The 288,358-nt window shown below is 38.3% G+C and overlaps 1 long non-coding RNA gene across 6 annotated transcripts; it reads right to left on the bottom strand.

Annotated features, from left to right (window-relative positions):
- Window positions 1–62,834: 62,834 nt before the first annotated feature.
- Window positions 62,835–210,525, bottom strand: LOC309643545. 6 transcript variants are annotated; one of them, XR_014253794.1, is made up of 5 exons: window positions 208,972–210,525; window positions 199,714–199,839; window positions 194,553–194,650; window positions 74,829–74,904; window positions 62,835–68,976 (listed from the first exon to the last, which is right to left on the bottom strand). It is a non-coding gene; the product is annotated as an uncharacterized lncRNA (long non-coding RNA). The 6 variants fall into 6 exon arrangements; XR_014253796.1 differs by having other exon boundaries at window positions 74,829–74,907; XR_014253795.1 differs by having other exon boundaries at window positions 62,835–74,904.
- Between the last annotated feature and the right edge of the window lie 77,833 nt (window positions 210,526–288,358).

A 288,358-nucleotide genomic window follows, 5' to 3' on the forward strand; every position in this document is an offset into this window, starting at 1 on the left:
GTAGTTGTGGCGCATGAGCTTAGCTGCTCCGCTGCATGTGGGAATCTTCCCGGACCAGGGCTCGAACCTGTGTCCCCTGCATTGGCAGGCAGATTCCTAATCACTGCACCACCAGGGAAGTCCTGTTAATAGTAGTTCTTTGTAATCCTTTTAAAATTTCTGTAGGGTCAGTAGTAATGTCTTCTCTTTCATTTCTAATAATTTGATTCTTATCTCTTTTGTTCTTGGCAATCTCTCGAAATGTTTGTAATTTTTTATTTTTATTTTTTTATCTTTTAAAAGAACCAGCTTTGGTTTTATCAATTTTCTCTATTTTTCCTAGCCTTTATTTCATTACTTTTTGCTGTTTTCTTTCTTATTTCATTCCTTCTGCTTTCTTTTGGTTCAATTTTCTCTTTTCAGTGTCTGAGGATGGAAGACTATGATATTCATCTGATGTATTTCTTCTTTCTTAATATAGACATTTACAACAGCTAAATATTTCCCTCCATGCCCTGCTTTAGCTGCATCCCATATGTTTTCATATGCTATATCTTCATTTTCACTACTCTCAAGGTATTTTCTAATTTCCCTTCTGATTTCTTCTTCAATTCATTGGTTGTTTAGGAGAGTGTTGTACAATTTCCACATTTTGTGAGTTTGCAAAATCTTTTCCTGCTATTGATTTCTAATTTTATTATATTGTGGTTGTAGAACATACTTTGTATTATTTCTATCCTTTTAAATTTACTGATGTTTGATTTATTGCTAGTTTATCCTGGAGAATGTTCTGTGTGCATTTGGGATGACATGTATTCTGTTGTTGTTAGGGTTGGTGTTCTATAGGTGTCTATTAGGTCTAGTTGGTTTACAGTGTTCAAGTCTTCTATTTCTTTTGTTGATCTTCTGTTTGTTCTTTCCATTACTGAAAGTTGGGTATGGAAGTCTCCAACTATTTTGCATTTTGGTGTTCCGTTGTTAGACAGCATATATATTTATAATTATTATATCTTTTTAAATGGAGTGACTCTTTTATCACTATAGAATATCTCTATTTCTAGTAATATTTTTGTTTTAAAGTCTATTTTTTTCTGATATCAGCATAAGCACTTCAGTTTTCAATCACTATTTCTTCTAATATTTTTTCTATTCCTTTCTCTCTCTCCATCTGATACCTCCATTATGTGTACATTGGTGTGCTTAAAGATGTTCCACATTTCTCTGAGATGCTCTTTATTTTTTTCAATTCTTTTTTCTCTCTGTTTTTCAGCTTGCATAATCTCTATCAATCTATCTTCAAAATCACTTATTCTTTTCTCTGCCAGTACAAATCTACCATTAAGCCCCTCTAATGAAGTCTGTAATTTCTCTTTGATTCTTTATTTTAAAAATTTCTGCTTCTTTACTGATAATCTCTTTTTGAGGCAATATTGTAATCATACCTTCCTTTACTTCTTTAATCATGATTTCCCTTAATTCCATGAACATGTTTATAATGGCTAAAGTCTTTTTCTCATAAATTCAGAATCTGATCTGTCTCACAAGTAGTTTCAGTTGCTTTCATTGTTTCCTTTATATGAGTCATAATTTTCTATTTCTTTACATACTCATAATTTTTTGTTGAAAGTTGGCATTTTAGATAATATATTGTAGAAATTCTGGGTACTGTCTTCTACTGCTCCCCCCACATCCCGCTGGGGTTATTGTTATTTGCTTGTTTATTTGTTTAGCAACTGATTAGAGTATTTCAGTGTCATCTCCTCTACCTCCCCTCCAGTGTTCAGCCTCTGATGTTGTTTCTTGAGGATGCACAGGTTTGGATATGCCCACAGTCACCCAGGGATGACAGTGGCATTGGTTGGAGTCTCTCCCTTTCTTTCCCTGACCACATTCAGCAGGTAAACCCCACTAACTGACAGCTGATTACTCTATTGAATTTAATAATACCTGGGGTATAAATTGCTCTACAAACTAATCTATTCAAATTCTGGCTCCTTTGAATGAATACTTTCTGAAGTTAGTGTTTGATTTTTGTTCTGATCATTGGAGGGCTCTTCCAGCTTTATTACTCCCTGGTTCTCTTCTGCAAACTAGTTGGCCTACAGTTTAGCCTGTGTCTTGAATCTCCTCTCAATTGCCTTTCACCACTTCTACTGTTTTTGAGAGTGCTATTAGGCTTGAATTTCTTCACTCTAGTTTGCAAAAGAAAGTTCCTTAGGAAGAGATGAAGAGCTATTTGTTTTATGGCAGGCTTGTCTTCTCTCCCCAGGTAAAAATCTCTGAGCCAGGGCTATGGATTTGAATATAGGGAATATTGCAAGTTTCTCTCTGAGGTCACCTTCATTCTAAGAACCAAGAATGCCATGAAGGAGGGGGAAGAAATATGAGATTCTTTCAGCTGGCCTTTCCTGGTGTGGAACCATGGCCTCATGAGCCAGGGAAGGAGTGATCATGGTCTCAGTGGAGCCTCCTTTCCACGGTGGAGGCTGGGCATAAGAAAGAGTCCCTACTTCTCAATTGCACTGGCCTAGAACTTAGCCTCAGCAATAAGAAACTTGGAGTAGGATGAAAAATTATGAAATCCTGCCCCTCCCAGGAAGAAAGCCTTTCCTCTGGGTGCTGAGCAGAGAGAGTATCCTGTATTCTTGGCATCACCAGTCTGGAGTGGAATCTCCATCTCACTGAACTAAGAATAGGGGAGATAGGGACCAATTTTGGTTCAAATATCACACATTCTCATTTTTCTTACCAAATTTGGTAGATATTATTGAATAGATGCTTTGTCACATGCTATTCACTCATAACAATTTCTAGAGGCTTTATTATTTTTTTAAATAGTTTTCAACAGTTTCACTGGGAGTCAGCCAACATAATCCCTCATAAATCACACTGGAGGTTGACCTCTTAGCCCATGTTAATATTTGTGTTTTACAGGTTTCTCAGATACTTCAGAGTTTGAGTTGCAGACGGTTAGTAGGAAAAATAAATGCTTAACACTAGATGCACACACACAGACAATTGAGTGAACTGACCTGGTTGATAATCAGTCAGTTAAATCAAACTAGTTTTGCTGTATTTGCCTCTTTAAGAAAATCACTTTTTCCAAACTAGACAGTTATCTTGTGACATATTTTATAGTATATTTCAATAATATCTCATTTATCTAGTAACTATTCATCCAATAAGTTCTTTTCTGTATACACATGAGAAACAGGAAATACTGGTCTTAAGTAGTCAAAAGAAATGCTATAAAATTAGTGTACTAAATGTTATGACATTTTTATCGACAACATGTCAGACACTCGCTGCTATTTTAGAATGAATTTTACCAAATGTGGTTTTCCAGTCCAAAGGTGAGAGGCACATTAAAGGAGCAGAGCTACTAGAGGAAGCACACTGATAGAAGTGACGAACAAGAGTAGATTAAAAAATTATAAAGCACAAATAAAAATAACCAAACAGACTGCCATCTATACATTGAAATTTCCTGAGTACATCACAGAATTAATTAAAACACAGTGAGTGATTGACTTTATGAGTGATTAAAGAACATTTAGTATACTCTAAGGAAATGAGGATACTTTAGAAATATTTCAATCAAAAATAGTTAAAATAAGACATGTGTTTAAGAGGGAGCTTTAGTTGTACAGAAGAGTAGAAAGAGGAGTTTATGTTTCTATAACAGCTGTAACGTGAAGCACTTCTATGTATAATGGAAAAGCCATCATGGGCTTGTTTTGGAACATACCAGTTAGTCTTTTGGACAGACACTAGATGAATATTTGTACAGTGAGTGAATTAAAGAATAAACCAATTAATTAACCTAAGCTGTTAAGATATTTAGATATTTAAACTATTAAGATTTTTAGAGTCTAACAGAATTGACTTATGGTAGACCTTGATATTCACAAGGGTTGCAGCACATGGCGATTGCATGTGCCGTGGACCTGTGCAGGTCAAACATCTCAGCCATCACCAATATTGTCACTTCAAGCTTTAATGCTTTCAAAAGTTTTTGGCTAAGTACATTCACTTTTTTTCTGACTTCTTTACATCTATCATCAAGACAAACAATCGACTTTCTTTTTGAGAACTTTTATTTTCTTTCTTTTTCTTTTCATACTAAGAAAGGGTTTATCATACACTGTAACAAACAGAGAACAACTGAGCTTTCGGGCAACTGGCTAATCCCAATCCCAGAGGATGTAACCAGCTCTCATACAAATCTCATCTGAGTCTGAGATTTTTAAGCAAGGAGGTGGAATGCACCTGGGATCAGACATCAGGGACACAAAAATATGAAGGTAGTAAGACAGCATTCAGAGAGAAGACAAGTGCAGAGACCAAACCAGTGGTCCAAACAACTAGTCCACTCTCCTAAATTCAGGCAGAGAGTGTAAACAGTTCAGAAGTGAGGGAGAATACGGAGAGGCTCAACAGGAGAAAGAGCCTGGATTTCTTGAGGAATGGCAGTTTGAGTCAAACCCATTTCCTGTGTGCCAATGACTGTATCCAGGACTACTCCTAAACTTTGTGAGGTGAGAACAAGAAGAAATATGGAGACACACACAGGAAATGTCTAATATTTAAAAGTCATAAATCAAGCCAACAAACTGTTAAGTAACATTATGTCCTATCCTCTTACCTTGAGAAATATACCTTCACAATGATCTAAAAACCTAAACCTGAATTTAGGGTTCTTGAATTCCTGGAAGTTCCACAGACCATGACGGTGTAGGGATGTGAGTCAGTCCACAGCTCATGGCCCTGACCTGCCCCTTTTTTTCTCTCTCTGACCTCTACTTTCTCCTACACTATTAGAAGCCCCAGTGTACTTGTTGGGACATCCCAATGCATGCAGCTAAGTTCCAACCATATTCCATACCAACAATGCCCCACTGGCCATCCCTCAGGCCTAGAAGTATATACACCAGTGGTTGGGGACTTCAGAATCCTGGTAACTGGAGCCCTCAATAAAAAGGGAGCTTGTTGCCTTAGCCTCAAAACCTCCTCCCGCTCCGGGGAAGTGCATGAGCTGAGAGAGCTAGAGCAAGACCCTCTAAAGCCCAGGGTGAGGCAAGGGCCCTCTCTCCCATACCCAAGGGTAGTACTGGCTGTGATTGCTAATCCAGATCACATAGGAGTCCTTAATTCTTCGTGTCTTTTTAAGTGCATCACTACGGACCTAGGTTGGATACCTGAACTCTGCCTAAATTGAAAAAGAGAGCAGAATTAGGAAAACCTTAACACGATGGTAAACATTTCTCCCTTCATTCTTTAAACTTGCTCCTGGGAGAATTATTAGGGTTCATAGAAAACTTTAATTTCTTTTGATTTTCTTTGTATCTGTTTTCCAAACATCTCTTACCAGCAATTTCATTATATTTTAATGAGCTTCAACAACTATAGAATGATTGTTTATAGAAAACTCTTTGAAGGCAAGAGCTGTCTTATTCATCTTTTGCAGCCCCATCTCATTGCTCAGGTCCTCACACGAGAGATGCTCAGTAAATATTTGTTGAACACGGTGGCAGCTATGAGCCAAAGATCAAAATGTGAGCAAGGATGCACTTCTGTATTTCCTTGTTTTTGTGGCAAGAGAGTGTCTACTTGGAATAAAGTGAAACATTCAATTATATATTGCTTGAGAATCTCATTTTTTTGGAAGGAAGCATGCTTGGTGCATTGAGAGTAGTTTGGAATCGATATCAGGGTGAAGAGGGCTGGTCATCACAATTGTAAAGGTATACACACAGGGGCCATTCCACAATTAGACCATGTCCACCTGTATAGGTAAACCAAGGAGGACAAGCAGGCTGAGTAGTCATTTAGCCTGGGCCTCTCCTTTATGGAGAAGAGAGAACAAAGGAGGTCAGTTCTCCCCTGGGCAAGCAGGGAAATAAGGTATCATTTTGAATGTCTGCTCTTTTGCAGCCTAATTATTCGGAACATCGTAGAGGCCGCAGCCATCAGGGACATTTCCGAAGCGAGTGTTTTCGATGCCTATGTGCTTCGCAAGCTGTATGTGAGACTGCATTACTGCGTGAGTTGTGCCATTCACAGCAAGGTAGCCAGGAATCGTTCTCCAGAAGCCCGGAAGGCCCGAACACCTCCACCCCGACTTAGACCTGCTGGTGCTGCCCCACGACCTCCACCAAAGCCCATGCAAGGAGCTAAGTCCTTAAAGACTAAAGAAATACTGTCCCCTGGAAAAACAATAAAGTGGAAATTATACTTAAAAAAATAAAAAGCACTTTCTACGTGTCTAGCACCACAAGAATTATGCTTTACACCATAAGCAATTTTGTTTTTCAGAAAAAACAGAGCCATTGTAGACCCCAGTTGATGAGAGCTGATTTGTGAAGAAAACTGAATCTAGGACTTGAAAGTTAGGTAAAATTTAATGAGGTAGTGGAGAGAGAAAGGAATAGTCCAAGTGAAGGGAGTACATGACATGAGAATGAGGTTCAGGTGTGTATTTCAGGTGTAGGAAGGAGCTAATAGACTAGTCTGCCTATAGCAGAGGGTGTTGTAGGAAGTACATACGGATGAAGGGATTGTAATCATATCGTGAAACTTCATAGTCTGAGCTCAGTGTTTAAATTTAACACATTTCATTCTAACACCCTGACAGATCTGGATGCCTATTTTTATTTAATGATTAAACACTTACATACTATTTATTTCCTAAGCATTTAACAAATACGAAGTCATTTACACCTCATAACAACCCTATAAGGGCTTTCATAATCCCCATTTCACTAATGAGGGAACTGAAATAGAGAGATTAAGTAATTAGCCTTACACAACATGCTGCCTTACAAACTAGATGGTGTACTTGGTCCTCACATTTTCCTTTACCTGCTGGCTGGTAACTGAAATCCTTCCACTTGTAGTATGTTTAGTTTTAAAGTGACTCCTCTAGAAGGTTGTAAATTCCACTAGTAAGGTAGTAGAAATCTAGATTAAGTGTCATGAATCAGGGCAGAAGGCATAGGGGAACACTGAAAGGGTGTTGGGGAGAGGTGGTATCAAGGACAGAAGGATGCAAATGGGCAGGTCTAGAGTGATATAAACTAACTTAGCTCCCTTCATAGCTGTGCTGGGCACTGACTTGGGTACAAGAAATTAGAAATGACTGTAGGTTTCCAAGCACAGGAGGGACCTAATGAAAGTGAAAGTTTAGGAAAATCAATGAATTTGCACATTTCATGAAGAAACGAGGTTTTAGGTATAGTAAACTTCAATCAGCCAAGATTATGGCAGCATTCTGCATGAGAATCAAGCAAAGGTGACAGGAAACCATAGGAAGTGATTTACTACCTAATATAGGAGTTAATCTAACTTGAACTAGTTCTACACTAAGAGAAACAATACTGAATCAATACATCTTGAACCGGAATGTGTATTTCTTCTCTTACATAGACTCTCTGGTCTTATCCTACTGTCTTCACAACCATGTAAATCGACAGGATTACTCCTTGACAGAACTCTACGATTCTCTCTAGGCTGAAGGCCGACTTTTCAAGTCACACTGTAAAAAGGTGGTGGTTATTTCAAACTTGCTTAAAAACTTCCTTAACTAGCTTAGAGTAACACTTAATTCTAATACAGTATTATTCAACATTTTGTAAATTCATGGGACCAATTAAAATGCTCCAATTCATTTGGAAAGCCTGAGGGTTTTTTCTGCATGTTTTCAATTAGTCTTTAATATTTCCTTCTTTTTTTTTTTTTTTTTTTCCTCTTCTGTGCCCTGTTGCCCACCAAAGCTCCTTTTTACAGATCCTAAATATTGGAAATTCTGACTTTGTTGGTCTTAGGTCACGCCTTTCCAAACAAATGAAGGGAAACCTTAGCTTTTATCTTTCCAAAGTACCTTCTAGATCTTAGATAGTGCTCCTGGCATTAGTCTATGGGTAAGATAAGAAAAAAAAAAAAAATTAGAGATAAAACTTGTCATTCCATGTAGGTTTCTTGCTTGACTTCTTAGCTGCAAATCCTATTCTAAAATGAACTCCTGAATGTTCAGTCTCTCTACTCTTTGGTATCAATACTACAAAAGGGTCATGTCGCATGCACATAAGGCTCATGCCTCCTCACACATGCCCCAGTGTAATGACTGCATTGTCAGTTTCTCATAAAATTGTGAACTACATCTTGGCCAGGACAAAGAATCACTTCTATGGGAGGAGGGTTGTGCATCATTTTCTGCCTGCCCACTTCCCCCAAACTCGCCCCAGTAATGCCACCTTGACTGAGGAATGGAAGCAGAAAAACAAGGTCAAGGAGCCTTTACTCCCTGCACACAACCTGCCTAAAGTCTAGGATGGAGAAGCCTGGGAGATTTCTTTCTGCAGCACTGAGTGATTATTAACAAAAAGGGCTAGTTGACTGCAGATCATGTTTCCCCAGGAATTCTGCAGAGGGAGATCAAGCTAATAATTGCCAGGGGCATCTTTGTGCAGATGGATATATGCACAAACTGTTTTGCTGGAATCCTGTTTTTAAACTGGTTAAAAATCAATTGGCTAACCATTTCATCAGGACTGAAAGTTACCAGAAATCTGGTTGACAAGAAATTTCCATTTTGAAGTTGAGAGGGTACATATCCTGAATAGAGTTAATTGGCTTAGTTGCTCACACTTTTGGAATAAATACAAAATAATGCCTAAAATTTAGCTTTGGTTTCTAGAAGTCATCAAACTGATGGTGAAGCTACCTCCAAGCTAGGGAAGATATGCCATGTTTGATACACTGAACTATTATTATGAGTTATAATTGTTAAAATACCATGAACATTAGTTCTACCCAATGATGCCAAGAGTTTTCCTTTAAACAGATACAATTATTTCTACATGAGAAGCAAGGTATCTTCAAAGAAATAAATCTCTTTATGATTTTTAAAAGTTTACATCTAGAATGCCTGCTTTTGGAGACAAGGTTTTGAAAGACTCCTTATCTCATTTAAATATTCGGTGATACAGCATAGGTTTGAACGGCACCCGACTTCACATAAAGACACTCTCAGAGTTAAACATTAGTCTCTCTATGGGACCTCTAAAATCTGAAACTTTAATTTCCCAAAACAATAACAGTTCTAAGAGGTATTATATCTTATGCCTAAAAAAGGGGTCATGCATCACAATTAAACAGGTCACTTTCCTTTGGAAGCACTCAAAGTCTCTAACATGTTCATGTGCTCTGTGACTCTCAGAAATAGAAAGACTTTTCCCAGAATCCTCTTATCATAGGACTTTTTGATGTATCACTATCCCAGGAAACATACTTTGGCAAATGTTGACTTCAAGTGAATTTTTTCTTCTTCATAAGGCGAAAAGTGGTGCATGAGAAAAGGGGTCAGAGAAAGACATTCAGGATGTCAGAGAAATGCATCAGAAAGTGTTAGTGAAGAACTTGGGGAACTAACTTCTCTTGTTTCATATTTCTATCCCAAACCAGTTCTGCTGTTATGCCCAAAGAGTTATCCACAAAGGCTACCTCTTATCATCAGAGCTCATGAGAACCAGATATTCTTTACAGAGGTTCTTTTCGATTTGTAGTAGAGGAAGCAATGGGATGTGGGCCAGATTCCATTTCCCCCGCACTGATAAGCTACTTTTCCTAAGGCCTGCAAAAGCAGCTCATGAGTAGCTGGGATCCAAATTTGGCCCATTTAAAATATTATTGCATTGTCCACTATAATGATAGTAATAACCTTGTAATGAGTGTGCATAGAGCTAGGCCCAGTACAAAAACCCAGAACAAACCACACTCTGCCTGTGCACAGTGAATACCAAAGAGGCCTTCCCTCCCCATCAGGGTAGTCACTGTTGAAAAAGTAGGTGATCACTTTCTTTCTGACATTCTGGCCTCTGGCCATGAATATTGAGAGCTGTTATCCTCTGAGGCTACCCATTTCCTTCTCCAAAAGCCTTTAATGCTTATGGTAAGTATACTGCCTTGTAACCCGTGTGACGGAAAGTAATGTCAACTGTCCATTCCATAAAATATTCCTCAAAAAAGGTCATATTCAATACCTAATATTGATGTAAGAGCTTTAGCTAATTCCACTGAATATAGAAATCCATCTACAGATTTCTTTCTCCATATATAGATTTGCATTCACTCATCTGAACTCTGTCATCTGGCAGTTACACCTCAACAGCTATTTTCTGCAATTTTGAAACTCTTTCATTTTTTTAAAATTGGCAAGCAGACAATTTATTGATCATCCTCATTTTGTAAGAAGTATTAAGAAGGGTTTCAAGAAATTAAACCAGCATAAAATAATATCTAGTAAAAAAAAATTGAGAGATGAAAGTAAAAGAAGGATGGGCAGAGAGGAAAGGGACAGACATTTAATAATATGAGAGAGATAGAAAGAATAGTTAACTTTGGAGCAAGAGAAGCTAATTATTGAACTGTTGTCTACAAATGATGCTATTCTTTGATATGATAGCTTTTAACATAATTACATGAAGTAGTAAGAAACGCAGAGCAGCTATGAATAAGTTCATTGGTTCTATTTAAATTTCATAGGCATGATTACCACCCCGAGTACCTTATGATGCTGTGTCACTGGGAATGCCATTCTACAATAATGGCGATCCTTTACCCAATCACCAAATAATGCCAGAAAAGAGTTGAGCTATTACAGTAAAGGTTAGCCAAATCACTGCATTCGTTTTTCTTTTTAAATTGTTGTTGTCGATATTTGGTTGCAGAATTGAAATGACTGAAAAGAAATGTGACAGATAACAAAATCAATCACTTAGACATTTCCTTATGTCTCCAAATTTGCTTCAGAATGCCTTGCTTGTTCAGAAAAATGAGGAATTGGGATTTGGTGACTTTTCAAATGCATGGTTCATGAAAGCCCTGAATTCCTGAAACCTTCTCACCCACTCAGGCCCATGAGAAAGAGGTACATGCCACACCCCAGCTTTTGGACAGTATGCCGAAAGCCTAGATCTTAAGGTCATCTAAAAATTACTAGGGGTCCTAAAAATGATGTGATTTCAAAAGTTTAAACATGTATGTTGCTTTTTAATTTTTGCTGGATGATTCAGCCATGGAGCAGTCAGTAGTTTACCCTGGCTGACTGAGTTCTTACCATCCTGCTTTGTGGATTTTTGGAAGAATATTTGGGTTACAAATGAGATATAGGCTGAGTCATACTGCAGAGGGACTGTGTAAGATGCAGGTTTTCTCTTCACTCATTGCCTCGCTGATCTGCAGCATTATTTCAGCTGGGAGCTGCAGTATGTGACCAGTTAGCCAATGGAAATCTGCTCTCTGGACTCCCTGGAGGTACGTTGTTACTCAAGTCCAGGCTGATAATAAGGACACTGCACAATGTAACAACATGACACACCCAGGGTAAAGGAGAAGCTATGAAGTAATTGCACCTCTTCCATCAGCTCTAAACTCTTTATTTATTTGCAAGTTTCACAATGTCTCAAACAGGGGGAAGAAAAAAAAAGGACTGAATGAATACAAATCAAAAGGTTTTTTGGAGGACTGATTTTTCACCTCTTTCCCCAGGAAATAATAGTATGAATCTGCCTCTCAGTATTTTTTTTTTTAACATGACATGCTGATTTCTGGTGCTTTTGAGGATCTTGTTTGTCCTCGTGGATGTTTTAGGAAGTTACCTCTTTGAGCTCACCTAGAGTTGATCTCATTAATAAAAGAATGACTTTACAGAGTTTCTAAAATTATACTCGAACTCAGAATTGCAAGAGTTGGCTTTTAAGCCAGAAGATAAATTTCTTAAGCATTAAGCTTACTTTATCAAGCATTACACCTGACATTCTCTCATAAATTTTGCATATCTTTTAACTTATTTTAATATTGTGTGGGCTTGGTTTATAATATTCTCACGCAGTTACTAAAATTGAGTCTTCTCAGTAGTATATTAGTTGTAGGAATGCTTAACCCTCCCAAAATATCACTCGACTTAAAATAACATCAGCTAAGTTTTCTTTTGAGTTTGTTTGCTTTTTTGCTTATTTATCATGTGCTTTGTGTATGTTGGAACCAGCCATGCAGTTGCTGTATGGCTTTTATCAGAGTGCAAAAATATTTAGACAAGGTTGCTATTGGAAACACTTTTTAAATACCTCATGTGTCACATTCCCAGGTATAATCAACATTGTAGTATGGTTGGGTAGGTTGGTTTCAGGAGGCTTCAGAAGGCAGCAGGGTGCATTGCTTACAGGGTTCAGGGACATTCAAGTCAGGGCAGAGCCGTCACAGACATCACTTTGCAAAGGCACAAAGAGCAGTGTGATTGGAGAGACCAGTCTTCAACTAGCTACCTTTTCTAGTGGCGCCGCCCTCACTAAGCCTCACAACACAGGCATCAGCCTCACCACTAAATCTGCACAAACACCTGGCTCAACTGTTATGACTGAAATGGCAGGTCAATTGGTTCAAACAAATGATCAATTCAGTGAGAAAGCATGAGCTTGAGTGTTGGACTAAACCAACCCGCCTCCTCAATTCAAATCGTAGGTCTATTCAGAAAGACAAAAAGTAGAAATTAAGATATTTGTACAATGATTCTATTTAATGGATACATAATGGGTCCTACAATAATTTGATATTGTCGGTTCAGTGCTTATAAATCAACAGAACTAAGGAGAATTGAGGAATAATATCAGCATACTGAAGATTACCTCACAAAGGCCTAAAACCAAAGGGTTAAAAATCTATGTCCATATGCCTTTGACTGTATTAAAAACAATTTTAATAACAACACTACTGAGCATTAAGTATGTGTCAGGCACAGTTCTAAGGGCTTGACATTAATTATTTCATTTCATTCTCATGGTAACATATGAGATAGGATCGAGAGGTGGGTGCATAAAAAATCAGTAATCAAGATAAATAATATTTTAATGAAATATTTTTTAAAATAAAAATTAATGCAAAAAATCCATGATGAGCAAAATTTTAAATACAGTCTTCTGTTTGTTCTTTTATGACCCTGCATTATGAGTGATGGGAACAGTAATTTCCAATCAGCCTGAGGTTCTGGGGCCGTGAGGCCAATGTATTCTCCCCTGGGTGGGTTTATGAGGGTTGACAATGGTGAGCTAACAGACTGGATGACTTGGAGCTTTAAATATCATCATGCTTTTTTTTTCCTTTTTTAAAACTGAAGTATAGTTGTACAATATTACACAAGCTACAAGTGTACAACATAGTGATTCACAAATTTTAAAGGTTATGTTCCATTAACAGTTACTACAAAAGACTGTCTATATTCCCTGTGTTATATAATACATCCTTGTAGCTTATTTATTTTACACATAGTAGCTTGTACCACTTAGTCCCCTACCACTATCTTGCCCCTTCCCCCTTCCCTCTCCCCACTGGTAACCACAAGTTTGTTCTCTGTATCTGTGAGTCTGTTTCTTTTCTGTTGTATTTACTAGTTTAATTTTTTAGATTCCACATGTGATATCATACAGTATTTATCTTTCTCTGTCAGACTTATTTCACTTAGCATAATACCCTCCAAGTCCATCTATCTTGTTGCAAATGGCAAAAAAAAAATTTTTTAATGGCTGAGTAGTACTCCATTGTATATATATACCACATCTTCTTTACCCATTCATCTGTTGATGGACACTTATGTTACTTCCATATCTTAGAAATTGTAAATAATGCTGCTATGAACATCAGGGTGCATGTACCTTTTTGAATTAGTGTTTTCTTTTTTTTTTTTTTCCAGATATATGAATGGAATTGCTGGGTCATATGGTAGTTCTATTTTTAGTTTTTTGAGAAACCTCCATACTGTTTTCCACAGTGCTGCACCAATTTACATTCCCACCAACTGTATACAAGGGTTCCCTTTTCTCCACATCCTCGCCAACATTTATTATTTGTGTTCTTTTTGATGACAGCCATTCTGCAGGTGTGAAGTGATATTGTGGTTTTGATTTGCATTTCCCTGATGATTACTGATGCTGAGCAACTTTTCATGTGCCTGTTCGCCATCTGCATTTCCTCTTTGGAAAAATGTCTATTCAGGTCATCTGCCCGTTTTTCAGTTGGGTTGGTTTTTTTTTTTATGTTGAGTGGTATGACCTGTTTATATATTTTGGATTTTAACCCCTTATTGATTATATCATTTGCAAATATTTTCTCCCATTCAGTAGGTTGTCTTTTTTTGTTTTGTTTTGTTTTGTTTTTTTTTATGGTTTCCTTTGCTGTGCAAAAACTTTTAAGTTTGACTAGGTCCCATTTATTTATTTTTGCTTTTACTTTCTTTGCTTTAGGAGACAGATCCAAAAAACATATTTACATGATTTATATCAAAGAGTGTCTTGCCTATGTTTTCTTCTAGGAGTTTTACTGTTTCCGGTCTTACATTTAAGTTTTTAATCCATTTTGTGTTTATTTTTGTATATAGTGTGAGAAAATGTTCTAATTTCATTGTCTTACATGTAGCTGTCCAGATTTCTCATCACCACTTATTGAAGAGACTGTCTTTTCTTCATTGTATATTCTTGACTTCTTTGTCATAGATTAATTGACCATAAGTGCATGGACTTATTTCTGGGCTTTCTATAATATTCCATTGATTTATGTATCTGTACCAGTACCATACTATTTTGATTACTGCAGTTTTGTATTATAGTCTTAAATCAGGGAGCATGATTCCTCCATCTCTGTTCTTCTTTCTCAAGATTGTTTTGGCTATTTGGGGTCTTTTGTGTTTCCATACAAATTTTAAAATTATTTGTTCTAGTTCTGTGAAAAATGCCCTTGGTATTTTGATAGGGAATTGCATTGAATTTGTAGATTGCCTTGGGTATTATGGTCATGTTAACAATATTAATTCTTCCATTCCATGAACACAGTATATCTTTCAATCTGTTTATGTTGTCTTCAATTTCTTTCAACAGTGTCATATAGTTTTCCAAATGCAGGTCTTTTACCTCCTTAGGTAGGTTTATTTCTAGGTATTTTATTCTTCTTAATGCAATGGTAAGTGGGATTGTTTCATTAAATTTCTATTTCTAATAGTTTATTGTTAGTGTATAGAAATGCAACAGATTTCTGTATATTAATTTTGTATCCTGCAACTTTACCAAATTCATTGATGAGAATATCAACATGCTTTTCTGAGTGTAGAACTTTTATTAACTTTTTCTTTTCCACTTGGTTCAAAATATGGGAGGCTAGTTTATAAGTATATATAGAGGCACACGGTTTTGTTTTTTGTTTCAGGCTGTAATATGACAGGTGCCACAATGAAGATAGATGTTCATTATCTTCTTTTTAAAATGAAGACTCTGAAGTTACAGAGAGGTTAATACATTTGTCCAAGCTCCCACAGCAAGGAAGTGGCAGAGCCCATTTTTGAACCCAAGCAGTCTAACTCCCAGGTCCACTCTCCTAATCACTGCTCTCTTGGAAATCACAACACTTAACCAGAAAATCTGAGTATCCAGCACACTTTACTCTCTCAGTACTCCAACTGTTAATATAATGTTGCTCAACCATATCTTCAACATAGAACAATTTGTGTTAAAATTTTTCAAAGAAAGAAATCAGAGCCTTTATAAACAGTGTCTTTACATATCTACCAATATTACTGTGAGGAAGGTGTGAAAACTGCATCTGAGGGTACTGCCATTAAATACCTATTTAAATCAATCCTCTTTCAAAATGAGGACCATGAATAATCTGACTATGATAATGCCAAAAGGGCATTAGGAAGCACTAATATCTTCCGATCATCTTGCTATAGATCACACTGCCTAGGTCAGACACAGTTCTCTTCAAAGGATGTAATCCAAGGGACTCAAACATTAAGCCATCATGTTGAAATAGTACTTTATTTTTAAAGGCTGACGAAAGCATGTATTTGGACATGCAGATTTCTTTGGCTCTGCCAAAAGACTCATTTATTTTGCTTCTGCAAGCTGGTTCTCCTTGAGAACGGGGGAAAAATGGTTTTCTTTGAGTCATGAACTTACTTGTATAAAAGTTTCTTTTACTTTCTCTTAGTGAGTGGCCAGAGTCTGAACTAAAGAAGAGTATAATGTTGATGATATAGTGATGATGAGGAGGAGGAGAAGGATGATGCCATTGCACCTCTGAGAAAATTTAAGCACGGTTCGCAGTGTTGAGGAAGAGCATCACACCAGCAGCTCTGGGAATTGGCTCTAAGCCTCCCTAAACTACACAGCACGTCACTAAAAGAGGAAATTAGGCACTTGCCTTCTTTTATCTTCATCTCTATTTTTATTTTGCTGCTTTGTGTTTAAAACTACAAATTTATTCTCTCTACAGTTACTGTCATTGATTCATTTATTCATTCACACATTCAAAAAAATTTTTGAGAACTTGTATATACCAGACACTGTACTAAGTGCTGAAGAAACAAAACTGAGGAGACATGGTTCCTGCCCTCAGGAAGTTTATAATCTAGTTGGGAAACAGATATATCCACAAGTATTTGTAATGACATATGTGTACGTACAAAATGCAGTGGGGTTACATCATGGTTGAAGGAGAGTCTGCTGGGAAAACACGGGAAGGCTTTCAGAGGGAGACTATATTTACACTCAGGCTTAAAAGAATAAATAGAAGTTTTCCCACTGAGTAATGGGAAGGCCTTCTAGACAAATGCAAAAACACAAAGGCCAAAGAAGACATGGCATGTCTCTAGACTGATAGTTCAGTGTTGCTGGATCATCTAGGGAAAGATCTAGAAAAGAGATGGCAAGTTAGACAGAAACCAGACCCTAATAGGTATGCAAGGTTACCATTCAAAGGAGATTAGCTTTAATCCTGAAGGAAGTGGGCAACAATTGAAGAGTTTTGCCAGGAGAGTAATATGATCAGATCTCAATGGTGAAAGACCGCTTAGATGTTATGTAGAGCATAAATTAGAGGGATAAATACAAGTGATGTTCTAGGCTTTTTTTTCCTCTTTTTTTCTTTTTTCCAGGACTTTCACCCTCTTCCTTAAAATAAAGTTTCATAATTAATGAATGTGGATTTTTCAAAATTGATACATTTGCTATAATTTGATATACTAAAACACCTACTTGCAAATCAGGTCTCTGATAATTTTACAAACATTTGTAAATTGTAATCTATTTTGAAAGAGGCAGATCAGTTCAGTAGAATAAAGCTCTTTCTGGTGCTTCAGAGGTATCAAGGAAAAAAATACGATCACACTGCCAAAAGACCAGCCATGTGCATTTGTGGCCATAGAGAAGGGATATGAGCATACTCTAGTGTCTTCATAATTCTATTAGGACCCCACATAAGCATGCATACACTCAAAAAGAAGCTTATTTTTAGGCGGAAGCACTCAGTGGGCAGTAAATAACCCTTGATCTTTCTCCAGCCAGCAATTAGTCCTGTTTGCTGACTACCTGAATCATCTCATAGTGTTTTGGCACAATTCTGGTAGTTTTCAACATACTTATTATCATAGCTTCAAAGCACGATTTCTCCAGATTAACATACAGTATAGTTAAGGTGAAATAGCACAGCAAAGACAATGCATTTCTACTCTGGTCACTATAGAATTTTACTTAAAAGAAAAATGTCTCCTCTCTTTTCAGAGCAATGCTATTCTAGGAGCCTGTGCCGGAATAAAATCCTAATGTAAAGCCTGTCTTAAAATGCTGAACCCAGAAGAATTTGGCATAAATAAGACAGGGAGTTAGCTGACATGAGATATTGCATTTATTCCATTGTCGGAGAGGACAAAACTGGGCCGCTGTTGTCACAGGCGAAAAGAGTTTTCAAAAGTCTGCTCTGGTGCTTGTTAGATAAGGGGCTGCCTTAGTCTGAATAACCTGAACAAGATTTATACACATCACTGAAATGGACTTGTGTTTACAGTATGCCCTTGCTCCCCAGGATTAACAGTGCAAGGGCAGTGTGAGAGACATCAAGCAAGGAAACCTCAAACAACCTTCCAGGAAGTGCTAGGAAGCTGCTCAGAAGAAAACAGATTTTCTGAATCTTCTCTTTGACTTGTGGCAGGCAGCAAGCTCGTTCCTGCACCAAGAATAGACCCCAAGCTGCTGTTATGACCTGAGTAGGGAACTTATTTCAGCTGGGGGAATGTTCTAACTAAAAATGGTTAAACTATATTAAATAAACCAGAGTTCTGCTGCCATTTTCTCTAGAAAGAGTAAGATGCTTTGCAAGAAATCATCACAGAAGCAAATAATGGTCCTCAGCGTGGGGTTTTTAAAATACGCTGATGTACCACAATCAGGATGAAAGAAAGCCTTTATGGAAAGTTGGGATTCATACCCGCTTAGTGTATTTTTTTTTTTTTTTTTTTTTTACTGCACAGGGATCCTCTCTTACATGCTCTCACTCAGGGACAATTCAGCTCTTGCCTGTGCTCCTAGGGACTGAGCTATTTTCAACTCCCTTTATGATCTATGCAGAAATTATCTCTACTTCCAAACCATTAAATATAGTGCGTGGGTGCAATGGCAGCCTTCCAGTGAGCTGAAAAGCTCTCAGGACTTGGCATACGGTCTTTCCCTGGGCCCTTCAGTAATGGCATTTCACTTAATACAATATGCCCCTAACTGAGTTATAGTGATTTCAAATGAATTTAGTCTCCTTATCAATATCCTCTATTTGGTGGTGTGCTTGCTCTTCAGTGTGCTGTGCCAATAAATCCAGCACAAGTGCTGCCTCCTTCCCTCTCAATTGTTTGGCCTTTCTCCTATGAAAGCAAACACCAAGTGGCAGAAAAGGAGGCTCTCAAAAAACTTGTTTGTATCATAAATGTAAATATCAATAAACTTGGAAAGTTGACAAGGGCATGCTCTCAGTAGATTTGGGCATGTTGTTGTCTGTTTTACAAGTGAGATGCTGGAATAGCAGGAAGCCCAAGTAGCTTGGTCATAGTCCTAAAGGGACATGTCAAAATTTGAATCCAGAAAAACTGTTAACCCAAAACGAACTCAGTGAGTGCCATCTCAGGGTGAGGCAGCACAATCCTAAAAGGAAAGAATATAAGTCTTGCCAGGGGTATCTGAATTCTACATGACCTGTACACAGAAATCAGTATCAGATTGCAATTGATGAAGTGTTTTAGTATTTTCCAAACTGGAAGTCTCTCAGGAAACCTTTTCTGCTGTTTTTTGTTTTGTCTTGCTTTGTTTTTTTAGTATGCTTTCCTCTCTTTTTTTAAATAAACTTTTTATTTTGAGATGACTATAGATTCACATGTAGCTTAAGAAATCATATAACAAGATACATGTACTCCTTAACCAGATTTCTCCAATAGCAATGTCTTGCAAAACTACAGTACAATATGATAACCAGAATATTGACACTGATTTAGTAAAGACATAGATGTTTCCATCAACACAAGGATCCCTCAGATTGCCCTTTTATAGCCACACCCACACACTTACTTTCCATCCCTACCCCTCCTTAGCCCCTGGAAATACTAATCTTTTCCATTTCTCTGATTCTGTGATTTCAAGAATGTTACATATGTGGAATCACGGGATTGGGTTTTTCCATTCAGAATAATTTTCTGGAGATTCACCTGGGTATGTTTGCTTAAGAGCAATAGTTTGTTCTTTTCATTGCTGAGTAATGGAATGGTATAGATGTACCACAATTTGTTTAACCATTCACCTGATGAAGGATATCAAGGTTGTGTCCAGTTTGGTGCTATTACAAATAACATCACTATAAATACTTCTGTATAGATTTCTGAGTGAACATAAGTTTCCATTTCTCTGGGATAAATTTCCAGAAGTGTAATTGCTGGGTCATATGGTAGTTGCATGCTTAGTTTTTTAAGAAACTTCCAAAATATTTTTCACTGTGACTGTGCCACTATTCATTTCTACCAGCAGTGTATGAGTGATCTGATCTCTCCACATCCTCTCCGGCATTTGGTGTTGTCACTATTTTTTGTTTCAGCTACTCTGATGTAAGTGTAGAGCAGTATCTTGTTGTGGTTTAATTCGCATGTCTTTAATGGCTAATGATGTTGAACATCTTTTCCTGTGTTTACTTGTCATCTGTATATTCTTTTCTTCTGTTTTTTCCCATTTTCTAATAGAATTTTTTAATGTTGAATTTTGAGAGTTCGCTAAATATTCTAGATATTAGTCTTTTATCATTTAGGTGGTTTGCAAAATTTTCCTCCTTATCTGTAGCTTGTCTTTTCGTCCTTTTAAAAGATCTTTCACAGAAGAAAAGTTTTCATTTCTATAAAGTCTAATTAGTTGATTTTTGCTATCAAGTCAAAAAACTCTTTACTTGTTCCCAGATTCTGAAGATTTTCTGCCATGTTTTTTCTAAAATTTTATTATTTTAAATAAAATTCTGTGACCCATTTTCTGTTATATTTATGTTAGATGTGAGACTTAGGTTAAGGCTCATTTTTTGACAACGATTGTTCAATTGCCTCAGCACCATTTGTTGAAAAGTCTATCTTGCTTCTGTTGAAGGCTTTTGCACCTTTGTGAAAAATCAGTTGGGACTTCCAGGTTCCATGCATTCTATAAGGAACTTAAAAGTCCCCACCCCATCCTAACGAATCTGAACAAACCAAAAATCAATAACTTAGATTCATCAGAAAAGTGAGGTTACAGGGCAAATTTCTACTCCCCAAATTGGAAAGACAGAAAGCAGATACAGAAAATCACAATTTACTGGAACAGAAACTCTAGCAGAACACTCTGTGGGAGCCAGTGCCAGTGTAGGACAACCTAAACTGTAATTGACAATCTGCTGGAAGCTCATTGTGGACAAATCTGAGAGTTAAAAACTCCAGGGAGACCCAGTCATGGGGGAGCTCCACACATTTGTGAGTTTTGCCTTCAAGACCTCTACTAGTCCTAGTAAATCTCAGAGAAAAACCCTCTCAAGTTTCCAGAAGGGGCAGAAGAAAAGGAACCCTTTTGAAATATATCAGAGCATTCTGTTCTTCCTGACAGCCTACCTTCAGAAGAAACTATTTTATCAGATACTATTGGGGTCTTATCTGAGCTTACCGGACCAGAGGGAAGGGAAATACTCAGGTCCAGCTCTCTAGTTTTCCATGTGGGGAAAGGGAAATACCTAATTCAGCCTCCCCCTAGCCATACTGTGCCATGTAAGGAGAGAAAAAAATAAAAAAATTAAAAAACCCAAAATAACAAAAACAAAAAAACTGAAAAGAACTGGTGAAACTGACAGTCCAGGAGCAGAGTCTTACAAAAGACTGATACCTAATCGTCGACCAATAGCACACTTCCCCCCCACACCGTACCATTACATTACTAAAGGCCAATTCATTGCAGTTTCTTTGACCCAGTATATCATGTCCACTTTTCAATTAAAAATTACAAGGCATGCTAAAAGGCAAAAAACACAGTTTGAAGAGACTGCATGAGCATCAGAACCAAAGTCAGATATGGCAGAAATGTTGGAATTACCAGACCAGAATTTTTTTAAAACTATAATTAATATACTAAGGGCTTTAATGAAAAAGGTAGACAACATTCAATAACTGATGGACAATATAAACAGAGGGATGAAAATTCTAGGAGAGAAGGAAGAAGAAATGCTAGAGATTAGAAAACACTGTCAACAGAAATGAAGAATGCCTTCTATGGGCTCATTAGCAGACCAGACATGTCTGAGGAAAGAATCTGAGCTTGAAGATATGACGATAGAAACTTCCAGATTGTGGAAAAATGGGGAGGTAGGAGAACCCTGTTTCTCCATCTCACCACAAAGATCAATGATTGAACAGCTATCCATGAACAAAAACATCTCTAAGAGACCTCTAGAATCCGCTTAGGAAGTTTTAGCAACACCATGGAACAACAGAAAAAAAAAAAACAACACTGAGAATAATTACATAATACATTAATATTGTAATATGGTGATGTGTTAATTTCTTAACCCTAGTGTAAAAGTTAAAAAAAAAGGAAGTATTTAAACTAGCTGTAGCTTCAACAATTTGTTAATGGATACACAATATAAAAAGATGTAACTGGTGACATAAAAAGCATAAAAGGGGGGAATAAAAGGATAGAGTTTTTATATGTGATTGAAGTTAAGTTGTTATCAGTGTAAAATAGATACTACATATCTAAGACATTTTATGTAAGCCTCATGGGAGCCACAAAGCAAAAATCTACAACAGATACACAGAGGAAAAGCAGAATGGAATCAAAGCATATCACTACGGAAAATCACCGATTTATAAAGGAAGGCAGCAAGAAAGGAAGAAAACAAAAGTGGAACTACAAATATCCAGAATAAGATGGTATTAGTATTTGTAAGTCCTTACATATCAATAATTACTTAATGTTAATGGATTGAATTTTCCAGTCAAAAGGTATAGAGTGGCTAGATGGATTAAAAGGAAAAAAAGGCCCAACTATATGCAGCCTACAAGAGACTCACTTTAGCTTTCAGGACACACATAGGCTCAAAATGAAGAGATGGCAAAAGATATTCTACGCAAGTAGAAACCAAAAGAGAGCAGTGAGAGATATACTTATATCAGACAAAATGGACTTTAAGCCAAAAAAGATAACAAGAGACAAAGATGGTCATTATATAATAACTGGGTCAGTTAATTAAGAAGATGTAACAATTGTAAATATATATGTACCCTCCATAACATCTAAATATTTTGAACAAATACTCACAGATCTGAAGGAAGAAATAGACAACAATACAATAATAGTAGGGGAGAGAGTTCAATACCCCACTTTCAACAATGGGTAGATCATCCAGACAGAAAACCAACAAGGAAATGTTGGATTTGAACTTTAGATCAAGTATAACTAAGAGACACATTCAGAACATTCCATCCAAAGCAACAGAATACACATTCTTCTCAATCACACACGGAATATTCTCAAGGATGTCTATATGGGGTGGTTATGCATGTGTGGAGACAGGGGATATATGCGGACTCCATACTTTCTGCTCAATTTTTCTGTGAACCTAGAACTGCCATAGAAAAGAAAGTTTATTAATTTAAAAATAAAATAAAATAAACCTAGAAAAAATTAGTTGGGTATATTTGTGTGGGTCTATTTCTTGGTTATCTATTTTGGTCCACTGATCTATGTGTCTAACCTTCTGCCAATGCCGTAAGTCTTGAATACTGTAGCCGTATAGTAAGTCTTGAAATCAGGCAGAGTAATTTCTTTCAGGCAGAGTAATTTCTTGCACTATATTCTTAAAAAAATGTTTTAGTGGTTCTAGCTGTGCAACTTCCTCCTGGCCTCTGGTTTTTGATGGTAAATACTGTCACAAGAATATATATTACTGTGTAGGTAAGCTGTCATTTTTCTTCTGATACTTTCAAGCTTTTTCCTTTGTCCTTAGTTTTCAGAAGTTTCATTATCATGTATTTTGATGTGAGATCCCTTGGGTTTATCCTATGTGAAATTTGCTTTGTTTTTTAAATCTGCAGGTGTACATCTTTTGCCAAATTTGTGAAATCTTTAGTTATTAATTCTTTGAGAAGTTTTTAGCCCTACTATCTTTCTCCTTTCCTTCTGGAAATCTGATGACATGAATGTTAAGATATTTTGTTAGGGGCTTCCCTGGTGGCTCAGTGGTTGAGAATCTGCCTGCCAATGCAGGGGACACGGGTTCGAGCCCTGGTCTGGGAAGATCCCACATGCCGCGGAGCAACTAGGCCCGTGAGCCACAACTACTGAGCCTGCACGTCTGGAGCCTGTGCTCCGCAACAAGAGAGGCCGCGATAGTGAGAGGCCCGCGCACCATGATGAAGTGTGGCCCCCACTTGCTGCAACTAGAGAAAGCCCTCGCACAGAAATGAAGAGCCAGCACAGCCATAAATAAATAAATTTTTTAAAAAAGATATTTTGTTATAGTCCTACAGGTCCCTGAGTCTCTATTCATTTTTAAATTTCAGTTTACTTTCTCTCTGTTCAGATTGAGTCATTTGTATTGTCCTTTCTTTAAGTTCAGTGATTCTTTACTCTGTTCCTTCCATTCTATTGTTGAGTCCATCACTGAGTTTATTTCAGTTACCATATTTTTTAGTTTTAAAATTTTCATCTGATTCTTCATATCTTTTATTTTTGGCCAAGACTTTCTGATAATTTGCTGTATCTGTATATTTTCATTGTTTTTTTGGTTGTTGTTTGTTTGTAATTGCTCATTGAAGCATTTTTATGATGATTGCTTTGTCAGATAATTCTAAAGTCTCCATCATCACTTTGTTGGCATCTATTCATAGTCTTTTTTATCTAATTTGATATCCTCTAGGCTCTTGATATAATGAGTGATTTTCAGTGGAATCTTTGACATTTTGGTTATTATATTCTGACAGTCCACATTTCATTTAAATCTTCTCTTTTAGCTGACTTCCTCTGGCACTCCTCGAGCAGGGGAATGAGAGTGGCATCTCATTGCTGTTAGGCTTGGATAGAAATTCAGGTTCACTGCTCGCCTTTCTTTGACACCCAAGTGGGCTGTGTGTGGGTAGGAGTTCTGGCTCTCCACCAGGCCTCTGCTGTTAACTTCCTGGCTGGGAGGGTTGGAGTGCCTCATCCTGCCTCCCACATGGCTTCCACTGACTCAGAGTGGGTAGTGGGGGAAGGGAACTCATTATTGCTTGATCAAAGTCATGACTTTCCACTATGTCTGCTCTGACATCTCTCCATCAGGGAAATGAGGAGTGGTTGGACATCTCCTTATTTTCAAGTAGGTATGGAATTCTAGACCATGTGGTCTCCACTGATATCACTTTGGTGGGGGGTTGTAACTACCCCAAACGGGTGAAAGTCTGCATTCCCAACTTGGCTACTGCTGACATGGATGGGATGAGGCCATGGTTTATTATGTCTTCCTTCTTCTCTAAGAGTCTTTTAATGTTTGCTTTATATGTATTATCCTGGCTTGAACTGTTTTCAGTGGGAAGAATAAGGAAAAATGTGTCTACTTCCCTGAAGCTGAAGACGTACCAGATGCTGCTTTAATATCATCCCAAGATCTAGACTTAAGCATGACTTCCCACAGTTGTGAATTAAAGCCTATTTCCCGGACGTTGTTATCTCCCTGTCAGGCTCTCATATGATACCTGAATCTTCCAAATGTTAATTTTTTTTTTTTTTCTCTTTTCTGTCATGTGAACAATGCATCAGCTACTTTGGAAAAGGTAAGAGTTCAGCCACTAAAACCTACTCATATCTGAGGACTATTCAATTAATCAGTTAATTTGCTCTTTAGAACTTAGAACAAAGGAATCATAAAACCTGAGTTTAGGTTGTAGGAAGAGGACTAGAGGACTTCATGGGGAGAACCCTAATGGTAAGTTCTAGGGCACTTGGGACAGATGCAAAGACACCGTGCAGCTGAGAGGTGGTGTGCAGAGATTGGCAGGGGAATCGAAGAGGGGTCTCTATTTGTCACTAACCTCAGGTGGGCCCTTCATGGTACTACGTTTCCTTAGATCATTCACTTTTTCTACTCTCTAGATGACTATTTCAGACCTCTCTCTCTGTAAATCTATACCAGCTCTCTCCCATCTTCACGGATAACCATATATCCAATTTCACTGAGAAGTTACAAGAAAATGTCCACAAATTTCATAGCACATCTACCAACCTACTTGTTGAATAAATAAATGACCATTATACAGAGGAAACACTACAAGAAGGGCAAGAAGGGCAGAAACAGCAAACCAGAATTATTACAGGATATACCTGGAGCTTCTATAACCTTACCCAGTTCTGCTAAACAGTTTTGACCCAGAGAATTTAAGTGGGGAATAGGCCTAACAAGCCATTTTTTAAAATGCAGAAATTATAGTGGAACCCAAATGAATATTTTACCTTGAGTTTAAAAAATACAATTAAAAGCAACTTAACAATATAAATGTAAGTATTATGCAAATACTTTCCTGGTCTCTTAACTTTGGAGGTAAAGTTTGGAATTGTCCTAGATATTTGGTGTAAAAGGAAGATTATCCAGAAAATTTTATTAAAAAATCCTTTATGTAGTACTTTTCCTGGTTAGTGAATGTCTTCACCACTTACAAAACATGCTGGAGAGAAAGCATGCATTGAAGGAAATCTGCAATTTCAAAAGGAAACTCTGCCCCCAAGAAAACTTGAAAAAGTTGTAAAGAATGAAAGTTAAAAAAAAAATCACTGAAAAAAAAATCGTAGATCATTCAATTGAGGGATCATAATCTCGATTTTTGGAGACTCGCATTTTCCAAGAATTTTTTAGAAAAAGAAAAACAAAACAAGTTTAACTCACTGCCTACTTTTCTTAGTTTACCCATTTAAAAATCCAAAGCTTCATCAATTCTCCAGCAATTCCTCTCTCCTGTTTTAATTGCCATTGCACCATAATATTCACTTTTCCAAGGGTAATTCCACCTTAAAATTACTGTTTCAACTTTCAGACCTCAACACTCCACCCAAATATATATATATTTTTAATTCCTAAAAAAAACTGCACCCTTTTCAGAGGAAAAATCAATTTAAAACATTTTTCTTTAATCAAACACACATCTGTTCCTCATTTTTTTTTAAAAAAGGTTAAAGTGAATGCTAGATCTTATTATTTATGAGAATAATTTTCTAATCTGTCAGTTTTATTCTTTGGTTTTATAGCTTTGAAATGGGTATTTTTAATTAAAACAAAAGTGGGGAGGTCAGAGGCCAGTCATAGTTCTAAAGAAGCCTTTCTATGTCTTAAACATTTACCTATTAAAAACAACAGAGACTTAGATGCACTGTACAGGGCGCCAGCAGTGTTATCTATAGGAAGAAAAATGCTTGCCACTGGGGACTTCTTACTTGCTCTGTTTAGGTCTCATCAACTACACCCTTTGGCAGCATTTGAAGATGTTGCCCACCTTCTCCTCCTTGACATTCTCCACCTACCTTGTTGACATTTCATTTTCTTATCTCTTAGCTTTGTGTGTAGCTTATCTCTGCATCTTGTCTCCATACTTTCTTTTAATCTTTTTTTTCCATCCAAGAAGAATCTACCCTTGCCCTCTCCATGTCCTCTCTGTTTTAACGAGTTTAAGACAACTTTTTTGTTATTTGTTTTGAATAGTTAACACATTCTCATGATTCAAAAATCAAAACACTATCACAAGGTATATACTGACAAGATTCCATTCCACTTGGTTCTTATTTTCCTTGTTTATCCTTGCCACCATAGATGACCACCTTTATTAGTTTTGAATATTTTTAGTGTTTTTTTAATATTCAAATAAGTAAAATATATGTTCTACTTTTCCAAACGTTTTTACACAAAGGGTGGCATACTTTATACACCATTCTGCACCATGTGTTTTTTACTTAACTACATATTCTTAATCTTTGCATATTACTACAGCTTTTCAACAATTATGTAACATTTCATTTTGTTGATATACCCTAGTTTGTGTAGCCATTCACCTCCGGATGAACACTTGCTTTGTTTTCAATCTATTGTTGTTAAAAGTATCACTGTAGTTGATAGTATGTGTCAATTTGGACATGTAGGGGTGAGCCTATAAGTTCTTGGAAGTGGAATGGTTGGGGCAATGACTCTCTTCTTTTATAAGCTTTACCTTATCACTCTTAATAAAGCTACAGACTTCAATTTATCTCTGCTGTCTGGATTCACCCCTTATTTATATCTTGTACTCTAGAATCTGCCCAAGTTTCTCTCTCAAATTGTCAACTACTTTCTACACATTGCTACTTCAACATGACATTGGCACTTCAAATTTGTCATTTATCAATTTGAATTTATCCTTTTACTTTTTTATTCTCTAACCTGGTGCTTCTTTGTTCTTTTACCTATGAAGGATATTTTTACATTAAAAAAACTTTCTTTTAATCCTTTTCCTTCCCTGCTTTTCCTTAAAACACAAACTTTGGTTGTTTGGTCAAACGCTCATTTCCTCTCCAAATCTTTCTTCATTTTGTTTCCATTCTATTTTGGTACAATATGAAAACTGGGAGGTGGGTCATATCCTAGACTCTTTATACCCCACCGTTTTCTTTATCTCAAACCTGAGCTAAACAATAATGGAATAATTCAGGCTGCCACTTCAAAAGGCAGTATAAGCTAAAATGTGATGACTTCACATTTAGTAAATTAGATGTCTCTCTGTTACCAGGAGTTTAAAAATGAATATCCATAAAAAAACAAATTTCTCACCCATAGATGTTACTCAATTAAATGTCCAGTACTAAATTAAACTTTCTGCCTTTTCAGTTTATTTTGACTTTTCTGCCATCTGTTAACTTGAAAACATAGTTAATGAACTTTTGGTCATACATTTAGTGGTCAACACATAATTTCACTGCTATAAAATGCTATGAAATAAATAACTGGTATGGAATTAACTGGGTGATTCAAACCTCAGAGCTGCCAGGTACATTTAGTTTTCACTGGGAATGTTAAACCTTCACGGAAACCATTAGTTCTGGCCACAGTATTGGGTTTTGTCTATTTTACTCTGTTTTACTTATTTAGTTCCAAATAACCAAACCTGACTTTTTAAAAAATTCTATTAACTTCTGACAAAATTAACTTAGTTTTTAGATAGGCAGAGCCTTTGTCCACCATCAGAGGGTATCTAAGGTTTAGTGGAGGAAGACATGATTCGAATGATCTTGCCTAATTTTATGTTTGGGACATTTCCCCCCATATTTGTCATTTTGTAGAAATCTTATCTGTCACAGTTCTCCATCACTTGCTCTTGCAGAGTTAATGTAAAAAGCACATCTAGAGGTAAAATATAAATATCAAATAACAGAGTAGGTTATTCCTGAATAAATCTTTGATATACTGAACTCTAGAAGAGAATATGAAAATAATACATATTGATCAAAGAGAGATAACTAAAGAGGGCTAGACAATGTCCAAGAATACTCTAGTTAGTCTGTAGTTCTCTAAGATAGCATGAGCCAACTAAATTTGAGCTTTGAGGACAGAACAACTCTAGTGAAAGAGCTATTTTTAAAAATGTAATGGGTGTTGACTTATGATTCTAAAATGGACAATTCTGATTATAATAAGACCTCCTCAAGGAACAGGTACGACAGCAATATATCTATCGACAACTTCCTGTTTATTATTAAATATCAGAGGAACTAACTAGTTGCCAGTGATAATGAATTGAAGATCTTGTATTTGCAGCAATTTTGACAATACAGTAGTAGTATAATCATAGGAGGTCTGGAAATTCATCTGCTTGTGGAGAACTGGAGTATTTACCCATTTTGAAAAAAACAGGTTCAACCTCTTTCCCTTTTAAAAATAAACAAAACCTGAGTTCTGCCATTTGGTAAAATTAATTATGTAAAAGGGCACATACATGATACGTAGACACACACACATACTGATTTATGATTTATGATACTGATTTATGTGTGTGTGTGTTTTTAGGTTGACAGCTTTTAACTTAAAAATATAGTTCAAGTTATACTTTATATAAAAGTACTGATACCTCTACTACTACAGCTTGTCAACTACTATTACAGGGCAAACAACCACAAGATTGTATATTAGGTGCTCAATAAAAATATTATTCTAAATCAGTTCTTATGTTGGTAAGTTACAATGAAGGAACAGCACCACCACCGTTTTTAAATGACAGTGCTATGGCAAACTGGTCATAATACATTTGAATTACTACCATAAGCAGCAGATTTAGAGTATTATGAAAATATATGCTTTCTTAAGTGCTGTGAATTATATGGAATAATTCTGAACATCTCTTTGACTGAACTAGTGAATCAAAATGGAACTTATTACATTCTGTATGATCAATGATATGGAAAATGTATACAGAAATACAAATTCAGAATACACACTGCATCATTTTGGGGGATAATGATGTGTTGGGCAGTGTTCAGTTTAATGGAGAAAGAACCTCAATTTGGCAGCTCAAGGACATTTCTAATTTGGTAGGGGGCCTAAAAACATGGTTTCGAAGAATTTAGAGCCTACACTGCACGTGGAATGCTATTTAAATTGAATTTATAATCTGTTCAGGGTGTGTGAAATTAAGCTACAATGTACAAATTCCACAGGACTTGATCTTTTGAACAACATCCTATTTGTTTTCCTTTTTTTTTTTTTTTTTGTATCTTCCTTTATTCTCTCCCTTTTAAATCCTGGAAGACATGAAGCAGAATATTGTCTAACAGGAACACTTTCTTGCTTCCACTGGAAGAGCTGCAAGAAAGTATGACTGAAAAGTGCATGTTAAATGTAGAAAATTTGGAAAATAGAAAAATGGAAATAACATAAAACAAATTATCTATAAATGTACTACCCAGAAAAAACAAATATAAACATTTATATATACCTAAAAATGCACATAAACACATGTATTCATACACACAACAGATTTTACAAAAATCAGAATAATTTTTCTATAATTTATATACAACATAGTTTTTCCCATAACATGGTATGAACTCATCTCTTTCTAATATTTGTATCTATTGTATCTGTTTGGTGGAAATACAATATAATGATGTGCTACTGTGTATCTCTTAGCAATCCTATTTTTAAAGCTTGATATCAGTTTGGTGGGATTATTTCATCACGGCACTGAAAAAATACTACAAACCAGTGCCTGAATTATTGTTGTTTCTTTTCAAGAGTTAATGAAGCAATGGGTAAAATATTAATAATACACGTTTACTTTAAAATATACCATGCTTATAACGTTTATATTATGAATGGTGATAAACATTAAGGAAATAATTCTTCCACTACTCAAGAAGTCAATTATCCTATTTATTTCCAAGGAATTTGTCCATCTTACTGAAGAATGAGTGACATTCTGACTTTTGTCCTTTTTTTTCTTTTTTTACTTTTGTCCTAACATTAAATTTAAATATCAACAAATATCAGCTAATATTCATGTGAAAACTACATCCAGAGAGCCAGTTGTTAAACATTTACAAGCATGCCACCACCGCTTCCCACACTCGACACCTCAGTATCACTGAGTATTAATAATTCTAAAATTATTTACCTAATAATTCTAAAAATCATTTATTCTTTGGCAAATTGAAAGTAGCATGTTATTGCTGAGCAATTTTTCATATACTTATTGGATATTTGAATTTCTTTTGTGCGTGCAAATTATTTGCTTCTATTGGTTCAATATTTTTATTGGGGTTATAATGCCTATTTTATTAATTTGTAAGAGCTTTTTTTTAATATTGAGGCTACTAATGCTTTCTTAATATTTGATGAAAACATATTTCTACCAGGTTACTCTTTGTTGCTTAACGTTTATGTATTTTTGATATAAAGTTTCTGCCTTGTTGAATGTGCATTTTCCTAAACCACAAGTAGTTAAATATTCATTCATCTATCTTCTCTTATGTGGTAATCATTTCTATGTTTAATTTCTCAGGATATCCAGGATTTATTTTTGTTTTACACATTTTTCCCTAATATCCATTTTTTCTAACCCAATTTATTGACTAAGCAGTTCTGCCCTTATTATTCTGTGATGTTTCTTTTTTCATTAGCCAAATTCTTATTTTGACTAAGATCAGTTTTAGGACTGTTTATTAGGTCCCGTAGATGCATCTGCTAATTTTGGCACAAATGAAAACGTTACCTTACAAATCATTCTTAGTAATTCCTTCCTGCTTCCTTTTCTAATTGTAATATAAAATATTTTTTATTAGTTTGCAAAACTACATATCCATTGGGACTCGAATAAATTATGCTTTAAATATATTAGATTGGCATCTTTGCAATATTCAGGTTATTCAACTAAGATAATGATGAACAAATCCCTTTTCATTTGTCAGATTTTCCCCCTTCTATAACAACTACCACCACAATCATTTATTGTGTTCACTGTGTGGCAGCCACTAAGAGCAGCAGTGAAAAAACAGTACCCTGCTCTCATCAGTCTTGGTGGCGGGGGGCGGGGCAGAGATTATAATGTTTTTTATAATCATACATCAGGTGCTTTAAGAAAAGGTAAGGGGAGTTTCCCTGGTGGCACAGTGGTTGAGAATCTGCCTGCCAATGCAGAGAACACAGGTTCGAGCCCTGGTCTGGGAAGATCCCACATGCCGCGGAGCAACTAGGCCCGTGAGCCACAATTACTGAGCCTGAGCGTCTGGAGCCTGTGCTCCGCAACAAGAGAGGCCACGATAGTGAGAGGCCCGCGCACCGCGATGAAGAGTGGTCCCCACTTGCCGCAACTAGAGAAAGCCCTCGCACAGAAACGAAGACCCAACACAGCCAAAAATAAATTGATTAATTAATTAAAAACAAAAAAAAAAGCTAAGGGGCTAAAAAGTGATTGTGGGGAAAGAAATTTTATTTAAATATTATTTCTGGATACATACACCCAAACATAGACAAGCATTCATACATAGAAATATATACATACATAGAAATGTTTTTTCTTTGTGGAAAAAAATTTTTTCTTTGTGGAAAAAACTTCTTATCTTTTCCAACTGGTTACTGGGAATCTTCCTATGTGTGTTTCTCTCTTATCTGGCTATTTTCTTATATAAGAAACTTTCATTTGCTTTTACTGGTTTTTCTATGTCATAAGGATGACATCAGTGAATAATGTAGAAACGTTACTTTGTGTTCTATCATTGATTACAGCTCTAATTCCTGTTTCTAATTTTCTTGCATTGCCCATAATGCTCAGAAAAACATAAATAGTGGCAGCAGTGGTCCAGTTTTTCTTTTTTTTTTTCCCGAACTAAACCTTCTGATGAGTTCATTTGGTATTTATTTATCAGTACAATGCTGTCAGTTTCAGACAGAGATATTTGTGTTAAACGCCTACATACTCTCTTCTGCTATAATACAGTTGCCTTCCTAAGAAATACTATGATTTCAAACTCTGAATTAAACAGAACCAGAACTCACAGAACTTAAGTCCATGGAACAAACTCGGAATTAAATGTAACCAGAATTCACAGAACCTTCCAGGGTCCACACAGCAAACTCAGAATTAAACGGAACCAGAGCTCACAGAAACTTCCAGAGCCCACGCAGCAAACTCAGAATTAAATCGAACCAGAACTCACAGAACCTTCCGGAGTCCACACAGCCAACTCTGAATTAAATGGAAACAACTCGCCGGGAGGCTCTGGGCTCACAGAACCTCCTGGAGTCCACACAGCAAACTCAGAATTAAAGGGAACCAGAGCTTACCGGCAGGCTCCAGGCTCACCGAGCCTTCCGCAGTCCAGCACGCCCCCTTCCCCGGTCGGGCCTGGTGCTCGAGGCCGGTCACCGCCGCTGTGCGGGGCTGTCCTCGCCCGTCCTCGCAGCCTCGCAGCCCGGCTACTCTGACCCCTGCGGCGGCTGTGGTGGAGCTGAGGCCCCGGAGGTGGGCCCTGTTTTGTGTGACTGCCTCTCCCTGAAGCGGGGGCGGGAGCCGAATTCTCCTCCTCCTCTCGGACCACCGGCCCATTGGAATCACCTGGATCTTGTTAAAGCGCCGACTCCTAGACCTTCGGCAGCTGCAGCAGTTTTAGAGAATCTGCGTTGGGCAAAGTTTCTCAATTGTCTAGGGCTACATAACAAATCACTCCAAAACGTAGATGCTAGAAACAGTAAATATTTGCGATAGCACACTGTTTCCGAGGGTCAGAGAGAAGCTTCTCTGGATGGCTCCAGCTCAGTCCTTCCTCAGGCTGCAGGATGGTTCGGCCAAGGCTTGCCTGGGGCCAAAGGGCCCACTCCCCGGCTGGCCAGTTAAAACCGGTGTGGCTCCTCATCACGGGGCCTCTCCACCCCAAGGGACGACTCGACTGTCCTTACAACATGGCAGCTGGGGCCCCACAGCAAGTGGTCCAAGAGAGCCAGGAGGAAGTCCCAGTGCCTCCAGTGTCACCTGTGTCATTACACAGGGTTGCCTCATTCGGGCTGGGAGGGATGATCAGGGTCGTGACTACCAATGGGCAGGCTCACTGGGGCCAGTGTGATGCTGCCGACCATACCCATTACAGCTGGGGAAGCACTAGCTTCTCCCCGAGCTCACACCCCCGGTGCACGGGAGCTGGGAGGTTATTTGAGGTTCGTTGGCGTCGGTGGCATGGGGCCTCCTTCCGGGCAAATGGCTGCTCGCACCAGCCAGTCCTGGAAAGGCCTCGCTCATCCCCTGCTGCAGATGCCCTCTGGATGAACGTACCACGACTCACAGACCCGCCAACACATGGGGCTATTTTTTTAAAATTTATTTATTTATTTTGGCTGTGTTGGGTCTTCGTTTCTGTGCGAGGGCTTTCTCCAGTTGCGGCGAGCAGGGGCCACTCTTCATCACGGTGCGCGGGCCTCTCACTGTCGCGGCCTCTCTTGTTGGGGAGCACAGGCTCCAGACGCGCAGGCTCAGTAGTTGTGGCCCACGGGCCCAGCCGCTCCGCGGCATGTGGGATCCTCCCAGACCAGGGCCCGAACCCGTGTCCCCCGCATTAGCGGGCAGACTCTCAACCACTGCGCCACCAGGGAAGCCCCACATGGGGCTATTTGAACACTGTGGTGCCCAGTGAGTACCACTGTCTTCCCACGGGCATCTCCTTTCCGCCACATCCCATCAGCACTTTCTATTTTTAACCCCTTTGGTGGATGTGAAATGGATTGCATAGTTTTCATGGGAATTTCCAAGGTTACTAACAAGGCTTATTAGACATTTAGATTTCCTTTGTGTGAAATGCCTATTTTTCTACTACACTGTTTCTTTCTTGACCATTGGCATTCTTTATATATTTTGGAGATTAATCCTTTGCAGTTAAAGTGTTACAAATGAAAAAAAAAATGTAATGCTGGATAAAACTACCAGATGCTGGGGGAGATGCAAATGGCTGATAAACTCTCCCCCCATAAACATTCAAGCCCTGAATATGATTACTTGGCCTCACTCAATAGCCATAGTCTTGGAGCAGACTTTTCTTTAAGAAAAAATTCGTATTTACTTGGCCTCATTCCATAGCCATAGTGTTGGAGCAGACTTTTCTTTATGAAAAATTAGTATTGGAATGAGGTGCCACTTCTACTGTATAGTGAAGAACAGTCCCTTGGAGGATATTGCTTCATTGTAGAGAAGGATTTAAAAGGCCCTCTAAGTTATGAAAAGTTAAGGCAAACAGGCAATCCTTGCCAGTGAAAGTTTGCGTGTAGGTGTAGGTATAGGTATGTAAAAGGGGTGTGTGTTTGTTGCTTAATATTTGCCTTTCCTCTTTACGTGCAATGGGGAGAGCCCACGTTGGGATGTGCCAAGTTGGTCCCATGCAGGGGGAGCGAACCATGCTCCATGGGGAAGACTTCGTCCAGCACCTCAGGAGGCTGGAGCTGTGTTCTTTAGCGTGGCCCACCTGGCACTGTGCTAAGCATTAGGGGGAAAAGGCTGAGCATGTGAGTGTGATCCAAAAGAGAAGCGTCCTCAGAGCTCGGGGGATGTTGCTGGGGTGATGGGAAGAAAAGAGCTGAATCAATAGGAGTATGGTAGCAACCATGAACAAATTTCCTGCCATCAGAATATGTGCAGGACCATCTGTAACCTCATGTGGCAGAGACCCAAGCCACAGCGTTAGTGGACTGGTCACGCTTCCTGGTTTTCTCTCTCTTCCTGGCTTCTTGCAGCAGGACCGATCTTCTTTGAACTAAGTCCCTAGTGTTCCTGCCCAAGGAGGGTGGTTGGGGGAGGCCTTGGAAAATAAGGGGACTTCCCACCACTGAGGGCAGGTTAAGTGTTCAAGCAATAAACTGAATAAATAAAAGTAAGGTGATTGTATTTGTACTCCAAGCTAGTAATGTGATCATTCCAGATACACTATTGACATGGATTTCTACCAAGTAAGTCAAGTTCCGTTATGGTCTTTCTCTAAATTTCTTAAATGTATTCCCACAACACCTGCAGTTAAGCCCAATGTTTCTGGGAATATAAGAAGCAAAGCACACTGCCTATCTCTGAGAAAAATGGACCCAGAGAGTAATAATGAGAGCTTTGAGAACAGGAAATCTGCAAAAAAAAAAAAAAAAGGAAAGAAAAAAAAGAAACATGATTCCATAGATTCAGTTATTTCAACAGCAAATCAGTAGTCAGTGGCTAAACAATTTTCAGAGTTAAACTAATGTTTTCTACCCTGAAGGATTATTCATAATAGTTATATGATTATAAATATATACTTATAAAACATAAACATCGCTGAGAAAATTCTGACATTGGTTATATCTGTCTTTTGTTCTAGTAAAATTATTTTCTTATTGCATCATTAATGTATTTCTTATACATTTCCATAATGTTTATCATTTTTACCCCCCACTGTTTCAGGAACAAAGTCTACAGCCACTAAAAATTAGCTATCTTGTCTTCCTCTCTCTCTCTCTGACTTCCTTCCCTCCTTCCCTCCCTCCCTCCTTCCTTCCTTCCTTCCTCCTTTGCTTCCTCCCTCCCTCCCACTCTCCCTCCCTCCCTCCCTCTCTTCCTTCCCTTCCTTCCTTCCCTCCTTCCCTCCCTCCCTCCTTCCTTCCTTCCCTTCTTTCCTCTTCCCTGTCTCCTCCCTCCTTGCCTTCCTTCCTCCTAACATAGTGCCATTTTTCTCTGGTTGCTAGTTTAATTTCCAATCACATGAGAGTGATGTTTTGAATGTTTGAAAATATATCATTTGTAAAAGATGTCTGATTTTTAAATCTTTCTTGAAGTTAACTCATGATGATTTCACATTTTTTTCTATGCAATTGGATTTATTTCTATTTTTTATTTCACTTAGTTTTTACATAAAATCTTCTGAGAGGTAGTGTGGTGCGGATGTAAGGAGTAGGGACTCTGGAGCCACATTTCTTCTAATCCCAGGTCTGCCATTTACCAGCTGTTTAACCGTGGGTAAATTACTTAACATCTCAATGTCTCACTTTCCTTATGTGTGAACTACCCTATTTATCATATAGTTTTATCTGAAAATTAAATAGTTTAGTGGATTTTAAAGGTCTTAGAACACTGCCTGGCACTAGCTAAGCACTCAAAATATGTTAGTTACTATTAACAATTTCTAAAATCCCCATATTTATAGGAGATCATTTTACATAGTATTTTCACACTTAAAAGGTCCTTTATTTGAAAACATCCATTTCATCATACATAAAGTTTTTATTCTCACTTTTACAACAAATTTGTTAGAAGTTAAATATTGTGTTTTGTGTATTTTGATTTTGTGTGTCTCACCCACTCTATAAAGAGTAAACTCTTTATCTTATTAGTAACTTAGAAACTTACAGCATAGATATTAGGTAATTTGTTGATTTTTTGCAATGTATTATTTCGCTTTCCTCTGGTTTTCACTAAGTTTATGTTTCAATCAGAAAATATCATGAACTTATAGCTTTAATATTTTTAATGCAAAGGCCATACTTTGTTATTTTTGAAATTAGGTTCAATTATGTAACTGATTCCAAATTCACCTTAGTTATTTAGAATGTTTTGTTTGTTGGAGGGAGGGAGGAAATTTCGTCGTGCAGTCATGGTAGTTAACTTTCTGTTAACTGCTAAAAGACATTAAGGCCCAAGACTGTGCCCTTCATTATTTAAATGTTTTGGCAATTATTGAGATTTTCTGCCTGACTTAGTATGCTTCTAAAGGGTTTCATATATACAACAAAATAATATATATGCTTTGTTTGGTGGTTGCAATCCATATTTCAATTAATCTTATTAATGATATAATCCAAATCACCTATTTCACTGCATTTTTTGTGTGTGCTTACTTGAGTCATCAAAGGCTGACAGAGATGTATTAATCTCTCCCACAAATATTGAGCTTCTGTCATTTTGTCTTTGAATTTCTAATAGGTTTGTGCCCTACTTTTCTAAGCTATGCTATTGGGTCCTACAGTGTCATGACTGTTACATATTCATTTTGGATTATGGTCAGTGGTGTGCTGGCAAATGTTTAACAACCAGGTCTCTGGGAGAGGGGCTGATTTGAAACATTTACCAAATTCTAAGGATTAAAAACTACTACCATGTCCAATTTCAAGCTACCTGTGTGACATTACTGAATGTGAAGTTAAGAATAGATGCATGTAACTGACTCCCCTGACCTGCAATACAACACTGAATATCTATTCTCAACACAAAATCATCGTCATTATCCTGACTTTTTTCTAAAATTCTATATTTCTGATATTGCCATTTAAGACTTATAGTTTACCTGATATATCTTTACCCAATATTCTTTTTAAGCTCTTTAATTACTATGACATCTTTTTAGGGGTAGGTAGTATATATATGGCTTTTTGATAGTGCCAACCAGAGATGTTTTGAGTTTTATCCATTTACATTTATTTTGATAATTGGTGTGTTTCATATTCTTCCTATAACTCTTAATATTTCTTAATTTAATAAATATTTTTCCTTTATTTTATAGAGATGAGTCTTATTTTATTATGAGAACTCTTTCATTTGCTTTTTCTCTTCTCCAATAATATTATTTGTTTTACCTTGAGTTTTGTTCAATTTAATGTTTGTTTTTTAAATAACATTAAACTATATTTTCTAAGTAGCAAAACCAGGAATTATGCTATCTCACCATTTATTTCCAAACTGTTTAATTAATATTCTAATTATATCTATGATATAAAGAGCATGCAGTTGGATTTTTAAACCCAGTTTCAGAATTTTGTCTTGTCCCAGATAATTCAATTCATTCATTCTACATTTATTGTGATAGCTGCTTTTGTCTACTTATTTTGTTGTTTGTATTTCATGATTACTTCTAATTTTGTTGCATTTTTTTCTATTTTCCGTTTTATTATAATAGTTGCTTCCCTAAATTTATAAATAATTATATTCTCTATTCAACTAAAAATTAATCAATATCAACTTCTGATTTCTGATTTAAGAAATTAACAAAGTCCAAACTTAACTTCCCATAGTAAACAAAAAACTAGACGAAATATATAAAGTAACTGTTTTCAGAAAAGCAGAGTAGGACTGTGATCCAAGGAAGAAGGTAAACAAATGGGTTTAGGCGGAAGATTGCCCCAGCTTTCTGCCTGAAGCCAATTCCCAGACTTGAGCACAGGGAAGATCTCCCAATAGTGCCCAGAGGTCTCATTGCATTGAGAAGACAGATTGGTATTTAGGAAGATGGAGTTATCTAGAATTTGAAAGGAAAAGTACTGGAAAGAAGGGAACTTTGCAAAAAAGGGGATTCTCACAATGGCTTGGGGTCCCTTTGAGTCATTGGCTGAAAACTAATCTGCACATACATACTGTGAAACCACATGAGGCCAGGAAAAGAATGACTGGGAAACATACACCTCATCCATAATCCAACAGCTGATTTATCCCACTCCTCTGAAAATAACATGTTTTCACATCCTTACATAGAAGCTTTATATATTCAGAGCCCTAAAACAGGTACTCAAATGTCCATCAACAGGAGAATGGATAAACAAGTTATGGTATACCTGTGCAATGGAATACTATTCAGAAATAAATAAGAACACATTACTGATAGATACAACAACTCGGATGAATTTCAAAAACAGATGCTTAGCAAAAGAGGCCAGACCCAAAAGAGTACAAGCTGTATGATTCCATTTACAGGGAACTGTAGAAAAGATATCTAATTTCTAATGGCAGAAAGTAGGTCAAATGTTGACTGAGGCTAGATGTATGAGACTGACTGGGAAGGGGCAAGAGGGACATATTTTGGTGAAAGAAATATTCTTTTATCTTGATCGTGGCGGTGGTTGCACAGGTGTTTACATTTGTCAATTCTCAAAAAATATACACTTGAAATGGACATACTTCATTATATCCATGACTCAATTAAGTTGAGTAAGAAAAGTTAATTAGTCCCCCTCTCTTTTAAGCTTTCAACAAATTTCATCACAGTTTTCTATACTTTCTTCCTCAGCTAAGACGGTACTATTTGTAAGTTCCTTCCTGCTTTATAACTTTCTTCTTCACCCAGATCTATGAAAATTATTTTGAAATTCTTTCCTAGAAAGGGATCAAACTGGTTTCTTGTTTTGCATTTTCTCATTTAAAATAATAGTCATTTAACAACTGTGACATCAAATATTATTTAGAGTTAACTATAACTTTTATTGACTTATCTGGCTATTATTGTTCCTTGCAGTCTGAATCTACATTATTATTTAAGGTTTAAGTAGTAGTATTAGTTCAACTCTTTAGCACCACTATTATTATTTTTACTTTAGTAATTCTGGTTTTAATTTCTCAGCACTTGTGTTGTTTTGGGTTTTGCCTTTCTTGTGTGTTTGGTGTTCATATCAGTATTTATTTGCCTTCTGTTTGTGATAAGTCATTGAACTTTTCTGGGGATACAAATTTAACTAAATTAAAATTGTCTTTTATTTTCTACATTACATCCGTTTTCTTAGGATATTTTCTCCTCTCATGAATCAGCCTTATGACTTTTAAGTCTACTATTTCTTATTTTTATTCATTTAATTTTAATTTAATTTTTACAACAAGTACAGTTTTTCTTGTCTATTTGGTTGATATTCGTAAATAAGGATCTAAAGTGCTGAAGTGATCACTTCTAGCAATTGCAATAACTTCCTCAACAAAGCTAAATATTTTCTTTTTCAGACTAGTAAATACAAAATTTCATTAAAACTCCCAAAGCATGATATACATGTGGGGAAGAATACATCTGGATGCTTGTCTTGTGGCTTTAGGAACTCCTTGTTCAGGAAGCAGAAGCAAGTTACCAGATGGGATCCTCTCTTTGTTTCGAGAGCCTGTGTTAGGACTTTATCTTAGGTTAAAGGCTGGATTCTTTGAGAAAGAGCTAAATGCTGTTGTTTAAAGTAAAAAAGGTACATATTCACAAAACAAGTATTGTACTTGTAGAAGTATGTCTTCCAAAAATACTAAAACAATTGTGCAAGGATATATGTTCAGGAATGTTTATTGTACTATTATTTTAATAACAAATATTTGGAGACAATCTAGAATTCATTATAACAAAATGGTTAAATTACCAACTTTGTTATATATATTTATTTAATATGTTTTTATTATATATTTTTAAATTTAAATATTTTTATATATTATATATATTTTAACTTAGGTATATCTGGTGAAGAATAATGTCCATTACAGTTTTTTGAGTGCAAAAATCAAATTGCAAAGCACTATCTTAATATAAGATACAATTTTATATATATAAAATATATACAAAACAATAGTTATCTAATTTATATGTAATTTATAGGTACTACTAATTATAGATACACAGGCTCCATATATACATGTATATGTGTTTGTGTATATATATGCATGTTCTTATAGTCTGGGTAATTCTTTACACTTCTGGAAAATATAAACCAAACCATTTTTTTTTCTCATTATATCTCTTAGATGACAGAGTGTGAAGTGGGGAATTTGCAGCTTTAGTTATATACATGTCTATATTGTTTGATGTATTTTTCTCAATGAGAATGTATTTTGGTAATTAAAAAAGTGATTTTAAAAGATTAAAGCAGTATTTTAAGACTCTATCAATAACTTGAGGAAATTGGCACAATTTTACTTTCAATTCCTTCTTAGAATTTATTTGCTTTTTTAGCATTTTAGATATGAATTAATGACAATCAATTATATTTTACATTATCTTTTCTTTCTGACATCTATATCTGACTTATGCATTATATTTTGTATTTGGTTATAGTAACACAAATTACTTTTTAACACATTTTGGTTGCAATACTGATTTCAATGTTTATAATCATAACATTTAAAAATATTATTAAATATTCTGTTTCCCTTTTTGACTTTGTAATCTTGATTTATTTCTCAATTGCCTAGAATAGGTCACCAATAAGTCTTTAAATAATTTTTAAGAATGAAAATGAATGCTAAATATATCCTCCCATATATATCTGAGAATGACTATTTTATTCACATATTAATATAAACTTGAAATTCTATTCACATTTTAATCATAAATGTTTCCCCAAATATTTCCATAGACTATTATTGCATAGTCTCATGTGGTTCACTGATGTGAAGGAGAAGTCTCAGGACAGATTTAATTTTGTTTATCTGGAGGTAGCCTGTTTTTTTAATGCTTGGATGTTTGCAGGTGTTTAAAGTTCTAATTCAAACTTTATAATGTTTCTCCTCTTTTTTTTTTTAATCTTGGTTATTGCTTCTGTTGTATTTTTTCCCTAGTCTCTCTCTAAAATACCAGTTTTCCATATTTATGTCATCGTTTTTTCATCAACTTCTCTCATAATTTTTCATTTCTTTATTATTTTGGGAGAACTTTTAAGTTTCCCCTCTACATTTCTACATACTAATTCAACATGTTCTTTATTTTCCACAGTCCAGATTTTAATTTTACTATTGTTAATTTTAGTTTACCTATTATCTTTTCTTATGCTACCCATCTTGTGTTGTACCTAAAGTGCTGGGGATTTTTTGTTTTTGTTTTTTTTTACAACTCAGCATGATATATGACCTTTTGTTCTCCTGGTTGACAGGAATCACATACTTTTGTATACTGTTTGAATGCCCAGTAGTATTCTGACATTTTCTACTGTTTTTGAATTTAAAGTAATATAGGCACACTCAGTATTTTTCTAACAGTTGATATGTATAATTTGCTTCAGCACCACTTATTCTTAGTATCGCTAAGTTTATATTTGAAGTATCACTAAGGTTACTCTCAATTCATTTCTGTACAGCAGATTTTAAGCACATCTCTTCCACATTGAGTTAAGATTATCTCCAGCATATGACTCACTGACACTGAACCAATTAAGTTCAAACAACCTACAATTATCAGCATGTCCCACCAACAACCATCCTCCTGTCACTGCTCCCATTCACAGCGTTACATTTTTGTGGCTATATATCTCAAAAATGAGGTGAATTTTCATTAGCATTTCCATATTTACTAACCTTTTTTTCTGGGTACTTCAATGTGTGAATTGTAGGAGAAATTTAAAAATAGAAGAAGAGAAACAGTAATTTTTGTGTTAAAATATCCATTGCCTTAGTGAGCTTGGGCTGCTATAACAAATACCACACACAGGGTAGCATAAACAACAAACATTTCTTTCTCACAGTTCTGGAGACTGAAAGCCCAAGATTAGAGTACCAGCATGGTTGGGTTCTGGTGAAAGTCCTCTTCCTGGCCACCTTCTCACTGTGTCTTTTGTCACATGGTCAAAAGAAAGATCATCTTTCTCATGTCTCTGCCTATGAGGCCACTAATTTCATTCATGATGGATCCACCTTCATGACCTAATGACCTCCCCAAAGCCCCACTTCCTAATACCACCACATTAGGTTTCAACATACAAATTTTGAGAGAGCACATTTAGTCCATAACACCCACATAGCAAAGTTTTCTCAGGACATAGATGGGAGGCATCTCTGCTTCAAAGACAGGCAATGATGAAGAGAGAAATTACTGTCTTTCTCTCTTTCAGGCCAATATGATCCTCTGTTTTAGCAACATATGCATAACGGCTAATTGTGCTATTTCATTCAACTACATAGATTTAGTAGATAGGGTGATATTTTCCCAACTTTTTGGCAGTAGGTTCATTGTCACTTATTGAAATTTTTGTGAAGTTTTCAACTTTTTGTGGACCTTTATGGATACTTACTGGGAGAGGCTGCATTAGGAAAATCTAGTCAGACACTACTACTCTTTCCCCATATTAATTATTCTGAGCAATCCTTCAAGGAATATTTTCAGTGCAAAGTGATTTGAAACTAATGATCAATAAAATCCTTTTTTCTTCTCTTTCCAAAATGACACAACCAAGTAATTTTCACGAGCTTTATCTCATACTAGTGAAAATCGAATAAACAAAACAAGGCTCCAAAGTATGAAATTATATTGTTAAAGTTTTCCAGTCTTTTTCCCAACCTCTAAGAATATACAATTGACCCTTGAACAATACAGGGGTTAAGAGCACTGACTCCCATGTAGTCAAAACTCCCCTTATAACTTTTGCCTCTCCCCAAATTTAACTACTAATAGCCTACAATTTACCAGAAGCCTTACCAATAACGTAAGTAGTCTATTAACACATATTTTGTATGTTACGTGTATATCTACATATATTTTATTCATTCATGACATACCTAATTTATTCTTAATTTTTTCAATATTTCTAGGCTACGTGGTTCATATGCAAGTTTTTTCAAACTGTTGCAAATCTTCAAAATTTTTTCCAATGTATTTACTGAAGAAATCCTCACACAAGGGGACACACACAGCTTAAACTTGTGCTCTTCAAGGGTCAGCTGCACTTAAACTGCTGACTTTTAATATATTGAGAATTGAAAAATCTGCCAATGTATGTGTGCTGTATGGTATGTTTTTAAATTAAATGTATGATTATATTTATAACTAAGAATTCTAAATAGAATTTGTCTTGGAGAATATTATTTTCAGACTATTTACTGCAAAATTCTATTTGCAAATATAACTAATTTGAATGTTCCAAGTAAGTAATTGAAATACCCCAATGAAGGAATTACTGAAAGAAGATAAGATTTAACCACAAATGAATTTAAATAAATTGCTATTCTTCCTTATAAATGGGCTTTGTATTTCATATAAATGAGCAATATTTAAGTATAACAGGCAACACAGAATTTTGGATAGCAACTGTCAAAGAAAAATCACGCTTATTTATGATATACAGGGACACAGTATGCTAAGCACTTTGGTGTTTCACTTCCTGGTTTTAGCCATCTTGGGTTATCCAACAACTATGAATTTTATTTCCTTAATGATAAATTAGTAACAATAATAATAATAATAATAATATATTAGGTTATATTGAGAAATAAATAATGTGAGTACTCTATAAATGGAAAATCCCTATGCAAATATACACTGAAATACTAGCTGTGTAGTGACAGGCATATAATTCGTAACTATTCGCAATGTCATTTTCAACCATAGAGGACAATCTATATAGAAATAATTGTATATATATTTATTATGGGCCATTGCAACTGTTGATAGTTCTTTTTTTTTTTTTTTTTAAAGCGATCTTTCTCAGTTTCTTCCCAAGAGTTACCACTTTTTTTTTTTAAATTAATAGCTACTTTATTTATTTATTTATTTATTTTTTTAGCTGTGTTGGGTCTTTGTTTCGTGCAAGGGCTTTCTCTAGTTGCAGCAAGCGGGGGCCACTCTTCATCGCGGTGCGCGGGCCTCTCGCTATCGCGGCCCCTCCCGTTGCAGGGCACAGGCTCCAGACGCGCAGGCTCAGCAGTTGTGGCTCACGGGCCCAGTTGCTCCGTGGCATGTGGGATCTTCCCAGACCAGGGCTCGATCCCGTGTCCCCTGCATTAGCAGGCAGATTCTCAACCACTGCGCCACCAGGGAAGCCCTGTTGATAGTTCTTAAACTGTTCAAATGGTGCTTAATGCCCTGTTAGTAAACCCAGGAAACTCAGTTTCTGACTTAAATGGACTGTGAATGAAGGTATAAAGAATGGTTTCACTTACACATTTAAATAATTGCAGGACTTCACTTGGATGGGAAATACTTTGGCCTCATTAATAAGGACTGGTTCAGATTACATTATGAAAGAATTCCTGAAGCACCAGTTTAATTTCATTTTTTCCCGACACACATTACCATGGTCTGCTGGAGTAATCATGCTCTAGAAAGCTTAAAAAAGGAAGGCTAAGCCACAGATAGGAAAGAAAAGAATTGGGGTGACTTGGGTAGCTCCCTGTTTCTTTAAGCCCTCTAATCTTCAAAGCTGTGAGCATTTAACCATCTCTAGGTTAGGTTCTGCTGCAAACTGTAGAAACAATACCTGCTGTGTTTAGGGCTAATTGGGTACCATGGGCTAGTCCATCAGAAGCTGAGCTTCAGATCAGGCTGACTGCTAGTTCTGCTCTGAACCAGGGCCCCACATCCAGAATCTGTGTCTTTATCTTCTTCTTTTGCAGGTGGTAACTACATGTCACCCCACCTTCATTCCAAATGCCTGCTCAACCCTCTTCCAACTGAAATACCTATGTCCACTGAGCATCTGTCAGCATGCCTTTCTGCTACCAGAGGCAACATGTTCAGGATCATATGTAGTTATGAAAGGATGAGATTAAATCAACAGACTGATTTGGGGAAAGAGTTATTCCAGCTCACCAAGTCTTCTTGTGTATATAGGAGACATGGAAATATTTCTATATGTGAATCTGTGCCTATAACATTCTAAAACAACTACTTACAATGTGACAAACGTACTCTTTTGATAGTACCTAGTTCAGCTATTTATTACTGAAATGACTAATCAGTTTTTGTCTAACACTAAAGATTATTTGGGTGTTGTGGAGCACCAGCAACAAGTATTCTGTGTATAGGTATACATATGTGTGTGTAGTTATATTTACTTATGTATTGATTTATTCATTTTTAGTTGTACAATGGAAAGAACATGGAAACTGCAATCAGCCTGCCCTGAACGTAAATATTGGCTCTGCCACTATCTAGCAGTTTTACTTTGGGTCCTTTGGAGACCCAATTTTCTCATCTTTAAGATGAGCATAATGTTATCTACCTCTAAGGATAGTTGTGAAGATTAAGGGAAACGATATAAAACCCCTAGCATAGTGGCTACTTCACAGATGATGTTCTACATGCAAATTGTGATCCTTTTTGGCACAATTAAGAATGTTCAGTGCATGCACAGGGCCTTAGTGAAATTAAGAGGACTCATGACAAAGAAGGGAATTTCCAGTATTAATCAGAGATATCAAATTTAGTCCAAGAAGATACATGGGGAAAAAAAGGTATGGGAAGTTCACTAAAGGAACCTATATTCAGCACTATCATCTCTCAAAGTATCATCGAAAGAAAGAAGTTCTGGTGTTAAGAATGGGGCATGGTGGGGGAGGGGTAGAGTCAATGATTTCTAGAGAAAAGCAAGACTGTTCTGATTATTTAAACTGGGAAGTGTTTGGGATATTTTTATGAGTAACAAATGTTGCATTTTCTTGGAAAAGAAATCTCTTCTCTGGCTTATATTTGTGGGATATACCTAGAAGAGCAAACTTTATTTGCCCAGAATAAAAACTAATAATCATGTAGTCTTTGGTTAAAATATTTGAAACCACTTTCTCTCTGGAGAAACTGCTGGACTTGGAGCTCTGCTATTGTGTGCTTCTCAAATAAAGGCCATGGGGCCATGTCTCCCTGCTCTGCTCTTTCTCAATAAAAATAAACACAGGTCTGTGACTTGAGGCCCTAAACACGTCCGACCAGAATTTGTTTCACATCAGCTGCCAAAAAAGTTCTCCTTGACTTGAAGTCAGCCAGTAGGGAGATCATGTCCAAACACCAGTCCATGAGAAAAGCAGAAACCATAAAGGTTTTTTTCTTTTTCGTGAAGGTGCCAGCCAAATAACTAAAGAGGACATTCAGATGTTGAATGAATGGCCAGGGCCCCTCAGCAACTCTAAGGCACCGCAGGGCTCAGAGCAACGCTGGCCAGAACTGGAATAGCAAGAGCTGCCAGTGTCTGTGCATAAAAACCTGCCTTCAGAACATGTTCGTGCAAAGTGTGTTACACTGGGTAATCCTCACAGCAACTCCGAAGAGCTGAGAGATTGAGCCTTTAATATTTTACAAATAGAAAAGGCTGAGACACAGTGGAGATAAATGAGGTACCTAAGGCCACGTAAAAGCAGTGCAAAACCGGTTTAGTCTGAAAATGTATTGTGGGTTTCCATAATCAATCTGAGTGAGAAGAGTAAATACCTGTTTAAAAAGTGGGCAAAGGGAAACAAAAGATAAAGTTCTTCCCATATCTAACAGAATATATGAGAAAATAATGCTTATAGAAACTTTATTAATATTCAATAACTATTTCTGAAGTACCTGCTATATTAAAGGAATTGGTCTCAGCAGGCAATAACAAACCTTGCTCTCAGGAAGCACACAGTTTAGTCAGAGGAAATAGGACATTTCCAATATAATTTAAAAACATAGAAAGTGCCATATTTTAAGAATAAGATGATTTGAAGGCAATGGGACTTCTGAGAAAGGAGAGATGGGTTTGAGCCAGAAGTATCATTGAGGCTTTCACGGTGGAGCCCATGTTTGAACTGGACTTTGAAGGATGCATGGGGTGGACTGAATTTAGATTCTCAGCTTAAGAGAAAAAACAAAATCAATAGAACAGAAAACATTGCTTGGGAATTGTAGCAGAGAAGTAAAATGACAGCCATGCATTGGGTTATATTATTAGAAGAGGAAGAAAAAAAAAGATGGACAGAGGGCAAAGCTCTATGGTGGTTGGTATGGAAGGGAAGGTATTGAAGAAGAAATGGTATATCAAATATAGGCTGTGCTATAGTTGAGAGTAGTTATATAAATTTATGATATATTTTAAATTATTTATATATAATATTATGCCATTTATATTTACTTGGAATAGATGACCTCAATTTTGTTACAAAATTATCATCATTCTCAATATCATTTTTTATGTTCAAAAACGTTCTTTCCATAGTGTCTAGCTTTACTTGTATGTGCCATAAATGGGTTCTCTTTCCATCTGACATATAAGACTAATTTTTCAAAGTGTGATCACTGAGTAAAAATTTTATCTTTAAAGCTTGAAATCATAGATAAACAAAAATGTTATTATATCCACATATAAATATATACATATGCCTGATTATTGATTTAGCTGAATTTATGATATTTAAATTAATTACTTTTCCCTCCAGATCCAAGGTATGTCAAATGGCCAAATTATTTATTGCAAGTTGATTCACACATTTCAGCAAGATTCATGAGGCAGAAATTACTTGACTTGAAATCTGTCCATAATGTAACCAGAAATATTGGAATGGCCATTACATAATCATATTCTTTGTTTATAGCAAAGTTATCTTTTACTTTTCTTCTTTTCCTCCAAGTCATCTATTTTACCTATGGTCAGCTGCTGGTTACTGAACTGATGTATAAGAAACACGTTTAGCCAGTAAATCTTAAAGAACTCTCATTTATGACATTTTCTCATGTGATATTTTTTAAACTTATGATGCAGCCGTGTCTATAGAAACAAAAGGAAATGCAGAATAATTCAGTCATCAGTTAATTTGGGATCCAAATCAAAACCACATATTCAAAGGCGACATTTAAGCTTCCAACATCTAGTTATGTCATTTCTTCAACTTAATTTTCATGTGTGGATTTAAGACAGCAAAAGTTAAAAAATTATCTAAATATTTTTTTCAAAATCTCTAGCTTATCCAGTCCAGGAAGGGATCAAAATAATTTATTTTCTCAATGAAAGATGCACAGTTTGGCTCAATTTTCATCTTCTCACTGATAGATCAACAAAAAACATAAATTATGTTAAATTCCCAATCACATATGACTTTAGTTGCTGCCAGACTGGATACATATTTTTCGAGAAAATTTCCTAATTTCTAGGACATGGAATAAGAATTCTAAACACACATTATTTATAAGATATAAGTCGGAATAGTTAAAATCAGTTAATTCAATATTATTTATTCATTTATTTAGATATCATTTTATTTATTTAGATATTTAGATATTATAAGGCTTACATGGTGAGCTAAATAATTTCGCTTTACCTTTCTGGCTGGTTCCTCTGGTCATGAATCATGTTGGCTAATCACTCCATTTGGGCCAATTTTATGTTTTCTCTTGATCCATACTATCCTTTGTAATTGTCCAAACAATGCATACTCCCAGGCCCCCAGTTCACCGCCGCCCCCCTCCGCCCCCCACCCCCGCCATTGTGTCTTTTTAGTCAATTGGGAAACCCATACACCTGGTCTGTTCCCACATTTGTCTTCACGCTATAAAGAGATGGAGCCATTAATGGCAAATCAATGCTATGAAAATTACAGACTGTTATGAAAGTTTTTTTTCAAAATAGCTGTTTAACACCACAAAGAAGTTAGGTTAAAATTGTTTCAAAGTCTAAAATTAGTTACATTTTAAACTAACTGCATATGCTTTTATTGTCTCTGATCTAAAATATAATCCCAGGAGGTTGTGAAAAGCATGCAAATTACAGAAAGCTAATTTGCTCCAACAGCGATGCCTCCCATGCAGTTGGGAGGTCTATTAGAAACAGTGTATTCTCTGTTATTTGCATATTAATAGCACCTGCTGAAATACTTTGGGATTTACTTCCACTGCCAGCAGAGGGACAGAACTAAAATGTATAAAATTCCTTTCATATCACTATGTTAGGTCATAAAACATGCGGGGTGGACTAAGAATTCTGAATTAGTAGCAGAAACTAGTGTGTTCATATTGCATGTGGTATGTGAATTTATTTTCCTCTATGATAAAGTATCAGTTGTTTAAGAGATTGCAGACAAGGTGACTACAAACCTTATGACAAAAGTACCTCTTCCTCCTCGAAGAAAACAAAGCAAGCTTTCAAACTGCACTGAATAAGAATGTAGTTCCTTATGCTTTGCTCTGAGAAACTATAAAGTTTAACAAAGGAAAACCAGGCATACTGATAAAAAATAAAATGTGCAAAGATCCAGATTCTAAGGATAATCCAAACTGCAGAATTTTGTTCCTATGCATGCAATTAAAAAAAAAATATATATATATATATCCAATAGCAACTTTAAGATTTTCTACAAAATGGACTGTGGTTTTTCTTCTGATTATGAATTTTCTTATTGCTTCTTTTCTTCCAACTCAAAATAGAAAGAGGCCTCATATGTATCTAGAGCTTACAATGTTTTGAAAGAAAAGATAGCTGTTTCTTTTCTCTAGAGAAGACAAGAAGATGCTTTTGGTCTTTAAGTCTCAGTTTTAGAACATAGGACTGCCAAAAAAAATTAGCTAACCAAATATACCCCATCTTTTTCTACCTCTGTATCTTTCTCCTGTTATTACATCTAAGTGGACTGCCATCCACATTCTGTTTACTTGTTGCAACTTATCTATAACTCAACCGTAATCTCAAAATTTAGCTAAGAAGGAATAACTGGATAACTGAGACAAAAGTGAAATACTAAGAAGGTGTTTACAGAAATGCACGAATGAGAGGAGAGGGAATGGAGATTTTCGAAGTGTGACATTAGACCTTGCATATTGGGTGAATTCCCTTATTTTGAATCATGTAATAATTAGAATGAATCAACACATATTATGTGTCACACTCTTTTAAGTTAAAGATAATAATTCATTTAATCTTTATTACAACCCTAAAGAGCAGGTATCATTTCCCCCCATTTATAAATGAGGGTACAGAATAACAGAAAGATTGAGGTCATAAAAAGTCAAACAGTTAATAACTGGTGCAGTAAGCATTCATACTCAGGCTTACTAAATTCAGTCATGCCCTTAGCTCTTCCACTATACGGCAATTTTGTCTTAATAGTGACATCTACTTGTTAATTTTAATTTTGTGTTGTTGCTATATGTACTCTGGACATAGCATTTCCCATGCTGGTCGCCGGAGGGTCTCTGATTTAGAAACTTACTAAGATTTTTTCTGTGATTTTTCCCAGGCAATATGAATATCCAAAGAATATAATTCTTCTTCATGCATCTTCAGAACTAAATTCTGTGACTGGTTAGTTAAAATGCACTTATACTCACCTTAAGCCATTCAATTCCCATTAGCCCCAGCCCTCAGATAGAAAAAAGGAAGACTCAGTACAGCTGATTATTGATGGTCTGACACTCCACTTGTTTGAGTGGAGTTGTCTCTCAGAAAAAATGGTCCAAACCTAACTAACAAAGGGACAAAGGTCACTGATCTACCAAAATCTCCGTTCTAAATTGATGTTATAGAATTTTTCCTTTCACTCAGAAACTGAGTCACTATTTCGAGTCGCTATTTCCTCAGTGTCACTATTTTGTTTTTTGACAGTGTTGGTCCTCTGGTTTCCTAGCTCAAAGAGGACAGAAGCAACATGCTAGCTGAGCTGCAGAGGAGAAGCAGAGCTTTAGTTGGGATAGATTCTAGCAGCCGTAATGAATCCCCCCATTTATTGTCCTAACCAACACCAAGTTTATGTTTTACTCAGATGAAGTTCAATGTGATGTTCTTTGTTGACGTGTAGCCTACCACCAGGTCAGTTGGGGACTTGGGTTCCCTTCACTGATGGCTGCATCATCTCCTAAAGTGCTGGTGTCTTCTGCTGGATTCTCTACATCCAACTGGTGTACACAAGAGAGAAATGGAGCTCCAGCATGGGACAGATTTAGCAGGGGTCTGGAAGTGGTGTATATCACATCTGCCAATACCCCATTCTGTAAGACTCAATTAATGGTCAGCCCTAACTGCAGGGAGACTGGGAAATGTGTTCTAAATTTGTGCCCTGAAGAAAAGGAAACATGGTACTTGTTGTGTTGTCTGCCAGTGGTACTTTTGGAGAGGTGTCCGTGATAACAAAAGATCTGCCTGCTGATACTATAGCAGGAGTCAGTAAGCCGATTCTCTAGAGGGCCACATCGGAACTATTTTAGGCTTTGAGGGCCTCATAAGATCTGTGGGTCTCTGTCAAATATTCCTATTGTTGTTGTTGTTTAACAACTCTTTAAAAATATGAAAACCATTCTTAGCTCAAGTGCCTTATAAAAAACTGGCCACTGGCCAGATATGGCCTGAGGGCTGTAGTGTTGAGCCCCTACTCTAAGGAAGACAGGTCTAGTTAGCACAATGACAGATGTACACTCTGCTCATTAAAATAATACAATTTCAAAGTTGAGAAAGCCTTTGAGAATCACCTGAAACAAATGTATTGTAGGTAAGGAGACTAAGGCCCAGTAAAATAGAGTCACTTAAAGAAACCAGGTTTATCTTTTTGTGAAAACAAGTGTTATCATTAGGAGCTGATGCTTTGAATAGAGTTTACTGAAATAAGAACCTTGTGGGGGAAAAAGATTATTTGATATATTCATCAGGGGAGTTATTAGCAGCATTATAACCATGCATGTTATGCCAGCCTTCCTAACTTGTAATAATTGAAAGTTGACTACACAATTTGTTAGCCATTTGAAAAGACTAAAGACTAAAATTGGTACTGCAGAAAAAAAAAATCAGGTGGAGGAAAAATTACAAGGCAAAAAGGAGACTCTTGGAAATATTTGAGTCTCTTCAACAGCATAGACTGTTAAATAGATATGGAAGAATATATGAGAAAATTCAGTAGATTTGGTTACATACAAATGAACATTTGTGTGCATTGAAAAGACATAAACACAAAAAATGAAGAAAATTATTTGCAGCACATACATTGAACAATTATTATAATAAACACAAAAATGGTCAAAGAAGAAATAATAAAATACATGAACAAAGATTATGAATAGATAATTCACCTCATAAAACATATAACCAATAAAGATGTGAAAATATATCCAGTATCCCTGGTTTTCAAAGAATTAAATGTTGATATGAATAATTTCACAATCAAGATGATTAACAATAATAAAATTCCAGAGACTTCACCCTAGTCGAGACTTATGGAACTCCACACCGGATTATCCCTTGACTTTGCTTAGATTTCACACCCATTCTCCTCAATAAAAGTTCCAATCCGTCATACTTTTTTTCAGTCCTTGTCAACACCTTCTCTTCTCACTCACATGTTTCTCTGCCTCCTACTTTATCTAGGAAGCTGAGGTAATGGAAGGGTTCTCCTGTCCACATTCCTGAGTTTTCCCTCCTCCTCAAACCACAGGGGCTGGAGATAGGACCATGCTCTCCCTCTATTACTCAGCCTTCCCCAGGAACCTCTCCTGCTCTGGCAGGAAGACGGCAGCTATGAGAATCATCTCTTTTCAGCGGCCAGGAGATGTGGAAGGTGAACGCTGGGATTTCAACACGTTTATAGCTTGCCCTCCCAGTGGGGCTGCTGAAAATATACTTGAGGAATGGGGTCTCTAGTAGCTTCTATCTAGATTAGATACTAACCTCATATGGAGAAGCCTTTTGTCTTCAATTTATCTTGATAAGTATATTTTCCTGGTTAAGGGACCCAGGCTTCAAGGTGGGTATGCTTGACTAACCTATTGATTTTTCAACCCTTAAATCTGGAGGAATCTCAGGGTTCATCTACTGCAGTGGTTCTCAAATTCAATGTGCATAAAAATCATCTTGGGGAACTTGTTAAAATTGCAGATTCTTGGAACCTATCCTGGGTAAAATAAATCAGAATCTCTGGGGATGAGTCTCCAGATGCTCCTTTTAGAACAAGCTCCCTGAGTGCTTCTGGGATCAGGTGATTCTCAGAATTCTCTTTGAGAAATTGCTGATCCAGAACATTGACATATGTGGAGATGGACATCCACAGACACGCTGTATCTGTCTCAGATAACTCAGCTAGCAAAGGTCTGTGACAAGACCAAGTTTAAAGGTACTAGCTAGTGATGGTCCCACTATACAACCATAATTTTGGAAATTATTTCTGTGTCTCAACTTCAGCGTTTAAACCCTCAGCCTTTCGTGTTCTCTGTCCTGTGTGCAATGCTGCCTCTCTCAGAGCTTTAGCTCTTTTAACTTGGGGAAAGAGAGGTAACCTTCCAGGGTTCTAAGTAGCCTCCTTGTTTCTGAGGGCAGCTAAGCATGTCTGAAGTGGACAGCCTTACCTGTGCCTTAAGGAGCAGCCAGCAAGTGGACCTGAATATCCAGGGATTTCTTTGCCCAGAGTATCATTGTGCCTGGAGAATCAGCCTTTCCCAAGCTGGCACATTTCTATCAGGCAGCCATAAGAAGCTGGTAATTTCTATTTATTGTCTTCAGTTCATGGCAGCCAGTATTTTACCACCTGCACCTCTAAAAAAGAAGGGGAAGAAAAGCACACCAATATTCTCAAAATGTTTATATTCAAGGAGTGTGTATTTCAGAGAGGGAGGTCATGATGTGTATTTTTATTGTGTGTGAAAGAATCCTTAGTGGCGGTGCAGCTGGAAGAATAATGGAAGCACAGGGTACTGTCTTTTGTGACAAAGTTTCCTCTGGTAAGTTACAATTATAACATAGAAAATGATACCTTAGACAGCAACTAATTTGTGAATCCTGGGAAATGCCGTTCAATGATTCCTCATCAGGACAGCAGAACCTGATCTGTAAAAATTTGGGTCTCAGTGGGAAGCTGTTCGCAAAGAGTGATTTGCATTTCAATTGTAAGTCCAGCACAACTTTAAATCTTGGCTGCTGCACTATCACAATGGGATTTTTCTTTCTTTCCTTCATGAAGTACTTAAAAAAGAAAAAGGAATATTACCATGCATCAATTCCACAACCATATACAATAAAATATAGGTGGTTATAAGGAAAAAAATATGGTGCTGATGGTTATATTTTCTCCCAATGAGCAATTATATCAAATTTTTATAATTGCAGAGGAAATATTATTCCCTGTGTAGGAGCTGTCCCCACTCCATTCCTTAGTCCACAAGCACCGTATCTCATTCTTCTTTTTTCCTTCAAAATTCCAAATAGTTAGCAAATGTACCTTCTCTGTTATTTGATTTCACTTGATGAAGAAAAAAAGGAAAACACACAAAACAAGCAATAAAATGAAAAACACTTATTTATTAGAATTAGGTTTCTTTAAGTCAGGTAGTTGCTGGACTGCTGAGGGCCACCCCTCCCTCCACAATCATCTGCCCCTTTTCACTCCATCTCATAGACTCACTGTGAGAGTCTCAAGTTTTCCCTTTGTTTAGATTGTTTGGATTAGCCCTCCTCTAATCATGGGTTGACTTATCTCCTGGGTGTGACACACTATACAAAAATGAATGATTCCATCTTGTGCTCTGTGGCCCACTCCATCAAAGGATGTAACACACTTCTTTCAGAAACAGGGGTCACCAGGCAGGGGTCAGGGGCCAGGGAGGGGTGGGGTAGAAGTAGTGATCCCTCTCTGACATATTTTCATATTAGGACTTTGCTTTAACTTTGTGCATTTCTCTATCATTGTCAAGAATTTAAATTGTCTGTAAATCTATAAATTCATCTAGGTTGTCAGTGACCCACTGATCATCATATCTAATGGTGGGTTCTCAGTGCTTATCTGACTTACCTAACCTCTCAGGAGATTACTCAGCTGCTCACTCACCCTTGAGATTTTTCTTTTTTTTCACTTTCAGGACTCTACTCTCTGTGGCTTTCTTGGACTCATGAACCCCTTTCTCCTCTGTGTACTCCTCCTTCTGTATTCCATTTATAAATGCTGGCATGTGTCAAGAACCAGTCTTTGGACCTCCTGTCTCCTGTATCTACACCCACTGCCTGTGATCTCTTAGTCAGTCCCCTAGCTTTGTACCATCTATATTCTGATGGATCCTAATCATTGATCTTCAGTCCAACCTCTCCAGATCTCCAGCAGAATCGTCACCTAACTCTCATTGCCTCTCTACTCTCAACTCCCTCACACATGTGCTTCTTTTCCAGTTTTTCTCATCAGAGTAATTGGCTCTACCATTTACCGAAGTATCTCAAGGTCACGGTGATAGGGAGAGGGTAGGTGGGTGTGGGGTACTAAAATCTCTCTTTGATCCCACATCCAATTCAACATTAGGTCTTGTTCCTCTAGAGTACTACCTATGTCTTCAGATTCATCTACCTTCTCTCTCTCTCATTCTGTTTCTTACTGTTTCTCAAATATACCAAAGCCAACCCTGCCTGAGGGCCTTTGCATTCACCTAGCACTTTTCCTGGAAGGTTTTTCCTCTAAATGGCCATATTGTTTTCAGAGGCTCTGTGTAAATGTGATCTCCTAAGAGAGGATTTCCAAGAACACCATATCTAAAGTAGTAGCAATCCCTCCCTTTGACCCTCCCCCTGACACTCTTACCCTGGTTTATTTTTCTTTTTTGCATGCACAACCAGAAATTATATTATATATGTGTATACTTACTGTTCACATGCTGGGTTGTAATTTGGGCATGAATTAGTTTGCACTGTTTTTTGCTAAAGCCCTAGCACCTAGTATAGCTCCTGACACATAATAGGGGTTCAATAAATATAATACTTATTCAATGTTTAACAAACTTTTACGTGATTTTAGTTTAGTTTCTCTCTAACATTGTTCATCTCATAAATTATCTGAAATAACCTGGAGTTTTTTTTTCTAATTGATCAGTAGCATTTTATACTATGGCTCAATTTAAGTATTTTTGTTTTACAAATTTTCATAACAATTAATAGTGGGTTTTTTTAGACTTAAATTCAAATGTTACTTACTGCTTTTATCCTACGTCATGAGTTCTCTATTTTTAAATTCTTTTTTCCAATTATTTTTTTTCTTTCAATTGGAGTTGTTGATTCAGTGTTTGTTTTTGCAGAGTGTCATAATTCTTTTTTAAATTGAAATATAATTATTTTATTATGGATAATATATAACATATAGCAGCTGAAACAAGCACAAATTGAACTCTGGGTTACAACCCTGTGCAAATACCGATGTCCTCAGGGACCACTGATTTGCAGGTTTGTTTGTTCTGTGCCCTGGTCACTTCATCCTACCCCAGACCTGGCTACATTTTTCAGATTTTTGATCTCCTCCCTTGCTGTTCAGCTCTCTGCCTTCCCTCATACTTTTCATTTGCTTCTGCTAAATAACTGGAGCTAGGAAACTATAAAACCGAGTTTATTAAGCTGTGTCCAGGATGAAAGTTCATAATCTATGACTGAGGGCCTGTGTTCTGATTTGTGTGAAGGAACTTTATTTTGCTCAGTTGCTGTCTCTTGGTTGTATTCTGGATATCAGAGCCACAATGCCAAGGCAGGGCATTTTTGTGTCTATATTTACTAGCATTGATGGATACACTGTAACTAATACATTTAATTGTTATGAGCCTGAACTTGTGTTTCTGGGACCCTGAGGAGAAGGTTGCCCATCCCCCCTTGTTCCCAGATTTTGGATCTCCCTGGATCATGATTGAACCTTTCCTATTACACAAGAGACAGTTTTTGTTTTTTGGGTTTTTTTTGTGTGTGGTAATGTGGGGTACGTAATGTTAGAAAAAGGCCCCAATTAACATCTTTCTAAAAGTCGACGTGAAAATCTCCTTCTATATCCTCCCACAAAAGAGACGCAGAGGGAGGAGATATGGGGATATATGTATATGTATAGCTGATTCACTTTGTTATACAGCAGAGACTAACACACCATTGTAAAGAAATTATACTCCAATAAAGATGTTAAAAAAAAAAAGGAAAAATGTCTCTTGCAATAGGCCCCCATATCTTCAACCACAGCCCAAGAGAGAAGGTGATTCTAGATGTACAGCGATTGCAGTGCCCTGATTTTCGGTGTCACACGGTTCCCACTTGAGGCTCTACTCAGCAAAGCCCTTGGGGCACAAATTTTGTCCCTCCTCTGATAAATTCTACTTATTATACTGTGCTGTGTACACTCTCAGAGCTAGATAAATGAAGAGTAATAATAACTGTTATTTTTATACCAAGTGTTATCAAATCAGAAATCTGACACCTAGTAATTTAATATATATGTTTTTCCCACATACCTCTATTGCTGTTTGGCTAGATAGAAAATATGAGGAGATTGGAAACCAACTGTAAATATTTCTACAGACTTACTGGCAAATGCTTTTTCTTTTCTTTATTACTTTGCTCCACTTACATGATCCTCTATTTTTCAGGGCTGTAATCCCCCTCTTTTCCTCCTTTTCATGTTCCCTCATTCAGGAAGCCTTTCCTGATTCATGACCCATTTCCATATGCTTTCATTACTCCTCAGTCCCTCAAAGGTTGTCTTGCTTTGCAGGCTGTTAATGCAGTCTCTTTAATGTTACTTACTGTTGAACTGGCCCAGAGGCTACTGACCTGGGTTTGAATCATCCCAACCGCTTAAAATCATTTCAAGTTTAGGCAAATTGTTTGGCCTCTGTTAGCCTGGTTTCCTCATCTGTAAAGTAGAAAAAACAATAATACCCATCTCTTCGTAAGCATACTGGGAAGATTAAATTGTATTACGAAAATATTCGTGTTGTTAATTAAACATATTTCCCCTTCTTTTGCCTTTGCCTTTATAATGGTAATAAAGCTTTTTTGGGGGTTCAAATATTGTCCTGTCTCAATGAAGCTGTGAAGTTCCCGAAGGGCCGACTTTACAAAACAACAAATGTGTAATGAGGATCTCCTGGTCTAACGCACTGTGATAGGCTCAGTGGTGGTGGGGAAGTGGGAATGGGCAAAAAAAAGCAAGAAAAGAAAAGATAAAGCACAATCATTTGCACTCCATAAGCTTCCATGTACTTGGGATAATGAACGATGTAAAAAAGTCAAATGATAGCACAAAAATATAAATAATAATCCAAGATAACAAGAGGTACAACGGCCAAGAAAAGAGTTGCTGCCCACTAAATAGCTCAGGAAGTATTGTAATCAGAGGGCAGGAGACAATCAGAATCCCTCATGTAGAGGTAGTCAGTGCAGGTCACTGGTGTGCCTAAGCTGATGAAGAGATTTGACAGATGATGGGAAGAGGAGGTGGCCATTCATGATCAACTGATTTATGATTGACATAGCACAGAATTTGGAACTATTCCAAAGTAAATATAAGCAAAGGCAAGTTGAGGCAAGAGTCCACTGTGGTTTCAGGAACTGGTTCTTATATTTTGGACTCTGCCATCCTCTTCCTTTGATCATTTCTTTTAAAATTCTCAGCTTATGCTCTCCCATTTCTTTCCTCATGTGTCATCAGGTTCAAAGTTGTGGCCTCAGACAGAGGACTTTCAATCAACAGCGTCCAGTGAGTATTGATACTTCACTTGTCTTGAATCGCCAAATCAGATCGACTGCAGCAATCCAAGTGACTGCTCGGCAGTTGACTCAAGTGAATTAAAAACTGTCAATTATTTCTTACATATGAATAGTCATAAAAATGTATATAGTGCCCCCAAAATATGTAGTTCCAGCCTAAAATTCAGGAATTATATACAAAGGATACATCAAATTGTAGGCTGTTCTTGCCCGTTCTCTCATCAAGAAAATTCCAGTGGCCAGAGAAACTGCTTTCTAGCTACCTTATTTTTGAAGAAGTGCAGTCAGGCCCTTCTGCTTTGGCTATTTGGGATAATAAATAAGGCACATAGATAAATGTGTTTATTTAGACATGTAATTTAGTTTCTATGTAACTGTATTTTTCTTTTAACGACACACATGCTGATTCCTAGTCATCAGCCCTAGGCACCAGTAAAATCAGATTAAAAGCATTAGTAATGTAGTTAATTCCATTTATAATATGCCTACACCAGAGAGGAGAACATTAAAATAAGAAAAATCTATAAACTGGAATTAAAGAATTTCTTTTAGAACTACTTGTAAGGAACCTTTGAAAGAAAGACATAACATTTTACATAAACACTCTCAGGGAACATTTTTAGCCATGTTTTGCAGAGTAATATTTGTAATCCCAATTAAAATTTGCCTTGGTCACTTGAGTCTTCATATTTTATACCTCAGGTTGATTCAGGTGGCGTTGTATTAAGGGATGGGTGTCCTTTAGCAATGCTCCACTAGTTGTAATATTGCCTTCTGTAACCTTGCCTAATAATCACTATCAGCTAATCAATTTTTCCTTTTTATTCAAATTCTATTATCCACTCCCTTTTGACCTCTAGTTCTTGGGACAGCCCATGCATTATTTTTTTTCTGAAATCCTCAGCATATTACATGCAGCATAACAGGATAAAAGCCCTAGCATTAAACCTAGTCAATAACTCCCACAGGCAGACATCTATTTCATCGCCTTCTTTAATGTGCTGTCCTTTGTACATGAAGATGTCACTATCGACCCACAGTCCATCTGGCATTTGGTGTGGATTCTGGACTTGGTCCAGTATCAGTGGTGTATTTGGGCCAAGTCATCCTCATTTTTTCCCAAGGTCACCTCTTGAGACCCACGATCCCATTTGACAGACAGGTAAGCAGTAGCCATAGAATGGCATAAAACTACCTGGCTTGTAATCAAAACAGTCATTTCACTTGCTTTATCATAGCCAAAAAGCTATTAAAGTAAATTATGCATTTTGACTTCACCTTATTTTCTTGTCTTATACATCTTGGTAATTAGTTAATAGTAACAATGAAAGCTCCTAAAAGAAAAGTATACTACTTCATTTGTTTTCCATCAGTTTAATTTAAAAAATAAAGCCATAAAAGGAAACATGGATGCATAAAACATGTTTGTTATTAAAAAATTCCAAATATGTAGAAGTGCATAAAATTAAATCTCCTTCCTTGCTACCTCCTTCAGTCCAATCCTCTATTCCAAAGATTTCTGAAAGCATATACAAATACAGACATCCATATGTAGGTGTATATCTAAATTATAAATATCCAAATGTATTTTACTATAAAAATTAATATAATACATGTTGTTTGGTCTTATTATTTAATATTTCCTAAAGATATTTCATTTTAAAAGATATAGAGCTACCTTGTTAATTTAATAATTACATAATGTTTCATAATATGGATTAATCACAATTTATTCAACCATATCCTTATTGATAGAAATATACATTTTTTCTGATTTTTCACTATTACAAATAATGCTACCATAAAATATTGTGTATTATTTATCTACTTCTATATTACAAACTATGTTAAAGTTAGTGGTCTCAAACAGCCACAAACCTTCATTACCTCATAGTTTTCATTGGTCAGAAATCTAGGAGCATCTTAGCTGGCTGGTTCTGGCTTGGTGTCCCTCACTAGAGTGTAGTCAAGATGTTGGTAGAAGTCTGAGGTCTGGACTGGGACTGAAGGATCTAAGTGGCTTATTCACATGGTTGGCAGGTTGGTGTTGGTTGTTATTGGGAGACCTCTATTCTCCTCAATATGGGCTTTTTCATAGGCTACTTGAGTATCCTCATAATATGGCAGCCAGCTTCCCCAAGATGAGCAATCCATGAGAGCAAAAACCAGAAGCTACGTTTTCTGTGACCTAGCCTGGGAAGTTGCCTAGCATCACTACCACCACAATTTTTTTATGACTTTGTTTAGGTATAATTGATATACAAAAACAACAACAACAACAACAACAAAACCCTGCATATGTTTAATGTACACAATTTGATGAGTTTGGACATATGCATATACCCGTGATGCTGTCACCACAATCAAGGTAATAAAAACATCCATCACCACCAAAAGTTTCCTTGTGTTCCCTTCCCCCCCACCTCTTTTATAATAAGAATGTTTCACATGAAATCTATCCTCTTAACAAAACTTCATGTGCATGATACTGTGTTGTTAGGTGTAGGCACTTTGTTGTACATCAGATCTCTAGAACTTATTCATCTTGTATAAATGAAACTTTATACTCATTGAAAACCTCCCATTTCCCCTTTGCTTCCAGCCAATGGCAATCATCATTCTGTTCTCTGCTTTCATGAGTTTGACTATTTTAGATACTGCACATAAGTGGAATCATACTGTATTTGTCTTTCTGATACTGGTTTATTTCACTTAGCATAGCGTCTTCCAGGTTCATCCATGTTGTTGCAAATGGTAGTATTTCCTTCTTTTTTTAAGGCTGAATAATATTCCATTGTATGTGTATACCACATTTTCTTGATCTATTCATCTGCTGATGGGCATCTGGATAGTTTTCATATCTTGGCTGCTGTGAATAATGCTGCAATGAATATGGGAATGCAGGCAACGATGTGAGACCCTGATTTCAATTATTCTGGATATATACACAAAAGGGAAATTGCGGAATCATATGGTAGTTATATTGATGAGCTTCTGAGGAAACTCCACACTGTTTTGCATAGCTTCCTCACCATTTTACATTCCCAACAATAGTGCGCAAGGGTTCCCTTTTCTCTATATCCTCGTGAACATTCATTACCTTTTGTTTTGTTTTGCTTTTTGATAATAGCCATCCCAACGTGTGGGATGGTATCTCACTGTGCTTTTAATTTGCATTTCCCTGATGATTAGTGGTGTTGAACACCTTTTTATATACATGCTGGCCATTTGTTTGTCTTCTTTGGAGAAAGATATATTCAAGTCCTTTGCTCATTTTTAAATCAGGTGTTGTTAGTTTGTTTGTTTGCTTTTGAGTTGTAGGAGTTTCTTATATATTTTGAATATTAACTCCTTTTTAGGCATGTGGTTTGCAAATATTTTCTCCCATTCTGTAGGCTGTCTTTTGACTCTTTTGATTGTTTCCTTTGCTGTGCAAATTCTTAGTTTGGTGTAGTTCCACCTGTCTTATTTTTTCTTTTATTGTCTGTGCTTTCAGCGTCATAGCCAAGAAATCATGTCCAAGGCCAATGTCAAAGAGCTTTTCCTGTATGTTGTCTTCTAGGAGTTGTATAGATTCAGATCTTATGTTTAAGTCTTACTCCATTTCGAAATTATTTTTTTTTCTTTTTTTTGGTATACTGTATAAAGTGGTATAATGTTTGCTGGTGGATATCCAGTTTTCCCAACACCATTTGTTGAAGACACTGTTCTTTCCCTGTGTGTCTTTTTGACACCTTTGTTGAGATCAGTTGGTCTTATAAGAGTGGGTTTATTTCTGGGCTCTTTATTCTGTTCCACTGGTCTGTATGTCTGTTTTGGTGCCAATATCAGATTGTTTTAATCATTGTAGCTTCGTAATATTTTTAAGTCAGGAAGTGTGATTTCATTCTCTGGTAAATTTCTTGTTAATATCTTTTGCTGTTTTAAATCTAGTTACTTGCTCTTGAATACATGTTTAAGAAGTCTTTATTTACTGTGGATGGTAATCTGTTGTCTGTTATGAATGTTAAAATATTTCTTCCTACTGTGGTTTTTTCTTTTAACATTCAAAAATTTTAAATGTTGTTTTGTATATGTAGAAGTTTAATATATTTTTAAATCTGCCATTTTTTCTGATATAGGTTTTATTTTAGTAACTCAAAGATATTTTTTAAATTATCCAAAGATTTCTTTCTTGTACTTCCATAGCACAGGTTTTATGTGTGTTTTTTGTTTGTTTGTTTGTTTTGTTTTGTTTGTATATTGTATGAGTTAAGAAAGTAACTTTAGTTTTATTTCAGATTTTTTCTTAATGGTGGTTTAAAATGATTTATAACCATAGAACACTTTTGCTTAAGCAAAGACATAAAAGAAACCCTTAACCCCCCAAAAGCTGCAGCTCTTTGGGTTGGAGCTCTGTCTCCTTGTTTCCCTTACCTCCCACCCTTGGTAGCAGCTAAGAAGAGCGGGGGAGGAAGAAGGAAGAGTCATATTGAACACCTGGGTTTAATGAAACATAGTTTGAAACCCACTGTGGTCTAAAAGATGTAAAATTTGGAAACAAATGTAACTAGTTAGTTAAAATCAGTTGTTCATCCAGAGACTGGGAAACATTTAAAAGTTGAGTAAATAGTATTTTGTTAGTTTATTTACATTGATATTGATGTATGGGTATGGACTTACATACTGAAGACATTTATGTAATTCCATGTTTTGATTTAATATCAAAAAAAATTAAATCTGGCCAGTATAAAGCAACTAGTTGTATTTGAAAATAAGGGAACATAGATTGTAAATCAATTAAATTCAGTATTTTTTTTTCCAATAAGAAAACCATATGGCTTCAGGCAACAGGCAATGCATTCTATCTCTTAAGAAAAAATCTTACATTCTAGATATTCACCCACCCAGTGGATGAATGAGTCATGAGCTCAGTCATGAGCTCACAGAGTCACATGTCATGGCACTCGCACTGTGCATATATCATTTATATCTCAAAATATATACACTGCATATGGACACACACAGAGTAAATCACAAGGCTTTCCATCCTGTAAGTCTTTCTCTTTTGCCTGTGATGGATCTCATTATTAATTAAAGAATCATTTAGCTTGCATAATTGTCTTCTGCCATACATAATTTCAACCTTTCAATGTCTCTTCAAGTTGGCTTATTAGACTCCTTTGTTTTGGTGACATCGTCAATCACAGCTTTTAGATGGACAGACTCAGCAGTGGGGTGAATAACATGTAAAGGAGTCCTCTCTTTGTTCCCAATCATGGAACTTACCAACAGGTAACTGCATTTGTAAATTTCTTTGAGTCTTTAAAACTAACTGCCTAAGTTCCCACACCCTGCACTTGAGGAGCTCAGCCTTCTGATTGAAAGGAATTAGCCATTTGTTGTTAAGTATCCACCGCTACATATAAGCATTTCTGGACTTTGGAGCAAACTGATAACAAGACATAAGAATACAGCCAAGCATACTTCATTCACATCAAGCTTTTATCTTTACTTTTTAAATAAACATTAAAATAAAATTCAGACTAGAAAATAGTGGTTCTCAAGTGTACAATAAGTCAGAAAGACTAAAACTCCTGGGATAATCAAAATATTGTAATAAACATATACATATATATCTGTATATTTACACATTCTTTTCTTTTGTAGTAACAGAGGCATCATGGGAAATGACCATGTTTGAGAGAATATTTAGACACCATCTGTAAACTGGTTTGAGAACATCAGAGGCTGTCATGTCATATCAGATCCATGGGTCCTTTAGAACAGCTGGCTAAAAGGCATAGTATTAGGTGAGAAGCGTAGTATTGGAAATAAATGTTTTCGCTCTCTGGCATTAGCTTCAAAAGAATGTTAGAAAATGCTTTCCAAAACATCCATATCTTCCCTTCACTGAAGTCCATAACTTTATCTATTGTCTTCTTGAAGAGTACGATTTTTGACTCCTTGGTCTCTATGAGTTTACTACACACCATGTAAAATTGTACCTCTCTCAAAATGCAAGGTGAGGTTTTGTTTGAATGTTCTGAGATTTGTGAACAAGTGTTTGCTAATGCATCAAGTTCCCTTTAAGAAGGGTATGTTTTCTCTTTGGGTATTTTTTTAATTTTGTTCAGTACTAAGGGTGTTCTGGCTGCAGTGTTAGGATGTTCAGGGAATTTGCACTGATAACTTTTTCTGAATTATTTGTGTAGTTGTATCATTTAATAGGAAATATTTTAAAGTTCTACAATCAATATTTCAGAGAAAACTTTGGGAAAGATGTTCTCTATTAAAATTAAATAAAGCTAATAAGCCAATTTTATTAACTTTTATTAAGTTTTAAGTATGTAAGCCATATGCATTGTTCCAAATTCACAAAGTGCAAAATGGCATTGAGCAAAAAGTAAGCTTTCATCTCTCTTGACTCCCCAGACACCTACTATTCTATCCAGGGCATGCATTTTGCCAATTTCATAACTATTATTCTAGATAAATCCTTACAGAAATGTTCTATACATTTGCATGCATGTGTTGTATATATTTTCACACTAACATTTGCATGATATAAACACTTTTATCACAATGCATTTTGGAGATTTCCATATTTGTGCATGTAAAAACATCTCCCTTTTCTTAATGATTATAGAATATTCTATTATACAGACATATTGTGAGCTATTTTCAAAAATTATATTACCAGGTAATTCTTCTTCTAATGGATAGTTTGGGGAATTTGAAAAAAAAAATAAAATGGCATCTACTTCTGGAAAACCATGTCATATCTATTCTCCTATGATGATAACATTCTCTGTGTTTTGTTTTGTGGAAGATTTTCCTCTTTTCACTTATCCAAGTATTTTTCTGAATATATTTACATAGTTTAAGTAAAAACAAAATAAGAAAGTTTATTTTTGGGACAAATGGATATCCACATGCAAAAGAATAAATTTGGACCACTACATCACATCATTACATAAAAGTTAACTCAAAGTGGATCATAGAAATAGATATGAGTTAAAACTATAAAACCCTTAGAAGAAAATATAGGCATAAACCATTATGATGTTGAGTTAAAAAATTATTTCTTAGATATACCAAATGCATAAGTGATAAAACAGAAGATTGGCAAGTGGAACTTTCTCGAAATTAAAAACTTTTTGCTTCAAAGGACAACATCAAGAAGTGAAAAGATAATGTACATACTGAGAGAAAATATTTGTAACTTATGTATCTGATCTGAGACTTGTATACAGAATGTATAAAGGACATTTACAAGTCAATAATTAAGAACAAATAACCGAATTTAAACATGGGCAAAGGATCTGAATTGACATTTCTCCAGAGAAGATACATGAATGGCTAATAAACACATGAAGAGATGCTCAACATCATTAGTTATTAGGGAAATGGCAAATGAAACCCACAATGAGATGCCACTTCATATCCATCAGAATGGATGTAATCAAAATGATGAACAATAACAAGTATTGATGAGGATATGGGGAATTTGGGGCCCTCATACACTGCTGAAGGGAATATGAAATGGTGCAGCTGCTTTGGAAAACAGTTCAGGAGTTCCTCAGAATGTTAAACATAGAGTTACAATATAGCCCAGGTAATCCATCTGATGTCTTCCTGATGTATTGTCAAAATGTTTTTGATATTAAATAGCTCCCAATTCTTTAGCCCTTCCCCAGAGTATCTCAGATTTTAAAATTCCAATTGGACCTCCACCAAGGCTTACAAATTCTCTACATCTGCCTAAGTATATACCCAAGAAAAATTGAAAACGTACATCCACAAAAAGTTTGTACACAAATATTCATAGTAACATTATTCATGATAGTCAAAAGTGGAAACAACTCAAATGCCCATTAACTGCTGAATGAATGGGTAAGTAAAATGTGGTATATCTATACAATATGATATAATTCGGCGATACTAAGAAATGAAGTACTGATGTACGCTATAGCATGGATGAACCTCGAAAACATTATGCCGTGAAAGAAACACTACATGTTGTATGAAACATTTTTTTTAAAATGTCCAGAACAGGCAAATCTAAAGAGACAGAAAGTAGATAAGTGGTTGCCCAGGACTGGTGGGTGGGTGGGGGCCAAAATGTGGAATGGGGTAGTGACTACTAATTGATTTGAGTTTTTTGAGGCAGAGGGGATAATGAAAATGTTCTAAAATTAGATTATGGTGATGGTTGCACAACTCTGTAGATGTTGAATTGAATTGTACACAGTAAGTGAGTGAATGTTATGTACATTTTTATCTCAACAAAGCTGTTAACAAATAAAAACGAAAAATGAAACGTCTGTCTTCTTTCCACATTTGCCCATGTCCCATAGTTCTCTTGTTATTGTTCTCCATAAAGCACCAGATCTAGACATGTCCACAAGTAAAAGCTTTCAGGAGTGGATAACTCCAATATTTCCACATTCTTCTTGTATATTGAGTATAACATTAATACCAAAAGCTGAAAATGATTTCACGTAAAAAGGAAACTACAGACCAATATGTCATGAATATCAATGCAAAGATCCTAAATAAAATTTCACAGTAAAGACTGCAGAATAAAATTCAAAAAGAATACTTCATAACTAAGTGGATCTTATGCTAGGAAAACAGAGTGTTTCATATCAAGCAATCTATTTCTATAATTTATCAAATTAATAAATAATGAGAAAACTCATATGATCACCTCTACAGAGTCTAAAGGTTATTTTGATAAAATTCAACATTTCTAGGAAAAAGTTTACTAAAATAGAAATTTGTTGATACTACCTTAAAATGATAAAAATTTATCTATGTCTGCCCAAATGTAATCATGACCCCTAGTGGGTAGGTACCAGGAGGGTCTCTATCAAGATACAAACATAAAAATTCTCATTTTTATCAAAATTATCTAACAATAAACTTGAAAAACTAGGCAATGCAATCAAATAAGAAAAATAAACTAACTGTATAAAACTAGAGAGGAGGAGGTAAACTACTTAAGTTTGCAGATAATATGATTGCACATCCCACAATTAAAAGCAATCAAGTGAAAATATACTCTAGATAAAGAGAATTTAGTAGATAGAATGGCAGGATATTAATATTCAGAATGTACACATTTCAGATGTAAAAAAGGCAATCCATTAGAAAACATAAAATTAAGCCCCCACTTATAATAACAACATATGTGGTAAATATATAGGAATAAGCTTTAAAAGATATGTGCAAGACCTATGTCAGGCTGGCAGGATTTTTCTGTAGAAATAAAGAAATTCAGTAAAGTGTCAGGATAAAAAGTCAACATACAAAAATCAGTTGCATTCTTATACACTAATAATAAACTGTCAGAAAACAATCCCATATACAAGAGCATCAAAAGGAAAATAATATACATAGAAATAAATTTGACCAATGGGGTAAAAGACCTATACACTGAAAACTATAAACATTGATGAAAGAAACTGAAGACACAAATGAATGGAAAGATATCCTGTGTTCATGAATTGGAGGAATTAATACTATTAAAATGTCCAGATTACCCAATGCTATCTATAGATTCAATACAATCACTATCAAGATTCCAATGGCATTTTTTAACAGAAATAGAAAAAAATGATCCTAAAATTTGTATGGAACCACAAAGGACCCCGAATAGCCAAAACAATCCTAAGAAAGAAGAACAAAACTGGAGGCATCATACTTCTTGATTTCAAACTATATTACAACTATATTATTATAGTAATCAAAATAAATCTATGCATATATGGTCAATTAATATTTGACAAGAGAGCCAAGAATACTCAATTGGCAAAAGATAGCCTCTTCAATAAATGGTGCCAGGAAAACTGGATATTTACATGTAAAAGAATGAAAATGGATCTCTGTCCTACACCACTCACAAAAATTAACTCAAAACGAATTAAAGACTTAATGTAAAGACATGAAACCATAAAACTCCTAAAAGAAAGCCTAGGGAAACATCTTGACATTGGATTTGGCAGTGATTTTTTTAATATGACACCCAAAGCACAAGAAAAAGAAGCAAAAATAAACAAGTGGGACTACATCAAATTAAAAAGTTTCTGTACAGAAAAGAAATGACCATCAAAATGAAAAGACAATCTATGGAATGAAAAAAAAATTTGCAAACCACATATCTAATAAGAAGTTAGTATACAAAATATATAAGGAACTCATACAATGCAGCAGCAAAAAAAGCCAAATACAATTGACCCTTGAACTTACACAGGTTCACTTATACAGGGGTTTTTTTCAATCCATACATAATACAGTGCTACAATAATAGCACTGGTTGAATCCACTGATGTGGAACCACGGATATGGAGGGCCAACTGTAAAGCTATAAGGGAATTTTCAACTATGTGGTGGGAGGTGAGGGTTGGCACCCCTAACTCCCACATGGTTAAAGAGTCAACTGTAATCTGATTAAAAAATGGGCAGAGAACTTGAATAGATATTTCTCTAAAGAAAACATATGGATGGCCAACAGGTCCACGAAAAGGTGCTCATCATAACTAATCATTAGGGATGTAAATCAAAACCACAATGAACTGTCATCTCACACCTGTTAGAATGACTGTTATCAAAAGACAAGAGATAAATGCTGACAAGGATGAGAATAAATTGGAACACTTGTGCATTGTTAGTGGGAATGTAAATTGGTGCAGCCACTATGGAAAATATTATGGAGATTCCTCAAAAAATTCAAAATAGAACTACTATATGATCCAGCAATTTCATTTCTGGAATAATGTATTTGAAGGAAATAAAAACACTATCTTGAAGAGACAGCTGTTCCTCTGTGATCATTACAACATTATTTACAATAGCCAAGACAAGGAAACAACCTATGTGTCCATCAGTGGATGAATGGATAAAGAAAATGTGGTATATATGTACAGGGGAATATTATTCATCCATAAAAGGAGGCAGTTCTCCCATTTGTGACAACATGGATGGATCTTGAGGGTATTATGCTAAGTGAAATAAGTCAGACAGAGAAAGACAAATACTATATGATCTCACTTATATGTGGAAACTAAAAAACTCAACTTATAAAAACAAACTAGATTGGTGGTTACCAGGCACCAGAGGGACATGGTGGAGGAATGGGTGAAGGTGGTCATGAGGTACAAACTTCTAGTAATATAAATAAGTTCTGGGATGTAATGTACAGCATAGTGACTATAGTTAACAATACTGTGCTGTATATATGAAAGTTGCTAAGAGAGTACATCTTAAAAGTTCTCAACAGATTCACAAAAATTGTAACTATGTGAGGTGATAGATATGTTAACTAACTTAATTGTGGTAATTATTTCACAATATATACATATATCAAATCATCACATTATACACCTTAAACTTACACAACATTATATGTCCATTATATCTCAAAGCTGGAAAAAAAAACGAAAATTACTTTGATTAACATACAATCATGGTTGACAGTTATCTTCTCTGAGTACATTGAAGATACTATCACACCTTGTTCTGGCTTTCACTGTCGCTTTTGAGGAGTTAGCTGTCAGTTCATCAAACCACTGAAGGTTCTCATTTTTCTCTTGTTATTTTAATATATTTATGTGTTTTGTGTTCTGCAGTTTCATGTGTCTAGGTACTTATTTTCCTGGTTAGGATTCATTTAGGCCATGAATACAAGAATCAGTATTTTTAAAAAATAAGTTCTGCAAAATTCTTAAGCACTATGGTTTTGAGTACTGCCCCAGCCCCCTTCTCTCTTCTTCCTTTCCGAAACTTAATTAGGCATACATTAGAACTTTGTGCTCCCTCATGTTGATTTAACTTTTAAAGTATTTTGTAACTCTTTTCTTCTATTCAGCTATATCTTCCAGGTCACAAAATTTTTCTTTCTTTATATCTAATATAATTTAAAATCTATCCATTGAACTACATGTTTTTCTAGAAGTTCAATTAGTTTCTTGTTCAAATGTGCTTTTCATATTTTTATAATCTTTACCTTTTTGATAATTTCAGTCTCCTATTTGCTTTCTTAGAATTTATTACAAAAATTTATTTTATATTCAATACCTGATTTATTTACTTTCTGAAGGCTTTATCTGATTATGTTGTCCAAAAGGTTTAATGATTCTCACTTATGGTATCTTATTTTCTTGTGCATTTTGTACATATTTCTTAAAAATTTATTTGTAAGGATGCCTGGAGGCCTATATGAAAGATGTGTTCTGCTAGAAAAAACTGGTCCTGTTTCTGCCACTGGCCTGGAATTTTTGCCAAATTCTTTGTGCCTGTGTGCGTGCATGGTGTGTGTGTCTGCATGTGTTGGACACCAATATAGTATGAATTTTAACTGCTATAATCATATCATAATTGGTTTGTGATTATGAATTTTAATAAAAGCTATCCCTCCTCCATCCCAGGCAGAGTTTCCAGAGATGCAGTTTTATTTGCCTTCCTTTCACAAGGATTTTGGGCTGGCAATGCACTGCTGATTGGGATGTGTTTACTTGTGTTTTATATTACACTAAATATGTGGCCCTCAGAGGGATTAGTTCTATGCAGGAATGTCTCATACAATAGATTTCCCACTTAGGGTGACCCCAAGACTTTGTCTCCCCCATACCCTCAAAGATCAAGAAAGAGAAAGCCAAATTTACCTAGAACAGCAAATTTCTCAAAACAAAGACAGATTCAGGGTTACTTAACTCTCTCTGTTCTTCCTTTGTTCTGAGTATTATTTACTATCTTGTTACTTGTAAATATTTTTCAAGATGAATATAGATGTACAACAGTTTAGTTGTTTTCAGCAGAAGGGTCATTCATGATAACTGGTGCTCAAGAAATATTTGGTGAATCAATGAACGAATGACTTTTCAGGTCCTCCTGTGTACTATTGATAGTTCATCCAAACTTTCATAGAGAAAGGTAGAAAATAAAGCCTTTTCCCAGAGAATATTTTTGTGTACCAATATCTCTTCCATAAGGCAATGCACAACAGGAATTATGAAGGAAAGAGGAATCCTCTTTCCCACCTAAACTTTGATAAAAAAGAAGAAGAAACGAGAGGAAGAGAAAAGGGGGAAAAATGATAAGATGATAAGAGAACAGCTCGGAGGTGGAACTCTAAGTACAGGCCTCTGTAGTTGGTGTTTACTCACTCATGAGTACCTTTTACGTTACTCTTTTATATCTGGAATTATTGCCAATTATTCTACACATATTCCTACATATCTACTCCTATGAATATATTCTGACTTTTGAGAGTTTCCCAACCTCACACTGATCTCATCCAGTGTCACCACTCTAATGGGCTAGAAGAGGAACCCAATGGTTTACTGAAAAAAAAAGTTAAATTGAAGATAGTTTGCACAGTGGAGGAAAAGACTTCCTCTGGGTTCTTCAGAATCCATTCCAGGGACCTACTACTTGTCTTTGAATTCTGTTCCCTCTTTTGCATTATCTCTTTCAAGAGAAATATGTTTCTCCCTCTACCCCACAGCCTGGGTGGTCTGAATCAGTGAAATTATACCATTTCTCAGAGCTACATTAACAGAAAGGTGGATGTAGATAGTCTGGTTCTTCCATAAGTCATAATGCTTCACAAGCACTTTGTTATCTCCCAAGATGAAATATGTGACATCCTGTAATGGGACCGAAGTATCAGGACCTTTGACTCTTCTCAAGGTGAGCACCATCTCCTCACGCCTTCCTTCTCTCCAGGCCATGATCTCACACTCTCCCTAGGACTGTGGGGCACTAATGTACACACTACTCCCAAAGATCAGAACTTGACTAGTTTTTCATCCATGCATGTTTCCTGCAATGAGGGAAGATCTTACAAGAGCCATCGGGAGCAGAAATGGCAAGATTTCTTGGGACAAGAAATGGCTTGTTAATGGCTGCCATTAACAAGCAGAGCCCAAGAGGTGAGTGGATGGAGTATGACCTCCTTACTTAATGGGAGCTGGTAACTGACACTGTCCACATGAGAAAAGAGAGTGTTAAGTGGATGTCTAGAATACGGACCATTCCACACACTGAGTGGTAAGAAAGGCCAAAGCCCCTCAGTCATGTTTCTGCTTAGAAAACTTTCTTGCTTATGTATTCCCATGTACATGCACTACAGCATGGATTTTGCTAGTGAACATCGTCCCCGTTTGCAAAGAGGAGTTTTCTTGGGCAGCCAGTGTGGGCTCTCTCCACAATGAATCACTTCACTGGACTTCCTCCCGACATCACACTTCAATCAAAAACTTTTTGCACAAAATGTCACTTTCAAAGTTGCGGTTTGGGGGGAAAAAAAGTGTCTTTATAAAAAATTCATGGCCACAATGATCTGATAATGCAGTGTTCTGATACCAGCAGATGTTTTGTCTAACATGTTCCCTGAAGCTGTACTCTGTGCCTTCATATCTTTCATTTCCAGTTGCTATCTGCTGACTGTGGGATGTCATGTACGTACCCTATAGCTATGCGCGGCAATTCGAATCTAACACCACTGCGCGTAATGAGCTTCACAAGATGCTTGTCGCAATAACTCCGTACTTCCCTAACCATATGGAACACAACACTCTAAAGCCCATAGACACTTTTTTTTTTTTATTACAGTTCAGATCCTTAAAACATAATCTGTGTGATGTCTAGTGAATGTACGTGAAGAGCTGCTGAAAACAAAGTTAACACTTGTTCACATCATCTGTTACAAATGTCCAATTTGGGACAATAAATTTCCTCGGAACCTGTTCTTTTGCTGACTCGTTGCTTTATCTTTTTTCCTCTTTCTCTCACGTCGTTTTTTTTTATGAACTATGCATATGTATTAAATGGGATTTGTTGTCCCTAGATACCAATTTGCATAAAGTACAAGCCATCATTGGTTGGAGAGAAGCAAATTACTTCTCCGGCAAGATCACACTTTTTTTTTTTTTTTTTTTTTTAATTTTAACAAACCGCAGGCAGAGGCTGTTAACAGCACTTAGCCAGATATGCAAAGTATCACTTTTCTCAAAAGCAGCTTGATCAATGAGGGGGAAGAAAAAAAAGTGAGAGGTGGTATTATTCAATTAAGTCCCATATAAAGCTGACCTGAAACAGAAATGCCATACCTGTTTAGACACCGGTCCACCTGTCGGTAAGCTGAGCCTCTTCATTTCCCCTTCAGTTCAGGTCAGGTATTCAAGTCTTCTGGGGAAAAAAAAAAATCAAGAGACTTAGCAAAGAAGTGAGACCAACTCAGCAGCTTTTAAAAATAAAACTAATCTCTCAGTTTTATTCTCTGCTTCTCAGAAAATTCACTGTTTTTTATTTCTTTCTTTTTCAAGTTACTCTTGCCATTCCTTTCTTCATGGCTTAATAATCAGGCAGCATTCTGTCAACAGCTCTGCTTATAATTGCTGACTCAAAATATCTTGTAAATTGCAAGTAGGACCTGCACCCCTCACCTCTGCCCATCACTGAATGCCGATTTTCCCTAACAGATGCAGGAACAAATGCGGGATATTTTGGATGGAGCCCCAGCCTCCAGGTCCACACTAGTCCATGGCTTTCTCCTTCCCACTGCTCTTGTCGAGTACACCTGTGACAAGTTGGCAATTGCCTGAGTGATATCGCAGAGACTTGCAAATTCCAGCTTGTCCCTCTGCTAAGCAGAGCTGTGCTAGTTTTTGCTAAATAAAGAAACAAACAGCTCTCTCAGCCAAGAATCTCAGACAACGTATGGGGGGGTGGAAGTTGTGAACCTTAGAAACAGCTGGGAATAAATGACACTCTCCAACTTTTGACAAATCTGCCATAGAAACTTCAGGAGGCTGTGGTCTGACTTAGATGCACATTTCCGTTTAGTTAAAGTGCCAGAGGCTTTGATATGTGTTATAGAATAATTTAATTTTTAAGATTGTCTAACCAGACTATAAGTTCTTCACAGGTAACAAATACATCTTCTAACCATTGTAACCGCTAAAGGTAAACAAGGAGTCATTAGTAAATTCTCCTCCCCTTTTTGGAAAGGGGCACTCTATTGTTACTCATTGTGGAGGATCAAAGAAATGTGAATAATTATATTATTTACCTTCATTGTGTTATCAGGAGGCCAAGCAGAGATAGAAATACATGAGTGAGAAGCCAACTTAGTTGGTGATGTAAGGACCTTACCCACCATATCACTGGGGAAGACACAGAAGTGACCAAAACTCACCATTCAGAAGTCAGAACCTCTGAGAGTATGAGTGTGTGTGTGTGTGTCCTCTCATTATTGGGTTCCTAGTGCCCAGAAGGCTGGACTTACGAGGTGCTCAGTACCTGTTTGTTATATGAATTAATGAATGTCTCAGCTGTGAATTAATGAACACATAAAGTAAGTGGGCTGACCACAAAGAAGTATTTATGTTAATAAATTATGTTATGTTAATAATCTTATGAGTAAAAGATTAATGAAATTCCTGTCACGTGAGATTTATTCCTCTAAATTTCCTCAAGGAGACACTTTTGAGTACCTAGATTGTTCTAGGAAATAAACTAAGCATTGCTGATAGCAAGATTAATACAACAGAGTCTGGGAGGTGGTATGTGGTTGTAGAAATGGTATGGGTTTTGGAATAGAAACAAACAAAACAATACCACTTACTAGATCAGGGAACTTGGGAAAGCTACTTAATCTCCCTGAGCCATAGTTTCCTCTTCTGTGAAATAGGGAAAACTACCTATGGCATAGGAATGTTGTGATGATTAAATGAGATTAATCAATATCAAGTTCTTGGTACACAGTAAATGCTCACTGAGTGTTGGTTTCCTTTTTGTTTCTCTTCCCCTATGAACTTATAAGCTAATTCTATTCTTCTAGATGAACACAAAAAATATATCCCCAATAGAAGAAAATCTTCAAAGATTTAGAAAGCAACACAGAGCTACTTCTTCTGAAAAGAAAAATTTGTGAAAGAAAGAGTCTTTTTATTTCCTTGTCCTGTCTCTCTTGCCTGTGCTCATGTTGTTTTCCCTGCCTGGAACACCTTTATTTCTTTTATTCAATTATCCAAATTCTATTCAATTATCCAATTTCTAAGCCTTCAGTGTTTAGGAAACAGTTTCAGAGATCACAAGTGGGCCTTTGCATTTTTTGTTCAACCCCCAAATTTAAATATTTTTGTTTCACTATGGTCTATAAGTTGTCTTTTTCTGCATAACAAAGAACCCCCAAACTTAGTATTTTGAAACAGCAATTAATTGTTTTTCACATGAGTTTTGAGAAACAGTTGTTTCGCAGTGAGTTAGCTGGATGGCTGCCCTTCTGGTTTAGCCTAGATCCACTCATGTAATTGCATATAGCTGGGAGGTTGGCTGGGTTGAAAATTCTAATAAGGACTCACTCATATGTTGGTCCTCACTATTGTCTGAAGCATCTTTATCCTCCTCTAGTAGGCCTCTTATCCTCCAATAGGCAAGACTGGTTTCCTCTGTGACACTCTCAAGGCAACGTTCCAATATGTTGAACATGGAAGATGCATGCACACAAAGCTCCAAAACTTGAACAAAGTGATTTCTGCCACATTTTATTGGACAAAGCACGTCAGAAGCCCAACTCAGTTTCAAAAGTATAGAGAAATAGGGGTTTCCCTGGTGGCGCAGTGGTTGAGAATCTGCCTGCCAATGCAGGGGACACGGGTTCGAGCCCTGGTCTGGGAAGATCCCACATGCCGCGGGGCAACTAGGCCCGTGAGCCACAATTACTGAGCCTGAGCGTCTGGAGCCTGTGCTCCGCAACAGGAGAGGCCACGATAGTGAGAGGCCCATGCACCGTGATGAAGAGTGGCCCCCACTTGCCAGAACTAGAGAAAGCCCTCGCACAGAAACGAAGACCCAACACAGCCATAAATAAATAAATAAATAAATAAATAAATAAATAAATAAATAAATAAATAAATAAACTCAAACGTTAAGGAGGAAAAAAAAAAAAAGGATAGAGAAATAGATTCTAACTGTGGATGGGAGGCATACCAATGTCACGTTACAAAGAGTTGCGCATATTGGATTTGGAAGTATTTGTGGCCATTAAACAATCAACCTCAGGTGCTCCCCACCCTTTGATATTGAGGATTTATGTCCAAGTTCTCTCTGGCTGGGGCTTTTTCTCTGGCCCCCATTTTGAACACCCACCCTTATAAATTGTCTAGTTTCTGAAGATCTCTAAAGGCACCAAATCCCTGTTTCCAGGTTTTGCATATTTAAGAGTCATTAATGTGCTCTTCTAAACAGAGGATTGTCCAATCTTATTTCATACTTTCTTCCTTATTTTATGATCTCTGCAAGAGGAAGGAATGATAGAAAATTATTTTCATACTCTTACAAGATATGCTCCTTTTGAGAAAGCCTAAGTAAAAAGGGAGAAATATCTCAAACAAACAACCTAAATTTACACCTCAGGAACCAGGAAAAGAAGAACAAACTAAACCCAAATTTGGCATAAGGAAGAAAATAATAAATATCAGAGCTAAAATAAACCAAAAAGAGAATAGGAAAAATAGAAAAAAATCAACAAAAGTTAGAGTTTTTTTTTAAATAAAAAACAATCAACAAACCCTTAGCTAGGTTAACTAAGATAAAAGAGAGAAGATTCAAATAAATAAAATCTGAAATGAAAAAGGAGACATTACAACAGACATCTCAGAAATAAAATGGATCATAATGGACTATTATGAATAATTATTTGTGAGCAAATTGGATAAATAACCTAGAAGAAATGGATAAATTCCTAGAAACATACAACTTGCCAAGACTGAATCAAGAAAAAATAGAAAATCTCAATACACCAATCTTAAAAAAGGAGATTGAAGTAATAATAATAAAAAAAATTTTTCTACAAAGAAATGTCCAGAACCAGATGGCTTCATTGGTGAATTCTACCAAACATTCAAAGAATTAATTCCAATCCTCTTAAACTCTTCCAAAGAATAGAAGTAGAAAGAATACCTTCAAGCTAATTTTATAAGGCAAGTATCTCCCTGATTCCAAAGCCAGACAAAGACGCTGCAAGAAAAGAAAACTACAGGCCAAGATATCTGATGAACATGGATGCAAAAATACTCAATAAAATACTAGCAAACTGGTATGCAGATCTAATGTAATCCCTATCAAAATTGTAATGGTATTTTCATAGAAACAGTAAAAGCAATTCTAAAATTAGTATGCAATCTCAGAAGATCCCAAACTGTCAAAGCAATCTTGAGAAAGAAGAATAGAGTTGGAGGTATTACACTTTCTGATTTCAAGTTATAAATTACAAAGCTATTGTAATCAGGACAGTATGATACTTGTATAGATACATAGACCAATGGAACAAAATAGAGAGTCCAGAAATAAACCAAAGCACACATGACCAACTAATTTTCACCAAGGGCATCAAGAATACACAATGGGAAAACGATAGTCTTTTCAATAAATGGTGTTTAGAAAACTAGATATCTATATACAAAGAATGATATTGGAACCATATCTTATGTTACACACAAAAATTGACTCAAACTGGATTAAAGGCAAATGTAAGACTTGAAACTGTAAAACTCCTAGAAGAAAACGTAGGGCAAAAACTCCTGGACACAGGTCTTGTGATGATTTCTTGGCTATGACAGCAAATGTCTAGAGTTTTTGGCTGCAATCAGTGGAAGTGATAGTTATAGTAGGTTTACTCCATTTTGACCAGCACCAAAAGAGCTAGCATGATTTTAATGAATTATAATAATACATAGGTACTTATCAAGAAGTTCATAGCAGTCTGAGGATTATTTTTTTTTATTTTTATTATTATTGCTGTGTTTAAAAAGATGTATGTAACAGGTATCAGAACATTCTTTTCCCAACATGATGCCTGTGTGTGCTAAAATTCAGTAATTAAAAACATAATTTGCAAATATATCAATAAAAATATTTATACTACAGAAAACATTTCATTAAAGGGATCCTTTGAGCAATAAGTTAATCTACAAAACAGAATAGAGTTTGCTCTTCTCAAAGAAGTATATGGTATGCAAAATACAGGTTACTTGAATTGTTGTTAATCATATCCTGGTAAATCTGCACAATTATTGATCTTAGTTGTGAATATCTTGAGACAATGATGCTTTATTGTCTGTTTGCTTTGTAAGTTGGCATTACCAAGAAGCATCACAAAGTTCTCCTTACTTTGGGAAGTCACCACTGTTCTAAAATCTGGTGTTCAGCCTTGCAAGCTTTAAATGCTTATATCATCAGCACTTAAAGAATGCATTCATCTCTCAGGGAGAGGGTTTCATTACCTAAGCTCACAGGATCTGATGAAGAAAATAGAGTTAGTTTTCAATGAGAACTGTAGATGTCACACACACAAAAGAATATTTCTATTGGCTTGAATGACCCATACTCTTCCTATAGGCAGAGCTATAAAGGAACCACCGTATTCAGAAGGTGTACTGTTGAAAAGGATATCAGAACACGGAAAATATATTGATCTGAATGTTTAATAGTAGCATAGTTCTATACACTCCAACAAATTTTTGTCTTACTACCTTATAACTGTGAGAATTTGGGTGCATCTTTTTAACAATATTGAGAGTTTGGATTCCTGTTCTTGAATTGGCAGCAGATAAAAAAGTGAGGTATCAAGTATCTCATACTCTTAATCAAACAGCACAAATCCTACAGGGGCTACAATCGATTAACTAGTATACTCCCATATGAACCATCAGCTATCAGCCGTTTCCCATTTCCCTCCAAATAGATAACAAAAGCGATGGAGAATATATATATATATATCTCCTTTTATTGTGCCCAACAGCGAAGGAGGCAGCACTTAGACGAAGGAAGAATAAGAGACATAAAAAGGGAGCAAACACCACCACTGCCTCCCACTCCGCACCACACATTCAAGCCATCATTAAATACGCACAGTTTGGCTTATGGAGATGGGGGGAGAGATCCTTTAAAGAACTAGGAAAGAAACAAGATAATGCAGAGCCACAGAAGACAAGAAAGAAAGGAAATTTCAAGAGGAAGGCAGTAATCAACAGGGCCACATGTGGCAGAGGGGTTGCATAGGCTATTGGCTACAGAAAGGCATCTTGACCTTGTAAGTCAGATTTGAGAAAGCTCTTTGAGTGAAGTGCAATGAGTAAAACAGCTTTGATGGTGAGAGTGGGGAGGCCGGTCAAGAGCAGATCACTTTAGTGGGGCAGAAAAAAGAAGGAAGAGGGATTTTGAATACAGCTTTGAGAGAGAATTATTCATTTGATATAAATACTTAAGCTTATCTTTAGAAAGAGGGAAGTCTAAAGATTCAGAGAGGTAGTATAAAAATTATTTATTGAGCATGTACTATGTATCTGATACTGTTTTCAGCACTAGAGACACAGTGATGAGAAAATATGCAAAGATCTTTGCTTCTTGTGATTTACATTCTAGTGGGAAGAGACAGGAAATAAAATAAGCCAAATATGTTATTTGTTAGATGCTGATACGTGCTATGGAGGAGAAATATTCTCAAGTAACATCCAGTCTTCTGAGGAGGAGAAATACCTCTCCCTCTAAGGAAAAAGGTAAAAATATGAGATGAAGCTAGAGAGACCACTCTTAAATGGAGAGAGCATTGGGACAAGTAAGTCATTTGGTACAAGAAAATGGCCTTTTATCTCTGCTTTTGCTTAATACTTCTCTTAGCATATGTTTGTCAACACTTTGCTGGGCTCCTACTTCCATCACTATATTTATGCAGGAATTAACATATGTTGGAAGACTAACTATTGATGTACAATCTTGGTCCCTTCATTATGGATGGTGATATAATTCAGTTACCAGGGTAGTACATTTTCCAATTACGCATTCTATTGTCTCATTAGCTGCCATACGTCACCTGCACATACCTATCAACTAGCACATTTTACTTCCTTATGTTCCCACAGTCATCTTCAGTGACAATCAGCATATCCTGAATTGTCACAACAAGCACTAATTTCAAGTAGTGAACAATGTTTCAGTTGCATTTTCAAACAAGTTTATGTGCATAATATCATTTCAGCTAATGAATCGAATATAATAGAATTGATTTCATGCCCCTCTCCATATTTGTATATGGTCTATTCCTTTTAACCGTTGTTTTCAGAGTAACATCCAATTTTTCATAATGGGTGGGAGACTCTACATTTGTAGCCTCAAACATAATGGCTCATATAGTTTGAATAGCTTGCCCAAAGCCATCCAACGTATCAAGGTCTTGATCAAGGTCTTGATAGATGGGTTTTCTAGAGTCGTTAGCAATTTCAGAAACAATAAAGCTGTCCTGGAAAGGGTCTGTGAAGAAGGTCCCTGAAAATGCAAAGACCTCCAGAAAAAGCAGATTCGTTCAGCATGAGCTACATTCTGTCTTATGAGCTAAACTATCATTTTCCTTCTTTTTCCTTCAGAATTCTGTTTGTCTGAGACCCTACTGTCATTTTCAAGCTTGGAGATATACAAATGTTCTCAACTGCATTAATCTCATGTCTATTTGATTCCCCATTTGAATCCATGAGCTGAAATCGCGAGATGGTGATAACTATCTTCACGTCTGAATTCTTGTATGTGATGTGTGGACAAAGTCTCAACTTCACTACCATTCTCTGTCTAACTCTGCCCTCTGCTATAGATGCCTGAGATCTGGGAACACCCCAGCATCCCTGACCTGAGACTTTGTCAAAATTTCTCTCTCAGAGAATGTTGGTTTCCATCCCACTACAAACAAACTCAAGCCTTAGTCATTTATGCTCCCAGCTCTGTCTTAGCACAGACCCTAGGCACTGCTGAATTTCCCCCTAACTGCCTGGTGCTTTCGAAAACAGTCTTTCCCCACTCTTCCTTGGCCTGAAATAGTCCAAAACAACACTTCCGGGAATTCCCAATCGGAAATTTTCCCTCACTTACATTAACCAGTGAAGCTTCCACTGCAATTCAGACAGTGGCCATTTTTGCGTTCTCTCTTTCCTTTAGATTTTCCCAGTGGGCTAATTTAATCCCCTCCCCAACACCAACCCCCTTCCCAAATCCCTATTCCCAGTCTTCTTAGTGGTAGGTAAAGGGCATTAAATCCTAAAGGTTTCTGTTAAATGTCTTCATTCCTCTTTTGCTAACAGGAGGAAGCTATGTGTTTCTGCTGGGTTTGCTAGTGATGGGATTTTTTTTCCCCCTCTTTTCCTTAACACAGTTCTATAATTAATGCATGTTTCTTTGATTCTACATTTATATTTAACACATTTTAAAAGGTACAAAATGCGTTTTAAAGATGCTTCTTGTTCCCTTGTGATTATTCGAGTACGGAAGAGCCATGTGAGGATTATGAGAGAAGCTCACGAGAAGGAGGGGTAGGCTCTTGACAGAGACTCCCCAGAGCAGGAGCCATGTGAAGGGGAAGTTCATGGACTTGGAAACTCTTGCACCACCTGCTGGTAATTTAGGAAAGCAATTAAATGCCAGACATGGACTGACGCACTCACTGTGGCATCTGGGAACAACCACACTCTTTGGGTATCATTTTATCATCAGAGTCTGGAGGGCTGACAGATGCTGAGCCTTTGCTTAAACTTATGGAAAACTTAGTTTTGGCATCGCGTACCCCTGGAAAACTGGCTGATTTTAAAAAGAGCCTTTTCTCCTCTTTCCCTCAATCCACTCCAACCGAACCTCAGCCTTGGGAGACCTTCAGGTTTTTGGATGCCTCGCCTTTCACTCTACTCCAACTTTGCCTCCTTGGCAGGTTCCTAAGTGGCCTCTTTCTTCTCCAGCCCTTGGAGCTCTTTCCCAAAGAATAATGGTTACTTTGTTGTTAGCTGAAAGTGCTCTGAGGTATTCGATACATGCAGAGACTTAGAGACCCGGATAATTTCTATGCTCTACAAATCATGGAAGAGGGAAGCTCTGGGGAGAGGAAGGATCAGTGCAAGCTAGAGCGGGGCTTCTCTCCTTGCATACAGGATGCCCTGAGCTGCACCCCTCCCTGCCTTAGTGAACATCCAGCAGTCACTGCACTGATAAGGAAGCTACTAGAAGCTACTTAGCGTGTAATTGTCACTCAATATGACTGACCGCTATTCAGTAACTCTGAGACTTAAAGGATCCAGGTGATTTCTGCAGCCATAGTTCTCAACTCTTACACTACATAAAAACCACCTGGGGAGCTTGTTAAATTGGTAGATACCTGGGCCTTGTCCCAGAGATCCAGATTTAATAAGTCTGAGTAGGGCTCTGGAATTTGCACTTCTAACGAGGCCTCCCAATGGTCCTGATGCCCAGACCAGTTTCAGAAACACTGAGAGCAGCCAATAGAGTAAAAAGTTCTCTCATTGCTTCCATTTCAAAAATTGTTTCTCCAGTTATATCCTCTGTTCTTTTGTCCCATCCTCTTCATTGTGGCTGTTTTGCAAGAAAAGAGGGATTACTTTTAGAAAATTAGAAAATATGGAAGAATAAAAAGAAAAATTAAATAACATAATCTAAACTCATACCCAGAGAGATAACTCATGTTAAACTGTTCACCTTGCTTGTGTATTCTTCCAGAATTTTTATATACACACACACATAAAATATATATATATATCTCTATAATTTATAGGTTGTTTTGTTCAATTATCAATACATCATAAACGTCTTTGCATGTTGACAAATCCGTAACATCTTCATCACCAATTTAATGGCTATTCCATTAAACATACGTATGATTATTTACCCAGTGCTTTAATATTGAATATTTAGATTTTCCCAAAGAGTTCCACCCTTATAAACAAACCTGTGATGAACATTTCTGTGGTAGAAATGTCAAGTCAAAGGATAATAGATTTTAAGCCTTTCGATAAGTTGCTAAATGTCCCCCGAGAAATGTTTCTTGATTTACCCTCTCAGCAGCACTTTATAAAAGTGAGGAAACATACCTTTGCAACCCAGATATTATAATTAGAAAACTATTACCCATATGCTCTGATATAAAAATATTTTTAGTTTTTAATTGTGCATTTATTTGACTCATAGAGAAGATGAACCTTTCCTTAACTATATGCTTGCCATTTAAAGTTCCTATTTTATGAATTACTTATTCACATTCTCTGCCCACTATATTCTTGCAACATTCCTCTTTTTCTTACTAACTAGGAAGAACTGTTCACATGATAAATATATTAACTCTTTATGGCTACATATTTCAAATATGTTCCCATATATTTATTAAAACATTGTGTTTATCATATTTTAATTAGTTTGCTTTTTTATTATACAGACATTGATTTTTAAGAGGTAAAAATGTGTACTTTATTTTGGAATTTCTATCTTCAACTTCATATGTGGAAAGACCTCTCCTATTTCAAAATTATACCAATATTGACTTAAATTTTCTTCCAGTATATTTATAGTTTATTTTTATATGTAGGTCTTTAATCCATCTGAAAATTTTCTTGGTATAAAGATTAATTTTATTTTCCCTTTTGTCAGTCTATTGTCCTAATAGCTGGCAGTCCTCCTATTTTTTATGAGAGAAAAGTTCTGAACAGCTATCTCAGTTATATACACATGCATGGTCTGGGAGAAAACAGAACAAAGTATCTCTTTAGAGAGTGCTTCCTTACAGGAGCTCGTGGAAAACTTTCTCTTGCAGTTGATTTTGAGACTTGCTAAGCTATATGACTTCCAGAAGAAGCCATGAGCCTTCCCTTCCCTTTCCACTATCTGCAGGTCAGTAGGTTTCCAAAGGCTGTTGTATCTCAGATCAATCGACAAGCAAAGGAGACGATAACAAAAGAAACCCAGTATGGTTTAATATCAAGATTTCATTTGTACACTTCAATTCCCTTCCATTCTCTCCCAGTATTTTCCACACTCCTCAACTGCAACATGAGAGAGTGAAGTGAGCACAATGTGAGAGCAGATGTGTATTTTGACCCTGGCTTTGTCACTGTGTGACCACTCATCTTTCTGAATCTTTTGTAAAATGGGTAGGTGTATGCTTTAGTCTGCTTGGGCTGCCATAACAAGATATCATCGACTGGGTGTCTTAAACAACAGAAATGTATCTTCCCACAGTTCTGGAGAATAGAAGTTCAAGATCAAGGTAACAGCAGAGTTGGTTTCTGCTGAGGTCTCTCTTCCTGGCTTGCAGTAAGCCAGCTTCTTGCTATATGCTCCCTTGGCATTTCCCCTGAGCATGTGCACAGAGAGAGAGGTCTCTGGTGTCTCTTTCTCTTTTTAGACCACACCTTGTCCTACTGGATTAGAGTCCCACCCATATGACCTCTCTAACCTTATTTACCTCCTTAAATGCCCTATCTCCAAATACAGTCACATTGGGGTTAAGGCTTCAACTTGCAAATTTTTGGAGGACACGATTCAGTCCATAACAGTGTGGATATCTAGATCTCAGACAGATGTAAACATTTTGAAAACACTTTTCAAATAGGTGTCAGTGGCTTCCGGAGAAGGAGCCTAAAAATGCAAATCGCATTTCCATTGAAGTCAGTCAGTCTGTTTTTAGCATGTCAGATATGGCCAGGGCTGTGCTAGAAGCCTCCAGGTGTTCAAAAGAAGTGTACAACACAGTCTCTACCCTTCAACAGCTTAGTCTCTCAATCTGGGAGGTGACACCCACCTTTGAAACCATGAGAGAATAGCACAAAACCCACTGTGATTAAGAGCAATATGAGGCTTCAAATAATTGTACCAGGCAGTCAGATACAAAATGCATCTTCAGAGTTCAAATACTGAAGGTGTGGTGAGCCTTTGGTCTGGTCCCTGGGCCTTCGTACATTCAAAGGCAAAGCAGAAGGATGCATCTCATTTCACCTGAGAAAATGCCCTTGAGTGTTGGCTTCTTCTGAATGGAGGCAGGTAGCTCTGGTTCCGAGCTGGTGAGATCTTACTTCAGTCGATGCATAAACAGAGAGGCTCAGTGGAGTATCATCTAGTATATTCGGCACATTACCTCAGAGAAGATTTTCTCAGTGGATTACAGGAGTCATTGGTGTTTGGGACCAATAAAAGAAAGGAAATAGCATCAGGCTTTTCTTTTCTGAAAATCAATGTCATTTTAGAAAATGGAAGCCTGCATGCCAAGAGGGCAGTTTCCAGGTTGTCTGAGCCAGTCATTCTAACCAGGCCTCTCATTTCTCAGAGAAGGAAGAAGGTGAGTGTATGGAGACAAGTGTCAGCCTCTTTAAAGACAAGGAGTGGCATTAGTGATCTAAAAGCAGATGATCCCAAACACGGAACTGGTGAGAAGCCCGGCAAATACAGCTGGGGTGGGAGGAGGGCATGCAGGGCTGCGGGTGCTGCTAATGAGGCGGGCGCCCACCAGGGCTAACGGAGTACATCTTGCCCCTTCCCCCGTGATACCCCTTTACTCCCTTCTGCTCCCTTGCTCCTTCCCTCGGAAAGCAGGGTGCTGAATACCTGGCTGTAAGTCCCGCAAGTGGAGCCACCTGAAGTGGTTTAACCCACTGCAAGTGTTGTACCAATCACTCAACAATTCCCATGGCTGCTTTTGTGAGAAACCTCTCTCTTAAGCCTCTGGTTTAAGAATTTAGAGTAATCATGTAAAAGTGATACCCCTGTGCTCCATGATCCGCTGAATCTCGCTAATGCCGGATCCCAGAAGAGGGCTTATTAATGGTGAGACGCAGTGCTTCTCTCTCGGCTCGTGTTTCACACGGATATCTCTTATGGATTCAGCTGTAAACCTCACTGCTGATAAAGGGAGTATAATGAACCTCCCTGCTCCATGAAAATGAAATCTAGGGCTGATGGAGGAGTTACCTGCTCTACCTCCTGGCACTGGGGCAGGTGTGCTTCCTGGCTGTGGGAAATGAAGGTATAGGGCCACTTCCTCTCATATCTCAGGCTTTTCTCTGCCATGGCGAAAGAGGCTGGATTTAAAGATCACTATTTGGGACTGGAGAAGTGCTATAATTTCTTAAATACTACCATAACAATTATTTTGTCAGTTCTCTGGTGCTAACAAGATGAAGGACGCCTGATTTTTGGGTAAATTTTATGAAAATAAATAAGGCCTTGGAATCTCTGGACCTCGTGAACTAGATCATTCTAGAATATTTTGGGGTTCAGGAATTCTCCTGCTTTGTTCTGACTGTGACCACTTGGCTGCTGTTTTCTCTAATATAAGCCTGGGAGGGATGCTGAGAAAAATGCAACAATTGCCTGTCTGGGACTCACCATTCACAGTCCTTCCCCATCCAAAGTCAGCAAGAGAAATGACAGCTCCTATCTTCCATGAGAAACCCTTTCTAGAGCCCAGACCTAAGACTGGTTGGCACACACTACTACAGAGCCCATTTTTGAGTGTAGAGAGTTTCACACTTAAGACAGCTCGACTTTGTATCAAGCTTTATCCTTTCCCAAACACTCACACCCAATATCTCATTTGCCACTTAAACAGTCAAGCAAGGGGCTCGGAGAATCTTGTTCTAGAGATGCTGAAAGTGAGGCACACACAGAAGCTGAGCTGTGGAACAAGAACTAGGATACAGGATTCCTGGGCTTTCAGCGAAGTCTCCTTTCAAACATGCCATTTCTCTCAAACTAAGGGGTTCCCTTATTAAATACATTGAAAATTGAAAGAAAAAATTGGCTCTCTGAAGAGATTAATGATTTTAACTAGACAGTTCCCAAGAAAAACATTTTTCTCTGATTTTCCTAATAGCACAGGGTAACAGGTGAAACTTCAACCGTTTGTCCCAGGTGGTCAAGCAGGCATCCTGGGCTGAAGCATCATTTATGCCTTCTCACAGGAGGTACAGCTCAGGCCGTGATTACTTTGGGGTGCAGCCAGGGTTTTACTTTTGGAGATAACACTTCCAGATAATTGGCTGCCCTGGAAGAATGTTCTGGTGTCTTTCAAACCATGTTGCAATCAAATCCTTGGAAAAGGTGCCCTTTCCAATAGAGCGAGGAAGACAAACCCCGGAGAACTGAAATCTCAGTTCTGAAAGAATAGCCAGGACCCCTGCTTTTCAAACCAGTGCCCCTGCTGGTGTGACTTCTCTAGAAAGACACACACACATATACATATATACCTGCAGATAACACTGATTGGCACTTTGTCATAAAAACTACTCTTTCAGTGGGTCCCCTCAGACAGCCACCCTTGCCTCATCTGAACAGATAACTGCCATTTTAAATTTACTTTTCACTTACTTAACCTTTAAAAAAAAGCACCTCATTTTACTGACTGCTTATTGAATAAAGGATTAGTATTATTTTCCTTCCTCCAGTGAACTTTCTTGTACTTCATCGTATTCTTTGTGTTCTCTGCCAAGATGTCACTGTTGAGCAAATCACAGGTCTTAATGCTGCCCAGTTCATGCAGTGATAACTTTTTATTCAGAATTGCTTGAGGTCATCTCAATGGGAGAAATGGGTAGGAATGAGAATTTACCCCGAACTTGAATTAAAATAACTTCCAAGCACTTCCTAGAGCAGGAACAAAGATGAAAGGGACCTCAAATTATGGGAGTGTTTGAAATAACAAGGCGAGGGTGTCCTTTGAAATATACTCAGCCACATTTGTTTGCCTTTAAGTCAGATCACCTTAGCCAAGGACATAGGGTGGCAGGAACAAATGGTTAATGCTTGTGGAAGGAACCTGGCCAACTGGCTTTTCTTCCTTTCTCTTTCTTTTACTTATCTTTTTATATTATTATTATTTTTTTTTAACTTTGGCTAGAATGCCCAGTAGGAGTGCAGACTGGAAGATCGGCTATCTTTTGAACTGGAGACATCACAGGAAACTGGGGAGGCTCCAAATTGCTAACCTGAGGCCGGAGAAAAACTTTTTTTTCATTGAAGGGACTGCGTTTTTTTTTTTTTTTTCCTTCCTCCCCTTCATCGAATGGCAACCCAAGTCCTGCTGGATTGCAACTGTCTTTGTTCCTGCAGCCAAGCCTTATAGCTGCCTCACACTCTGCCACGCTCATAACCTCACACTAGAAAGGAGATTACAAAGAGGGGCAAACACCCTAGAGGGCTCCCCTTTATCAGAACCTTCCCTGTCAGTTGGGCTCCTCATTTCCCGAGCCCTCGTCTGATTATTAGTGTACTGACGGAATAAAAATAACCTCATATTCCTACATGAATCATAAATAAAACCCTTTTATTTCATCAAAGAGGTTGGCAGGTTTATAGTCCTTTGCAATGCAGGCACGATGTGAATGACATACCTTTAATTTTGCTGACAAGCTCATCAGGGTTCGAATGAAAAAGGAGTGAAAAGTGGGTGACTTTGGAAATGGTTGTGCGGGAGCTTTTTGGTGAGGATAAATATTTCACCTTGCCACTGTAATCAGGGAACCAGCTGATCTTGGTAATGAACTCTTCAATTACAGCACACTTCTGACTCTTCAAATCTGCCTAAGCCAACAATACCACAGCGATTATTGCTGGTGTTACAGATGGAAGCAACCCGAAGAGAAAGAAAGAAGGGGGAGGGAAGGGAAAGAAGAGAAGTGGTGTGGTGGGAAAAGAAAGCCACTGAAAGTTAACATAACTGGATTATTAAATTAGAAAAAGCTGTGGAGCTGGGCAATAGAAAAAGTATATTCCCTAGCTCCCATTCTTTTCCATTCCCCTCCCTATCTAAACTATCCTGATGATTCCACAAATGCGCCACGGTTTTAATTAATCTAGGCTTGAGATCTCCAAATCAGAGACCCCCAAAATTGAAAGCCTCCATAGTTTGTATACCCAGTTCATTTGCCTTTGATTTCTCTTAAGTTTGATATATGATGTTGTGAAGTCCCTTCTTTTAAAGGATGCAAGGAGAAGCACGCACAGCAATGTTCTTGGCGCTGACTTTACTACAGGTAAATTTCCTGCTTCTTATTTAGATTAAGGGAGAATCAAAGGAAAGAAAGAAGCATTAAACACTGGGTCCCTAAATTACTGACATCAGTTTTTCCAGAGCCTCAACAAAGCTTTGGAAATAAGGGTTTTAAGTAGAAAAAAAAAGGGGGGGTGGGGGGAATGGAAGATTTTAAAAGTTAATTACTGGAAAAGGAAAGATGCCTCATTTTATGACAAGACCCTTTTGGTGAGTTAGTCCAGGAGACTGAGAACTCAGCCCTAAAGGATGAGTTTATGCATGGCCTGGCTTTGGGGCTCCCAATTTAGCTTGGGATTTGTTTTACTTCACACTCTACATTTTCTTCCATTATTTGAGAAATTTTAGCAAAAGGATTAGTTGCTACCAGTGATCTGCAGGCTTCTTCCTATGAAAAATAGGTCAAACTTTACAAGGCTTGAGACTTTCTTTAAGGCAGCCAAACAAGACAGAAGAGCTGAAGGGAACTAGGAAAGAAAGTATGATCTTCTCTCCTCAACTGAACTATGACCTTCTTGAGGCCAAGAGCCATGTTTTATGCTAATTGCATACCTTACACGGAGCCCAAAATGCTGCAATTCTGTTTTTCTAGGTAACATAAGACATAGGACAAGGGTTACTCAAGTAGCCACTGGAGACAAAGGGACTCTGGTTCTTCTACAGAGTTCCAAGACTCAACCTCATGCATCCAGTCAATCCTCAAGTCTCAAGATTATTCCAAGTGAGATGGCTTTCTATTTCATGGATCCCTTGGGCTTAAATTTTTTTTTTATTGTGGTAACACAAAACTTACATCTTAACAGTTTTTGAGCGTACAGTTCAGTGGTGTTAAGTACATTCATAATGTTGTGCAACTGTCACCACCATCCATCTTCAGAACACTTTTCGTCTTGTAAAACTGAAACTCCCTATCCATTGAACAATAACTTCCCATTTCCTCCTCTTCCCGACCCCTGGCAATCACCATTCTACTTTCTGTCTCTATGATTTTGACTATTGTAAGTACCTCATATAAGAGTGGAAACATGCAGATTTGTCTGTTTTGTGACTGGCTTATTTCACTTAGCATGTCCTCAAGTTTCTTCCATGTTGAAGCATATGTCAGAATTTCCTTCCTTTTTTAAGACTGAATAATATTCAATTACATGTACATACTACATTTTGCTTTTCCATTCTTCCATTGATGGATACTTCCATTGCTTCTACATCTTAGATATTGTTAATGCTGCTATGAACATGGGTGTAAAAATATCTCTTCAAGACCCTGCTTGCAATTCCGTGGGGTGTAGACCCAGAAGTTGCATTGCTAGATAACATGGTAATTCTATTTTTAATTTTTTGAGGAACTGCTATACTTTTTTTTGGTACAGTAACAGTACCATTTTACACTCCCACCAACAGTGTCCAAGGGTTCCAATTTTTTTTCACATCCTGGCCAACACTTGTTTATTTTTTCCTTTTTTTGATAGTAGCCATATTAATGTGATTTATTATCTCATTGTAATTTTGATTTGCATTTCCTAATGATTAGTTATGTTGAGGATCTTTTCATGTGCTTATTGGCCATTTATATATCTTCTTTGGAGAAATGTCTGTTTGAGTGCTTTGCTCACTTATGAATTGGATTGTTTGTTTTTTGTTGTTGAGTTTGAGGGATTCTAAGTATATTCTGGATATTAATCTTCGTCAGACATATGGTTTGCAAAATTTTCTTCCAATCTGTGTGTTTAATTTTTATTTTGCTGATAGTGTGTTTTGATGCACAAAATTTTTAAATTTTCATGAAATTCAGTTTGTCTATTTTTCTTTTGTTACCGGTGTTTAGGGTATCATATCCAAGAAATAATTGCCAAATCCAATGATGTCATGAAATTTTGTCCTATATTTTCTTCTAAGAGGTTTATAGTTTTTGGTCTTACATTTTGGTTTTTGATCCATTTTGAGTTAATTTTTGTGTATGGTGTTAGATAAGGGACCAAGTTCATTCCTTTTCATGTGGATATTCAGTTTTCCCAGCACCATTTGTTGAAAACTGCCCTTTCCCCATTTAATGGTCTTGGCACCCTTGGATCCCTTGATTTTTAAAAACAACTTATATATACTTGTGAGTCTGAAAAAAAAAATTATTAGGAAGGTACTATTTTGCCAGGTTTACAGATGAAGACACTGTGACTCAAAGAGGTTAAATATTATACCAAAGATGATACAGAAGGATATCTCTGAAACAGCATCTCAATTTTCAAAAAAAAAAGAGTTTATCTTGAGGACAAATGATGGGTGAGAGGCCTGTTCCATACATCTGTAAGGAGACATTAATTGTGCCTATGGTAGCCCATAGGAGGAAAATACACCTGTAAGTAACAATGACAATGCACTACTCTTATTCCTCTAGATGAACACACAGGTGCTTACACTGTGGCCAAGAAAACCTGGCCTGTGATAGAATTCCAGGATCTGTTACACCTGCCACGGGCTCATGCACAAGACCCCCAGGCTGTGTGAGGAAGCATCAGATGGGCTCAAGGAGAGTATGTCCAGACTCAGACCACCTGAGAAACAGGGTACTCTAACACACTACCCTGAGAGTGGAGAAAGTAATTGGAACATAAGACTTTCTTCTGGAAAACAAGCGTTTCATCAGGGCCTGCTCTTCCTTGCACATTTATGACCATGAAAGAAACAAAACATTAACTTAAAAATATTATCTAACCTCACATGCAAAGCCATATACATGTTGTTATAAAACAAAAGCCATGTAGCATAAGTGAACAGTGAAGAAGAATTGGGGGTGGAGACTAAAATAGGGACCCAAGGGTCTAACGTAAAACAGGTCTTCCTTCGACATCCATGCATATTTGGAATATCTGAGTACTTTACTATTCAACAGGCACTGTACTAGATGCTTCATGTCTATAATTACCACTACCCCTTACAACACCACTGTGAGAAGTCCCACACATTTCCATGATACTATTTCTTCTCTTATGCTAGACTGGGCAACAAGAGCAACCTGGGTTGCTCCTAGCTTCAGAATCAGACTGAACCCCTGGCCTGTCCCAAACCTGCCCAGTGATCAGACACTGATCCTCTGAAATAAGCAGACCACTTAATAGTGTGGTTGATTCAACAGCAACCGACAGGTGTTTTTCTGAGGGCCCTGGGATGAAGACTTCTGCAGCTCACTTTTCTCTCTTGATTTTTTCTTTTGTACCCCCAGCTTTGACTTTAGAGTCTGGTTTGGTCTACTGAGTCTGGTCTAGCCTGTATTTACACTCTGAAGCCTGTGGAGCACAAAGAATATGGCACCCATTAGTTGAATCAATTAATGAATGCTGTGCTGATTCAAATTGGTTAATTCCATGTCTCCTGACATTGACATTAACTGTCCTCTGTGGGTAACACACTCCAGTCTTGCTTTGTGCTCTGGCTTCAGTCCCTTCTTAGCCCCCCATGTTAAACATGTTGGTGTCCAGGTTCTATACCTGGCTCTTGATATAATAAACCATTTCTAAATCATGATAAACAGACAAATGCCATCTGCCAGGCTAGGTCCTTGAAGCTTTCCTAAAATCAACCACTTCCCCTCTCTGTAGAACCTTACTCTGCTCCTTGAATTAAGAGTTCGCACCAGATAGTAACTGTTTGTTGATGGGTTGTTGATGAGCATAGTCTGCCCATTGTTCAACGCAAGAGTCTCTTCTTTAACAGCTTACGTGCGCTCCCTGAAAATACTGCTTTTATGCATATAATGAATGTACTAAGAAATGTGTCTCGATTTGAGAGAGACAGAAAGAAAAAGAAATGGAAAGGATGAGGAAAAAATTGATGAAACCACAGAGAAAGACAAAATCAGCTCTATTGAATTCTAGATTGCCATCTTGTCAAGATTTTTGCAAGATTCCTCTGCCACTCTTTCAATTTTCATTACTTTCTATTTTCCGTGAATAAAGCATAGAAACAGGTTCTAATTTTACCAGAGGCTTTTCATCAAATCAGACTTTTTTATTCTCCCTAGGTTATCCTAGTCACAAAAACGTCTCTTTTCAAAGCCTGCATAATATTAGCTAACTCTACTGGGGTATAGCTTCTTGCACCCACACAGTAAAGATGCAAACATTATTCTTTAACCTGACTCTAGTTATCTTTCATCACAGAGACTGACATTCTTAGTAGCCAGAATCTTCACAGAACCTCTGAGTTTTATGGAAAATTTCCTTAATCACTGGCTGTGCAGACATGAACTTTTCAAACTTGAAGCAAATCATATTTCTCTTCAGTGTTTTGAGGAACCCCAGATGCTTGATGCCCCTATTTCTAACCTGGGATAATGAAGAATTTTCTACAGATAAAGGAGATTTGTCTCAAGAGGGATTTCCCACTCCTCTCTGGCACAATGACCACATAATAGGCCACTACTTCTCACTGGGGCCACTTGGGATGGCTTAATTGCTTTGGAGAAAAATGGCAGAAGGTTTTTGTAGAGAACCAATTTGCAAAGAGCTGTTCTATATAAATTCACAGTCTTGGTGTCACTATCCTCTATGTCAAAGCATAAACTGAAGGATGTGTGCCAACACCCTAACCTTAAATCTAATGGCAAGGAGGAAAGGGCTGGGAGATACACATTGAGGTTTCTCTTTCCTCACTTACAGAAGTGGTTTCTAAGATCTTCCCTCTCCCAACAACGGACAAATCTGCATTCTTACACTTCTCTTAGGAATGAATACAGGTGTGTACTTCTGCAGACTCTAAATGTAGCTGGACATTTAGAGCCTGTAGTTGCCTTAAACTCCACTGTTATTCTTTCTCTTAAAATTGAGGTTACAGAGCATCCTTAAAATGACACAATTAACTAATGTATATCCATTAAGAATTTGTTCTATGTTAACTGCTGGTGAGTTCTAAAGAGGTCCTAGGCCTAGTGGGTTTTTTTGGGTTTTTTGTTTGTTTGTTTTTTATCAAAGAGCTTACAGTATGAAACCACAAGGGATACTGCATGGAGCTGCCATCTGATAGACCTGAACTCCCAGTCCAGATTGACTGCTAACTAGCTGTGTGGCTCTAAGTCCTGCAGGGATTTATCTATTTCCTCTCGACCTTGGTTTTCTCATCTGAAAATGGGATACTCATGAGATTTTTGCAAGATTTTATTAAGATAATAAGTAAGAAAGACATTTTCTCACAATGACTGGCATGTATTAAGCCCTCAATAAATACTTGGGAATATTGGACATATAGGTGTAAAGAGACAGTATTTCCCAACCAAGCCTGCTAAGGTGAGGTACAAATTAAGGGTATGGCTTATAAGGCATTTGAGAGTTCAGAGTAGAAGAAAAATGTGATTAGCTGGAGCAATCAGGAAAGGTTTCAAGAGGCTGAGGTGGAGTCAAAGAGACAGATTTGGAAAGGTAGATGTAAAGTAATCCAGGAAAGGCCAGTGGCATGATCCACAATGGAACTGTGGGAACTCCAGGTGAATATGGACAAGAGTGAGGAAATGACTGGGTCAGGAATTGAGAAGGGGACCAGTGAACATGAGCCTGGAAAGCTGGTAGGGATTGGGCTAAGATTATTTTCTTTTAGGAAGAAGAGAGAGTTTAAGATTTTGGCATGAGTTGGATGATTAATTGATGACAGGAAAAAATATAGGAAGACAGATCAAACAGTGTAAATCAGGAAAGCATGGAGATGGGCAGGTAGGAGGGATACCATTGGTAGAGTCAGGATGTTATGTGAATGGTGGGGCAGGAGATAGAAAAGAAGATAAGTGTATTTCTGGGTGTGTGACACTCAGAAAGAATGAGTAAAACTTAGGTTATGAGTAGATAGGAGTAGGAGGAATAAAGAAAAAGCCTCACAGTTGATTCTGACCTTTTGCTTCTGTATAGCAGGAAATGGTAGCCACCTTAACACAAATAGGGGAGTCAAGAGGAAGAGCTGCCTTTGGAAAGGAAACGCTAAACGCAAAAACAGGTGGTCCGTTGCCCACAGTTCATTTCCAGGTGTCCCTAAAGGGTCTGGATTGAAATGAGAACATAGTTTCAGTGAATTCCAACTGGGTTATATAACATAATTTGAATATGAAACAAGATGTAGCATCTTTTCTACTCATGGCAAGGAGGGCTTTTTGCCAAGCAATGCTGGAACAGCACATCTATTTTGCTGGGCTGAGTCACTGTGCCTTCAGAAACGGTTCTAATCTCAGCTCTATATGATGGCTGTGGAAAAGTTTACTTCCATTTTTTTTTTTTTTTTCTGAATCTCAGGATTTTTTTTTTCCCTCTCTAAAAGGAATATAATGACATCAACTTGTCCTCCACTGCCACTGCAACACATTTTGAGAGAAGTTCACATATTTACTGAGAACATGTTCAAGGCTCGTCTTCTGGTTGCACCTGCTCGATCCTCCCAGAGTGCACTGCGGGTGCCTGTGAGGCAGGAAGTACCACAGAGCAGGGCAGATGTATTGATGTATCTGTTTCCCCCAGGAGACTGTGAGGTCTTGAAGGTTGGAACTATACTTCTTCATCTCCATAATCCTTGTGGTTAGCACGCAGGAAGTAAAAGGATGAATTAAGGATTGAAATGTGTATTTCATTTGTCTGTAGGGTAGGGACCCTCTTGGTTAAAAATCTGGCTTCACTTTGATGGGCTCAGCCCCTTTGTGAGAGAAACACAAGGCAACTGGAAATGGTTGCCTCCTCCTGATGCTTTCCTGTTTCTTAATTATAAATACAGTAGTTTCTCACTAAATGAAAAGATGCAAGACTTGTGTATTTCAGTAATACCCTCACTAAAGAACAAGGTCAAGAAATTAGTCCTGAGCTAAAGGAGAACGCAGTTAAGTAATGATGCCATCAAGAGCACATGTCCACATAGACCGTCCAGGCATTTACTGCATTACACACCTTCTTCCGGTAACACTTGCATCTGCATGGCATGGATGTATGGGCATTTGGGGAAAAACCAAATATATCTTCGCCAGGCGGGTGTTTAAGTGTTGGAATATAATGGTACGTGGACCTCTGCAGAGTGGGACTAAGTGGGAGGTAGAGGAGTGGAGGGGTATGAAAAATATTTCTTGGTCATATATTTTGAAAACCACATACAAGACTGAAGAGTGGCATTTTTATACACTGTGCTGTTTCTTGTTTTTGTTTTAGACTAGGACTGGTCTTCAACAATGAATTGGTATACTGGTTGTTTTTAACTTTCTCAACGTTCATTACTTTATTTTTTGCATATCTTAGGCAAATACTTGGAATGGACAAGGAATTGTGTAATACAAGGGAAAGAAAATTAATACTAACAAAAATATTTTGCTGCTTTCTTTGCTAATTGATAATGATTAAGAGCAAGATAATTTGCAAATTGGGTAACAAAACCGAAAATGAACTCCATATTTGTGAGGTGAAGCCTGAAGAGGATAATAACTGCATCATAAAATAGCTAAAATGTCTCAAGATTCCCAAGGCTTGTGGGTAGAAGCAGCTTACAAAACTCAAGCTTATCATCTGCTATTAGTTCTGGTTTATATTTTACAAATACAAATATGTTAATTGCAGAAATTATGATGAGACTTGCAGAAATAGCCAATAACAATAAAATCCTTTGGCATCATTTTTATTACTTCATGTGTTGGCACTACTATCAAAGTACCAGCCTGATTCTTGTTTACCTATTTCATATCAGCATAAAGGCTTCTCCACCAACAAACTGGTATATGAAATCCCATTCTCAGGTAACTGTGGTCATTGGAATAAAGATCTCAGGGATAATAGAAACCCATAAATACACACCAAAGCAAGGCTTCTCCTCCCTCCACCCCACCCCTAACCTTAATAAAGCATGTAAATAAGGAACAAAATTAACAAATTGGAAATGGTATAATGCATCAGAATATTTAGTTCCCCTATCTAATTGTTGGTTGAAGAGTAGAGAAAGAATGGTCCATGAGAAGAGCAAGAAGTAAACAGTTTAGGTAATTTTCACGTTGCCTGGGACCCTATTTTGAGAACTGAACACAGTCATTTAATCCATTTTTGTGGCTATCCTGCTTTGTATTTTTGGCTCTGTCCTATATGGTATGGTGTACTGATGAACTTACAGCACCAAAGGCAAGAAAACACATGTAGCCCATGTGTAATTAACTATGGCATACAGCAATATATTATCATTGGCTTACAAGTGAGTTTCCAAACTGCTATAGCTGTTTGTATCAGAATGTATATCAGTGAGGAAAGAGAAGATAATCAAAATATTTTAAGCAGAATTTAATGCAGGAAATTAGGTACTGAAAAAAATAGCAGAAGAGTCAAAGCTCAGGTTCTAGACTGAGTTTTCAGGAATATCTCTCAGAATGATTTGGGCTCTCTAGAGCAGCTACACCCTCTAAAGCTGCCAGTAGAGCTAAAAAAGGAATTGGGATTAAGAAGGTACCACTGTAAACACCCCATTGCCTGTCAACATATTCAGGAAACTGGAAAACTGAAAAGCAGTGCCTGGTGTTTTCAGGGCCTTCACCTCTTCCCTCCTTCTAAATCTCACAGGTATAAATTTGACTGAACTTAATTTGTGTTGAACTCTAGCTGCAAGGGAAACTGGGAAAATAGTTTTAGTTTTCTAACGTTTTCAAATAGAAGAAAGATGAAACAAAGGCTGAGTGTCCCAATCCTCTGTATCTTCCAGAGAACTGGAAACTAGCAACTATTTGTGGACTTCCATGTTGAGACAATGGCCCAGAAACTTTTAGTGCAACACTTTAATTAGTTTCATTTAGTTAGAAGAACAGCAGGTGGTGTTTGACTTAGGCCTAGAAAGATATGTGGATGATTTATGGATGAAGATGTTTTGGGGTAGAACAGAATGGATTAACCAGATGTAGGAAGTACTATTATTGCCCTAAACACTAAAAATGACACATTTGGGGTTGAGGTGGCATCTTCTGATGCCAGGACCAGGTCCAAGAAGAGCAATGTAAGGCATTATATGTGATGGTGGTCTGGGCCCCAAAACTTCCCTCACTAAGGTCAAATCCACGAAGAGGGTTAGAGGGACCAAGAACAGACAGACATCTCTACAGTTCTCTACATGTCTCAACTACTGTGGAAAATTGCTTCTCCTTTGAGCCCTAGTTCAAGGCTTTTTAAATGAAAAATTTACCAGTGTCTCTTGGCCTTCTTCGCCTCCAAACTCCTATAACATTGACCATCCCTACCACATGCTTAGTACTTAAATATAATGTCCTCATTTTGCTCAATAGTTGATTCTTGTGTATTACACATGTGTTTCTATGCTTAGTGTTTTTCACTTCCCCTAATGGGAAAGAAATATCATATCCATTATTTTTTCCCCCCTCACCTCCACCCCATTCTGGGCACCTGTGCTTCCTTGGCAAAAGGGGCTTCTAATACAATTATTTTTGCCTGTGTTTTAAAAATAGAATTTCTTATTCTTTTAGTTACTTCTCTTCTTCCCTCCTTTCACCGTGCCTTTGTGTCTTTGTTTATGACTTTGCCGATACTCCAGACTCTGGTCCCCTCTCAGAGTTACTTTCATCCTTATTGCTCTCTCAGTCGGTCTGGTTTCTTTATGCTCGTCTTTACCTTAAGCCAGTCATTCCCTGCTTTCTGTATTTCCCTTCCCCGCCCTAGTTCACAGTCTCTAACTTTGGCTCAGTTCCCACTTCTATATTTTTATACTTTATCCCATTTGTCTCCTTAATCGGGGCCCCTAGTTTTGTTTGTTTCTGCCTCTGCATCTGTCACCTTCTGTGCTTCCATTGTTTACTTCACTCTACGTACGTACGATCTCCATTTGTATTTTTTCCTCTCTGCACTTCACTTGCTCTTTCCCATTCTGTGCCACTCCCTTCACCCATCCTGATATGTTACCTTTCTGTTTATATAGCCATATCCACATAAATCCTCTCACCCCTTTCAGCATAGAGGAAGACTGACTAGAGACTTGACCTTTTACACACGTGTCTCTATCCAAGGCATAGGACCTTCTGTCAGATGCAAGGTTCCCACCATCTACCACCTCTAAAGCCAGGTCTACCTCCCTGCTGCACTTTTTGCAAAGATAATTCAGTGCAGGAACAATTTGTTTTGAATTTCAACCCAGAGGAGTTTAACAAAAGAATCTCAATGTTGGGCTGTACTGTCTATGACACAGATTCATGGTTTGCCAGCTGCCTCTGGAGACATCTTCGGAGGAAAGATTCTTCCCTTTAGTCCTACAGTGTCTGCAATGTACACACACACACGTGTACAAACATGCACACATGCATACATACATATACACAGCGTGGGACTACACTCTCCATCCATGCATGTATTTGTATAAGTGCGCACACACACACACACACACACACACATATACACAGGCACACATATATAAACACACATATCTAAAGTATATATACATATATATATTGAATATCCATATGCATATATATTATATATATAATACACACACGTATATAACATATATTTGTATTGTATACATAATGTTTACATATATGTTTCTTCTAGTTGAAATTATGGTAATTGAGTTAAGTGTTCAGTGAGGGCTTTATAATGAGAAATACAAATAGTCTCTATCAAAGTCATGATTAGCTATTTAGAGAATAAAAACTAACAATGCTCTGAAGTTTTATCATACTTTAAAGATGTTTAAGCCACCTTTCATTAAATTATTTTATGTCTACCAACTGACTCTTTTATTGTTGCCTTGTTTCTTTATACATTTTCTTTAACCTCATAAAATATTCCTGTGAACTGAGAAAAGTATTAGAAGGGCAGAATGAAGGCAAGTTGTAGTATCTAATTTTCAAAGTGGAGAAACTAGGGCAGGACCTGGTGAAACTACCTACTGAACTTGCTCTATCAAACAGGAGAGGAGCTGACACCTAACCAATGCCCCTTCTTCTTCTCTTCTCACATCACTTTTCATCCATATTTCTTGCCCCAGTTTAGGAATCATCCAAACTCAAAACTGTATACTTCAGTATCCATTTTGGGATCTGGCTGGAATTACAGGTCTTTATTTTCCATGTTTAGCTAAACAAAAATCTGATTTAGAAGTCAAAATTACAAAGATGAATGCATTAGATATAATGGATTGAATTGTGTTTTACATATGCTTAGACATTCAGCAAAATAGGAGTTGATGCAAAAGGCATTTGTTGAAGCCCTATTATTTTCAATACCACAGATATTTTACACAGCAGGAATTTAAGAGGAATTTTTACCTTACATACTAAATATATTTTCCATGCAAATCAACATTAGCAGTAATTATAAAATAATTTACCACCAAAAAAACCCTCTAAATTTTAGAATTTGAGTATCATACTTCACTTCCTGAGATGTGTAAATATGAATAATTTATGCCTGTGTTTGGAAGTATTAATGTTAAGAGACACTTTGGCTTAATAGAGGCATTGGTATCCACAAGGTATTTGGAAAACTCAATAAAATAGAAGAAATATAAAGTATATTTATCAATTCTACACCAAAACAAAGGGAGCCAAAAGCTCTCCTTCCCGCTCACCATAATTTCAACAGAGTACCTATCTGGCAAGAAGGTACAGCGTGATTAAAGAATAGCCCTAGTGAAAAAATTCACTACGAAATAAAGTTTAGCTTGCAGATTTTCCAGATTGCCACAGGAAGTATCAAAGGCTCAACCATTTGGGGATACTGAGGTGAGTCGGCAAAATATCTTGCTTTGAAGACACCTATTTCTGCTCTTAGAGGAAGCATGCATGGCCATAGGCAGATAGCTGTCCCAACCATGTCTTCACTCCTGTCCCTTAATGACCTGCTCTTGGGATTTTGCTGCAACCTCTTCAGAGACTGGAATGGCTTCTCACAACCAGCAACCCTGCTTTTCCTCGGCAAAGTTGATCTAGATGACCTTGCTGATACATACTAATGGTGCAAGTTACTATATTCAAGGAAAAACATGATCTCAATTTGGCTACAGATTTAACAGTGCCAATCTCTATTGTCTTACCTAGCACTCTTAATTGCACACATTTAGCCCTCAATTGTAGAATAATTTTGCTTCAGATTGAAAAGAAACAGCTCTGGCCTTGGTTATTTTGGCATACAAGTCTTCAATATGACTCTGTTTTCTAAGCAGACATTAATGATTCTAAAACTAATATTCATTGTTTGAAGAGGCACAGCGGCCTTGGCATTTACTTAACCTTTTGTCTCATGTATGAGACTGAGTCAGCCTAAATCCTTTTCTTAATTAATATCTTTTCTTTTTATGGCCAACGTTATTTATTGAACAATTTGCATGTAACAATTAGAGCCATGAGAGCTTAAGAAAACTCTTCCAGCTCAGAAGTCCACTTTTTCTGATTTTTATTTAGTTGTTTTTTTAAGGTTGCTCTGATTACACAAATTCAGGGAAAGCTTAGCTGAAGCAATAGGGGAATAAGTTACTGCAGATACGTCTTATGTAGGTGATCCTACTTGCTGCAGCCCAAAGGAAAAGAAGGAAAATATTCCTTCTTTTTGAAAAAATATGTGACTTACATAAGAAAACTGTTGCCACTTTGCAAAGAATGTGGATTCATTTTAATTTAAATATCTTCAGAAAATTCATGTAAATGTTAGCCATTGTCTAGAGGGGTGAGGCAAAGCTCTAAATAAGTCAACATATTTCAGGAATGGAGTGTTATTTTCTTTTAGAATAACAAGAAAAAAGTAAAAGTGATAAACTGTATTTCATCTATGACCCCCAAATACTGACAAAGCAAATGATTATTTGCCATCTTCCTTCAAATTCCTGTCCGTATAAACTCACAAATTTGGCATAAGTATAATCATAGTATAGAAATCACATTTTTATATATATCATGTCTTTCATTTTTGTCGAGGTATTGTTTTCAACTTGTCATATTGAATAGCTGCATAATATTCAAATAATTGGATGTGCTCAATAACTCAATCAATCCCATTTTGGGAGTACTATAATGTTTGTAATGTTTTGTTATATAATGTAGTATTGCAATAAACATCTTTGAAGAATACAGCTTGTCCACTTTTTTGCCACAGAAGTAGAATTACTGAGTGAAGCAACATGTTCTTTTCCCCCTATATGGTAACAATATTTCAGTGTATTTTGGTCCTAACCATGTTTAGTAGATTTGTTTGACAGCCTTGTCTTTGATGCATACTATTTAAATTTTTGAAGTTGTGCTAAATGGATATGAGTAAAACACATACATTTTCTTGATAACTTAGAGTTTATGCTCCCAAATCCAGAATTGTTTAAAATCATATTATTCAAAAGCTTGATTCTCCTACTTAATTAGACAGTACTTTGAGCAAAACCAAATCTTTTTAATCTTTAAGGTGTTTCCAAGACCTCAAGCTTACTGTTAAATCACTAAATGCCTAATGTCATCTAAGACTCCAGGTGGAAGTGTAGAAAGTACAGAAGATGTTTCTGAAGGTATTTTGATTTATATTTTGACTTGTACTTAATATGAACTTATGGTGTGGTTATTTCCCCCTTTCTGAGAGGAAACCAGAGGGTGCAAACTTCTTGTTTGCTCTAGCAAATCAAGGTCTTACTCTAGAAAATGCAATTTTTTTTCCTTTCCCCACTGGCATCTCAAAGACATTTCAAGTACTCATATTGCCGGATATTAAGCACTTCAGCAAGAAATTATCTAAATTTCCCAGTTTGCTCCTTAAAGACTTCATGCAGCCTCTTCTCAAATTTGCCTGTAGAGTGCAGATTGTCTTGTGCACATCACTGAATTTACTCAGGTAGTAGAAACTCCTCTGTGATTCCAGTGCTCCCAACACATGAGAGATAAAAATGCCAGTTCATCACAGCATCATGATACATTTTCTGGAGACAGATTTTGCTAGAAACTCTTAGCAAAAGGAAAGGCTAAAGGTCTAATTAGAGATTAGAAATTGTTTATATAAATATTGATTAGTAGTAAAAAAATTGGTGAATGATTTAGCATGTTAAAAATGCTGCAACAAACACCCTTGAACATTTCTCTTTATAGCATGAGAACGTTTCTCTAAGGTAGACACATAGAAGTGACATTGCTGGGTGGTGGGAAATGGACATCTTCAATGTCTCTCATCATTGCCAAATTTCTCTCAAAATGGTTTTAATCATTTCTTACATTGTCAAGATCCTTGATGTTATTGGATTTCAGCTTTTGCCTGAGAATTTTTAAATGGTATTTCCTTATTGTTTAATTTGCTAATCACTACTGGCATGGAGCATTTTTTCCCCTATCTGTTCAGTGGTGAATAAGGCTTCCCTTTTCATTCTAGCCTTATATTCAATAACTTTCATAGAAATGAAATTGCCTTGCCTTAGTCCCCATGGACCTCCGCAAGAATCCTAGAAAAGCCTTGGGCCCTGTCTTCTCAATTTCTGGTCATCAAAGGCATTACTTCTCTAGGGTTGAAAGCCAAACAATTTAGTCAACTGTCATCGTACCACAAGAGAAGTCCACCAACCTGTCAATCAACCAACCTGTCATTCCACCAACATGGCCCCACTCCTCTACGTTTTAGATGACTTTTCTATCTTTAAGCAATGAAGACAACCCTAGAGGATTATATAATTATCCATTACCATTACCATGTTATGTCTTAGTTATTATTTAGTATTTTATCTGACATCAGTTGAGGCTCAGGTGAGATGATGAATAGGATGAGATGGGGTGTTACCTAGAAGAAAGTGATAGACACTGATTTTAACTAAATGGTAAGCACCTTAGGATAGGAATTGTGTTTGACAATAATAGTAATAGGGTAATAGTTATTTGTCTACAATATATTAGGCACTATGCTAAACATTTTTATGTACACTATTTCATTTCCTTTCACGAAAATTCAGTGAGGTGGGCATGCTCTCCATTTAACAGATGAGGAAACTGAATGTTTAAGTTCACAGAACAACTCCATAAGAAAAGGACAAAAACTAGAGATTGTCATACTGAGTGAAGTAAGTCAGACAGAGAAAGAGAAATATTGTGTGATATTGCTTATATGCAGAATCTAAAAAGAAATGATACAAATGAACTTATTTACAAAACAGAAACAGACTTAGAGAACAAACTTATGGTTAGCGAGGGGTGGGGGGGGGAAGGGGGGAAGGGATAGTTAGGGAGTTTGGGATTGACATGTACATACTGCTATATTTAAAATGGATAACCAACAAGGACCTACTGTATATAGCACAGGGAACTCTGCTCAATATTAAGTAACAATCTAAATGGGAAAAGAATTTGAAAAGGAGTGGATACATGTATATGTATAACTGAATCACTTTGCTGTGCACCTGAAACTATCACAACATTGTTAATCGCTATACTGCAATATAGAATAAAAAGTTTAAAAAATGGACAAAAGATTTGAATACGCACTTTACTAAAAAAGATGTGGGTGGCAAATAAGCACCTGCAAAGATGCTCGACACTGTTAGTCATTAGTGAAATGCAGATATAAACCGAAATACCACTACACAGCTACTAGAATGACTTAAATTAAAATGGATGATGACGCCCAGTGCTGACAAGAATGTGGATCAACTAAAAATCTCATACGTTGTGGTGGGGAAAAAATATGGTACAATCATTTCAAAAATTATTTGGCAGTTTCTTTTGAAGTTAGATATACACTTACCATATGACCCAGCAATTACACTCTTAGATATTTATGCAAGAAAAATGAAAATATATGCCTACACAGTGGACAATGCCTGTATACAACTATTTGTAGTGGCTTTATTCAAAATCATCAAAACTGGAAGCAATTCAAAAATCCATCAACTGGTAAATATATAAACAAACGGTATACTACTCAGCAATTAAAAAGATACGTACTCATCATACATGAAACAAGAATGAATCTGAAAAGCATTATGCTAAGTGAAAGAAGCCAGACTCAAAGGGTTATAATTTGTATGATTCTATCAATATTTATGTGACATTTTGGAAAAGGTAAAACTGGAGGGCCAAAAATTAGATTAATGTTTACCTGGGGATGGGGCTCAGACTAGGACATTGACTACAAAGGATCAACAGGGAAATTTCTGGGAAGACAGAAATGTTCTTTACATTAGTTGTGATGGTGGTTATATGCCTGTACACTTTTGTCAAAACTCATCAAACTGAACCCTTAAAAACGGTAAATTTTCCTGTATATAAACTCTATTTTAATAAACTTGGACTTTTAAAAAAGTTCCTGTATGATAATATTTTAATTTTGTTTTTAATCTGGGCATTCCCAGCATTTTAGAATAGGGCCTGACACATAGTAGGCATTCAACAAATTAGTATTGAGTTAATTAAGAAGAAAAGTGATGCCTTGATCACGACAATAACATATTTTGCCTATTTCCCAGTTTTCTTTAGAATAGTCCAGCCATGATCACTCATGCCTGGCACCATTTCTGTAAGCTCACACTTATGCAAGTGATATTTCTGTGAAGCCGACCCATGAGTAATTTCTGAGTAGGTATTAAAACACTCTCATGTCTACAAGTCTAATATATTAATAAATGTGCTGTTTTCAATAAGACATCTAAATTTACATGCACCATCCTACTTGTTATGTTCAGTACTCAATTTTTTAATGTTTCTTGGACACTAGCCAGTATGTCTGAGTCCCTAGTTAGTTCATCTATTACTTTCTCGCCACAATAGATTTGGGTCTCCGCCAAGAAATAGACTAATACTGCATACAAAACTCCATAATGCATTTCCTGATCTGATATTTCCTTTCTGAGTAAGAGGGGGGAACACACACACACACACAAATCCTATCTATACACACAATCTATCCAAGTTAGGTAAACATTTTTTATTGCCGTTATTAATACTGGATGCCTTCTATAATCCAAATGTTTGCCTGTCCATTTACATGATCCTCTCACCCCGAGGACTGGAAGGGAACAATGAGTTGTAAAATCTGATAATGATCAAAGATGATGCCTCTATGTGGGAAAAAAAGTCAGGATTGTAGGAGCCCTCGTTTCCCCAGGAAAAGCACGTTATCTGCATTTGATTTGGCCCATTCTCAGTGTCTTAATTTCAATGATTCCCAAATGAGATGCTCTTGAAGATGGGAACGGTTCTGTGTTGAAGAGGGGGCATTTTCCTCCCCCTCTTCATTCCCTTAAAACATAAGCACAGAACTAATGAATGCTATTAAAGATACTTCTAGAGATGGTTCTGATTTGTATCTGATGACTAACTAACCTATTATTGCACTTCTTGGGCAGAGATTAATGGGAAATTCTTAAAGAATAAAGACTCTAACAAGCCTTAGAAATATGTGTGGGCCCAGACTGTACCACATGATCTCAGAAAGCCGAACCCTGGCTGTTAATATCCTTGACTAATGAACCAAGACTACAGTCTGTGCTAGCAAAGTGTCAAGAAATAAGTAAGCAGAGAGGTGACCTTTTAACATGCTTCTAAATGTAATTTTTAACAGAACAGTGTCAATAAATTCAAAATCCCATATGCTTTTGATCTGATATGGAAGTGCGATACATCAATATCAGACACAAAAGGGAAGGAAAGAAGAAAGCTGGAGAGAAAGGATAAAAAAGGATCTAAAAGAATAATCTACAGCTATGACACTAAACACCTTTCCTTCAGGAAGGTAAATATATAAGAAATCCTGGTTCACTATTTCAACATTATCACCAGCATGAATATGTAATTAATAATGATAATAATAATTGCAGAATATTACTACTAATTCCCTTAATGGCTATTATCAATGCCTAGATTTGAGATATATTGGATGACCTAGCAACTATTCCTCTCCCCCTTCCAGCTCCCGAATTTTCCATTATTAGATTTAATCTTAGAATGTAGACTCTAGTGTCCAATAGATTTGGGGTCAATTTCCAGCTCTGGCACAAATTGTGTGACTATTTGCATTGCTTAAGTTCTATAGAACCTCAGTCTTTTCATCTATAAAATGGGGCCACTAATAGGCTCTTTGCTGGACCACTATGAAAATTAAAAGGAAAAATATGTATAAAATTTTTAGCACAATGCCTGATAAATCAGAAGAGTTTTAAACTGTTATTACTGCAGTGACTGCTAATATTAATTTTGTTATTGATATTATACTAGAATTTCCTCTCTCCATTTAATGCCTATTATTTCCACCTTCCCCATTAAAGGGTTAACTGTTTAAATATAGTCTCATAACCTTCTTTGTACTCCTCACAGAGCCTTGGGTGGGTGAGAATGTGAAAAAAAAAATTGAATGAGCACGGTACATTCCATGTTTAGGCCCTGTTGATTATGTTTCTTTACAATATCAAATACATACTTAATATGGCTAAAGACATACAAAAAGAAAAATTAAAGGTGTGTACTATTGGAGAGATTTGTTCTGGGTTTTTTTTCCATTTTATCTCTTTAATCAGTGACAATGTCATTATTTAGGTGTATCCAAGTTTCAACAAACTTGAGTTTAGGACCATAAACATGATAAAAATGTGTTTAGGATGTCTGTCTAAACAATGGTCAGTCAGTCAAATACAGGTCATTCCTCTAGTGCCAGCAAAAATCTGTCTTTCCAAATGGCTGATTCTAATGTTTGGAGTATTTTGGGTTCCATAGTCTTTAACATTCGCCCTACCAACAATTCATGACTCTTTTCTCTTTCAACTCCACTTGGACCAGCAGATGTTGATGGGTGTCCTCTGGTGGACCAGTTTCTAAGCTAGATCCTCACTCTCCAGGGGCTTACAGCCTACAGGTGGAGGGGCATTACAATATAGTATAGTCAGTACGAAGGCAGAGCAGCTAATTCTTCCTGGAAAAGAAAAGAGCTGTGGACGGTGCTTTAGCAGTTTAGAATTGGAGCTGAGTCTGAAAGCATCCATTGATTAATTTGTTTGGCATAGCATAATAAGTGGCCATATGGTACAGTACAGTGAAGTGCAAGAACTCAGGAGCCCGACTGCCTGTGCTTGCATCCTGGCTGTGCCACTGGCTGGCTAGGTGTCCTGGCAAAATATTTACCTCTCCATGCCTTGGTTTCCTCACCTGTATGGTAGGGATAATAATAGAACTTTTTTTATGGGTTTGCTATTAGGTTAAATAAGTTAAGTTCAGCATGTGGTAAGCATCATAGAAGAATGTGTAGATAAATAAATGAACAGGTCATCTCTTTTCTCGCAATCCTTCAGTAGGTCCACGCAGAGATCCCAAACCTCAAAAAGTTTATAGTCTCCCAAGGTTGGGGTCATGAGAGGTGGGAGGTAAGGAGATAGGCAACAAACAGCAAACATAATAAACTAGTAGTTATATAAGTGCTATGGAAACAAGAACATGTAGAGTCGGGTAAGGGGACCAGGAATGTAGGGCAGGAACAGAGTTGCAATTTTAAATGAGACCATCAGGCTGGGCTCATTGAGAAGGAGACTTTAGATCAAACTGTGAAAGGAGGTGCAGGAGGGAGCAAAGCAGATTTGGGTTGTATGTGTGGGAGGAGGATGGGGTTGGGGAGGAAGCAGATGATAGGCTAGCTCTAAGGTGGATGGATGGAGTCTAGGCTGTTGAAGCAACAGCAAGGAGGCCAGTGTGGCTGGGGCGATGGAGTGAGGAAAGGGAGAGCAGGAGGCCACTATGAAATCTCTGGATTTTACCCAGTGTGGATAAGGAGTCATTACAGCCCTTTTAGGAGAGGAATAGAGCATGACATGATCTGACAGACATTTTTAACGGATTGCTCTGGCTGCTGTATTGAAAACAGACTACAGAAGACAAACCTGGAAGTGGGGAGACTTGTTAGGCGAATTTTACAATAATCCAGGTCAGAAGTGACGGTGGCTAAGACCAGGATGAAGCAGTGAAGGTGCTGAGAAGAGTTTAGATACTGGACGTATTTCGAAGGAAAATCACATATTTCCTAATGGACTGGATGTGGCGTGTTAAAGAGAGGAGCCCAGAATGACTTCCAAATGGAGTTAGTGAGCCCTGGAAGGAAACAAGAGGCCAACAGAGCCACACGGCTCTGACAAATGAACAAGCGGGTGCCTAGACCTAGGGCAGAGGGCCGTCTTAGACCCATCCTAGGTGGCAGGAATTAAGACAGATGAGGAGTGTGGCTGCAGCCAGGAGTAAGATGGTATAAGGGAAAAGCACACTCCTGTCTGTCTCTCCTTTATCATCACACTCCTCTACCATGCTACCTCACTTCTGACACCAGATCAGATGTGTGAGGTTTTCACATCAAGCAATTCTGTGACACTAGCTAGGTGTCCTACAATTTAACTCAATTCTGATCCTCTCTACCTGGAAATAGCATCAGATCCCACAGGTTAAGGGTTCAGTCCCACAAGACTACAACCTACCGACTGGCCTGCCATCCCCCGACGCATACACATAATTCAGGAGCCAATTGCAAGTCCAGGTTGTCCCCTGTGCTTCTAACCAACTGGCTATAGACTGGAGGTTCCAACATCCCTCTCTTGGAGTTCAATTAATTCGTTAGAGTGGCTCACAGAACTCAGGAAAACAGTTCACTTACTAGATTACCGCTTTATTATAAAATGGTATAACTCAGGAGTAGCAAGATGGAAGAGAAGCATAGCACAAGTATGAGGAAAGGGACGTGGAGCTTCCATGTCCTCTCCAAGCAACCCAGTCTCCCAGCATCTCCACGTTCACCAACCTGGAAGCTCTCTGAACGCCTATCTTTTGGTTTTTTATGGAGGCTTCATTACATAGGCATGATTGATTAAATAATTGGCCATTAGTGATTGAACGCAATCTCCAGCCCCTCTCCCCACCCTGAAGGTCAAGGGTGTGGGACTAAAAGTGGCCCCTATGGGAGCTCCCTCTGGCAGCTGACCCCCATTTAGGTCCTTCCAGAAGTCATCACATTAACATAAACTCAGGCACGGTTGAAGGGAGTTTGTTATGCATATCAAAAGACAACTTTATTCTTCTTATCACTTAGGAAATTCCAAGGATCTTAGGAGTTCTGTGCCAGAAATGGGGACAAAGACCAAATATATACATCTTTTTATAAACCACAATGTCACAGATGGAGAAAGAGCAGGATATGAGCAAAATAGGAGAAGCAGAATAGGGCCGTATCTATATCATAATATACCTTACATGCGGAGCTCAGCAACTTGAGCTTTCATTGTACAGGCAGTGAGGAGCTGCTGAAGGACTAGGGGCAGGAGACTACCTGACTGCTGTTGTAGGACAACGCCTTCTAGCAGCATGGGGTCAGGGCACAGCAGAGTGGTGGTGGTGGTATGGGCTGCTGCAGTGGTTCTCTTCATACCTGAACTAAAGTAGGGGCAACCAGGAAGCAAAACTACCGGGTTTCAGAGAGGTTTTTCTAGGATGAAACTGACATCATACTTGGAAATCCAGTGGGTTGTAGGCTTGGAGAGGGGTGAAGAGTAAGGAAAACAAAATAGGGGACACAAGACAAGAAGGAGATTTAGGACATTAGAAAGCCCAACTATCTTAATTTTCTTGCTACGTATTTCCTTTTTTTTTTTTTTCTTTCCCCGATCTGCTTCTTCTTCTTCCTGTCTTAGAAGTCTAGGAATTTGAGGGATCTCTCCTGATTCTTGGATTTTACTTAGGGAAATCCTTCAGCAAGCATGAAGAAGGCAAGATAACCTATCTCCCTGAAAGGAATGAGAAAGGTCTTTTCATTTGGAATATTTAAAACATGGCATAATTGTTAAGAGGTGAGGAAAGGGAGAATAGAGAAAAAGGAAGGAAACAAAACGCTCTGCAGAGCTTCCTGGGAAGCGAGAGGAGAGGAATTCTCAGAGTCTCGCATAAGAGGCCAAGACTTTTATCCCTCTTTGCTAAACTCCCCCTCGGCAGAGTTTGCAGTCCAGAGCTTAACCTGTGACCATTCCTGGGTGGGCTTGTCTAGCCTGAGGCAGAAGCCAGTCTTGCTGGACATACTGAAACAAATTTTTTTAAATCGTCAGAGAGAAATTGGATTTGGGGAAGTCTGTTTGGCAAGACCTGGAGCTCCTGTAAATGAATTTTTAATTCCTGTAATGAATTTTTTTAATCTAGAGGCAGAGGAAGGGGGAGAAAAAAAGATATTTCCTATCTGTCCTTACCAAACCAGTAAATAAATAGTTACAGAAAAGACTCAGACACTTCTCGCTCATCCTTTTTAAAGCGTTAGCTGATAAGACCTAATAAAATTAAGGACTGCCTACCTTCAGTGCTACTTTAGAATTTAAATGAAGAAATTCTCTTCATTGACAGAGGGTCCCTCAAGGCCCAAAGGAATCTCCCTTTTCGAGTAGAGCTTCAAGTGTTATTTTCAGCCTATGTGTATATATATGTGTATATACATACATACATACATATATATATATGTACTCTCAAAGAACATTATCCAAATAGACTAAGCAGTCTACATCATCTTTATTGTCATCCATTATCATGATCAACAATCACTGAGCCCATTCTGAAGCTAGTTGCCTGCTTTGCAAGAATTAACTCACTATTATCGTGCCCATATTACTGATGAAGAAGCTGAGTTTTACAGTTTTATGGTAAGCTCAGTCATCTCACAGTGAGAGACCAACATTTATTGAGAAGGTACTAGCAACCAGGGACTGGGCCAGAAGCTTTCAAACCTCTCAGATTGATTTTATTTTCCCCATTTTACACTAATGCTCACGGAGCTCCATACCTTGCCCAAGGTCACCCTGTTTGTAATGTAAATGTCCTAATTGTCCTTAATTTTAACCAAATACAATTTCTCCCAAGGTACTAGGAGTGTGGAAGGCCCTGTTCCGTTACCAGTTTTGTTGTTTTTCTTCCCTGTGGGTTCAGAGAAGGGGTGAAAACTAGGTATGCCCCTATCTATCTTCTTGATCTAAATTAATCATTGAAATCTCATTACTTTTACCAGCAAATGATCTAAAGATGGGCATATAACTAACTCACTTCTGGCCTACAAGATATAGTTGGAAGACTGCTGAGGAGGACAATACTCCTGGAATAAAAACACAAAGCTTCAAAAGGATGAGACCTTTGCCAGTCTTCCGTCTGGAAAGCAGAGGTAAGGCTTGGAGCCGTAGCAGCCATCTTATGGTCATAAAATAACAACCATAGGACACAAGTCCCAAAGCCAATGGACAGAAGATGACAGAGCACAAAGAGATACAATGCCTGTTATGACATTTTTGAGTCACTGCACTAAACTTAGACTACCTAAATCTGCTGCCAGGTTTTGTTTGCTTGCTTGTTTGTTTATCTGCTGTTGAATACTTCCTAACTGAGGCACTGGGCTCCTGGTCTTGTCTGTGGCTGTGGAACAGAGCAAAGGTTGTATCCACCAAATGCATCTCATCACCTAGGATTTACTTGTACTAATCAGTAATTTCCTGCTTTTTGCCTCGGAGTACTTCCCTGTTTAGAATACTAGCTGCAAAGCAACGATGGAAAGCCATACCGCTGGTAATACCTAACTGTAAGTACCCTCTAAGGTAAAAGGAAAACAAAAGTAAGCTGCCGCCAGGAACCCCTGGTCAGATGCTCCACATGCAATGTTCAGATTAGATTGCATCAACAAAAAGAACTCATTACACGCATCACCTTTAGTTGAGTACCTACCCTGTACCCCATGCCATGCTTAGCAATTTACATTCACTATCTGATTTGAACATCACTTTAGGTGATTGTTATACCAATCACTATTTTAAAAGAAAAGAAGTAAAGCTTAAAAGTAATAGCTGGTTGAACCACAGACGTCCATTTGGAAAGTGGCACCTTCAGGATTTGAATCCAGGTCTTTCTTACCACAAAGATATCTGCCGTATTTAAAACAAATCAATTGAATGAAACGACTGTCAGACCAGTGGTTGGCTATCTCATTTATTTACTGATTACCTGAATAAACTATGAACACCATTGAAGGCCAAGTTCATCAAAGCCACCTGGTTGTTCAACTAAGATGCCATTTCCATGTAGACTGTGTACATTGCAAGACTGGAATCCCGTGGACCATGTTTCCTTTTGACATCCTTCTGTTACCTGGGTCTAGTGTAGTTCACGTCAGCTCAGAGAACCATCTTGTCTCTGCCTTGAGGATGTAAAATTGACCAGGAGACTTTCCCTGTCTTCAAGTTCCCTGTCTTCCCAGTCTAGCAGTGGAAACAAACATGTGCATAGGTAGAGTGCCCAGCACCTTGGAGATAATCAGTAAACAGTGCAGGACTAAACAAATAACTGGAATAAATTAATAAATGGGCAAAGCAGCTGGCTGACTAGATTTTATTATCAGTAGTTGATTCTTGCTGTGTTGTCACCCTTGAGGCTTGGGTAAGCATCTCATTGCTAAAACAAGCTATTTCCCCCTTGATTTGACTCTATTACTGCAAAAAATTAGCTCACTAAAAGAAAACACTTTCCTGTCTAAGAGCACAGTGCTTGGTTGTCTCACTGACGTCTCTGCCACATGCACCTAAAACCCATGGATGGCAACAGAAGCCTCACTGCAATGTGTTGTCACTTGGTTGTCATTCCAGAAGCATCATAGGGCTGTTGACCTTTGCTGTTAATGCTTTCAGGGAAAAAGTACACAAAGCACTTGAAAAACTACCTTGTGGGATGATCTAATTGTTAGTTAGATAACTGAAAATACCAGTAAAGGAATAAAAATATTTATGATGTGTATTTGACTTTGAATTTGTAGTTGAAAATGTACAGGTAAAAAATATAACCAATGAGTCTTTTGGAAATAAAGGATTTCATCATTGTTATTTATTGCTACATGTGCGTAAGACTAAGCATGCTCCAACAGAGATATTTTATATTCTCTCTTTCCTTGTTACATTAATGTTTGATTATATATCAATCTGAGTGAGGTGGTGGAAGTTGGAAGCAGGGGAAAGAGCATGTTTATGCACATATTCAGAAGTGGTTTATGTATTAATTGCTTTTCTTACACAAGCATTTGCTAATCCTCCCTCCCCCAGACAAGACAATGCAATAGTAACTAAAAATACTGGTCTCATTCCCAACTGCCTATTGAACATATTCCAACACTATTCTTTTTACAGGTCCCAAACTCAGCTACATTTCATTTCTAATTCCTAACCCTAAACCTCTGCTCTTGGTCCCAGCCTCGGTTCATCTTAACAGTGTTCACCAAGTCACTCCATTAAAAAATAAAATTCTTGTAATTATCTTTGACACCTTGTCTGTTATCCAATATATCAAGTCCCTAAGCTTATGGATATAGATATAACCTCTGGTATATTTTTCAAAATTCCACCCTGCCATTCTTGACTATCACCTTGAGAGGCAATGTGACACTGAGGTTAAAAGTTTATAGTCTGGATATAAATGTGGATTCAAAGTCTGCCTGGCTCTACACCTCAATAGCTGTGTGACCTTCAGAAAATGACTTAACCTCACTGAACTGAACTTACGTCCTCAGCTGTAGAATGGGGATAACGATGGAATCTGTTTTGTAGGGTTGTTGTTTTAGATGGTGTTTGGTATGTGGTAATCTTCCCAAACACATGGTATTATTTGCAGTAGTAACAGGAGGAGGAGGAGGAGGGTAAGTGCTGTACTAATTTGGATAAATGAAAATTTATTATTTCTTACAATAGGAAGAATAAGAATTAATTAACTCAGCAGTTCAACAGTGTCATAAAAAGCCCAGGTTCTTTCTTTCTGCTCTCCCACATGGTCAGATGTTTTGCAACATCACATCTGAGCATGAAAATATCCAGTGGAAGGAGCTGTCCAGCCCAGTTCCTCTTTATAAAAGGAAAACAGTTTTTCAAAAGCTCCTAGTAAATTCTCTTTGCATCTCATTGTTCAGATCATGTCACACAGCACATCCTTAGCCAATAACTAGCAAATTAAGTGAATTTTCCACTAAGATGCCTTAGACTAATCAGGATTTATTCCCGAATTGGGGTTGGGGGTGCCTCACTGAGAAGTGGATGCACAAACACAACTGGAATTTCATTATGGATGAAGAAGTAAGAGTTGGGCTTTTGGGCAGGTCATCAACAGTGACCACAATAAGTACATAGTTGCAATTCAGGTCTTCATTGCTTCGTGTATGGATGACCACAATAGCCTCTGAACTAGTGGGCTTAACTCTGCTTCCTTTCCTCCCCAATCCATTCTCTATAATGTTGCCAGGTCTTTCTAAAATACAGACTTGATGCCTCCTTAAGCTTTTGCTTGTCTTTCTACATATATGACAAAATGCAAATTCATTAGCATAGCACTGTAAATCCTCTATGCAACAGTCTAAACTTATATTTCCAGGTTCCTGATGCCTATATTTCTCCATCCTTTCAAATACACACAGGCACATTATGCTCTCAGCTACACAAACACACCAGCAACTTCTTGCTTTGCACCAGCAACTTCCAAGCCTTGTACTTGCTTCTCCTTTAACTTAGAATACTGTCCTCTCTATCTCAATCCAGATGGTTGTCTCATTTATCCTTCAACATACTTCTTACTATTACTTCCATTCTGAAGTCACAGACTGAATTTGTCACTCCTTTGCATGGTATCCAAGCATCACAATATCCTCAGAAAAGAGACTGAAGAATTGCTCCCTTGGAGAAAATGACCTCAGAGAGAAAAACAGCTGTCATTGTAAGTTTTTTGTCATTATCTGAATTCTTAAGATATGGTCATAATATATTAAATATCATTATATATATTGATTACATTAATTTAATTTAATGCACAAATAATATTAAATTTTTATTTGTATATAAATTGATATAAAAATAAATATTACATTTGAGAATATCACCCACATAATAAAATTTTTATAAGGGTTACATAAGTTAATAGTTACAAAGAATACAGCTTAATGCTGAGAAAAAGATGGTTAATAAATGTCATTTACCTTGACATCACTTTACAAACTCTACCTTCACTTGTTCATTTATAAAACAAGTATTTATTGCTTACTATATGCCAGACACTGTTCTAGGATCCCATGAACATGTGAGGCAGAATTGTAGTCCAGTGGAAGAGATGAGGTAAGCTAGAATCACTAGACTGCTCCCCAAGGGTTAAGTCTATGCAATTGTAGATGAAATTTTAAATTGCTGCATGTATGTTACAGGAAAGAATAGCTTACACATATATTTCTATGTTTTGCCGTACTTAAATCTCCTAACATGAGTTTGGTGCAATGCTTGCTAGTGGGTGTTGGCAATCTAAAGACACATGGGAATCACTGTGGGATATATTTTCCATTTTTATTAATGACTACAGATTTAAGGCTATAGTAGTTACTAATTTCTTGAGGCCATGTTAATTTATGAAGACAAATTATATATATATATATATATATATATATATGTTACTAGCCCACAGAAATATGTATCTCCAAATATAAATCTGTTAAAATTTTGACACTCTCTGAATGAAAACAGCCCTGAATGGATAATTTGGTAACTTTAATAGAGTTTACTGAGCTTTTTAAGGACAGTTCCTATTTTTTAATACTATTTGATGATTAATGATACATTGATTGAGAATTAACAGCTATCTTGTTTATACAATTCATTTAAAGGGCTGTTAAGCCCCAAGCTATGATTTAAAAAATTATCTAGGCTCAGTTCAGCATTCATTACACTAAACATCTCAGCCAATGGCAGTCCAGAAAAGTAAATACCACTTCATCAACAAAACACAGAAATGCTAATTGACAGATGGCAGAGTCCAATCAGATATTTCTGCAGAACTAACTGGCTACTTTTGCAGCATCTGCTACGTTTTGCTAACCGACCCTGCTTCTTTAATTTGCTCTTCTGGAAAAGAGAACAGAAGAAGAGATAGTATGTGAGTCTGCAAAATAAAAGAAAAAGAAATGCTCAGGGTTTATGTATATGTGGTCTTAGTTTGTAGGAAACAAAGGCCATAGTTATTTTTGCTACTTATCCTAAAATTTTTGTGGGAGAAGTGTGCAATTTAGTCAAGTGTAGGGGTCTAAATTTGGATGCTCTGATGCAAGGTACTCAGATTTTAACAAATACAACTGAAGTATAAGATAGAGAAATCAGAATAATTTGTATGGAAAAAGTTACTGCAAAATCCAGGCTATATTGTTTTGCATTTATGTAGGGAGCTGTGTAGGAATTTAGTAATCTCATCCAAATATTCTTTTTTGTTTTTTGAAGGGCCCAAATACTTTTTATTTCTTTTCTGTCCTTTAATATCTGATTAGTTCAGCTGATCATTGGAAATGCTGACCTAGTGGAAAGCACAAGAAAGGGAAATATTTTTTTAGATTTAAGATTTCCTTTGTTCCACATCCATCCAATTTCTATAGTTAGCTACAACCTTTCCACCCTACCCCACCTCTCTCATCCCCCATCCCCAACACACATAGAAAAATAGAAAAAGTAGCAAAGGAAAAGGAGAGAGAACAGAAGAAAGAACTAGACAGAGAGGGGAAAAGACCAGTCATTTAATATGTTTGCCTACATGGCATTCTACCTTTGAACCTTCCAAATGCAACTTCATACATTGTCTTTTGACATTATGCAGTTTGGAATCCTGAAAGCTCTCAGTTTAGACAACTAAATTATTACTTGTCAATTTAGCTTGGGATGAAAGACAGGTGTTTTGTTTCACAGTAAAACTCCATTTAGAGCTTACACTGGCTCTCAGTCCAATCTCAGCTTCTTGTTGTGGGCTGGCATTGAAGTGTATCACAGTAGGAATTATCAGTCGGCTCCCCAACAGTCAATCCACACAAGATCCTTCACCTTGGTTCCTCTGGATGGGCACGCCTAACTCCGTTTAAAAGCAATTGAGATAAAGACTCCTTCGAGCTCCAAGGGTTAGAGCTCTTGCTGATATTCCACTACCATTTGCCTCTAACAAGAACTAAGCTGTGCAAAGTGAAAATCCCTATTAGTCTTCTTAGAAACAGATGCAATACTTTATGAATCTTTAGTAAATATTCATTAGGATGGTGTCCTAATTTATTGAACAGTTATCTATTTTCACATTTCTATTTCAATGAAATAACGTAGTAGATTTTCTCTGAACAGGAAATTTTCCGTGAGGACATATGCATTTGTTACTCTGATTTGAGGAGCTTAATGCAAAAGGTCCAGTAAAGTGGCTACAATTATCTCATTATGAGTTAAAAAATAAAGCCTTTCTATAAGTGTCTTCATTTCTCTACATTCCTCCACCCTACTATGGTTTTCAACATTTCTAGTATCATCTATTCTAATCTATGCGATAATGAAAACCAGTCACTCATACCTATTACCAGAATATAAAAGAACTCTCAGCAAGTCTACAGAAACCAAGGCATAGTTCTAGGAAAGTTTCATGCTGTTGGCCTTCTACAGTGGAAAATGACGAGTGGGGCTGTCATTTACCATGGGTGGGACTAGTGTATACATAGATCTGATAGATTACTTACTGTCAGTAATTCAATATACTTTTAAAGTAATGAAGGTTTAAGGTAAAAGAAGTCTTAGTTCAATATCTATCCCAACTCCACCACCATTTTAAAGATAATTGGTTAAGTAACTTCGTCAAGATCAAAAGATCGAAGTAGTTCATGGCAAGGACAGGATTAGATCCAAGTATTCTGTTTGAAAAACTAGTTCTCATTCCACAATATTGTCTTGAATTGAATTTTTTATGCAAATTACATTTAAACCTCTTTATGGGGGTCCCTGAATCTTTTATGATCAAGTCCTGGGTCCTTTGTAGGCATGTAAATTGTTCAGTTAAGGTTTAACTTAGAGAATATTATAACTACATACTTATCATAGTAATTATGTAGACTCCGTTCAACTTTGAATGTAGTAATCTCTTTTCCTTTTTTTTTTCTAATATTTATTTATTTATTTGGCTGCACCGGGAGGGTCTTAGTTGCAGCACGAGGGATCTTTGTTGCTGCGTGTGGGATCTTTAGTTGCGGTATGTGAGATCTAGTTCCCTGACCAGGGATCGAACCCAGGCCCCCTGCATTGGGAGTGTGGAGTCTTAGCCACTGGACCAACAGGGAAGTCCCCTCTTTTACTTTTATTTTTCCTGAAAATGCTCACATTAGAATGGAGTTTCAGTGAAAAAGTTCTACATGAGCTTCAATAAATTAATAATTCCTTTCAATGAGTTTATAAAACATCTTGAAGATAAAAGCACTATCTTATTTTTTATCAGTCTTTCAGGGCCTAACACAATGCCTTGTCCATAAAAAGACCCTAATGGATATTTATTGAATTTCTAATTTGATGTGTTTGGTTCAGGTTCCTAGCCCCGTGTTATCTGTAATTCATTTGACTAGCTATAAACTATATTAATTTCTCTGGGCTAAATTGGCTATTAACCAACCAAACTGTTATGAATCCATCTTTGCCTTAATATTCAGCTGGGAGTATGATGATCAGATAGAAGCATGACCTAACTGATTTGGCTATAGGATGTATAGTGGGGGAGATATAATTAAGAAGAATAGTTGGGTTTTCTTGAACTCTCAAAACTTTCCTGTATTAAAATAGACAAAATGTCTGACTTGCAGTTTTTAAAATAAATGACCAAGTATGTTTTTAATGTGTCAAGTGGAAATACTGATACAAGACTATTGTAGAAAATCAAATGAGATTAGAGGTGATAGTAATAAAAATGTCAAAAGCATTACGTAAACAGAATGACATTGGGAGTAGTAATCATAACTACAACAAAAATAGTAACCCTGAAGTTTACTACATATTCTGGGGTTAAAGTAAGAATCTTGGGTCAATTCTTAACAAACAAATAGACAGAAAGAGTTCTTCAGGTTCTAGGGCCAGTGACTCAAGACATAAAACATGCAGTAATTGACAAGGGAGGGTATCCGTACTGGCCTTTCGCTCTTACTCTGTCTATAAAAAAGAACTTCATTCAAATGCATGATTGACAATGAAATGGAAGTTTCATCACATTGCCCTATTGTTGACCTCAAAGCTGACCTCCACATCACCCCTCAGTCAAAATGTTAGAGGATTCACTGAATGCAGTTTTAAGCTGGATTCAGCTGAGTTTGCTGAAGAGAAAGCCAGAGTATTGTATTTGCAGTGGTTGTTTTTTAATTCTGTGGTTGAAGGCTCCTTTGGCATGATTAACTTTGACCATATCATCAATTTATCAGTCTACTGCCAAGATTTATTTCATCCTTCATTTTCCAGGTATCTTAGGAATAAGCTATCTACTTTTGATTGAATTGCACAAGATTAGTATTATGGGGTCTGTTTTGCAAGTGACCTCTAAGCCAATTTTAGAATTTATCTAGATAAAAAAAGTAATTGAAGAGGTTAGAACTAGAACCCAAATAGAGGGGGTGGTATGGGTGAATTTTTAGCCTAAATTTTCTCTGTTTTTTTGAGGACAAATTAACTGTTGAAGGGATTAGCTGTTGGAAGGAATTGGCTAATCAGGTTTAAGTTACATAGTACATGGTTAACCAAATTGTTTGTTTTTGATAATTTTTTTAACTAAACATTTTCTTTGGCTTTTTTTTTAATGTGACAACTATAGGAAATCTCACAAGCATAATGTAAAACAGTTAATTTATTAAGCAGTTCAGTCAAAATTATTCCATGAAATTATACACATCAGTTGACTCCTTACCTTTTTACCATAAACATTTAAATCCCCATAGTTTTTTGAGATCCCTGAAACCACATATACCCAATAGCATTCAAAAGATTGAATAAAGTTTACATAAGTTTGTACTACTATTTTTGTGTCTACAAATGCAGCTTAAATTTTTTTCAACTGAAGTATAGTTGATTTACAATGTTGTGTTAGTTTCAGGTGTATAGCAAAGTGACTCAGTTATCTATATCTATATCTATCTATCTATCTATCTATCTATCTATCTATCTATCTATCTATTCTTTTCCAGTTTCTTTTCCCTTATAGATTATTACAGAATATTGAGTAGAGTTCCCTATGTTATACAGTAGGTCCTTGTTTTGGTTATCTGTTTTATATATAGTAGTGCATATATGTTAATCCTAAACTTCTAATTTATCCCTCTCCCCCTTTCCCTTTTGGTAACTGTAAGTTTGTTTTCTACGTCTATGAGTCTATTTCTGTTTTATCAATAAGTTCATTTAAATATATTTAAAGTATAAAATATATGATTTCATTATGCATTTTCTTATATGTATAAACTGTTGTCATGCAAAATGGCCTGCTACTTTTTGACATTAAAGAAGGTATTCTTTTTGTTCTAAAATATTGGAAACAATAGCTTAAATCAAATGACACTCTTTTTTCAGTCTTTAGTCATTATACCATAAATTAGGTACATTCCTGACTTCCTTCCACAGGAAACTGTCTCTGCCAAATAGTCACTTTGGGGACTTTATAAACATAAAAATCATTTTCTTTTTCCTCTTTGACCTATAACCCTTGACACATCTGAACTACCTCTTAATTATCTTTAGGAACTGTAGAGATTTGTTCGGTATCCTGATCATGCTTGTGTGATCATGTGGCACTTAATGTGTGAATGGAAGTTTCTGTCAACTTAATGAATGCTAAATTCATCAAAATGTTATTTTTACAACATAAAAATAAACCCCTTAGATAGCCTCAACCACCAGAGGGCAGAGAGCAGAAGCAAGAAAAACTACAATCCTGCAGCCTGCGGACCAAAAACCACAGTTACAGAAAGATAGAGAAGATGAAAAGGCAGAGGGCTATATACCAGATGAAGGAACAAGAAAAAACCCCAGAAAAACAACTAAATGAAGTGGAGATAGGCAACCTTCCAGAGAAAGAATTCAGAATAATGATAGTGAAGATGATCCAGGACCTCGGAATAAGAATGGAGGCAAAGATTGAGAAGATGCAAGAAATGATTAACAAAGACCTAGAAGAATTAAAGAACAAACAAACAGAGATGACCAATACAATAACTGAAATGAAAACTACACTAGAAGGAATCAATAGCAGAATAACTGAGGCAGAAGAACGGATAAGTGACCTGGAAGACAGAATGGTGGAATTCACTGCTGCGGAACAGACTAAAGAAAAAAGAATGAAAAGAAATGAAGACAGCCTAAGAGACCTCTGGGACAACATTAAACGCAACAACATTCGCATTATAGGGGTCCCAGAAGGAGAAGAGAGAGAGAAAGGACCAGAGAAAATATTTGAAGAGATTATAGTCGAAAACTTCCCTAACATGGGAAAGGAGATAGCCACCCAGGTCCAGGAAGCGCAGAGAGTCCCATACAGAATAAACCCAAGGAGAAACACGCCGAGACACATAGTAATCAAAGTGGCAAAAATTAAAGACAAAGAATAATTATTGAAAGCAGCAAGGGAAAAACGACAAATAACATACAAGGGAACTCCCATAAGGTTAACAGCTGATTTCTCAGCAGAAACTCTGCAAGCCAGAAGGGAGTGTCATGATATACTTAAAGTGATGAAAGGGAAGAACCTACAACCAAGATTACTCTACCCGGCAAGGATCTCATTTAGATTTGATGGAGAAATCAAAAGCTTTACAGACAAGCAAAAGCTAAGAGAATTCAGCACCACCAAACCAGCTCTACAACAAATGCTAAAGGAACTTCTCTAAGTGGGAAACACAAGAGAAGAAAAGGGCCTACAAAAACAAACCCAAAACAATTAAGAAAATGGTCATAGGAACATACATATCGATAATTACCTTAAACGTGAATGGATTAAACGCCCCAACCAAAAGACATAGACTGGCTGAATGGATACAAAAACAGGACCCATATATATGCTGTCTACAAGAGACCCACTTTAGACCTAGGGACACATACAGACTGAAAGTTAGGGGATGGAAAAAGATATTCCATGCAAATGGAAATCAAAAGAAAGCTGGAGTAGCTGTACTCATATCAGATAAAATAGACTTTAAAATAAAGAATGTTACAAGAGACAAGGAAGGACACTACATAATGATCCAGGGATCAATCCAAGAAGAAGATATAACAATTATAAATATATATGCACCCAACATAGGAGCACCTCTATACATAAGGCAACTGCTAACAGCTATAAAAGAGGAAATCGACAGTAACACAATCATAGTGGGGGACTTTAACACTTCACTTACACCAATGGACAGATCATCCAAAATGAAAATAAATAAGGAAACAGAAGCTTTAAATGACACAATAGACCAGATAGATTTAATTGATATATATAGGACATTCCATCCAAAAACAGCAGATTACACATTCTTCTCAAGTGCGCACGGAACATTCTCCAGGATAGATCACATCTTGGGTCACAAATCAAGCCTCAGTAAATTTAAGAAAATTGAAATCATACCAAGCATCTTTTCTGACCACAACGCTATGAGATTAGAAATGAATTACAGGGAAAAAAACGTAAAAAAGACAAACACATGGAGGCTAAACAATACGTTACTAAATAACCAAAAGATCACTGAAGAAATCAAAGAGGAAATAAAAAAATACCTAGAGACAAATGACAATGAAAACACGACGACCCAAAACCTATGGGATGCAGCAAAAGCGGTTCTAAGAGGGAAGTTTATAGCTATACAAGCCTACCTAAAGAAACAAGAAAAATCTCAAGTAAACAATCTAACCTTACACCTAAAGAAACTAGAGAAAGAAGAACAAACAAAACCCAAAGTTAGCAGAAGGAAAGAAATCATAAAGATCAGAGCAGAAATAAATGAGATAGAAACAAAGAAAACAATAGCAAAGATCAATAAAACTAAAAGTTGGTTCTTTGAGAAGATAAACAAAATTGATAAGCCATTAGCCAGACTCATCAAGAAAAAGAGGGAGAGGACTCAAATCAATAAAATCAGAAATGAAAAAGGAGAAGTTACAACAGACACTGCAGAAATACAAAACATCCTAAGAGACTACTATAAGCAACTTTATGCCAATAAAATGGACAACCTGGAAGAAATGGACAAATTCTTAGAAAGGTATAACCTTCCAAGACTGAATCAGGAAGAAACAGAAAATATGAACAGACCAATCACAAGTAATGAAATTGAAACTGTGATTAAAAATCTTCCAACAAACAAAAGTCCAGGACCAGATGGCTTCACAGGTGAATTCTATCAAACATTTAGAGAAGAGCTAACACCCATCCTTCTCAAACTCTTCCAAAAAATTGCAGAGGAAGGAACACTCCCAAACTCATTCTATGAGGCCACCATCACCCTGATACCAAAACCAGACAAAGACACTACAAAAAAAGAAAATTACAGACCAATATCACTGATGAATATAGATGCAAAAATCCTCAACAAAATACTAGCAAACAGAATCCAACAACACATTAAAAGGATCATACACCACGATCAAGTGGGATTTATCCCAGGGATGCAAGGATTCTTCAATATACGCAAATCAATCAATGTGATACACCATATTAACAAATTGAAGAAGAAAAACCATATGATCATCTCAATAGATGCAGAAAAAGCTTTTGACAAAATTCAACACCCATTTATGATAAAAACTCTCCAGAAAGTGGGCATAGAGGGAACCTACCTCAACATAATAAAGGCCATATATGACAAACCCACAGCAAACATCATTCTCAATGGTGAAAAACTGAAAGCATTTCCTCTAAGATCAGGAACGAGACAAGGATGTCCACTCTCACCACTATTATTCAACATAGTTCTCGAAGTCCTAGCCACGGCAATCAGAGAAGAAAAAGAAATAAAAGGAATACAAATTGGAAAAGAGGAAGTAAAACTGTCACTGTTTGCGGATGACATGATACTATACATAGAGAATCCTAAAACTGCCACCAGAAAACTGCTAGACCTAATTAATGAATATGGTAAAGTTGCAGGATACAAAATTAATGCACAGAAATCTCTTGCATTCCTATACACTAATGATGAAAAATCTGAAAGAGAAATTATGGAAACACTCCCATTTACCATTGCAACAAAAAGAATAAAATACCTAGGAATAAACCTACCTAGGGAGACAAAAGACCTGTATGCAGAAAACTATAAGACACTGATGAAAGAAATTAAAGATGATACCAACAGATGGAGAGATATACCATGTTCTTGGATTGGAAGAATCAACATTGTGAAAATGAGTATACTACCCAAAGCAATCTACAGATTCAATGCAATCCCTATCAAATTACCAATGGCATTTTTTACGGAGCTAGAACAAATCATCTTAAAATCTGTATGGAGACACAAAAGACCCCGAATAGCCAAAGCAGTCTTGAGGCAAAAAAATGGAGCTGGAGGAATCAGACTCCCTGACTTCAGACTATACTACAAAGCTACAGTAATCAAGACAATATGGTACTGGCACAAAAACAGAAACATAGATCAATGGAACAAGATAGAAAGCCCAGAGATTAACCCACGCACCTATGGTCAACTAATCTATGACAAAGGAGGCAAAGATATACAATGGAGAAAAGACAGTCTCTTCAATAAGTGGTGCTGGGAAAACTGGACAGCTACATGTAAAAGAATGAAATTAGAATACTCCCTAACACCATACACAAAAATAAACTCAAAATGGATTAGAGACCTAAATATAAGACTGGACACTATAAAACTCTTAGAGGAAAACATAGGAAGAACACTCTTTGACATAAATCACAGCAAGATCTTTTTTGATCCACCTCCTAGAGTAATGGAAATAAAAACAAAAATAAACAAGTGGGACCTAATGAAACTTCAAAGCTTTTGCACAGCAAAGGAAACCATAAACAAGACGAAAAGACAACCCTCAGGATGGGAGAAAATATTTGCAAATGAATCAACGGACAAAGGATTAATCTCCAAAATATATAAACAGCTCATTCAGCTCAATATCAAAGAAACAAACACCCCAATCCAAAAATGGGCAGAAGACCTAAATAGACATTTCTCCAAAGAAGACATACAGACGGCCACGAAGCACATGAAAAGCTGCTCAACATCACTAATTATTAGAGAAATGCAAATCAAAACTACAATGAGGTATCACCTCACCCCTGTTAGAATGGGGATCATCAGAAAATCTACAAACAACAAATGCTGGAGAGGGTGTGGAGAAAAGGGAACCCTCTTGCACTGTTGGTGGGAATGTAAATTGATACAGCCACTCTGGAGAACAATATGGAGGTTCCTTAAAAAACTAAAAATAGAATTACCATATGACCCAGCAATCCCACTACTGGGCATATACCCAGAGAAAACCGTAATTCAAAAAGACACATGCACCCGAATGTTCAGTGCAGCACTATTTACAATAGCCAGGTCATGGAAGCAACCTAAATGCCCATCAACAGACGAATGGATAAAGAATATGTGGTACATATATACAATGGAATATTACTCAGCCATAAAAAGGAACGAAATTGAGTCATTTGTTGAGACGTGGATGGATCTAGAGACTGTCATACAGAGTGAAGTAAGTCAGAAAGAGAAAAACAAATATCATATATTAATGCATGTATGTGGAACCTAGAAAAATGGTACAGATGAGCCAGTTTGCAGGGCAGAAGTTGAGACACAGATGTAGAGAATGGACATATGGACACCAAGGGGGGAAAACTGCGGTGAGGTGGGGATGGTGGTGTGCTGAATTGGGTGATTGGGATTGACATGTATACACTGATATGTATAAAATTGATGCCTAATAAGAACCTGCAGTATAAAAAAACAAACAAAACAACTAATACTAAACTTTCATTGGGTTATTTGTATGGAAATATGTTAATATAAATGTTTCAGACATTACATGAAATTCCTAAAAATCTTATATTTGTATTTGTATGGAAATATGTATGGAAATATGTTAATATAAATGTTTCAGACATTAAAAAAAATAAAATAAAATAAACCCCTAAGCTTTTGTATTCACCAGTTCCCAGAAGATGAAGTTCAAATTCATTCAAATACTATTTAAATTTCACCACAATTTGGTCTCAATCTATCAGCATCTTATATACTAGAGTGGGTGTTGGTAAGCTTTGTCCACAAAGGGTGAGACAGTAAATATTTTAGGCTGTGTGGGTCATACAGTCTTGTAGCTACCATCTCACTCTGCTGGGTGGAGCAAAGGCAGCCATAGACAACATGAAATGAATGTGTGTTATTGTTTTCCAATAAAACTTCATTCACAGAAACTGAAATTTGAATTTCACATAATTTTCACACATCACGAAACAGTCTTCTTTTGATTTTTTCAACCATTTAAAAATTTAAAAACATTCTTAACTCATGGCCTGTACAAATATATATGGTGATCCAGATTTGGCTAGTGGGCTGTAGTTTGCTGACCGCACATCAGAGCCCTGGTGAAGTTCCTATGTTTTCTGAACATACCCTGAGTTTATGTGCCTCCATACCTCTCCTTATATAGTTTCTATATCCTATGTTTTTCTCTTCTTTGCCTAACTAAACATTATTCTTGTGAAACTGAGCTCAAATGACACTCTCTCTGAGAAGACTTCCATGATTGTAACTCAGCCTTCCATGCTGAATCAAATTCTTATTCCACTGGATTCCGATAGTACTTTGCACATTCCTGTTATAGGAACAGTGCAAAAAAACTTAGAAGGCATTTACTAAACATTTCTTGAATAAATCAATAAATGAATAAATGAATGATGGAGACACAAATTAATAACTTGTAACAAAATTGTTCGCTGAGCTGTTTTCACAGACTGAATGTTAGCTCCACATGGGCAGCTGGCGGTACTCACCTTTCTATCCCCAAGGCCCGGAAAGTGTTTGGCATGTGGTCATATATTAGTAGCTTTTTGTTGAATTAATGTTTTGGGGGAATATCTCAGATACATACCTACTGGAGAATGGATTTTATTCTTTATGGATATTCTTACATTTCTGGGTTGAAATAGTTCTATCTGATTCTTTAGAAAATCGCCTTACCTAGACCCCTAAAGCTAAGTTAGGAGTTACAAACATCCACTTCCCTGTCACTACTTGTAGACACATGCTTGTTTATGTTTGGCTAATTAAAATTAATCACCTTAGTTCTCCCTTCCCTTCAAGGGCATTACTTCCCATTAACTTCAATGAAGCTTGTTTGACTTCAATGGAAGTTTTTACCTGCATAGGGACAGTGAGGAATCAGGACAAATATCTTTAAGGCTGTCATTTGTCACCATGAACAAAAGAAATAGAAATCCTTAGGCATGAGGCGCAGTAGCACACCTCACGTGCCTCTCTTAATTCTATCCTTGCTGACAACCCATGACTGCCACATAAAAGGAAGCATCAGAATTATAATTGAATGCTTCTGAAATATCAGAGACAGAACCTCTGAAAGGAGGTTCACAAACTTATTCTTTGGCAAGGTTAGTGATTTGAGTACCTACAAACGGCCAGAACACTGTTGACAGCATTTCCAATGCAGAGCATATGCATTCACTTTGAGTCAGTATTGAATAGGAAAGCATGGTAGCTTAACTTTCTTCTACCAGCACACGGTTCTTTGGCAACCCTCCACTATTCCGAACACCCCTGAGGAACAGAAAGTTAAAGAGGGAAAGAGGCATCTGAGCAACCACAGCGATATCATAGTATCCCTGATCTACAACTTGAGCATTTTCTTCATCATATATTGCACGCAGAGTATGGCAAAATAGGGTGCCAACAAGGTGAAAAATTCCACAATTTTTAAGGTTCTCTAGATATCAAAATGTAAGTCAAGCTAGGCTTATTGTTTCTAAGCCTTTCTTGCACTAAGTTGGTTAATTATCACAGGAACAGTGCAGCATTCCTCCAGAGATGACTGTTCCAGAATCCCCATCATACCATCATAATTATACCATACAGCAACTGCTTTGACTGAATTTTTATAACTTCTTTATAGGACTGTTTGCCTATATTTAAAATATATGTATATAATCTCCCCAGCTCTAAGGCTTGACACTCAGTTCCTTCTTGACACCCTTCCCTCTCTGGAATTAAATAGAATTATTAGCTGAATAAGCTGGAAAAAATATGCAGCAAGTGATCACAGGGCAACGCACAGCCACCCAGATGGAGATAAGGGTGTTAGGAAAAAATTATATTTATTGAATTCCAAGTCCTACAGCTGGGGCTTTATATATGTTACCTCATTTAAAGGTCCTAAATTGTTCATAAAGGAGTTGTTATTGCCTGAATTGATATCTGGAATTTATAATTAAAATTTTTTAATTTTAATTATAAAAAGAACTGTTCCCTAAATTTTATTCATCCTCGGCTTGTCCTGGTTAATTAGTTTCTCTCCATCTAAACAAAATATCTCTTCTTACCTGAAATTTCATCATTAAAGTCATCCTTTTAGTTTAAGACACTCTCTGCAAAAGTCTTCTATTAAAGTGTTCATTACCTGGGTCAGATAACACACTAAGCCACTACAACGCACTAAAACTTTGACAGAAATCAAGTAGTCAGATTAAAACAGCGTTGCCTTTGGGAGAGAAAAGATAAACGGGGCTCTGGGAGAAAGCTATTGATAGATCTTAGATGTAGAAACCAGGAACCATTCAGGTACGTGGGGTTCTAGCCTACTTGGGGCAGTGTGTGTATGCTGTGTTTCATAGCGGTGGGGGATTGCATGGATAACACAAGCATCACGGTTAAGGAGTGCACCAAAACCAAATTCCACCTGCTTCACAGTTCTGATGAAGACGAAGGGCATTGCAGTAAACATAAAACCCTCTGGTCTCTCGCTTTTCCACCCTCCAACCGGAAGGTCCTTTGCCTTTTTTGGTATTGGCTTTCCAGTGGAGCAACAGATAATAAGCATAGTGTGGGCTTCAAGGCGAGGACTCCACTGGAAAATGAAGAATTGCTATATCAGTCACCATAATCAATGCTAAAGCCTGAAGCTGGATTTGGATGGGAGGCTGAGCAAATCTTTCAGTCAGCAAAGGAGACATTTCTATTCGCAGAGGTTTCCAGTTCTATTTCTCAGATCCAGAGACAGGTGTTCTCTGGAGAGTTTATTTCTTATTGTTTTAGCTTCTTCTGTTTGTTTGTTTTTTCCCCATAGTGTAGCTTAGCAAACCTCCTCTTAACATCTTGTGCCTCTGATGCCCCTGTAAATGTAGTAGAATCCCCTGTATATGCATTCATGTAATTTCTCTCTAAATAGGTTATCTCCTCCTTTCCAGAATCAAATGTATTATTTCATACAGTATTTCCCAAATTTTCCTGATGAAAAGTGTTACCTCGGGTAATTGTTAAAAATACAGATCCCTTGGCTCTAGAACCCATGCTTACTAAGAGAGGCCTGGCAGTCCGCATATGTAACATACAGATGATTCTTACCCTCTGAAAGCCCATCACCACCAGACTTGCTCCTCCTCCTGTATTTCTTGCACAGGGCTGGGCACTTGGGGGACACACACTCAACAAAATGTCATGGACTGGGTGAATAAATCTCTTAGTTGTTGTAACACCAAATGGCCAGTCTATTCCTCCAGCCTCCATCCAATTAGTCCTCAAAGTCTGCTGACCTTAACTCTATAAGAATCTTGGGTTGTGCTCTCCTCTCCATTCTCATTCTGCTCTCCTAATTGAGGTGCCCTTCATCTCTTCCCTGAAGTAAGTACATAGCTCCTTAATTCACCCTCTTCTCTATGGCCTCCCCCACTGTCATCTAACCCCTAAAGTTCTACCAGAGGATTATTTAGGAAACACAGATCACTCCATTGCTTGCAAATCTTTCAACAATCCACCCTACTTCTTCCAAACTTCGAATAGTGTCTCCAATGCCCAGATCCTAGCATTAAATAGGTCCTTAAAACTTATAGAGATATAATTTATACTCAAAACTCTTCAAAACCTGGCCTCAACCTAACGTTTCAGGTTGACCTCTAGTCTCTGCATCTCCTTCAGTGCCCCCAACAGCCCCTGCACAAGCCCATACCTTACTCCCTGCAATTCTTTCAACAACTAGGCCATTCATATTTCTGTCTCTTTCTTTTGCTAGGGCTGTTGCCTCTGCTTCCGATACCCATTTTCCCCCCTCCTTCTCTGTCCCTACCCAACAAGAAACTCCCATTCCAGCCACAGAGTGACTTCTTCAAATCTTTGTTAGTCTCTCTCTGGCCATTTTAGTAGGTCTACCTGAGCCCAGATCAGGATCCTTTTGAGTCCTGACCTGTTTTTCCCCTTTGTAGTGCTATGACATTCTCTGTAATCATGGGGTCAACTGGATGCCCCAGGAGCTCCGGGGTCATTCTGGTCTGCCCTGGGACCACATGGCCAGCCACTGCCAGGAGGGTGGACTGGTGAATGGATTTCTCCTGCTTATCAGTACAGTGTTTCTTTTGGAGTGTCATGTCAGAATGGTATGACTCTAAAGTCAGACACAGGAGGAGTTTAGGCTACCAACAGTCCTCTGCCAATCTTTGGCTTGAGCCATGTATGTAACCAATGTGTTAAATCTCATCCATCTATGTTCCAACCAACCACAGTACCACCTTCAGTCTGCAGTAGCTGAAGGTGATGGGGGTACAGATGTCATTTTTGCAGTGTGCCACTGCTGTTGGCATTCAGATAAGTCAGCCCATCCCTTCCACAGGCTCTGGGCCATGTGCCAGTCAGTACTCCAGGTGGTCACAACGATCTCCTCTGAAGACTTCTAAGATCATTGCTCCATAATGCCAATAGGTCCTTCCCATTAATGTTTTGATTAATTGATTAATTGATATGTTCACACCATGTCAAATCACCCAGGTAGGTTTAAGCCAGGCTGATCCAAGGACAGACATTTCTTATGCAAATGGACCATTCTTTCTCAATCTCTTGTCCGTTGTTTACCCTCTCTGCTGGTGGAGGTGTGTGGAAGGCAGACAACATTGAAAGAGATCACATTCAAGGAATGCAATGACCACAGCCTAATGAGTTCAAGAGAAAACTTGGTTGGATGATGTGTTACTCTATGTGTACACTACAGACTTCTGAACTGTAAACCTAACATAATCAGGAAACAAGTTATTCTTCACATCTTCTTGCATACTCTAGGCAAGACTTATATCTGTGGTTGTCATCAAGAAAGCACAGAAACAACTTCTGAGATAATTATTGGAAACCAGTATTTGTGGGCAGCACAGTGGTTGATGAGACGATGTAAGGAATGTTATAATCAGCATTTAAAAATGGTACAAGAGAACTGCAGGAGCAAGAAGATCAGTATTATTTCAATAGATACAGATCCCAAAGACTCATGACATTATAAGTAATAACAGCATTACTATCTTTTTCTCATTGTGGGAGTTGTGATTTTAGTCGGAAACAGTAAATCTTAAAATTAAAAAAATTAAAGAAAGAAAACATGAAGAGAAGATTCCTATAACTGAACAGGAAGAAATGGTGCTCGGACACTGAAGGATTTTCATATACATCAATTACACAAGAAAAAATGCCTATGTTTTCTTCTCTACCCATTTTTCTAAATCTTCAATGACTGGCTCTTGAATTTTGTAATACAATTTAAATGGTTATATAGAAAGAGATTTTTTATTTTTTATTTTTTGGACCTAGGGTCCTGCATACCTTAGGGGCAGCCCTGTTTGGTCATGTACTGCTCTAAGCAACTTATGAGCAGCATCAATTTTCATATTTAGAACAGCTCTATGAGACAGTTATTATCTTATTACATAGAAAATAAAACCTAGGGAAGTTAAGTAATTTGCCCATGCATACAGTTAGTCAATGACTGAATGGAGATTCTAACTCAGGACAACCTAATTCTGATGTATATATTCAGCAACCATAGAAAAACTAGGACCAAGCTGTCCAATCCAAGTTGTATTTCCTGGATTTAGGCTAACCCTTATAATACTTGTCGTGAGGATTATCATCATCATCGCTATCACTAATGAAATATTTGTTGAAAATTAGGTATGTGCTAGACACTCTTCTGAGCACTGAATGTGCATTACTCATTAAATAATTTTAACAACCAAATGAGGTACATAAAGATAATATTCCCATTGTACAAATGGAGAAACTGAGCCCCTACAGTGATTAGGTAATTTGTTCAAGGTTACTCAGCTATCATTGGGAAAACAGGGCATCAAATAAGGCTCTCTAGGGCTTCCCTGGTGGCGCAGTGGTTGAGAATCTGCCTGCCAATGCAGGGGACACGGGTTCGAGCCCTGGTCTGGGAAGATCCCACATGCTGCGGGGCAACTGGGCCCGTGAGCCACAACTACTGAGCCTGCGCGTCTGGAGCCCATGCTCCGCAACAGGAGAGGCCGCGATAGTGAGAGGCCCGCACACCGCGATGAAGAGTGGCCCCTGCTCGCCGCAACTAGAGAAAGCCCTTGCACAGAAACGAAGACCCAACACAGCCAAAAAAACAAACAAACAAACAAAACCCAAAAAACAAAAAACAAAAAAAACAAATAAGGCTCTCTGACTCTGGAGCCCAAGCAAATCAGAACCAAAGATTCTGGTTTGGTTCCTTCAACCTGTATTTCTGAACTAAATAGGAACTTACCAGACACAAAACATCACAAACCATAATATATGACTGGAAATGATGTGTGATTTTACACTCTGTCTGGTGATTCTTTCCATTTATTTCCACATGCCTTGGCACAATCTGAAGGCTTAGCATTGCCAGTGCATCGACACCTCTGGTTCTTGAAGATACATTCCTACTGGAAAGATTCATATGATCTAAAGGGTGAGCTTTGCAGCTGGTTGTGGTGGGGTCACAGGGGCGGAGCCACAGCTTCAGTTGCCACTGAATGAAAACACCCCCAAAAGCAATGCATTTTTATTCAAGAATATGAAATCATTCATTCACAAGGAAGTCACGTGTGTGACGTATGTATGTGTATGTAAATATGTGTGTCTATCCCATTTCTTTCATATTGATTTTTTAACTTATTTTAGTACTTCCTTTTTCATGTGAGAATAGAGAATTTTATAATTGAAGGTATATATTTAGCCATACATAGACATAAGGAATATATCAACTATCACATTTGCTATAGAAACCTTGGCTTAGATACAAATACACCACAATGCCAAATATCTGGCTGAAAATTGATAACAACAGTCAATTAGCCAAGCATGTGGAACTATTTGGAAAAATTCAGAGAATTGATTAAAAATTCCAATTTTCATTTAGCTGCCTACCGCTACACTCCTTATCATTTGATGTTTTCCTTTCACTAATTAAAGCAACAGATATTTTACTCTTTCAAACACTCTTAGCAATAACATACCTACAAAAAATCTGCAATAAAAACACAATGGCTTAGAGAGTTACAAAAGATAATTTTTATCTTTTTTAAAAAAATTCTCATTCCAAGCAAAAATTCTGATTCATTTACCTCTATCAACTCCCTGTTTCAAATTCCACTGATCATTTACAAATGGTGAAAAACCTCTTTAGCCCATTCTATATTTCATCCCAGATGACTGAACTCTGCATTTAGATTTCCAAATGGGCAGATAGATGTACTGTAATAACAACACAAAGAAACAGGTTTATAACTTGGTACATTATGGCACCGGGTTCAAAGCAGTGCTGTAAGCCTTTGTTTCTGACTCATGCAGATAAACTCCAGCATTTTCTAGCACTGTAACAAGGCAGAATATGAAGGAGAAAAAAAAAAAAAAAAAAAAGAAAGAAAGACGATGCAAGAAAGAGAAAGAAAGAAAGAAAATGAATTAAAACAAAGCAGAACTCTTGGGCTGGTTTAGGCTGCAGGGTATTTTCCCAGAGTTCTGTCCAAGAATAATCTAGTAAAAATGTGGACAGAGAACCACCGACCCCTGCTTTCCCCCGAACATATGCAGCTCTGATCAGTCTGGTATTTCAAGAAAAACAAGGTCTTGAACCCGAGTCCTCAGACACATAACAAAGCGCACTTCACAGCTGTGATGCACAGCGACGATCGGCTCCGAGGCCTGAGTGGGTCCCAAGACAATGCCTCCTTTATCACCCAGAGGACAAATATCTAGACAGCAATATTTTCTGCTTGAATGCTTCAAGCAGCTCGCGCAACTCCTGACTGAAAGGGAAAACTGAGCTCAGAGTGTTTGCTGAGTGATTATTTTAATTTACTACTTGATGTAAATCTAAATGAACTGACACCCAGCTCAAGATGGACAGAAAACAATCATCACGGAGGGTGGAAGGCTGCGGGAATAAAAGGGGGTGCAAGAGAGGGGCTGAGGTTACAGTAGCATCTGAGGTTTAGCACAGGTCTAGCCAACTTTGCAGCGGCAGTGTAATAGATGGGGGGCAGGCTCAGCGTTCGTTTCCTTCTCTCGATTACCATAATAAGTTCGGTAATTTTGTGCTGTTTATTTATCAGGCGGGGATAACAAAGGAAGCAGAGGAAGTCTGCTCTGGAGGCACCATGACAAAGCACCAGACAGAAAGCGGTCACGTGTGGGGAGATGAACAGAGACACCAATTCTCAAGCACCTGATAATTCTTTCTCAGTATTTAGAGGCAAAAATTATCCTTAAGAAAAACAACTACAAGCACAACAACACAAGCTATACAGATGAGAAAACGGGGTAAGATGGGAATGGAGGAAAATTGAAGGGCAACTTGACAACTAAGTTTTAATTCCTTGTCCAAAGCTCTCTTTCCTTCATGTCAATTACTTGTCCAAACTTAGTGGTAGAGACAAAAGACTTTTTTTTAAAAGAGCCGTTTGGTTGATTCTCTCCTTCCTTCCTTCTGTCACATGTGGCCCTTAGCGTGGCAAGTTCTTCAGATATGATGAATATTTCTGAGAAACTAGATGGCAAAATCATAGCTGTGTCTGGTTAAGACGAACATCAGATTTCTTTGTGGTTCTTGTAAGATATTATACAAAGCATCAGTTCTCTTTCTCTCTCTCTCTCTCTCTCTCACGAAACACTGCATTAAACAGTCACAGGACCAACATATAGATGCCTATTTCCAGGTTTGTCTCTTCTGTCTAAAAAAGACTTTCCTTTCAGCCATGTCTGCCTGGCATCCCCTTCAGAAAAGTAGCAATGTTTGCTAATGAGCATAATCCTAGTTATTTGCAGCACTGTTATAAATGGCACAGGGTATGCATATAAATCCCCACGCATGATTCTGAAAATATGTCCAATAGAGGAAAAATATATCACCCCCTGTTTTACACAATCACAATATGGAACCAAATTATGGTTTCTATCTTTTTTACGTGTCCTTACCAGCCAGTTTAAGAATGATGACTTGTATAGATCTGGACATGTGTATATTCATATTAAACTTTAAAATATTAAACTTATATATTATAAACTACATACATATATAGTATTTACACCTTTATCTGTTTAGTGCATGCAACATTGATATAGATACATCTGTCGGGTACAGTTGAAAACTATCCATTTCCTATGTATCTGAGTCACTGCTTTTCTAACTAGAGCCCTAGAGTTCTCTGTAATGGCCTTGGGCACTACCATGGGGGTACCATATGTGGTGAGTAAGGAGAAACCAGCGGAGTGGGTCTTCTACCTGTGCTTTTATCTTTTTATATGTTGGGGTTGTTGAAATTTTGAGTAAGATTTTATTTTAAGAGAGGTAATGCAACATTTGCTTTAAAAAAGATTTTTTAAAAAGGAAGGAGAAAAAAAAAAAAGGAAGGAGAGAATTTTCTTGAAGATCATTGTTCTAGACTGTTCTTAAAAGACTGTGTGAAAAGTAACGGAAAAAACACAGTCACCTGTACAGATGCTGTCTGTATTAGATGCCTAATGCCTTGTGAATTAAACACATATAAGCATCATTTATGTTATAAAGCTAAAACATTTCCGACATTGCCTGTTCCTTCTTTGTCAGTGACCATCTCTATTTGTATATGTAGGTACATATATGTGTGTGGTTTCTACAAAACAGTAGAATTGCTTCGAGTCTTCCTTCAGGCTTGTTTTAGTGCCTTTCTGGCGATAAGTCACTTGTATACCTTTCTGTACACAGTATCGCAATTAACAGCTGGTAGGTGAAGGATGCACTTAGATGCTAAGCATACAGAGATGATTAGGATAAGATCCCAGAACTCAAGTCACGGGGTTAGTTTGATTTTTGTTTTATTTGTAAAGCATACTAGGGTAGGTAAGGTATGTAAAATAGATTGCGATTGGGCATGTAAGCCCTTTCTGTGATTCAAAAATGTCATAAATGGTCCTCTGCCTCATTTGTTGGGGGAATCCCATTTTAGGAATGAAAGCTGAAGCACCCCATTGTCAGTAAGGTTAAAACATACCTCTTTGATTACAATGCCATATCACATTTGCCTGTGACATACACAACTTGCAAAATCTAGCTACAAATTCTAACATATTTCTTTTTTTAAAAAACTGATGCTTAGACATTCGAGCTTTTTTTTTTTTTTTTTTTTTTTTGGAGGAGAAATAGTTGGGTTTTTTTTTTTTTTTTCCTGCTTTTTTAGTGCATGAAAAAGTTGACTCACAACCTGGTCTTTTTTTAATACCTCTGACAGTGTCGTGAAGAAGAAATTATTCTCTTGACTTACAGTTTTATCTGACTGTAACTTATGGACAAGGAGTAGCAGAAAGAGAAAAGAACTGATTTGACTGAATAACACAGGAGAATGTATTTGACTGAATAATCAAAATAGGAATTTTCTTCTAGGTTATCGTTCATCACTCACATGAACTTGGACAAGCCCAAGCAGGAACCTTAATAGGCTTTAAAAATGACTCTTTCATAATACAGTAGACCATACAATACTGTTTAGATTATTTTATTTCCATAATAAACCCTCATTAAGTATATTTATCTAATGATATGACAGAACTGAAGGGAGAGAGAATATAAAAAAAATATGTGCATGTGTTAAACATTAGCCCTTGCAGAAGATTTATAAATAAATTACAGATAATTTATAGAATCATGCCATATTTATAATTGCATGTTTAAAGCAATCTTCTTATGGTAATTGTATTGTATGGCCGACTCTAAGAAGGGGGAAATTATAAATTTATATTTCCTGAGTTTACTGAGATGTGCTGTCTTTTATAGGTAAAATCATATTGTGTAAAATTCAGAGTGGAAAATGAAGCTTCTATTTCAGTGTGACTCATACCCCATTACTAAACGTTCAGAAGGCTCAGCATAAAAAATTAAATGTTCACTGTTTCTCAAAGAGGTCATAGCTTAAATTCCAAATTAATTTTCAAACAAGGCTGCTACAAAAGAATCAATAAACTTTGTATGACAAAGCAAAACTCTGCCGGTGCCTTCAAGATAAGTGATAAACAGGTCCTCCTTTGAGAAGAATGAAGGATTTCAACTTCCCTTGCGGATTTCCAGTGAATGCTAGTTCCTTCTGAAATTATTTCAACATGAGAAACAAGACTGAGGCTGTAAAATACCAAAGGAACCAAGAAAGCCAAGCCCACTGATCCCAAATGCATCACTTGTTAGGATGTTCCTTAACACTTTGGACAGGAATAATTAAGTGGATTAACCTGTCATTGTGATGAGAAAATGAAACACATTATGCTGTATACTTTTAAAAGTATAATATAACCTTATGGAGTAGGTTGAAGGACCTGTTAATTTATACTTTTAGAGGAGAAAACTGATGGTTAGGAGATATGCCCAAATAAATTCATTCATTCAACAAATATTAATGTTTAGTAATCACCTACTCGACTCCAGGCACAGCTCAAGGTGCTGGGAAGACATCTGTGAACAAAATAATGTCTCTGCCCTCAAGGAGTTTACATTTTAGCTTTAGAGATAGAAAGGACAATGATATGGAAACATTGTTTAAGGTACAAAGAAAAATGAAAAGAGTAAGAATAGAAAGGGTAATAAGAGATACTCTTTTAGACCTATAGTCAGGGACATCCTCCCTAAGAAGGAGACATTTGCCCAAAGATCTGGATGAAGTGAGGAGGATGTAAAGATGTAGCCATAAAGCATTTTACACAGTGCAAAGACCCTGAGTTGGGAATTTTTAAAAAAAAGATAAAAATTATCTTTTGTAACTCTCTAAGCCATTGTGTTTTTATTGCAGATTTTTTGTAGGTATGTTATTGCTAAGAGTGTTTCAAAGAGTAAAATATCTGTTGCTTTAATTAGTGAAAGGAAAACATCAAATGATAAGGAGTGTAGCGGTAGGCAGCTAAATGAATAAAGCTGGTGTGCTATAGGACAGCAAGTATAGCCGATGAGAGTAAGAATGGGAAAAGGAGGTGGGGGAAGAGGTCAGAGAGGTAGGTGCTAGTTAGATCATTTAGGGCCTTCCAGATGAAAGTCAGAATAACAGTCAGGTTATGCAAGATCATGCTGTGGTAACAAACAATCCCCAAATCTCTGGGGCTGGAGACAACTTTCTTGCTCACACCATGTCTACCCCAGTTAGGTTGGAGGCTCTGCAGTGTGTCAGCCTCATCCTGAGAACCAGGAGGACAGAGCAGCCACTATCAGGAACATTGCTGGTCATAGTGGCAGGGGGAAAAAGAGCTCTGAAGGGTCTCCTATTAGCAATTAATGTTCCAGAGTGGAAGTAACACACTGGCCAGATCTAGTCAACATTCAATGATGGTGCAGGTAGGAAGAAGAGACAGTGGTGGGAAGGAAGGAAGCACAGTTCTACCACGTGTCCAGTAAGGGAAGAATATTAATGAATCCTGTGGTAAGAATATTGGGTTTTATTCCAGTGAGATGGGAAGTTATAAGAGGCTGATGAACTGTTTTTACAGGATCACCTGACCTTTGCATGAAGAATATAGAGTTAAGGTGGCAAGAGGGAAACAGAGAGACCAGTAATTAGATCATAGCAATAATTTAGGTGAGACATAATAATGGCTTGGGCTAGGGTGGTAGTAGTGGAGGTTGGATTTAGGATGCCATGCTGAGTAGAGTTATGCCTAAGTGTGTGAAAGAGCCTGCTGAAATATAATGGGAAGTGATGGAATCTGCGGCCAAGCTGGTTTTAAGCCATTAACATCAGCCAAATAAAACACAAATTTGCAACTTCTGTAGTAAAGTGTGCTTCCTAGTTAAATAAAACTAATGGAAATAACAAATGAGTAAATAAAGCAACCAGTTCACTAGTCCTGAGTCTGAAGAATGTTAATGACACTTGAGCAGATACATGGTAACACATAAGCCGGTAAAACAAAGCACTCACTAGCCAGGTAAAAACAGCTTAATCAGGAAGTGTCAGATTGATCTAACATCTATTCAAAACCCATTATATAATTTCCACCTCAAATAAATTTTAATTGGACTATGTGAATCTTGTGATTCTAGGTTCAAAACATAGGCTGCTAAGTCCTCTTCACCACTGAATAGTGGTTCTATGAACATTTGGTGTGCAAAGTTTAGTGTGTAAAGAACTTACCTGGCATGCATAAATGACAGTTCCTGTGTGCCATTAGATCTGGGGTGGGCCATGGGAGTCTACATTTCTAGCAAGTGCTCCTTTTGGATGTGGGCAATCTAGGGACCCCAACTTGAGAAATCATGGCTCTGCCTGATTCTCAAAACAAGTTGCAAATTTGACCTTTTCTCAGTCCATTCTCTCTTTCTGGCTGATATCATGCAATGACTTCAACTACCATGTTTTTTTTTGTTTTTTTGTTTTTTTGGACATCTTTATTGGAGTATAATTGCTTTACAATGGTGTGTTAGTTTCCGTTTTATAACAAAGTGAATCAGCTATACATATACATATATCCCCATATCTCCTCCCTCTTGCAAGAAAAGAAAGGAATCAAGATTGGAATCTTCAATAATCCCATAACTGTCTCAAACTGGGATCTGGATTCATCTTCCTATAATATGGAGAAATATATGTACGTTAATGTGAGTGAAAACTGAATTTGAGAATTTTTACTTCTTCTTTTCCACAATTCTTTATTCCCTAAACTTTTTGTCATAAGCATTAATTACTCTTGAGGAGGAAAAACAAAAAGAAAAGAAGAGAAAAAAAGCATCATATTAAAGGAATACATTATAAAATTTTGAAAAGAAAAAATTCTTATATCTCCACCAATATAACAAAGCTATTTTTATTTCTCTGTGTTTCTTTCCAGTCTCTATTCATATATTTTATAAAAATGTTCCTACATAGCTAAAAAAAAAAAAAAATTTGACCTTTACTAAACAAGGACGGAGTTTATAGTCTTACAATTCCCGCTAAATTCTTGTACTATTCTTGGATGTGGTCAGCAGCTATTATTACTCACGTTCAGCAGTGAGGGAGAAGGCTCTGAGGGAAGCGATCTATCAGATGCCATGGTTTCTCTCTCTCTCTCCCTTTCTCTTTCTCTCTCTCTCTCTCATGTTATAGATTTCTTACAATATTCCAGGCACAGTATTACATTCTAGAAACAAAACACTGATCAGAACAAATGGATCCCTGTCTTCCCGTAGTATGTATTTTTAAAATTTTTGTTGAAATATAGTTGATATACAATGTTGTGCTAGTTTCAGGTGGATAGCAAAGTGATTCAGTTATGTATGTAGGTTATTACAAGATACTGAGTATAGTTCCCTGTGCTATACAGTAGGTCCTTGCTATTTATCTATTTATATATATAGTAGTGTGTATATTTTAATCCCAAACTCCTAATTAATCCCTCCTCCCACCTTCCCCTTTGGTTACCATAAGTTTGTTTTCTATGTCTTTGAGACTATTTCTGTTTTGTAAATAAGCTCATTTGTATCATTTTTGTGATTCCACATATAAGCAATATCATATGATATTTGTCTTTCTCTGTCTGACTTCCTTCACTTAGTATGATAATCTCCAAGTCCAACCATTTTGCTGCAAATGGCATTATTTTATTCTTTTTCATGGTTGAATAATATTCCACTGTGCATATATGTGTGTGTGTGTGTGTGTGTATGTGTGCATACTGGTGTGAGGTGATACCTCGTTGTAGTTTTGATTTGCCTTTCTCTGATAATTAGCAATGTTGAGCATCTTTTTCTGTGCCTGTTGGCCATCTCTATGTCTTCTTTGGAGAAATGTCTATTTAGATCTGCTGTGGTGTGTATTTTAGAAGGAGCTTTCTTTCTAGTTCAGAGAAGTGAGATTAATAATACTCAATGAATAAACAATATTCGCTACTCCAGCAAGAATATTTTGATTCTAGTCAAACGGTATTCACCACAGAAATGAGTGTCAGAAACTGTAATGTCGACTCAACATTTGGTTGAATTTAGAGGAGATATTTTGTTTGGATACGTTCTAGGGTATCAGAAGGAATCAGATGGCTCACCACAGTCTTGTTACCACCACCTGGCTTCCTCTTTTGAAATTCAGAGCAAATAACATTTTGTTTCCTGGGGATTCCACAAATATTCCAGGGCTCTCCACACCCCTTTCTTTGGACATATACTCTCAACTTAGGGGCTAAGCAAGTAACATAAGTGAGTGATGTGCATCTGATAAAAATGCACATGTGTGAATATCTTGTGTGAAGGTCTTATATGAATGTCTGCCAGGTACTGAAGCAAACAGAAGAGAATTTAGTGCCATCTGATTGTTGATGAAGGAATTTGGGCACAGTGCTTCTAAACTAAGTGTTGTTGTTGTTGTTTTTTTTTAACAGATGAAAATCTGGAATATTAATATAAAAATTTCCATTTTAAACTATTAGCTCAAAAATTTCAAAATATTACATGAGCCAAATAAAGCATATCCACAAGCCATATTTGATCTATGGTTCTACAGTTTGTGGCCTCTGTCTATACACCATAAATATTGGCACTTGTCACTTAATGAATTCCTGTAGCATTCTTAATCCCAGTGAGGTTGTAAATTCCATGAAGGCAGGGTCACTTGTGTATCATGCAGCCCAGTGTTGATCATATGGTGGGTGATTGGAAGGTAGTGTACCAGGAGCAGGGACTCAAAACCAGATTGCCTAGGTTCGAATCCTAGCTACCCCGTTTACTAGTTACGTGACTTTGGGCAATTTTCTTAATTTATTGTTGCTGTACTTTCCTCATCTGTTCAATGGAGATGATGTTAATTATATCTACCTCATAGGGTTATTTTGACAATTAAATGAGTTCGTACTTATAAAGCACTTAAAATAATGCCTGGAATATAAGTAAGAACCATAATATATGCTTTTAATGTAAGTTAAATTAAAATAAATACATAATTAATATACTTGTTATATAGAATTGAGGGATCTACTTATACTTCCAATTTCATTCAATAATAGGAACTCATTTAGAAAATGAGTCCTTTTTTCATATTTATATAAAGAGTCAAAGGTTTAAATATCTGACCCAAAGAATATCGAAAAGTGTAAAACCTAACCATAAACCTTTTCTCATTTTTTATACTTTTGCTTTTTAAGATTTAAAAAATATATTTCTGAAAGGAAACAAACAAAGCTATATGAAATGTTCTTTGCTTTTTAATACCAAGCCACAGGTGTGAATGCTTCTAAACAGCTGATGAACATCTGGGCCACTAAGTGCACTGGTTTTTAAGGTTTCCTATTATTTATTCGTTATGTGCTAGCCCATTAAACCATTTAGTGATTCCTCATAAATTAAAACAAACTGATTACTTGCATCAAGTGTTCTAATAAAAACTATTTTTCAGTACAGAGGATTTCTATGCTCTTTTCCACATTGGAGTCACACTGGTATACAGACTGTGTGCGATTTTCTGCACTTAGAGAATTGGTTGCTGAGGCATAATTTAAGATATGCTTCATATTTTAAAGAATGCCTCCTATTGGTTTCTGTTACTTATGGAAAATTTATTGTCACCAATAGTTAAATAAGATAAAGGAATATTTTTGCACTCTGGCACAACACTCAGAAGAACAGTAATAGTAGTTATTTTATTTAATCCTCACAATATTCCCATTTCCTCCAATTTTACTACTGAGGAAACTAAGATTTAGAAATGTTAGATAATGGAAAAGCTGACCAATTTCACAAAGCTCGAAAGTGCCACAAATGGGATTTGAATCCAGCCTGGGTGTGGACAAAAGAAAAATGTTTTGGAACCTGTTCAACTCCATAAATTGTGGTTTGAGGCTGATATAGGTAAATAGAGTGTGACATCAAGCCTCAACACAATCAATCAAAGGTATTTATTGAGCAGCTAGTATATGCCAGGGGCTATTTCATTCTCTGACTCTTTTGCTATCTACTTCCATGCAGCTGAAGTTAAGAATATTTTGTCAATAACATACAAGGAACATTGCTTCTACATCGAGAGCAGTGGTTCTCATAGTGCGGTTCCTGGGCTGGCAGCGTCAGCAGCATCTGTGAACCTGCTGGGAATGCACATTCTAGGCCCCCACCCCAAGCCTGCTGAATTAGAAACGTGGGGGCGAAGCCCAGCAATCTACATTTTAACAGACCTTGAAGGTGATTCTGATGTAGGCTTAAGTTTGAGAAGCTCTGGTAGAGTGGCAGAGAGCCCCAACTAAGAATGATAAGAGGTTTGGAAAGAAAGAGAAGGGTCCCTGCTCACAAGACCTTTAAAATCTTAGGTGTAACTACTGTAGAGAACAGGACATCAGCAAACAAACTGTAAATGGAGAGAAAGGAGAAAACTCTGAAAAGAAACCTGATTCCCTGAGGGCAAGTGGTCTTCCCTGGAGATAGCACAGAGGTAAATAGTGCCTTACAAAAGTAGCAGTCCTACCAGGGGCATTATTTGATTTTTTTTCAGAAAACTTCTGGTTATGGGTACACCACCTGAGGTGTAATCCCATTCTAATCTGAAAAGCATACATCCCCTTTCCTTTGCCAGCCACCCCTCCCCTACTCACAAAATATTCATCTCAGAAAGCTGTCACCCAATCAGCCAAGTCTACCTGTGTAGCTGCTTTGATGTATTCTTTTTTTTAAACATATATGTAACAATTTTTATTGAAATCCAGTAATCACAATGTAGTAGGTCTAGTAACTGCTGTAATTAAAAAGTTTTTTTTTATTGGAGTATAGTTGCTTTACAATGTTGTGTTAGTTTCTACTGTACAACAAAGTGAATCAGCTATACGTATATGTATATCCCCTCTTTTTTGGGTCACCACAGAGCACTGAGTAGAGTTTCCTGCACTATACAGTAGGTTCTCATTAGTTATCTATTTTATACATAGTATCAATTGTGTATATATGTCAATCCCAATCTCCTAATTCATCCCACCCCGCCTTTCCCCCTTGGTATCCATATGTTTGTTCTCTATGTCTATGTCTCTACTTCTGCTTTGTAAATAAGACAGTCTATACCAATTTTTTCAGATTCCACATATATGTGGTAATATACGATATTTGTTTTTCTCTTTCTGGCGTACTTCACCCTGTATGACAGTCTCTAGGTCCAACCACATCTCTACAAATGACCCAATTTCGTTCATTTTTATGGCTGAGTAATATTCCATTGTATATATGTACCACATCTTCTTTATCCATTCCTCTGTTGATGGACATTTAGGTTGTTTCCATGTCCTGGCTATTGTAAATAGTGCTGCAGTGAACACTGGGGTGCATGTGTCTTTTTGAATTATGGTTTTCTCTGGGTATATGTCCAGTATTGCGACTGCTGGGTCAGATGGTAGTTCTAGTTTTAGTTTTTTAAGGAACCTCCACACTGTGCTCCAAAGTGGCTGTATCAATTTACATTCCCACCAACAGTGCAAGAGGGTTCTCTTTTCTCCACACCCTCTCCAGCATTTATTGTTTGTAGATTTTGTGATGATGGTTATTCTGACCGGTGTGAGGTGAAATCTCATTGTAGTTTTCTTTCTCTTGATTTCTCCTTTTCCCCTACCCTTCCTGAACCATGGGGCTAAAATCACCAAACGATTCAGAGTTAGACTTTGGCAATCACTTCCAGTTTTTCAAAGCAGTCACCAGGTCTCTGAGCCTCTGATGTGCCACCTGTTAAATGGGTGGATATCCTTCCTGATCCCTTCCACATCTAAATTTTTCTGATTCTAAGGATCTGTGACAGGGCTTCCCTGGTGGCGCAGTGGTTGAGAATCTGCCTGCCAATGCAGGGGACACGAGTTCGAGCCCTGGTCTGGGAGGATCCCACATGCCGCGGAGCAACTGGGCCCGTGAGCCACAGTTGTTGAGCCTGCGCGTCTGGAGCCTGTGCTCCGCAACAAGAGAGGCCGCGATAGTGAGAGGCCCGCGCACCACAATGAAGAGTGGCCCTCGCTTGCCGCAACTGGAGAAAGCCCTCGCACAGAAACGAAGACCCAACACAGCCATAAATAAATAAAAATTAAGGATCTGTGACACCCAGACAAACAGTGAGCTTACGTGAATTGGGGGACTCTGGCTGATGTGATCAGTTGAGACACTGACTTGACTAATGGCAAAAGCCACAGGGTACATAGGCACCCAATGAGCCTGTTGTGTCCATGCTCTAAGAAGTAAACCAGATTCATCCCAAATATTTTCATGGTCACTGAGCTTAGGACAATCATTCCAAGAAGGGAAAAAAGGGAAGAGCAAGAGAACATGAGATTGCTTCTTATTTGTCCAGCTTCCTACTTTGTACTTCCACGGTTTTATTTATATTTCAAGCACAAAGAACACCGTTTATTTGTATGTTTGGGGCAGATGACTACTTTTAAAAAATTAATCGCAGCTTTTCTAGAGGAAGGAGGATGGTCAAGATGAACCACAGTGGCGCCTTGCAGTCTTAAGATGCCCATTTTTAAAGCTTTATTTGGAATGTGGCACATGATAATTGACAGACTTGACAAGCATTCTGGTTTCATGGGCTGCATGTCAGGATTCCTGCCCTATATTTCCATATCACCGAGCACTGCCAGTGTGTCCTTGAACTAATTTAAAATCTCCCTGGGTTTCAGGTTCCCCATCTTCACTGAAGGCCCCACATCATTTGCCTCGTGCTTGCAAGATGTTCCTAAGCATGCAATATGCTGTCCTATTGCCTTGAGAGATTTCTTATCTCTTCATCCACAATGTTGATATCTATTTGCTTATCATTTAGAGAGAGCAACTCACATTGTATATTTCATCCCCCCAAATAACATGTGAATTGCATCAATCAGTGCAAAAAAGTTGACAACTGGTTGTTTGAGTGCCAGAAAGCCAGTTCGACTCGATTATTTTTTCAGTTTTTCAACTTTCTGCGTTTTACACCATATAGGTAGGAAAACAGCTTAAATTTTCTTAAGACTTGTTAAGACTAGTATGTAAGGATTTGAGGTTCTCTCTTTCCCCCCAAATGCTGTGAGTTTTAATTAATTCCCTGAGGGGAAGGGAGATACAGAATATCTGATAATATTAGACTCCAGTACCTCCAACTGATTTGTTGTATAAAGAATACCTTTAAAAATGACTGGTATATTTTAAAAACAGAAATCTATTTCACGTACTGCAGTAAGAACAGAACAAAGGGCTTATCTTGCTGTAGGTATAATGAAGCAAAATGCAATTGATAAAGATAATCAGATGGTGCTGGGTTGTTTTAAATAGTTACTAAAAAGAAAACGTGTGCATTCAAAAGAGGTTCAAAAAATTTTTTTCACCCAGAGCTTTGGAAAGAAACAACCCATATTTGTAATCTTGTCCACATTAATTTTTACTGCCATGGTCAAAGAGCCCCACCAGACTGAAGGTTACGAATTTTTTATTTGGCTTGATCATAGAGGAATTAGCTCCCTCGGTGAACCAACCTGAAAAGACTCTAGTTTGGGGAAATAAGCAACGTTCACAGGAAAGAGGAAGTTTGAGGCAAACATATGGCTGAAATGCTCTAGTCGATTTCAGATCAAGCTGAGAGAGTTGAGATCCTTTGGTTCAGGGATCCAGTTCACTGCACATTCCTACTGTGCCTGACTACTAATTGCATCCTATGTTTGTCAATCAAATATTTGCAATTAACAAAAATATTCCCTTAAGAGACATGTAACAGAGCTGGCAAAGGATCTGGTGCTTTGCTAAGTAGAGCTAGCTGCACACAGAAAATTTAAAAAAATATATTAAAAATATTCTGCTGCTGATGACACCACTAGACGCTCCCAGTCAAAACATTAACAAGCAGAATAGGTGGCATGGGGGCTTTTCAAAGGGATTTTGTTCAAAGAACAGAAACTTTGATCTCTGTGTCTCTGACCCCTCCTCCACCTCTGATTCTTCCATCTACAAGTACATATAGTGGTTTAATTTAACTCTGTTCATAATTTGCCTAAGGATAAAAGTTGATCTAGATTTTTTTAACTCCAATTTTACATATGCTCTACTTTCTTACTCCCCCCTCCTCCCCACACACAGATTTCAAGAGGGAAGGCGAGAGAGGAAGGTGACTGGAATATTAAGAACTATGTGATATTCGAGGAAACACTAATTTGTAAATTGGTAGAAATGCCAGTAATTTGTTGGGAATTGAAGACCTTCTGTATTTGAGAGTGAAGCTTGGCAGCTGTGCACTGTTGTTTTATAAATCAATATTACATCTGAAGGTGCTGTTTGAATGTTTGTGTCATTGGGGCTTGTCTCCAGCATAGTTCTGTGATAAGAAATGTTCAAACAAAACAAACACAGTCTCTTCCCGGTTTTTAGGATAAAGTCCAAACATAATTCTACAACAGGGATATAACATTCAAATCAACTGCAGAACTTCTGTAATTACATAAAACCCCTCGACCACAGAAATGCTATTGAATTGGAGATGCTTTGCAATATTCCCCAGGACAGGACTGTGTGGCTGTCAGATTAACAAAAGTCAAGAGGAGGTGAGACAATGCTCACCACTGCAAAACGAGCTTGGGGCATAATGAACGGAATATGCATGCCTGTTTAGGAAATTAAGGTGAATTCAAGGTGACTTAGGGTCACATAAGAAGCCACAACGGTTACTAACTGGAAAAGTGAGCATTAAAAATTAGTCATTTGGTTTAAATAAGTTCATCTCAATCTTTATTAGCTACCATATAGGCTTAATCAAAAATAATTGCTTAAGTGAATTTTTCAGTGTTGTCTGGCTATTATCGGGCTCTGAGCTTCTGTGATTCTGTGCTGTGATTCTGGTTGCTGCAGGAGAGTTAAAGCTGAGCTGCTTTTTTTTAATGAAAATTTTCTCCTGTTTATTTATTTTTTATTTTTGGCTGCATTGGGTCATCGTTGCTGCGCGCGGGCTTTCTCTAGTTGCGGCGAGCAGGGGCTATTCTTCGTTGCGGTGCATGGGCTTCTCATTGCGGTGGCTTCTCTTGTTGTGGAGCACGGGCTCTAGGCGCACAGGCTTCAGTAGTTGCAGCATGCGGGCTCAGTATTTGCGGAGTGCGGGCTGAGAGCGCAGGCTCAGTAGTTGTGGTGCACGGGCTTAGTTGCTCCACGGCATGTGGGATCTTCCTGGACCAGGGAGCAAACCTGTGTCCCCTGCATTGGCAGGCAGATTCTTAAGCACTATACCACCAGAGAAGTCCCTGAGCTGCTTTTTGATTGTTGTCCATTCTCCCAACCATTTAGATATAGGCCACTTGCACAGTTACAACTGTGGTGAGCCATGAAGAATGGGGTGTTTAGAACAAATACATTAATTCATTTTCATGGCTAAAACCTTATATGGAGTCAGTAGGGAAAAAGTATTATTGTCATTCTCATCTTACTTACTCAAAGAACTATCACTCTCATAGAGGTTATTAAGAAAACAGGCCATACCAGGGATTCTAAAAACTCAGAACCTAGCAAATGATGGGGCTAAATGCCTCAATTGTTCTGGTTCAGTGGTTTCCAAACATTTTTTATCATATCCCCTATCAGCAAAATATTTTTGAGTGCACACTTCCAATATGTCTACACTGTACTAATAAGTTAGATATATTATAAAGCATTAGCAAAACAGACAAATTTAAAGGAAAGGCTAAAAAGTAGACGGAAATCAATGCTGTCTTCCTGAACTCCATCTTCTGTGTAGACTGAGATCAGCACACTCCATTCTCGACAGTGGTGAGGCAGGTGAACTTGGCAGGGCCCCAGCTGTTCCTGAGTGGTCTGGCTTTCAGCTGGACTGGAGCAGAGAAGCAAGTGGAAAATCCTTGTTTGCCATCACAGAACACCAGCACTAAGCTGAGGATTAAGTGGGAAGATGGCTGCACCTAGATTTGCAAAACTGCGTAGAGAATACTGTTGGTTCATTTTAATTCCATCTGCACAGAAGCACAGAAACAAAGAGCCCACTAATAACCGGATAAAAATGAAAAAATTCTCCCAAATAATTCTTTTTGATTAAGCCCAAGTGCCATCTAATAATGGTTGAGATTGATTTTTTTTAAAACCAAATGACTAATTTGCTCAACACCCTTGGTATGGAAGAGAGGGAAGGCCATGCAGATGAGTGTGTGTGTGTGTGTGTGTGTGTGTGTGTGTGTGTGTGTATGAAAAATCCCAGGGGAACCTTAGTGGCGGGGAAAGAAAGGAAAACTAACTTGACTTTGGCAGAGAACGCTGGCCCTGCCATTTGCAAGTTGTGTGACTTTGAGGCTCAAGTTTGAGTGACCAAGTAGAACTCACTTGACCCTTTTTCTCTTCAACTACTTTTCTGTCAAATAGGGATAATACAGTCTATTTTTCAGAGTCATTTGAGCATCAGGAATAATTTATATAAAGCAATTCACAGAGTGTTTTGTAGTAGCTGTTCAATAAATAGTGGCCACTCCTGTAATAGAGCTGGAGGAGACGATAGATCTTAGGCTTTGCCAAGAATATTCATTTTGTCTTCAAGTAAAACAAATACTAATTTTTGTAATTCTGAGAACACTTTTCTTTAGAATTTAAAGTCTTTTCATTTCCATTATCATATTTAATCCTCACAATGAATTTGAAAGATGGCCAGGACAAGTATAATTATCCCCATTTTAGAGGTCTGGAAACATTGATAAATCATGGTCATACAGTGGTGAAGCTAAGACTCAAACTCAGGACTCCGGATTTCTGGACCAGAGGTGGGAAGGAAACAGATATATTTGGTACATATTACTTTCTATCAAATAACTCAACCAAATAGGCTCTATGTGTATATGTATATATATACACATGTGGTTTAAACATATTTTTTTTCATCTTTTGAGTTAACTCTGTTTAGTCCAGTCTTTCCTCTGTCTCTCTTCTCTCTATCATCTGGAAAATTCTTTGATAATAAAATTAATGTAGCAACATGATGAATTGAAGCAATGAGTAAAGCATCTGTTACATGTGTTCTCACTAAAACTTTGCTTTGGCTGTTATTTTGAGACATAATAAGCAGTAAATATATCTTTCTCTAAATATGTTTTTGGTTTTTTTTTCTTCCCATCAACTTAAAAGTTGAATGATGTTTACCAAAAAAATTAAATTTTAAAAGGAGAAGGGGGAAAAAAAACAAGGACAGAAAAGCAAACAAGAGGCAAGTTTCATATCCACCAACACCACCCTTGGCTCTCCCATCTAACAAATTATGCTGCAAAAAAATTCAGGGCACTTAAGAAATATTGACTGGCTTCCTTGCTGTTTCTAGACAAGACAGAAAGACTGCTGTATATTGTCTTGATTCTGGTGTCCGCACTGGGTTGAATAGTGTTCCCCAAAACTCATGTCCACCAGAACCTCGGAATGTGCCCTTGTTTGGAAATAGGGTCTTTGTAGATGTAATTAATTAAATTAAGATGAGATCATACTGGATTACAGTGGTCCCTAAATCCAATATGACTGGTGTCCTTATAAGAAGAAGGGAGAACACCCAGATCCAGAGACACACACACACACAGAGAAGACAGCCGTATGAAGATGGAGGTGGAAATTGGAGTGATGTAGCTATAAGACAAGGAATGCTAATAATTTCCAGCAACCACTAGAAGATAGAAGATGCAAAGATGGATTCTTCCCTAGAGGCTTTGGAGGAAGATAACCCTGCTGACCCCTTGATTTAGGACTTCTGGCCCCTAGAACTGTGAGATAATAAACTTTCGTTGTTTTAGCCACCACGTTTGTAGTAATTTGTTACTGCAGACCCAGGTAACTAATATAGTTAACTGCAATATATTACAGTTATTGAAATAAACTCTGAATACTAGCATTGTATCACTTCTTAGTGGTTATTTTAATTTCTTAAGATAACTGTCCCCATGCAGTTTGATAAGAACAATATTAACAGGCAACCAAGAGCTGGGGTCATTTCTGTTTTTGCTTTCATTGAATAAATAATAAACTTGAATTGCTTGACTCCCTCCAATTAAAAAATTATTAATTAACTAATTGCATTTTGTTTCAAAAATAGAAATTATGAAATGCCAATTTAAAAAAGTAACTACAAGCTTTGGATTTTAGATTTGTGTGCTATTACTTTTTGTATGATATTTGAAATAAAATTTTATGGCCCAGTCTAATTGGCTAAATGTTAACCTGTACCCACAAATCGCGAAGAACCCTTAGGATGAAAAACTGATATAGGTTCTTGCCAGAATTTCTCCACCTCCACATCATAATTTTGAGCCCAGTTCTGACCAAGTCACCTTCCCAGATTGTACTCCCATTATAACTTCTTAAACACACACAATTATAATATGCATAACCTCCTCCCCGCTTTTGAGTGCAAATGCCTAAGGTGAAGAGGAAGAATCTGAAGCTATCTTCTGACGGTTTCAAGGTATATACAGACATAGATATGTTTTTTAAAAGTAAGATGTTTTCTGTAGAACAGATACTGAAACTCTTCATGCCTCCAACACCTTTCCTGTAGCATCTTAACTCACAATGAAGCCTCTTTCCCGACATCCTTTTCTAACATGGTGATAAGGTCTTATGTGAGATGCTGGGGTTACAATTTTGCTCTCTTTGCTCTCAGGTTGTTTGCCAGGAGGCCAGTTTTACAAATTTTAATTTCATGGTCCTTAGGATTTGCCAAAGGTCCTCTCCAGCCCACCTTGGACCCACTATCACTAAAGTGTAAGCAGGGAGTGGAGAGAGTTAACATAGCTAGCATCTTTTGTGTGTCTGCTATTTGCCAGACACTGTGCTAAGGTCTCTACATATTTATCTCATTTATTCCTCATCTTGGAGCGAGGCATTAGCATCCCCCTTTATAGATGAGACAACCGAGGCTTAGAGAGGTGAAGTGATTTGGCCAATAAGAGCTCATAGCTAGTAAGTAGCTATGGCATAATTAGAAGCTGGCTTTTTCTGAAACTGCTGGGCTTTCAATTTTTTTGTTTTGCTTCCTGTGTGCAGTTATTAAACCCCTGAAGGTGATAAATGGATTATCTCGGAAAAATTTTAAACAGTCAAAAATTAAAATACCATACACAAATACAGACATATCTCATTTTATTGCACTTTGCTTTATTGTGCTTCACAGACATTTTGTTTTTTTACAATTTTGTGGCAACCCCGCATCGAGCAAGTCTATTGGCGCCATTTTTCCAACAGCAATTTCTCACTTCATGTCTCTGTGTCACATTTTGGTAATTCTTGCAATATTTTAAACTTTTTCATTATTATTATATTTGCTATGGTAATCTGTGATCAGTGATCTTTGATGTTACTACTACGACTTGCTGAAGGCTCAGATGATGGTTAGCATTTTTTAGTAATAAATTTAAAAAAATTAAGGTATGTAACTTGTTTTTCTCAATGTAATGCTAATGCACACTTAATAGACTACCATATAGTGTGAACATAACTTTTATATGCACTGGGAAACCAGAAGATTCATGTGACTCGCTTTATTGTGATATTTGCTTTATTGTGGTGGTCTGGAATCGAACTTGCAATATCTCCAAGGTATGCCAGTATTGCATAGGTGAGAAATTGAATGGTATGACATATTTTTAAGTTTTTAACAGGACAGGGCATGGCTGATCTTACTGTACTCACTTGTGGATATGCAAAGATCCGTGGATCAGCTGGGTAGTTCTGATGATCTTGGCTGAGCTTCCTCACATGTCCAGGGGAGGCTGGCTGTTGACTAGTCTAGGATCTCCTCAACATGGATGCCTGGAGCAACATGGCACTGTTTCATATATCTCTTATCCTACAGCAGAATGGCAGGCAGGTTCTCCTGCTGATGACAGTGGACAAGAAAAAGCAAGTCCGATGTCAAGAAGATTTTTCCCTATATTTTTTTTTAGGGGTTTTATGGTTTCAGGACTTACATTCAAGTCTTTAATCCATTTCACGTTAATTTTTGTGAGTGCTGTAAGAAAAGAGTCCAGTTTCATTCTTTTGTATGTGGCTATCCAGTTTTCTCAACACCATTTATTGAAGAGACAATCTTTCCCCTTTGTGTGTTCTTGGAGTCCCTATCAAAAATTAATTGAATGTATATCTATAGGTTTATTTCTGGGCTCTCTATTCTATGTGGGTTTTTTTTTATTCCAGTGCCATACTGTTTTGATTACCATAGCTTTGTAATATACTTTGATATCCAAAAATGTGATGCATCCAGCTTTGTTCTTTTTTCTCCAGATTTCTTTGGCTATTTGGAAACTTTTGTGGTTCCATACAAATTCTAGGAGAGTTTTTTCTATTTCTGTGAAAATTCCATTGGAATTTTGATAGAGATTGCATTGAACCTGTAAATCACTTTGGGTAGTATGGTCATTTTCATAATATTCTTCCAATCCAAGAACATGGGATATTTTTTCATTTACTTGTGTATTTTTCAATTTCTTTTATCAATGTCTTATAGTTTTCAGATCTTTCACATCTTTGGTTAAGTTTTGATTTCTTGGACAAGACAGCAAAAGCACAGCAACAAAAGCTAAAATAAATAAGTGACTATAGCAAGGGACTATGTCAAGCAAAGGAAACAATCAAAAAATTGGAAAGGCAACCTACAAAATGGGAGAAAATTTCTCCAAACCATCCATCTGCTAAGAATTTAATATCCAAACATATAATGGCTCATTCAACTCAATAAGAAAAAAGCAAATGATCAAATTAAAAATGGGCAAAGAACCTGAATAGACATTTTTCCAAAGAAGACATACAAATCGCCAATACATAAAAGTTGCTCAACATCATTAACCATTAAGGAAATGCAAATTAAAGCCATAATCACCTCACACCTGTTAGGATGGCTATTATCAAAAAGACAAGAGAGGGGCTTCCCTGGTGGCGCAGCGGTTGAGAATCTGCCTGCCAATGCAGGGGACACGGGTTCCAGCCCTGGTCTGGGAAGATCCCACATGCCGCGGAACAACTAGGCCCGTGAGCCACAATTACTGAGCCTGCGCGTCTGGAGCCTGTGCTCTGCAACAAGAGAGGCCGCGACACTGAGAGCCCCGCACACCGCGATGAAGAGTGGCCCCCGCACGCCGCAAGTCGAAAAAGCCCTCGCACAGAAACGAAGACCCAATGCAGCCAGAAATAAAATAATTAATTAATTAATTAATTAAAAGAAAAAAATTAAAAAAAAAAAAAAAAAGACAAGAGAATACAAATTTTGGTGAGGTTGTGGTGTAAAGGGAACCTTATACACCAGGGGTCCTCAACCCCCAGGCCACAGACTGGTACTGGTCCACGGCCTGTTAGGAACCAGGCCGTACAGCAGGAGGTGAGTGGCAGGTGAGCAAACGAAGCTTCATCTGCCACTCCTCATTGCTCCCCATCCCTCACATTATCACCTGAACCATTGCTCACATTACCGCCTGAACCATCCCCCCTGCCCACCTCCCCACCGCCCTCCGTCCATGGAAAAATTGTCTTGCACGAAACCAGTCCCTGGTGCCAGAAAGGTTGAGGACCGCTGTTATACACTGTTGGTGGGAAGGTAAATTGGTACAACCATTATGGAAAAGCGTATGGAAGTTCCTCAAAAAATTAAAAATAGAACTATCACATGATCCAGCAATCCTACTTCCTGATATATATCCAAAGGAAATGAAAAAAAGAAGGATATCAAAGAGATATATGTACTTCCATTATTCACAATAGCCAAGAATATATAATGGAATATTATAAAGACAAAGCAAAGAAGAAAATCCTGTCATTTGTGGAAACATGGATGAGCCTGGAGGGCATTATGGTAAATGAAATAAGCCAGACAGAGAAAGACAAATACTGTGTGGTATCACTTATATTGTGGAATCTAAAAAAAAAAATTTAAAGCTGATTTCATACAAACAGAGGTAGGATGATGGTTGCCAGGAGCTAGGTAAAAAGAAAATGGGGAGATGTAGGTCAAAGGGCACAAACTTTCAGCGTGAGAAGAATAAGTTCTGAGGATCTAATGTACAGCATGGTGACGATAGTTAGTAATATGGTATTGTATACTTGAAAGTTGCTGAGAGTAGGTCTTAAGCATTCTCACCTCACACACAAGAGTTAACTATGTGGGATGATGGATGTGTTGATTATCTTGATCTTGGTAATCATTCTGTAATGTATATGCATATCAAATCATCATGTTGTATAATTTAAATATATACAAGTATAATTTGTTGATTATTCCTCAATAAAATTGGGGGGAAAAAGAGTGAGCAAGTCCAATCCCACAAGCCTTCTCAAGCCTCTGTCTGCTTTATATTTGTGATTATCCCTTTGGCCAAAGAATTCACATGGCTAGGCTCAGTCAGTGTGGGAGAATACTCCAAGGTCACATGGAAAGTTCATAGTTACAGGGAGGAGTAAATAATGGAGTAATTAATCAACCACTGAAGCTTTCACACAAGCAATGGGGTACTTTAAGGAACTCAGTCTCAGTGTTACTCCAATCTCAGACCCCGTAATGCAGGCTTAATAAATGCTTTATCCATGAATGAATGAATGAACAACAGCCCTGCTCTAAAGTAGGCTGGGCCATCTTGCTACGTTTTGGAGGAAAAAGTCTGCTTACTTTAGTCTATAAACATAAGGAAGGATAACCATGTTCTATTCCTAAACAGGTTTTGTTTTTTCTTTCAGAAAAATTCCTATTCTTAATAAGTCAACATGATTCCCGGGCACTATTTATGTTAGAATAAGATGGAAACACCCCAACAAAACAGTAAAAGAATATTCAGGGGAAGGTAACAGATCAAATTGTTGAACCCACCGTCTAGTTTAGACTGATGCTTCACTGGATTAGCTCTGCTCCCCTCAGGCAATTACATGGGACTTGTAACACTTCTTCAGTTCTATGCTCATTGTCATAACAAACCTCTGGTTTCACTTTCTCTAGCACTGTTTTCTCTAAGATTTACCATATGAGAACAACAAACACTAAATAGAACAAGTATTTCTGCTGAGTTAAAGCTCAGCCACTCAGCTCACATTTTCATGGATCTATCTTGGTGTCTATATAGCTTCCCACCTAAAAATCTATATTTTTTTCCAACAGTAGTTATCGCATCTGTCTGGCTCTAGCCTAATCCTATATTTTTTAGCAGCACGGAAGGAAGGTGGGAATAGAAGTAGTCCGTAAATTTGGCTGGAAACATGTCGTTCAGTATGTTGCCTTTGTAGAAATAAAAAGAGTATTTTGAGCCTGCTATAAAACACGGTTATGATGGTTTGAAAAGAAGCCACAAAGTTGTGTTCTACTTGGAGATACATGAGATGGAGCTAATGAAAGGCATCTGAAGTTTTGACCTTTAAAAAAAGTGTTATTATATTAGCATCTTTCCAAGAATGAGGTGGCTTAGGTCACACTAATCTTAGAGTTTCAATGCCAGGGGATAGATGGAAACCCCTCTTCCCTGCCAAGTTGTGCTTAAAGTTTTGATCCTTGGGAGTCCGCAGTTGTGTGTGATAAATAGCAATCAGCAGCTTCACTCTGGACCCCGTAGCCTGCCCATGGGCTCTAATGCCGCCCACAGAGCTGCTTTGGAGGCAAATGATGCACTTTTAAGTAGCACATTAATATTAAAAAGAGTTCAGTGAGCAGATCAAGGACAAAGCCATTCATTCCTTCATAGGAATTTAAGCCTCTTGTAAAATGCCTGTCACTTCCTCATATGTGTCAGATTGCCCTGGCCTCTTAAAAGAGATTCAGCCCACATGCATGGTGATTCACACATGTGGTAACATTGAATGGTGACAATGCCTTGAAAACACAGAAGGGTGCCTGGCAGTAGGTGACCAAAGTAGGAAAGAATATCCATGGAAAGAAAATATTTCTTTTGCTTAAATAAATGTCCTAGCACTTTTCTTCAGAGGCCATTTTGTCATCATAAACAAGTCTCCTGTTGCTTGAATTTCAGTGTTCCTTTTCTCCTGGGAAAGTGGAGGAAAAAACCCAAAAAACTATCTGTACATTTCCCTCAACCTACCTCCTATCTTCCTTTACAATCTTCTCGTATTTTTTCTTCTTTGACCATGGTTCAGAAGCAGAAGGTAGACTCTAGCTTAGATATTGCCCTTTGATGTCTTAGGTAAAATCCCTCAGAATCTATAAAATGTCAGCACTGGCCTACCAAAGAGTGTTGGCTTTCTGTCAACAGAAAGTGTCTCTCACCCCTCTGCGCTCGTTGATGGAATAAATATGAAAAAGAATGTTACATGTAAAAGTCGTGTACGTTTAAAACACTCTATGAAAACTAGATATTAATTTGATGGCTATTACCAGAGATCATCTCTCTACTGCTTCAAGGAATGTGGGAAAGAAAGATAAGATGATCAGATAGAAAGAGAAGCCTCACACAGGTGAAGGTCTCCAAAAGCAGACCCTGAACAAAGTTTGGGTGTAAGATGTTTGTTAGGGATCAAAGAAGGGGGCAGAAGCAGAATTGGGCAGAGAAAGAAGTCTAACCGCTCTACAGATCCAACAAATCCATGGCTCCCCCAGGAAGGAGTTCTGGAGAGAAACTTGCCTGCCCATGTCTCCACTCTGGGCCCAAATGGCCAGGTCTTGATGCCCTCACCTCACTAGGTCAGTGGTGTGAGATGCCACCAGAGGGGCAGGACATCCAACAAGTTGGTCTCATCAGCTGAGCAGTCTGCTCACGGTACTCCCTGCAGTGGTCGGCAGGTCCTTCTCTGAAGGGTCCCCTGGGCAGCTCCTCTCCAGACACCAGCAACATGCATACACAGAGGAAAAACCATGTGAGGACCCAGTAAGAAAGCAAGCCAAGAAGAGAGGCCGCAGAAGAAAACTTCCCTGCCAGCACCTTCGTCTTGGACTTCTAGCCTCCGGAACTTTTGGAAAATAGATTTCTGTCATTTAAGCCAACCAGTCTGTGGTGTTTTGTTTTGGCAGCCCTAGAAAGCCAATGCAGTCTTCATCCTTCAGGGTGGTATGATACAGACGGTGTGTTACAGTGAAAGCCGATCACAGACCAGTTAAACAATTATCAGCAAGTAGGCCAAGAGCAGTCATTCAATGTGTTTTATAAGCTGAAGGACTATGGTCTCCTTTATATTGTTGCTTGAAAGGATCATTAGATGTAGATGAGACATCTATTGGTTGGCAGGATTCAGCTATATTTCTAGTTGGAGGCAGAAAACAAAAATCCTCCAGTCCGAGACTATTGTATGGTCTCAGTGTCCCATTACAATGGCTTAGAGGCTAGAGTCTATAGAGGCTAGAGTCTATATTCTATGTTCTGTTCATGAAAGCCTTAGAGGCTAGAGTCTATACTCTATGTTCTGTTCATGAAAGCGTGAAGGTACTGTAGAGTGTTTCTAGCTAATCCATATGTCCTGAACACTGCTTATACTAATTATGAGAAAAATTTTAACATCTATTATGCTGATTGTAACTTACACGTGTCAATGTAAGTTTATTAATTATAACAAATGTACCACTCTGGTGAGAGATGTTTCTAATGGGGGAGGCTAGGCATGTATGAGAGCAGGGGGTATATGGGAAATCTCTTTTCCTTCCTCTTAATTTTGCTATGAATTTAAAACTGCTCTAAAAAATAAAGTCTATTTAAAAAATGTGAGTTTTCAGGGATTAACTCAGTTTTTTTTCCTCACTACGTCTGTGCTCTTACTAACCATCTTTGTTTAGACTAGCTATAGCATTGGTGAGCCTTAATATAATCCAAGATATCATTATTTTGAAATCCAAAAATTAACTTTCTTTGGGGATATCTAATTATCTGAAAACACAACAAGAAATTTGTATACTTTGTGGTCTTGTTTTGCAATAATATATGCTAAATTTTCCCATTCTACTTATTGATAAATATTGATAAATATTGATAAAGATACACAGATACAGCTATGGATATACAGATATACACATGCTTACATATACATATATATGCATATATATATAAATCACACAAACAAAAGTTCTATGAGGTCCTCAGTAATTTTTCAGAATGTAAAGGAGTCCTGAGACCAAAAAGTTTAATAACTACGGCTCCTGGCAATGTCTTTTTAGGACACAAACACCATATTTATTTCCAGCTTTATGTTTTCTTCCCTTTACCTTGGCTAAAATCACAAAGTTACCTTTGACTTAGAATTAAATTGTTCTGGAATGAATAGTATTATGAGGAGAAAATCAAGGGGAAAGAAGAACAATGTCTAGGAGAAGCATCAACAAGATAAAAGGAAAGACTATTTATATTAGTAACTAGTCTACTAGTGAAAGACTGTGTAGCCCTGTGATAGATTTCCTCTTGCTTCAAGCGGCTGGTTCTCACTTCTTTATGTCCAGGGCAGGGAAGCACCCTTACCCACAGGATTGCCATGCTAAGTGAAGGGGTAACCCAGCGCTCAGTATGTCCTCACCTATTTTGCCAAGAGGCAGATGAGCCTTCCTTACTCCTGTTGTGTGATCAAATGGTGTTCATAAGCCAAGAAACTCTACAGGTGTTTCAACAAAGCAGCAGCATTTATAAGATGGCAATGCAAGGTGTTAGGAGACAACTAAATGGCCAACTGCATGCAGTGTAGCCGTTTGATAATGAGCAGAAGAGAAGAGGTTTTGCCTTCAGCCAAACTTGGTGAATCTTAGCTTTGGGACCAATATCCTGAACCGTCATCCTGTCACAGCTGGCCTGTTCTCTGGGAAAAGGAATATCCATGGAAGCTCACTGTATTTTAGACCTTAAAGGGCTCAACACTAACCCATTGTAATGAGTTAAGTATATATGAAGCCGACAGATCAAGTTAAGTTCCCTTTCACCTTCCTCTGAATTAAGCTCTTTTCTCTTTCTCTCTTTTTCCTTCCTTGCCCCCTTCCTCCCCCACCCCTTCTTCATCTCTCTCTTTCTCATTTTATATTAAGAAAAAATGTACTTGGCCAAAAGTCATTTCCCCAAGTGCCAAACATTTGCAGATATTTTCAGATGTAAGCGAAAGACAAAACACAGCAGGTCTAGCTCAGCTGGGTCTGCTAGCACCATAGCTGTGAAGCAAGAACACCACCAGTGGCCACCCCGCTTCCAAATAATAGGGTGATTGTGTGCGTTTTCTTCCTTTCTTCCCATTCCTAAATATTCAATAAACAGATGCATTTTCTTTACTTGCCCATTTCTAATATCCAGCCTTAACTTCCAAAACTGCTGATGCATTGGGACACAAACACTAGAGTGGCTGCAGAATTCCTAGGAGACATTGGATTCAAACTGATCTGAGCTACCAGCTCATGCCAGCTTGGGCAGGAAGCCAGAGTCGATTCAGTTCCATCTTATCCCTCCCCCTCAACCTCCAGACTTATCCTGTGTCCTGGATTCTTTACTTCCCCAAACAGACCACATCCATATAATCATCTTTCTGGAAATATGCGGAGGGCCAGAAGGGTTTGTGAGGGGAAATGGCTGATGGATGAGAATAAAGTTATCTCAAGCCCATCCTTTGAATAAATGCTAATGTAGTTTTATCCAATTCATCTATGTAAGTTTATTGTGTTAGTGAAACACAGAGATTTTGTTTCCATCCTCTGTACTTGTAGGGCCCTGCCTCCAGGGTTGAAGTTGGAAATCTATTTATATTTGGTGAGAATGGCCCCAGAGGCTCTGCTCACTTTCCCGGAAGCCACTTCAGAGTGAAAGAACTGTGACCGGTAGTGCCTCAACTCTGTTCATATTTATTCCATCTTCTCCCTCTTAGGTACTGTTTGAGGCCCACCCAGGTCAAACTAAATCTTTTAGAAATCCTCACAAGCTCCGTCTGAGATTCTTATTTCAAACTGGGGGTAATTCCAATTATCACATTACCAGTAGCTCATAAACATACAGGCCATGACTCACTCAGCTCCCAACTGAATACAAACTTAGGAGTGAAGTATTTTTAAAGGTCCCAGATGTTAGTTAGCATTGTCTTCTGTCAAAGGGCAGCAGTGGGGTTGAGGATGCTTATTTTCACCTTCAAATACCAACTTATCTTCGTCAGTGCCAGGAAACATCTTGTCATTTCTCATTTTTTGATGAACTAAAGGGACAGCAAATTAGTCTATGACATTTGTTAGGGTAAAATCTTTAGTAGTAGCAGCAGAAGTAGGAATAGTAGGAGTAGCAGTATTAGTATTAAAAATGATTATTGGCAGAAACTACCAAAAGCTATTGGTAGCTCCGCCTTGCTACTGATCACTCTAAAGGTGAGAAAGCCAAGCATTTCCCTTCCCCAGGTTTCCCTGAAATGAGGGGCTGCCCAGGACATGTGAAGAAAATTTTCTGGAAAGTTAGGAAGCCCTAGAGAAACTTTTCTTCCTTTATATAAAAGGACAATGAACGATGAAGCTTATGTGAAACTTTCCCCTTCTACTGCCTTAAATGTTAAGAACCTGGCCAGAAGTAGAGCTGCGACATTGTGACCATGAAGGACAAGTCAAGAAAATGACAACAGAGACAAATCTAACCTCTAACCTCGTCAAGCCACAAAGACAACGCCAGTTACTGCAAAGTTCTGCATTCCTCATCACACAAGAAAGGCAAATCCAGTGGCCATCTTGAAGTTTAGCTTCCTATCTGTGATATGGAGGATACAGGTACATACTTTGCAGTGGTGACTGTGGAAATTCTTTTTAAGTCTGAGAATCACATTGTAAACTATAAAATTCTACTAGAATGTAAGAAAGGCATTGTTTGGGGAGGGTGGTAGATTGGATCATTCATGCTTTTAAATCCCTATCCATAAGTGTTAATTGTGTGTCTAATATTCACTGAGTAATCCTCTAGTTTTTGAAAGTACCCAAAGGACCCAGTCCTTAAGGAGTTTACAATTTATTAAGTGACTCCTTCATGAAGTCATCTAATTCCTGATATAACACCACAGAGAATAAAACAAAGAATTATTAAACTATTTATTGCTAAATTACAAGATACTGAGTGCTAGTTCTACATAAATTTGAATAATAATCTTTAAGATATATTAAGTGCTTACTATGTTCCAAGCATTATTCTAAATACTTTACATGAACTAAGTAATTGAATCCTAGGATAACCCTGTGAATAAATATATTACCTTCCACAATTTTCTCATGGTGAAACTGAAGTACAGTGGGGTTACACGCATTGACTAAGTTCACAGATGGCAAGTGGCAGAGCCAGGTCTGAATCCAGGCACCCTGGCTCAGCTCCACTGCTCTCCTGGAAAGATCAAAATGTCAGACCACTTGTTTGTAACCCCTGCTCTGTTGCTTACCTAGTTTTGTGACCTAGGGCACAGTATTTATAAACCTGTTTTCTCTTCTTCAAGATGAAACTAATAGCAACCTAACTGGGTTATTTTAAAAATTAAATCAATAGTGTATGCAAAGCACCTTGTGAAGTAACTGGCACATACCAGAGCCTTGAAAACGGTTTCTCCTATTGGACTGGTGGGATGGTTTGGAAGCCTCAAAACCCATTCCATTAGGGGCAAGGAGAGGAAGACATCCCTCCAGAATGTGTTGTAGCTCTTGACATTCAAGTTCTGCTCAGAAAATTGTCAGATATTTTTAGAAAAATTATTTCTAGGTCATTGTTTCAACACTGGCAAGATAAACGTCCTGCTAACTCTCTTATGAGACAATTTTTTTTTTCTGGAAAAAAAAAAATCTTATCTTGGTGTGGGTGATTGTTAGGAAAACTAGTGAGGAAATGAGTCACAGTTCATAGAGGTAGAAAGATGGAAAAGAATGGGAGTCATAATTCCTTTACTTCATAAATGTATACTGAATGCTCACCATGTGCCACACCTGTTCTAGTTGCTCCCAACCCACCCTCCACCCCACCTCATAGTGTATTAAGGTGTGACGGTATCAAGGTCCTCCCTTTAAGACTATGTAAAGGAGGGTCCTGCCACACAGAGGTGCATGATTTTCCTCCTAAAGCAGAGAATGCTGGGATAGGTGGGTATGGGGAGAGGGGAATGGTGAATTTCATTAATTCACTTATTTAAATTAGACAACTATTTACCTCATAAAACTCAGAGAGAGAGAGAGAGAGAGACAAGATGGATAGACTTGGTATAAATGAATGAGTTTCTGAGCAGAGGCCTGAGATGTTTCTCAAGGACAGGTACAGATGGATCATAATACTATATGACTCAGAGTATCTAAAGGGAATTAGAAGGAAAGTATGTTTTGGGGAAAGATCCCAAGAATGACGAGGAGAGCTACCACAGGGGAATGGAGAGTATTCGAATAAACTGCCTGCCACATAATATAAGTAGGGGTTATCAGTCTGGAGCTTAAGGTCTGAGGATAACCCAGTGCTATCTCACCAGGGAAAGATAAGTTTCCTTGGACCATCATGACCAGACATTCTCCTGCTGAAGGGTGGCCTGGAACCAATCCTTGTCCATAGAGGGATAGTAGAAGAGTGGCTGGAACCAATGCAAATGGGTCTCATTTGTATTCAATCAATGCATGTCTTCTGCCTTCCTGTGGCTAATGGGAAGGGGTCCCGTTAGAGCTGCCTTCTCTTAATCATCACATTGGGGGAGCTTCAATTATTTATGTAGTAATCAACTCTGAGTGGAGAGCAACTCCACTTAATAGATGAACAGGGACTAAAATGGACCTTACGGCAACAAGTCACAGTGTCAGTTTAACACAGGCCAGCTGTGGGTTCTCCACCTCCACCTCCAGGAAGAGAGAAGTTGTGACATAATTAATTGGGGCCTCTTTTCCCCAGAGGACCTTCCTCTCCTCTGTGTGAAACCAGACATGTCTCCTGATCCAGTCCCTGACTTGAGGGGCAAATTCCTGGGCTAACCTTTATGCTGCCACTAAAGTTCTCGCTACCCTCTTGGTTCTTGCAGCCCACTCACACTCCTTGATTCAAGTTATGCATTTAACTATTTGGGGGGGTTATCGCTCTAGTCTGTTTAAATCTTTTTTTTTATCTTGAATCTGTCAACAAATATATAGCCAAACCTTGCAACTTGGTGTCACCCATACAAATGTGATATGCATTCCATTTCTTGCAACATGGAAACCCTTAATAGAAATGCTGGAGAGACAGGACCAAGAACACAACCTGTTTCTTGGCACTGAATATGACATTCCTAGCTGGAATTGATGTATTAATGAAAATACTATGACTAGTCAACAAGGAATGGGCTGACCTTACGGTAAAACTGTCTTCTACACACTTCTTTGTCTTTTCCTCGTAGAATATAATCAGAGATCTTGCAAAATCTAGATTTAGAAAAACCTGTTCCTCTGACTTATTTAAGCCACAGTGTAACATTCATTTATTAAACTGCTACCATGTATCAGATCCTTTCCTACAACACAAGATCAACACGTAGTGGCATAGAATTGCTATCAAAAACTAAAATACCCCTCATCTGTCATCACTTGTTTTTAGTGAACCCGTGAAGGCTTCAATGCTGATAGCTTTTTTAAAGATTATTTTTCACAAGATGGAAATTTAAAAATTAATTCTGAAACTTCTAAGATATGGATATGAAACTTACTAACATGTTTCCAGAATGCACATTTCCTAAGTTTTTGTTCTCAGAACACTTACCTATTTCCTATTTTCTTATACCATTCCCATTCCCATTTTTCACAAAATTCTCCAAAGAATAATGAGAGTTCCACAATCATTTCATGTTTTTTTTCTCTATGTTGTTGTATAGTTACTCAAAACCAGACACCTGAGAACCTCAATGCATTGGCATACGCTATCATAGTAACACTATAGAAATACCACTGTCCTATACACTGCATCACTCCTAAAAATGTTTTGGACAAGCTTCCTATTACCCATTGTATCAGTCTCAAATTTCATTGGCTGATTTACAAGACCTTCTAGAAACTGATTTCTTCTTACTTGGTTCAAATTATTTCTACTGTTTCTCAATTCTCACTTCCCTCTTAGTTAAGCTGGCTCACACCGTCCATTTTTATTTCTAGGCTTCTGCTCATGCTATTTTCCCACAGTGAAATGTCCCAAACCTCTTTTCCTCTCTATTTAAATGCCAACACTTACTTTAATTTTTTTCTCCTTCAGGAAGTCATCATCTACTATTAACATCCCACACTGATCTATCTCTTTCTATACTGATTAGTCACTCACTGTGTGGTTCAACAATTTTCTAATTGTTTCATCTGTGTAAGGCTTATTTTATCAGATACAAGCTAAATGCCTCAAAATGTCTTTGTTTTGCCCCCTGTGCCTGGGAGGGGTTGAGTACATGTTCTACTTGGTACAATAGCTTAATTGCTGTACAATTAAGTATCAAATATAAGCCATGATATGTAAAGAAATTTTGAAAATGCAGCTTATTAGGATTCCTGAATGTTTTAGAGATAATCTCACGCAGGTCACAACTTCAGATGTTCCACTGCAATTGTCAATTTTCACCAGTATTTTACATCACATTTGACAGAGCCATTTCCATAACCCATGGTATCTCTTTTCTGTCCTGGAATATGAAAACTCCCCTTGGGACATCTAATGAACACTTTAATTCTAAAAGACATACCCAAGCAGGAGGATAAGTTCTATAAGCCCTAATAATTGTCTCAAAAATCAATGCATTCTTACAGTTTTTGAAATGCAAACAGGTAAAGATAATAGAAACATTTTTCATTGGGTTTTCAAGATAACTGAGTTCATTGAAAAAAAGAAAAAACACATGTGTGTGTAGTCTGGCATAGTATGTTTGCTCAATAAGCTATTAATATAGAAAAGAAATTGAACTTCCCTGAACCATGTGGGTTGCAGTCGGACAGCTACAAACATATCTAGTTAAAATAATTCTAAGTCATTCAAAATGTCTCACTATGGAGGGCTTCAGGTGACCTTGAATGAGAGCTCCAGGCTTATGCTCCCTGCACAGTGCTGTGTCATAGGTGATGATTTGAGGTGACAGGAAAAAGAAAACTGCATTATGCTGGTGGTCAAAAACAATCACAGAATAGCTTTAGATATGGATGGAATAATTTGAATTTAGATATTACAAACCCTTAAAGGCAGAAGAGTTCAGTGATAGTAATGACTGCAGCAGAAACTCCTGGAGAGCATCTTAACCTTCAAATGCTTTTTCAGTCTAGTCTGCTTCTTTGCTGAACTTCCCTTACAGCCTTGGGTGAGCTCCATAGGAACTTACATGTCACATCCTTAGATACAGATGGAGACATTTGTCCTTCCTAGTCAACTGATGAAAAAAGACATTTGTCCTTCCTAGTCAACTGATATTCAAATATTAGACCTAATTTCTTGATCGTTCTGGGTTTTGTTTGTTTGTTTGTTTGTTTTATTGGTTGGTTGGTGGGTTATTTAAGGACAAGATTAGGTTGGCTTTTTACAATGACCATTGATGAACTTGATCTTATTTCAATCTTATTTGAAACTCTTGTGTCAGTTTAACTCTATCAAACCTTTCCTCCTCTCTTTCCAGTGTGTTTTACAACATTCTTTCTAAAAATATGCTTAATCTTCCACCAATGGAAATTAAGAGTTATATATTTTTACATTATAGACTCAAAATTAGATGAGGGTTCCAAAGAACAAAACCCAGTGGACAGGCCTGACATTCATTCTCGTGGCAGATGAGATTTCCTAATATATTAACATTAAAAAGAAAACAATGGAATGGAGCCAGATGACATAATATGGAAATTTACACTCTTATGTGGAAACTAGAGGTAGATAAGTGTAGGCTGGAGGTCTGTATGAGAATAGGGTCCGGAAGGTGGGAAAGGAACTTACATATATTAAGTACACGCAAACTGTCAACTATCACAGTTAAATACTCAATCTCAGTGCTCATACCTACAAAGTCTATTACCTCTCAAATAATTGTCTTAGTTAATCCAGTCTAACACAAGTACTGCTACAAAAAATTTTGTCTATATGCCAACTAACCAGTTCCAAAGTTTTTTCCTTTCTTTAGTCCAAGAATAAGCATTTTTGCATGATAGCAAACTTGAAACCACTATGTGAGGTAAGTGTTTTATATTCCCCACATTACAGAGGAGGAAACAGAAGCTCAGAGAGGTTGATCAATTTTCTCAAGGTAAAAATAACTAGTGAGAAGTGGAGTCAAGGGTTTAACCTAGTGTTTATCAGACTAAAAACCACTCTTTCCAGTATACCATGATGACTCTAAAGGTAAATATTAAGAAAAGGCAAAAAGAAAAGTAGAAAGAAAAGAAAAAATGGAGGGAAAAAACCTTGAAACATGAATCTCTAAGGAGGGAACAAAGATAATGATAAGGCAGGGAGAGTGTTCAGATGGAAAGAAAAATTAGATAGGGAAATTTGTCTTCAAGTCTCAAGTAATGCTTATTTCTACATAAGAAAAGCAAAATGTATCAGTCTTTCATTTAAATAAAATACAAGCAAGAGCTAATTTTAATAGAAGAATAGATATGCTATTTTTCTTAAAAAGAGGAGTCTGGAATCTGTCTTAATGTTTTAATTAACTTTGCCATTATAGATATAATCTATATTTATACATAAATCTGGTTTGCCTGCATTTGTTTTTTAAAAATCACGTTAAACACCAGCAAAAAGCTACACTGTGAATCTTAAGAATAAGTTTGACTGATATTTCCACTTTTCAACTCTTTCTTTTAGTATCAGGAATACACTCTGACAGCCTTAATGTACGTTACCTGCATTTTTTGCCATCTAGAACCCTGCAAGATAAACTTTAGTTTTAGCCTTTCAAGTCCTTAAGGAGTTTCAATGCAATTTCCGAGATTTTGTTATTATCCAGGTACAGCTATGAAAAGTACTTTTAAACACAGTCCACAAACCTCCATGAAGGCTATCATGCATGAAATATAAAGCTCAAAAAATTAGCCTCTAAAATGAATTAGACCTACCTGGAGTCCAGAAATCCTCCCTGGAGATGATGTCAGAGCCTTTACTCAAGAAATGTCTAAGCCTTTTGTGGGTGTGCAGAGGGGAAAAACCTCAGGAATTCTCCTCCCTGGATTTAATGTCCCCGGATTTAAAATGTAAGTATTAGAAGCTGTATAGACCATCTCCCTTCATTTCTTGACATCTTTATGACAATGTATGGTGCAGTACCTCTCTTTGCTGCAATTACTGAACAGACAGCAATGTAGGCAATGCACGTTGCTCTTAAGGGCAGCAATTCATTCTGAAGAGATGTACAAACATAAACTCTCAATCGTGGCAGGCTTCTACGAAACCTGAGCGCTATCTGTGAATTTTCGTGCTCTCCTTTTTAATCATTCTGTTAGCTCACCTCTAGAACCCAGTGGCCTAATTTACTAATTAATAACTATTATTACTTAGTGGAATTGAAAACTGAAATTACTGCCTGCCTTAAACATAATAAAAATTGGCAATCCATTCAGAGTTTTTTGAGGGGTTGCTTCATTTATTGCACAATCCTGGCAGCTGGGTAGATGTCATTGTCTGCTTGCTCCATGGCCCTCATTGCTAGATGGGATGGAAGGGAAGTGGCGGATTGTTTCTCTGACACATTCAGACTAGAAGAGAAATGGTATATATTGCAATATACACCTGTAGGATCTTAATAGACAATACTCATTCAACCAATAATTACACGATTTAAAAATGTCTGTCTTCTTTATTTGTGTTTGGTCCTCCTAGCCCCAGCTTCTCTTCATAACTTAACAAGTGATTTCTAATCTCAATTCTTTCTTTATTTGCTAAATGAAAAGTCCTAAAAGAGAAATGGATGATGTAAGTTCACTGTCTCTCATACAACCAAATCAGTTAGTGACCAGGTTAAATCAAGGGGAAATTAAGCAGAAATTATTACCATCAGCATTTTTTCTTTATGTAGATGCCCTTACAGTTGGCCAAGTCAAATCTGTTTATAGCAACAAAGTTTGTCCTTCCAACCTACCCTTCTGTTTTCTACTACCATTTCCAGTAGAGGTACCAATATTATTTCTCATTGCCTTGATCCACATTAACTTTCAACAGTCATCACAATATGTTTGCAAATTAATGAATATTTGTCTGTTCAATCTGAAGCCTAGTGTCTACATATGTCAAGTACCAGTGGAGATGCTGAGATTACAGACATTCAGAAATCCTGTTCCCACTCTCAAGGAGCACATCATATAGCAGGGAAACCAATGTAGGAAGCATGTGAGAAGCACTATGAAAAAATATCTTCAAGGGGCACAATAAAATTCTGAAGAACAGCACCCTAAAGACTGAAGGTCAAGTCTGGAAAGGTTATAACTACAAAGAGAAAAAATCAGTGCCCCTCAAACCACATAATCTGGTCCAGATAATCCTAAAACCAATTACGAAGGCAGTTCCTCAAAAGGAGGTGAAGAGTTATCAAGAAAGCAGATGCAACAGGCTAGGAAAATATGCCTAAATATGTGGCATACCTAGTGTGGGTCCCTACTCAGCTTAGCAGATAATTGGCCAAAATGTCAGCTCATCCTCAAGGTCATCCCAATTATCCGTTCCATACAATCAAGCTAAAGAATCAAGTGTTCATGGCTAAGAATTCGTTGAGAGTTTTGCCTCCCATTTTCTAAAGGTATTGTCATGTCCCTTAAACTGAATCTCATTCATGTAACCAGTCAGTCATCTACTGAGAGCCCATAATTTCTCAGCACTCTGGGAGGCCATCCATAGGGGATACTGCTCTGTTCTCTATTTTCTCTCTTGGTCAGAAGTACCAAACAACACCCACTAAAAGAACAAGCCCATTCAAAATGCCCTTCAAACTTGACCCATCAAAGTCTTGCTGCATATTGAGCAGAGAAAAATGCAAACTCCCACGAACAGTTTACAAATTGTTCATCTGTTTTAGTCTGACTGTATACTTTTCTCTCATTTATAATTAAATAAACACAAAACTAAGCAAGAAGGATACAGGAGAACAAATGCTCAATCTGATGTTTTCAGTCACAGAATATCAGAAGTTAAAGTTGAGCATGAATAAACTATGATTTTTTTCCCTTAAAATCACTAACATGACAATCACTGGCACCACTAGGTTCTAGCCACTCCTTGTTTTCAAATGTTAACATCCCATAATAGTAACGACAAAGTCAGTGGCTACTTAAATTCTAGAGTTCACACAGATATAGGTACTAAGTACTATTCTAGGTCTAAGTACTATTTTTTTTAAATAGATCTTTATTGGAGTATAATTGCTTCACAATACTGTGTTAGTTTCTGTTGCACAACAAAGCAAATTAGCCATATGCGTACACATGTCCCCATATGCCCTCCCTCTTGAGCCTCCCTCCCACCCTCCCTAACCCACCCCTCCAGGTCATCGCAAAGCACTGAGCCAATCTCCCTGTACTATGCTGCTGCTCCCCACCAGCCAACTATTTTACATTTGGTAGTGTATATATGTCAATGGTACTCTCACTTCGCCCCAGCTTCGCCCTCGAACCGCATGTCCTCAAGTCCATTCACTATGTCTACCTCTTTATTCCTGCCCTGCCACTAGGTTCATCAGTATGATTTTTTTTCTTTTTTTGAGATTCCATATATATACATTAATTAGCATATGGTATTTGTTTTTCTCTTTCTGTTTTTCTCACTTTGTATGACAGACTCTAGGTCCATCCACCTCACTACAAATAGCTCAATTTTGTTTCTTTTTATGGCTGAGTAATATTCCATTGTATACATGTGCCACATCTTTATCCATTTATCTGTTGATGGACATTTAGGTTGCTTCCATGTCCTGGCTATTGTAAATAGGGCTGCAATGAACACTGTGGTACATGTCTCTTTTTGAATTATGGTTTTCTCAGGGTATATGCCCAGTAGTGGGATTCCTGGGTCATACGGTAATTCTATTTTTAGTTTTTTAAGGAACCTCCATACTGTTTTCCATAGTGGTTGTATCAATTTACATTCCCACCAACAGTGCAGGAGGGTTCCCTTTTCACCACACCCTTTCCAGCATTTATTGTTTCTAGATTTTTTGATAATGGCCTTTCTGACCGGTGTGAGGTGATACCTCATTGTAGTTTTGATTTGCATTTCTCTAATAAGTAGTGATGTTGAGCATCTTTTCATGTGCCTCTTGGCCATCTGTATGTCTTCTTTGGTGAAATGTATATTTAGGTCTTCTGCCCGTTTTTAAACTGGATTGTTTATTTTTTTGATATTGAGCTGCATGAGCTATTTGTATATTTTGGAGATTAATCCTTTTTCTGTTGTTTCATTTGCAAATACTTTCTCCCGTTCTGAGGGTTGTCTTTTTGCCTTGTTTATAGTTTCCTTTGCTGTGCAAAAGCTTTTAAGTTTAACTAAGTCCCATTTGTTTATTTTTGTTTTTATTTCCGTTACTCTAGGAGGTGGGTCAAAAAGGATCTTGCTGTGATTTATGTCAAAGAGTGTTGTTCCTATGTTTTCCTCTAAGAGTTTTATAGTGCCTGGTCTTACATTTAAATCTTTAATCCATTTTGAGTTTATTTTTGTGTATGGTGTTAGGGAGTGTTCTAGTTTCATTCTTTTACATGTAGCTGTCCAGTTTTCCCAGCACCACTTATTGAAGAGGCTGTCTTTTCTCCATTGTATGTTCTTGCCTCTTTTGTTGTAAATTAGGTGTCCATATGTGCACCAGTTTATCTCTGGGCATTCTATCGTATACCATTGATCTATATTTCTGTTTTTGTGCCAGTACCATACTGTCTTGATTACTGTAGCTCTGTGGTATAGTTTGAAGTTGGGGAGCCTGATTCCTCCAACTCCATTTTTCTTTCTCAAGATTGATTTGGCTATTCAGGGTCTTTTGTGTTTCCATACGAATTGTAAGGTTTTTTGATCTAATTCTGTGAAGAATACCATTGGTAGTTTGATAGGGACTGCAATGAATCTGTAGATTGCTTTGGGTAGTATAGTCATTTTCACAATATTGATTCTTCCAATCCAAGAACATGGTATATTTCTCCATCTGTTTATGTCATCTTTGATTTCTTTCATCAGTGTTTTATAGTTTTCTGAGTACAAGTCTTTCACCTCCTTAGGCAGGTTTATTCCTAGGTATTTTATTCTTTTTCTTGAAATGGTAAATGGGAGTGTTTCTTTAATTTCTCTTTCTGAGTTTTCGTTGTTGGTGTATAAGAATTCCAGAGATTTCTGTACATTAATTTTGTATTCTGCAACCTTACCAAATTCACTTATTAGTTCTAGTAGTTTTCTGGTGGCATCTTTTGGATTTTCTATGTGTAATATCATGTCATTGGCAAACAGTGACAGTTTTTCTTCTTCTTTTCCAATTTGTATTCCTTTTATTTCTTTTTCTTCTCTGATTGCTGGGGCTAGGACTTCCAAAACTATGTTGAATAAGAGTGGCAAGAGTGGACATTTTTGTCTTGTTCCTGATCTTAGAGGAAATGTTTTCAGTTTTTCACCAATGAGTAGGATGCTTGCTGTGGGTTTGTTGTATATGGCCTTTATTATGTTGAGGTAGTTTCCCTCTATGCCCATTTTCTGGAGAGTTTTTATCATAAATGGGTGTTGAATTTTGCCAAAAGCTTTTTCTGCATCTATTGAGATGATCATATGGTTTTTATTCCTTAATTTGTTAATGTGGTGTATCACACTGATTGATTTGCATATTGAAGAATCCTTGCATCCCTGGGATAAATCCCACTTGATCATGGTGTGTGATCCTTTTAATGTGCTGTTGGATTCTGTTTGCTAGTATTTTGTTCAGGATTTTTGCATCTATGTTCATCAGTGATATTTGTTTATAATTTTCTTTTTTGTGATATCTTTCTCTGGTTTTGGTATCAGGGTGATGATGGCTTTGTAGAATGAATTTGGGAGTGTTTCTCCCTCTGATATTTTTTGGAAGAGTTTGAGAAGGACTGGTGTTAGCTCCTCTCTAAATGTTTGATAGAATTCGCCTGTGAAGCCATCTGGTCCTGGACTTTTGTTTGTTGGAAGATTTTTAATTACAGTTTCAATTTCATTACTTGTGATAGGTCTGTTTATATTTTCTATTTTTTCCTGGTTCAGCCTTTGAAAATTGTACCTTTCCAAGAACTTGTCCATTTCTTCATGGTTGTCCATTTTATTGGCATATAGTTGTTTGTAGTAGTCTCTTATAATCCTTTTATTTCTGCAGTATCAGTTGTGATTTCTCCTTTTTCATTTCTAATTTTATTGATTTGTGTCCTCTCCCTTTTTTTCTTGATGAGACTAGCTAAGGTTTTATCAATTTTGTTTATCTTCTCAAAGAACCAGCTTTTAGTTTTATTGATCTTTGCTATTGTTTTCTTCATTTCTATTTCATTTATTTCTGCTCTGATCGTTATAATTTCTTTCCTTCTACTGACTTTGGGTTTTCATTGTTCTTCTTTCTCTAGTTGTTTTAAGTGTAGGGTTAGATTGTTCATTTGAGGTTTTTCTTGTTTCTTGAGGTGAGATTGAATTGCTATAAACTTCCCTCTTAGAACTGCTTTTGCTGCATCCTATAGGTTTTGGGTCGTCGTGTTTTCATTGTCATTTGTTTCCATGTATTTTTTTATTTCTTCTTTGATTTCTTCAGTGATCTCTTGGTTATTTAGTAGCGCACTGTTAGCCTCCATGTATTTGTGTTTTTTTACAGTTTTTTTCCTGTAATTGGTTTCCAATCTCATAGCGTTGTGGTCAGAAAAGATACGATTTCAATTTTCTTAAATTTTCCAAGGCTTGTTTTGTGACCCAAGATGTGATCTATCCTGGAGAATGTTCTATGTGCACTTGAGAAGAAAGTGTATTCTGCCACTTTTGGGTGGAATGTTCTATAATTATCAATTAGATCTATCTGGTCTATTGTGTCATTTAAAGCTTGTGTTTCCTTATTTATTTTCTGTTTGGATAATTTGTCCATTGGTGTAAGTGGGGTGTTAAACTCCCCTACTATTATTATGTTACTGTCAACTTCTCCTTTCATGGTTGTTAGTGTTTGCCTTATGTAATGAGGTGCTCCTATGTTGGGTGCATAAACATTTATAATTGTTATATCTTCTTTCTGGATTGATCCTTTGATCATTATGTAGTGTCCCTCCTTATCTTTTGTAACAGTCTTTATTTTAAAGTCCATTTTATCTGATACGAGTATTGCTACTCCAGCTTTCTTTTGATTTCCATTGCATGGAATATCGTTTTCCATCCCTTCACTTTCAGTCCGTATGTGTCCCTAAGTCTGAAGTGGGTCTCACTGCTGTCTATTTTTTTTTAATGAGTGGGATTGTGTTCCTGTCTTACTGGTTGTTTGGCCTGAGGCTTCCAACACTGGAGTTTGTAGGCTATTGGGTAGAGCTGGGTCTTGGTGCTGAGATGAGGAACTCTGTGAGGATTCACTCTGATGAATATTCTATGGGTCTGAGGTTCTCTGTTAGTCCAGTGGTTTGGACTCAGAGCTCCCACTGCAGGAGCTTTGGCCCGACCCCAGGCTCAAGAACCAAGATCCTGCAAGCCATATGGGACGGCCGAAAAAAAAAAAGAACAATAACAAAGTAAAAAATAAAATTAAACTAGGAAACTATCAGATATGTTAGAAAGAATGTAAAAATAAAAATGTAGATGAATCAACAACCGGAAGGTACATGAGTACCACAATAGTAAGAAAGAGGAGGAGGGGAAAAAAAAAAAGGGTGGAAAGGCTTTGGCTGTAGAGGGCGGGGCTTAAGCAAGGGCAAGTTTTGGGCAGTGGGTGGGGCCAATACTCACAACCCACAGGGCTGGAAAGGGCCCTGGGGGCTGTGGGGGGTTGGGCTTAGGCTCAAGGAACAGAAGGGGTCCAGTCGTGCCCCTCATCCCTGGTCTCAGAGGGCAGGGCACCTCACCTGGGGCCCAGCAGGCTTCCTGGGCTCGAATGGGCTGGGAAAAGTGCGCTCCTCTCCTCTCCTGCTCCTCCGGTCTGGGAAGGCCCCTCCCGCCTGCCTCTCCTGATCTCCCCAGCCTCCCTCCTATGCCCCCAGGACCAATGCGGCTGGGGGGAGGAGGGAGACTTGGAGGGCAGGGAACCGGCCTGGGAGCTCAGCAGGCTCCCTGTGCCCAGGTGTGCAGGACAGTCGCCCTCCTCTCCTCTTCTGCTCTTTCCGGAGGGCCCCTCTTGCCTGCCTCTCCTGATATCCTCGGCCTCAGGGGTGCCGATCTTGTCTGGCCTCCACTTCTCTTTCCCCCTCAGTCCCCCTACATCCTACTGGTTCATTTTGGGGTTCCTCCCATCTCCTTGGGCTTCACTGTCCCCCACCAGTGGCCGGCAGGCACCCTAGTTGTGGGGAGATGCTAACTCCTCCTCTTCCCACACCACCATCTTTATTTTGCCTCTCTAAGTACTATTTTGGTATACATTTTGGGGTTGTCAAATTAAGAGGAGGTAACAACATGGATGGGACAAGCAGCTGAGATCTCTTCCCCTTCTTGAAGTTTTCCCATTCTCAAAACATCCATTCAAAGAAACTATTGCAAACTAGTCAGTGGATCTGACACCCTGGGGAGAGAATTTTAAAACAACAAAGATAATATAGATAAGGGGTTGGCAAACTCTGACCCACAGGCCAAATCTAGTCATTAGCATGTTTTTGTAAATAGTTTTACTGGAACTCAGCCACACCCATTTATGTATTTTCTAAGGGCCAAACAGCAGAGAGTGGTAGTTGAGACAGAGGCAGTATAGCCTGAAAAGCCTGAAATATTTACCATCTGGCTCCTTATGGAAAAAATTTTGCTAACCCCTGGTATAAATTAACAATCCCATATTTGCAATATCTCAAATCTAAAATTTTTTGAAATGACTTTGGCAGCAAAACCTGAACTGGTCTGAAATCCTTTGGTAGCAATGGCACAACCTTACCTGAATTGATCTGAGCCTATTTATAGCTTTTATTTATCCCACTGGGAATATCTGCATGATTCACAGAAGAAATACTGATATGCCTTATTAAAGGGAGCTGGCCCAGACCCCAGTGGGGGTGTTGTTACATTCAGTATACGTCTCTCTAAACTCCAAAATATTCTAAATCCTGAAAAATATCTGGCCCCAAGAGTTTTGGATTGGATTTAGTGGAGCGAAGATGTCAAAACTCTAAGATAAAAAAACATTTTTTTAAAAAGATTTCATTATTGTAGATGATTAAGAGTATCAAGTATATGAAGTGGGAATGGGAGAGCCGTGTTAAGTACCACTCAGCACTATAGGAGTTTTCAGACAGAGACAAACTTGTGACATGAATGATGTGCATTTTGTACTGAGGTTTGCAGGCTTCAAAGTGTACATGGGGAAACAGGAATATCGTTGATATTAAAAAGAGAGCTAAATGCTAAAATAGATTTGAAATACTGCCTCTGTTATTCTATGAGAAAAGTAGCATTCTTACTTTCAGGTGTCCTGTGATGTTTACTTTTAGTTCTTTAAAAGGTGCAGTCCTATAGCAGTAAGAATTTTACAATATGAGGAAACTAAGTTTCACCTAAGGAATTCATGGATCTTGGGAAATGACCAAAAGACAGATTAAAAAGTCTTGCATTGTAAGACTAAACTTTAGTCAGTTTCTAAACCTGAATCTCAGGCATGGCTAGAGAGGGTTGCTTTCAAGCAATCAAAGAGTTAACACTGGTGCGTGTGTTTCTGTGTGTCCTTCTCACCACCTCCAAGACAAAAAGCTTAGCCAGCAGCACCGTGATAGTGCTTTATGGCAGGGAAAAGAAGTGGACATAAAAACATAATATGTCTGATAGGTGCACAAAGTAAGTGGCAGCCTGAGTCATCAGAAATCAAAGAAGGAGAGATTTTTACACTGAATATTTTGATTCCAGAAAAACTATTGCATAGCACCCATAGCATGTTCAGAAGGCCCTGAGGCACACACAGGAGTCAGAGAAGCTCAAAGGCTGTAAACAAAAACAAGTCAACATCAAGAGTTTCTTCTCTGAATAACCAAAATAAGCAAGAGGAAAGCAGGGTTCAGTGCACATGGCTGGTACCCATATCTCTACATGTCTGACTAGGGGCGGAATGAAGGGGGATTTGGATCGCTTTAGCAGTCTTATTGACTTTGGCCAGTGGATCAACCATGCAGTAATTTGGCATTACCAGCAGACATCACACCATTCCACACAGCTTTTAACTTGGTATTGTATCCATAGTCTTTCCAAAGAATGTCTCTCTTTCTTTTTAGATCTCAAAATAATTAATGAGAAATGCAGACATATTCTTAAAAATATGAACATTTAAAAGCCAAACAGATAAGCCATACAGAATTGACACAAGCTGCCAAAAGTGGAGGTTACGTTTATTTGCCCAATTATCAAAGAGGTTGCATGCCACACAGAATGGACAGCAGATTAATTTGATGAACTCTCTGGGTATAGCAGACTTTGAAATCTAAAAAGAGGCCTTCATGCCAGTGCAATTACATCAATATTATATGGTGTCAACCCTTGGCAGGACATTTTCCCCTCAGCCAGCAATCATATATAAAATATCTCTTAACAGTATTGTCTTACAATTGTGTGTGTGTGTGTGTGTGTGTGTGTGTGTGTGTACACATATATATGGCAAAAAATTATCAACATCAGGGCTCAAAATGATCTAGTATAGGAATAGGCAAACCTTTTCAAGTAAAGGGCCAGATAGTAAATAGTCTAAGCTCTGCAAACCCTAGCATCTGTAGCAACTACTCAAATCTGCCATTGTAGCAGAAAAGCAGCCTTAGACAATATATAAATGAATGGGTGTGGCTGTAACTTGCTGCCCCCTAATCCAGTGCACAGAGCTCTATTGAGAATGGAATTGAGGCCAGATCTGTGACAGAATTCAGTATTCCTGAAACTACCCTTCAGCTATCTATGCCTTCAGGGAATCAGTACTTCTGAAACCTCCGGGTTTGATTAAGGTACTGGTATATTTGGAAACCTAAAAGAGTGAGAAGGTGGTAATTCTCTCTGTAGGTTTTCTAATCATTTCCTATGTGGTTTCTTTGGAATATTACTTAACTTTCCTGTACTCCTAATCCTAAACTTGTGATATCACTATCTAGTATTAACCTCCAGAATCAAAAATCAGAAAGGCATACTGAGTGCCGTGGAAATTAAAGTTGAGCAGTTTTAACAATAGGAGATTAAATCATCTTAAACATAGATTTAGAAGGTCTGCAAAGTCAGGACCATCTTCACTACTTCAGATGAAGGTATTAACAGGTTTAGATGTACAGAATCAATTATTTTTATTTTATTTATTTATTTTTTAAAAGAAAAGAGAGGAAAAAAATCTCATCATTCTTAGCAAGAATTTTTTTTTTTTTTAACATCTTTGTTGGAGTATAATTGCTTTACAATGTTGTGTTAGTTTCTACTGTACAACAAAGTGACTCAGCTATACATATACATATATCCCCATATCTCCTCCCTCTTGCGTCTCCCTCCCACCCTCCCTATCCCACCCCTCTAGGTGGTCACAAAGCACCGGGCTGATCTCCCTGTGCTATGTGGCTGCTTCCCACTAGCTATCTATTTTACATTTGGTAGTGTATATATGTCAGTGTTACTCTCTCACTTTATCCCAGCTTAACCTTCCCCCTCCCCGTGTCCTCAAGTCCATTCTCTACGTCTGCGACTTTATTCCTGTCCTGCCCCTAGGTTTTTCAGAACAACTTTTTTTAGATTCCATATATATGTGTTAGCATACGGTATTTGTTTTTCTCTTTCTGACTTACTTCACTCTGTATGACAGACTCTAGGTCCATCCACCTCAGGACAAATAACTCAGTTTCGTTTCTTTTTATGGTTGAGTAATATTACATTGTATATATGTGCCACATCTTCTTTATCCATTCTTCTATCTATGGACACTTAGGTTACTTCCATGTCCTGGCTATTGTAAACAGTGCTGCAATGAACATTGTGGTGCATGTCTCTTTTTGAATTATGGTTTTCTCAGGATATATGCCCAGTAGTGGGATTGCTGGGACATATGGTAGTTCTATTTTTAGTTTTTTAAGGAACCTCCATACTGTTCTCCATAGTGGCTGTATCAATTTACATTCCCACCAACAGTGCAAGAGGGTTCCCTTTTTTATACACCCTCTTCAGCATTTATTGTTTGTAGATTTTTTGATGGTGGCCATTCTGACCGGTGTGAGGTGATACCTCATTGTGGTTTTGATTTGCATTTCTCTAATGATTAGTGATGTTAGCATACTTTCATGCATTTTTTGGCAATCTGTATGTCTTCTTTGGAGAAATGTCTATTTAGGTCTTCTGCCCATTTTTAGATTCGGTTGTTTGTTTTTTTTATATTGAGCTGCATGAGCTGCTTGTATATTTTGGAGATTAATCCTTTGTCAATTGATTCATTTGCAATTATTTTCTCCCATTCTGAGGGCTGTCTTTTCGTCTTGTTTATGGTTTCTTTTGCTGTGCAAAAGCTTTTAAGTTTCATTAGGTCCCATTTGTTTATTTTTGATTTTATTTCCATTACTCTAGGGGGTGGGTCAAACAGGATCTTGCTGTGATTCATGTCATAGAATGTTCTGCCTATGTTTTCCTCTAAGAGTTTTATAGTGTCTGGCCTTACATTTAGGTCTTTAATCCATTTTGAGTTTATTTTTGTGTATGGTGTTAGGAAGTGTTCTAATTTCATTCTTTTACCTGTAGCTGTCCAGTTTTCCCAGCACTACTATTGAAGAGGCTGTCTTTTCTCCATTGTATATTCTTGCCTCCTTTATCAAAGATAAAGTAACCATATGTGTGTGGGTTTAGCTCTGGGCTTTCTATCCTGTTCCATTGATCCATATTTCTGTTTTTGTGCCAGTACCATACTGTTTTGATTACTGTAGCTTTGTAAATAGTCTGAAGTCAGGGAGCCTGATTCCTCCAGCTCCGTTTTTCTTTCTCAAGATTGCTTTGGCTATTCAGGGTCTTTTGTGTTTCCATACAAATTGTGAAATTTTTTGTTCTAGTTCTGTGAAAAATGCCATTGGTAGTTTGATAGGGATTGAATTGAATCTGTAGATTGCTTTGGGTAGTATAGTCATTTTCACAATGTTGATTCTTCCAATCCATGAACACAGTATATCTCTCCATCTGTTTGTATCATCTTTAATTTCTTTCATCAGTGTCTTATAGTTTTCTGCATACAGGTCTTTTGTCTCCTTAGGTAGGTTTATTCCTAGATATTTTATTCTTTTTGTTGCAGTGGTAAATGGGAGTGTTTCCTTAACTTCTCTTTCAGATTTTTCATCGTTAGTGTATAGGAATGCAAGAGATTTCTGTGCATTAATTTTGTATCCTGCTACTTTACCAAATTCATTGATTAGCTCTAGCAGTTTACTGGTAGCATCTTTAGGACAGAATCAATTTAGATAGAGGTAGATAGGTGAATAGATAGATAGATGATAGGTAATCAGTATAGAAACATGAATATGAACACATATTTTCTAGTTGTCTGTCAAGAGGGCTTACACCTCAGTAACAGTGCGCACACCTAGAGCCCAGATCCTGTTTAAAGGCCTTTCTCCAGGAAAGGAAACCATGAGTCCTTGAAGAGATAGATACCTCCAGGACTGAAACTGAGAATACAAGATGATCCTCGACATCTTTTGTGCTACAAATTAAGAAAATGCTCAAGGAATAATAAGGACTTGTCAAAAAGATATAGAAGCAACTTGAAGTGGTCACCACTGTCCATATTGCGACAATTTGAACAATAAAGCAAATAATGGCAGTAAGAGATTATTCCCTATAGAATAAAAGAAGAATGTATGAGCATAAACTGATATAAGTAAATGAATAAATAAATGAGGTGGGAAAATTTTGTTTGAAACAGTAGAATTACAATTCATAGATAAAGAAGAAATGATATAATTTTAAAAATCAACATAATAATTATTTTAGGCAAAAATCATCAGTAGATGCTAAATTATTAGGTAAAATTGTGGTGAGAAACAGGATATCTATATTGTCTCAAATTATCTCCCCACAAGACATTTATTAATTTGGGAAATGGAAAATCGTGATTTTATAGTGGAAAAACCTAGCAGATAATATCTTAACAAGTGATCAAAGTTAGTATCACAAGTAAGGATGCAAATCAATACCATGGGTCTCCTAATATGATGCACTGAGAATGACATAGTATTTCTTCATGGAATTCCTGCCAAAATACATGAACTAAATATAATTATCAAGAAATATTGGCAAACTTAAATTGAGGAACATTTTAGAAAATATTAGGCCTGTGCTCTTGAAAATGTCAGGGTTATGTAAAACAACAACAACAAAAACTGAAGATATGTTTAAAATGAAAAGAAACTCAAGAGATATGGCAAGTAAATAAAACACTAGACCCTGGAACATAAGAAACTTTGCTTTTCTTTCTTTATAAAGGACAATAGTGGGACAATTGATAAAACTCTCTTTAGGTCTAAGGACTTGATTAATAGTATTGTGTTGATGATAATTTGTTAATTTTGATAAATTGTACTGTGATATTTAGAGAGAATGATAAAACAAATGTGGTGGAATGTTAACACAGGAGAATCTGTGGAAGAATATGTGGAAAATCTTGGTACAAGTTTTGCAACTTTCCTGTAAGTCTGAAATTTTTTCAAAATAAAAAGTTTAGAAAGAAAAATATATGGGTCTAGAGCCAGAGTGTCCATGTTTGACTCATGGCTATGAATTTATTACTTTGGGCAGTGTTATGGGATGGGTTGTAACCCAACAAATCATATGTTGAAGTCCCAACCCCAGTACCTGAGAATGTAACTCCATTTGGAGATATAGTCTTTAGAGAGGTAAGTTAAAATGAGGTCATTAGTGTGAGCTCTAATCCAGTAGTGATGGGTGTCCTTATAGGAAGAGGAAATTTGGAAAGAGATGGGTGCAGAGAGAAGATCATGTGAAGACAGAGGGAGAAGACAAACATCTACAAGCAAGGAGAGAGACTGTAAAAGAAACCAACCTTGTTGGCACCTTGATCTTGGACTTCTACCCTCTAGAACTGTGAGTAAATAAACTTCTGTTGTTTAAGTCACCTAGTCTGTGGTACTTTGTTACAGCAGCCCTAGAAAAAAACTACTATAGATTACCAGTGTAAACCTTTCCACTTTTGTTTCCTCCTCAGTTAAACAGGGGTCACAGTTATCTACCTCATGGGATGGTTATGAGGATTCAAGGAGATCATATATGTAAAGTATTTAAAACAGCAACTGGTATACACAGTATTTAGAAATCAATAAATTGTTATTGTTACTACTACTATTATTACATAGCTGTTCCTAATTAAATTATACTGTAGCAGAAATAAGGTAGCACAGTATTATGAAGAAAGGAACACAAAAAATGCTGTCATAAATTGATTTACTTTTAAAGCTTTTGGTCAATTGCATTATTTATCTCCACAAGAGGGTAATGGTATGATACTGAGGAATATTGGTCCTACCTATTTGCCTGGTGTATCTGAAATAATGATCCACTGTTCAATAAAATTTACTATTTAGAAAATCTTGTATTGGTTCCATTATTATGTAGAGAGATGTAATTCCTGAAGGACAGAGATAAGTCACATGAGAAGAATAAGGCTCATAAAATATATACTTTTAAAACATTTAAGTCAATCATTGAATGTTTACTATACACTGGACACTGTACTAAGTGTTCTGCATGTATCATTTTAATCCTCAGAACATTCCTTTAAATTATATATTATTTTATCATTCCATTTTATGGATTTGGAAATTGAGGTTTAGTGAGATTAAGTAATTTGTCCAATGTCAAAAAGCTAATAAATAATTAAGCTAGACTTGACTTTTTCTTTTTTAATCCAAAATCCATGATACTGTCTGTTATGCTCTATGACAGCATTATTATTGCATCCAACATTTTGGCTATAAAGATACATCTATACTTTTGCTTTTAATGGAAATTAGAACTATGTAGATATAACTTCTGAAAATTGATTTGAAGTACAATTTTTGTGTAAACCAAAAGATATAAAATTCTTTGTACATCAAATTAAAAAAAAAATCAAAGGCAAACAACAACTAGAGGGAAGAGGCTGCAAATATGATAACTCAAACTTGAGAGAAAATTCTAAGCCATTGAAACAAAACAAGCAAAGTCAAGGGGAAGGCAATTCCCCAAAGGGGAAATTCAAATGGCTAACAAACATGGAAAAATATTTTGGCTATTAAAGAAGAAAGGTAAATGTAAACAAGTTGCTTGCCTTTTGTATGGTTCTGTTTGGTTTTCTGTTCGTATTTCTATTAAATTTACAAAAAAATGAAGAAATAAAAAAATTCAATGTTGATAGCATGTCGTTAAACAGGCTTTCTCATACATTGTTGATTGGAGTTAATTTTGCTCAATATTTTGGAAAGGACTACTCTAATAGAAGTTAAAATACCATAAAGATGTTTATTATCATCTCAATTACATTACTATCAGGAATGTAGTCTATGGAAATTGTCAGAAATGCTAATAACGATGTATGCAAAAAGACATTCATTTCAACATGTTTTTAATAATGAAAAATAAACAAGAAACAACCAAATCATCCATCACATTATTGGAGAAATGATAGGTAAATTCTTTTATACATAAGCTGAACTCTATGAAATTGCCAATTTAAGAGGTCTAAAAATAAAAAGGTTAAATATCAGCAGTTTCATATAATTCAATCTAATATATGCAATGGGTTCTTTCACATTTGTTAAACATGTTTCTGAAAAAAAATTAGAATAATAAGAGGAATGCTGTTATGTTATATGAGAAAAGCAGAACACTAAATTGCTATGTAATATAATATCAGCTATGTACAAAATTCATGGAAAAGAAACTGGAAGGAAATATGATACCACAGGCCTCTGGGTGTTGGGATTATGGATGATTTTTGTTTCCCTAGATTTACTCTACTTTCATTAATCTATATGGTAAACCCATATTTGTAATTAAAAAAATAAGGAAAGCTAAACAAAATCACTATTTTTAGCAAGTTATTTTTACTCAGATTTTTAAAATAGTATCCATTTAGGTGGATGAAATATATTTTGTGGGCAGAAATGTCCATGCTTGTGCTAGCAATTATATCATTAGAGAATTAAGGCAATTGATTTTCCAAAGTGAGTCTTCTGTGGATTTCTATTAATTGAAAGGCACGTATGCTGAGGATGAGGACTATTGCTATAACTATCTCCATAAACTAAGGGCCTGCCAATGTTTTGTTTTGATGCTGTGTTAAAGAACTTGTTTACAGAAAAGCTGGCTGGAGTGAATTTATGAGAGTTCTCTATGTGATGATTGACATCTTCATCCTTTTTTTGTATATTTGTATTCAGATTGGAGAGGTTCACTGAGTAGATGTGTTTGAACTCTTCCTTCATTCCATCCTTGACATATTATTGAGAATCTTCCATTTAAAAAAAAAGAATTTAAGTGGTTATATACTCATATTGTTAAGGACTTGCCAGAGAGGCTCACCCAGGTGTCATTTCTGATTTCTGTGGGTTTCGCGTGGGATCTCTGATTATTCTACATGCAGAGGTTCATCCATCATGGTGCTCTAACCTTTTTTTCAACGAAGTCTAAGGATTTTCTTTTCACCATACTGCAGCAAACAGAAGCACCATAGCATCATGGACTGGTGTCAAGAGAGTAATTTAATATAAAACAATTCTGCACATAAGGTTGTTCTAAAGGAGTAAGGACAGTATCACATTGTCCCCATGAGTTCTCTAGATATCATGAACTAATTCAAGAAGGAGTGGGCTGTGTATTTGGGAGAAGTTATGTAATACAAGAAACTTTAGCTTGAACTCTCTCCATAAAGGCATCTTCAGAGCCATAGTGTGAACTTCTTTACAAGATTGTCAAAGATCTCTCTTTGCAAGAGAGTTCTTGTGAGATTTCTAATTTATAACAGAAGTTGGCAGTGTCTTCAGGAACCACCTCTCAGTTGCTCTGGGAAGAGTCTACATTCTGGATGCTCTCCTCTACCATCTCATTCAGAATCTTGATTCATCAGTGAGTCCCTCTCCACTGTATCTTCAGTATGAAACTCTCTAATGGCTCTTTGTCTGGACTAGAGGCTAAACAATACTCAAGTATCTCCTACTTGAAAAGCAAATATAAACCTCTTTTGACTATAAGCTTTCCTCTAGTTATAACCCTCTCTCATTTGCTTCAGACTCAAGTTTCCAGGAAAAATGGTCTATCCTCCCATTCCTTCCTCAAACCATGGTCATTATTTCAGGTCCCCACCATTTTGTTGAAGGTAATGTATTACCAAATCAAATTGACACCTTTTCATCTTTAGCATACTTATGTTCCTTCCTGAATTTTAATCTCATAAAGTTCAGCCTAAATGATTCATATCTTTATCTGCTAAGTGCAATGTGAAAGGTAATACAAGGACTGTGAATAAAAGAGAAAACTTGTTAATGTCTTTATTTTCCTTCCCACTCCTCTCGTTCTTCAGTTCTGCTGAAGCCAAGTCACACACACACACACACACACACACACACACACACACAAACTACTCATTTCAACCTCATCCTTGTTTATCATTTCTGAGTCTGAACAAATCTGCATAGATATATTCACTCCCTTTCCTGCTGATGCTATGGTATCATGATGGGAAGGAAAGACAAAGTCAGGACACCTAGTTCCAGGTGTTCTAACAACAGTGGAAAAAAATAGCTGTGACTGACACCAGTGGTGACAGTGTGTGTGGGAGTGGGGATGGAGTATGTCCCTGAGGAATAGCGAGAAATTTGTCTCCTCCAGAGAAATATGCATCCATTCTAAGCATATGCCAATACTCTTAGGTACTAGGAATAAAGCAGTGAACAAAACATACAATAATCCCTGCCCACATGAAGTTTACATTCTGATGGGAAATTTTATTCATGCCACAGGCCTCAGGCTTGCAGAATCAGAAGCCTAACTAGTGAGCACCCAAGCAGGGTTCATTTTCTAGAACTAGATATAAATTAACTAACCCCAGAGAAAACGGTGAGAAAAACCAGAAAGTTAATGTGGTAGAAAATACCTGCTTGGAAGAAAAGTAATTGTGCCGGCATTAGCGCATTCCCTCTCTGTAGTCTGCAGTCAAGCTACTTGAAAATCCAACCCACAATCAGAAATTGATTTTTTTTAACTGAAAGATTGCCAACATACTTATTTACAATAAAAATGATGACATACTTATTTACAATAAAAATGATAAGACAACCTAGATTTTGCCCATATAACCATCCTATTTCTTCCTTAGAGAAGCAAATCTAACCATGGTGAGCATGGACTCAAAACAAAGGAAGTTAATGAGGAGAACTAGAGGTTAGGAGCATCAGGCTTAGCTAGACTCATCCGTCTCATAATAGAGACAATCTTGCTCATAGGACTTGAACATTCAAAGCCTAACAGCCCACACTTCTTCAGTCCTAGATGGAGCTTGGAAGATTACTGTCAACATTTCTACAGCAAAACTTCCGATTCTACATGTTAGCATATCTGAAGAAAGAAGATGTCAATCATAACACAGTCCAGTCTTATAAGCCTGGAAGCCATTAGGTCTCTTGAAGCTAACTTTGCTGAACAGGGCTCTGATCCTTATGTACAGATTGGAAGAATTAGTGCTCGGGGCACAATTTTATTTGCCTCATGTTCTCAATGAAAATAGTACAAACTTTGACAAGTCTTAGACAACCTCTCTGAGTTTTGCCACCTTCAAATGAGTGGATTGAATTATTTCATCAGTTTCCTCTAGTTCTAGGGCAGAGGCAAACTAATGTCGGTACCACAGTTGAGTTCACCTGGGAAAGAAGTTTATCCAATGTAGACTGGGGCACTATGGCAGGGTTGTGACCAGGAAAAGGGTGTTGAGTGCCTAGTCTAAAGAGTGAAAAAGGGAGTCAAGTCAGAAATTAGAGGTAATCAAGTAGGAGGAAAAGTCCAAAGAAGACTATTTAGAACTAAGATAGTATATGGATGAACAGAACTCTTTTAACACATGTATGTGTGTATGTATGTATATATTTTTGGTAGTTCTCAACACCGTCAGACTCAATACTTCTTTCCTAAAACATGTATTTTGTTATATATTACAATAAGGCAATCAAATGTTTGAAATTACATGGAATCACTGTGCATGTCAAATAGCTATAAATGCAGATGGAGAAGTACAGGTGGATTAAGTGGTGAATCCAATACCACAAGCTGGTCAGTGACATGACTGTCCAAAACAATAAACAATTCCCTGGCATTGCCTCCAGTGAAAGAAAGTATGTTCTCCTTTGACTTACAGGGTGGTAACACTCCGGAAAAAGTCAGTATATGTTGAAATTGTGCTAAATATATAAATATCAAAGTAGTGTTTGCTCTAGGCTGGATTAATTGCAGACTTACTTAATATGCAGTTGTTGTAGGGAATTCTACAATTTTATAGGACAGAGGGGAGTTCTTCATTGTGCAAGATTACCTAGAAGCCTTGGCCAAGATCATTGTGATAACCAATAATGCTTCCTAAGATTTCAAAATTTACTGTAAGAGGCAAGACTACCCTTCATCTCTTGCCCCCATCCCCTCAGTGGGTATTGTTAAGAATAGAAGCAGTGGAGGAGCATGGATTTTTTACAGGAAACTTGCCAGCCTGCATATCCCTAAGCTCCAAATTTTATGATGTTTATTGTTGTGGTGACAACCTCCCTCCAGTGATTCTCAAGCTCCAGTTATTCCACTGCTATCCAAACTTTTGGGGGAAGAGGCATGCCATGGTTTCACTGAGATCATAGTTAGGCTTCATTTGAACAAGACAAACCAAAAATTTCTATTTGCTCCACCAGGCTTCCCCTGATTTCCTGGGCAGGGAACTCCAATACAAATGGAGATCTCCCCAGCCGGCCATAACAGTGCTTCTGGCTCACTTATCATTTAAACCATAAGCTTCACCTTCCAATTCCCTCAAATTGACAGTCTGAGTTCCCCAAACGTAGGAATTTTAGTGAAATTTTTTAAAAAGGGAATTGTGGGTGGCAGAAAAGAATATAAAAGCTTATTTTTATCATATTACCTGATTTCTTTAAGAGCCTGGCACATGGGCCTATGTTTATTTTCATGGCTGTCCAGCTTTCAAGTGGCATAACGTGTGAGGGGGTGTGTATCTATACGTGTGTACGTGTCTGTGCATGTGTTTGTTATGCAATATATTTATGAACTATAAGGATAATTTACTCTTATGTCAAAGAGTCAATCAATAATGGGACATATTTTTGTGCACATTTGCAAATTTTGTCAGGTAACTCAGTATGGGGTTTAAAATGAAATGGAAGAAACAAAAGATGATTAAGGGGGTTATCAAATCACCAGTCCCTCTATTCCTTCTGGAATGATCCCTGTTCTGGACTTCTTATATAACCTGTACGAGGCACTATTTTAATATATACAAAGCAGCCCACAGGGGTCCCAATACTATACCTTTCCAAACAACAGCATTAGATGAAAGAAAAATGTTTAAAATACCAACTAATGATCTGAAGAGCAGGTGTTATTTTGAAATTTCTTGGGGTTTTAAGCACAAACCAGGTGTTACAAGGAAGTGATAATTTGAATATTTGATACATCTTGGCATCTGCCTGCAAGAATCACACCCAAGAGATGGATTTTGCCTAGTAGGGAGAGTGCTAAAGCTCACTAATACAGCATCCATCAGCGGAAGTCATCATTTTAATATTGTCAAACAGCGCCTAGACTTTCTTATCAGGAGGATAGTTCTCAGCATCTTGAGAAGTATTAGATCTTTTTAACCTTGGGGGCTGTCATATGACATTTATCCAATGACTGAGGGTGGACCCTACCCTTTGAGATTTTAAAGGGAAGTTAACGGGAGTCTTGCCACCCCCACAAAGAGCTTAGTGCCTTGGAATCCTATACCAGTCACTGGTCATCATTATCTGGGCTCATGGCTCTAAATCATCATTGTCTTGTATTCTTCTATGGCCAGCGCCCTGGGGAATGTTCTGTGTGCAGTAGACACATAATTAATATTTCTCACTGACTCATTGGCTGTTCCCACATGAAGGGAGGCAAATAACCTCAATAAAACCACACTGTAGTGGCTGAAAAATTCTCTAGACCTACAACGTTAAATGCCTGTTCTTAGTGCACTTGCTAAAAATAAAACAAATTAAGCTGGTCAGATTCTGGAAAACTACAATCTCTTAGGGCTTTTTTGAAACCTTTTCAGAAGCTATTCTATCATACAAACAGAACCTGTTTCTAAAATACTTATTCATTCAAAAACACAAAAACTCCACCTACAAGTCCAATGGCTATTCTACTCTGGCTAATAAAATTGCCTTCTCTTGAGTGATTTTTTTCCCTCCTCTCTCCTGAAACACAGAATTATACTCCAGAATCCAGAATACGTTGATTTTTAAAATAATAAGATATGTGCTCGTGGGGAGAGATGCACAGCTTATTTCAACCCTCGACAATCATTCCCAGGTCTCAAAGACTCATTGAACAAACATTGTTGTCACTGTGTATACAACAAAATGTTCTTTCCAAAGGACTTACAAATAAATAAATAAATCGTAGGATTTCTGCACACTCAGAGTCAACCTGCCAAGTCTTCAAATAGTTAAGTTGAGCAGTTTACTTAGAAAGGCTGACAAATTTGCTTCACTTCAAAATATCATTAACACCAATAACACATTTGCCCAAGCCTATTTCTAAGTTGTAAAAAAAGATTGCTACAGATTAAGACCCTTGATATAATGCTATAAGCTCCTAACAATGGTATCTTTTATAGTGAAGAGCAACTGCAGACACAAATTGCCCTCTTTCCTGCACCTTTTTCACAAAAATCAATATTAAAGTAGTATCTGCCTTAACTCTCCCATACACTATATGAGAAAAAACCACAGCCGCGCTTAGGACAGTTTAGGTCAATAAAGAATCAATACTGTGGTTGAATCTGCAGAAAGATAAAAGACTTAGAACTCTCTACACAGAGACCCATTGTTTTCTCTCTATTCTGTAACGCAGCAGAAGGGCATCACTTGTCTACGCTTGTTGTGGGGGAAAGGTATTTTTCTTCCCTTTTTTAAGGTCGATGTGCATTAAGTGTTGGTGAAAAGTAAAGGGGGCACAACCCACAAAGGGAGACAAAAGGATTGCAGACACTATTCCTTCTATTAGAGTTTTTTTGGTCTCTCTGTTTTCTCTTCTCTGAGCAGTTCCTTCATGGGTGAGGGTGGGGGTGGGGTGAGTATAAAGGAGTTTCTTACACAAATCCCACGGTAAAATGAGGTCAGGTGATACTGAGAGATAGTCTGGATTAAAATCTTGGCTATTTTGTGTGGTCTGGGCCAAGCTACTTATTTTTAAGCCTGTTTCCTCAACTGCAATAAAATAAAAGAACAATATTAGCCCACTTTTAGAATTTGTAATGGGTATTAAATGGGCTTACCAATATCTTAGCACATGAGTGACTGTAGTTCTCAGCACTCTGGCAATTAGATGGAACCACATGACGAGTTCTGACCAATGAACTGTGAGAGGAAGTGACACATTTCACTTCCAGGCTGAGGCAGTGAGCAGCCTGTGCCTTTCTCTCATTCCCTGAAATGGCAAACTTGGAGGAGGTCTCCTGTTGAGAGGTGGAGCCACTAGATCAAAGCTCCCTATGTCTCTGGGACAGCACACAGAGGATGGTTGTCCTAGAGAGTCACTCAAATCTGTGGGATTCCAATGACATTGGTATCATAAGACTTAGACTTACAGAATTTCTGGTCAATATTTGTTTGTTTGTTTGTTTTCTTTCTTTCCTGTAGTTGCATTTCTTCAGCAATATGTACATCCCAAGGTATGTCACAAGCTTTTCCTATTTGATACCCAAACCTTAAAACAGATTGTCTTTAGGTGTCTATACATTTTTTCTCCCTTGCGCTGCTAAAATGTTCCTTGCAACTTCTCTCACTCTACAAACTATAGACACTGAGGAGTATCCTTCCCCATCCTGTGACTGTTTCAGGATGATTAATCAGAGAAAATCACAGCACATAGTTTAGTTATCTTATTACCCAGAATTATTGATTAATTCTCGACTGAAGGTTCACTGCTCATCGCCACTCACCTCACTGCTCCCTTCTTTTTACCTTCTCTAATTTCTAGAGAATTTGAGGTAATAAACACAGGGAGAAGAGAGCAGGTGTTACACAACCTTCTGTTGTCTTGGGGTCACTCAGCACTCAGCCCAGGGCAGTTATCCCACCTTCCCGACTGCCACTGCCACTACCCTGGGCCCCTGGGGTCAGAGCTGAAGCTCTGTTCCTGCTGCTGGAACCACAGTGGGATAAGTCTGGTCAAAATGCCCGTGATCTGTGGTCTGTGCAGAGTGACCACATCAACCAACCAGGAAACTCTCGTCTGGGGCAGATGTCAAGCAGGTGGGGAACTGGGACAAAAGTATAAAGGAGTTTTGTCCTGGGCAGAGCAGGGATTGAGGTTCCTCTAACTACGGACCACAGGAGCTTGGAGGTGGCCTGCAAATGCGTTCATGCACTGACTTTGGCTTCTGACAGACGTATGATCATGTCAGATTGAGCTGCTTTCTAATTGACTGGCCTTTGGCAGCTTCCTTCCTTTTCCTCCCCAACTTTTGATTTTCTCACCTCTAAAACTGGGGTATTATTAACCTCATGGGCTATTGCAAAGATTAAATTAGGTGTTATAAGTCAAGGACTTACAGTGACAGGAAAACTGTAGCTTTTTGTCTTTCTTTTTTTTCCTTGAAGACCCTTAAGGTGATGCATCGAATCTGGACTCCAGGTGGGAAAGAGAGAAGCTGAAAAGAAAAGTATATTCATGTTTATGTATTCCAGGCTTATGTCTTAGGAAACTCTTATCTTCAGAGAGAAAGGGCGAGAAAACAATGTATTTACAATATCAGATTCAATATTTTTCTGCCCGATGAAGAGGAGGCTGTGATATCTGGGGTGGCAGGGCAGCTACCTGCCTCCTGTTGTGCTGAAGCCACAGTCTGATCCTCGGGGGTTCACTGGGGTCCAAGGAAGCCAGGGCGCACTTCACATCCTTTGGGGTTATTAGTCATCCTTCAGTCATGCTCCTTCCCTGGCTCACTGCTCTGCAGAATTATTGCTCTTCCAGCCCCCCACTCCCAACCCCTGCTCCCATGCAATACTTATGTCAACTCTGCCAACTGGTTTGGGACAGGCTTAACATCAAAGTCTCTTATTTAGATTTTCCCTTCATCTCCAACTGACTCCATCCCAAACTCAATTTCCTCTTTCCTCTTTTTCAATTAACTACAGTTGCCCAGAGCTGGGGATATAGGAGGAGATACTAGGGGCGTACATCTGTCATCATTTATCTGGTAGTGTATGGGGTATGCTGGCATTCAGATCCCTAATAGAGCCTGTTGGACTCAAATAATTCTAGACATGTTTGATTTTTGTAGAAGATAGAAACAACACACAATGAGCCTTTACATCAACCACCCAAGGGGGTATTTAGAGAGAATTTCCAATCTATTCATGATCTGTTATTCCCAGCCCCAAAAGTTTCCATGTTATAGCGGAATACCTTGGGACTCCATATGTTATGGGAACACAGCAGAACCAAAATGAGTTGAAAGAAGAATGTGTTAGATTCAAACATGGAATGAAACAGTACACTAGGAGCCCTTGTTTCATGGTCTCTACCTGGGACCCTGGGACAACACAGCCATCTCAGCCCCATTCAAGTGTGACATTTCTTTTGAATATGACAGTGGCGGCGACCTTGTCATTAACTGATGCTATGAGCAACATTTCAGCTTTCATAATTCAGTTAATTTTCAAGCCACTGGTTACTGAACCCCCAGTTCAATTTTCATATAATTAAACCACACACACACACACACACACACACACACACACACACATTTTCACCCACAAAACATCCACAAAAGTGACAAACGGAAGAGGAAAACAAAACTGGAAACCCAGAAAAGCTAGAAGCAAGATTCAAATCTATTTTTGGTTTCCTTTTATTATAGGCATGTATACATGGAGGGGAGATGATTAAAAGTCAGTTGGGGTTGATGGGGGAGGAGAGGGGGAGGGCTCATTTTTCCATTCCTATTAGTGTTAATACACAAAGGTGAAATACAGCTTTGCCTTCTCTCTTTGCTAACCAATATTACACATACACATGAGGGAAAAAAAAAGATTGGGTAAAGGAACACTACATGTTCAATTTAGATACTGTTTCCAACATTTTTATGGAAGTCTTACAAAGAACATTTAGGTTATGTCTTCATAATAACAAGAATTTCTTTGAAAGCTTAAAATTTCAACAAAAATACTTAAATATCAGGTAACTAAAATCCACATAATGACTTTTAAGGAGAACAACTAGTTGTTTCATTTGTAGTAGCAGAGGTTTGAATCAATGCTGAAAACAATCAGTATATCAGAAAATGTGTTTGTTTTCATATATAGGTCAGGTGAAATCTGCTAGATATTAGTACTTACCATGGCATTCTCTGAGCTTTTTATGTGCATGAGCAGCAATACAAAATTTAAAAATTTTAGTTTCTTTCCTAACTGGATATGATCTTTTCTTCCCTATGCAATCTTATTTTTCTCAAAGTGACTTGTCACATCAATATATGCCGTTCTCTCTCTTGACCTTGTTTAAATAACATCACAATTTTAGGATATCTTATCTGCTGCTAAGAGAGATTCAAATTAATATTAGCCTTCTGCTGATACTGTGTTTCACAGGGAAAATACATATGAAACTTAGGGATCTGAGAGGATTATTAACCAGATTGTAAATCCCTTGAAATCAGTTTTATTTCCTCTCTCCGTTCCTCTTTCTCTTCTTTCCCCTTCACTATCACTCTCTTTTAATCTCTCACTTCCATAGCCCTATCTGCCCTTTATAATTCCCTGTTTACACTCATGGGCAGAAAAAAATAGGAAAATAATAAATAGCCAAAGAAATGTTATTTTAAGATCTTGAGGCCTCACCTCTCTCATATGCAAATAATTTAAACAGAATCCGGCTGGGATTTCCACAATGGGTCAGTTAAAATCCCACCATGTACCAAGAGCTCTGCTTTAGTGGGGGAAGGAAATCACCTGGGCCTTAGCTTCAACTCTGCTTGTATTAGGAGCGACCAAATGCGCAGTGTGGTAGAAAGTATAAGTACCCCAAACTTGAAGCAATTTAAAACAATAAGAGTAGTGAAAATTATTTAATGCATAAACGAGAGTAAAAAAGGACATACAGTGACTTGTTAACATTATTTTTGTCAGTGGAATTTAAGGTGAATTTATTTTACTAATAATGTTCAAAGTATTTTATATCTCCCAAATCAGTATGAAAAGTGGATATTTCCTTCCTCTACTTCTACCCTTATTTTTAATTTTATTTTATTTCATTTTAGTTTATAACTTAACACATTGTGTATCTACTAGGCTTCAGAACACTGGGGAAAGGGAAAATCTCTTAAGAGGACAGGGGGAATCAATAGATATGGGTCCCAGGCACACCAGCCATCCAACCTCCTTTTTTGTTCTTGTTGCTATTGTTATACATTATTTTGCATAGACTCGAGGCATCAGGATGATCACCCTCTGAAAATGAAACAAAGAACTGAACAAAAGAAAGCTGCCCATCTCACAGATACTCAGCAGTCTGCAGTTCCCTGAAGTATAGCTTGCTCCCCAGGTGGGCATTCATGTCTCAGAGGATGGGAGGGACCTACATCAATTCTCCTGAGAGATGAGCCCACCATCTAATGGATCTCGATGTCGGAAAGACTTCTATGATACCCATCTCACATCCTCCTCTCCTGAATTTCTTCTCATTACTCTCAGTTACAGCCCTGCTTCAGGTGAGATAATTCTCCCGTCTCCTCCAGTGCCATCCTTTCCTGATTTTAGTAGATGCCTATCAGCTGCCCCCTAGTCTCTGCTTAACCAAGCTCTACACATTAGTTCTTTTAATCTTTCCTCATAAATCAGTTTCTCCAGGCCCTTAATCATTCTTGACAGATGATTTACCCAATAGTTTACCATCAGAATGTGAGATCCTTGTCTTTGAAAGTGTATCAATATAAATTATTAAAAAAAAACATTATTAGTACTGAGCCCTTGGAGAGAGAGAGAGAGACAGAGAGAGAAGCACAATAAGTCTTTAAGGAGATCTAGAACAAGAATTCCAGAGTCTTAAATGAAAATACACAAATAATTGCTATGTTACCAGGAGCTCTGAGCCAAAACGAGAAAAAGTATCTTCCCCACTTCATGGAAAGTAAAAATAAATGCTATTTCTAAAAGGTATACTGACCATTTAATATTTCATTGTAGTAGTTAAGTCAAGGAACTTTTTAAAAAAGTTTTACTGCAACTCTGTTAAAGAATAAACAAGTTCTAGTAATAAAAGCCAGCTATATCCCCAGGCAGTGCTTGCCGCACCTTCATGCTCTTGGCAGGGGTACTTGTGAAGGAGGTGGAGGGAAGAAGAAAAAGAACACTGTATTTTCTGTACAGCGTTGCATATAAACTTCCCAACATGGCCTAGGAACTTTTCAAAAGCTTTCTGATCTTTTTACAGCCTGACATCATGTTCCTCTACAGTGACATCATGGCTTTTAAGGATAGGAGTCCAATGGCACTAGTATCTTAAAATGCTCCCAACCCATCAAAATTTGGCATTTGATACTTTTCCTTGACAAACTTAAGTTTCCAACGTTTTCTTTGGGTTTGAAGAGTTCAGCCTTAGATCCCAGATAAGTTTCTATGTGTTTACAAACTGTGAGGCCAACCCTGTGAGTAGCACCCTATAAAAGAGGCCTGACTGGTAAGGTGGCTTTACTGCAGGGAAGTTGGATAGAGAATTAAAAGAGAGACAAAATAGAAAACAGTCTGGGTTCAAGCAGCAAAGCTTTCTTTTTCATTTTCTCGAGGTTCAGCAATTTGCACCTCCTTCCCCATTCCTTAAGGGTCTACTCTCACCAATAATTTTCCCCACAAGACCTAAAAAGAAGAAAAAAAAAATCTAACCTTCCCCATGCTGCATCAGGAGCTGGAACTGCTGGGCTACCTCCCTAGAGACAGAAGCACGGCCTCTTTGTTTCTAAAGTACCAACAAGGCAGATGGAGATTCTGTGTTGCAGGGTCTCAAGCAGGCAGAGTAGAGACCACTATGCAACCCTGCTTCCCAAGAGAAGCAAGTGGCACTAGACGTAGGGATTGGAACACTGACATCCGTCTCATTCAGGGTCTGCGAGAGCAGCCTCTCTCTTACTTACTGCGGTAAACAACCCATCCCTCGCTTTTCTCTTCTTTTGCTTTTGTTTTTACATCCATCGTGGACCTCTGTGTGTCCTACTGGGCGTGATGGGTACACAGCTTCACCGCATGCAATAACCCCACACAAGGTCAACAGCATCTGAACTAGTCTGCTCCTTCTTCAGAGAAAGGAAGGCACTGCTCGTGCACTCGAATGCTGTGGCAGCGTCAAATTGCTATAAAAGTTGCTAACCATTCCCTTCAGCTTCTGTACTTATCATGTCGTGCAACATTTCTGAACAGTTTCAAACTGTCACCCAGCCACCACACTCTGAATGGAGCAGGGCCAGCAAACTAGGCCAATGGGCCAAATCCCACCCAACGCAAGCTTTTGTAAATAAAGCTTTGTCAGACGCTTATGAATTGTCCATGGATGCTTCCCATTACCATGGCAGAACTGAGTAGTTGTGACAGAGTGTGGCCTGCAAGCCTAGACTATTTATTATCTGGCCCTTTAATAAACAGTTTATGGACCACTGTTGAACTAGAGCACATCAGGTAACAGAAAGAGGGGGTAAATTTCAGCAAAGCATACACCACTCACCCTGATGCCACCCTTCCAAGAAGAGATGAGGTTTGATATTTCTCACAAGCTGCTCGTTCCGGACTGGACTATTCTTTCCAGAAAGGAAGATGCCAAGGTGTTTGCTTTGTACTCCAGCGCACAGGCCTAGGAAGGATTTACACATCAATTATCAGGAAGAAAACCTTTCTGGACCTTGTGTGTGTGTGTGTGTGTGTGTGTGTGTGTGTGTGTGTGTGTGTGAGTACACCCTGCATGTGGGTATACAAAACCATTCCAAGGCTGAACCAAGTCACTACAAACTTACTGTGAGAATAACCAGCTAGAACCCACTGACTATGTTCATAAAGGAGTCCTTTTGTTAAAGAAAGCCACTCGGGAAGAGGCGGAGAGGAGGTGCAGCCTGCCTTTAAGAGGGCTCTAGTGCTTCAATCAGAAACAGCTGTGGCCAGTTTAATGCTATCACAGGCCTCATATAGATGTGACATCACACAGAACTAGACCTTGGCCAAGGAGTTTTACTGGCAAATACCTTAAACTCTAAAGATTTGGTTACAAATTTGTATGTGGCATATGTTTTCTGAATGAATTCACAACTGGGAGCCAACACCAGATCACAACCCCTTCCTTGTTGTATTAAAATCTTTATTAATTTTCAGCTAAAGGGAAGTAAATGAATTTGCCATCATCCCAGTTTATTACATGTCTAACTAGAAAGAGTTTCACAATCAGACCAGTATCCTGGCCAAGTAGGAGGAATGGGGAGGCACTTTATATTCTAATTTCAAACTGCAGGGTGTCCCAGGTGTACTGTATAGGATTTCCTGCAATTTACCAGCAAAATAAGCAGTCTACAGGAATGTGTTTGCCATACTGTACATTTGTATTAATTACCCAGCAGGATAAAGTGATTTCTTTGTGATAGAAAGAGTTGTGGATCTACAGGAAAATCATTAAACCAAACTGGGAAAAAACAGACACTTTTCTGTTGTTAAGCAGTTTGGCTGGATTCAGGATTGGAGGCTGGGAGTATGTAACTGGGAGCATTTTTCTCATACTCACTCAGTTTTCTCCAGGAAAGGAGAATAGCCACTCCAACCAAAACTAGCAACCAATGCTGCAAGTGCCAATATGGCCGTCAAGGTGTCCCAGGAAGTCTGGGACACGGTGCCTTCCTTCGAGCAGTGTGATCTCCTCAGAAGGTAACTCGGGATATGCAAAATTACAACAAGGAAGCTAAAGGAATCAATGCTAAGTGCAAAAGACAATAAGTACCAGAAAGTTCAGTGGTGGAGAGAGGGCTGCAGAATGAACTGGTGAAAGAAGGCTTTACGGAAACGGCCGAGTTCAGGCAGATCTCACAGAAGTGTAATCCAGGTAGGCCTGGAGAATGGGAATTCCAGGCAGTGAGGTGCAACAGGGAAAGGAGGGGTACAAGATGAGGAGCCAGGTAAGAGCAGCAGGGTTTCAGGTAACAAAGCGTGGTTGGAGAGGACGCAATGTGCACTCAGCGCGAGAACAGTGAAAAGGGATGGAGGGAGGGGGGCCGGGAAGTAACCGCTATTGAGCACACGCTTTGTTCCAGGTGCTTTATGAGCTAATGGAAGCGACACAGTTCTTTGAGGTAGGTGTTATCCTCATCTCCATTTTAGAGATGAGGAAACTGATTTCACAAAAGGTAAATCACTTACCCAAGGTCCTGAGACAAGTAAGGGAAATAGACATTCAGAACCACATCTGTTCACTCCGATGTGTACTTTTATGCTACCTGAATGGTTTGCAACCCTACTTGCCTATCAGAATCATGCTTGGAAATGTAAAATATAATAAACAATTAATACCTACTCCAGGAGATCCTGAGGCAGTGGTTCTGGGCAGGGGTTTGGACCGTTCTCTGAGGGTGTTTCTGAAGCTCAGGCAGTAGTGTGGATTTTCCCCCTCACACGGTTACCCTGTTTGGGTGGACTTCTGTGCTTTGCCACGACCCCACCTACCCTCCATGCCCAAGGAGCTCTTCGCATCCACGCTGAAGTAATCTGATTGCCATAACCTAAGAGCCCAACCCCACCTTTCAAATGTCCTCCACAAGCTAGAACTTCTCCTGAAGACTGTGTGAGATGATCAACAAGAAGTTTCTGACCTCTGTCTTTATATAATATGGCACCTTCACCTGAGTTTCAGAGGAAACAGAGCCTAGGGCCCAGTGAATGTGCTTCGGTTTGCTTAGGAACTGAAAGCCCAGGAAAGCAAAGGGGGTGAGACAGGAAGGAGAATGCACTGCTCGACTGGCCCCTGCTGGGGAGCAAATGTCCCTGCTCGCCTCGTGTTGTCCACTTGATCCTAAAAGGATGCTGTGTGACAGCTGTGTCTCACAACGCGTGGTTAGTGGCAGGAGGGGGGAGATTTACCTGCTGGCTTCTGCCTATACCGTTGGTCAAAGGCCCATTCCGCGGGGCATTAGCTTCCCCACACTCTAGGGCTGTACACACGTGAGCCCTCAACGGTCCTGCAGCATCACTCACACTGGCATCAGCAGGGGAAAAAGCCAGGGCAGGGGGGGAATGCACACAGACCTGTTCATCCCTGAAGTGGTAGCTGTGTGGCCAAAAGCTTCACACATGAGCTGAGATCATCTGAGGTGGCACATGATGGTCTGACTCATATGTTAAGACTTTTCTCCTAATTCCATGAACATGTCATTTTTTTTTAAGATCCTCAGGTAGTTGTCCAAAACACAGCACCATGGTACTAGAAGAATGAACAATAAGAAATTGAGCAAAAAGTCCTAAAAATCAAACGCACCTTCCCCTGCCCTCTCAGAGCTTTCCCCGGGATCTATCAGGGCCATACTTCATCTTAGACGAACGTGGAACAGGCATACACGGCAGGCTTTACTCATCAAATAAGAAACTTTGCTATGGGAATATCAAGTGATGTCAAATAATAGCTGTACTATGGAATATGTGTACCCTTCTCCAGGGGAAGAAAGGCCTGGAATCATGTCAGAATATGTTTTTCCCCATTTCACTATTTTCCTATTTCCTCTGCTAGGTAAAGATGTACACACTGTATAAACAAAGACTGAACATATAAAATAGATTTACAGGATGTTCACAGAATAAATAAACAAACAAACAAATCCTGATTAATTATCCATAGCATAAACCAGTGGTTCTCAAGCTTTCGCATGCATCAGAATCACCAGAAGGGGTTGGTAGAACAGAATCACCTTGGAAGGGTTGTCAGAACACAGAACACAGGTGTGTCCAAAGGTTGCTGATGCCGCTCTACCCTGGGACCATACAATGTGAACTAGTGACGTAAACTAACCTGAATCTGTCACTTTTCATCAAATGACTACTGACCTGATGATTATGGGAAAATGTAGAGATTATTTGATTTTTCTGAGTAATTTATGTTTGACCCAAAAACCTTCTGGTTGAGGATTTTGACATGAGTGTATTAACCCTTTCCATTCAGGGTGTGGTTCGAGAACCAGCAGTGTAATGGTTGGCTGAGAATTCGTTATGCATGCAAATTCTCAGTACCAGCCCAGAATCACTGAATCGAAATTTGCATTTTAACAAGAAACTCTGGGTAATTTGTGTGCACATTAAAGTATGAAAAGCACTGTCCTAACCCTTTTTTTTTTTTTTTTTGCTTTAGTAAGAATAGGGATGAATGTATCAATACTATTGTGGAGATCATGGAGTACTTCTCCATCATCCCTGAGTTCCAGGACAGAAGTAGGACTTGTAAAGATTGCATTAATTGTAAAACTGACCTCAGAGCATTCCAGTATAACTTTTTCTTTCTTTTTTATAAATAAAATAATTGTTTGCAATTGTGATTAGTCAATAAAAAATCCTGACATCCCTGTACTTTCTTGTTTCTTGTCTCAAAATCCAGTGGGGTCTGGGACCAGAAAGGTAAAGGTTAACGGTCAAATCCTCTCTGTATCACATATTTTTTGGGTGAAGATAGTGATACTATTGAAACAAGAGGTTGACAAACTTGTTCAGTAAAAAACCAGATCATCAATATGCTTTCTAGGCCATCCAGTCTCTGGAACAACTACCCAACTATGCTGTGGTAGCCTGAAGCAGCTTCCCAAACTTATGGGTAGCACTGAGTTCCAACAAACTTTCTTACAAAAGCAGGTATGGAGCAGGTTTGGTCTATGGGACATAATTTGCTGGCCTCTGTTTTAAACTCTTTGAGCCTAAGTTTCCTTGTCTGTAAAATGGGCTTAGAAAAACCTACCTGGGAAGGTGTGTGTGAAGATTAACCCAAATAATGCGTGCAGAAATGTCCAGCAGGGGAGTTTAATATTGTGAATTCCCTGATTCCTTTTCATTTCCCCTAAAATTCAGGTGCAGAAAAATTCTAATTAATTGACCATTTTGATTAGACAAGTTCCAGTTAATTCAGTTCCTACACAGGCACACACAGACTCTCTCTCCCTCTCTCTCTCTGTCTCTCTCTCACACTCTCTAGAAGCCAGCATACCCCTCCAAGCAGTGGTTTTGAGGTGAATCTGATCAAAGAGAGGAACACAGATATGGAAAATTTGTTGAATTTTTGACTTGCATCGTTTCTGATTTCTGCATCTTTTCAGGTTGCTCCGGATATAGGAGAACTTTCACCACTATCATATGATGATCAAGCTAAGAAAAATGTAGCAGGGGCTCCATGAAGGTAAACGTTTTCATATTTATATAAGCAGCTGTGGCATACCTGGAGGGACTGAAGCCTGATGAGGAAGCTGGTGAAAATACAGTGACTGAAGGTGAAAGGAAAAAGGACAGGTTAAGAGGGAGGACAGAGAAAAGCTCTTCTTATGAACGAAACCTCCTGTGAGGTTAGGGGCACAGAGGCTAATTTGACTTTTATCCTGAGACTGGGTGCGTGGGATAGCTAATTGATTCAGAAGTTACTAAAATGCACCAGCAGGATTGGATCCCCCTTCACCTTATGATCAGGCAAGCTCCTGCGGAAGGGGACTTGGCCCAGTGAGTTCTCCCAGATATAATCTGAACTTCGTCCTATGGCTTCCTTGCACCCCTCACACCCCAGTATGGCTCAGCTCCTTCCACAAAACAATCTACCGTGTGTCAATCCAGTCATGTTTCCTGAACACTCTGCACTCCTGAATCCTCGCTGAACCAAATATTCTGGTTTTGAGACACCCTGTACCCCACATTTGAGCCACCACCTTTCTTTTTTTTGGAGGGGAGATTTTATGTGCTTCTTTTCAAGGTCATAAAGAAATTAAACCGAAGCCCCACCTCCCTTGCCTTTTCATATACCCTGAATAGTTCTAGAGAAATTTTCTAGAGAAAATAGAACTTAATTTCTTGGAGGTGTTTTGTTGACAAGAAAATGGAAAGCATGTGTCCCAGCCTCACTTATTGTGCTTCCAAGTAATGAAAGTATTTAAGAAGGTACAATTATGATCTTGGCAAGCACCTGGGGCTCTTGGAACTGTTTTTTCACACTGAATAAACACTGCAGATAATCTGTTTACGTTACACTGTTCTGAAAAGCTATCTACAACAAAAGGCCACAACCATCCTTTAGTTTCCTTTTCTTGAAAGGAAAAAAACATATATTGCACTAATAATTTGCTGAAAATGATTTCATTGTCTCCATTTTCACTCTAGCCAGACAGAAAGAAGTTTTAGTAAAGGAGTGTATGGGTTTCTTATTTTCTGCCACTTTTAACTGAACAGTGCAATCCATTTTTTTCTAGTTACCTGAAATTCTTCTTGTTAACACTCCCTGGTGACCCAGGGTCACTTTCGTGCCCTGAAAAATTAACTCTAGCTCCCTTTGAATAATGTGCCTCCAATCCATTTCATCCTCTCAACTTGATTGACTTTGATTAAATGATACCTTAAGTTTCGTGCAGACCTGGTACAGCACCAGAAAAGAGCACACAATCCATTTCTCTTTAGGCCAAAAAATGAGAGGAAATGGTAAGGAGCCACTGAGTTGGAAACACTAGCCAGAAAAATGCATGTCTGCAGCTTGACTCTAAATTGTACAGATGTTATGGAGAATTATTCCCCTACTGTAGTAGAATGCATCCGAAAGCCTAGCAAGTTGACACAGGAAGAAAAGAATCAATGGCATGTTCACGTGTTTTTGCAATGTTGTGAGATTCAGCGAGCAAGTTGCAGGACCTTACACGCCGCCTCTGTGGCCCTTAGGAAACACGTGGGAGGAGTCGCAGTGCCACAGGTTATGTTTCTGGAGTCAAATACTAATAAAAGTGCAAGAAAGAATTCTTTGTGATCTAGTCCATCCTTTTCAATTTGCAGGTGTGGGGACTGGGGTCTTGAGAGCTGAGGTCAGACCATCTGCTGATTCTATGTGGTGCCCTGCTCTACCCAACGGCCTCCTTTATTCAGTGGTGAGTGTCCTCCTGGTGCTGAGAACCATTTAGCTCATGGGGGTCCCTAAGCCTCTAACCACTAGGGGGCAAGAATAACCCAGCACTCTCAGTAATTCATCCCAGCTGAGCAGCCCCATTTCCTCCAGCCCCATCCCAGGAAGTCTCTTTCTAGAGATGTTTTGAATTAAGAAGTTGCAATAACATTCTCACAGTCCCTCTCAGCTCTGTGGGTTGGCCTCACCGAAGGCAAAAGGAATTCACAGCAGCCCCCTGAACAGCCTGGGGCCTGTTTCTCCAGCAGTTAGTTATAAAGAGAGAAACCCGTTGTCAGAAATGACCGTCTGGTTCTACCTCTCAGCTCAATATCTGCTGCATCCAAGACCATTATCAGAGCAGAGAGAGATGGGAGGCTGTCTGTATCTGCTTCCCGTTCCTTTAGGAGTTGGGGGTTGGGACAATCTGGTGTCCCTGCCTCTCATAGCTAAGAGAACAAATGCAATCAAGGATGCTGTTAGAAGAGTCAATGAGGGGAAGGGAAGTCTTAAGGAGGTAGAGACTGGTGATGCTTTCGCGTACATACATAGCCCCTTGGTAAGCGCCTGGTACACTTCTATGTGTTGAATAATAAATGCATGATGACTGAGTGAGTCTATTATGAGTTTCTTCTCAGGATGTTGGTGGGGTATGGAGAGAAGAATTTATTAGCCCATCTTACAGATGAGAAGTGAGGGAGAGGAAGTGGCTCTCCCAAGACCACCATATTAATCAACTCAACCTTTTAACTGAGGTAAAACTGAGGTCATGTGCTCTTATAGACCACAATGCTTGAGGTAGCAACACTAAAATTTCCCCATACTTGATAAGGTGATACACGGACTTGGCGGAAGAAAAGCATTTCTTTTTTTTAGAACCAGTGCCAATCTCATATTATTACCCACTTGACTCTATGCTTAGGGATAAATATTACATTTTTGTAAAGAATGTCATAACAGCACTTTCATATTTGTTTTAGTTTCATACTATGACATCATGTGATATAGGAGGAGTCTCTGATTCCTCAACTGGGTATTAAAAATCTTAAAATAGGGACTTCCCTGGCGGTCTAGTGGTTAAGACTCCAAGCTTCTAATGCAGGGAGCGCAGGTTCGATCCCTGGTCGGGGAAGATCCCACATGCCGTGTGGCACGGCCAAAAAAAAAAAAAAAAAAATCTGAAACTATAAGAATTATTTTTGGAAAACATTGGCTTAAACTGTATTTGCCAGTTTTCACTTGGCATAGGGACTTTTGAAGCAAAGATTCCAGACTACATTGCAAATTATATTTATTTACTTCTATTAAGACTAATTGGGGGAAGGAGATGCTCACTGGTGGGGAAGGAAAGCATTTTAGACCAGAGGGAATTATGTTCTGAATATTACTCTGCTCCTCACTTTTCCAACTCCCTCTGCTGCTCAGAGGAGAGTCTAAAACTCAGATTGTCTTTTTGCTTTAAAGACAATTTTCATACATATACACACACATTAAGAAAAAAACCCCACAACTTTGCTTCTATTTTTGTAGGTATAACTGAAGACTACAAAGATGCTTAAATATTCCCCAAGTTTCTCTCCTTCCTCTACCTGCACCCCAAATCTGGAAAGAGCATTGAGGCAAACAGCACACACAAAGGCGTGTGTATCCACAGTGCCACACTGGGGGAGGAGTTATCCATTTGGCATGGAATAGGTTTTTCTTTCTGACAGCAATTTTTCTGACTCACAACCATAGTCGTCACATTAATAAGTCCAAGGGAAGAAAAAAATACCAAAGCTGGACAAGATCCCAGTCATTATATGCAAAATGGAGAGAAGGAAAGCCAAAGGAAGGCGGGAAAACCCACTCTTTGATGGGGAAGAAAAACAGCACGAAAAGAGAGTCTTAGAAAGACGTGTCGTGGGACCCACTTTAACCCTGCCTTCTCTGGTATATTTAGCACCTCTGCCATCAGCTCCCCATATCTCTTCATGGGCTCAGCCACTGGCATTTTAGACCCCTCCAGGAGTCCCACCGTCCTTCCAAATAGTGTACAAGTGGCACAGAGAGTGTGGCAACTTCAAAACATTGAAAAGAAAAAGGAATCTCCTTCCCCACTACCATCATTTTTAAAAATGGCAATTGACGTCGCCTGATGTGGATGCTTGGAAACCCAATTATACCACATTTCATTCAAGTGTCAGCAATTGGAATAATAGTGCCTGACAGTGAGTCCCCTCTGTGAAATGATGCTGCCATTTTATTTTGTATTGGCCCAGTGTCTTCATAAATTCAGGCTTAGAGGGGAGCCCAGTATTATTTTCTTTCAAGGTCTTTGCTTCCCATGTCCTTTTTCTCGGTTCTTGCTTCTCAGTCCTTTTCTTTGCTACTCTGGCTGGGTCATCTTGCCCTCTCCTCCTCTGCCTTGGCTGGCCTGTGACACCAGTGGCTGCTCTGTTTACTGAACAACAAATGCATCACTGGAACATTTTCCACACTCCTTGTGCCAAATGTTTTATGTATTTGGCCTTGAGCAGCCTTTTGGATGGTGTGATGAGGAGCCACTGAAAAACCATGTGGCGGCCCCTAGCTCACATATTCTAAGGAATTTTGCATATCATTGCCCCTGTTATTAGTAGCCGCCATTCCCTGAGAGTAATGTGCACCTCTGAGTTTTAATTAGAATAGCTTTTCTTTTCAGAATGTTTTCCTACTAAGGGCCCCCCCATCGTCCTTTATGGTCATTAACAGTTAACTAAATGGAGTGCTTACTGACCCAGACCTTCTGGTCATGCAAGGGGATGCTAGTGAATGTGACGTCCTCCCCAGCTTGCCGTGCAAAGAGGCAGTCAACCCCCGTGTACTTACTCGGCTCTTCAGAAGGTGGCAACCGCATCTCTGATGACTCAGGTAAGAAAAGATGTGGCATGCCTACATGAAAACATGGGTTGGAAGGATGGACTTAGTTTTATTGATAATAACTGACCATTCCTCACTTATCTTCAGCATACCTCCTGTTAGACAAGGTTTGTCGTCTGTTCCCACCAACTGAGGGACTTTCAGGGATGTCTTCTCTCTCTCTCTCTCTCTTTCTTATTCACCAAACCTTGTCTGCATGTTCCTGGCAGAATGTTAAATATCAGAGCAGAACTCAGCCAACTTTCATCTCCTATCAGTGATCATTTATCCTGTAAGCCCTGGAATATTGACCTACATATCTGGGTTGAGAAATAGGATGGTGATCCCGATCTTTTTCTTGGAGCTCACTTCCCATCTTTTTATTTCTGGCTTGGCTAGTCCTTTTGGACACAGACACTTGGCTCCTGACTTCAAATTCACTGTAGCTTCAGTCAGCCTACAATAAACTACCAAGAACAGGGCCTTTCAGCCAACTGGAGTTGGTCATAAAGTGTGAGCAATAAATAAATATTGAAGAGTTTGGTTGTTGCCATACCATAACCTAGCCTATTCTGACAGTGAGGTAAACATGGAAGCAAATAATTTTCAATGGAAAAAAGCATAGAAAAGGAAGTGATTAAGCCTCTGAAAATTGAGAGGGACTGGTTAGGGGAGATTTCTCAGGGCAACAGCTGAGCTGGGGTAGGAGGTAGAGGCCATGAATAGGAATTTGCCAGATATAAGATTGGCAGGAAATTCCAGACCAGAGTGATGACGTGTAGAGAAACATGTTGTGTTTGGGGTAATTTTAATTATTTTTATAGATACAGAATGAAGCGCTGTTGGGGAAGTGAGAGAGAGATGAGCTCTGAAAGGTGGTATGGACTTGGATCATTCATCCCAATTTTCCTGGGACAGTCAGTATACTCCTGTTGTCCTGGTGTCCCTTTTACTCTCAAGGATATCCCAGTTTACATGATACATTATATGGCCATCCTACTTATATATCATTATTATAAGACTGGTTTTTATATTATAGGTGATGGGAAGTCAACAGGAAGGAGATAAGATTAGATTTAGATTATAGAAATAATCCTTTCACAGCCAAGTTTTGTAGTGACTGCTAGGTACCTCTCAATGTTCTTTCTATCCTTCTTTAGAAATAAGAATCCTGGCTCTCCCGGAAGATGGCGGAAGAGTAAGACGCGGAGATCACCTTCCTCCCCACAAATACATCAGAAATACATCTACACGTGGAACAGCTCCTACAGAACACCCACTGAACGCTGGCAGAAGACCTCAGACCTCCCAAAAGGCAAGAAACTCCCCACGTACCTGGGTAGGGCAAAAGAAAAAAGAAATAAACAGAGACAAAAGAATAGGGACGGGACCTGCACCAGTGGGAGGGAGCTGTGAAGGAGGAAAGATTTCCACACACTAGGAAGCCCCTTCGCGGGCGGAGACTGCGGGTGGCAGAGGGGGAAGCTTCGGAGCCACGGAGGAGAGCGCAGCCACAGGGGTGCGGAGGGCAAAGAAGAGAGATTCCCGCACGGAGGCTTGGCGCCGAGCAGCGCTCACCAGCCCGAGAGGCTTGTCTGCTCCCCCGCCGGGGCGGGCGGGGCTGGGAGCTGAGGCTCGGGCTTCGGTCGGATCTCAGGGAGAGGACTGGGGGTGGCGGCGTGAACACAGCCTGAAGGGGTTGGTGCACCACAGCTAGCCGGGAGGGAGTCCGGGAAAAAGACTGGAGCTGCCGAAGAGGCAAGAGACTTTTACTTGCCTGTTTGTTTCCTGGTGCGCGAGGAGACGGGATTCAGAGCGCCGCCTAAACGAGCTCCAGAGACGGGTGTGAGCCGCGGCTATGAGCCCGGACCCCAGAGACGGGCATGAGACGCTAAGGCTGCTGCTGCCGCCACCAAAAAGCCTGTGTGCGAGCACAGGTCACTATCCACGCCTCCCCTCCCAGGAGCCTGCGCAGCCCGTCACTGCCGGCGTCCCGTGATCCAGGGACAACTTCCCTGGGAGAACGCACGGCGCCTCAGGCTGCTGCAACGTCACGACGCCGCTACCGCCGCAGGCTCGCCCCGCCTCCTCCGTAACCCTCCCTCCCCCCGGCCTGAGTGAGCCAGAGGCCCCGAAGCAGCTGCTCCTTTAACCCTGTCCTGTCTGAGCGAAGAACAGACGACCTCAGGCGACCTACACGCAGAGGCGGGGCCAAATCCAAAGCTGAACCCGGGGAGCTGTGCAAACAAAGAAGAGAAAGGGAAATCTCTCCCAGCAGCCTCAGAAGCAGCGGATTAAATCTCCACAATCAACTTGGTGTACCTGTGTCTGTGGAATACCTGAATAGACAACGAATCATCCCAAATTGAGGAAGTAGACTTTGGGAGCAAGATATATTATTTTTTCCCCTTTTCCTCTTTTTGTGAGTGTGTATGTGTACGCTTCTGTGTGAGATTTTGTCTGTATAGCTTTGCTTTCACCATTTGTCCTAGGGTTCTGTCCGTCCGTTTTTTTTGTGTGTGTGTTTTTTTTACTTAAAAAAATTTTTTTTCCTTAATAATTATTTTCTTTTCAATTTTAATAACTTTATTTTATCTTACTTTAATTTCTTTTATTTTATCCTCATTCTTTCTTTCTTTCTTTCTATTTTTTTCTCCCTTTTATTCTGAGCCATGTGGATGAGAGGCTCTTGGTGCTCCAGCCAGGCATCAGGGCTGTGACTCTGAGGTGGGAGAGCCAACTTCAGGACACTGGTCTAAAAGAGACCTCCCAGCTCCATGTAATACCAAATGGCAAAAATCTCCCAGACATCTCCATCTCAACACCAAGACCCAGGTTCACTCAACGACCAGCAAGCTACAGTGCTGGACACCCTATGCCAAACAACTAGCAAGACAGGAACACAGCCCCATCCATTAGCAGAGAGGCTGCCTAAGATCATAATAAGGCCACAGACACCCCAAAACACACCACCAGACGTGGACCTGCCCACCAGAAAGACAAGATCCAGCCTCATCCACCAGAACACAGGCACTAATCCCCTCCACCAGGAAGCCTACACAACCCACTGAACCAACCTTAGCCACTGGGGACAGATACCAAAAACAACAGGATCTACGAAACTGCAGCCTGCGAAAAGGAGACCCCAAACACAGTAAGATAAGCAAAATGAGAAGACAGAAAAACACACAGCAGATGAAGGAGCAAGGTAAAAACACACCAGACCTAACAAATGAAGAGGAAATAGGCAGTCTACCTGAAAAAGAATTCAGAATAATGATAGTAAAGATGATCCAAAATCTTGGAAATAGGATAGACAAAATGCAAGAAACATTTAACAAGGACCTAGAAGAACTAAAGAGGAACCAAGCAACGATAAAAAACACAATAAATGAAATTAAAAATACTCCAGAAGGGATCAATAGCAGAATAACTGAGGCAGAAGAATGGATAAGTGACCTGGAAGATAAAATGGTGGAAATAACTACTGCAGAGCAGAATAAAGAAAAAAGAATGAAAAGAACTGAGGACAGTCTCAGAGACCTCTGGGACAACATTAAGTGCACCAACATTCGAATTATAGGGGTCCCAGAAGAAGAAGAGAAAAAGAAAGGGACTGAGAAAATATTTGAAGAGATTATAGTTGAAAACTTCCCTAATATGGGAAAGGAAATAGTTAATTAAGTCCTGGAAGCACAGAGAGTCCCATACAGGATAAATCCAAGGAGAAACACGCCAAGACACATATTAATCAAACTATCCAAAATTAAATATAAAGAAAACATATTAAAAGCAGCAAGGGAAAAACAACAAATAACACACAAGGGAATCCCCATAAGGTTAACATCTGATCTTTCAGCAGAAACTCTGCAAGCCAGAAGGGAGTGGCAGGACATATTTAAAGTGATGAAGGAGAAAAACCTACAACCAAGATTAATCTACCCAGCAAGGATCTCATTCAGATTTGATGGAGAAATTAAAACCTTTACAGACAAGCAAAAGCTGAGAGAGTTCAGCACCACCAAACCAGCTTTACAACAAATACTAAAGGAACTTCTCTAGGCAAGAAACACAAGAGAAGGAAAACACCTATAATAACAAACCCAAAACATTTAAGAAAATGGGAATAGGAACATACCTATCAATAATTACCTTAAATGTAAATGGATTAAATGCTCCCACCAAAAGACAGAGACTGGCTGAATGGATACAAAAACAAGACCCATATATATGCTGTCTATGAGAGACCCACTTCAGACCTAGGGACACATACAGACTGAAAGTGAGGGGATGGAATAAGATATTCCATGCAAATGGAAATCAAAAGAAAGCTGGAGTAGCAATTCTCATATCAGACAAAATAGACTTTAAAATAAAGACTATTACAAGAGACAACGAAGGACACTATATAATGATCAAGGGATCGATCCAAGAAGAAGATTTAACAATTGTAAATATTTATGCACCCAACATAGGAGCACCACAATACATAAGGCAAATACTAACAGCCATAAAAGGGGAAATCGACAGTAACACAATCATAGTAGGGGACTTTAACACCCCACTTTCACCAATGGACAGATCATCCAAAATGAAAATAAATAAGGAAACACAAGCTTTAAATGATTCATTAAACAAGATGGACTTAATTGATATTTATAGGACATTCCACCCAAAAACAACAGAATACACATTTTTCTCAAGTGCTCATGGAACATTCTCCAGGATAGATCATATCTTGGGTCACAAATCAAGCCTTGGTAAATTTAAGAAAATCGAAATCATATCAAGTATCTTTTCCGACCACAACACTATGAGACTAGATATCAATTACAGGAAAAGATCTGTAAAAAATACAAACACATGGAGGCTAAACAATACACTACTTAATAACGAAGTGGTCACTGAAGAAATCAAAGGGGAAATCAAAAAATACCTAGAAACAAATGACAATGGAGACACAACGACCCAAAACCTATGGGATGCAACAAAAGCAGTTCTAAGAGGGAAGTTTATAGCAATACAAGCCTACCTCAAGAAACAGGAAACATCTCGAATAAACAACCTAACCTTGCACCTAAAGCAATTAGAGAAAGAAGAACAAAAAAACCCCAAAGTTAGCAGAAGGAAAGAAATCATAAAGATCAAATCAGAAATAAATGAAAAAGAAATGAAGGAAACAATAGCAAAGATCAATAAAACTAAAACCTGGTTCTTTGACAAGATAAATTAAATTAATAAACCATTAGCCAGACTCATCAGGATAAAAAGGGAGAAGACCCAAATCAATAGAATTAGAAATGAAACAGGAGAAGTAACAACTGACACTGCAGAAATACAAAGGATTATGAGAGATTACTACAAGCAACTACATGCCAATAAAATGGACAACGTGGAAGAAATGGACAAATTCTTAGAAATGCACAACCTGCCGAGACTGAACCAGGAAAAATAGAAAATATGAACAGACCAATCACAAGCACTGAAATTGAAACTGTGATTAAAAATCTTCCAACAAACAAAAGCCCAGGACCAGATGGCTTCACAGGAGAATTCTATTGAACATTTAGAGAAGAGCTAACACCTGTCCTTCTCAAACCCTTCCAAAATATTGCAGAGGGAGGAACACTCTCCAACTCATTCTATGAGGCTACCATCACCCTGATACCAAAACCAGACAAAGATATCACAAAGAAAGAAAACTACAGGCCAATATCACTGATGAACATAGATGCAAAAATCCTCAACAAAATACTAGCAAACAGAATCCAACAGCACATTAAAAGGATCATACACCGTGATCAAGTGGGATTTATCCCAGGAATGCAAGGATTCTTCAATATATGCAAATCAATCAACGTGATACACCATATTTACAAATTGAAGGAGAAAAACCATATGATCATCTCAATAGATGCAGAGAAAGCTTTTGACAAAATTCAACACCCATTTAGGATAAAAGCCCTGCAGAACGTAGGCATAGAGGGAACTTTCCTCAACATAATAAAGGCCGTATATGACAAACCCACAGCCAACATCGTCCTCAATGGTGAAAAACTGAAACCATTTCCTCTAAGGTCAGGAACAAGACAAGGTTGCCCACTCTCACCACTATTATTCAACATAGTTTTGGAAGTTTTAGCCACAGCAATCAGAGAAGAAAAAGAAATAAAAGGAATCCAAATCGGAAAAGAAGAAGTAAAGCTGTCACTGTTTGCAGATGACATGATACTATACATAGAGAATCCTAAAGATGCTACCAGAAGACTACTAGAGCTAATCAATGAATTTGGTAAAATAGCAGGATACAAAATTAATGCACAGAAATCTCTTGCATTCCTATACACTAACGACAAAAAATCTGAAAGAGAAGTTAAGGAAACACTCCCATTTACCACTGCAACAAAAAGAATAAAATATCTAGGAATAAACCTACCTAAGGAGACAAAAGACCTGTATGCAGAAAACTATAAGACACTGATGAAAGAAATTAAAGATGATACAAACAGATGGAGAGATATACTGTGTTCATGGATTGGAAGAATCAACATTGTGAAAATGACTATACTACCCAAAGCAATCTACAGATTCAATTCAATCCCTATCAAACTACCAATGGCATTTTTCACAGAACTAGAACAAAAAATTTCACAATTTGTATGGAAACACAAAAGACCCTGAATAGCCAAAGCAATCTTGAGAAAGAAAAACAGAGCTGGAGGAATCAGGCTCCCTGACTTCAGACTATTTACAAAGCTACAGTAATCAAAACAGTATGGTACTGGCACAAAAACAGAAATATGGATCAATGGAACAGGATAGAAAGCCCTGAGCTAAACCCACACACATATGGTTACTTTATCTTTGATAAAGGAGGCAAGAATATACAATGGAGAAAAGACAGCCTCTTCAATAGTAGTGCTGGGAAAACTGGACAGCTACAGGTAAAAGTATGAAATTAGAACACTTCCTAACACCATACACAAAAATAAACTCAAAATGGATTAAAGACCTAAATGTAAGGCCAGACACTATCAAACTCTTAGAGGAAAACATAGGCAGAACATTCTATGACATGAATCACAGCAAGATCCTTTTTGACCCACCCCCTAGAGTAATGGACATAAAATCAAAAATAAACAAATGGCACCTAATGAAACTTAAAAGCTTTTGCACAGCAAAGGAAACCATAAACAAGACCAAAAGACAACCCTCAGAGTGGTAGAAAATATTTGCAAATGAAGCAACTGACAAAGGATTAATCTCCAAAACTTACAAGCAGCTCATGCAGCTCAATATGAAAAAAACAAACAACCCAAACCAAAAATGGGCAGAAGACCTAAATAGACATTTCTCCAAAGGAGATATACATATTGCCAAGAGACACATGAAAGAATGCTCAACATCCTTAATCATTAGAGAAATGCAAATCAAAACTACAATGAGATATCATCTCACACCGGTCAGGATGGCCATGATCAAAAAATCTAGAAACAATAAATGCTGGAAAGGGTGTGGAGAAAAGGGAACACTCCTGCACTGTTGGTAGGAGTGTATATTGTTACAGCTACTATGGAGAACAGTATGGAGGTTCTTTAAAAAACTAAAAATAAAACTACCATACGACCCAGCAATCCCACTCCTGGGCATATACACTGAGAAAACCATAATTCAAAAAGAGTCATGTACCAAAATGTTCACTGCAGCTCTTTTTGCAATAGCCAGGACATGGAAGCAACCTAAGTGTCCATCATCGGATGAATGGATAAAGAAGATGTGGCACATATATACAATGGAATATTACTCAGCCATAAAAAGAAACGAAATGGAGTTATTTGTAGCGAGGTGGATGGAGTTAGAGTCTGTCATACAGAGTGAAGTAAGTCAGAAAGAGAAAAACAAATACAGTATGCTAACACATATATATGGAATCTAAGGAAAAAAAAAATGTCATGAGGAACCTAGTGGCAAGACGGGAATAAAGACACAGACCTACTAGAGAATGGACTTGAGGATATGGGGAGGGGGAAGGGTAAAATGTGACAAAGTGAGAGAGTGGCATGGACATATATACACTACCAAACGTAAAATAGGTAGCTAGTGGGAAGCAACTGCATAGCACAGGGAGATCAGCTCTGTGCTTTGTGCCCACCTAGAGGGGTGGGATAGGGAGGGTAGGAGGGAGGGACATGCAATAGGGAAGAGATATGGGAACATATGTATGTGTATAACTGATTCATTTTGTTATAAAGCAGAAACTAACACACCATTGTAAAGCAATTATACTCCAATAAAGATGTTAAAATAAAAAAAGAAATGAGAATCCTGATGCACAGCAAGCGCAATATTATCTAGCTAAAAGACTAGGTGACCCAGCCTCCTTTGTAACTCAGTATGGCCACTGACCCAGTTTTGGCCACAGAGATGAAAGTGAGAGTGTTACATGGAATATTTGAAAAGTCTCTTTAAGGAGTGAGGGGGTACACTTAATTGGATCACAAATATAGACTCATAACATTGGTAATGCAACGCCATAACTTAGGAGAATACAGGCCCTGGATGACTTAATGGAGTTACCCTGGAAGCCCTAGATTGCCTCCTTTCAAACTTCTCTTATGTGGGAGATAAATACGTTTGTTTTATTTAGGCAATGTTTTTGGATCTTTCTATAGTAGGCTACTGAACAAATTGGTAGCCTATAGTTCAACTTTTCAACAACAGTCAGTTAGGCATCAATCCATTGGAGAGGTATAAGAAGCGACCATTTTGGTCCAGAACTCAGTGTCATCTTCTAAGCCAACTTTATCAAGGAGTCCCGTACCTTGAGAGCTATTGGACTCTCACATATAAAAATGATCATTTTCCATTTGTCTCCTTGGGTCTCATGTCCTTTGATAAGAAGCTTTTAGTCAGAAAGCTCTCCTTAGAAACTTAGCTCTTGGATTTGGTTTTGTGCATTTTAATAATTCAACTGAAAAATCTATTGTATTTTAAAGTACTCTCTGTTGACTGTGCAGTGAGACTGATTTTTTTTATAAGTATTTTAATTAATTAATTAATTAATTTTATTTTTGGCTGTGTTGGGTCTTCGTTTCTGTGCGAGGGCTTTCTCTAGTTGTGGCAAGTGGGGGCCACTCTTCATCGCGGTGCGCGGGCCTCTCACTACAGTGGCTTCTCCCGTTGCGGAGCACAGGCTCCAGACGCGCACGCTCAGTAGTTGTGGCTCACGGGCCTAGTCGCTCCGTGGCATGTGGGATCCTCCCAGACCAGGGCTCGAACCCGTGTCCCCCGCATTGGCAGGCCGACCCCCAACCACTGCGCCACCAGGGAAGCCCGAGACTGATTTTTAATTGGATGGGAATACGTATAGAATACAGAGAAAGGAAAGAGGGGAAGGAAAGGAGAAAGCATTTACTTTTGAAGGGACATCAGCATTCTAAACTAAATGACTATCACCAATTAAGTGCTTTGCTATGGATAAATTCACATTTCTACCTCTGCCACTGGACTTACTGTGTAAAAAGAGCAAAAGCAAAGAAGTGTTCCCTTCATGCCAGACTCCTGATCCGAGGAAATAGAAAAATATATATGTAGATGATTTAATATATACATATTAAAGCAGCCAAAGGAAGAGTTTAAGGCAGGCAAGCAGTAAATGTAAAGAAACAAAAGTAGATCTAACCAGATTATATATTAAATAAAAGGCAATGAATAAGCACTGAGTGAAATTTTATATGTGCACATTACACCAAACCAGTCAAAGATTCTGACCCCTGGCACTGTGGAAATGATGCAGCCATCTTCTTCGTTCTGATGCTTTCAATAAAATCATTCCCAAGAGAGCCAGGGAAAATTTCTCTCTCTCAATAAAATGTGAAGCCGTCGGTATTATGAAAAAGCATACTAATAATTGGATAGTGTTCTGAAGTTACTTTCATAAAGCCTCCCTTTTCGTTTCCCTCCTCAGGTTTTAATATTGCCCAGTGAGTCCATCAAATCACAGCGGTTTTGTTGGAGATAGAAAGTTGTAGCCTTGATTGGAGGCCTTGTGAGGCGCGGGTCAACAATGCGCATATCAACAGAGATAAGTTGTGAATGATGTGCTCTGAGTTCCTGAACACAGCCCACCCGACATGAGTATGTTGCTCAACAGCCTCTCCCGTGAATAAAGGAGTCAAGGTGGTGCCTGCGCTCTCTTGGCAGAGGGGAAACGCTGAAGGCAGGAGCCTTCAGCTAAAGTCACACTGAGCTCTACAAATCGAGGGCTACATGCTGAAGGACAGATGGAAAGACTGTTGCGATGGTGAAGTAGGAGACTCTGGAAGTTGAAGTCTTGTCAGTGGCAACGAAACAACATGGGAATGTGGGATTGGCTGAGAATGTGAAAGCAAAAGAAGTCTGCGACAGCAGCCAGGATGAATGAAAGTTTGCAGTCACAACAATTAGTACCAGTTGACAAGGTCTTTTAGAAACATGTCAGCAGAGGGAGTCCACATATGGTACCTCTTTTACACCTTTCCAAAATGGGGAGAGGAGTGGGAGCAGGAGGTGGGATGTTGACAGTAAACATTCAAGACAAGGGAGGTAAAGAATTTTTTTAAAGCAAATGAGCCAAAGGCAACTCTTCCGTTTCAGGATAAGCCAAAGGGAATGAGTGCTGTTGGTCTTGCCAGGTGTTGAGCCTCGCTGTTCTCTGCTGCCCTTGTGTCCTGCTCACCACCGCCCCAAAAGCCATAACACAGATGGCACCACTCAGTCTCCTGCTTGACTGAATCACCTTGGCATGTTCTCTGGCTGCTTCGCTGAGGGCTTAATCTTCCACTTCCTCCCCCATACCTCCCTCAGGGGATCAGCTCTGCCATCTCCCAAGCTGACCGAAGAGTTCAATCGAGGCACTGTTTTGTTCCACCCAATTTCCAACAGGTAAAATCCATTTGAAACTGGTATCCACAATAAGACCGAAAGAGCAGAGGGGCAAATGTGATGTGTGTATGGGCATGAGGGAACTTCTACAGAGATGGGGATGGAGGAAACTAGACTGCAGACCAGTGGATTTGCAAGCCTCTCAGGCTGACTTTAGCACTCACGAGTTGAGTCAGCTTCTCTCTAGGAAGTATGGGCTTTCTTCCTATGTTACACTCCAAAGAGTGCGACCCATCTCAATGTGCTCCAGCTTTTCATATTTTGATGATCAAGATGTTTTCACTAGCAGTAACACCATATAGATAGGTTACAGAATAAGACAGTTGGCCTAGAGAAGTTGGGAGTTAGGAGAAGGAGGGGGTGTGTGTGGGAAGAGCTGAAACCCAAGCCATTTGCATCTCTCTTCTTGACACTCTCCCAAAGGAGCTGTGAGCAGGTATCTTCCCACATACTGAAGGGCTGGCAAAGAGTGTAAGTTCTAGGTGGAGTACTCTTTAATTTTTAAAACCAACAGTAGACCATAGTGTGTTCAGGTTTAGGATACCATGTCATTTTATTCCTTCTACTCCTGGGGCTTCATGGCCCATTTATTCCTCTTCCTTTCAGGTATCCAGGGTGTTTGTCCAAGTGGATAGGCTCTGATCTCTGAAATAATAGTGCTTGGAGGTAATATGCTTTTCAGGGAAAGCTTTAATCATTTTTTGCATAGGTGTCAGAGAGCTGAATCCTGAAACCACTGGGTAGAAAGGAGGGATGCACCAGCTTCACGTGGTCTCCGCCTATTTTACGGTGCATTTACCCTTGCTGAGGAAGACCTATAGATGCTTCGACTCTTAAACTTCTTTCCTTGGTCTTGACTCTTCCTTGTCAGATCTCATACAACCCAACCAAGGAAACCAAAGAAGAAAACCTTTTTGTTTTTTCCTAACCTGAGGAGAAGACCAACTTATCCAGTTGGGTGAAGGAAACCAAAGCGAATGCTGGGAGGAGAAGCAGGGGCACAGCAATATTTGCCTGTTACCTGAAGAGAGAAGTGGCTGTTCCTAGTGAGGAGGGGTTGGGAAGGAGCGTTTCCTCTGAACACAGCACTTTTGCCTCTGGTCATCTCCACCAGCCACCACTGAAGTAGCGACCACTTTGTCAGATACGGCCTTAGAGAAGAACAGAGCAGCTCTGAGAGGAAAGTTTTTGTACAGCTTCTCCTCAAAAAACTGCTGTCCACCACAGGTCACCAGGGTGCCGCTCGGAGCCTGGAGAAAAAGGCTTTCCCTCTGTCTTTTCAGGTGACTGTAGCTACTCCTCCTTCAGACTCAGCAGAGGGCCATGTGGACCTCAGGCTTCTCCTCTGTAAAGCAAGGCATTTAGACAACAGCAGTTATCTGAAGTCATATTCTACTAGAGCAATCTTACCAGTGAAAAGGCGGCACAAAGATTACAGTACCTGGTGGGAAATCAGAGACCTTCCTCGGCTGCGTAACAAAGCCAAACAATTCAGGAACTTTGGTTTCTTTTTCTGAAAGTGAAGTAGGGAGATAAAAGCTGAACCTTAATTTCTCTTAGGCTCCTTCATTTTCAGACTTTCCTGACTCTAAAATGTCGTCATTTGCTCCATATAAACAAGTTTTGTCTATGTCCTTGGGTGAGAATAAAATGCTTTCTTTCTCAGACAGATTGGGATAGATTTGCTTTTAAAATTCTTTTCGGGCTTCCCTGGTGGCGCAGTGGTTGAGAATCTGCCTGCCAATGCAGGGGACACGGGTTCGAGCCCTGGTCTGGGAAGAGCCCACATGCCGTGGAACAATTAGGCCCGTGAGCCACAACTACTGAGCCTGCGTGTCTGGAGCCTGTGCTCCGCAACAAGAGAGGCCGCGATGGTGGGAGGCCCGCGCACCGCGATGAAGAGTGGCCCCCGCTTGCCGCAACTAGAGAAAGCCCTCGCACAGAAACGAAGACTCAACATAGTCATAAATAAATAAAAGAACGTGAATTTCTTTAAAAAAAAAAAAAAAAATTCTTTTCACCAAGAAAAGCTGAGCCCAGGCACTCAGGGAATATGTAGGCAGGAATTGGGTCATTTCAGGGGATAGTGAAACATCCATGGGGTTTCTTGTTATAAAATGGAGAATCGGGAGACTACTTCCTTCAAGAAATGTTGATTTAGTTCCTACTGTGTTCAAGGCTCTGAGTCAGTTCTGATAGAGCATCCTTGAGTTTTCAAAGCACTTCAAATGATCTTAACCAAGACCAACATGAGCTGTAGTATAGGATCCTCAGAGAAGTTCTGTAGGACGACCCAGTACTGCGCCTCTGACTTCACCTGGGAGGACACCGGAGCCGGGGTGCATCTCGGCCCTGGAGAGTGGCTGCACCAGGACTGAGCTCCAGGTCCCTTGGGTCAAACCCACTGTACTATCTGCTCTGCTGCCCTCTATTCAGAAAACCATCGGATAGCTTTCTGGGTTAGGAGCGTTTGCAGAATGATGATTTATTTTCAAACTCAACGGGTCTTTCCTATTCCTTTTTTGTTACTTTCTATCTTTTAAAAGAAGTCATTTTGATTTGTTTTGTTTTTCTAAATGGATTCACTCGAACAGAGAGTTTGAATTATTCAAAATGGTTTAACTCCACCCCCGAGTTTCCTTAGTATCTGAGGATCAAAGAAACGTGGAATGAGGAGGATTGGCAAATGGAAGGCAGATAATCCACAGGTAAAGGGAACACCTGGGGCAGAGGGCAGCTGCACTCGCCACTTGAGTGCTGACCCAAGAACTGAACTCATTAGTCTGATAAACATCACAGCCACCCAGAGAAGCAGAGGGAGGGTCTGCGTGGCCTGGGGTGACAGATAGAAACCCGGAGACAGAGGCTCTCTTAAGACATGGGAACTTGATAACAAAGCCGGTGATCACAGCTGAGACGTCTGCCGGGCACCCTGTCTGCTTAACGCAGACGCCCAGCTGCATATCCGCAAATGTTCGGCTTTCTCTTTAAAAACACTCTGGGACTTTAAAAATGAAAGCCGACCTCTTCCCTCTAGGCAGGTGTGCATGTGGCAGCACACACACAGACACACTCACAGTCATTTAACAAGGATGAGAGGCCGTGATCCCCAAGGCTTTCCAACCTCCTGTCCAAGGAGAGTTCCCGGCTGGCCTAATCACTCTGGCAACAGCACACCTGAGCATTTCCCGCTCAGCACAAAGTAGAGAGGGGCTGGGAAGCTAGTTCTGTTGGAAAAATAGTATCCGAGGCTAGAAACAGCCAGTAGATGCTCAACCATTTCAGGGCCTTAACAAGCAAGTTGGGGAAATCATCTATTCAAAGGTTTGAATGTGACTCGGCCACTGCTTCAAAGTAGCTAAGTCGATAGTCTGCTCTCCATCAAATTTTTCAAATAATAATAATAATAATAAAATTTGAAAATTATGATAATTATGTGTTCTGTACCCTGGATGGGGGTAGACGACAGTGAGGCATATTTTCCAATGTAATTAAGGCTTTCAGCTGACCCCTCCCAACTGCAATTGTTATTTCAAAAGTGAATTAATAAATCATGTCCAGCCTGCTCAGAATAAAAATTTGTCTTGAGGATTCTTGTTGCAACCTGCAAACTCTGATTCAGAGCCAGAAGAGAGAGGTTGGGTAAAACTGCTATTAGATTGGCCTGTGCTGGGTCCCACCCTGGGATAAACTTTTGGGGAGAAGGTTTCAGCTGGGACATCTGGAACCATTTCTAAGCTTTATTGCAAACAATATGCAAATAGTCTCTACCCTATGTTCATTTATGGTTCCCTATGTTAAACTCGAAGCAATTAATGCTGACTCCTGGGTGCCCAGGGGACTCAGATCTCCTGTGGTTTACACAGAGCACTTTAGCTATCATGATGAATTAGTGGAAGGCTTGGTAATGCACCTTTGAGTATGTGAGGCCTTTTAAGGTTCTCGGAGGTCAAGCTTGTGGCTGTATAAAGTACATTTTCCCTTGGCAGACCAGAGCCTCTGACGGCATGCAAGGTTGTATTTATATTCATCACAGGTTCCAGATTCCAAATGTCCAAAATCACCATCTTGTTTCTCTGGACAGCCAATGTTTCAGACCTATGATGAGTCAAGGTAAATATTTACCAAGAAGGTCTGGCAAGAGCACTTTGCATGCTTGGGGAAAGAGTAATGTGTCAATTCAGAGAAGAGGTATCATTTTTCTTTTTGTCCGAACACGGAGTGGGTGCAAAACCCAGGGCAGGGCACCACCGATTGGAAATCTCCCATCTGGACATGGGCAGGTTCTAGCCAGTGGTAACTCTGCTGATCTCCCTTTAAAAGGAGAGCTAGGGAGACAGGGCTCATGGCCCAGAGGTCTTCCTGGTCAATGTTGTTTAAACAGGTAGGTGATGGGGTCAAGAGATACCGGGTTGAGAGCCACAGGCATGGTCCCTGGTGGTAACTCTACACTATTTGATTTGGACTTATACAAATTTTTAATTTCTCTTGGATATTAATTCTCATTACTAAGATGAGAGAATTCCAGGACCATTTTATTGGTCTCTTCTAGGTGTGAAACATGCTGGCTGTATTTTCCTCAGCAGTGTATTTTTGCTACTCTGTGATTTGTGTCTGGTACAGAGGAATGCATTAATGGCAGAGATTGAAAGATGCATCACACTCTGTCCCACTTCAGCTCCTCATCTCTCTCAATATCTCTCTTTCTAACCCCTGTACTTTCCTGGCTGTGTGGCCTTTGACAGTCCTTAACCAATCTGAACCTCTGTTTCCCATCCATAAAGTGGGATGATAGTAGAGCTTACTTTATAGAGTGGTTGTGAGGATCAAATGAAGAAATGCACATGAAGCACATGATAAGCATTCTGAAAGTGTTAGATGTTAGTATCTATACACTTAGCATTTGCTAGGATCTGCCCTGTGCCTTCTTGCCTCTGTATTTCTGGTCATTATATTAGTTTCCTATGGCTGCTGTACTACAAACTGAGTGCAGTTTATTGTCTCACAGTTCTGGAGCCTACGTGTCTGAGATGAGGAAGTTAGCAGGGTCAGGCTCCCTTTGAAAGTGCTAGGGAAGGATCTGTTCCAGGACTTTCTCCTCGCTTCTGGCAGTTCCTTGCCTTGTGGCAGCCTAACTCCAGTTCTCACATGGTGTTTTTTCTATGGATGTGTGTCTGTATTCCAATTTCCCATTTTATTAGGACACCAGTCATATTGGACTAGGGGTCCACTCTACTCCAATATGACTTCATCTAAACTAATTACATCTCTAATGACCTTATTTCCAAATAAGGTCACACTCTGTGGGACTGGCAGTTAGGACTTAAACAAATGAATCTGGGGGGGAAACAATTCAACCTGTAACAGTAACAGTTATATCCCCTGTCTTTAACCAAACTCTCTTCATCCTCTTCAACTTCTAAGCTCCTGCTGCTTCTTTGAGACACAAATGAACTTCTTAAGCCTTCTCTGCCCATGCCCATCTGACTCAGAGGTTCTTTCTTTGAAATTCTAATGCCACTCATCTGCATCTCTTATTTGAAACTTACTTTTAAGTCTCCTCATGTGGTAAATTGTCTTTATTCCATATGTATTTTATACCTTTAACTAGAGGAGAACACTGTATGTAGTTGTATCTTCCCCAGCTCTTAAAACACTTCATTGTATGGAGTAGAAACTTAATAACTATTCTCCTTTATGATAACAAATATTTGAAGAAAACACCAGAAACAAAGTCATGACAGATTTCACATAAGGCTAATGAGAATAGATTTTCATCCTTCTTAACTATTCTGCATACATAATGGCCTTCAGAAGCTTTCTGACCAAGATTTTTGTGCAGGTGTCCATCAAACCTTGTTTGTAGACATCTTGTTCCTCCAGGTGGCTACTTGGATTCAGTCTGTAGCCTCAGTACTACTAAGCTCTTGGTTGATTCAGCACTGTAGGAAAGAAGCTGTCAAGAAGCACCCACTGAACCTTCTGGGACTCCGTATCGAGTCTCTCTTGTGTTAATTCTGACTTTCTTCTGAGTCATTGTATTCCTAAGCACCAGTCATCTGAGACCTCCAATCGTGGTGACTCCTCAGTGATGGAAGAAGTCTTAGGGACCATGTTGTGTATGGTCTCTGTAGGCCTGGGTCTTCTTATGTGATCCAAATGGCCACTCCTTGCTACTGCTGAAGTACTTTCCTGATATCAACTTGCTTGCTGTGCTCTTAGGTTTTAGGATAGTAATCTTTCTGATAAATTCTATACTGGGTTCTGCCCTACACTTGGAACAAACCAGGTACCTTGTACATGGACTTCTTATTTTACCAGAGCCTCCTCTCAGAAGACTCTTGCATACTCTGTATTTCTCTTTAACAATTTAGCCTCTGTTTTTATTTTCAGCTCATGCGTCTTTACAATTTAACCAGGTTACTCTCAAGCTTGTTCTAAGAAATGACCTAAGGAAGTTCCAGAGCACTTAACTGCAAAACAAAAATCTATGAGATTAACCACTTTTGATGAAAACCTATTCTTTTTTAAAAAATTTTTATTGGAGTATAGTTGATTTACAATGTTGTGTTAATTTCAGGTATACAGCAAAGTGAATCAGTTATACGTATACATACGTCCACTCTTTTTAAGATTCTTTTCCCTTATAGGCCACTACAGAGTACAAAGTAGAGTTCCCTGTGCTATACAGTAGGATGAAGACCTATTCTTTATTGGTCCAAAATACATTACGTTAACTCTATAATCATTTTTTTAAAATTGACTGATCCTTTAAAAGTAGTACTACTTGTTGACTAAAACAATAAGCATGGGTTAAAAAACGAAGTGCATTAGAACAAATGTGATGACTCTTGAGGTCAACCAGAGCTCTGGGCTTGAGGAGGCCACAGAAGCTGAGTCATAGGGATTTTATCGAGGTGACACAAGAGAAGATGCTACAACCTGCAAAGTGCTCAAATTTCCCTGATTGGTCACAGTACAAGTATGGGAATGAAGGAAGCTGGGCAGCTTCCATCCTCTTGTTTGTGTTTAATTTAAATTGGAATCAAGTGCTAAATAGACTCGGAGAGAAAAGCCCTGCTTCCTCACACACATGTTCACAGGAGGTATTGGTTGTGCGGCACTGTTTAGAGGGAAAACCTTGACACCAAATTGGCCTGATGTTTAGCTCTAAAGTATTGATCCTTGGAACATCGAAAGCTGCTGGCAAAGAAGCCATGCGAGAGCCATGTGAGAGCTGGCTGGCCATCCTTGACAGAGGCAACTAACAAGAATGATAAAATTGGAGTAACATTCACCAATAGATAGTCAGCCACAAAAAGCAGCCTAATGAAGTGTTTTACTTTAAGGTCCTGCTTTAAATTAATAGTTTGTTTTCTAAACACTTTGTCTAATATAGATATAGAGTTAGAGAAAGTGAGAGATACACATCTATATATTAGATAAAGTGTATAGACAGACCCTATAGACGCATAGATACATGCATGTCATTGTTAATGTTTAGAAGAAAATATTGGGTCATTTATACTCTTAAAAACAATATGTATTGAAAATTTATGCAAGAGCTACCTGCTCCCCCGCAGGGCAACATCATTAAATGGGAACTATCTCTCAACGTGAGAGAGAGTTGGGGGCAGAGTTGAAAATCCTGTGAGGATGGGGCCAGTCCAATCTGACATGCAGAAGAACAAACGATAATCTACGGTCTCATGAGGGGATCACAATTCTACAGCAACATAGAGTGGAGAGCCAAGCCACAGCTCCTACGTGCTGATATAATGGAGCCTTTCTTGTCTAGTCAAAAGAGATAGAGGCCCAAGGAAATTGCAGGGCAAGCCAAGACCTTGGGGAGAGGTTAGATGAGAACAGGTGAGAAACAGTGAATGAATACTGGCTTTAATTTATAACAAAACCCGGAAGAGAGGAAAATGGAAAATATCAGTAAGCTCCTTGAATTATGTTTATGAATTTCTTCCTTTGTTTTTTGAAGCTGATTGAGTAAAAACTTCTCTGAGCTATTTAATAAAGCATTACTTACATTAAGCTTGGGAATAATACCAAAGAGAATAGCACTTTGATTCCACTAATAAACTCGTAGCTTATTAAAGTAGAAATTTTTTAAAAATCTAATTACTTCTTTGTCAGACTTCTGACTTATTTATGTTTTGCTTTCTGCCCTGTGTAAAGTGTGCCCTGACACTGATACAAGATGTTTTAATGTAGATACAAGCTGTATTGATGTAGATATAGGTTTAGTTGCATGATCAGAAAATGAAAAGCAACAGAATAAAATTTCATTTTTTCCAAGCTAAAATGATGTAAGTTCATTTCTGTCCCATACAGCATTCTGAGGTTGGAATGGGGCTCCATAAGGTCATCTGGAGCCAGAATGGTACTCTGTGCATTAGAAGCCTCACGTTCCTTCTCAGTTGTCACTTTGCCATCTCTAGGGTGTTAATCTTGTTCACAGTCCAAGATGACTTACCACCACGCCACACTCCAGTCAGCGGGAAGCAGAGAAGGGGACCGAGACGCACATCTCTTTTCTTTAAGGACACATCCTAGGAATCAGTAGCCTCATTTTCCCTAACACACCGTTGGTCAGCATTTAGTCACATGGCCATAACTCTTCTAATGGAGACTGGGAAATGTAGTTTTTATTTCAGGCAACCATATGGCCAGCTGAAAATCTGGTGTCTCCTCTTTATCTTTGGTTTTCAGTAGTTTGATTTTGATGTACCTATGCACAATTTTTTTTCATATTTGTTCAGATTGGGATTTTTGAAGCTTTTTGAGTCTAAAAGTTTATGACTTTTGCTCAGCTTTGGAACATTTCACCCATTATTTCTACAAATAGTTTTTCTAGCCCATTCCTTTCCTCCTGGGACTCAAATTACATGTATATTTGACATTTTGTTATTACATTACCTGCTCCCAAGTCTGCTTACTTCTTAAATATTTTATTCTCTCTCTTTTTTCAGACTGAATAATTTCTATTGACCTGTCTGCAAATTCAGCTCTCCTTAGTTGTCCCCATTCTTCTATTAAGACCATTGGTTACATTTTTATTTCATATACCATAGTTTTTTAGCTCTAGAATTTCCGTTTGCTTCCTTCTTAAGCCTTTATCTCTGCTGAGCTACCCTATCTTTTCATTAATTATAAGCATATTGTTCTCTACATCACTGCACATAATTGTAATTGTCTGTTCCAGCATCCTAGGCATCAAGGGGTTGGTTTTCATGGATTGCCTTTTCTCTTAAGAGGGGGTATCATTTTCCTGGTTCTTTGTATGTTAAATACTTTTGAAGTATATTCTGAACATTGTAAATATTTTGTTATGAGACATTGTATTCTCTTATATTCCTCCAGAGTCTTTTGTTCATTTAGGAGGCAATTAAGTTGGTGGGATTCAAACCAAAAATTCTGTCTCTTGGGTTATAGGTCAAATCCTAGTTCAGTTCCTTAATATTTTGCTGGACTCCATTCTGCCCATGTATGGTTCAGAGTAAAGCCAGAGATTTGGGCAGACATCATGCACAGAAATTGGAGTTTCTTCTCCTTGTCTCCCTCTTACCTAAGACGGACTCCTACTTTCCAGTCACTGCATTTGCCTCAAACTCTTTCCTCTGTCCCTTTATGTCACAAAGCCTGTAGGTTTTCTATCAAAGTCTGAAGTGCCTTACTCAGTGTAGCTGTGGCTTGCCCTCACTCTAAGAGCCATAAAAACTGGCAAATCAACTTGCCATTCTCTTTTTATAATGTATCTCCCTTCAGCATCCACCTGCCTTGTTCAATCTCCAGTGCCTTTGAGTCATTGTCTATTTTGTCCATAGTTTATAGTTGTTGGGTCAGTCAGTAGAAGTTTACTCAGCCATACCAGAAATGGAAAAAAGTTTGAACTTTTTACTACAAGAAAGGAGAGCATACTTACTGGGGAATAACTAGCAGCCTCTACCCACAATGGCCTTCCCTACATCTGTGCTTCTCCTATAGGACACACTTTTCCTTTTGCATCATACTCAATTTTTCAAAGAAATTTACCACTGAGTACTTTATGATAAGGCACAAAGGCTTGCTTTGTGATGCATGTGTTTCCCAAATTTGGTATATAAAGCTAATTATTTTTTAAATAAAAATTTTAAGGGTTTTATCTTGCATGTTGCAGTAGGATATCCTAGGAAATGCAGTTTCTTTCTATATACACAATGGTTTAACTGTTCAGATAGAATATACTAGCTGATAATCAGTCTCAGAGGCAACCTGAAGCCTAAACAGAGACTAAAGACCAAGATTCTTGATGTTACTGACATTGAAATGATATACACAGGCTAAGAGCAAATATTAGCTCTTCCACTTAATGGCTTATTGTTAATGGTAGTACATCAAACAAACCAACCAGAGAGCACTGACTCCCTACTATATATTGAGCACTGTGTTATGTAAGATCTAAATGCCTGCGTTATTGTGTTGTCACTCAGAAAGAATCTACATTCTTCTTTGAGAAATCTACAATATGTTTCTATTTTTAACTTGCAACCACAGAGAAAATATGTTATTATAAATTTCAATTTCCAGGACTAAAAGCACAATCTAGTACTTGGTGTGATATTTGCATATGTCTCAAAGAATTCCTTCCTTCCTTCCTTCCTTCCTTCCTTCTTTCCTTCTTCCCTCCCTCCCTCCCTTCCATCCTTCCTCCCTGTCTTCCTTCTCTCCTTCCTCTTCTTTGTTACAAGAGTTGCAGGGGGTAGGCAGATGGAAGTGTGAAACTCATTTTCATGAGAGATATGACTATGAGAGATAAAAATGAATTAAAATATTGCCTGGTGAAATGTTTCTATTTTACTCTAGATTTATGAACCTATCTCTTTCTTGGTGAAATCGTTCCAAAGTATGGGAAATTGAATTGAAAATTATTAATTTTATTTCAGAAAAAAATAGGAGAGCACCATGAGAGAATAAATACTAAAACACAGGTATTTTTAAAATGTAGAACAAATAGTACATCTCTGTTTTTTAAATGCTTGTAATCCAGTGATAATCTAATGTCAGGATCTGGAGGACAGTACAGTACTATAAGGTACTCAGAAATCTATACGCTCAACAAGAAATGTATGAATAACTAAATGTATAAGTGGGAGTGTGAGAACTTTAAATGTTAAAAAAAAGTACCCATTTCAAAGAGAAATGGGGACCTACTGCACTCAGATATAACCATTTTGTGGGGCATAGTTAAGAAATAAGGTCTTCTAATTAATAGAAATTTGAAACAGATTTTTTAAAAGAATTTTTAAAAACAGAGAGCATGTAACAAAAAAAGAGGTTTATTATGTATTCATGATTTGAAAATACTTCTTGACTTTGTAACATCAGTGATCACTATCCTGAGTCTGGACAGCATAGTGGTTAAGAGCCCAGATATTAGATTCTCTTCTGCCGATTATAAGCTTTGTTATTTGGGGCAAATTACAAACTTAGTGCCTTAGGGTTTTTTCCTCTGTAAAATGGGTTTAATAAACCTATTACATTGGGTTGCTATGAGAAGTAAATTATTTAATAAATATAAAGAAGTAAGAACATATCTGGGACATAATGAGGGCCATTTCAATGGTAAAAACAATTATTATTCCAATAAATGATACTGAAGCTGGGCATTTGGGTTACTTTTATTTTAATATCCTAAAACTCCATTTAAAAACCTTCTTATACTAATGTCAGTTAATATATGTAGTACTGCGTTTGTGTAAAGCAGATCATAGGCCATTTATCTGCAAAAAACATCAGTTAACCTTTTCTCCATCTTGATTGGTTATATGTCTATGGGCAAGACCCTTTTCATCACATGAGGCATATCAGATTCCTCATCTGTAAAATGTTGAACCTATAAAGCTGCTAACAGGTAGGGTTTGTGTTCTGTGCACCAGAACCTAGCACTGTGCCTGAAACATAGTGTTAGCAAATAATGGTAGTTGCAATAAAGAAGAGTAACATTTTACCTGCATGACTATGAGACACTGAATGAAATAGTCTCTTGAGAGTCCTTATTATTCTAAGATTTATGACTACTTATTAGAAATTTCTAATGGATAGAAATTACATTTGACTGTTTCATTTTAAATAATGATGATTTTCAAAACATAATGTGTTAGCCTTTACTGACCAACCATCAACTGATGATGAGCATTACATTATTTTCTGGTATGAGAGATGAGTCTCGAATGATATACAATCTCTTTCCTGGTCTTCTTAGTTACAAAGAGCATGGCTAGATATAAAGGTGCATTTTCTGGTCAAGAAAGAGGGTCTTTCCTATTGAAGATCTAATAAGCCCAAGCAAGATTTATTTTATTTTATTTTATTATTTTATTTTATTTTATTTTATTTTGGCTGCACGGCATGTGGGATCTTAGTTCCCAGACCAGGGATTGAACCCGCACCCCCTTCATTGGAAACAGGGAGTCTTAACCACTGGACTGCCAGGGAAGTCCCCCAAGCAAGATTTTAATGTCATCTCATGTTGCATCTTCAGAGCATGGCATGCTGGTCCCTGGCACAGGACTACTGACCCTCTTAGCCATTACAGACTACCAGAAAGGAATAGATCTCCTGTGCCTTGGTCATGTATGAACTCCATGAAGAAATACTTGAAGTCAGTCTGAATAATGTGCTTGACGTGTGCAGGCGTGTGTGCCAACCCAACCACCCACCCACACATTTCTAGTCAATGTGTAAACAAATATGCAAGACGACTCACTCTCCTATCTAGAAAAATATATATAAATTCTCAAAAACTGATGATCCTCTAAATGATTCCAGAACCTGAGAGAAATCTGAGAGGCAGCCATAGAGCTACGCTTTATACAATAAGATACTTTAAATACTGCAGTTTTACCCTTTGGCACTGCGCTAGGACATGTTAATGATTGGAAGCCTTAAGGGTCTCAGGGGCATCCTTACTTCCAAACACATGATGGGGAGACGGGGAGATGAAGCGTAGGGAGCAACTTGTAACAGTCTTCTTGCTCATATGACCAACCATTCGTTTACTCATTTACGCATTCAGTCCTTCACTATTTATTCAATATTCTGCCCATCCACTTCCTCAAAATATGAGATGGATATAGCATCATTCTTTCCTCATGCCCTTAAGAATTTTCCAGAATATTAAAAAAGTGAAGCTGGATGATGTTTGTGTGATTTTCCTGAAGTTGCAGTGAGTACCTCTACCTAAAGCCTAGATGTCTGTTCTATGAAGACATTCAAAAGTGTGATGTAGATGGCTATCTCTTAAAAACTGCAAAGACGAAAAGATTTATTAACACACAGTAAATAAAATGTACATAACAGTCAATTTTCTATATGGTTGGATTCAACTTTTTTCTTCAGAATTTTTAAGAAAAAATTTTAAGAAAAACTTTGCTCATCTGTATTTTTGACAATTAACATTTTTAAACAACACCTTATTTTTTTTAAAAAGGTGTTTTCATTCAAGATGGAGCCATGATTTCATGCTTCAACATATATCCTCTATTTTAAATGAGTAAATAAATAAATAAGCAAATCTAAAACTTCCCAGAAAGATAAGACATGTTACCCAGAGGAGATGACAGACTTTTTTTTAAATTTAATTAATTAATTAATTTATTTTTGGCTGTGTTGGGTCTTCGTTTCTGTGCGAGGGCTTTCTCTAGCTGTGGCAGGCGGGGGCCACTCTTCATTGCGGTGCGCGGGCCTCTCACTGTCGCGGCCTCTCTTGTTGCGGAGCACAGGCTCCAGACGCGCAGGCTCAATAATTGTGGCTCACGGGCCTAGTTGCTCTGCGGCATGTGGGATCTTCCCAGACCAGGGCTCGAACCCATGTCCCCTGCATTGGCAGGCAGATTCTCAACCACTGCGCCACCAGGGAAGCCCCAGATGACAGATTTTTGACAGCAGATTTTTATCAGCAACAATTGAGGCCAGAAGATAGTGAATTCTTATTTTTCAATGAATTCACAGAAATTTAACCCCAGAATTTTATGCCTAGCTATACTGTCTTTTAAAAATAAATAAAATAAACCCATTTTTAGATGTACAAAAACTGAGCATGCTTTTTCCCACACAGACCTTTATTAAAAGAGTGTTTAAACATATGCTTGTGTAAAAATAAAATAAAATCTAAAATAAAATAAGAAGGGTTTAGGGGGGAAACTAGACTGGAAGGAGCACAAAAATTGACTGAAGTTACAGGATAATTTAAGTCTATATTGACTGCTTTCTTAAACCCTCATTCTTAGGTTAATATAAGTAAAATTATGACCCTAGACAATAAAATCAAGAAGAGTGGGATGTTTAATAGGTAGCTAAATTGTGCTAAAATTATTTTAGTATTTAGGAGAAAAATTTTAAAAATTGAGTTGCCATAGATATATTTTAAAAATTATAGTCATGAAAGTATGTTTAAAAATTAATGGTACTCATTAAGTGAGCTGAAATGCAATGCATATATTCCAAATCATCATAGAAAAAAAAAAAGTACATTGTGAAGGTTGGCGAGGAATATAAGGAACTTCTTTAATCTGAAAGAACGTTGAAATAAAGAAGAAAAGGAAAAGGATGGCAAATAGCAAACACAATATCTGATGGTATAAATAACCCAAAACATACAGTAATCACAGTAAATGCAAATGGTATGAGCAAACACACAGTAAGTATATAAACTCCTACATTGAGAGACAGTGATTCTTAGAGCAGGTTAAATGGATAAAGTTATATGTTACCTGACAGAGATCGCTTAAACCAGCCACAATGAAAGGTTAAAGACAAGATAAGAAGATAAGAAGTCTGCAAAAGAAAAAAACATGCCAAAGTTGCAGACACACAGTACAGTGTCTTTTGTCCAGCCAGGCTCATGGCCAATTCTGGAAGGTCCCAGAGCCAGGAACCAGCTTGCAGCTACCTTCAGCCTGTGGCTAGTGTAGATACTGAGGTTGGAAGGATAGGAAACATTTTCAGCCTGATCCTTATGGATAAAATCTATTTGTCAATGTAGGATAGGGATGGGGTGAGACAGTGAAAAGAAGAGAGAGAAAGGAAAAGAGGGGAGGGAGGGAAGAGAAAAGGGGAGGTGAATCATGCAAACAGATGAAAACAAACTTTTCATGAAGCTTCTTAAACATGCTCTTATAACCCCATGCTAATGCGTCCTGCCATAAAGGTGAATTTATCCCTGCTGAAGAGAACAGCTGATAGTTAGGTGATGTCTGGCAGGGGAAAGCATGAAATATTTAATCAGGACATGCTTGGTATTGGATACAACTCATAACACTCTTGGCCTTGCCAGATGTTCATTTCCATCTCCTTGAGCTGCACTCAAAGGTGTCTTTGGAATACAGGCTCTGAGGCATTAGCTACGGACTGTCATCTTTGGTGAAATACATGCAGAATGTATAATTGGCCTTCTTCCACTGAAGTTCAAGGCCCCTGCTAAAACAACACTGCCCAGACCAATTTCAGAGTCCCTTCAAGTTTGCTTTATAAACTATCACATCAAAGAAAAATAGACAACTCAGCTGAAAATGAAATCAAAGCTGGCCCGGAACATGGATATGGACTTGGAAGGTCAAGCTGATATTAAGCCAGAAGATGAGTTTGATTTCTGGAGAGCAGAGGTGGGTATCACTGTGTTTTGGGAACTGAGTATGTTCAGAATACATAGCTCTTTTCTCCCAACTACGTTGAGATGTCCAGGCATGCAAATATATGCTCTGGTAAACCCCAAACATCATTCAAAAGTTACTGGAGTAATACCACTACAGAGAGATGGAGCCCACAGACATTTGGAGCGGCCTGGACTGACAACTTCAGTGAGGAAAATAATTTTAGCAAATGTTTCAATTATAGATAAAGAAACAGAAGCTCAGAGAGGTTAAGTGACGTGTTCAAAAACACTCAAGCTTATGATAAATAATAGACCTAGAACTAGGCTGATGGCTGATGGAATCTCCTAACTCACAAGAATGGCCAATGGGGGGAAAAAATCATTATAATGCAGCTTGCTAATTTGCCTGATCCTCAGAAAGACATTCAGGGCATTCAGGTAATGATTGGACTAGATTCATTTGATGCACACACTAGTTCACATTCTTGCCTTGTGCACATGGTGACAAAGCAAGGAGTGAGTGCAGACTGGGGTTAAGCGCTCCGTCTGAATATGATTCATTATGTCAATAAGGCAGTTGGCTAATGGTTTTAGTTTTGAAATGAAGTCTTTCGAGTTTTACAGCCAGCTTCAGAGACTGATTCAAAAGACCCTTGATAGCACTGAAGAGTTAAACCATACTTCAAAAGTCCTTAATGTTCAACTAGAAATATAGCACAGGCACTGGGACATTCTGATTCTGGGTTGGGTTCCTTGAGAAAAGGGAGATGTTTAGCAAGAAAGCCCTTAAATGTTTATAGGCTTTGCATTCACTATTGAAATGCAAGACAGACATAGAGCCAAGTCAGCAAAATAATGATTACTGCAAATGGGTGCGCTAAGTTGGGTTGTTAGCAATTTATCCAAATTAAGAGTTGGGGCTTTATCATAATCACTTGAGAAGTATGCCATTCACAGCATCATTTATTTTCACATGTGATGCTCATCCTAATTTCTAAGTTTACCACCATCCCCTTCCAAAATATAAACATATAGTCTACTCAGAGCTCACTTGAAAGAGTTCTCTCAAGTTAGAAGGTAAATCTAAAATAGGGTACAACATTTTTTTTTTCCTTTCAGGAAGCTGTCCAAATTTTGAGTTTTTATTTAGATTTTAAGACTCTTTAGGCATTTGTTCCTTCTCATTATTTTGGTTATCATACAGAGTATTAGATAAAGTAAGTGACAGCACACTCAAAAAGGATAATTAAAGAGAGCTTAATAAAGGGACAATTAAAAAGGCAGGGATAGGGGAAACTTAAAGTTTGTGTAGTACTTTGGGGCTGGCAATGGTTAGGATTAATTACCACTCCTAAGCCTAAATGGACAAGGGGAGGAAGTGGTGATGGAACCCAGAGAGGCTGGCCACAGCTGGGGAGAAGGCTGTCTAACAGGAGATGTGGTCTCCAGTACTGAAACACAATCAACCCATGGGGACCCAGCAGAAAGGGGGCTGAAGGAACAAATAACCATTCCACTTTCATCTTTCCCTTAGACCTGCTGGGGCTTCCCGTTAACCAGAAGCAACTATAAGCCAGAGGGTAAGGAGTACAGCGAAGTAGACCATATATCTTATTTTCCTGCCCAGAGCAGAGTGGAGAGGGGTGGACAGTGGATCAAGGTAGGGGTGGAGGGTAGGGCTGGGGGTTTGGAATGAGAAATATATAGCACACAGCTGCTGATTTTTTTGGTGTGGAACACTGATAATGGGGGAGGCTTATGTGCTGATACACGTGAGGGCAGGGGGTATATGGGAACTCTCTGTACCCTCTTCTCAGTTTTGCTATGAATGTAAAACTGCTCTAAAAATAAGGTTTATTAATTTTTTAAAAAGAGATATTATTTCAGTAGAGCCCAGAGAACTCTTCTTTATCAGAATCCCTTTCCCAAAAAAGATACACACACATTCGGCAATTCTAAACAAGATTAGTAAAGCCAAAATAAACTGTCCCCTTTTTGAGAGGTTCCTCTAGGAATTTCAGGGAACTGGTTCAAAATCACTTGTCTATTGTTGTGTGGACATTTCTGCTTCCCAAAAGAAGAGTGAGTCATGGTATGAGAGTGAGTGATGGTACAAGAAGTGTTCCTTCTGAAGTGTTTTCTAAGGATTTGACCTGAATATTCAGTTCTATAAAATGAGAGAAAGACTGGGAAATAGAAAGAAAAAAGTATTCTCTTGAGTTTTAGAAGGAGTTGTTCTGGTGAAGAAATACGCTATGGGCTGGGGGAAGAGAGCCCAAGTCGACTGGAGCAATAACATTTCATGTAATGAGAGTAAAGATAGAATTTCTGTCATTCAGAGAAAGTTCTTTTGGTCAGTTTCAAAGCTGGAGACGAGGAGTCAATGATGTTATTCGGGTAAATAAGAATCAGATAAATATACTTTCAAATCCCAGGTTCACCATTTCCCAGCTCTGCAAACTTGGCCAAATTGCTTAAATTTTTAGAAACTCAGATTTCTCAGCTCTAAAGTGAGGGCAAAAATATGTAGCCTAGATCACTTTTTGAGGAAATGAATGAAAAGTGTATGTCAGCTCTTCAGCTGGTAGGTTGATTGGTAAATAATAATTTACCAATTATTACGATTATATTTATAATTATAAAATGTGTATTATTATAGCTCTTAATAATAATGGTAATATAATAATAATAATGGTTTCATATTATTACCATGATAACAAATTGTCTAAGCACAATCTTTTGAATCAACAAGTATATATTAAAATCCTACCATGCACTTAATGCTTTCATACAAACTTGATAGAACAAGTCTAAGATTGGGTCCTTCCACAAGGAAATTGTGACCTAATAGGGGAGATAAGATGCACATGCAGGAAACAGCAGAAAACATCAGACAACGTAATTAGGCCAGTCATGCAGTCTAGACTGTAAGTGCTAAAGAGGTTCAGAGAAGAATAACGTCAAAAGGACTGAAGATTCAGGACTCATTTCATGGAGGAAGGACCTTCAAGTTAGGTATGGTTTAGTAAGGCTAAGAAGTGGGGGGGAGGGACAATTCTTGTGGTAATATCAGCTGGAAGACAGGTACCAAAGTAGGTAAGCACAACTTTTACTTAAACAAAAGTCTGCTCAGGGGGAGTTTTGGAAAGCAGGCTAGAGAGGTGGGAGGGGGGCAGCAGTTGGCTACAGAAAGAAAGTATTTGGACTTCATGGAGTAGTGATTGGATAGCTATTGAAAGTTATTTAGAAGTTGAGTGGCCTGACAAGCACAACATTTAGGGAAGGTCAGTCTAACCCAGTGGGTGTTGGAAAGTACGATGGCTAAAGTCAAGAAGATCAACTGAGGAGTTATATTACCCCAAACTTTCTCTTTTTATTTTGGAACTTTTTGTAAAATTTGAATTTTAAAAGGTGAACATGTATTGCTCCTTTCATTAGAAAAGATATTTTTAAAGGGAATGAAGTATTAAAAGAAAAGTACAGTATTAAGAAATATTTTTGTCTCTCTTGAAAATTGTTAAATTAAGTCAGATAAAGGAAACAGTATATTTTAGTTTCTCTTTTTACCTTAGCTGCTAGGATTCTCAAAATTATTTTTAATACAAACCTGGTGACTTTCCTGAAAATAGATTTTTGATGTTGTGCTCCCTCTTAGCAGCTCTAGGCAAGACAAAGGGAAAACCATAAAATTTCTTAGCTAAGCACCCTGCTACTCACAGCTTCCATCAGAGTACCTGGAAATTGGTTTTACCTCCAGGAAATAAGCTATTAACCAAAAAGCATACAATAACTCCTATGCTTCCCAGAATGTGCTATTTCATGACTGAGGTCACAAACAAAGTTAAATGGCTGTGCCATTAGGGGAGTGGTAGGTCAGCCCTTGCCAAAAACAAAGAGTTCCAGAAGGAAATGTTGGCAGAGCCCACCCAAGCAGAGTGGAAGAGAGTAAACAACATATCAAGCCAATATAATATGATAATGCTACAGTGACATCATAATATGACCAATGTTTGGTGAGTATTTACTGTAAACCAGACTCTATGTTAAGGGCTTTAACTGCATAATTCATTTAATCTTCAATCCAAGGAGATAGGCATGATTATTATTCATTCCCACTTTATTGGTTAGAGAAATGGAGGCTTAAAGATTTTAAGAGCCACGTTCAAAGTCATGTAGCTGGTGAATGGCAGAGCTGAGGCAATACGGCTTAGTGGTTTATACCATTGCTTCAAGGGCAGTCCGTGTGGGTTCAGATCTCTGCTCTCCTATATGTGAGCTACATGACTTTGAACAGGCAATTTGAATACTTTGTAAGTCTCAATCTATTCATCTGTACAATGCAAATACTGATAACACCTATTTATTGGGTTGTCATGAAATAATGTGTGCAATGGGTGGGGCATTCACAGACACACAGTAAGTTTGATCATAAATGCAGAAGAGCAGGCATAGTTGATGGTGGAGTTGCAGGTGTCACAGTGCTAGATCCTGTTGTATTAAGTGTTCCCATCATCTCCTAATTCCCCTTTATCTAATTCTGTGATTGCCAATCAATCATCCAACCAGGCAGCTTCTTTTCTGATAGGAAAGGATATGCTGGCAAGACCCTGTGTCTGCCCCATCTGCCTGATAGGCTGTTTGCTTGAAAGTTATATTAATAAATCAGCATTCTAGTTTTATTCAGCACTAACTGACCTTTATTAGCATGAATTGACGCCATTGAGTCATATACTGGCAAGATCCACTTTCTGAGTCTGAAAGTCTAAAGGTGAGAGAATGGCCAGTGGATAATTCACCAAAGGAAACCTGCTTTAAGGGGCTCTGTGAGGACTGCAGCAAGGCCTTCTTTGGAAGGCCCCATTATCACAGTATTACGGGTAGACAGACACCCATAGTCATCAGGATACCAAGGGAGTACTGAAAACTAAGTCCCATGTCACAAAACCAATTTCCCTCCATATAGTGGGACCCAGGTGACTCCTTTGGAACCCCCTTTGGCTGTCCAGAGCCAATGCCAAGCTGTGTGTCCCTTCCCCTCATCATTCACTGAGTCCATTCAGAGAAGAGCTCAGGCAGCCCAGTGTTCAGTAATTGGGACATGTGGGGATTCCAGCTCCCTGCCCTAATTTCATATATTAAAGTAACCATTTTTCCTTTTTAAAAAATTCCCCTGTTTGCTGCTTCCCTCCTCTCTCCAGTCCTTTATTTATTCACTTTTTAATTGTATAATACTACCAAAGACGCCTGAACCCTGTGCAGTAAAGAAATCTGAGTTTTCTCACTGATGCATGTAAAATCTCAGACGCCTGGATTCCGTGCCACGCTGTGCTCTGTGAGGATGGGAAACAAAGGGGTGAAGGACAGTGGCTGCCTGGTGTCTTAATAAGATGCAGATCAGCCGAAGAGCATCAGACCATCAAATCCAGGGTCTGCGGCAACGGCACACCTTTTGTCAGGCTTGGAATGGACTGAGATGGATTCGGGGCTTTATTGAAAGATCATACAGGATGACTGCAAAATCCCATTACTTGTTGATTAAGTATTGATTGCCTCAGTATTAACAAGCCAGCTAATATGAAGTGACCTCTGAGGCCAGTGGTTTGGGGGGAGGGGGAAGACAATTTACTAAAACAGGCAGGCAGATGAATAAGAGGGCTAGATTTGCTCTTGGCTTTTAGCTTCGGTTAAAATGTCACACTCGATAGTGCAGATCAATGCCCACTTTATTTCCTCACAGCCGTCTTATTACCATCATGAGGCTGCCTCCTTTGATGCTTTCTAATGACCCTCTGAACTGCCTGCTCAGCTCACCCTCTGCTTTCAAGTGAAAGGAGAGCCCTCTCTGCCCCCTCACTGCTGACAGAGCGGCCATGGATATGAGGCTGGGCCACAAGGACCAGCAGAGCCTTGTCCAGGGTCAGCAGTGCTACACTCGCTGCGCTTTTCCCCTTGTCCTTTGCTTTCCTTTGAGCATCTTCAGCATCAAAGCTCGTCTCCTCTTTCCAAGATTCCAAATAAAGCCGAGGTGGTGAAACAAGAGGCTGAGCTCCGAACTCCCACCCAAGGCCACCATCTGGGTCAGGAGCTCTATGACTTCATTCTCTAGGAAGGGAACTCTTGCCTATTTGAAACCTCCCCCTCCCATCCAGAAACGGATGTCTTTGATGATGGGAAAAATAAGTAAGTAAGTAAATAACTTGAAAAACCAAAATTCTCCCTCACTCCAATCAAGCAAGCTGCGATTTAAGAAGGCCTGTGGCATGTGCCAGCCAAAGGAACGGTAAGCAGTCTTCTGCTAGGGAAATCTTAGTTTACTTTTTAGTCTATAAAGAGGAGTTTTTGTGAACATGCTCTGCTCTTTTAGCAAGGTGTTCGGTTTCTGTGCTGCAAAATACTCTGCTGACTACTTAGTCTAGCTTTCTCTGAGTATAAATATTTCATGTGCTGGCCAGTGTAGGGATTTGTCAATGCCCTCCTATTGGCCAGAGGTCTGGCTCCAACTTTCTGTGTCAAAAAGAAAATAGAGAAGTGAATCTAGTGAAAAACTTTCTCCTTGGCAAACATACTCAATTGGTCTCTGAAATGAAAAGGTTTCCAGCACTGCATGGCTAGAGGGAGGAACAGGAGTACAGAGAAGAAACTTGAAACTCTCTAAGGCTGGTATTCAAAGCCAATGTCGACCTGAAGATGAAAACCATAATAATTTCTCTGGGGCTTTAAGGAACTGTCTCAGTCAGTTTTGTTGCTGCAAAATTCATAATTTAAAGCCTCTTCCCACCTATTCCAGCCTAAATTGGGTGAATAAAGATCATTTCTCCCTTTACTTAACTATATCAGTCTTTTTTCTCAGGGTCTTAACAGGCTTCCATATAGAGTCCTATAATTCAGAACCACTCAAAGTCCACCACAAGCAAAACCATTTTCCTTTCTCCTTTTCCCATCCATTATTTTCTGCTCTTATAGGAAAATCCACTAAATCCCTCCCCCACTTTCCCTATTTTTCAACTACAGTCTCTAAATGTTTATTTAATACAAACCATGTGTATATTTGCAACATTAAGTTGGCATTCAAAGGTTTGTTGAATGAATAAACTCATTTCAAATTATTTTTCATTGAGTTCATGAATTTACTGTGTGGTTCTGTAAGGTATAGAGACTAATTCTCTCTACTCTACAAAAATTTAGACATCATAATGAGAAACCTGGCTTGCATTCTTCCCTCAATCTCATGACCCCCAATGAATCTGCTGGAAAACCTATATAATAATGAGTTCTATAATGAAAGAAACTTTTGGAAGAAAACATAAAAATCTCAGCAAAGAACATTTCATATTTTCTATACCCAGGAACCCCTGTATGGGATAATATCCTGTTTAATATTTCTGCAAAACTATTCTGGCCTCAGAGAAATTTTTTAGCTTATAAAAATCTCAACCTAAGATATAATATAGGGATAAACAATTAGTGGTCTCAGGAAAAGTTTATATAAATTTATGGAAAAATAGATACACAGCAGGAGGTGAAGGGAAGTGAGGCTTAAATAGAAAACATTCTTAAGTTGCTGAGTTTGGTGTCATTCTGCTTTCATACCCAGCCATACCTTCTGAAAACATGATTAAATATGTGTGATCTGTCTCCCTTCTTTTGGTTCAGATGCACTTTATTCATAACTTCAGGAAATATTTATTAAATGATGACTACTAAGCACTGTAAAAACATACCTGAGCAAATGCATGGCACCTGAGCCAAGGAGCTCCATCTAAGGGAAACCAAAAGAATCATAGGAACATAGCAATATAACAGATCTAAAGCCAAAGATGATTAAGACTCTAAAATTATTGACCAAATGATTCTATCCTGAGTGACTGCCCAGATGCAACTGGTGTCTTGATTTCTGGCTTAGTCTCCTTTGACTGAGTAGATTAAACTAGTTCACTAGATTTACCCTGAAACCAAAGTTGACATCATGACTTTCCCTGACTCTCAATGACCAATGAGGCAAAAGTTAAACAAGCAGGTTTTTTTTAGTATTACTTGGATGAGTTTTAGGTATTTCAATGACACCAAAATAGTAATAGTATTTGTGCATACCTATGTGTTTGTTTGCACTAACTCTTAAAAAATGTAGGGACCAGTGCTTTGAGTTACATCTTTTCTCAGAATGTTGCTTTATGAAAATCTTTGTTATCTACCTGAACTTCCTCAGCAATCTCATTTTTCTGCACTCCCATAGCTCCTTCCCATCCCCCACCACATGCTTGGGAAACACTGAAACACTGAGTTCTTGTCCCCAACCCTGCCCCAATTCTGTGTTTCCCATGTCCTTGTGCCTCTGAACACACCGTTCTCATGCCTCAGTTATATGCCTCCCTCTTTCCTTCCCAAAGATCACTTCATCTATAAATATGCCCTGGTTTTTCCTGAAAGAATTTGTTCATTTCATAAAACTTTATATTTAAATGTGTTATTTTCTAGGGACTGTGCTAGGTACCAGTGATTCCCAGGCTAAAGCACTCACACTGGAAAGAAAATATGTAGACAAATGATTACGATGAAATGTGACAATATGCATAATATAGAATACACAGAAAGGTTACTATTAGTACAAAAGAAGCAGTGCTTCATTCTGGAAGGGCGAGGCAAGAATAAAGATGTTCAAATACAAGATATAACACAGGAGGAGTAGAGTTTTAAAAATTTAAGGTGGAATGCCATTTGGGCCAGAGGAAATAGAAGAGAAAGATGGAATTGTATGGTGTCCTTCACCTACGCTCATAGCTTTACTACATTTCATTTTTAGTCCGAATGTGACCGTCTCTTCCCACTTGACAGTGAACTCCACAAAATCAGGTCCTAGTTCTCATTATCTTGTTGTCTCCACTGAGTTGGTACTCAAAATGCTTTTGAATGAATGATTTCATAAAATTCTCTCCAATCTTTCGCAATATATCAGTGAAAAGATGAATAAGCACTTTTATATTTTTAATGCTCCTTAGTATCAACCAGGTCTGCAACACAAGAAGATACACCTAAAGTGAGTTTCAAATAGGTCAAATACATCTCCTTTAACAGGTGTCTCATGTACGCTAATGGTCTGCAGTTGGGCGTATATGTAGCAATAGTGGTGGTGAGATGGGTGGGTTTGGGGTGGTTGATGGTATGTTAGAATTGGAAACAAGCATTCAGACTTTTAAAATTTTAAAGCCACACTTTGTCACTGGCATCAGCACTCATGGCCTGGATGAGGCAGGTGGGTGGAATGAGTAGGAAGGTAGAACAGGTTCAGTGAGGGTGGTGGAAGAACTAAGGAGATGGTTATAGAAGAAAAGAAAAAAAGTGAACAATGTTCTACGTTAAAACTCTCATTTAAAGGGTCAATACTGTGTGGCAATGAAATCCAGGGTCTGGTTATACTAGAATGTGGCTGGTGGGGAGTTAGAGGAAGAAAAGTTGGGGCAATTTGTGGTTGCAAGTTCAAAGAATATTGCCCTTTAAAATACAGAGTGACTTTAAAGAATTAAACTGAAAACAGACAATATAAGAAGAACAAGTTTTTGTATGGCATTTCCCAAGAAGAAATAATACACTTGTTATGCATTACAGTCTGTGCTCAAAATGCTATTTCAGCATTCTGGGTATTAAAAAAAGAACCTTATGTGGTCTTGTGGTGAACGACTGTGAAGGATTATTTAAAGTAAACTGTAGGGAAGTATAAAACAAACCCAGCTAATTTATCACAACAGTGAAGATGCATAAATAAGATGTCTATGAATAACAAGGACAGCCTACCTATTATTTAAAAAAAATTCATTTTTAGTAGAAAATATGCCACATTTTATTTAAAGGAGAATGACCCCTCTTTTTTTTTCCCCACAGCTGTATAGCCTCTGGTACAGCCTTACTTATTACTATGAATATCACATGATGGCTGTTTTGGAAATGTTTTAATTATATGATGAGCCTCTGGAAATGTTGGCTTGAGAGATATGTATCTTCACACTCAAGACTAATATTGTCTTAAGCCTGGGAGCTCAAGAACTCAGCAAATGTGGTTACCAATCAATCGCCAATCAAAGAGACAACGGATGATGAGAGGGAAGATATGCCTGTGTACCTTGTGATTTTTTCATTAACAGCATGTAGCATATTATGTAGAAGAAACCTCATTGTATCTCTCCGACCAAGTGATTTAATGCGTAAACATCCTAAACAATTTTTCATAGAAGGCACCAATGATAGGCTTGGATTTTTATCTGAGTCCCTGAGTTTTGTGTTGTAGCTCTGAAACCAGCATGCCAGTTCACGTAGCACTGACGGCCAGGTGTCCAGCAAACAGTTTCCCCTGTCCTTCTGGTCACAGTTAGACTGCATTTCTCAGCCTCCCTTGCAGTTAAGCGGGAGCCATCATTACAAACTGATCTCTGGCAAATCCCCAGCCCATAAAAACTCCCCGAGGGCCCCTCACCCTGCCTCTTTCCCTATGTGCAGGTGAATAGAGGTCACCCAGGATCTAGAAGATGGTGGAGCCACAATGTGGGAGGAACCTAGTTCCTGAATGAATAAAAGGACTTCTTTTCACTTTTACATTTTCAAGAAGCCACCTTTGTTGTGTAAAGTCACTCAGATTTGAGGGGTTTTTTCTTGTTGTTGTTACAGTTGTTAGCCTGTAATTTATTCAACTATAAAATCTTTCTTGTGTCTTTTTTCCACGTTTCTGTTTCTTAACCAAACTTTAGCTGGCCTATATTCTTGTACTTAATAACCAAGGGGAAATAAACTAGGCAAAGATATATGTTTTCATTATTGAGAAATATAAGAGAGGATGAGTAGCTAAATCATATGAACACCCTTGTACGGATAATATTAAATATAACCAAGTCGTAGATGCCTTCATCATGTTTGAAAAAGAATAGGTGAAGAAAACAACATACAAACAATTCATATTGATTTAAAAAAACCTTCTGATTTGATCGAACATAGTTCGGGCATGAAAATGTGCCATGAGTGACCCATATCACTGATCATTAATCCAGGTCTCCTTGCGTCAAGTGAAAGACAACCAAGACGTTTAAAGCTCTCTTTGGAAACCCTTGTCATCATGAAAACAAGTTCATGCTTCCTGGAACATGTTCATTTATCCTAGCTGTACTATTCTGAAAACCCCAGGTAGGTTTTGGGTACTTGGAAACACTGAGTCTTTTAGACATTTGAGATGCCAACACAGTCCAAGTGTCTTTTTTATTTTTTATTTCTTTGGCTGCGTTTTTTTTTTTTTTGGCTGCGTTTTATTTTTTATGTATTTGGTCTTCGTTGCTGCACGCGGGCTTTTCTCTAGTTGTGGTGAACAGGGGCTACTCTTCTCATTGTGGTGGCTTCTCTTGCTGCAGAGCACGGGCTCTAGGCACGTGGGCTTCAGTAGTTGTGGCACACGGGCTCAGTAGTTGTGGCTCACGGGCTCTAGAGCGCAGGGTCAGTAGTTGTGGCACACGGGCTTAGTTGCTCTGCGGCATGTGGGATCTTCCCGGACCAGGGTTAGAACCCATGTCCCCTGCATTGGCAGGCGGATTCTTAAACACTACACCACCAGAGAAGCCCCCAAGTGTCCTTAAAGTAAATTCCACAGTGATGCGGAATAAGATGTGGCAGTCAAAAAGATGTTTGTTGAATACTCTCATTATTCAGGAAAGTCACATATATGAAAGCCCTACACCTTATCCACCAACACATCCATTAAAAACCCATCAGGCTAGGAGAGTTCTCCAGTTAAAGAGACTGCACATGAAAATTCATAGAAAGGACAGATTTCAATACATCATCCTCAAGAAGTGATACTCTCAGAGGTTTGCACCACTGCTCTTTTACAAAATCTTTGATTTGCTTTTGATATGCATTTTCACCCTTTCAAATGCGACCAGATCTCAGTACATATCGCATTTTTAATGAGAAAAAACAAGCAGGTGTTGATGTGTTATATACAACTGCTACAATTCCAGCTACATTTGTCTAATGTGTATGGATATCACTTTTCAACAATACACTAAGAAAAATGAAAAATCGAACAAAATCCTATTCATGTATTTGGCTTCTGGAGAGAACATATTTAAGTGGTTGCTTTCATATATTTTGGGAGACTGTTGAAAATTAGCAACATTTAGAGATTACTGAGAAGACACTTATGTTGAGTCAAGCTCACATTATTAACAATTTGCATATTACTTAATAACCCATGTCTCTTCCTTGAAAGCTTCTATGAGTGGAAATATTTATTCCTTCATACGCATCACTGATTGGCATTTCTGTTATTGAAATCCATGCTATCAAAGTGATGAGTCTTTACCATAGGTACGTCAACTGTTGTTCTTATCAAAACATCTGTAATAAGAATATATGCACTTTTAAACCATGGAAGGGTTGATATAACAATGTGGTTGTAATCTTTGCTCACAATTATCCAAAATCCTAACTTACACGATGCTATTGCCTGCAAGAAATTAAATCAACACCATCATCATCAACAACAAAGCATTTATTAAACGTGTAGCCTCTGTAAATAAAATGTTTGGGGATAGAGGTAGAGGAGTTGTGTAATGTGCATTCAAAGAAATTACGGATTATTGGAAAGTATGAAAAATTAACATGAGAGTAATAACTACTAATATAGGCAACTTTAAAAATAATCAGTGCTTTAGATTTACTTAACTAAGGTTCATTGACAGCAAGTCTGAGTAGAACAAATAAAGTCATTACTAACACAAAAATGGGGCCCAACCTGGGCAGGTGCACATATCAGGCAATAGGAGGTGATCTAGGAAGGTAAGCCAGCGGGTCCATTGAAGTCTGGGTGCTTGGAAACAGGACCTAGTCGTGTAGGTTTTCTGAAATGTGCCCTTTCTCAGTTTGAGGAAATTCCCTTCTATTCCTAGTTTTCTGACTGTATCATAAATGGATGTTGAATTTTGTTAGCTTTTTCTGTACCTATTATGATTATCACACACACACACACACAAACACACACACAAACTTACCTCATGTATTTTGGTAGTATGGTAATTTTTTATTGATTAGTGAATATTCAAGTAGCCTTGCACTTTGGGAATAAAACCCACTTGGTCATCATGTATGTATATACATTTCATATAACTGCTGGATTTGATTTGCTAGCATTTTGTTCAGTTTTGCATCTATGCTCTTGAGGGATATTGATCTATACATTTTTTTCCTACAGTGTCTTTGTCTTGTTTTGGTGTCATTGTAATAATGGCTTCATAAATTGTGTTGGAATATGTTCTATCCTCCTCTAATATCTGAAAGAGTTCGTGTACAATTGGTATCATCTTTTTCTTAAACGACTGACAGAATTCACCAGTGAAGCTATCTGAGCCTGGAATTTTTATTTTGAGAATGTTTTTAAATTATCAATTCAACTTGTTTAACACATATTGCTATTTATATTTTTTATTTATTCTAGTGTCAGTTTTAGTAATTTCTGTCTTTCAAATAACTTATTTACTTCATCTAAGTTGTCAACTTCATTGGCTTAATGTTTTTTATAATATTGTCTTATATATATTTAATGAATTTAGGATGCTCAGTGGTATCACCTCTTTCTTTCCTGATGTTGGATTCCTTTCTCTCCAATCTGGCAGGTGCGAACATGAAGGTCTCCCAGGCCTCTGTGAATTCTGGGGGTGTGTTCAGCTTGCAGCAACCCAATGTTTCTTCTTTGTTGAGCCTTATGGATTTGCCCTGTGCAATTTCCAACCAGAGACTCCTGAAGACCCCTAACAGATCCCGAGAGCTCTTTTTATGCATTGCTCCTCTATACTGCTTTACATCACAAATTCTAGCCACCTCATTCTCCCTGCATTCCAAGATCTGTCTCCTCATATCAGTGATACGACTATTTCCATCTTTGGTCCATTACATGCCTCCAGGCTGAAAGCCAAGGTGATTGGAGAGCTTACCTCACTGGTTTCCCTTTTCAAGGGAATCACAGTTGTGCACCACCTGTTGTCCAACATCTGAAAACAGTTATTTCATATATTTTGTCCAGTTTACCAGTTGTTTGGAGTCCTGATAAGTCTGGTACCAGTTAATCTGCCATGGCCAGAAACGTTAATGTTTTATTAAAGATGGGAGAAACTGAGACTCAGATATGTATCTTTTTCAGTGTATACAACTAATAAACATGATTAAACACCCCAGCTATACTTTTTCCACTCTATCATGCTGCCTCTCAACTTATTCAGCAGAGGTTTATGGAAGGCATAGATAGAATTTTGCTAGATTTAAGATAATCCCTCAAATTTATCTAATTGGAGTAAAATGATATATTCACATGAAATAATATAAGACAGTGAATTATACAATCTGTGCTAGCAAAGTTTAAAGAAGATGGGAAACAATGTTTTGCAAAGTTGTTTTAACTGGGGAAAATTATTGCATGTAATAGAAGTATAAGTAAAACAGAAAATATAATACTGAGAAAATATTCAATGGTTGACATTGGTGAGAACTTTCTGATCTTACTATGTCTTGATGTCAACCATACTGGTCTCACTGGGGTCAAGCAAAGTCATTCTTATCTTTTTATCTTCTCTGCAGCCCCTGAAAGAAGTCTATTTGACAATTATTTAGTGTCTCCATTGTAAAGCAGAGATCCTAAAAGCTCATTTATTTTAATCAGATTAAAGGCCTTAACAGTAAGAAAACCAAACACATTTTAGCTTTAGTGAACAACTTAAAATGGTTTAAAGAAACAGATTCCACAGAAAACAATTAAGAGCACCTAAAAATCTCAATGTAATTGAATTAGTTATTTAAAATTTGGTTTACATAAGGATTTATTTCATAATTTAAGGTATCTGTATATGAAGGAATAGACTTGGTAAAACAGCCAAAAAACAAACGAACAAACAAACAAATCACAAAAGAGTTTACCTATGAGATTTATTATTGTTAAGTGTCAAAATGTACTCCTCATTGTACAAGCGACATGCCCATTACATAGCAGAATTCCTGAGTTTGAGGCTTTTAAATAAATATTAGCATCCTTTATATTATGGTTGCTGTGAAATACACAGAAATGGGAGCCTCTTGGCTACTTCTCAAAGCTGTTCCACATTTCCTGAATTTGTAGATGTGCTAGGTGTTACAGGTAGACTTTTTTTTCCGTTGTTTCTAGGTGTTGGTAGTCATTTGATTGTACCTTAAAAAAAAGAAAGTAGTTTGCTGATATTTAGGCAAAAAGACACACAGAACTATTGATGTCTTCTTAGAATGATTATGCACATAGGATGAGAAAGAATTTCAAAGTGAGTGCAGACAGAAGAAAGTAAATTAGTACGTAAAAAATGGTTGCTGGAGTGGATGTATTGAGCACGCATTTGCCTCTAAGCCTAAATGTTTGAGAAAGCATCTCTCACTGAATCATAATTTCTAAATTAAAGGTAGAGAAAAACTGTTGAGGATCATTTCCACCCTGACCCATGGGATATGTGTGATGGCTTGTGGTTCATCACTATCACTTTTTCTGAAAGTGTTAATTAAGCATCTTGATATTGTTGAGAGAAAACCGTCACTGTAGTCCTGATGGTCTGAGGCGGACAGTCAACAGCACACAAAGAAATCACATGTGTTTTCAAATGTCTATGACTAGAGTAAAATAAAAATGGGCGCTGTTATATGTGTTAGTCAGGAGTCTCCTGTAAGAACAGCTCACTCAAACGTTACTCTACGTACAGGGCACCTTTGGCTGAGGTGGCTGGGAAGGTCCTGAGGCTAACTCGCCCTATCGTGAGCCTCGGGGACCAGCCCTAGCATGGTTTCCGGGCTTCTTTCTTCTGTCGGTCAGGACTTGGGAATTTGAATGATCTAAAGTCGGGTTCCTCAGACTTGATACTCTTCATATTTTGGGCCAGCTCATTCTTTCTTGTGGGGGCTTTTCTGTGTATTGTAAGATGTTCAGCAGTTTCCTCAGCCTCTGCCCCATAGGTACCAGTATTGCCTCCTGCTCTAGTTTGACAACCACAAATGTCTCCAGACATTGCTAAAGGTCCCATGGGGAAAAAGATTTTCAGCAGCTGAGAACCACTGGCCTAGAGGTTAATAACATATACTGCATAGATTCAGATTCTGTCACTATCACTTTCTAGTTGTGTGAACTTGAGCAAGTTACTTCACTTCTATGTGCTTACATTTCCTTACCTCTTTAATGATGATTATAGCATCATCTACAAGATAAGGACACTCTGAGGATTGAGATCTTACAAGTAAAATTCTTGGAACAGTGCTTGCACCTAGTCAGCCTTCAACTTAATACTAACAGCAGAGTTCCCTTCACATGGTAAAGAAATGGCTTCTGGCAGCACCACATTAAACAGAACTAGCTTAATAACTTCAAAGGAATCAACAGCTTTTTTTCTCCCAGTACATCAACTAGGCCAGCTTGGGTCATGTGACTGTGTCTTGAAACAAGTACAGCTGCCAAGGGGATGGAGTCCTGTGAATGGCTAGGCTTGGATCAAACCAATCCCATAGCTTAAAAGAAGAGACTTTATTCAAAGAAGTGAGATGGAAAAGCATAATGGACAGGCAAAGTCCAAAGCCACCGTGGTCCACTTCAGTGTATAAAAACATGTGCAAAGTAGATTTCCTACCTTGGCAACTGATTCACAGGTCATGAAAACCTGTCTCTATTCACATTTTGGTGAATCTCCTGGGGCAAAGAGGTGAGCAAATTATCAGACCAGACAATGTCAAGATGTGACAAGAAAATGACCCTCTGAAAAGGAATCAGAGGCAGACTTGCTATCCCCAAAACTAGAGGCAGGGAAAGCCTGGTTGCAGCAGAAGAAATGGACATGCTGTTCTTTGCCAGTTTTGTAATGAGAAAGACAAAGCTGGAATAGTACTGATCAAAGCCACCATTCATTGAGTTCTTCCCAGGGGATAGATGCTATATTGTGTTATCTCAATACAACATCTCTGCGTGGTCATTGATATGATTCCCATTTTTTAAAATGAGGAGACTGAAGATTTTCTAGAAAAGATGAGTAAATGTGGCTAAGGCTCACAACCAGTAAGGGATGGAGCCAGAATTCAAGCCCAAGCTTGTCTGACTTCACAGCTCCTACTCATCCCCACACTGCCATCCCAGAGTCTGACCAAAATGCACAGCAAAGCTAAGCTACCAGATATTGGGGGTGGGGGTGGGTGGGTCCATACTTACTGAAGAAGACAGGGCATTAATTAGGGCTTTTCTGATTGGCAAGTGAGCCCAGCAAGCACTGCTGTGTGAAATCTCCAAATTTCACGTACTAGGGATGGAAGTCCAGACAGGATGAATCCTCCCTGCCAGAAATTCACTTTTCTTGCCTTATAGTTGTCTTGAGTTTTTGCACTTTCAGATATTGCCTTTTGTTTAACAACCCAGCTCAATTCAACTTCTAGTCAGGGCTAGATTTAGACAAGTGGTCACCTTGGATAAGAAGAAGACAAATTTCAAATAATAAAATTTGTACACTTTTTTCCGTACATTCATTACATGAACTCCATGTGACATAACATTTCAACTTCATTGGAATTGCTTTTCATGTCAAAGTTTCCTCCATTATTTGTGATTGGATAGCCCTAGTTATTCTTACTTGGTAAAGTCTTGATCCGGGTGAGTTGCACTGAGACACCCATATTGTGAGTGATGATGCAATGACATGGGGTTGCAGATAACTCTACGAGATCCTGATTTCAATTCCCTTGGACACCTACACAGAAGCAGAATTGCTGAATCATATGATATTGAACAAATTTCTTAATTTCACTGGTCTTTAATTTCCTCATCTGTAAAGTGGGTTAATAGAGATACTTTCCTACTAGGATTTTGAGGATCTTATAAAATGATTTTGTAAGTAGGGCTTGAAACATAGATAACTCAGTGTACTTGAGTTTACTTTCCCAAGTTTTGCTATGAGATCTTCCTGTATCCTCTAGATGCAGTAAAATGGAGCAGTTAAGTGGACAGGAATTGGAGTTATGCTCTATCACCTAACTGCCCTGAGACCTGGACAAGTAACTTAATCTTATCTTTAAAATGTGAATTAATAATTAAACCCACTTCACTGGGTTATAAAATGAATGAAATGAGGTAATTATGCAAAATGTTTATTCTGAGCCTTTTTCAAACGATGTGTGGAAATACTGGCATTTTTACCATACCAAGCCTTTGCCATCTGTGGTCTTCTCCAGCCCAACCCAAGCAGAGCAGGGATGCATTCCGCGGACAGGTTCCATCTTAACCTGTTCCAGACCCAGTCTGGACCATACAAAAAGGGTACTACCAGCCTCATGCCACCAGCTAAGTGATCTGGAATCAGTCTGTAAGAGTATTTTTGTAGATACTCCTGTGCATTTTATTTTCCCCCTTAAAAATGTATTTCCTTTTCATGTTTTTTCCTTCTAGACTGTGCCTTGTGGTGCAGTGCCCCAAGGCAGGAAATCGAGACTTCTTTTTTTAAAAAAATTAAAAATTTTTCTTATACAGCAGGTTCTTATTAGTCTTCCATTTTATACACATCAGTGTATACATGTCAATCCCAATCTCCCAATTCATCCACCACCACCCCCACCCCCCGCTGCTTTCCCCCCTTAGTGTCCATACGTTTGTTCTCTACACCTGTGTCTCAATTTCTGTCCTGCAAACCGGTTCCTCTGCACCATTTTTCTAGGTTCCACATATGTGTGTTAATATATGATATTTGTTTTTCTCTTTCTGACTTACTTCACTCTGTATGACAGTCTCTAGATTCATCCATGTCTCTACAAATGACCCAATTTCGTTCCTTTTTATGGCTAATATTCCATTGTATATATGTACCACATCTTCTTTATCCATTCATCTGTCGATGGACATTTAGGTTGCTTCCATGACCTGGCTATTGTAGATAGTGCTGCAATGAACATTGGGGTGCATGTGTCTTTTTGAATTATGGTTTTCTCAGGGTATATGCCTAGTAGTGGGATTGCTGGGTCGTATGGTAGTTCTATTTTTAGTTTTTTAAGGAACCTCCATACTGTTCTCCATAGTGGCTGTATCAATTTACATTCCCACCAACAGTGCAAGAGGGTTCCCTTTTCTCCACACCCTCTCCAGCATTTGTTGCTTGTAGATTTTCTGATGATGCCCATTCTAACTGGTGTGAGGTGATACCTCATTGTAGTTTTGATTTGAATTTCTCTAATGATTAGTGTTGAGCAGCCTTTCATGTGCTTCTTGGCCATCTGTATGTCTTCTTTGGAGAAATGTCTATTTAGGCCTTCTGCCCATTTTTGGATTGGGTTGTTTGTTTCTTTAATATTGAGCTACATGAGCTGTTTATATATTTTGGAGATGAATCCTTTGTCCATTGATTTGTTTGCAAATATTTTCTCCCATTTTGAGGGTTGTCTTTTCGTCTTGTTTATGGTTTTCTTTGCTGTGCAAAAGCTTTTAAGTTTCATTAGGTCCCATTTATTTATTTTTGTTTTTATTTCCATTACTATAGGAGGTGGATCAAAAAAGATCTTGCTGTGATTTATGTCAAAGAGTATTCTTCCTATGTTGTTCTCTAAGAGCTTAATACTGTCTGATCTTACGTTTAGGTCTCGAATCCATTTTGAGTTTATTTTTGTCTATGGTGTTAGGGAGTGTTCTAATTTCATTCTTTTACATGTAGCTGTCCAGTTTTCCCAGCACCACTTATTGAAGAGGCAATCATGGTTGTAGGTTCTTCCCTTTCATGACTTTAAGTATATCATGCCACTTCCTTCTGGCTTGTAGAGTTTCAGCTGAGAAATCAGCTGTTAACCTTATGGGAGTTCCCTTGTATGTTGTCATTTTTCCCTTGCTGCTTTCAATAATTTTTCTTTGTCTTTAATTTTTGCCAATTTGATTACTATGTGTCTCGGCATGTTTCTCCTTGGGTTTATCCTGTATTGGACTCGCTGTGCTTCCTGGACTTGGGTGGCTATTTCCTTTCCCATGTTAAGGAAGTTTTCGACTATAATCTCTTCAAATATTTTCTCGGGTCCTTTCTCTCTCTCTTCTCCTTCTGGGACACCTATAATGTGAATGTTGTTGTGTTTAATGTTGTCCCAGAGGTCTCTTAGGCTGTCTTCATTTCTTTTCATTCTTTTTTCTTTATTCTGTTCCACAGCAGTGAATTCCACCATTCTGTCTTCCAGGTCACTTATCCATTCTTCTGCCTCAGTTATTCTGCTATTGGTTCCTTCTAGTGTATTTTTCATTTCAATTATTGTATTGTTCATCTCTGTTTGTTTGTTCTTTAATTCTTCTAGGTCTTTGTTAAACATTTCTTGCATCTTCTCAATCTTTGCCTCCATTCTTTTTCCAAGGTCCTGGATCATCTTCACTATCATTATTCTGAATTCTTTTTCTGGAAGGTTGCCTATCTCCACTTCATTTAGTCGTTTTTCTGGGGTTTTATCTTGTTCCTTCATCTGCTACATAGCCCACTGCCTTTTCATCTTGTCTATCTTTCTATGAATGTGGTTTTTCTTTCCACAGGCTGCAGGATCATAGTTCTTCTTGCTTCTGCTGTCTGCCCTCTTGTGGATGAGGCTATCTAAAAGGCTTGTGCGAGTTTCCTGATGGGAGGTGAGACTTCTTGACCTCTTTAGTAAGATGTAAGATTGAAAGTTGTATTTAGAGAACTAGACCTTATGGTTTAAGTTAAGGAATCCAGAGGGAAAAGAAACGGGCAGGACTGGGGTGGGAACCCACTTCTTCTCCCTCTAGAGAATGGTGGAAAGAGAAAGATGAAAGGTGGGAGAAAGGAAAGCAATTAAATATCATGGGTCCTGATGGCTTCTCTTTGGGCTGCAGTTTAGAGAGGGCAGATGCGTTAGAGAAGCATAGGAATTATTGTAAGGAAAAGGGAATTCTGTCCAGATTCCAACTGGGACTCTAGAATAGACCTTTCCTTCGTTGTTCTCTTCCATCCACATCCTTCTATCCTAACCCTATCTTACCAACCTCTAATGTGTCTATATGAAAGTAAGTTTGGCTTCCCAGCCTGCTTATGCAGAGAGAAGTCCTTCAATTCTCTTTCATGGGCCAGGCTCATATCCTGTGTGGAATGGAAGAGACCCAGAAGTTGCCGTGTCCTCTTCAGAAGGAATTTAGAAGGTATTTGACTTGAGATCCAGTAGGACTGTGACAGCACATCCTGTGCCAATAGGTGGGGTAGCCTTCAACAGAGGTTGGGAAAGGGCCAGCCAGGCATGGGGGTGGATGGAAGGTATGTCAGATCCAAGGTAAAGCTAGGTCATCAGGGAGAGCTGCAAGATGCTGATAAAGCCAAGAGAGGAAGGGTCATGAGTTACCCTGGCCACAGACGTCATCCATAACCACCAATGGCAAGAGGTGTTTCTGCATATCCTCATCCCCTACCTCCATCTGATTTTAATTTTTAGGAAAGTCGTATGATAGAGTTTGTCTAAATTCAGAGTGGGCTGGGGCCCTGCAGTTAGAACTGCAACTGTTTGCATAATGAAGATGAAAAGGTACAGGAAATCAACTCTGTCATCTAATTTATGATGGCCACAACCACTCACTGTTGGCCAGACTTTGGGAATTTGAGCTTGCTGCCTACTGCGTGTCAGTGAGAAGAGCTGGCCAGAAGAGAGGATGGACAGTACAGTGACCTGGCCCGTAGCCTGGAATTGCACACAGCCAGCAGCAAAGCAGGCACTAGCAAACTGGCCGGGAGACATGAGCAATTGAGGCAGCTTAATGTAATTTTAATAAATATGGAGATTTTATTTCCCTCAAAAAATAACAAAAACAGAAAAGAGAGAGCTACTGCAAATATCCTCCGTTATACCCATTCATGCCTTGAGGCTAAATTTCAGCTCTGTGCTGATATGGGCGTTCTTAGTTTCCCTTTTGTTGTGTTTTAAAAATGTATTTGCATATTGCAAAATACTCCACAGGCATAAACTGAAGTCTTGGTCCTTATACATAAAATATCCAAAATAAATTATGTCAAAAAATGAAACTGACAAATATTTACAGTTAGCTAGGCATCGTGAGAAATAGAAATAAGGGAAGGCGTGAAGCTGACAATCAAGTTACAGTGACGGATATCAAGGCATGAGAAGCTTGGGGCTGCCCATGGCAAGAAGAGATAGACTCAGACTGAGCACAGTCAATGACCAAGAAACAGAGAAGGGAGAGATCACCTCAGCCAGTGTTGGGAGCTGGGGTTTACCCTGGAGGCTGAGCCAGATAAAGGGTGGGACTGGGCAGTCATGGGGGCAGATCAATCTACAAAGGATGCTATAAATCAGAAATACAATGCCAATTAGCCCAGCCTGACACTCCTTGTATAATTTTCACACTGTAGATCGGCCCAGCTACAACCAGAGTAGGCAGCATAGCAGTGGGGAAAGTGACACACCCACCTCACTGGCACTACTAACTTAGTAGAGGATTTTTCCAAGTTGGGAAGCACAACCCAGGCCAGCCTCCAGTCCCAAGAGCAGCTTGCTGATGCCACCTGATATCGTAGTCCTTGGAAGCTGAAATTCTGTAATTACTCACAATAGCCAAGACAGGGAAACAACCTGTCTGTCAGTGAATGAATGAAAAAAGATGATGTGGTGCACACACACACACTCACACACACACAGAGGAATATTATTCAGCCATGAAAAAGAAGAATTTGTGACAACTTAGATAAATCTTGAGGGCATTATGCTAGGTGAAATAAGTCAGATAGTAAAAGACAGATACTGTATGAACTCACTTATATGTGGAATCTAAAAAAGACAAACTCAGAGAAACAGAGAGTAGAGTGCTGGTTACCTTGGGTTGAGGGAGTGGGGAAGTGGGGAGATATTTGTCAAAGGGTACAAACTTCCAGTTATAATAAGATTAATAAATTTGGGGATGTAATGTACAGAATGGTGATTATAGCTAATAATACTGTATCATATACTTGAATGTTGCTAAGAGAGTAGATTTTAAATCTTCTCACCACAAAAAAGAAACAGTAACTATGTGACAGGATAGAAGTGGTAGCCAATGCCATGGTGGTAATGATTTTACAGAATATAAATGTATCAAATCAACACTTTGTGCACCTTAAGCTTACACAACGCTATGTATCAATTATATCTCAATAAAACCGGAAAAATATTAAAAATAGAAACTTGTTTAAGGTTATACAACTGGAAATGGTAGAACTGGTTTTGAACTTGCACTATTTTCAGAAAGTCTAGACCTTCCCTACTAGGAAGCCTTTTGAAGATAAAACTTTAACCACCCTGCCTTGTAATATGGGGGCTAAATTATATGATCCAAATACAGAGCAATATCTATGGCTTTATTCCATCAAAAGAATGATTTGATACAGAGATGAAAACAAATTCCACAAGGTCTCTTAACTTGAGAGTTCTTAACTTTGTTTGCTATGATCTTTGTTTTCCTAAAGCCCAATAAAATGTACTTAATATGCCCAAACCAATACAGCCTGTGGCTCATGGCTAAGTCCAAAAAAAAAAAAATCAGTATTTCCAGGTTGAGTAGGAGAAAAAGCAGGATGTATTGGCTGATTGCTTTATACAAAACAGAGAAGAAAGAACAAAGAAGTTGCCACTCTCTTGTTTTGTACAAGCAGCACTCACCATGAAGAGTTTGGGCTTCATAGAGAGAACTGGAGATCCTAATTCAGTAGGTGCCCAGGCAGAGGGGACTTAGAACATGGGGAAATGGAAGAGCAGTGGCTGGGCTAGGGTGCCACAGCAGAGTGAAAATTGCTCTTACAGTTATGTGTGTTGGCCTGGATGTGCAGAAAAGAGACATCCTTCCATTTCCCTGTGGAACAAATGTCAACAAGCATCATATGACAGATGAAGTTGGAATTTACTTTTGCCTGTTCTGAGAAAACAGCTCCAGCTTATGTCACTTTTATATGTGTGAATGTTGGTGCCCCAGGAACACGATAAGCATCTTGAGAGCAGGCACTGTCTTCCACTTCTTTGTAGACGTACCAGGTGGGCAGGTAGATGCTTTTCAATAAGTATGGAATGAAGGAGCTGTCCCTGCAATGGTCATTCACTTCCATTTCACTGTAGCGTCTGAAGAGATGTGCAATAAAAGGAGAGTAATTCTTCAACTCAGTGAATTTCCACAGAAACCCAGCCATAAATTATGAATATCCCCTCCCTCACGGGCTCCCCAACCTCTTCTCTTGTCATCACCTCCACGTCATCTCTTTTTCCTCCTCTTTCCCAGCAAATCACCTTACCTTTTCCTCCATGCTTGGCCCTATAGCCTCCTAAACCCAGGCATGTGGACATTTGTGCCCTCACCGCACCTGCTTATGTAGGTTTTTCACTAGCTCCCTTTAAAGTCTGGAGCTACTTCTCCATACTCTGGCTTTGGCACTTTTTTCCGAGTATATTTTGATGAAACCAAATGGTTCTGACATATCCATATGTACCACACTCTGCCATAGATGAATGAGGAAATAGAGAAGGAAGACAGAAGAAGAATGGTGGGGAAAGTACATGAGAGAATGAGAGTAAAGAAGCAAAGCAATAATTTAAGTTCGAGAAATACAGACGTTACTAAAAGCCACAGAAAATAAAGTATTCTAACCCTTACAATGAGGTACAGAATGTGGAAGAGTATTGCAGTATATGAAAATACAAAGAAATTCAGTGCAACACCCAGAGGTAGGGTGGGGAGAGACAAACAAAATCAAATAGTGGCATGTTATTCTTTCAAAGGAGAGAAGGAAACTTAGCATGATATGATCAGAGAGAATAGATTAAGCTTGAAGACAGTGGGGCTGAGCCTGAGTTACTGAGAGATCAGAATAATTTAGGAGAAAAGAACCAGGTCCCTCCGAAGCTGCTGTCTAACTTCCTGACTCTGTGACATTTCTCTTTCCATGTCTCAGACCCACTGAAATGCCAGTTCTCTGTGATACAGCCCCATGGGGTTCAGCATTGGGACCTGTCATGGCCACATGCAAAAGGTGAGCTTAGGGTACCCCGATCATAAAGTGCTTCTCAGAGCTCCCCCCACCCCACCCGTCATCAGACCTGCCTTTGACATTTTAGGACTGAGGTCAAGAGTACATGTATCATAAATCTAAATAGTAAATTATATCAAGCTAACAACCATTTAAAAATATATATTCTTTTTTTAAAAATTTATTTATTTTATTTATATATATTATTTCTTTTTGGCTGTGTCAGGTCTTTGTTGCTGCACACGGGCTTTCTGTAGTTGCGGTGTGCGGGCTTCTCATTGCAGTGGCTTCTCTTGTTGTGGAGCACGGGCTCTAGGTGTGCGGGCTTCAGTAGTTGCGGCATGTGGGCTCAGTAGTTGTGGCTCACAGGCGTAGTTGCTCCACGGCATGTGGGATCTTCCCGGACCAGGGATCGAACCCGTGTCCCCTGCATTGGCAGGCGGATTCTTAACTACTGAGCCACCAGGGAAGTCTCCCCAAAATATATTCTATCTCCCTACCTTGGTGAATATAGATTTTTAATAATCTGGAAATTCAGCTTCTAAAATTAAAACTTTTGGAGTCCTTGGCATACTCTACTGAAACCTGGAGGTGCAGAGAAAGCTAGTCTTCAGTCCCCAAATCCTGCACTTCCTACACACAACGCCCTCGTTTCCCACACAGGCTTCATCCTGTACCATATTTACATGGACATCCTCACCTGCATATACAAAGCCAAATTTTTTTCACATATTTTGCCTGCAAACAGCTACCCCTTGGCTTCCTTTGACCACTCCTGAAGCCCACATCTTCCATTCCAGCAGTGTAATCTGTCCACAGGAAGATGGAACAGGGGGTAGTTTGCACTGGCCCTGAAAGCAGGCTTGGGACACATGGAACATGGTCTAGAAGTGAGGACATAGTCTCTGCTTGGGCTCATGCCCGTAACCCTGTATGTTCTTTACTTTGTGGGGAGGAGTGCAGCCAGGGGACGACCGGAGGGAAGGCTTCAAAAGCCTAATATCCAAGGCCTGTCTTGAAGCACTGCTCCCGTGGTCATTAATTGTGCATACTGGGCATTTACCTGTGGAAACCACTAGGCTAGGCTGAAAATTATGGATAGCAGTGAAAGGGGATACAGTTAAAGTGATAAATGGGAAGGATAGTTAAATGGTTATATTAGAAAAAGTAGGTCATCAACTCTCAGACCTCACAAATCTCTACCAGGTTCTTGGTCTCAGTAAATGGCACTTATGACCACCAGAAACCTGGACTCACTCTAAGTTTCTCCTATTCCCTTGCCACCATGTTATGCTTCACCCATTCCATTTCCCAAATGTCTTTCACACAGATTGCTGAGTGCAAGGCTACCCTCTGATATATGGCCCTTGAGTAGGCTGATGTGGTGAGGGGCAGGGGAGGGACCAACAGCCACGTTGAGCCCCTTGTCAGGAACTTCTTACGCATTTTCTTTTGGAAGAGATTGGCTCTTGAAGGGAAGATTCATGTTGGATTAGAGAGGAGTGGTTAGGCCATTCTGAATCTGTATGTCCTTGTGCACGAAACCATGAGAGGAAAAAAGGAATCAGGCTTTCATTTTTTTGGTTTATTTTTAGGGTAGTTCATCTCTAACGTTGACCAGAGCCATACTCTTCAATGGTAACGTACCCGTGTGCTTCTGTAAGGGCATCAAGAAGTAATTTACCTTTCTGCCTTTATACTTGTGCTCTCTTCTGTCATTCCTCCAAACCCTTGACCAGTTGGCCAATTGGATTATCTTTGAGAATCCTTCACCTTCCAGGGAACTTTAAGAATCCCTTACACAGCAGTGCCCATAGCTCAGGAAACACAGCTCTGCTCAAGCCTGGAGGTGAAGGCTTCTAGCTTGGCTGGACAAAGGGGTGAGAAGCCAAGTGTGATGTCAGCCGACCATGTGGACAATTTTAAGTCAGCCCCAGTGTGTACTCAGCTGCCCAGCTCTAAATAGAAGTCTCATGGGCAACATGGAACCTCAGCTGTTTTATAACCATCCTCCCAAACTTCAAAGCACTTGGCCCAGATGAGCCAATGAAATCAGATATACGTATATATTTTTAATTTTTATTTTATACTTCTCATGTCCATGCAATTGGAATAAACTGTAAATTAGGTGTTACAGCACTGTAGTTTGGTTAGATGCAATGGTTTAGAAATGTAGCTTTAGTTTGTGATGAGATAATAGCTGCTTTGCTTTGTTGTGACAGTAGCAATAAAGTTACTACGATGTAAAATGTGGTAACCAACCCAAACTACTGAAACAAAGCCACAAATCAGAGGCTGCCCAACCCTGAGAACTTTATGTGCAGAAGTGACAGTGGGCTCCGATCTCTGAACAAGTAGCACAGGGAACCCTGTCATAGTCATTATATAGGTCGTATTTGCTGTCGGTCAAATCATGTTCCCCAAACTAGGGGGTAAAATTCTGTTGGGATACAGAAAAATTTAATGCCATTTACATCACACAGAGGGGAGACTTAGTTGAGCCTAAGCTGATATTCAGATGTGTCTGGACAAGTATGAAGAACTGGTATATTGTTCAAGGTCTCAAGGAACCAATTTTCTGAGAAAATTGGCTGGGAAAGTACTCTTTTGTACTGTTGCCTGGGAGAAAGCCTGAGATGGAGAGGAAAGTATCATATTTACGTTGGATATTGGTTCCTATTTTGACTTTACCCTTGCATGTCTGTACCTTGTAGACTGTGCTATAGGCGAAGGTTGAATTTTTTTTTTTTTTTTTTTGAAGGAAATGTAAGCTAAGGGGCTACCACACTAACAGTTTTAATGCTCTGGTGATACAATGTGCCATGGAGTGCAGGAGAGACACGTTTTCACTGGAGGGCTCCCAAGTAGTGAGGATAGAAGGGGGCAGGTTGATAACTTTGGACGCAGCAGGAGAGAAGTAGGGACCTTGGCACTGGCCTCAACGTTCTTATCAATCTTGGCTGCAGCTACGGTGGCAAAGCACCACTGTCAGCGGCTTTAAGTTGAGCCAACATCAACAAGGAAAGTAAGAGACAATTCATGAGCTCGTGTGAAGCAACCCAGGAATGCCAGGAAGTATTGGTGGGGGGCTGGGAGAGAGGGACATATGTGTGCCTCTTGCAGAGTACTTAGTTCCCAAAGGTTAGGCAAATACCAGCAAAATTTGGGCCATTACTGTGATTGTAAACCTGTTTGTACCGGAAGCCAGCAAAGCTAAGACGACATGAGTTACAAATGGTAAAGACTTTGGTGTGATACTAACAGCTAATATTTATTGAGTATTTACTATGTGCTAGAGATTGTCTTACACGCTTTTCATATATTATTTCATTTTTTACTGTAACCATGTAAAACAACTCCCATTGTTAGCTCCATTTCTCAGATGAAAGATTTGTAGCACTTCAGTCTTACCCAAGGTCATAAATACTAAGTGGCTGGCCAGAGCTGGGAACGGAACTCATAGAGTCTGACTCCCCAGCTGTGCTCATGGCTTTTACGTGATTCCACCCTTATTCACACTATTCTGAGAGCCACTTTTTGTATAGCATTTCAGAGTGATGTTTCTCTACCAGGCAATTTCCCTGGACCCTGAAATACCACAAACACACCTGTATCAATAACTTTATATAGATACATAATACCATGCAAAGTATACAACAATGTGAATGTCTTCATACACACACACATCATAGAAAAACAATTTCCTGAGCCCATCATAGAGTCAAATTTCTGTTAATTTGGTGGAAAAGGACAAATGTTCTAAGAAACACTAACTAGGGCCCAGAGGAAAAAAGGTTACATTTTCTGCACAGCGACCCATTGTAAAGCCACCCAGTTTTCTTAGAATTCCATTTTAACTCAGGCCAAATGGGCCCTCCCAAATGGCCCTGGAAATAACATCCGGATGTTCAGATACCTTACGTGTGAAAGGCATGCAACCAGATACAGAAAATCCAGGGCTGGAGGAGAGGGCTCAACTTTGTTTATAGACTTTTTGATTTTTTTTTTTTTTTTTTTTTTGGCTGGTTAAAAAGCTGACAGACTGTATTACAGCTAACATTCCCGTATTGATTATACCATTTCTGAGGCTGGCCTCTCTGTGACAGGAGCAGCATAATTAGTTTTTTCCTTGTTAAATATTTGTAAATCATTCGTACTTTTATGGGGTACATAACCTGGCTGTTACCCTTCAAATAATCTTCTTGTTACTTGTTTAAACAAGAAATATCTCCTAGAGTGCAGTGTCACTTTTGTCCTTCAATGAGACTACAACATAAGGACTTCTCTTGCTTGTGAAATACAAAAGGCCATCCATGCCACGGTTACAGAAAATAGGTCTGTGAGAGGCTCGGTCCAAAGAGACTCAAGAACATCCACTGTTGCCTCTTGCTCTGCTTACACTGCTGGGAAGCAGCTAGACTGGGAAAAAATGTTTTATTTTCCTTTTTTTTTTTTTTTTTGCTTTTTGTTTATGTCTATTTGTTTCAAGCTACTGAGAGCCACAATTGTCAGTCTCAATCATTAAAAGGCACTGATTTGGGGTTCATAGTGGAGAAAGTATTAACGCCACCTATAATTACATCATCGTAGGGTCATCATAAAGCATGCATTATTAAGGTACAAATCTGAAATGCAGCTTTTTCTTTATTGTGTCCATTGAGAGTCGCTACCTAAAAATAGGCAGCATAGGAGGCCATCCAAATATTCCAACAATGCTACAGTTACTAAAAGGCTCTTGGAAATCCTCTTTGGATGCGGACTGTCCAGGATAATAGCACAGCCCTTTGAATAACGTTAATGATCATAAATCCTTTCTTTTTCTTTCAAAAGTTGGAGTGAATTTAATTTTGATTAAAGAACAAAAGTCACTTGACTATAAATCTGATAAATAAGTTGCATTTAAAAAGCTGTGTATGGGTTCGATTCCCGGCCAATGCACCAAAAAAAAAAAAAAAAAGAAAAAGAAAAAAACCCTGTGTATGTTGATATAACATACATAAAATAGCAAGAGATAAATCTAAAGTGAGGAGTAGGATTGTGTCTTGTGACTTGTAAACAAACCAAAGATCTGTGCAAGAGCAGTGTCCCCGGAACAGGCACATAGCCTGAGCACAAGCTCCATGTTTGTAGGTGGCAGAAACCCATACAAACCAGTTTAAGTACAAATTGTAAGAATGTGCAATAGTTCACAACACCTTAGGTCAGGCTGTAAAGTTGGGCCCCACGAGAGAACACGATCGTAAATTAGAAAGCCGCAAGAAAGGAAGATAACTTGTTTACTCTTCCTGAGACCCCTGGATCTCATCATTGCATTTCATGGCGCCTTTTTTTGAGTCTTTCTCTGCGGATGGGTTGGCTACTTCCACAGGAACTCAACTCAAAGAGCTAGCTGAGGCTGGCACAACTAAGCAAGACAGAGAAACTGCTGGGTTCATCCGGGCACGCTGTGGAGGGAGGGTGTGGGGTGTGGGATGCAAGCAGATGTAGTGCAGTAGAGAGCAGAGGAGGCCAGGTGTCTGTGCCTGGCCCAAGGGGAATTGAATGACATAAGACTGTTGTTTGGTTACTTGTGAATACCCAAGATGGCTTGCTTTAGAGCCAGAATCTAGTGCTTAAATGTCTTTGAAGGAAAGACACATTTGGACCACATTTTGAATGCTGTGCATCCAGGTGATGGCTACAGAGAAGGCAGGTCATCACCAGTGTGTCTGCCTGCTAGGTAAAGAAAGATGTGCAGGTAGGCAATGATTCCTGTGCTTGCTATTCAGTCTTCAGCTCATACTTTTTTTTTTTTTTTAATGTGAAGGCCAAATTTTAGATCTCAATGGAGAAGAAATGAGCAATTATAAAAGTTGGTTTATACCACTCAGTCCCCTCAATCCTTTTTGCATCCCAGGCAAATCAATGTGTGACCCTCTGTATCAATTATTATTACAGCTGCACCTAATGGTTTGCCTGTGTGTGGACACACACACACTTATATTAGGACAATAAAAATCTCACATTTACATACATTTAGTAGTATTCCAAAATGTTTAAAACATTTTTATTTCGTATAGTAACTGTATAAGACAGAACAGTATTAGTTTTAGCCATACAAAATTGTCATTTTTGTTAGTCAAAAGCAGCCGATTTTATATATTTCATCTTAATATTAGCATAACCATTTAATACATGAGGCAACCAACTAACAGAGATGTTAGGGAACCGACTGGAGTTTTCCTGTCTCCTAAGTTCTTGAAATAGAACCAGAATCCATGTCTTCTGACCCTTATCTCAGTGTCATTTCCACCACAATATTATATATAAAGATTATATATACCCGTATGCAATATAAACCCAACCCAACTGAAAACAAACTTGCCTATGTTTGTTTTGTGATGAATTTACTATAGATATACATAACGAGAAAAACTTCAAGAAATCTGCTTTAAATGCTCTTCATTAATTTTTTGCAAACTTATGCATTTTTTCCAAATGAGCAAAATGCAAAGAATTAAGTCATTTATGCCATGAAAAGATTACATATTTAGTTTTTCAAATTAGTTAGCTAGGAGTAAATTATTTTTTACCTCTGCTGTTAGGGTTCAGGGAGCTAAAGAAAAGAAAAAAGAATTGTCTGATTAAATGAAAAAAAATAGAATTATTATGTCTTGAAAAATTATTTCTCAACATCTCTTATTTTTCTTTTTGAAAGAAGTGAACCAAAGTCTCTCCATTTTGAGAAAAACAGAAGTATATCTTTTGTTTCTGACATTGTCTTCTTAAATAATATCTGAAACGGAATTCAAATCAATAACCCATTCCCTCTTCTGATTATACTAATGTTTCTTTAAAATACAGATGTGTTTCGAATGACTAAATCATATATAACTGGTTAGACTTTTTTTAATGCTACAGGGGATTCAAGCATATTATTATACATGCAATGTTTTCCCAAGATTTAGCAAATGACTATCAAACATGAAAATACAGTTTAACAACTTAAACTAAGAGAAATGTACATCATTAACTTAAATTCAATTAGCTGGCTGCATCCCAACAAACGGCACTAGTTAAGTGCCTCAAGTGTGTGGTGTGGGAATTCCACTGGTCCAGCGAGCCCCTGATTTCTGTGAGCAGCTCAGCAGTTGTTTTGTTGCCCTGGAAAACAGATCCTTTCTCCCCACGCTGCACTCACAGTTTCTCAGGGCAGGGGGAAGATGGCACCAATTTGTTTACCCATGAATGCTTTTTTGAGAGGAGAGAGACCTCTGTGCTTCAATATTTTCCCCTTGGACAGAAACTTGGGGCGGGGGAAGGGGGGTACTTCGGTGTCATTTTACTGTTTTTGTCTTCCTAGTTATTTGAGAAGATTCTTCTACTTTCTAAGCTTAAATTCTAAGCAAAAAAAACAAAAACAAAAAAAATTTCTGCACTATTACTCATTATTATTTCCAGAAAAAAAAACAGGTTATCAAAAAAATTCAGGATGGAAAGAAATCTCCAGAAATGTCCTCTGATTGCAGGTGTATTTCATCTGATAGCTGGTGGATACAGTCAGTAGGGGAGGCTCTATGGTAGAGAATCAGAAAAATAGCTCCCTGTATTTGCTCTTCTATACCACTGAGATTCCCCTACACACGCACGATCTCACACTAATTTTATATCATTGGTCTATGACTGTACAAGGTTGTCCATGTTGAGTGAAAACAATACATCTACAATAATCCTTTGTTAACACATGTATTCTTGGTGTGATACCCTTCATTGATTATCTTTTTTATGTGTATGATCCAATTTTCTCTTGCAATAAAGTCACTGCTTAGCCTTGATTTCATGGATGAGAAATGGGATATAAAAAAGCCACAAATTAGTAGCTGTGTCAGTGGCAATTACTGCAACACAGTAAGAGCCCAGAGCTGCCAGAACCCCAAACTCAACGTCTTAAAACACTAAGCACTTATTACTGCTCGCAAATCTACAGGTCAGCTGGGTGGTTCTGGTCTCTGCTGGGCTTCCTCTCATCAGCTGTGGGTTGGGTGGTCAGCTCTGCTGGTCAGGGCTGGGATCTCCCATGGATTTAGGGGTCAGCTGAGGGTTGGCTGGTCTAGGACGACCTCATTCTTTTGTTTGATGGTTGGCTGATTTTTGACTAGGACAACAGGGGTGACTGCTCCATCATCAGCACCCAGCAGGCTAGCCCAAGCTCTTCCACAGGGATCCAAGAGAATGAGTGGAAGTTCAAGTCCTCTTGAGGTTTAGCCTCAGCTCTGGCACATCTTTACCTCCCCTGAATTCCATCAGCAAAAGTAACTCACAGCATTAGACCTGATTCAAGGGTAGAGGAAAGAGACTTTGTTTTTCACTGGGAGAAACCACAGAGTCACATTACAAAGGGCGTGGATACAGGGAGGTGTGAACATTTGGGCCACGTGAAAAGTCGTTCTATCACAATAGTTAATAGAATGTATGCGAAGCATGCTCCATGAAGCACCGGTTCCATATGTTATTAATTGGTAGTTTGCAAAACAAGATACGTACACACATGTATAAAGGGAGCAGGGTGGATTTCCATGGCCAAATACAACTGGAAAACTGCATTTATCTGCAATGCCTAGAAAGGAGCTCGCAGGGACGGTGGCTCCAGCTCTCTCCACAGGGGCAGCCATAACTCCCCATAAGTTCAGAAGCTCCTTCTCCTCCCAGCAGTGGGGGTTGCCCTGAGACACAATTTCCCAAAAGCTCCTGAAGTCTCCAGATACCAGGCAACTAGAATTTCCAGCAATCCCCCAAATGGCTGGTGTCCAAGTTCAGACCGCTAGATGTCTGAGCCCAGCTCTCTTCATTGAAGACTGTTCTCATGCTTACATCATATAAAGGGAGAGCAACAGGGTGGCAGATGCCTTTACAGGAAGACGGCCCCTCAGAATAGCCAGCTGTGCCCTGCCCCAGCACAGCGCTCTCACATCTGCACAGGGCTCTGAGAGAACAGGGGCCGGCACACCTGCTGAGATCCAGCACCAGATGACATTTGCTAGTGTTTGCGTGGAGGCCATTGCATGAGCAGGTCAAACACACATTCTCAGGATTCTTTGATTCTTTACGGTAGAACCTGGTGCCTTTGGTGATAGACTCTCCCATAGACAATATACTGTTTCCCAAGCTGTTTTGACTAAGAAACCTTTTTTCAAGGAACATCTTGCAGAATTGGTATTATATAGAATGCTCTTTAGGAAATCATGTCTCACCTAAAGGATATATTTCAGTAAAATAAATACATCAAAAGTGCAAATTCATAAAAATGCTCCTTGTTTATTTTCTCACATATGTTTATACTGCTTTCAATCCCTTCTGACCAGCTTCTGACAGCCAAAATAAGCAACTACACAGAAGCAGCTAGAAAAGAATAAATAAGTTGAAGTTAGAAAAGGACAAGGCCAAGAAGGAAAACAGTTACAGCTGGAAGGTAAGATATCCCAGTGCCTGTTACATTTTACGCACCCCACGAAAAATGCATGGAAGCGGCATCTGTGCACAAAATTTAATTTGCATGAGTAAACAAAGAAAAGTAATAATATATTATTCAGTCAACAAATCTTAGCTATGCCTCTACTATGTATAAGTTGCCTGGGTTACTGGGGACACACAATGATGAAAACAGAGCCCTTGTCCTCAAAAGGCTTACCCTCTAGAGCAGGAGTCATCAAAGTAGGGCCCACGTGCCAAGTCCTACTTGCCTCCTGTTTTGGCAAATAAAGTTTATTAGAACACAGCCACGCTCCTTTGTTTCTGCATCGTCTACGGCTGCTTTATTGCTACAAAGGCAGAATAGTGTACTTGCTACAGAGACTGTATGGTTGGTGAGCCTAAAATATTTACTGTCCAGCCCTTTACACGAAAACAATTTGCCGACTGCTTGAAGACTCTCGGTCTATCTTTAACTGCCCCAGCTTCGTGTTCTTTCCCTTAGAAAAAATTTTTTTTCTTATGGTTTCAATTACTTTTCCTATAGAAATGACTCTGTAATCTCTATACCCAGTCACAGGCACGGGAGGTATTTCTAGAATTTCTCAATCCATCCTATGAAGGCAATTACCTGCTGTACCTACTCTTCTTTTTAGTCCTCTGTCAAGGTCAGAGTTGACATGTAGATTAGAGAGAAACACGAAATGTGACCATTCAGATTTGAGGCGCATATAAAATACTTTAGTATTGCTCTCATAATATCTTGATTTACTTTGGAAATTCTCAAAGTGCTTCATCATAATTAGTTTCTTTACTTTAATCTGCCAGGGAAATTTTTTGAAAAATCATTGATATTCTCACTGTCCAGTTGTGAAAGCAGATGCAAGAAAGTTAAGGGATTCACAAAAGAGCTTGATTCCCTGACAGTGAAAGTTACCCCCAAGTTTGAGCAACTTCATTATTTCCCATGCACAATCTAGACTTCCATTCAACTGGCCTTCCATGAATTTTCTCCTTCAGGCCCTAATTTCAATTTAGCTACTCCATGTCCCCAGATGGTGCATGGCAAGAGGCATAGCCTATGCTCGGCACTATTATTATTAAGTGAAGAGATAATGCTGTAAAAGTCAGTGTTATTTTTCCCCCAAGAATTCCCAGAGAGAGTGTCTCTGCCTATGTGCTTCTCTAAGTCTCCATTAGACTGTTTGTTTCCTTGCTCCTCTGCTTCCACTGCAGAGGTTGTTTCTGTCCCTATGTAAAGTTGACAATGGTAAATGCAATCAGCCCTGGATGAGTACAAAGTCTCTAAGTCTGCCCTTTTTCTTCAGCAAAAGCACTTACTAAAGGAAAAGGTGCCTTCTCTCTACTAGGTCTGAAAAGCAAATTTCTAGGACTGTAGAGACTTCAGGAGTCTAAGAGATGTTCATAAAAGAAATAGAAGCATGGCTATTTTTCTCCTAGGACTGCTGTGTAGCTCTGAAACTCCATTCACTCACTCCATCCTCCATGTATTGTATTTCAATAAAAACTTAATAAACAGAATATTAAAGATTTGAAGAATTATACAAAGTATTCAATTTCTAACCCTGCCATTTATTTTATTTTTATGAGATATCAGGACCAGTTTAATAACTATAATAAACATAAACTTTGACATTTATAACACTATTCACCAGATTAATACCAGATAATATTTTCTAGAAGTGTCATTTTAATAGGAATAAATGGATAAACAGATATGTCTTAGACTTACTCTATCAAGATTGCAGGAGCTCAATTTTTGAAAGCAAATTAACAACCAAAATCAATATTTTCCCTGTTAATTCCATATTCACTGAAAGAGTTTTACCAGTAGAAGACAGCAAAAGATACGTTCGTATTGGACCAGCCAATGCTGCCTTTGATGCATATTAAAAAGAGAGAGTTCTTCTCACTCTATGAGTTTTAACCGATGGCTCTGGACTTGTTCCTATAGGTATGTTTACAAAACCCCTTGTACATGCACATGAGCACAGTTGATGACTAATATTATCAGATTCATCTGGGCAGAGGGCAGTATGATGTATTTTGTTAGTAACATTTCTAATTTATCATTCGCCACTGCTCTCTTTCTTCCTATTTTCTGGTTAAGACTTTCCAAGATGTTGATGACTTCATAGAAGACCCAAAGACATAAAAAAGAATATCAAGAGAAATGGATGTTTCTTAGACCCTAAAGGAAGAGTAAAGAGGTTAGTATTCAGGAAATCGAACCACTTTAGATAAAGGCCACAAGTTGTCACACTGCAGAGAATGTGTAGTCCAGTACCTTGTAAGTTACTTGGAATCCAAATATTTTTAAAACTCTCCAAACTCTATTTTACCAATGAATAATCCCTAAACCATAGTACGATATCATATTCACACATCAAATTGAAAAAAATACAAATAAAAACTTTGATTAGTATCAAGGGTTGGTGAGGGTATGTGGAAATGGGGATTCCTCTACACTGCTGGTGGGAGTTAAAATTGTTGTAGAAACTTTGGAGATCAATTTTGCAGCACTGGTCACAATTTAAAATACGCATATGCCGCAGAACAGCAAATTCATTTTTCACCGTCTAATTTCTTACATAACTACAAAGAGTGCCTCTAGGAGCTAAGAGCGGCCAGCAAGGAAAAGGAAAATGGGGATCCCAGTTAACAAACTCAGAAAATTATTTCTCCCAACAACCAGTAAGCTTGGAAGAGGACCCCTAACCCCAGATCATAACTGACACCTCGATTCAGCTCAGTGAGACCCTAAGTAATTAGAGAATCCAGCCATGTCAAGCCTTTTTTTTTCTTTTTCTTTTTCTTTTTCTTTTTTTTTCTTTTGTCATACAAGATAACTCACAGGATCCAGGGAATAAGACATGGATGTCTGGGCGGGGGGTACATTTTTCAACTGACCACAGACGCTCATTGAATATAGTATATATACTTTTTATATAGTATATATACCATAAAAGACAGAATATCATCTACCCCCTAATTGAAGCACAATCTTTGCAGGGGTTTGGAGAAAATAAAACTCACTCCCAGTTGAGAACAGCAGAAACTGTTAAAGAAAGGGAAGTGTAAAGTATGCTCTGAAAATAAGTACGGATTTAAAGGCAGGAGCAGGTAGAGGGAAATTCCTAACTAATGGAAGATTTGGACAGAAGCTGTAGAAGGGGATAAGTTTGGCAGGTAGATTGCAGCATTGGCTTAGAACCTTGGGTTCTAAAACCAGATTCCTGGGTTTGAATCTCACTTTGCCGTTCTCCAGCTGTGTGTTTTTGACCTCTCTGTACATCAAACTGTTCATGTTCACAATGGATATACCAGCATCTAACTCATAGAGGTTTGGTTTTGTTACAATGCTTAAGGTACTACGAAAAATATTTGTATAGTATGAAATATAAGTTGCTATTGTCACCTCTAAATATCTAATATTTCCTTATTGCTTATGCTTTTTGATTAATTGCCTCAAACCCCTTCAGAAATAGGTAGGTAGAAGTACAAGTCTTACATGAGTTATTGAGAAGAACTAAAGTTTCTCAAATGAGTCATTTTCTTTACTACTTGCAGTCCATGCCCTATAGAACCCTAAGATGGAACTGTAATGATGAAACTCCACCATGGTATTTTTAGCTGCAGACTCTTCAACTAAGGAGGGATAGGCTTTGCAGATATGTTAGTTAAGGGTCTTTATGAGATAGGGAGATTACCCTGGATTATCCAGGTGAACCCTAAAGGCAATCGCATGTATTCTTGTAAGAAGGAGGCAGAAGGAGATCACACACACACACACACACACACACACACACACACACGAGGAAGAGTCAGTCTGACAATGGAGGCAGAAATTGGAGTGATGCAGCCCCAAGTCAAGGAATGCTGGCAACCACAAGAAGCTGAAAGGCATAGTGAATGGGTTTTTCCCCAGAGCTTCCAGAGGGAGCATAGCCCTGCTGACATCTTGATTTAGGTCCAGTAACGTAGACTTTGGACTTTTGGCCTCCAGAACTATGATACAATAAATTTATGTTGCTTTAATCCACTCAGAGTGTGCCAATTTGTTTCAGCAGCCACAGGAAACGAATACAGAATTATTCAATTCAATATTTAAAAAATAATTTATTTAAATCAATTAAATAATTACTTTTCACTTTTAAACTGGATCTTTGGGCACAGAATCATGAATAATGAAACTATTATAAAGAGGTAATTCTATATTATGTATTTGGCTAATGGTAGCAAAAAGTCATGATTTAATCATAGGATATTATGAAAGGAAAAAAAGAATCTGTGAGCATATGTAATGTTAGTTCAACTTTCTGTTTGCAGTTAAGGAACATGTTGATATCTGCCACTAAAAGTAGAAACAAAAATTTCAAACAAAACACAAGTTTTAGCTTTTATTGTACTGCTTCCAATAAATGGGTACATGAGCGTGCTTCAAGGTTCAGTGATCAGTTTCATTTCTCACCAAAAATATCTCTATTTATTTCTTCTGGTAGGAAAATAAAATGAACAATTGTATAAACCCCAAAGGTATCCACCGAAAAGAATTACATAAAAAAGACTGGCACTTTCAGAGAAAGACTGATGCTCTTTATTCTCAAGTACTAAGATTTATTCCAGAGGACATCTAGTATTTCTTAAATCCTTAATAACTGAAATATCTTCAACTATTTTCTAACTTAAATGTAAGATCTCTGTAACTTAAAAAAAGAAGTCATTTTATAAGACTTTGATCAATACAAAATTAATATTGCAGGTACAATGAAACACTGGAGCGAGTTTATAATAAAAACTTCAATACACCCTGTAAGTGCTGCCAAAATAAGCAGGAAGTTGCTTTTCATTTGAGCAGTCAGATTTTTCTTCTGTCTGCAAACAGATCAAAATTCAGGACATTTCACTACTGGAGAATCTCTAATGAGTGGGTAGTAAAATACCCACCTTTCTGACTGCCACTGGATATCAAAAAATTACTCACTTCTGAGTCATAATTACACACCAAAAATTTAGATCAAGTGGTCGTCATGTCAGCCAAATTAGTACCTGACAAGGAATGCTTTTGGCAAGGTTGTCAGCTGAGAAACAGGAAGTGAGTTGCCAAACATTATTAAAACTTGAAAATAACAGCCTTAAAGTTGTGTGACCTACCATTCAAATACTCAAAAACCACTACAGAGAGAAAAATCACACCTGGGCAGAAGGGAACCAGTGGAGGAGAAGAAGCAAAGGAACTGTCACCCAATCTTCGCTCACCAAAGGGTCACGGCCAGTTTCCTGCTGGGTCATTATTATCATCATCACTGTCTTTTCAAATGTGGCAAAGTCTTGTAATGGTATTTGGAAGCAGGTGGAAGTTCCAGATGTTTGTTTACAACTGACTCTGAGGGCCACAACTGCTTTCCGAAAAACTCTTGCCAGTAGTTGGATTGCTTCCGAAGCTGGATACAGTCCGGGGTTTACACTTCTTCATGGCCAACAAAGATGGCAGCAGGCTCAGCTTAGATTCTGACCAGGCACCTCACGTGACTCAAGTCTTCACGTGTGAGGAAACTTGGCGTGGATCAACCAACTCAGCTTGTCTTTGTCTTGGTGCTGTCATCTGGAAGTGGATGGAGAACTCTCAGGAGAATTGAGTGGTCTCTTGATATTTTGACTTTAAATTAGTCTCCCTGAGTCACTGAAATTCAATTTTTTTTTTGTTTGAACATTATTTTTGGTAGGATCATTGCAGTATTTACTCATCACGCAATCCATATTCCTACAATTCAACTTGAACATTACAAATATAGGCAGTGAATTCTGAGTTATATTGTCATTTATTTCTTCTTGATCCATATATAGTATGGGTGATCAAAAACACCAATAACACTATTCATTAAGGACTGCTCTCGCCATTCCAAAGACTTCAGCCAAATGGTCTTTTGTCAGAAGATTTGAAAAACAGCAAGCATTGAACCAGATCAGAAGTCACCAAACTAGGGCCCACGGGCTAAATCTAGCCTAGTCCATTTGCTTACGTATTGTATGTGGCTGCTTTCCTTGCTACAATGGCTGCAGAGTTGAGTAGCTGTAACAGAGACAACAAAGCAGAAAATATTTACTATCTCACTCTTTACATATACAAAATTGCCAACTGGACAAATTGCACTGGATAATGGCATGGGTATTATTTGGACTGAAGTCTTTATCATAGGATCATTCTCTGGTTTCTGTATCATTGTTGTCTAAGACTCTCTTGACTGTATTCAAGACCCTCTATGATTGGGTGCCTTGTCCTATTACACTAACACTAATGTCCAGTCCTAGTCTATACTGTGTTCCCTGAACAAACTACACACGTTTACACTTGAATATTATTGCTGAGCTCCAGGGATACAAAGTCTATTAAGATTTGGTTCCTATCTGTAAAGCAGAAGGTCATTACCTAGAAAGCACAGTGTCTGTGTCAGCACAGGTGTCACCTACATGTGTACCTTACAAGTAGTTAAAATAAACTGAACTGAATTAAAATATACAAAGAGAATTGTTGATATAAGTGTACATTATGTTCCCATCTGGCATCACCTCCAAACCAGGTCTTCTTTGTCCCACAATCTTGCAGAAGAAACTCCTTGATGAATCCTTGAGAAGTTTACTTAACAGCATTTTCTAAGTTCAAGTCACACAGCAAAATTAATCTACATTATTTGAAACATTTTACTAAGTTACTTTTTCTGTATAGGTCTTGGAAAATTTTCTATCTTTCTTTTGAGAGAGGGAGTGGGGGAGGGAGAGGGAGAGGGAGAGAGAAATATAGGACTGATACTCTGGACATTAAGAACTGCTTTGTTTTGGTTATGGAAAATTATTTGTGCCATGTCAGAGATTCCATTATGATATTTCTTGATGTAGTAACATTACTGGTACTGCATTTTTCTCCTGAGGTGATACTTGGGGGTCCACTTATGAAATTGTGTTTAAATGAAGACTAATTAATTGTAAAAGGACCTCTTAGCAAAGATTGCTCAAATTAAATAATAATTACCAAATATTCTCTTCACTTTATGCTATGTAGACTCAGCCTCTAAGTTTCACCAAGCTCTTAAGATGTCAGTTCTGGCTGGTAATTACTCAATAATCTCTTTCTTCAGTGGTATAAACTCCTCAGGTTTTTAACTGCTTCTTAAATAAAATTAAAAAAAAAAGAATTTCACCTTTGATTTTCATCTAGACATGTATCACCTAAGGGCTGCAGGCATTTCTAGTTCCACAACTCATCTGAAATACTCCTTACTGCATGAAGAAAATCATTGGTGTTGCTCTCAGGAATCTAAAAGATATTGCTACTATAAGTTTGGTTTCAAACTGGAACCCTAGACCTTTCTGGCACTGAGACTTGAATACTTTTACCAACTGCGACTATTATGGAATGTTTAAAAAAATGAGTCTGTTAAGTATTGAGTAGAAAGGAGGAATTTCCAGTGACTTTTAATGAAAATGCACATGTTATTTCGGATCTGTTCTAGAAGCACAGTCCTTGTCTTTGGGACAAGTGTCATAATCATTCCACGAGCCTACACCAAGTCTAACTGTACCTGGGTGCAAAGTAGCTGGCTTCTCTTCATGACAAACTTGTGTAGTATCCATCTCACTTATCTAAGTGTGAAGGGCATATACTATTTGGGGAGTTATAGCAAGATGATTTCCTAAACTCTTATCAAAAAACAGAACCAACTCCAAGAACTCATTAAAATATACTTAACTTGAAGCTGAAATAAAAGTTTCATGAGCAAAGGAGGGGTGAGGTGGGGGACGGTATGAGCATCAAATATCCAGCTCTATAAATAACTCTTAGATTGAGATGACGTCATGAGTAGAATCCTCATGATGGAATCAGTGTCTTTATAAAAAGAGACATCAGAGGGCTTGCTCTCTCTCACACCCTCTCTCTGCCACATGAGGACCTAGCAAGAAGGCGGCCATCTACAAACCAGGAAGAGAGCTCTCATCAGAACATGGTCCTGCTGGCAGCCTGATCTCAGACTTCCAGCTTCCAGAACTAGAAGAAATAAATTTCTGTCGTTTAAGCCACCCAGTCTGTGGTATTTTGTTATGGCAGTTCGAGCTGACTAAGACACCTGGTGTCCAGAAGATTTTCATAATTTTTAGTAAAGGACATACCTGCAGGAGTGGCCTGAGTCTGATGCCTTGATTAATACATAAACAGACTCTGAGTTGCTCTTCTTCTACTTATAGCCAAGATATTATCTGGCACTACAGTTTTGTTTGATAGACAGTATTGGCCCATGCTTGTCAACTAACCTGCGTGAAATAACATTATTACTGTATTATGTCGAGTTAGACTGCATAATATTTCCATTGTAGGACACACATGATGAAGAGATTTCAAAGTTCTCGACTGTTTACATAATTAGCATTACACATTTGTAAAATTAAGGTAGCACTATCACCGTTATTACCATATTTCCTTCCTTCCAGGCTGCTGAGACATTATGTGTGTTCACTTTTGAGAATGATCAGAGGAAATGCCTCCATCTCCAAAGGATCTCTGTGTCCCCACAGTCCCTGTGGAAGGTTCCCAAAACCCTCACTTCATCTTGTGACCTTGCCCAAAATTAAATAACCAAGGCCAGCTTAAGGAATAAGAGAAGAGAACAAGAGGGAACTGGCCTAAAACACCTGGCTCTGAGTGTAGTTTATCGCTCCACTGCTGGTTTGAAAGGATTTTGTAGCCATAGGCTATTTCCAGATAGAAAGATGGTTCAGTGACATCCCTTTGGTAAATAAGTAGCTATTCCTCCTCCCTCTAAACGTCACATTGAAGTAGGCTGTGTTTTCTGATTAATTCATTTTGAATACCGCTGACTGTCTGTCACTGTAGTCATATGTCACTGGTGGCAGCTCAGAGAGGCTAACCTTCTTTAATATCAGTGCACACAATTCATTTTAAAATGTGGTCTAATAGCTACCAAATACCTGCAAGGTAAAGGGAAGATGGGATGCATTTTCCCTCAAAATAGTCTGCAACCAAATTTATGAAAGCAAACTCTATAGGCACAATAGTGTTCTTTGCAATGCAAAGGCTGTAAACCACTTGGAAATCTCCCCAAAGAATTGTCTTCGTTGTTTACCAGAGCCTGACCAAGCCCTTGGTACTCAGACATGAGGGGAGATAAGGCACCTACTTAAGTTTTCTTAGGTGTATAATTAGAGAGGGACTAGAGACCATGACCCCTTGTCTTTGAGTGGTCTGACAGCATAACCCTAGGTTTTCACAACAGCAAGCACCCACAGGCAAGCTCTGCTCAATGCATCTCACTTTTTTCAGTTCTGGAAGGAGAGTAGCTTGGTGGAGACCCTGCGGAATGGGACCCTCTAGCAACCTTGTTCCTTGTTCTTGAACACTCAATGGAAACTGCTGCTACTAAAATAAGTGCATTGCTTTTATGCATGGCCATGTGCAAAAGTGACAAGGCTTGGACCTAATCTTGCCCCAGGCTTCGGCCTCCACCTCCAACAATAAATACACACTCCTGTGTTTACAACTCCATAAACAGGGACATGTGTTTCTGTTAACAATGCATGCTCTGGGCTGTCTCTGTGATCAATTACTTTATATCATTTTCAAATTGCCACATGTTTACATCTTTCCAAAGAGCTGTCCCCTGAACGAAAAAGGGCCTGCCTGACTCTGGCATGGTCAGAGGGCTTCCCTTCAACTTATCACATCTCGAAATGCCACAGACAGAAAAGCTTCCGGGCTACTTGCTAAGAAAACTAGCATAAGCTGCTTATCAGAAAATATTAGGTATTCCCTGAAAGGAGAGCTGTTTTGTCAGTTGTTTGGGCTGTGTGAAATTCCTTTTTTGTCATGATAGGTCACTGCACAGAAGCTAACAGTAGACTGACATCTCCCCAGTGGATGCCAGGGCCCTGGGCAAAATCCTGAAAAGCTAGCCTTTGCTTTCAGGACAAGTATGCTATGGTTGGAATCCAAGCCCTATGTAATAAACGTAAGTGGTATTAGTGTTGTTTTAATTGTGCAATTTTTAAAAAGATTTTTAAATTTTAAATTAATAATTTAATTTTTAATTTAAGATGAAACAATTTTAAAGATAAAAATCAGTCAACTTACCTTGTGGGTTCAGAGCCTGTATAAATCACGGTGTTCTCCGGTATCTTACACTGGCCGAATAATTTGGTAGAAAATATTCCATTCTCTTTTTGAAACATCTCAGCTTAAGATTCAATATCCAAAATTTCAGTCCCTAAAGGAGTACCATGAGAAGCTGAAAACTTGAGTTCCATTCCTGTTCTATTAGTTATTGGTGGTACTGGGCAGATCATTCCAAATTGTTGAAACTCAGTTTCCACATCTGTAAAATGTCAATAAAAGTATCGTTTATCTCTTGGGGTAATTATGGGACTCATGGGAAGGCACTGAAGTAAAAATTCTTGTTCACTGCACAGGCCAGGACAAATGTAAGGCGAGGAAATTACTATGATTATAATCGAATGCATCGTCAAGTTGCACGCAATCACAGTGCTAGAGGCTAATCACTGCCACTCCTGGCTTTTGGTTTTATGCTCAGTGTCTTGGGCCCAGCCAATCAGTGCACTGCTTTTATGCTGGGTGGAAAATGACACAGGAGGACTGGATTCTGCCTGGTTTATGGTCTGGACTATACACATTTGCATTTTGACCAGAGACCTGGGAGAATTTACTGTGCTTCATGAAGTTTTACAATTGAGTCTATTAAGGATAATAATATTAATAATAACAATAATAATAATAATTGGACACTCAAAGAGATTAAATGGCTTCCTCTAGGACATAACAGCTAGGAAAGGATCGCGATTTAATTTACGCCTAACCCTGTCTGGGTCAAAACAGCGTAATCCAGAGGCATGGGGCTTCACAGACTCTGTTCCCTGATAAATCTTCGGAGAAAGGCAATGACCAGAAGCCATGTAACCTTAAGTTCCTTCCTTTCTTTCTCAAGAGCAAATAGAAGTGGTTTACATGTGATTCTTGGGGATGTAAAGACAGAGCCCCCAGTCTCAAGTTTGGAGCGGACGTGTGAAAAAATACAGGAATATTTTATACCGCACTTACCTTCCCTCTTCTTTCATGAGAAGACTCAAATTCTCTTTCTACTCACTCTCTCTCTCTCTCTCTCTCTCAATCTCTTTCTCCTTCTTTTCCTCCCTCCTCTCCTCCTTGTTTCTTTCTCTCTCTCTCCCTCTATCCCTCTATCTCTACCTCTACCTCTCTTTCTGTCTCCCTCTCTCTAGGAGAAAGATTAGCCCAGGAATAACAAGAGATTTTAGGCATCAGAACCATATTTGAACACCACTCTACCACCTCCTAGCTGTGAGCTTGGGCATTGACTTACCTGCTCAGACCTCAGTACCCTCAAATGTGAAGGAAATAACCCCACACCCCTTTGCTCTATGTAAGGCTAAGGGGCTGTGGTGCAGACCACAGAAAATAGCATAAACAAGGTGTCTAGCAGGATGCTTGCCATTTAGGAACAGAAATTTTTTCTCTAATCTACCCATAATATCCGAACAACTGGTACTAGAGCAACAAACTCAGATCACTCAGATTTTATCACCTTCTAAATATAAAGGTACTTGACAAACTAATGCATTTTCAAGGAATTGAATGACAGTTGTCAGATCATGCAGAGTGAGGCAGCATTTTTCTGGGTTACATGCCATTTGGTTACCGGTTCATGGATGCACCTTGCATGGCCTCTATAGTTCTTTTCCATGGTTGGAAAGCCTCTCATATGTGCTCAAAGATCAGTACATTTCAGCCTCATCCTTTCCCCATCTCTCCTTCTCCCTAATCACTCTGGCGCCTGCTATGCAGCCGGCCAGAGTGCTGAATTCCTGTAGACAGTTGAGGATGGTGCTGGGGATGGATTTGGTTTGCTTTATTGCAGTAACTGGTTTTAGGCATTTTCAGCATCTAACCTCATGTCCTTTACTGAGCTTGTTACAAATCACCACTATTGTCAGCCTCAGTGTCCAGTATTAGGCAGGAGTTAAAGTCCACAGTGCTGAAAAGAGCTACTATTTAAAGCCAAGGATAGCCCCCATGTGAGGGACAGGAAACAACCCCTGAGACCCACCCCCCCAGTATCCCTCCCCACAGACTTTCTCTGAATTCTCTCCAACTGCTACTTCCTTTTCTTAAATGTAGAAAATATTTCCTGATTATGCAAAATCCCAAGCCACGTGCCTGCAGAGCACACCTGTGATTCAGAGGTATTTCTGTTCTGAGAATGATTGCGCCAAAACTGCATGGGAAAGCAAAGTGATAGAAGAACTTTCTGGAATCTTTTATTTATTCATTTATTTATCTGGCAATTTAGATGAATCACTTATCCCACTGTGAAGAAGCAAGATAAAGAAAGAATTGTTTTTCTGACAATTACCCATGGCTAAAGTAATCAAAAGGCCAAGATATAAACCCCTGAGCTGTGCTGTTTTGGGTTTGCTCTGAATAAATAAATATAATCTAAAACATTTATTTCTTAGATATTCCAAAATTGTCTGCTTTTTGGATTTGGCATTATCCTTACTATTCTGAAATGTACACCTATTTCTGTTTCAAACGAAAGTAATAATACACATTTTTGAAGTGAAGGAAGTCTGTATAATCTGCTATATCTTTTGTGGTGCATTCATCTGTAAATGTACTTTATAAACCACAAAATTGTACAACATAAGGTATTTACTGCATGTGGAATGTATATTTTTATTTTTACCCATAACCACAATAATAACAAAAAGATTGTTGCCTTGCTTGCACCATAGACATAGCAATACTACCTCCCCGAGCTCACACCTGAGCCAGTTTCTCTGCTTCCTTGTGAATTTGCAGACTAGACCTGGTGAACCCTTTCCAATCTGACAAACGTCATAACCCATCTACCCGAGTTACCGCATGTGGCTCCGGCTAAGAACATCACCACACAATCATACATTTTTACAATGGGTCTATAAAACAACCATTATAATAAATGTCTGCTTAATTAATACATTAGGACATAAAGCAATTTATTATGCTCTTATTTGCTATCATTCTCCCTGTTCAAATTTAATAACGCAAAAAGGTTTCTCAGATGCCAACCCCTGGAAATAATAAAAATACATTCATCATGGATATTGAATGCAGACACGCCTGGCAGTAGTGCTGGCAAAGAGGAGGCGGTCAAATGTGGAGAGAGGGACTGGGGGCTGTTTGCACAAGCCTGGCTGGAATCAGGTCTCTACGATAGAGGAACGAGCCCAGTGCAATTCTTGGCATGGCAGCAAGGAAGGTGCCTGGAATAACTATGACTACAATTGGCAACAAAAGGGGGCGGGAGAAAGGGAGCTGGGGTGAAAAGCTTTCAAGTCACTTAAATTCATGAGGGCTATGGAGGCTCAAATTGAAATTATCTCACTCTGTGCTGATAAATAAAGTAGCTCTGGTACCTAAATCATGACACTAACTATACGTTTCGATTTTTTTTAAGTAGTGATTAGGTGGATACTCTGGGGAACCTACCAGACTTCGCAGAGATAACAGACTCAACTTAATATCAACTTAAAAAGAGACTCGAATTCTAACCAATCTCATGTAATGAATTGAAATTCTATAGCTTTCAGAGGGGTGGGGGGGGGGGGAAGATAAAAAAGCGACACGGCTCCATTCTCTAACTTGCTGTCAGGAAATATAATTTGTGCTCTCGGTGATTCACCTAGCTCATATGCAGCATGCAAATTTATTTCCCTAATAATCAGACCTGGAGATTGCCCAAGAGGATTAATAGCATCATTCCTTATGACCGCCAGGATATTATGCACCTCTGACATGGAAAAATTGTGTTAGTTCTACAGAGAAAACGCAAGGATATTTGTCCTGCTAGACAATATAATAGGCTGGTGCATCATCAGATTACAATGTCATTTCAAAAACCTTGAATACAAATAATGTACAGTGGGGGAAATGTTGGAACAACCTCTCTTAATTCAGTAGCCTTGAATTCACATGTATTTCTGTGTGTGCTCTGCGATGTATGCATATTTTTTTATTAGAGCTTTCCAACATTGCATGCAAAAAGGCAAGGATATTATATATTCTATGAGATCTTGTCATTGTTTCTTGGAAAACGGATGAAAAAGAAATGAAGAAAGGGGGCTTTCTATGGTTTGAGTTTGTTTTTATCCTACCCGTACGCAGCTGAAGATAGTGTTCAGAAGCAGAACTTTCATAGGCATACACTGATTGTCGGGGTTTATATATGGCATGTGCTTCTTGTATGTATAAGACATAGATATCTAAGAATTCAGTTTCCACTCATGTCTTGATTCAAACATGGAGTCATTCGTACATTCAATCACTTACTATTGGATACTCAAGGTAAAACAATGTGCTTCATAATTGTTGTTTGGGACTATATTTTATTTTATTTCTTTATCTTTCACTGGGAATCGGTCAGAAAATTTCCAGAACAGTAATGTCTCCAGCTGTACTTTAGACCAAAGAATGCTGCCTTGAGACAGGACCAAATTTCATTATTATGCGCATGGGAGCAATAAGATTAGCTCCTACTGCTGCCCCTAAGGTGGAGCGGCAGGGATGAACCAATGAGATGATGCTAATGTGCATGTTAATAGTATTCTGCTGGAAGAAGTTGGGATAATTAAACATGTACCGTCTCTTTAAGACAGAGCGGCACACATTTTCTTCGGATGGGTGTTTACAAGAATTCCAATTTCAGGTCATAGCCATTTCTGAGATTGCTTAAGAAAGAGATGGGAATAACTTATCTTATTCATGTATTCAAGGAACCTTATAAAATGTGCAAAACATAACAGTTTTAAGGGGCAAAACATGCATCTTATCTTGACAGAGCTGCTTTATTATGGGTACTGTTGTAGAGTGACCTAATATATGGAGCATTTTTAGCTAATATACCTTGCAGGAAACCAGCCTTTAATGTGATGGATTTTATGGTATCTCATTAGGGTGTGTTTATATAACCTGATACTAAACACGTTTTCAGATTCATGTTCCTTATTAAAATTGTGAGCCACATTGATTTCTAGTTGGAACAGCAATAGAGTCATTTTTACTATTAAGAAGGGTAGCTCTGAAGTTATTCCCAGAGCACAAGTATTCTCCATACAGACTTGGGGACTTGCCCTTTTATAGCTTCAATGAGCACGGTCTTCATGGGATGGCCCACTGTCCTCTTATTGCTTAGAAACCTCTAGGTTATTATCCATAATGCAGAATAGCTAATGTCATAGGATCTTTTTTCTTTCTGGAAGGAAAAAAAAATCCTGTTTATTCTCCTGTTGTTTTCTCATCAGCATCTCTGATTTTATGAGTTAGCCTCAAATAATATTAACACATTGGCTCTGGAGAGATACATATCTTCACATCTGAGCTTCTGGGGTTTTCATAACTAACACTACCAGTACCGGCAGTGTTTGTATGAAAGTGGCAAATTAAAAAAAAAATCTTAACATTGCAAGTAGTGTTAAACAAAATAATGACTTTCACATGGTGAAGTCTCCGTTTTGTAAACTGATCCTGTGAGGTAACTCAGAAGTCAGCCGTAAATAGTGTCTCAGGGTATTTCAGTGGAGTCAGGGGAAATAATGACTTAGAGGTACTGTAAATAGTTTAAATTATTGGAAGGTCTTTCTAAGAAATGTAACGTAAGAAGGGAGAGAAATGTTTTTCCTCTATTGTGAAATGAGTACCCTTTTGGAGGTGATCCAAATTCAGAATGCAAATATTTAGAGAAAAAGACTATTTTTCGAGAAAAGCCAAAACTTTACTTTTCCTACTTGTTTCACAGAATCTAGTTAACACAATCCAACCAGGACCGAAAAAAGCACATCCAGACAGAAGCACAGATATGTTTATTTCACGCTTGCATTTTAAACTAAAATCACAAGGCTTTGAGAGAAAAGGGGGAGTAGACTTTCAACAGCAACATGTAGAAAACCTATGGAATGGGTATCATTACTCATGAGAGATTGAATATTGTTAATCATGTGATTTCATTTTAACCAGGTTTATAACTTTAGCTATAATCCTGGAATTGTAGTTCATAAGCCTCAGATCATCGCTATCTATATTTGGCCTAAGAAATTTGAAGTCAGAACCTGTTCTCCGAAAAGAAGACAGTTTCTCTTTATTTTGCCCCTGGCATGCTATTCATTATTAAACATTAAAGTTGTGTCAATTACTTTCATATTTGATTATTATCCCAGTTATTCTCCCAGCTAATCAAGTCTTTTTAAAGACGTTTCTGGCAGTGACGATGAGCTGATGTACAGGATAGAATTATTTGTGCTTTTTGTTTCCTAGTTCACCATAGCTACCGGCTGTCTTAATTCGCCCAGCCACCCCACTACCCATTACCGTCACCCCCAAATAAGATAACAGGATGACTTACCCACTTGTGTTAATCACTGTGAAATTGAACTTCCATGTTACTCTTTGGCTAAATACAAGAGCCAGGTTCATGTGCTTGTTTTAAATGGGGATGAACCGAGTTATCCCGAGGACAACTCTTGTTGTTGTATTAACAGCTTCACAGTTATTCGGCCTGAGGTGTAATTATTTTACCATTATTACATGCAAAGCTTTTAACAAAACAGTCATTCCCTCCATTTAAGCAGAGAGTTTTATAATTTATTACATCTCTTTGGTCATCAACACAGTATACAAACAGTTGGCCACCGGTGACCAATTACATTCAGGTTAAGCAACATAACTTTAAATTAGAAATAAGCTCGTGTATCTTCATCAAGGGCCTGCTGTGTGTTCACTGCTGTTTATGAGATGATACTAAATGTGGATATAGAGCACGCTCACTGGGACCAATTCCTTTCGGCCTGAAAATGGGAAAGTCTCCAGTGTACCCGAGTCCAGAGCTAATTAATGGGATAACATCTGCTTTAAGCATTCAGCTGGAGTAATTTCTATCAACTTTCCAGAGAAGGTGCAGGGGACACTGTCAGAGAACTAAGTATCTATCATGAGCCGTATTAAACTGTGACAGGCCTGCAAGAGCACATTTCTGTCTTGGTTTTGTATTTATTTAGGGTGTTGCAGCTGTCAACACGGGGTTTCCTCCCATTCTGCCTTTCTTCAGCGCGTGAATAATTGTTTGGGGGTTCATAAGCAAATAACCTATTATGTATACACATAGGCCAGGGAGCTGCTTATGTTTTCAAAACTCCAGTGTAGGAGAGATAAAAGACAAGAATAAAATAGCTATGTTCCTTCTGAAACAATCAGTTTTCGCCACAAAGACATTTATGTTGTTTTATCGTATTACTTAAAAACGCAGCAGGATTTGCTAAAGAGAAATACCCATACTGTAAAGCTTCCGAAGGGATAAGCCCACTTATTTCATGTTATTTCATGTTATCAGCTCTTGTACAACACAATTCCAGCTTTAGGAGTGACTAAATAAAGGCACCTGTCCTGTGTGGTCATTTACATAAATCCAACCTGAATGGAGGAAACGAAGTAATTCTCTGACAACTTAAAATAAGGGATGTGTGTGGAAGCAGCAAGAACAGCAATTGTTTTGTCAGAGGTTTCCCACCAATTCTAATTCTTTATTCATGTACTTTGTTTGTTTGTTTATTTCCCGGGGCAGTAGGACAAAGAGTTCATTTTAATTAAGATTTCAGGAGGACCTACTTCCATAGGCCTGCTCTTTTGGAGTAAGACAAATGAGTACACTTCCTATACAATCACACAATCAAGCAAAAGGCACCAAGCTTTACGGTTCCAATGGTCAATATAAAGAGAGAGGAAACAGAACACATTGTTTTTAGTGTGTGAGCTGAATTACGTTGATGTCACTTTTTAATAATCATGGACCCAATAGGTGGCATACATAAAATATGATCCTGAGGAAGAAATGATAATAACGACCATTTACCTTTACCTGGAAGCTGATGGGGTCAAAGGCCAAATGTCAGTTCACAACAAGTATGGGGGAATTCACGGTCTAAAATCCCACAACCTCCTAAAAAGGGTGTCACTCAGGGTTATTTAGGGAAATGAAATTGAGAGGAGCATCAGGATATTTTTAAAAGAACCTTAATACTTATACCGTAGAGGAAAAAAAGTCAGCATTTTCTTTAGATATTTAATAATCCTATGAAATTTTTAATATTGCTAAATTGAAATTGTGGCTGTCCCCAGTTCACATTATTTATGCAATAATCTTGTAGTAAACTAATA

Source organism: Balaenoptera physalus (genome assembly GCF_965194825.1).
Source record: "Balaenoptera physalus genome assembly, chromosome: 15".
Taxonomy (NCBI): domain Eukaryota; kingdom Metazoa; phylum Chordata; class Mammalia; order Artiodactyla; family Balaenopteridae; genus Balaenoptera; species Balaenoptera physalus.